The sequence below is a fragment of the Macaca fascicularis genome, chromosome 7 (assembly GCF_037993035.2).
Source record: "Macaca fascicularis isolate 582-1 chromosome 7, T2T-MFA8v1.1".
NCBI lineage: Eukaryota > Metazoa > Chordata > Mammalia > Primates > Cercopithecidae > Macaca > Macaca fascicularis.
The window spans coordinates 41,500,060-41,783,666 of record NC_088381.1 but is presented as its reverse complement, the minus strand read 5'-3'; the positions used below and the strand labels follow the sequence as shown (position 1 = coordinate 41,783,666).

Sequence of the window (283,607 nt, the reverse complement as noted above, 5' to 3'; positions counted from 1 at the left end):
AAATGAGTAAAGAGACTTACAGAATGAAATTCTGAAGGCCTAGGTATGAGTAAAGTACATGAACTTTGATATGCCAACTTTGTAATATCTACTTTGATGGCTCAGAAGCCTTTTCTCTTCATAACCTTGTTATCGATTAATTTACCCATGAGTACTACTTTACATACATAGCCAGTAGGTGCTTCTGTATATTTAACAATTGCTTACAGGTAATACATGATTATAATTGTTAATCACTTGTATTATCTAATGTTATGGTTAATGCACATGAATTGGAAATTGGAAAGGACTTATAAACCAAGAGTTCATATTCTCTCTTTCATCTCTTTTTAAGTGTTTTTTTTTAAATCAAGCAAGTTCCTCACAATGCTAAAGTATTGTGAATAGGGTAAGATCCTCAACTAACTGGCTAAAAAGCGTGACCAAAAAAGGAATTTTTTATTTTTATTTTTTTCATTTTTTATTTATTTTGTGTGAAACTCATTGTTTACTTTTATTTTTGATTTTTTTTTTTTTTTTTTGAGACGGAGTCTCGCTCTGTCACCCAGGCTGGAGTGCAGTGGCCGGATCTCAGCTCACTGCAAGCTCCGCCTCCCGGGTTCATGCCATTCTCCTGCCTCAGCCTCCCAAGTAGCTGGGACTACAGGCGTCCGCCACATCACCCGGCTAGTTTTTTGTATTTTTTAGTAGAGACGGGGTTTCACCATGTTAGCCAGGATGGTCTCGATCTGCTGACCTCGTGATCCACCCGTCTCGGCCTCCCAAAGTGCTGGGATTACAGGCTTGAGCCACCGCGCCCGGCCTATTTTTGATTTTTTATTTAAAGGAATTTTTAAAGGCATAACAGGAAAGCCATAATTCACAACATTGCACAGGAAAATATCTTTATTACTTAGTAGGCACCTACTCACTATAACAAGTGCCAAGGGGTCATTTATTCCTCACATTTAATTCTAGGAGGTCAAGAGCACCCCAATTTATAGTTGAAAAAACAGGCTTATGGAATTAACTTACCAGAGGTCACGTGGCTGGTAAGGGATTCAGCTGGGATTCACACATCAGTCCTTCTACTCCTGACATCTGTGCCCTTTAATAAATACAAACAAGAATTCCCTAGCACTCTCTTCAAGATTTGATACACTGCAAGTTCCACTGGATTAGTTTTAAGAATGCCCCCACAGGATTCAAAGAGGGAAGGGTGGAAAGTTAGCACCATCTGCTGACCATCTCCCTGAACATCAGGATGAGACAAGAGGGAGTCTAATTGAAGACAAGGGGGACCTCATGCTATCTAAGGTTACCTCCAGCCCCCAAGGACAGGCCCAGGAAGATGATGAGCGCGTCGCTATAGTCCTCTTGGTCGCCCCACAATACCAAGGTTAGGTAGTGACTCCCTGAGGAAGGAAGTAGTAGAATTTGGAGGGAGCCTAAAAGACCTTGAGAAAAAAAGGCCCAGACTTCTATCAGCACAGTGGAAACATACCATTTCTGCAAATAAATCTTAGCATCTCCTGATTCTAGCATTCCAGCAATAAAAATAGATTCCTGAGCCCTCCCCCAGACTATTTTATCAAAACCTTTAGGAGAGGGGCCTAATGTATATTTTAACAAACAATCAAAGTAATTCTTTTTTTTTTTTTGAGCCAGAGTCTCACTTTGTCACCCAGGCTGGAGTGCAGTGGCTTGATCTCGGCTCACTGCAACCTCCGCTTCCCAGGTTCAAGCGATTCTCCTGCCTCAGCTTTCTGAAGAGTAGCTGGGACTACAGGCGCGCATCACTGCGCCCAGCAAATTTTTGTATTTTTAGAGATGGGGTTCACCAGGTTGGCCAGGCTGGTCTTGAACTCCTGACCTCGTGATCCACAAGCCTCAGCCTCCAAAGTGCTGGGGTTACAGGCCTGAGCCACCGCACCCGGCCACAACCAAAGTAATTCTTAAGAAAAGGAAGGATGGTGGGTCACTTCCTTAATAGAAGGCCAGATTTTTATTCCTTGACGTGAGATGTTCCTGGATAGGGGGTAGAGATTCTGCAGACCCCTAAAATCTCATCAGCTTTTGGAAGAAGATATAGAGAAGTAATGGAAACCCATATGGTGATTTGGATTTAAGTCTTGGTTCTGCTGTGACCGTTGGCAAGTCACTTAAACCCTCTGTGTTTTGATTTTCTCAGCTGCAAAACTGGAATGCTGATAATAACTATCTCATTTGGTTGTTGTGACAATCAAATGAGGAAGTGGATGTGAAAACCCTTTGTAAGTTATAAAGTTCAATACAATATGTTAATATTACCTTGAGCTTGCACCACCTACAGAGGCAGGTCCTTATCTTTTAAAATATTGAGTTCCTCAATATTTATATTTCTATCCTTCCAGGGACAATCAATATCTGCTGATATGAAGGAGCAGTGTCTGGCCATGAAAAAAAAAATGTTTTTATTCAGAGGATACAAAGATTCCCAAAAGAATGATGACTCTCTGAGAGGATATGCCAGAATTTCTGGTGGAGGAGAGAAGTGAGGTTTTTTTGTTTGTTTGTTTTGTTTTTGGGGATGGAGACTCGCTCTGTCACCCAGGCTGGAGTTCACGGTTGCAATCTCAGCTCACTGCAACCTCTGCCTCCCAGGTTCAAGCGATTCTCCTGCCTCAGCCTCCTGAGTAGCTGGGATCACAGGGGTGCACCACCACATCCGGCTAATTTTTGTATTTTCAGTAGAGACAGGGTTTCACCATGTTGGCCAGGCTGGTCTCGAACTCCTGACCTCAGGTGATCCACCTGCCTTGGCCTCCCAAAGTGCTGGGATTACAGGCGTGAGCCACTGTGCCTGGTCGAGAAGTGAGATTTTTATATTTATCAAAAGAAGTCTTGGTTTAAAAAAGAAAAGCTTGAGAAACATAGTTTTAAAACCAGAAGACTCCAGATTCTCTCTTTCACTTGTTATGTGACCCTGGTCAAGTCTCTGCCTTTTTAATAGGCCTGTTTCCTCATCTAAAAAATTCAGGGCTAATATTGAGTGAGTTAGACTCACAGACTCTAATTTGTTAAAATATTTATTGTAGCAACTCATAATGCTGGGAGGTAAAATCAAGTATAAAAGAAAAAGGGGGGCAGGCATGGTGGCTCATGCCTGTAATCCCAGCACTTTGGGAGGCCAAAGCGGGCAGATCATGAGGTCAATAGATCGAGACCATCCTGGCCAACATGATGAAACCTCGTCTCTACTAAAAAGACAAAAATTAGCTAGGCGTGGTGGCGCACGCTTGTAGTCCCAGCTACTCAGGAGGCTGAGGCAGGAGAATCGCTTAAACCAAGGAGGCAGAGGTTGCAGTGAGGTAGGATCACACCACTGCACTCCAGCCTGACCACAGAGTGAGACTCCTTCTCAAAAAAAAAAAAAAAAAAAGAAAAGAAAAAAAAAAGAAAAAACAAAAGAAAAAGAGTTGTACATAAAATGAAGACATAAAAAGTTATGTGCCTGACTGGGCGCAATGGCTCACGCCTGTAATCCCAGCACTTTGGGAGGCCGAGGCAGGCAGATCACTTGAGGTTAGGGGTTTGAAACTAGCCCGGCCAACATGGTGAAACCCCGCCTCCACTAAAAATACAAAAATTAACCAGGCATGGTGCCACTGCACTTCAGCCTGGGTGACAGAGGGAGACTCTCTCTCAAAAAAAAAAAAAAACTTATGTGCCTTCAGCTATGTAGTTCACGAAAAGTAAATAACTCAAGGAGTTAACTCCTCCAGTGAAAACTATTTGAGCTGGAAAACTGCACTTGACTTTCTTTTTAAAGCATCATTAACCTGTCAGAAAACAGCTGAAAGTAGGTGTGATGTGGAAGGGCTGAGGTGACCACAAGTATTTGCCATCACTTTCCTGGTGAAGGATCCATTTTCTCACAGGTATAATCTCAGATGGCTCTGGGTTTTTTGTTTGTTTGTTTTTGAGATGGAGTCTCGCTCTGTTGCCCAGGCTGGAGTGCAATGGCGTGATATCGGCTCACTGCAACCTCCACCTCCTGGGTTCAAGCAATTCTCCCACCTCAGCCTCCTGAGTAGCTGGGATTACAGGAGTACGCCACCACGCCCAGCTAATTTTTGTATTTTTAGTAGAGATGGGGTTTCACCATGTTGGTCAGGCTCGTCTCAAACTCCTGACCTTGTGATCCACCCACCTTGGCCTCCCAAAGTGCTGGGATTACAGGTGTGAGCCACCGCGCCCAGCCGACTCTGTGCTTTTGAACTCATAACTTGAGAGGATGGCCTGATAGGAACCTGACCAGAGGGTATCTATGCAGTGCCAAGTGAGAGAGAAGTCCATTGAGCTTCTGGAGCCCCAGCACTGTTTGCTCAGACCCCAAGTTCTGCTCCATCTCATAGCTAGTCTGCCACACCATGCAGCAAGGACACTGTTCCAACTTGTGAAATTCAGGTCAGAGAACATACACTTGTAAAACAGAACATGCTCCTTTGCCACACAGCCAAGTGGTTCCTAAAGAATGATCTTTGCCGGGCGCGGTGGCTCAAGCCTGTAATCCCAGCACTTTGGGAGGCCGAGACGGGCGGATCACGAGGTCAGGAGATCGAGACCATCCTGGCTAACACGGTGAAACCCCATCTCTACTTAAAAAAATACAAAAAACTAGCCGGGCGAGGCGGCAGGCGCCTGTAGTCCCAGCTACTTGGGAGGCTGAGGCAGGAGAATGGCGTGAACCCAGGAGGCGGAGCTTGCAGTGAGCCCAGATCGTGCCACTGCACTCCAGCCTGGGCGACAGAACAAGACTCTGTCTCAAAAAAAAAAAAAAAAAAAAAAAAAGAATGATCTTTAACATCTGAACCATTTCTAACATGGATGTTATTTTATTTAAACTTGACCCCCCCCATGCTCAAATACCACTTGGGAAGTCTTGGTTTATCTCCATGGTACAAGTTCTCTGGTCTAAATACCACTACAAGATTTACAACATCAAAGAGCCTAGCACAAAGTTAGTGTCATGCTTATTGGGTGCTGATCCCAATATTTTATCGGTAAATTCTGACCTGCAGAGCATAGTTTTAGAGGAATGCATTGAAACTACCAAATTTCTGCTGCCTGTGTGATAAAACCATCACCAGCCTCATACCAAAGCTACATAACCTTTGTTCACATTGCTGAGGAAAAGTTAAACTAAGTTGTGTACAGCTCCCTCTGTTTTGTACTTTCTAGGGCAAAGTCTATACTCTGCTCATCAGGCAACCCTCTGGGAATTCTTTTTGGGACACTCAAAAAGTTGAATTAATCATTGTTTACATTTGTAGAACTTATGTCTATTAACAATCACTTCTTTGTCCATTGTAATTTGCTTGCTTATGTATTGGATTTTATTTTATTTATTTTTTGAGACAAGAGTCTCACTTTGTCACCCAGGCTGGAGTACAGTGGTGTAATCTCGACTCACTGCAACCTCCGCCTCCTGGGTTCAAGCGATTCTCCTGCCTTAGCCTCCCAAGTAGCTGGGATTACAGGCACACACCACCATGCTCTGCTAATTTTTGTATTTTTAGTAGAGACAGGGTTTCACCATGTTGGCCAGGCTGGTGGGCCAACTCCTGACCTTAGATTACTCGCCCACCTCAGCCTCCGAAAGTGCTGGGATTACAGACGTGAGCCACCACACCCGGCCATGTGTTGTATTTCATGAAGACACCATCCCATGATTCTGCTAAGCAAACGTATTGCTGGAAGATAAGTACTTAATCAAGTATTTACTGAATTTCTACTATGGATTCTGCCCGTGTGTGTGTGTGTGTGTGTGTGTGTATTGTTTTATTTATTATTTTTTTTGGAGACAGAGTCTCCCTTTGTCGCCCAGGCTGGAGTGCAGTGGCACAATCTCGGATCACTGCAACCTCCGCCTCCCGGGTTCAAGTGATTCTCCTGCCTCAACCTCCTGAGTAGCTGGGATTACAGGCACCCACCGCCACGCCCAGCTAATTTTTGTATTTTTAGTAGAGGCAAGCTGGTCTCAAACTGCCTGACCTCAAGTGATCTACCCACTTCGGCCTCCCAAAGTGCTAGGATTACAGGCGTGAGCCACTGTGCCTGGCCCCAAGTATGTAATTAAGTACCTGCGTCAAAGAGCTCATAGTCCAATTGGGAATACAAGGCTAAACACACATCAACCTGTAAATAAAATTAAATATTCAATGATTCTGGAAATAACATAAGGATATGCTACACAACAACATAAGGATATTCCCATGTCATCATACTACCAGTATATTTTACTTACTATCTTATCTTTCTCCACTAGAATGGAAGCTCCACGAGAGGAGGAAATTTTTTTTTTTTTTGAGATGGAGTCTCGCTCTGTCCCCCAGGCTGGAGTGCAGTAGCCGGATCTCAGCTCACTGCAAGCTCCGCCTCCCAGGTTTACGCCATTCTCCTGCCTCAGCCTCCTGAGTAGCTGGGACTACAGGCACCCGCCACTTCGCCCGGCTAGTTTTTTGTATTTTTTAGTAGAGACGGGGTTTCACCGGATTAGGCAGGATGGTCTCGATCTCCTGACCTCGTGATCCGCCCGTCTCGGCCTCCCAAAGTGCTAGGATTACAGGCTTGAGCCACCGCGCCCGGCCCCCAAATTCATTTCTTTGCATATGAATATCCAGTTGTCTCAGCACCATTTGTTAAAAAGACTATTCTTTCTCTACTGAATTGTCTTGGCACCCTTGTCAAAAACCAATTGACTATAAATTTGAGTTTATTTCTGGACTCTTGGTGCTATTTTATTGATATATATGTTTACCCAGATGTCAGTACTACACTTTTTAATTATTGTAGCTTTGTAGTAAACCAAGAAAGTATGAGTCCTCCAACTTTGTTCTTTGTTTTCAAGATTGTTGGAACAGGATGGTCTCGATTTTCTGACCTTGTGATCCGCCCGTCTCGGCCTCCCAAAGTGCTGGGATTACAGGCTTGAGCCACCGCGCCAGGCCTGAGGAGGAAAATTTTTTAAACTTCAGTACTATTTCCCCAGGGTCTGGCATGTAACTAGTGGTTAATAAATATTTGTTGACTGAATGAATGCGAAGTCAATTATCTAGAATAGATAGGGAAAAGGAAGTCTTACTGGAGTGGTTCCCCTAGCCTGAGCCTTGATTTAGCAACACTCTTACTCAGTTTGCTTATAGCAATCTATAGGTTTTGGCAAACAATCTCTTCATTTTTTTTTTTTTTTTTTTTTTTTTTTGAGACGGAGTCTCGCTCTGTCACCCAGGCTGGAGTGCAGTGGCCGGATCTCGGCTCACTGCAAGCTCCGCCTCCCAGGTTCACGCCATTCTCCTGCCTCAGCCTCCCGAGTAGCTGGGACTACAGGCGCCGCCACCTCGCCCGGCTAGTTTTTTGTATTTTTTTAGTAGAGATGGGGTTTCACCGTGTTAGCCAGGATGGTCTCGATCTCCTGACCTTGTGATCCGCCCGTCTCAGCCTCCCAAAGTGCTGGGATTACAGGCGTGAGCCACTGCGCCCGGCCTTTTTTTTTTTTTTTTTTTGAGACAGAGTCTCGCTCTGCCGCCCAGGCTGGAGTGCAGTGGCCGGATCTCAGCTCACTGCAAGCTCCGCCTCCCGGGTTTACGCCATTCTCCTGCGTCAGCCTCCCGAGTAGCTGGGACTACAGGCGCCCGCCACCTCGCCCAGCTAGTTTTTTGTATTTTTTAGTAGAGACGGGGTTTCACCGGGTTAGCCAGGATGGTCTCGATCTCCTGACCTTGTGATCCGCCCGTCTCGGCCTCCCAAAGTGCTGGGATTACAGGCTTGAGCCACCGCGCCCGGCCTTCTTCATTTTTATAATGAGAAGAAAATGCGACACAATTGAAAAAGAAGGTGGGGGCGGGATGAAAAGAATTTAAATTGGGTATCAGAGGCCCTCAGTTCATTTATAAAAGGAAAGGTTTGTCCTTGACTCAATGAATTTCATACATTGTCTTAATGCAGAACTGTTTTCAAAAAAACCCCCAGTAATTAAATAGTTCAAGGCAGAGCTGCTCTGGTTGATTTTGGGGTGGCATGGTGGAGTTGGCAGGGAAGGTCCATCTACTTGGTTCCTTCACCTCTACTACAAAGCTATAGCTTCTGAGAAATTTTGCGAATATAGTTTGAAACACTGGATTGAGGGAATACTGGAGACTCTCCTCTCTCAGAATTCTATTAATGGACTCAGGGGAGGAAGACCAAAGTCTTGGTGAGGGAACACGTGGGCTCTCTTCTAGTCTCTGCAACTATGGTGGCTCAAGACCATAGTGGTACTCCCTCACTATGCTGAGGGAGTACCAGGAGTCACCTATCCAAAGAGAGAGAAAAAATTGTGGCCTGGGCCAAGGCCAATGACCCTTCTCACAGCTAGACACAGGGACCTAGAAGCCACATTTCTCTGGACTGGATGGAGATTGATGAGGGCTCACTGACTTGTGTGACCTGGTCTTGCCTCTCCCTTTGCTGCCTCCCCATCCCCACCCGCAAAGCTCAGCAATAAAGGCACCTAAGCTCACTTGGCAATTTCTCTGGGGTTCAGAGTTAATAAGAATCTCATACACAATGTAAATACTCAGTCTGGCACCAACCCAGATGGGACAAGGGCGTGACTCACTTGTCACCAACCTCCATCCTGTGCAGCTGGTCCATCTGTTTAGCTGTGCAGAAGCAAGCCCTGCAAGAGGGCTCCAACAAAGTGTTGGGGTCCGCGTGTTTCCTAAACAAAGGAACGAAGACACAAGACAAGACAAACATGGCGGCCGCCTCGAATGGCGCACTCTGCTTTATTTTATACAGTCGTTTGTGGAATGTTGCCAAGTCACAAGACACATTGTTGTTTTTCTGACCTTTCCCAGACTTTCTGGATTTTCAAGATGTTTACACATAAACAAGCCCCCAGGGTCTGCTGTTTGCAGCTGGCTCCTTCATCCTCCCTGTTTACAGGGAAGGAACGCCCTGCTTCATTTGCAAGAGCAGGACTTATCAGGAACACCCTGCTTCGTTTGCAAGAGCAGGATTTATCGGCAACGTCTCGTTTGCACATAGTCCTCTACACAAAGCCTAACAGAAAAGGGTTTAATGAAGGGAGTATTTACTAGCGTGTGTTCAGGTTTAAGAAAATCAGTCGTGTGTTCAGGTTTAAGAAAATCAGTCGGGCGTGGTGGTTTACGTCTGTAATCCCAGCACTTTGGGAGGGCAATGGGAGAGGATGACTTGAGCCCAGGAGTTCGAGACCAGCCTGGGCAACATAGGGAGACCTCATCTTTACTAAATAAGGAGGGAGGGAGGGAGGGAGGCAGGGAGGGAGACAACCCTCAAGACTGTAAAACACCCATGGACTACCAACAGCTGGAAGCTTTATCACCACGAGGCCTGAAAGAACAAGGAGAGGGAGCTGTTACCACCTAACAGTTGTTGCTTAGGTAACTGACAATACCACCTCCACCTTACAAGTGATGAAACTAAGGAGAATGATAAGACGAGGAACACAGGATGTGGAATCCCGGGGGAAGAAACTTAGTCAATCTGAAGCATCTAGCGGCTACCAAGGTACTTTAGAGACTTCCCCCGTGGATGGTTAAGCTACCATCCTCACCTTGACCTTCCCTGCCGCCCACCGAAAGTGACCGGAAGAAGAGCTTGACTATGACGACTAGGGACTACAAGTCCCGGCATGCATCTCTCCGCGTCTATCTCAAAACCGTTCAACTTTAGGATAAAAGGGCTTTTGGCAACCATGCGCGTCGGGACCTGTAGTCGCCGCCGTTGGGTCTAGGCGCTTGCCGTAGGGCACTAATTGGCGCGCCCACGGTACCGCCCCCTCGCCTTCGCCTCACGTAGCTTCTCCAGCGCGCATACGCGGCGCGTACCCACGCCCTCCGCCCCCTCCCCGGGCCTACGGCGCAGGCGCGCGCAAGCTCCGCGGGCCCGGTAGGCTGGGGGTGGGGGGGAGAAGGAGGGGAAGGGAAGGGGGGTTGGGTGTCTAGTCTGGTGAGTAGACGGCTGTGGGGCACAGAAGCGCGAAGGCCTGGCAGTCGGGCAGGTGAACTCTGCACGGGGTCTAGGGCCCGCGGAAGGGTTCGGAACCGAGTCAGCGCGCCTTGCGAGCAGGATTCGCGCAGCTGAGACCCGGAGGTCCTCAGGGGGCGAAGCCCCGGCCTACGCCTCGCGGAAATGCCCAGCTGCGGTGCTTGTACTTGCGGCGCAGCTGCCGCCCGGCTCATTACGTCCTCACTCGCCTCCGCGCAGAGAGGTAACGAAATAGTGCCACTCCTGAGCCCTCAGCCTAGGGGGAGGGGGTGGACTGGCTGGTGGGTAGGGGTCCTGGGGAGGGCACGAGGCCTGCTGCACCCGGGGAGTGTGAGGGAATGGGCGGCACTTCGCCCGGCACCCACTGCTTTCCCCGTGGAATGGGGTTCTGCCGACCTCTGGAGCAGCCGTTGCTCAAATTGGAAGTAAACTCCTTCCCACGCGTCTTCTTGCGCGCTTTCAGGCCCGCTGACTTTGGGGCCGGAATGCGGCCACTTCGTGGAAACCCTGAAAGAGGCACAAAATGTTCCTCTTATTAAAAAATGCCTCCAGATCCCACTCAGCCCTGCCGGGGACCGCCGCCTGCCCCGGCCGCGGCTCTTCTTCCGCAGCCTGGCCGGGATCCCTCTCGGGCCCGTTGGGGGCTCCAGGAGGGGCTGTCCCTGCTAGGGTCCCCTAGGACTCAGGGCACCCAGCTGACCGTCCCGGACGCAAGCCGCGCGATACCAGAGATGTTACTATCACTGTGCGGCCCAGACACTGGGACATAAACAAGGTTCACAATATTTCCCGGCGTCAGGCAAGCCCCGGGGCACGCAGGACAGCGGCGGGGGAGATGGGGAGAGGTCCCGCAGGAGTTGGTTCGGAAGTCCTTGGGTGTTTCAGCAGTCCTTTGCTGGCTTTCCCAACTTGACCGGGAGGTAGTTTCCTAAGAGTGGCGCATGTTGTTTACCTTTCCTTTCTGTTTATCTGAAGCTGTGAAATAATGGCGCCCCAGCCAAGAGAGTCTGGAAAATAAACTTTTTTTCTCTTCCTCAAATCAATGGATGTCAGATCACGAGGCTAGATCCTGTTATAATCACTGACTTCTAGACAAATTCTTTTTATTTGGACTTACCGGTTCATGACCCTTGGATGGATTTTTAAAAAGGTCCCTTTTATCTAACTTTTAAACCAATTATAAAATCCTTATTGTTTACTAAATGTATCTTCTAGTTTCTTTACTACACAAGGAGGGATTGAATGAGGTAATGTGGGCAGAAGCATTTTGTAAAATGATACATAAATGTAAGAGAGTGAATTTAATCCTAAATCATTGTTAAGCCTCAACCAGTAGATGTCCCAATTCCAGGAATTCGATTTGCAAACACTTTAAAGTGTTTTTTTAATCCATTTATGTGACATACATTAATATTTGTCGAGGGCCCACTATGTGCCAGGTCTTTTAGTGCTGGAGGTAAGAGTGGAGAATAAGTCCTCACCCTCATGTTTAAATCTAGTGGAGTAGACAAAGAGTAATACAGTTTACAGTGGTTGGATGAAGTATGTGTGTGTTCTCTTTGGGCAGGGACGGCTTCTTTGAAAGTGTTCTTGATCTGTTCTAGCCAAGAGTCCGTGAACACTTTTGAATCATAGGAGATAAGCAGTTATTATTTTTTTTTTTCAAAACGACTGGTTTCTTTCTTTTCTTTTCTTTTCCTTCCCTCCTTCCTGTCTTTCTTTCCTTTCTTTCCGTCTTCTTCTTTTTTTTTTTTTTTTTTTTTTTTTTGAGACAGAGTCTTGCTCTGTCGCCCAGGCTGGAGTGCAGTGGCGCAATCTTGGCTCACTGCAAGCTCCACCTCCCGGGTTCACGCCATTCTCCTGCCTCAGCCTCCCGAGTAGCTGGGACTACAGGCGCCCGCCACCACGTCCGGCTAATTTTTTGTGTTTTTAGTAGAGACAGGGTTTCACCGTGTTAGCCAGGATGGTCTCGATCTCCTGACCTTGTGATCTGCCCGCCTCTGCCTCCCAAAGTGCTGGGATTACAGGCGTGAGCCACCGCCCCTGGCCTCTGTCTGTCTTGATGGAATCTGCTCTGTTACCCAGGCTGGAGTGCAGTAGCGTGATCTGGGCTCACTACAACCCTCGCCTCCTGGGTTCAAGCGGTTCTCCTGCCTCAGCCTCCCGAGTAAGCTGGCATTACAGGCGTGCACTACCACGCCCAACTAATTTTTATATTTTTAGTAGAGACGGGGTTTTGCCATGTTTGTCAGGCTGATCTCCAACTCCTGGACCGCAGGTGATCCACCTGCCTCGGCCTCCCAAAGTGCTGGGATTACAGGCGTGAGCCACTGCACCTGGACTAGTATTTCTTTTTAAAAACAGTTGTTCTGAAATTTAGAAAGCTTTGTCTGTATGATAAAGTTCTGTAAACAGTGAAACTTAAATTGTGTTTTCTGGTTGCTGCCAGGTAATCTGGTGAAATATACTTTACAGAAATACTTCTCTTTTTTGGCTTTCAGAGCTTCTTCACCTGAGGTTTACAGGCCCCCAAAGGGTCTTTGCATAGAATTCAGAGGTTCTGTGAACTTTATTTTCACTAAGCTCTAGCTGAAACATAAGATTTCCTTGGCCTATTAATGTTCACAACACATCCACAGTAGTCTTAGAAGTGTCTGTGGATTTGTCATCAATCAAAATCAGAAATATTTTCATATCACATTATAGTTGTTGATATTTCAGAATATTGTTCATACTTTTTGCTACTTTGAAATCATAGTAATTATTTTAAAAACTGTTAGATCTTATTTAATTTTGCTTGTTAATAAAGAGGAATATTTTTTAAATTTTTTTGATAACTACTTCTTTATAATTTGTTTTCTTTGTTATGTATTTTTTTTATACATTTAAAAATATTCTGAGAAGAGATCTATTCGGAGGCTTCACCAGACTGCTCAAGGGGTTCATGTCACAAAAAGTGTTAGAAACCCCAATTAGTTTGCTACAGAGCTTTATCATTTTTATGAGAATTTTATGATTGGTCAGTGGTCATTTTGATTGCATCTGTCACTCTCCGTCAATTTTTTTTTTTTTTTTTTGAGACGGAGTCTCACGCTGTTGCTCAGGCTGGAGAGCAGTGGTGCCATCTCTGCTTGCTGCAACCTCCGCTTCCTGGGTTCAAGCGATTCTCCTGCTTCAGCCTCTCGGGTAGCTGGGACTACAGGCGCGTGCCACCATGCCCAGCTAATTTTTTGTATTTTTAGTAGAGATGAGATTTCACCATATTAGCCAGGATGGTCTCGATCTCCTGACCTCGTGATCCTCCCGCCTTGGCCTCCCAAAGTGCTGGGATTACAGGCATGAGCCACTGCACCTGGCCCCCTCAATTACTTTTTCTAAGCCAACTTTTGAGATTGATACTTTATTTATTTATTTATTTATTTATTTATTTATTTTGAGACGGAGCCTTGCTCTGTTGCCCAGGCTGGCGTACGGTGGCACAATCTCCGCTCACTGCCACCTCTGTCTCGTTCAAGCGATTCTCCTGCCTCAGCTTCCCGAATAGCTGGGATTACACGTGCCTGTCACCACGCCTGGCTACTTTTTGCATTTTTAGTAGAAACGGGGTTTCACCATGTTGGCCAGGCTGGTCTTAAACTCCTGACCTCAAGTGATCCACCCACCTCAACCTCCCAAAGTGCTGGGTGGGATTACAGGTGTGAAGCACTGCACCTGGCTCCTTCAGTTTTTTTTATTGTGGCAAGATACATGTAAGATTTACACGACTTAACTATTTTTAGTGTATAGTTCGGTAGTATTAGGTACATTGATATTGTGCAACCATTGCCATCACCTTGTAAAACTAAAGCTCTGTACCCATTAAAACAAGAACTCTCCATTTTCCCCAACGCCCAGGAACCGCCATTCTACTCACTGTCTCTATGATTTTGCCTTCTAAGTACCACATATAAGTGGAATAACACAATTTTTTAAATAACTTTTTTTTTTTTTTGAGACGGAGTCTTCCTTTGTTGCCCAGGCTGGAGTGCAGTGGCACGATCTTGGCTCACTGCAACCTCCACCTCCTGGGTTCAAGCAATTCGCCTGCCTCAGCCTCCTGAGTAGGTGGGATTACAGACACCTGCCAGCACACCCAGCTAATTTTTGTGTTTTTAGTAGACAGGGTTTCACCATGTTGGCTAGCCAGGCTGGTCTCGAACTCTGGGATTATAGGCATGAGCCACCGCACCTTGCCTTAAAGAACATTTGAAGTTTGTTTCCACTGTTATAGATTTTTTTTTTTTTTTTGAGATGGAGTCTTGCTCTGTCACCTAGGCTGGAGTGTGGTGGCACAACCTCAGTTTGCTGCAACCTTTGCCTCCTGGGTTCAAGCGATTCTCCTGCCTCAACCTCCGGAGTAGCTGGGATTACAGGAACCTACCACCACGCCTGGCTAATTTTTTTTTTTATTTTTAGTAGAGATGGGGTTTCACCATGTTGGCCAGGCTGGTTTTGAACTCCTGACCTCAAGTGATCCACACACCTCGGCCTCCCAAAATGCCAGGATTACAGCGGTGAGCCACCACACCTGGCCCAGATAGTATTCTTATATAATAACAGACGAGTTGCTGTCAGATGTTTATTCTCATTGGTAGAAATAATAAGAATATAGGGCATAAATGACCTTTTAAAAAATCTTACAGGTGAGGCAGGTGTTGAACTCCCTTCAAACTTTGAAAAAGCCACATATTGTTATGATGTGGTTGATCTTACCTTACTTCTAAAGGACACATACTGAAAGAAACAACTTTATTTATCTAGAATCTTTCAGAGGCTCAGACCTGGCCTGTTTTCGAAAGGACTTTGCCTCTGTTGGTGTCATTATTTTCTCTCAGTTTATACTACTGCTGTGAAAATGATAGCTTTTTCTCAACCTCCTTTATGCTCAAGGAATTTTTGTTTCCAGGGGATTTATTGAGGCATATCTATATTTGATGTAGATTTCCTTTTATTTTCAGGTATTTCTGGTGGTCGCGTTCATATATCAGTTTTAGGAAGGCTTGGGACATTTGAAACTCAGATTCTGCGAAGAGCTCCTCTTAGATCCTTTACAGAAACGCCAGCATACTTTGCTTCAAAAGATGGGATAAGTAAAGATGGTTCTGGAGATGGAAATAAGGTAATTATTTTATCTTATTGGCACCTGTACACATTGTGAGTTCCTTCCTTTAAAAAAATATAATAGTACTGTCTGTTACTGGCTTATGTTTTCTGTAGGCAATATGAGATAGCTAAAATGATCTGAAGAATTTTATGTAATTAGATGTTTCATTTTGAACCTTAAAATACTTTTATAAGCATTGCACATAGTAAGCAGTAATTAAAATTTCTAACACCCCAAAGTAGTAAAGAAGTGTCATTAAATGACTGTTGGTCAGTAGGATTGAATTAGGAATAGCCATCATTTCCTGCTTTCATATAACTCTTACAACTTGTGACAGTATAAACCTCACTTTATCCTCTACCTACAAATTTCAGATTCGTGGTATAACTTAATGTTGGGCTACTCTGGTAGCCTAAAAATTTCAGATTTCTGGTACAACTTTATGTTGTAGCTAGCAAGTAGATGATTGGTAGTTGTATTGAGTGAGTCAGTGACTTACCAGTTTTTTTCATGATGTGAATTTGACTAACACTTGAGTTAATCTTATATGTTAGACAAAATGTGAGGCACTTACATATCCATACTTAATCTTAACAGTGACTCTCTGATGTGGGTAAAATTATTCCCATTTTAGAGATGAGAAAAGTTAGATCTAAGAATAATCAGAGTCACTGCCTACCATGATAATAACTCCTGATTCAATTTCATTGAAATGTAGTTTTTTTCCCTTAGTAAATTTTCTAGTGCCTGAGTCATTGAATGAAAACTCTTTATTATATATGTTGGCACATGTTGTATAAAAGAAGACTACAGATATACATGCATTTACTAGAACTGATTTGATTTTTGAAGTAAATAGATCTTCTGACACCAGAAATAGTAGAATTATATTAATAATTTCATCCTAGAAATTTAGAAAATTATAAAATTAATTACAAACAGTATTGTTTATATTTAAGTTGGTTGCCTGAAACTAATAATTGACACTTTTTCTTTTTTCTCTTTCATAAACATTAGAAATCAGCAAGTGAGGGAAGTAGTAAGAAATCAGGCTCTGGGAATTCTGGGAAAGGTGGAAACCAGCTGCGCTGTCCTAAATGTGGCGACTTGTGCACACATGTAGAGACCTTTGTGTGTAAGTATTACATCTTCTGCTCTTTTTTCCCTACGTTTTCTATGAATTATTAAATGTATAAAAATATGTAAATTATGTAAAATTTATAAATACAGGCCAGGCACAAATGGCTCATGCCTGTAATCCCAGCACTTTGGAAGGTGGAGATGGGAGGATCCCTTGAGCCTAGGAGTTCGAGACCTGCCTGGGCAACATGTTGAGACACCTGTCTTTACAAGAAAAAAAAAAAAGGCCAGATATCTGGTGGTGCATACCTGTAGTCATAATCATGCCACTGTACCCCATCCTGGGTGACAGAGACCTTGTCTCCAAAAAAATATATATGTATGTATATATATAAAATATATATAAATTGTATTAAATGTGTAGAAATATGGATTATATGAAATAGATAAATTAATGTGACTTTGTATGTTATATGAATTATATATAAATTGTATGAGCTCACCTGATTCTCTCTCATGTTCACCGTATACTAGAAAATTCTCAGGACTGGTAATACTTTGCACTGTTGTGTAAGAGATAATTTAAGAAAAATATTTGCTTCTTTATTTTGCTTAATTGTGTTTATTTCAGATTGGATTTTGTGAATTTCTGGGTGTGATCATTAGGCTATAGGAGAACCAGGACTTATTTATTCTGTATTTATTACTACATTCTTCAAATACATATTGAGTATCACATGGCTGGGAAGGCTAGTCATTCATATATTAAGGTAAATTCCCTTAGTACTTACTAAAGGAGGTAAGCCCTCAATTCTGGGAAGCATCTGATAATTATTAATGATTCAGACACTCGGAGAAGGAAGAAATCAGGGCTGGGCACTGTGACTCACACCTGTAATCCCAGCACTTTTGGAGTCTGAGATAGGCAGATTGCTTGAGCCCAGAAGTTCAAAACCAGCCTGAGCAACATGGCAAAACTCCATATGTATTAAAAAAAATTAAAAAATTAGCCAGGCCTGGTGGTGCATGGCTATAGTTCCAGCTACTTAGGGACTGAGATAATGAAGATCGCTTGAGTCCGGGAGGTGAGGCTGCAGCAAGCCAGCCATTGAACTCCAGCTTGGTGACAAAGCAAGACCCTGTCTCAAAAAAAGAAAAAAAGAAGAAGGGAAAAAATCAACTGTCCTACTTTTGCTGTTAGCGTCAGTAACTCTCTGAAATGCAAAGATTCTCCTACGGATATTTTCATCAATGAATCAAATAATCAAAAAACTCATTACTTACATGACTTAGAGTTAGTGGTAATGAATTGTACCACCATGTCAGCCTTCCTCTACAATCCAATTGAAGAAAACTTCAAGATTATAAGACTTCAGTGTCTGATGGTTGGCTAGAGGGTATTCTCTATCTCCTAATCCTAATATGGAGACTTTGGTTACAATTTCACACTTACCATTAACAGTAATTGGCCACCATATGAAAAGGTACTAGATGTAGTATGTTTTTATGTACTGGAAAGACTTAAAGTAGCTCCAACCCATAGCTGGAATATTAGGGGTTCTGAACAAAATTTAATTTGGATCACAACGTAAAATGAAAGTGGGCTGGGCACAGTGACTCACACCAGTAATCACAGGACTTTGGGAGTCCGAAGCAGGCTGCTCACTTGAGGTCAGGAGTTTGAGACCAGCCTGCTCAACATGGTGAAACCCCATCTCTACTAAAAATACAAAAATTAACCGGGCATAGTGGCGTGCATCTGAAGTCCCAGCTGTTTGGGAGGCTGAGACCGGAGAATCGCTTGAACCTGGGAGGTGGAGGTCCTGGTGAGCCAAAATCACACCACTGCACTCCTCCAGCCTGGGCAACAGAGCAAAACTCCATCTCAAAAAAAAAAAAAAATGGTAGAACTGGATGATAAAACCTTCTAAACAAATTTGATGTGATATAATAAAATTATACAGAGGCTGAAAATTGCTTAATTTATGAGGTCAGTGTCTCCTATTTTAACCAAGAAATTTTCCTCCTTTTTTTTCTTCAAAGAAACATTTCAGCGTTTACAGACCTAAAGAATACTTTCTTGCCAGGCGTGGTGGCTTACGCCTGTAATCTGAGCACTTTGGGAGCCTGAGGTAGGCAGATCACCTGAGGTCAGGCGTTGGAGACCAGCCTGGCCAATGTGGTGAAACCCCATCTCTACTAAAAATACAAAATTAGCTGGGCGTGGTGGTGGGCACCTATAATCCCAGCTACTTGGGAAGCTGAGGCATGAGAATTGCTTGAACCCAGGAGGCAGAGGCTGCAGTGAGCCGAGATCACACCACTGTACTCTAGTCTGGGAAACGAGTGAAACTCTGTCTCCAAAAAAGAAAAAAGAATAATTTCTTAGAGTAGAAAAGGAAAGAAACTAGTATTTAATAAATGCCAACATAGTTTTGTTCTTGGAACCTTAATTTTGCCAGAACAAAGAGTATTCTCCTTTTTATAAATGAAGAAACTGAGATTTAGCAAGTTTAAGTAACTCATTCAAGGTCACATAGCAGTGAAGATTTGCTATTCAGAAATTCCTATATCATACATTTCTACCATCTGGAGATTCTTTAGGGGTAAACTAGCTCCTCTTGGGATTAAATTTATTTTTCTTCTATGCATTCTTCCAAAACTTGCCAGGTTGTATTAGTCACTAAAGGTGACTGTTAAACTTAGAGATCTCCAAACTCCTTCCCTAGAGATTAAGATTCTGTAGATGTGGGATGGGGTCCTAGAATCTGTATATTAGTAGTATCTGTGTATTAGTTAGACCAAGTGTGGAAATACTATAGTATAATCAGTTCAAGGCTGAGGCCTGTTTGCTTTGAGAATTCTAATTGGGGGTGGTGATATGGGAGTAGAAAATGTGGAAGGGAAGAAAAAAAAAGCACACACTTAAACTTACAAAATTAATAAGCAAATGTGTTGATTCAGACATCGCTAGGCTCAGAAAATATGCAGATGATCATGACACACCGTCCCTGTCCTCTGTAACTATTTGTAGGCCCTAGCAGTGCAGTAAGCCCCTCCTCCCTTAGTTTTGCATACCCATATTAAAAGTCTTTTCAGAATGCATCCTTTTGAATCCTTCTGTGTCTGATCATTAAAAGTTGGGTCTTCACAGTACTAAAGAGAGTTTTATTTGATCTCAGGTTACTAACAGGTTGAGCTTCCATAGTCTGAAAATCTGGAGTTCAAAATGCTCCAAAATGCTAAACTTGTGAGTGCATCATGATGCTTAAAGGAAATGCTCCATTGGAGCATTTCAGATTTCAGATTTCATGTAGGGGTGCTTAACCAGTGTATTTCTGCAAATATTCCAAAACTTGAAAACATTTGAACTCTGAAACACTTCTGGTCCTATGCATTTTGGTTAAGGGATACTCAGCCTGCTTTTTTGTTTGTTTTTTGTTTTTATTATTTTTTTGAGACAGTTTTGCTGTTCTCACCCAGGCTGGAGTGCAGTGGCACGATCTCGGCTCACTGCAACTTCTGCCACCTGGATTCAAGTGCCAGCCCCAGGTGCCTCAGCCTCAGCCTCCCAAGTAGCTGGGATTACAGGTGCCCACCACCATGCCAGGCTAATTTTTGTGTTTTTGGTAGAGATAGGGTTTCACCTTGTTGACCAGGCTGGTCTGGAATTCCTGACCTCAGGTGATTCAGCCGCCTAAGCCTCCCAAAGTGCTGGCATTACAGGTGTGAGCCACCATGCCCGGCCTGCATTTTGTTTAAGTCTGCATTTATTTGGATACTAGTTCGTAAACATCTTTTTATATGCTTTTTGGTCACTTGTGATTCTTTCGTGAATGGCCTGTTTAGGTAATTGTCTAGTTTTTTGTAATTTTTTTTTTTTTTTTTTTTGAGACGGAGTCTCGCTCTGTCTCCCAGGCTGGAGTGCAGTGGCGCCATCTCGGCTCACTGCAAGCTCCGCCTTCCAGGTTTACGCCATTCTCCTGCCTCAGCCTCCCCATTCTCCTGCCTCAGCCTCCCGAGTAGCTGGGACTACAGGTGCCTGCCACCTCGCCCGGCTAGTTTTTTTTTTTTTTTGTATTTTTTAGTAGAGATGGGGTTTCACCATGTTAGCCAGGATGGTCTCGATCTCCTGACCTCGTGATCCGCCCGTCTCAGCCTCCCAAAGTGCTGGGATTACAGGCTTGAGCCACCGTGCCCGGCCTACTTTTTTGTATTTTTAATTACTTGAGGAATGCATATATCCGTCCTCCTTTATGAGAAAAGAATAGACCCTTATAGATGGAGGTAAAGTTCTATAACATATCTTCATTGAACATGTGATTTTTTTTTAAAGTATAAATAACATATTCATATTTTCACAAATTGCTTGTTTTCACTACGCAATGTTTTGAGAGCTGTGTATGTTAATGCAGTTGACTCTTGAACAGTGGGTTTGAATTGCTCGGGCCCACTTATACTTAGCTTTTTTTTGGCCAGACACATATGGCCAGCATATATGAGGAGCTAACTTCATATATGTGGGTTCCACAGGGCCAACTGCAGGACCTGAGTATGCATGGATTTGGTTATATGTGGGTGGTCCTAGAACTAGTCTCCTACGTGTGCCATGGGACAGCTGTACATGTGGGCCTAGTCCTTTCCTTTTAAAAATTTGTTTGAGATATCATCATTCATATACCATGCAATTCATCTTCAGTGGTTTTAAAATATTTACCAAGTTGTGGCCCGGCATGGTGGCTCACACCTGTAATCCCAGCACTTTGAGAGGCCGAGGCGGGCAGATCACGAGGTCGGGAGTTCGAGACCAGCCTGACCAACATAGTGAAACCCCATCTCTACTAAAAATACAAAAATTAGCCGGGCTTGGTAGCAACCACTTGTAATCCCAGCTGCTTCGGAGACTGAGACAGGAGAATTGCTTGAACCCGGGAGGCAGAGGTTGCAGTGAACCTAGATCATGCCACTGCACTCCAGCCTGGGTGACAGAGCAAGACTCTGTCTCAAAAAAAAAAAAAAAAAGGCCAGGAGCAGTGGCTCATGTCTGTAATCCCAGCACTTTGGGAGGCCAAGGTGGGTGGATGACAAGGTGTGAAGATCGAGACCATCCTGGCTAACACCATGTCTACTAAAAGCACAAAAAATTAGCCTGGCCTGGTGGCGCACGCCTGTAGTCCCAACTACTCAGGAGGCTGAGGCAGGAGAATCTCTTGAACCCAGGAGGCGGAGGCTGCAGTGAGCCGAGATCACACCACTGCACTCCAGCCTGGGTGACAGAGAAAGACTTCGTCTTGTCTCAAAAAGAAAAAAAAGGTATTTACCAGGTTGAATGATCATCTCCACTATCTAATTCCAGAACATTTTTCATCATCCCAGAAAGAAACTCCATAGCCCTTAGTCACTCTCCACCCTTCTCCCCTCCTAGCCCTGTTAACTATTAACTACTTTCTCTATCAATGGATTTGTCTACTCCGTATATCTCATACAATATAATTATATGCTATGTGGCATTTCATATCAGCCTTCTTTTCTTTAGCTTAATGTTTTCAAAGTTTATCCAGGTTGCAGCATATATCAGTATTTCATTGCTTTTTATGGCTGAATAATAATTCATTGTTTAGACATTCATCAGGTGATGGACATTTAGATTGTTTCTACTTGTTGGTTGTTCTGAATAATGCTCCTGTGAACATCTGTGTACCAGTTTTTGTGTGGACATATGTTTCTAATTCTCTTGGGTATATGTTTAGGAGTGGAATTGCTGGGTCATGTGTTAACTGTTTAGTTTCTACAGAATTGCCAAACTGTTTTCCATAGCAGCTGTACCATTCTACAATCCGACCAGCAATATGAGGGTTCCAGTTTCTCCACATCCTTTTTACCACTTGTCTTTCTTTTTTTTGTTTGTTTTTTTTGAGACAGAATCTCGCTCTGTCACCAGGTTGGAGTACAGTGGCATGATCTCAGCTCACTGCAACCTCCACCTCCCAGGTTCAAGCAATTCTCCTGTCTCAGCCTCCCAAGTAGCTGGGATTATAGGTGCCCACCACCACACGCAGCTAATTTTTGTATTTTTAGTGGAGAAGGGGTTTCACCATATTGGTCAGGCTGATCTCGAACTCCTGACTTCAGGTGATCTTCCTGCCTCAGACTCCCGGAATGCTGAGATTACAGGCATGAGCCACTGCGCCCAGCCTGTCTTTCTTTATTCATAGTGGACATGAAGTGGTATCTCATCATGGGCTTCTTTTGATTTTGTTTTTAGAAACAGGGTCTTGCTCTGTCTCCCAGGCTACAATGCAGTGGCGCAGTCATAGCTCATAGTAGCCTCACCTTCTCTGTTCAAATTGTCCTCCCACGTCAGCATCTTGAATAGCTGGGACTACAGGCACATGCCACCGCAGAGACAGGGTCTCATTTATGTTGCCCAGGCTGGTCGCGAACTCCTGGGCTAAAGTAATTCTCCTACCTTGGCTTCCCAAAGTGCTGGGATTTTGTGCTACCTCCGGGGATTCACTGTAGTTTTGATTTGCATTTCCCTAATGACTAATGATGTTAATCTTTTCTTATGTTTTTTGGTCATTTGTCTGTCTTCTTTGGAGAAGTGTCTGTTTAAATCCTTTGTCTTTCTTCCTCCCCGCCCCCAACCCCAGGCGGAATTTCGCTTATTGCCCAGGCTGGAGTGCAGTGGCACGATCTTGGCTCACTGCAATTTCCACCTCCTGGGTTCAAGCAGTTCTCTGCCTCAGACTCCTGAGTAGCTGGGATTACAGGCGCCCACCACCACGCCTGGCTAATTTTTTGTATTTTTAGTAGAGATGGGGTTTCACCATCTTGGCCAGACTGGTCTTGAACACCTGTGACCTTGTGATCCGCCCACCTCAGCTTCCCAAACCAACAAAATTTTACATAAAGCAATATAGGATACTTGTAGTAGCTGTTTAAAGGAAAGAATTTGTCTCCTGGTAACTTAATAAAATTAGATTTTTGCCCTTGTTTTTGGAGTGAAAATGCACGGTGAAAATTGGCCAGGCACGGTGGGGGCTCATGCCTGTAATCCCAGCAGTTTGGAAGGCCGAGGAGGGTGGATCACCTGAGGTCAGGAGTTTGAGACCAGCCTGACCAACATGGAGAAACCCCGTCTCTACTGAAAATACAAAATTAGCTAGACATGGTGGTGCATGCCTGTAATCCCAGCTACTTCGGAGACTAAAGGAGGAGAATCACTTGAACCCAGGAGGCGGAGGTTGCGGTGAGCTGAGATCGTGCCATTGCACTCCAACCTGGGCAACAAGAGCGAAACCCCGTCTCAAAAAAAAAGTGCATTGCAATGCTTGTATTTTTTTCCCCCAAAATAGCATTTTGATAAATAACATCGAATCCTTGAATTTTAGGGATATGTTGAAAACATGTCAATGTAAAATTGTATTGCAAATATTCAAGTCAAATTTAAGCAACCTTTCAACAATAAGCAAAGAGGAATGTGATTTGTTGGTATTTAATCCTTTTCCTTTTGACCTAATTTCCTTAGAGAAATATTTTGAACTTGTGCTCTCAGGCCAGATTTTCCTGTCACACTGCCTGAACTAGATCAGAGGCTTCTCTGCCCTTTAATCCTTGCCCTGTTTACCATCAGTAACAATTGTAAACTAGTTCCTCATCATTATCAAGGCAGTGACTATCTTTCCCATTGATGAGAAGTGGTGATTATTTACTTAGGCTTGTGTTAGTCACAGATGCTTCAAATAGCTTGATCTTTTTCTTTAGGTAAGCATTTACACGGGATCAGTAAATAGGAAACATGGATGAAACCTCTCCTTAAAATTTGCTATTAGAATTTATCCAAAAAAAATTTTTTTTTTGAGACCGAGTTTCGCTCTGTTGCCCAGACTGAAGTGCAGTGGTGTGATCCCAGCTCACTACAACCTCTGCCTCCCAGGTTCAAGCAATTCTCGTGCCTCAACCTCCCCAGTTGCTAGGATTACAGGCACGAGCCAACATGCCCGGCTAATTTGTGTATATTTAGTAACAACAGGGTTTCACTATGTTGGCCAGGCTGGTCTTGAACTCCTTACCTCAAGTGATCCACCTGCCTCCGCCTCCCAAAGTGCTAGGATTATAGATGTGAGCCACCTCCGGCCCAGAATGTGTTTTTAATTAGTCTTGTGTTTAAGAACAGAAATATGGCCAGGCGTGGTGGCTTATGCCTGTAATCCCAGCACTTTGGGAGGCTAAGGCGGGCAGATCACGACGTCAGAAGATCAAGACCATCCTGGCCAACGTGGTGAAACTCCGTCTCTACTAAAAGTACAAAAATTAGCTGGGTGTAGTGGTGTGCACCCAGCTACTGAGGCCGAGGCAGGAGAATTGCTTGGACCCAGGAGGCAGAATTTGCAGTGAGCCCAGATCGCACCACTGCATTCCAGCCTGGGCAACAGAGTGAGACTCCGTCTCAAAAAAAAAAAAAAAAAAAACAGAAACACAAGAATTGATTGAATTGATAATGAAGTGGTTTTGTTTGTTTTTTGAGACAGAGTCTCACTCTGTTGCCTAGGCTGGAGAATAGTGACCTGGTCTCAGCTCACTGCAACCTATGTGTCCCGGGTAACCCTCAAGTGATTCTCCTGCCTCAGCCTCCTGGGTGGCTGGGATTACAGGCACCTGCCACCACACCCGGCTGATTTTTGTATTTTTAGTAGAAACAGGGTTTTGCCATGTTGGCCAGGGTGGTCTCGAACTCCTGACCTCAGGTGATCCACCTGCCTCGGCCTCCCGCTATGCTGGGATTACAGGCCTGAGCCACCACACCCGGCCTAAAGTTTTTTTAATGTGGAATTGTCTGCTTCTTTCATTTAGTTTGTAAGGACGTAGGTGTGCTTGCTAGTGCAGTTTTTCCTATGATCTGTGGATAGATATAAATTTATATTTAAAATTTTCCCAAAGGAAAAAAAATTCCATGAAATTTTTCTCTGCAGTTCTCTCTTTCTAGTTGGATTACACAAAAATGTATTACTTAGACATACTAGCTTTGTATTTGCCACCTGTATCTATAAGAGATTCTCTACCAAATTGCTTTCTGAGGTCCCTGGTTACCATTAGTAGGGTTAGGCTGAGTTAAGCATGTATATCCAAACCCACCTACCTGGGAGGTGGGAGGATCCCTTGAGAACAGAAGTTTGAGGCCATCCTGGACAACACAGCAAGACGCCAGCTCTTAAAAAAAAAAAGAGTGGCTGGGTGTGGTGGCTCACGCCTGTAACCCCAGCACTTTGGGAAGCTGAGGCAGGCAGATCACCTGAGATCAGGAGTTCGAGACCAGCCTGACCAATATGGTCAAACCCCACCTCTACTAAAAAATATAAAATTAGCCGGGCATGGTGGCACATGCCTGTAGTCCCAGCTACTAGGGAGGCTGAGGCAAGAGAATTGCTTGAACCCGGGAGGCGAAGGTTGCAGTGAGCTGAGATTGTGCCATTGCGCTCCAGCCTGGGCAACAAGAGCAAAACTCTGTCTCAAAAAAAAAAAAGTGTATATCCATATGTCTACATCCTGTAACCGTATGTTGTTTATTTTTATTTTGTTTATTATAAGAGGGCACGATGGGCACTATCTTGGCTCACTGCAACCTCTGCTCCCAGGTTCAAGCAGTTCTCCTGCTTCAGCCTGCTGAGTAGCGGGGTTTATAGGCACTTACCATGCCCAGCTAGTTTTTGTATTTTTAGTAGAGACAGGGTTTCACCATGTTGGCCAGGCTGGTCTTGAACTCCTGAGCTAAAGTGATCCACCCGTCTTGGCCCCTCAAAGTGCTGAGATTACAGGCGTGAACCACTAGGCCCCACCAACATCCTATAACCATGTTTTGAAAAGAAAGAGTAGGCTGGCCTCAGTGGGTCACGCCTGTAATCCCAAGCACTTTGGGAGGCCAAGGTGGGAGGGTTCCTTGAGTCCAGGAGTTTGAGACCCGCCTGGGCAACATCATGAGACCCGCCTGGGCAACATCATGAGACCCTGTCTCTACAGAAGGTTTTAGAAAGTAGACAGGCAGGCCGGGCGCGGTGGCTCAAGCCTGTAATCCCAGCACTTTGGGAGGCCGAGACGGGCGGATCACAAGGTCAGGAGATCGAGACCACAGTGAAACCCCGTCTCTACTAAAAATACAAAAAATTAGCCGGGCGCGGTGGCGGGCGCCTGTAGTCCCAGCTACTCAGGAGGCTGAGGCAGGAGAATGGCGGGAACCCGGGAGGCGGAGGTTGCAGTGAGCCGAGATCGCGCCACTGCACTCCAGCCTGGGCAACAGCGTGAGACTCCGTCTCAAAAAAAAAAAAAAAAAAAGAAAGTAGACAGGCATCGGCTGGGCGCAGTGGCTCACGCCTGTAATCCCAGCACTTTGGGAGGCCAAGGAGGGCGGATCGACGTCAGGAGATTGAGAGGCGCCTATAGTCCCAGCTACTTGGGAGTCTGAGGCAGGAGAATGGCGTGAACCTGGGAGGCGGAGCTTGCAGTGAGCCACTGTCGCGCCACTGCACTCCAGCCTAGGCAACAGAGAGAGACTCCATCTCAAAAAAAAAAAAAAAAAAAAAAGGCAGGTGTGGTGGCGCGTGCCTGTAGTCCTGGATACTCAAGGAGGCTGAGGTGGGAGGATTGCTTGAGCTTAGGAGGTCAAGACTGCAGTGAGCAGTGATCACGCCACTGCATTTCAACCTGGGCAACAGAGCAAAACCCTGTCTCAAAAAAAAAAAAAAAGAAAAAGAAATCACCTTTAACACAGGATATTCTGTAGCTGATCCATTGGAATTGAGAAATCCTTATAAATGTATTCATCTACTGTGTATCCACAAATTTTTTTTTTATGCTTTAAGTTTCATGGTATATGTGCACAACCTGCAGGTTTGTTACATATGTATACATGTGCCATGTTAGTGTGCTACACCTGTTAACTTGTCATTTACATTAGGTATATCTCCTAATGCTATCCCTCCCCTCTCCTGCAATCCCATCACAGTCCCCGGTGTGTGATGTTCCCCTTCCTGTGTCCAAGTGTTCTCATTGCTCAGTTCCCACCTATGAGTGAGAACATGTGGTGTTTGGTTTTCTGTCCTTGCGATAGCTTGCTCAGAATGACGGTTTCTAGCTTCATCCGTGTCCCTACAAAGGACATGAACTCATCACTGTGTATCCACATATTATTTTTTTTTTTTTGAGACGGAGTCTCACTCTATCGCCGAGACTGTAGTGCAGTGGTGTGATCTCAGCTCACTGCAAACTCCGCCTCCTGGGTTCACACCATTCTCCTGCCTCAGCCTCCTGAGTAGCTGGGACTACAGGCATGTGCCACCACGCCCGGCTAATTTTTTGTATTTTTAGTAGAGACGAGATTTCACTGTGTTAGCTGGGATGGTCTCGATCTCCTGACCTCGTGATCCGCCAGCCTTGGCCTCCCAAAGTTCTGGGATTATAGGCGTGAGCCACTGCACCCAGCCAAAAATTTTTTAAAGAAAAAAGAGAAACTCTTTTTATCCTAACTTAAACTGCCTTTGTATTGCTTTCAAAGGCTGCTTGATTATCTTTAAATCAAATCCGTATGACTGAGAAAGCAGTATTTTATTAGTTTCTTAGTGATTTTTTTGATCAGAGAAATAGGAACTAGTGGAGTAAAGATAAAATAAATATATGAAATAAATTTTTTATATATATGTATATATTTGTTTTTTTTGAGATGGAGTGTTGCTCTGTCTCCCAGGCTGGAGTGCAATGGCACAATCTCAGCTCACTGCAAGCTCCATCTCCTGGGTTCAAGCGATTCTCCTGGCTCAGCCTCCTGAGTAGCTGGGATTACAGGTGTCTGCCACCACGCCCAGCTAATTTTTGTATTTTTAGTAGAGACAAATACAAAATTTAGGGTTTCGCCATGTTGGCCAGGCTGGTCTCGAACTCCTGACCTCGTGATCCTCCTGCCTCAGTCTCCCAAAGTGCTGGGATTACAGGCATGAGCCACCATGCCCCAAAAACGCTAATGGGTTTAAAAGAACGTAAAGAATATACATTTTTTACATTTTTAGGAGTTAAAATAGATTTCTCTTTCAACTTTTGTGTATGTTTGAAACTTATAATGTTGGAAAAATATATGAATCTTGTATTTTACTTTTAGTTTGTTCATTCAAGTATTTCAATAAAATAGATGATTACTCCATATTCTCAAAGAGGTTTTAAAATCTTTTTTAGTGGGCCAGGCGTGGTGGCTCACGCCTGTAATCCTAACACTTTGGGAGGCCGAGGCAGGCAGATAACAAGGTCAAGATACCGAGACTATCCTGCTCAATATGGTGAAATCCTGTCTTTTCTAAAAATACAAAAATTAGCTGGGGGTGATGGTGCACCCCTGTAATCTCAGCTACTCGGGAGGCTGAGGCAGGAGAATCGCTTGAACTCGGGAGGCAGAGGTTGCAGTGAGCCGAGATCGCACCACTGCACTCCAGCCTGGCGACAGAACGAGACTCCATCTCCAAAAGAAAAAAAATCTTTTTTAGTGAATGGAAGGTTGGAAAAATTTCACCCAATCTTTTAATGAAGTGTATCACAAAATGAAAGAACCTAATAAAAATGAACAAAAGGTAGTTGACTGAACTCATCTATCTTTGTAGAATACTTCATATATAAATGAGGCTTTTTGTGTGGCAAGTAGATGGAATAGTGAGTCTACTTTTTGTCAGGTGCATAGCTTTCATTTACAGTGGAGTCTTTAAGGCTAAACACTATTGGAATTATTTTTTATTTCCTTCTACTTACCTCTGTTTTCTTTTACAGCATCCACCCGTTTTGTCAAGTGTGAAAAATGTCATCATTTTTTTGTTGTGCTATCTGAAGCAGACTCTAAGAAAAGCATAATTAAAGAACCTGAATCAGCAGCAGAAGCTGTAAAATTGGCATTCCAACAGAAACCACCACCTCCCCCTAAGAAGGTATAAGTCTTAAGCTCAGTCTTACAAGTATTTTATCTTGAAAACATTCCATTGCTTCCCTTTCCCAAGTTTATATTGAATCCTAATACTAGTATCTGAACAAGTATTACAGGTTCATAATATGGACCATATGTGGCTAAATTGTTATTGCCTATTTAAATTGCCTTTTGGAATTTAAATATGGGGTCCATTGCTTTTTCCCATGTTATGATTACTGTATTTAGTAGCAGTGAAATGTAGCTAGATAATTATTAAAATGTTAACTTGTTAATACCAAGTTAATCTGAAATAATATCTTTACCATAGAGCAAGCAACTTTTGATTTATTTTTGTTCGTTTGGACCCTTAAATAACACCAGCCTAGGCTGGTCCACTTGACTAGCCTTAAAAAAAAAAAAAAAAAAAACCCTATAATTATCTCCCTTAAATTGGTCTATTTTATGGTAAAACAGCCTTCAGTCTAATAATATAAGCAAGTAGTTTTTTCATAGCCAGTGTGCCAGGGCTGCTCTGTATAGCACTGTGGCTTTGGTAGTGTGGACTCTTTTTAGAAGCCTCAGGCCGAGTATGATTTGGTCCTGTGAAATGTAACAGAATGTACCACCAGCTCCATTGGGTACTTGGTGTGTGCTTTTTGAGAACTGGGAACCCTTGTACCCTGGCTGTGTGCCTTCTGTTCTGGCTGTGTCTCAGATGTTTGCACACTTAGATTATTTCTCATTGCCTCAGTGTATCTTTCTTCTACTGTGTTTAGATAGCAGTGCATTTGTCTCTACTTCCAAATGTGCTGTGACAGGTTTAATGTCATTGGTATAATTTGTAAGGAATAAAGATGTTTAAAACTATAAAAAAATGTATATGGTCAACTAAATAATTTGTCATTAAAAAAATGGAAAATATATTGGGCTTTATATTCTATATGAATTTGTGTAGACTTCAGACATCTGAGTTAAAATTCCAGGCAGTTTATTTTCAGGAGTTATACTGCTGAAAATAGTATAAATAATATATAAATATTGAATTATTTATTTTTTAATCAGGGTTTCACTCTGTTGCCCAGGCTGGAGTGCAATGGCACACTCATGGTTCACTGCAGCCTTAACCTCCCTGGGCTCAAGTGATCCTCCCACTTCAGCCTCCACAGTAGCTGGGTGCAGGTGTGTGCCACCATGCCCAGCTAATTTCTGTAGAGACAGGGTTTCGTTGTTGTCCAGGCTGGTCTGCACCTCCTGGGCTCAAGTGATCCACCCACCTCAGCCTCCCAAAGTACAGGGATTCCAGGCGTGAGCCACCATGCCCGGCAGGAGTTGTTGAATATTAATTCACCAACCATTTCATTTCTATTCACTTTTTAGTGAATAAAAAATTTACCCCAGGTTCTAAGCTGTTGGCAATAACCAACTGTAGAACAGAGCTTTAGCTACTATTAAGAGTAAAGTTTTTAGAGTTGAGCCTGGTGGCTCATGCCTGTAATCCCAGCACTTTGGGAAGCCAAGGTAGGAGGATCGCTTGAACCCCAGGAGTTCAAGACCAGCCTGGGCAACACAGTGAGACCCTGTCTCAAAAAAAGAAAAAAGTGTATTTTTAGAAAATTTAAAAAAATAATAAGAATACAATTTTTAGGGTCTCATTTAGATAAATGAGTAGCTTTAAAGTTAATTATCTGAGAAAAAACTAAATGTATTAAAACACATGGATACTGATGGTATAATGGCTTTTGATTATATAATGCCTGTTTCTGAAAAGGGTAGTTTTATAATATGTTATCTTTGTGAAGAATATTATTCATTTGATTGAGAGGTATAGATTTATTTTAATGATTTACATTAATGTTGATACTTTTAGACCCATGGTGGCATGTGTATGTATTCTAAGTTACTTTAAATTTAATTGTTTATTAAAAAATAAAGGTTGATAGCATTGTTTATAGAATAGAAATTAGCATAACACAGTGATACTTTGTTAAACTAGAGAACAAATGAATTGTGTTTTTGTTCATTTAGTGTTTAGGGCCTCTGAATCATTGCTATATAATGTATTGTCATTTTGTTTTTAATGAGAGTCTTTGTCAGATTTAAAACTGTAAGCAAGTATGCTTCGTATATAACTTTTTAATGTGTGTGCTCTTATAGCTCATATTAAATTATTCATACCTAATCATTTTTCAGATTTATAACTACCTCGACAAGTATGTTGTTGGCCAGTCATTTGCTAAGAAGGTGCTTTCAGTTGCTGTGTACAATCATTATAAGAGAATATATAATAATATCCCAGCTAATCTGAGACAGCAAGCAGAGGTTGAGAAGCAGACATCATTAACACCAAGAGGTAGCGTTTTTGATAATTGACCTAAATAGAGATTGCTATGCTTAAAAGTAATCTTTATTTGTAACTCCTCACGTTCTTCTTAAAATGTTTTTTATATAGTGGAGCATTTTTCAAAGTGCAGGTTACTCCCCATTAGTGGGTCATGAAATCATTTTGGTAGGTTGCCAACAGCATTTTTTAAAAATTTGATAGATATGAATAGAAAATATCAGAATACATTATAGTTAAGGTAAATATTATTTCTTAGGCCTGGCATGGTGACTTTTGCTGGTAATCCCACACGTTTGGAGGCTGAGGTGGGGGGATCACTTGAGGTCAGGAGTTCGAGACCTGCCTGGCCAGCATGGTGAAACCCTGTCTCTACTAAAAATACAAAAATTAGCTGGGTGGGGTGGCATATGCCTGTAGTCCCAGCTACTTGAGAGGCTGAGGCAGGAGAATTGCTTGAACCTGGGAGGCAGAGGTTGTGGTGAGCTGAGGTCACACCACTGCACTCCAGCCTGGGCAACAAGACTCCATCTCAAAAAAAAAAAAAGGAAAAAAAAAACAACTTACGTTTTCAGTTATATGTGCATAGGTTCTGAGTCACAAAGAAAATTATACTACTTATTGAGGGTCTTAGTAAAAAATGTTTGAAAGCCACTGGGGTAGAGATTGAGACATCATTTTCACCACAACTAGTTCCCCATGAATGGATCTTAGCAGTGCTCTGTACAACTCAGTTCTCTTGGGTTCAGGATACAGAATTTCATTTGCCTGTGTCAGAGATATGTGGAGATGATGACTGTTAATATATCCAGCACTCGTTTTTCTTTGGGCCCTAGCTACAGAGTGTATAAGGTTAAGGGCAAATCTGTGAGTGATTCAAAGTACAATTTCTCTTAAGGGTAGATTCTAATATACCAGTACTGTATAATCTCAATTTACTGTGGACAATAATGAGATATACTATGGACAGTTTACTGAGAATATACTGTGTAATCTCAATTTACTATGGACAATAATGTATATTAATAGAATGATTTTATTTAAAACAATTATGAATAGAGTAAATATAAATATTTAATTTTTTGTTTTGTTGGCCAGACAGCCCTGATTTCTGATTTAGGCCTACATTCCATCATTTTAGATTCTTTTAATTATCACTGTACAGTGTGAAGGAGTTCTGCTAAGTACTTAAATTTATAAATCTACATTATCTTTGATAGCCTTTAGTAGCAACTAAATGTATAATTTATTTAAATGAAGACACTTGTTCACTTGTTGAATTTACATCACATAACTGCAAAATAGTTACGTGATGGTATCAGTTATTTTTAGAAAGTATAAGTCATAACTAATGGAAGACTCAGAACCTTTTTTCTTTTTTTTCAAGACAAGGTCTCGCTCTGTCACCCAGGCTAGATTGCAACTCACTGCAGCCTCAACTTCCCAGGCTCCAGTGACCCTCCCACCTCAACCTCCCAAGCAATCCACCTGCCTCAGCCTCCCAATGTGCTGGGATTAATAGGCTTGAACTCCTGCGCCTGGCCTGAAATCTTCATTTTTATAAGGTCCAAATAGCACTGATAGTTATGTGGCAAAACTTTTTTGTTTTCTTCAGTCAATAAATAAATATTTAAGCTATTCTAAGTGCTGGAGGAGCAAATGGTTATAATATGTATAGCATGAGGGGCTTAAACTCTTATATAAAGACTTATACCCTTACAGTAGATATCAATTATATATTTGACAAATATGAATATTAGCAACTGGACAGCCATCTTTATGCATGGTTTTGTTTTAATATAGAAAAGATATAGCATATAGATTCTTAATATGAAAAGCTGAAAAATGTTAGTGAACACATCCTTTAAATATATTTGAAAGAGGACAGGAGGTAGGATACTCATTGTTTGTTCCCCCAAGGTAAACAAATATGTAATATTTTCATCCTCTTTCTTAGAGTTAGAAATAAGAAGACGGGAGGATGAGTACAGATTTACAAGTAAGTGACTTCAGGTCCTCCTCTGTAATCATTCTTCCTTTTGACATTTATTTCAGTGAAGTGTTTTAGCAGTAACAGTGATAGACATGTATGTATTTGCTTGTGTATTACCAAGAAAGATACATATTATCTAAATGTGTTTATCATACATGGTATAAATAACTTTGGAATAGTTTTTCATAGCTAATTTTAATTTCTATATGTTTGGTTATTTTTTATTTTTTCTATCAAACTACAATTAGAGTTGGCCTGCTTCTTGTGGGTCACAGGAATTTGGGGGAGGCAGATTATTTTCTAGCTACTCTTTGCCAGAAACCACACTGTTTCTTTTTTGGTATTTATGAAACTTAAAGTCTTACAAATTATGAGTAAGCCTTAATTCACTGTTTCTAGCCCTGGATTGCCCCTAAAAGCATCAGATGGTCCGATGGAGGGTGTGGAAGGACTTGATAGACCAAAGAGACTGGCCCTTCTGATGTCTTCCACCTAGTCCTTTGGAGGTGGATGTAGTTAGTTGCTGCATTGAGGGTAGAGGTTCCAGGGGTGTCATAGAAAGATTCACATGGCCTTTTGTTTTAGTAATTGAAATAAAGAAAATTAGCTAAGTTTGATACTTTTACATTTGCCTTTGAACCAAGTAGTATTATATATCCACTATTTGAAGTGTACTGTATATAGGATGAGCCATGAGAATATAACTTGTGTACCAACTTGGGCATGACATTTATCACATGTAATAACATTACATTATCCCCAGTTACTTTTAAATTTGTGGAAATACTGATTATACCATGCATGGTAAAATTAAGAAATACAGTAAGTGCAATAGAATTAGATTATATATAAGAATGTAAGATCTAAATAATAACCTTTAGGTATATATATAATTTATATTTCGTAATGAAAAAATATATTCTGATATGCAGTCAATACCATACTCATAAATTGTGTTGATGGCTAGTGAAACTATACTAAATTAGTAAAGAAAGTCTGTAGTCCATATTTTGAAAGACATGTCATGTAATATATGTAGTGATTTAATGTTATTTAAATGTTAACAAGTAACAGTATTTAAGAACTTATGTAAAAGATTGACTGACTTAGAAACAAATACTTCAAAAGCTTAAATTTATTGTCATGTGCAGTTTTGTTGTGTTTTATGTGGGATTTTAAGTTCTAAAGTTAGGTTGTTAACTAACACCAGCTGTTTGTTGGTGGTGTTAGACCCTAACACTGATCTAGGGTTTTAGACCAAAATCATGTACAATAAGATTAATTCTTGTAAGTCCCTTTGGAAGTAAAATTTTAGAGACCAACATACGGCTTTTAGGAGGACTGACACAATTGGCTTTTTTTCTCCATCTTTGGAATATAATGATGTTTAAGTTGAGCACCAGATGAAATACTTCGTTTGCGTTTAAGGACTATGTTGTGTGAATAATTAAACACTAGGGAAATGGTAATAATAATAGAAGATTCTTCTGTAACACTTATAAAACTATCTGCCAGGTATTGTTCTTAAGTGTTTTGCATATATTCATTTAATCTCCCCTAAACCCATGAGACAGAAACTATTATTTTTATCTCCATTTTTGAAATAAGGAAACTGAAACCATAAATTTTAAGTAATTTATCCATGGCCACACAGCTGGTGAGCTCTGTGCAGCTAACTACTACACTAGCCTGCTTGCTCGTGGTCCTCATTTTAGAGAGCTATGCTTACAAAGTGAGAGATGCACAAACAGGTACTAACTGAAAGAATTGGAGAGTTATCTCAAGTTTACTGTAAGGCATATACTCATAAAATGGGATGATAGACATCATTTAAATTATTTTTTTTAACTTAAATCATTAAGTTAAATACATAGATTACGTGGTTCCACTGTAATTAATATGCCTCTTGCAATTTTGTTCAGTTATTCGTCTAAACCGTTTGTGTGTGTGTGAGAGAGAGAGAGAGGGAGGGAGGGAGATAGAGAATGAGTGAATGATAAGCACCTGCTGGCCTCGCTTATCCGAAGCTACATCTAAATCATTTTTCCCCTTTGGGCAGAGCTAAACTTAACCCAAGCTCCTTCCTATGTTATCATAATCGCTAACCAGATTTTGCTGAAATTTTTAAAAGTACTTTGCTAGTGACGATTTAACTAACCCCATACAGCAGACTGGGTTTTCTTGGCTGATGTGGATTATAATGAGGCACAACATTGTGAATTATTCCCTAATTATTAACCCTCAAAGGTAGCACAGTTTAATCCAGATGTTTATGGAATGCTTATTGATTTTGATGAATAATGCTTTACCTTAAGTGTGAAGATAGTTTGAAAGTGACAGCCAGATGGAATAGGACCATGATAATAGATACGTCTACTGAACTGTTATTCTGTCAGTTTAATTAAAATAATAATGCATTGGAAAGTCTTGATTTTCTTAATCAATTTCTTAGAAAATAAAATTTAGGCCAGGTATGGTGACTCATGCTTGTAATCTCAGCACTTGGAGAGGCCAAGGCAGGTGGATCACTTGAAGTCAGCAGTTCGAGATCAGCCTGGGCAACATGGCAAAACCCCATCCCTACTAATAATATAAAAATTAGCCAGGTGTGGTGGCATGTACCTGTAATCCCAACTACTCAGGAGGCTGAGGCAGGAGAATCACTTGAACCCAGGAGGCGGAGGTTGCAGTGAGCTGAGATTGCACCACTGTACTCCAACCTGGACAACAGAGAGAGACTCTGTCTCAAAAAAAAAAAAAAAAAAGTAAAAATGAATTCAGAAAATATAAACAAGTATGTTATGATGACAGGTACTCAAATGCTAAGAACCAAGAACAATCTGAATATTTACAAATCTGGATAATCTTTCCTTTAGCCAAGAGAAAGTAAGAATAAAGATTTATTTATTTTGTTTTGTTTTGTTTTATTTTTATTTTATTTTTTTGAGATAGCATCTTACTCTGTTGCCCAGGCTGGAGTGCAATGGCATGATCTTGGCTCACTGCAACCCCCGCCTCCCGGGTTCAAGCTATTCTCCTGCCTCGACTACTTCCCAAGTAGCTGGGACTATAGGCGTGTACCAGTACATCTGGTTAATTTTTGTATTTTTAGTAGGGATGGGGTTTCACTGTGTTGGCCAGGCTGTTCTTGAACTCCTGACCTCAGGTAATCCACCAGCCTTGCCTCCCAAAGTGCTGGGATTACAGGCTGAGCCACCATGCCCCACCCTAAAGATTTATTTTTGTAGGAACCTGGCTGATCAAATGATACTTCACTAGCAGTGTCAGTCCCATGTAGTCATTAGCAATGTCAGTCACATTTAGTTAAGAGTTATGTCTCTAATAAAGGAACTAGAAAGATCCAGTACAGGTCCAATAAAATTAGAGATTTAGATAGGACCAGAGATAGTGAGGTCTACCATATTTGGTTTCTCTAGTAGATTTTATTGATTAAGAAACAGGAACATAAAATTTATATGACTTGCCCTTGATCATATGGCTTCTACTTAGAGACAAACGAAGGTCCATAGCTAAAGCTTTCTAACTCCTGGCTCTGCTCTTCCATTGCATTGCCTTCCCTTGGGTAAAGGAGTATTCTTACATATTTATGTAAATAAAGACAGGGAAAAAAATCAATTTCCTTTGCTTGAGGTTCTTTATATAATCATTGTGTGCTATATGTTTGTCATTAGGTAATTTGAGATTTTTCTCCTTTGTAGGTAAGACAGAATGTCAAAATACTTAAATTTTCTGTGTAGATGTTCAGTTTTAGATAAAAGTTTTTATGGGACATTTTCCTTAAGTAAATTCAAATGAATCTCAAGTACTTCCTTTGGCATTTTTTTCAGAATTGCTTCAGATTGCTGGAATTAGCCCACATGGTAATGCTTTAGGAGCATCAATGCAGCAACAGGTAAATCAACAAATACCTCAGGAAAAACGAGGAGGTGAAGTATTGGATTCTTCTCATGATGACATAAAACTTGAAAAAAGTAATATTTTGCTGCTTGGACCAACTGGGTCAGGTAAATAACTTGCTGAGAAAATTTATTACTCATTTAAAAAATCAGAATATAAATGATTCTATAACCTGTATCTTGTGATTGAAGTATTATGACTCTTGAGAAGAAAATCTAAGGCCAGTTGCCTAGATACACTATCAATATTCCTGCATAGAATACAAACTGAGGCCGGGCGCGGTGGCTCAAACCTGTAATCCCAGCACTTTGGGAGGCCGAGACGGGCGGATCACGAGGTCAGGAGATCGAGACCATCCTGGCTAACACGGTGAAACCCCGTCTCTACTAAAAATACAAAAAACTAGCTGGGCGAGGTGGCGGGCGCCTGTAGTCCCAGCTACTCGGGAGGCTGAGGCGGGAGAATGGCGTAAACCCGGGAGGTGGAGCCTGCAGTGAGCTGAGATCCGGCCACTGCACTCCAGCCTGGGCGACAGAGCAAGACTCTGTCTCACAAAAAAAAAAAAAAAAATACAAACTGAATTTGAGGCATTGGTGTTCCCCTTCAGACCAGTCCCTAACATCTTAACAGGAATAATAAAATAAAAAACAGCTATATCTAAAAAATAATAGACCAGATGTGGTGGCTCACACCTGTAATCCCAGCATTTTGGGAGACAAAGGTAGGAGGATCACTTGAGACCAGGAGTTTGAGACCAGCCTAGGCAACATAGCAAGACTCTATCTCTATAAAAAAAATTAAGTAGCCGGGCGTGGTGGCTCACGCCTGTAATCGCAGCACTTTGGGAGGCCGAGGCGGGCAGATCATGAGGTCAGGAGATCGAGACCATCCTGGCTAACACGGTGAAACCCCGTCTCTACTAAAAAATACAAAAAACTAGCCGGGCGTGGTGGCGGGCACCTGTAGTCCCAGCTACTCGGGAGGCTGAGGCAGAAGAATGGCATGAACCCGGGAGGCGGAGCTTGCAGTGAGCCAAGATCGTGCCACTGCACTCCAGCCTGGGCCACAGAGCCAGACTCCCGTCTCAAAATAAATAAATAAATAAATAAAGTATTAGCTGGGTGTGGTAGCATGTGCCTGTACTCCCAGGACTTGGGAGGCTGAGGCAGGAGGATCACCTAAGCCCAGGAGATTGAGGCTGGGGTGAGCCATGATCACAGGCTGCACTCCAGCCTGGGTGAGAGAGCAAGACCCTGTCTCTAAAAAAAAATAATAGCAGAAGAAAATGTAGCAATTGACAACTTTTTATTATATACTACTAAAATTTATTTTGCATTTTTATTGAAAAATTGTGTGCCAATATATGTTTAGTAAACTTTTAGTTAATGTTTCTATTTGTAGGTAAAACTCTGCTGGCACAAACCCTAGCTAAATGCCTTGATGTCCCTTTTGCTATCTGTGACTGTACAACTTTGACTCAGGCTGGATATGTAGGCGAGGATATTGAATCTGTGATTGCCAAACTACTCCAAGATGCCAATTACAATGTGGAGAAAGCACAACAAGGTATGTTTTCAGCATGGTCTGTCCCCAGATTTAGTATATTGGGGAATCAGTCTAATATTAAGAGACAATACAATTCTTGTTTTGAGTCAAGGATTAAAATTCTGTAATTATGTAAAAGTACCTTTGTTACATAATTTCTAGCATACTGATTAAGGGCCACATAGTTTGCTTTGCCTTATTGTCACTAAGCTGGCTGGTAGGGTTAAAAACAAGCCAAATTACTATCCCATTAGATCCTTAATACTATCATTGCTTTTCTTAACTCCCCTCAAGACTTCTAATACTTAGATTAAGATAGGACAGGGCAGGGGCAAGGGAGGACGGTACCAGATGACTCTAGAAACAGTTTAGCCTGTTGACCTACAGGATGTCATGGATGCTGCGTTGCTCCTTCATCTGTCATCTGTTCTTGTTTACATGAAGAGCATGACAGCTTCCTTTTCAAATTTCTTTAAGACAAGAATATAGGTGGGAAAGCGTAGGCTAAAGTTTTACTAATACTAGCACTGCAGATACCTCCCGCTTCCATACTATAAAGAATTCGTATACATTAGTGGGGCAAATCACTGTTATCAAGGAGATTTTGTTACCATACATAAATGTTATTCCGTAGAGCAGATTACAAAGCAGTTGTACAAAATGATGGATGGGAGAAATAAAAGTGCATTTTTATGATGTCAAGCTATTGCATATGTTAAGTATGAAAGCTCAAGTAACTTTGCTGTCTAGCTACCTAAGTCTTTTAAAGCTGAGGCTATCTTGTGTATATCTTTTCCATATTATAAATAGAATCCTCCTTAAATTATAGGAATTGTCTTTCTGGATGAAGTAGATAAGATTGGCAGTGTGCCAGGCATTCATCAGTTACGGGATGTAGGTGGAGAAGGCGTTCAGCAAGTAAGCAGTTGAATATTTTGTTCAAGCCCACTAAAAGGAAGGGAATACATCAACCTCCCAAATATTGTACGTTTGGTTTCACATTCAATTAGATTCTGTTTTGTTTATTTCTTCCACCCCCAAACTCCGCATATCATTTTGAAATAGTTTAGATCCTAAAAGAAAGTTGTTGACAATTTGAAATAGCAAATTACCTTGTTAGGAAATTTAAAATATTTTGAAGAACAGAAAAAATGAAATTTAATCTTTGTGTTTTTTTTTTAATTCCTCAAAGGCCCAGTTAAATATTTCTAGAAGACTCTTGAAGAAAGTTATGATTCTAACTAGACATGAATGAACTATGTACATGCTTCTTATTCCTTCCACTTAGTTAGAAGATAGGTATAAAATAATGTTTAATTCCTTGCAGAGCCATAATTGAAGTCACAATGATCTGTTGGCCAACTTGACCTTTTAATGGTAACTAATTATGACATAAACTATTAAAGAGTGAGGAAGATTGTTTCACTTTTTGACAGAGACATAGAAAGGTATAATCACACTTAGGTGCTGGAAATTTTTTTTTATAAAAGCATCTCCAAATATAGGTAGTCTCAAAGTTTAATACTATAAGTGGAATAGAATTATAATTTATGTGAAAGACATCTTCAACTATTTTCTAATTTTGAATGTTCCCACCGTGTTTGAACACCATTTTATACCGTCATAATTCTGTGTTTATGTCAGAATTACGTCTTTACTATCAAAAACAACCTGTTAGGTTGACTGTTTTCCTGAATTGCATCAAGTTCTATAACCATTTCAAATAAATGTATTAATTATTAATGTGATAAATGCATTAGATTTTCTTGTTATAGAAATGTGGGAGGTTCATTAGTTATGTTCATTGACCATAATCACACATTGTTTTCCCCATTGAATCCCATTGTCTAAAGTATAATAAATAATGCACTTGATATGGTGATGCTATAAATCATTTGTTTTTTATTTAGGGCTTATTAAAACTACTAGAAGGCACAATAGTCAATGTTCCAGAAAAGAATTCCCGAAAGCTCCGTGGAGAAACAGTACAAGTTGATACAACAAACATCCTGTTTGTTGCATCTGGTGCTTTCAATGGTTTAGACAGAATTATCAGCAGGAGGAAAAATGAAAAGGTAAGTTTTTCTGAGGGGTTACTAGAAGGATAGAGAGCATTTAAAGGATGTACACTCAGTTTCCATTCTCATATCTGCGGGCTACCCGTCATAGTTTTAATTATAAGAGTTGAGTTTTCTTAGAGCATATCAGAAATATACAGGGAAGGGTGCAGTGACTCACACCTGTAATCCCAGTTCTTTGGGAGGCCAAGGCGGGCAGATTGCCTGAGCTTAGGAGTTCAAGACCAGCCCGACCAACATGAAACCCTGTCTCTACTAAAGATACAAAAAATTAGCCTGTAGTGGGCACCTGTAATCCCAGCTACTCAGGAGGCTGAGGCAGGAGAATCACTTGAACCTGGGCGGTGGAGGTTGCAGTGAGCTGAGATCACGCCACTGCACTCCAGCCTGGGTGATAGAGGGAGACTCCATCTCAAAAAAAAAAAAAAAGAAGTATACAGTAAGTCCTCACTTAACGTCATCCCATAGGTTCTTGGAAACTGCAACTTTAAGCGAAATGACATGTAACAGACTAATTTTTCCTCATCAATTTAATAAGGAAATTATGTTGAACAAAATGACATTATTGGAGGACATGTTGTATGTTTCGTTTAAAGTTGCAGTTTCCAAGAACCTATCAACGATGTTAAGTGAGGACTTAGTGTATTTCTAGTTTTTAAAACTTCAGAGTAGGCTGGGCGCGGTGGCTCACGCCTATCATCCTAGCACTTTGGGAGGCCGAGGTGGGTAGATCATGAGGTCAGGAGATCGAGACCATCCTGGCTAATATGGTGAAACCCTGTCTCCACTAAAAATACAAATATTAGCTGGGCATGGTGGCAGGCGCCTGTAATCCCAGCTACTCGGGAGGCTGAGGCAGGGGAGTCACTTAAAACCCAGGAGGCAGAGGTTGCAGTGAGCCGTGATTGTGCCACTAAGCCACTGCACTCCAGCCTGGGTGACAGAGCAAGACTCTGTTTCAAAAATTTAAAAAAAAAAAAAATAACTTCAGAGTAGTAAATGGAAAGATTTCTAACTAAATATCATCTATATATGGACTTTGCTTTTTTTTTTGGAGACGGAATCTCGCTTGTCACCAGGTTGGAGAGCAGTGGTGCGATCTCGGCTCACTGCAACCTCCGTCTCCTGGGTTCAAGCGATTCTTGTGTCTCTGCTTCGTAAGTAGCTGGGATTACAGGCACACGCCACCACACCCAGCCAATTTTTGTATTTTTATTTTTTTTATTTTATTTTATTTTATTTTTTGAGACAGAGTCTCGCTCTGTCCCCCAGGCTGGAGTGCAGTGGCACGATCTCGGCTCACTGCAAGCTCCGTCTCCTGGGTTCAGGCCATTCTCCTGCCTCAGCCTCCCGAGTAGCTGGGACTATAGGCGCCCGCCACCGCACCTGGCTAATTTTTTGTATTTTTAGTAGAGACGGGGTTTCACCGTGGTCTCGATCTCCTGACCTTGTGATCCGCCCGCCTCGGCCTCCCAAAGTGCTGGGATTACAGGCTTGAGCCACCGCGCCCAGCCATATTTTTAGTAGAGACGAAGTTTCACCATGTTGGCAAGGATGGTGTTGATCTCCTGACCTCATGATCCACCCACCTCGGCCTCCCAAAATTCTAGGATTACAGGCATGAGCCACCACACCCAGCCTGTATGGTCATTTTAAAAGTGTAACTTGATGAGTTCAACTTAATATTTTATCTGGGGAGTTCATTATTGAAGGTAGTTACTGTATCAGTACAATTTCTATTCACTCCCCCTGCCCAATTCACTGGTGCCCAGTAAAGTTTATCTCCGTTGCCCTTGCTCATAGAGTTTACCATAGATCACTGCTGACGTTCACCAGTGGAGGGGAGCATTTTGGCAGATACAGGAAGGATTATGATCCCACCTAGTGTTATAGGTGTTTCTTCTTATAACCCCTGCTTTTAATTGGGACTGGGACTTGTTTCTTCATATCCTCATAGTACATGCCCAGTACTTATTTTTTGATTGAGTACAACAAAACGTAATGTCAGCATAGTGGCAGGAAGCCCAGAAAACACCTGTATTTTCCATGGTTTTGTAGTTTGCATAATAGCACAAGTGATCGCATTTATATTACATAACATTCTATTTGAAATCTTCATGTCATAGATCAGCTGTGTGCTATATTGCTTGATGTAAGTCTTCTTGGCCTTGAATGTACTAGTTTAAGTAATAGGTTAGTAGTAGTAAAAAATAATAATCATAATGCTGCTAATGGTACGGTTGTCCATGGTAGTTCCTTTGCCTAGCCTAGGTGAGGAAACACTTTTAAAAATACTAACCGTGCCACGTAATTACTGTTATTCCTCAGTACCAGGCCTTTTTCAGCATGGATATGGTTAGATTTTTGTTTTTCTACTAATTTATGCAAAATTTCAATAGCAGCCAAAACATAATATGAAAATTTGTTTTTTTGTGTCATTGAAATACTGCATAAATTAGCCTAACAAATTAGAAAGAAGAAATTATTTCTTTGGGTGTGTGTGTGTGAGAGCGATAACCCTGTATTTGAAACTCTGTAACTAAAAGCAAAGACCATGTTCTGATGTTAATTAGTATTTCATACTTCCAAAAAGGATTTGAAGCTAGAAACATGTAGGACAGAAGGTTTGAAAGTAATGTCAGAAAAAGAATCAGAAGTACACAGAAGGAAGGTTTAAGTTGTAATTCTGATTTGTTGAGAATTAGGTCACTCCATTTAGCTGTGAACTTTATTAATGAAAATTAGGGGAGCAGTCATAGGCTCTAATTCTTATTACTTTGACTGAAGCAAGCTCTATATGCCTTCCATATGCTCTAGTTCTTATTACCTGGCCCCACCTCCTAATAATACACAGGATTTCAACATACAAATTTGGGGACACTTAAATATTCAGTCCATTGCAGACAGAGTTTTTGAGACAGAGTCTTGCTCTGTCGCCCAGGCTGGAGTGCAGTGGCATGATCTCAGCTCATTGCAACCTCCACGACTCTGAGGTTCAAGCAATCCTTCTACCTCGGCCTCCCGAGCAGCCGGGATTATAGGTGAACACCACCACGCCCAGCTACTTTTTGTATTTTTAATAGAGACACGGTTTCACCATGTTGGCCAGGCTGGTCTCAAGCTCCTGACCTCAACTGATTAGCCTGCCTCAGCCTCCCAAAGTGCTGAGATTACAGGCATGAGCCACCGTGTCCAGCCTGCAAACAGATTTTTAGCTTAGGCTATGTTTGCACATATCATGTACTTCTCTTGTTCTTTTGACAAAAGCTATATGACATGACAAAATTAAGCTTTCTGAGAATTGCCTGGAGTACAGTTCGTTTATGTTGACTGAAATGAGATCCATAGCGTTCATTTTATTTTTTATGTTTTTGAGGACTCTAGCTTTGCAAAATTTAGCATTCTTGTTTGATGTCATTCTTACATTTTTTTGTAACATCTAAATTATTCTAACTATGTATGCAGACCAAATCATAATTTTAGAAGAATCATGATTTAGCAGTGACTTAAGACACTTACAGATAATTTTCTCATTAGGCTGCTTGTACCTCCATATTTATAGTTTTTATACCTTTTGGAAAAACCACACTCATCTAGAAGTCTTGAATAAACCCTGCAACCTTATTATCTGAGTTCTAAGGGACTCCCTTTGTAGTTATTATATGCTTTTATTAGAATTCATTCTTTGAGGGTTGGTTATTACATAGCGATTACGTTCTCAATTCTGAAGGCAGACAGGGCAGACCTGAGTTCAAATTCTGGCTTTGCCACTTACAGCAATAAGATTTTGGTCAAGATATTTAACCTCTCAGCCTGTTTTTTTCCTTTGTAAAATGTAAATGATAATAAAACCTTCTTCATAGAGTTGTTACAAAGATCATATGAAATATGTATGAAGAGTACTTAATACACTATCATTTGATTCTACTATTTATAATATGCATCATTTCTTTGGCAGTATCTTGGATTTGGAACACCATCTAATCTAGGAAAAGGCAGAAGGGCTGCAGCTGCTGCAGACCTTGCTAATCGAAGTGGGGAATCAAATACTCACCAAGACATTGAAGAAAAAGATCGGTTATTGCGTCATGTGGAAGCCAGAGATCTGATTGAGTTTGGCATGATTCCTGAGTTTGTGGGACGGTTGCCTGTGGTGGTTCCATTGCATAGCCTAGATGAGAAAACACTTGTACAAATACTAACTGAGCCAAGAAATGCTGTTATTCCTCAGTACCAGGCCTTATTCAGCATGGATAAGGTTAGATTTTTATTTTTTGTACTTAGTTATTTTTTATTTTCTTGCTATTGAAATTCTACATAAATTAACCTAACAACAAAAACAAATTCTGCTCATCTAGAATACCAGCCTATTCCTTACTAAATATGGATCTAGGAATCAAGGAAGGCATATTGTATTATGTTAGAATTTAGGAGTTGTTTTTATTTCTTCTGAATTACAACCATCATTATAGCCTAAAGCCCAAGAAAAATAATGCCATTAGCCTACCTCAACACCTCCAAGCCAGACATACAGGATTGTCCTTTCAGTCTTGATTTCTAAATGCTTTTGTTGTGACATACTGTGTGTATTTTTATATTCTTTTGCCAAAATAGAGTTTTATTAATCCCACATATACGTCTCTGTAGCAAACACCTAGCCCACATACCCAATTAGATAACAATTGGTTTGGGTTTTGTGAACTTTGTGTCTCTAAATATCAGTCTCCTCTTCTCTATTGCCACTGCCACAAGTCAAGCCCGTTTGTTATTATTCACCTTGACTCATGCATTTAATTCCTAATTGGTCTGCCTGTCTCATGTCTGTCTGTGACTACCACCACCAAAATATCATTATCTTTCTCTTTACTTCTAGAATGGATCATTGAGCACAGTGCCCAACAAATAGATATTAAGTTCTTAAATATTTATTGAATAATTAAAGACAAGGCTAATGTTTTTACTCCCTTGCTTAAAATCCTCCAGTGGTTCCCTAGTCTTATTTAGATGCCCCCCCCTTTGCTGCTCCCTTAGCTCCATGTGCATACACTGGACTATAAGTGCTAGTTTGCTAATCTGTCATCTGTCATCACACAATAGACTGTAAGGTGCTTGGCAAAGATGATGTTTATTCATCATTAAATCCCTAGTATGTAACACACAGAGGTTTGGTAAATGTTGAAAAAAATCCTAGGGAGTCTGTGTTAATCTAGAAAACATCTTCAGAACAAACTTGCAATTCATAATACTGATACTGTCATGGGTTAATTGATAGAAACAAGTGCTTCTTGAAGGCAGGGTTCCAAAACACCATGAATTGTGCCCTCACTTAATGGTACATTTTCTGGAGGTAGAAATTAACAATAAAAGTTATAATTTATTTTTAATGTATTTGTAGTGTGAACTGAATGTTACTGAGGATGCTTTGAAAGCTATAGCCAGATTGGCACTAGAACGAAAAACAGGTGCACGAGGCCTTCGGTCCATAATGGTGAGTTGGCATTATTTTCTAAAAACAATTATTTCTTGGTCTAAGTTTTGAGTATATTAAGCTTCCTTGTTTTTCTTTTGGAAAACAGATACATTTTCTTTTGGAAAATCTATCTATCTATCTATCTATCTATCTATCTATCTAGAGAGAGAGACAGACACAGACAGACAGACAGAGTCTCAAAGGAGTGCAGTGGTACGATCTTGGCTCGCTGCAATCTCTACCTCTCAGGCTGAGGCTCAAGCAGTCTTCCCACCTTAGCCTCCCAAGTAGCTGGGACTATAGGCAAGAACCACCACACCTGGCTAATTTTTGTATTTTTAGTGGAGATGGGGTTTCACCATGTTGGCCATTCTGGTCTCGAACTCCTGATCTCAGGTGATCTGCCTGCCTCAGCCTCCCAAAGTGCTGGGATTACAGGCATGAGCCACCACGCCTGGACTGAAATTTTTTTTTTTTTTTTTTAATCACAGTAGATTATATTTTGCTTTTTCTCAAAAAGGAACTTCAAGGTGTTTGCAACAAAGGACATGGACATAATATGATTAATGAAACAGAAAATCAGGATTGGGCCTGGTAACTCACATCTATAAATCCCAACACTTTGGGAGGCCGAGGCAGGAGGATTGCTTGAGCCCAGGAGTTTGAGACCAGCCTGGCAACATAGACCTTCGTCTCTCAAAAAAAAAATTTAAAAAAAAAACAAGAGGCCGGGCATGGTGGGTCATGCCCATAATCCTAGCACTTTGGGAGGCTGAGTCAGGCGGATTGCCTGAGCTCAGGTGTTCAAGACCAGCCTGGGCAACGTGGCGAAACCCCATCTCTACTAAAAATACAAAAAAGCCAGATGTGGTGGCTTATGCCTGTAATCCCAGCTATAATCCCAAATATATATAAACATATATGTTTATATATATTTGTTTTGTTTCTTTTTCCTTGAGTGAATGGATTCCAATTTGTGATATATAGAATAAAAGCGGCCGGGCGCGGTGGCTCAAGCCTGTAATCCCAGCAGTTTGGGAGGCCGAGAAGGGCGGATCACGAGGTCAGGAGATAGAGACCATCCTGGCTAACACGGTGAAACCCTGTCTCTACTAAAAAATACAAAAAATTAGCCGGGCGAGGTGGCGGGCGCCTGTAGTCCCAGCTACTCGGGAGGCTGAGGCAGGAGAATGGCGTAAACCCGGGAGGCGGAGCTTGCAGTGAGCTGAGATCCGGCCACTGCACTCCAGCCCGGGCGACAGAGCCAGACTCTGTCTCAAAAAAAAAAAGAATAAAAGCACTTGTGTGTAATCAGTTTTCAATGTGATTCATTACTTTTTATTTCTTTAGGAAAAGCTGTTACTAGAACCAATGTTTGAAGTCCCTAATTCTGATATCGTATGTGTGGAGGTTGACAAAGAAGTAGTAGAAGGAAAAAAGGAACCAGGATACATCCGGTAAAGTGCATTTTCAAGCCAGAACAGATATAAAATTTAAGATCAGCTCCTCATTGCTATGTTGATTGGTTTGTCATTTTAAAATTACATAAAAATTGTTATATCGTGTATTTGTAAGGGAAGCAGTAATCTCAGGTTTTCTGTAGAAAAATCTAATTTGGGTATTTTAAAAAAATAGTATTTTGTGAGTCTTTGAAAGTTGATCTTCAGGCCAGGTGTGGTGGCTCACGCCTGTAATCCCAGCACTTCGGGAGGTGGAGGCGGGCGGATCATGAGGTCAAGAAATAGAGACCATCCTGGCCAACATGGTGAAACTCTGTTTCTACTGAAAATACAAAAATTAGCTGGGTGTGGTGGTGCGTGTCTGTAGTCCCAGCTACTTGGGAGGCTGAGGCAGGAGAATCACTTGAACCTGGGAGGCAGAGGTTGCAATGAGCCAAAATCACACCACTGCACTCCAGCCTGGGCGACAGAGTGAGACTCGGTCTCAAAAAATATATTAAAAAAGGCAATGGGCTGGATTTGGCTAGCAAGCTACAGTTTCCTAACCCCTGATTTATTCAATAAATGTTTACTATACAATGTTTGACATTAATGTTACCTACACAAAAACTAGGTTTCTGTTAAACTCAATCATAAGGTATGTTATGTTTTATGTTTGCTTATGTTCCAGGATAACTTTAGAGGCAGTTGATTTGTTTTGAACAACCTTAGTTATCCAGAGAGATATAATCTCTTATTTTTATTGTTTAATGATGTTGACATGTGGCTTTTAAAGGAATTGTGGTGATCTGAATTATCATTTTTACTAGTTTGAGACAAGATGGATTTGCTCAGAAGTAGCTTCTTTATCATATACATATGCTAAATACAAGCATTTGAGTTGAAATAACAGATGATGCTTTCTTGGAGAAAAGGATTTTTTAAGCCTTCACAATTGAAGCCATGTTGTCCTTTTTTTTTCAGTAATTAATTTGTCAGGGAAAATGTTGGGAAGTTTATTTACTTGGTTGTATAGTCTGTTTCCCATATTACTAAGCAATCTTTTTTTTTTTTTCTTTCTTTCTTTTGAGACGAAGTCTCGCTTTGTCACCCAGGCTGGAGTGCAGTGGTGTGATTTCGGCTCACTGCAACCTCCACCTCCTAGGTTCAAGTGATTCCCCTGCCTCAGCCTCCTGAGTAGCTGGGACTACAGGCATGCGTCACCACGCCCGGCTAATTTTTGTATTTTTAGTAGAGATGGGGTTTCACCATGTTGGCTAGGCAGGTCTTGAACTCCTATCTCAAGTGATCAGCCCTGCTTGGCCTCCCAAAGTGCTGGGATTACAGGTGTGAGCCACTGTGTCTGGTCTAAGCAATCTTAATATTAAAAGTGCTCCTAGTATTTTCTATTATCGTGGCTTTCTTAGCTAGGGGAGGTTACTTTGCTGTTTTGATTTTAAAGATCACGTTTACCTCCGTTTTTTATTTAAAAAAAAAAACAAACATGGCTTTTCATTGTAGGGCTCCAACAAAAGAATCCTCTGAAGAGGAGTATGACTCTGGAGTCGAAGAAGAAGGATGGCCCCGCCAAGCAGATGCTGCAAACAGCTAAACTGTCATATTGCTGTCCTGTATATACAGCTTTTCCTTCTTTTGTTTAGGATCATAACTGTCTCTACAGTCTGATATTAAAGGCATTGGATCTATCTTGGATATCATACATGGTCAGAGAAGCCTTTAGGATAAGAATCAGATCATGTATATTATTGTAACATCACATTGATTTTACAGAGGACGTTATGTGGACTTTAATGACACAGTGTTTAGAGATAAAATGTACATTATTTTGGTTCAGTTTTTTAAAAACTATGCTTTAACAAAATTCTTAGGAATTCTTTTAAGCAATGCAGGTATTTCAATAACTGTAGATGTTACAATAATGTTACTCTACAAATGGGAAAATAAATTCTTTAAAATTGAATATTGCGATACCATTCTTTAGTGTTACTTTTTTACCCACATGTGTTTCTGAAAATACTGGAATTATATTCATCTTGAAAATTGGACCAGGTAGGCCAGGCACGGTGGCTCATGCCTGTAATCCCAGCACTTTGGGAGGCCAAGGCAGGTGGATCACAAGGTCAGGAGTTCAAGACCAGCTGGCCAAGATGGTGAAACCCCATCTCTACTAAAAATACAAAAAGTTAGCCGGGCGCGGTGGCAGGCGCCTTTAATCCCAGCTACTCAGGAGGCTGAGGCAGGGGAATCGCTTGAACTCGGAGGGCAGAGGTTACAGTGAGCTGAGATCGCGCCACTTCTCTCCAGCCTGGGCGACAGAGTGAGACTCCGTCTCCGGGGAAAAAAAAAAAACTGGACCAGGTAGTTAAAAATTTCATTGAAAAATACCCTGAAGAACTATATTTTGATAATTGGTTTAGCTGTATTCCTAGTCTTATCTGCTAATGCATGATAGCATGACACTAACTTCCCAATTGGTTCTGTAAAAAAGGCGATTTTCTAACCAAGTTATCTGATTTACCATCTTTTTTTTTTTTTCTTTTTTTTTTTAAAAAAAACAGACTCTCGCTCTGTCCCAAGCTGGAGTGCAGTGGTGCGAGCTTGGCTCACTGCAACCTCCGCCTCCCAGGTTCAAGCAATTTTCCTGCCTCAGCCTTCCGAGTAGCTAGGATTATAGGTGCACACCACCATACCCGGCTAATTTTTGTATTTTTAGTAGAGACAGGGTTTCACCATGTTGGCCAGGCTAGTCTCTAACTCCTGACCTTGTGATCTGCTGGCCTTGGCCTCAGATCACAGGCATGAGCCACCGCACCCAGCCTTAATTACCATCTTTAATCCATTTTAGTACTATGGGGTGAGTAAATGGAATTGAAGTCTGGCTTAAATCTTCAGAAAGTTATATATTTATATTATTTTATTTTATTTTATTGAGACAGAGTCTCGCTGTGTCACCCAGGCTGGAGTGCAGTGGCACGATCTTGGCTCACTGCAACCTCTGCCTCCCGGGTTCAAGCGATTCTCATGCCTCAGCCTCCTAAGTAGCTGGGACTACAGGTGTGCATCACCACACCTGGCTAATTTTTTGTATTTTTAGTAGTGACGGGGTTTCGCTATGTTGCCCAGGCTGTCTCTCCTGAGCTCAGGCAATCTGGCCACCTTGGCCTCTGACAGTGCTAGGATTACAGGCATGAGCCACCGCATCCAGCCAGAAAGATACATATCTAATTCTATAAATAGCATGCAGTGTCAGTCATGGTAACAGCCATGTGCTGACCTAAATAAAATTTCCTGATATTGTGTACTTAACCTGAAGTACTGAGCTAGTTTTTTTGTTTTGTTTTTGGTGCTGAACATTTTGGTCTAATTCTTTTGCTTCTTAGAACATTAAAAAAAAAAAAAATCTTTGTTTTGCTATCAGCCAAAGTAAATGTGTTCACACTAACATATAAGTTACTAACCTTCATTATACAGCAAAGGTAAAAAGTGGTGGGATATTTGGGGTCTTAATGAAAATTGTACCATTTAACTCCATAAATATTAAAATATTTGGGTATCTTTTAAGCTTTTTTTTCTTTCCTTCTATAATGGTGGTACAAGTTCTATATTCATTCAGTTTAATCTCATTCGAAATTGTTTAAATCAGAATACATGTAAATATTTGTCCTTATTTTTTGGTTTATAGACTGTTGAGCTTTCCTTTTACACTGTTTTTTTGTTTTTTGGTTTGTTTTTTTTTTTTTTTGGAAAAATTGAAGCTATTAGGAAATTCTAAATCTTGTTGATGAAGATTTGGGCTTTCTATGATATAATTAATAAAAGGAATGTGTAGTATTTATGGCTGGGTAGGACCAGAAATGCACTTTGTATTACAGTGTTAAGGCTGGTTGCTATAGTATGGAACAGAAACACCTCTCCTTGGTCTCCCTAGTAATGGTTCAAGTTCTCCCCAGGAAGTCTTACGTATTATAACTTTGTTCATTATCTTTCCCGTATAGCATCATTTTCCTTTTTGTAGAGTGGAAATCAGACTAGCTGCTAAACATATTAAGGGTAATCCTCCAGAAATGGACTGGGAGGCATTTTAGTCACAACAACTTAAATTTGACTTTGGAAGTTGTTAACAAAGCATAATCGATGTTTTTAAATCAAACGCAATTTGTATCTTGGAACTTACATTTTGACATTTGAATAAAACAAAAAGACTAAATGAAAAGGCAACGTGGTGGTGTGTCCATCCTGCAATGGTGCAGGAACACTCTGCATTGACAACAACAAGCACAGCCAAACAGTGCTAAATTTAAAGGGGCACAGATGTCATATGAGCTGCTTCATTTTAGGGATTGGTTAATCCTTGGCACTTCCATATCAGATAAATTCTAGCTGTAGATTCCACAGACAATGTTTATTAAACATTTATCGAAAACCCTTACTTAAATGTCCTGCACGGAACTTCACACTAGGGACACGGACCAAGCTTTTCAGGAATCTTACTAGTCTTGTAGGGGAAACAAATACAAACTAAAGTGTATTTTAATAGTGGAAGTGAGATAGGTACCAGGTGTGGTGACATAGAAAGTGATGGCCCAGATAGGTCTGGAAGAACAAGTAGAAATTTGCCAGAAAAGAATAATGAGAACTAAATCAAAATCTCAGAAGTGTAAAACAACAACTTGGAAGCTGTAGGAGGTAAGAAATAAGCAACAACTGTAACTTCTTGTTAATACTCTGAAATGACCATTTAATATTCTCCTCTCTCCGTGTAGCTAAGGACCTTGCTTCACATTTCATTGAAAAACCATTGATGGAATTCATCATCCCACCCCCTATAAGCTATCTACTCCATCACTCAACCTTTCTCTCTAGTTACAACTGAAGTATCCCTCCTACAAAACTCAGTTACTCCACATATGCTTAGGGTCTCATCATCCCCTCTCGTTTCTCAAGGCCTTTAGTTCTTTTGATCATGTCTCTCCGATAGTATCTGTGTCCTTCCTTCTGAATTATTCCCAGTGGCATCCAAACACTGCTTAGTATTTCCTGTCCTATAGCAAATCTCCCAAGCTTATTCACATATCTTTTTAACTACACCATAAATTCCACAAGGATGGTGACCCAACCTGTTTTATTAACTATAACCAGCATCTACCATAGTGCTACATATATCTGGTACCCCATACATTTTTTTTTTTTTTTTGAGACGGAGTCTCGCTCTGTCCCCCAGGCTGGAGTGAAGTGGCCGGATCTCAGCTCACTGCAAGCTCCACCTCCCGGGTTCACGCCATTCTCCTGCCTCAGCCTCTCGAGTAGCTGGGACTACAGGCGCCCGCCACCGCGCCCGGGTAGTTTTTTGTATTTTTTAGTAGAGACGGGGTTTCACTGTGTTAGCCAGGATGGTCTCGATCTCCTGACCTCGTGATCCGCCCGTCTCGGCCTCCCAAAGTGCTGGGATTACAGGCTTGAGCCACAGCGCCCGGCACCCCATACATTTTTAAAGAAATAATGAATGGCCATGCATGGTGGCTCATGCCTGTAATCCCAGCACTTTGGGAGGACGAGGCAGGTGGATCACCTGAGGTCAGGAGTTTAAGACCAGCCTGGCCAAACATGGTGAAACCCCATCTCTACTAAAAGTACAAAAATTAGCCCAGCGTGGTGGCGGGCACCTGTAATTCCAGCTACTCAGGAGGCTGAGGATGGAGGATCACTTGAGCCTGGGAGGTGGAGTTTGCAGTGAGCTGAGATCGCGCCACTGCACTCCAGCCTGAGTGACAAGAGCGAGACTCCATCTCAAAAAAACAATAATGGAATGTCTTGTATGCCAGGTTAAATTGTAAGTTTTTACAGAAGTTAGTGGGGGATTATTGAAAGTTTTAGCAGTGGAGTTGAACGTGATCAGATGTGCATTTTAAGTTGTTGGGGACAGGCTCAGGAAAATGAATGGAAGGAAACGTGACTGGAGGCCTACTTAAGAATATTTCTCCAGCACTTGCCCTTCTATCTCCTAGCTCAACAATTTCCTCCACTTTTTCAGGTTAGTTCTCATCAGCATACAAACAAAACAACTTCCTTGAACCCACATCCTCTCCACCTGTTGCCCAGCTGCTTCTCTTCTGCAGCACAAGTAAAAGATGGTCTTGCATTTTCCGATTCCCTTCCAGGATTTGACTCTTCTTTTTAAGAGATGGAGGGGTCTCACTCTCACCCAGGCTGGAGTGCAATGGCACTATCATGGATCACAACATCCTCCAACTCCTGGGCTCAAGCCATCCTCCCACATTGGCCTTCCAAAGTGTTGGGATTACAGGCATGAGCCACTGCACCTGGCTCCAGGCTTTGACTATTAAATGAGAAGCTGTCAGAAGGTTTTGCACAAAGAAGTGATAGTTGGTTACAGTGTGAGAGAACACTTAAGAGGATAAGGAAAAAATACATGATGGCTTGGGCTAAGGTAGTGGAAGTGGAAGAAGTGAATAGGTAGGTATTTTTGCAAATCTGATTAAAAGCGTTATCCTGTGTTCAGTGGGGAAACTCATTATAAAAATGTCTTATCCCTAAATTTATAAATTTAATAGTTCAATAAAATGCCAATATTTTATAAGCAATATATATTTTTATAAATTATAAATAATAAAATTATAAATTATAAATATATATAAAATGTCAAAATTTTACATTAAAGTCAGGCAAGTTGATTCTCAAGTTCATATGGGAGAATGGTGAACAAGCAAAATGAAAAAGTACACTTACATAGTGCTTAATGCAACAACTCAGGTGGATACTACAATCAAGTCTTTATGCTCATAAACTGAAGACCTGGCTCAAATTTGGGGGGTTTACAGTTTCAATATTGTTACTAAAAAGGGGTCCCAATCCAGATCCTGAGAGAGGGTGATATGATTTGGGTCTGTGTCCCCACTCAAATCTCATCTTGAATTGTACTCTCATAATTCCCATGTGTTGTGGGAGGGACCCAATGGGAGATAATTGAATCATGGGGGTGGTTCCCCCCATACTGTTCTCATGGTAGTGAATAAGTCTCATGAGATATGATGGTTTTATAAAGAGGAGTTTCCCTCCACAAGCTCTGTCTTTTTGCCTGCTGCCATCCCTGTAAGATGTGACTTGCTCCTCCTTGCCTTCTGCCATGATTGTGAGGCCTCCCCAGCCATGGGGAACTGTAAGTCCATTAAACCACTTTCGTTTGTAAATTGCCCAGTCTTGAATATGTCTTTATCAGCAGCATGAAAACAGACTAATACAGTAAATTGGTACCAGTAGAGCATGGCACTGCTAAAAAGATACCTAAAAATGTGGAAGCGACTTTGGAACTGGGTAACAGGCAGAGGCTGGAACAGTTTACAGGGCTCAGAAGAAGATAGGAAAATGTTGGAAAGTTTGGAACTCCCTAGAGACTTGAACGGCTTTGACCAAAATGCTGATAATGATATGGACAATGAAATCCAGGCTGAGGTGGTCTCAGATGGAGATGAGTAACTCATTAGGAACTGGTGCAAGGGTGACTCTTGTTATGTTTTAGCAAAGAGACTGGCAGCATTTTGCTTCTGCCTTAGATCTGTGGAACTTTGAACGTAAGAGAGAGGATTTAGGGTATCTGGCAGAAGAAATTTTTAAGCAGCAAAGCATTCAAGAAGTGACTTGGGTGCTGTTAAAGGCATTAAATTTTAAAAGGGAAACAGAACATAAAAGTTCAGAAAATTGGCAGCCTGACAATGCACTAGAAAAGCAAATCCCATGTTCTGAGGAGAAATTCAAGCCGGCTGCAGAAATTTGCATAAGTAACAAGGAGTTGAATGTTAATCTCCAAGACAATGGGGAAAATGTCTCCAGGGCATGTCAGAGACCTTTGCAGCAGCCCCTCCCAACACGGGCCCACAGGCCTAGGAGGGAAAAATGGTTTCATGGGCCAGGCCCAGGGTCCCTCTGCTGTGTGCAGTCTAGGGACTTGGTGCCCTGCATCCCAGCCACTCCAGTCATGACTAAAAGGGACCAAGGTACAGCTTGGGCTGTGGCTCCAGAGGGTGCAAGGCCCAAGCCTTGACAGTTTCCACGTGGTGTTGAGCCTGCGGGTGCATAGAAATCAAGAAATGAGGTCTGGGGGCGGGTACACTGGCTCACGCCTGTAATCCCAGCATTCCCAATGATTGTGAGGACTCCTCAACCATGTGGAAGTGTAAATCCATTAAACCTTTTTCCTGTATAAATTACCCAGTCTCAGGTATGTCTTTATTAGCAGCATGAAAACAGGCTAATACAGAAGGTCCTTGGATCTTGTGCAAGAAAGATTTCAGGGCAAGTCCACAGTACAAAGCAAAAGCAAGTTTATTAAGAAAGTAAAGTGGTGAAAGAATATCTACTCCATAGACAGCAGGGCATTCCCGAAAGTAAGAGGAGGACCTAGGTACAATGCTTGTTTACATATAGGATAAAAAAAGATCATGGGGATATGTGCTCTGCCACAAGGGTTTGTGATAAAGAATTTTTTTTTTTTTTTTTTTTTTGAGATGGAGTCTCTCTCTGTGGTCCAGGCTGGAGTGCAGTGGCACGAACTTCGCTCACTGCAAGCTCTGCCTCCCAGGTTCATGTCATTCTCCTGCCTCAGCCTCCCGAGTAGCTGGGACTACAGGCGCCCACCACCACGCCTGGCTAATTTTTTGTATTTTTGTTTAGTAGAGATGGTGTTTCACCGTGTTGGCCAGGATGGTCTCGATCTCCTGACCTCGTGATCTGCCCGCCTCGGCCTCCCAAAGTGCTGGGATTATAGGCATGAGCCACCGCGCCCAGCCTAATTTTTGAAATTACTGTATTTTGCAAGAATCAGTATTACTATCTTTAAAGCAAAATTAGGAGCGCTTCTATTCTCAAAATATCGGGGTATCAGGACACTCCTAAGTATGGGTTTGTTTAGTAAACGTTATTAGCCTGTTCCCTTAACCATAAACATCTAGAGGCTAGGAATACCTAACTTCCTGGGAATGCAGCCAAGCAAGTCCCAGCTTCACTTTTCCTAGCCCTCACTCAAGATGGAGTCGCTCTGGTTCAAACACCTCTGACAATGACAATTTTGTACTACAGTTTTACAAGATGTCACCATTAGGGGAAACTGGGTAAAGGGTACACAGGATCTCCCTGTATCACTACTTCTCATATTCCATATGAATCTACAATTGTCTCAAAATAGTTTAATTTAAAAAATCTAATCATGTGGCACAGCCTTCTCTTTACCTCTTGTTTAAAACCAATTGCTTCCCATTGTTCATAAGATATGAGACCCCAGACATTAGGACTTCACTTCCACAGGATCACCAGACTCCTCTCAGAGTTCCATAACTGGCACTTTTTTTTTTTTTTGGACACAAGGTCTCACTGTGTCACCCAGAGTGCAGTGGTGTGATCTCAGCTCACTGCAACCTCTACCACCTGGGTTCAAGCAGTTCTCCTGCCTCAGCCTCCCTAGTAGCTGGGATTACAGGCACGCACCACCATGCCTGGCTAATTTTTGTATTTTAGTAGAGACAGGGATTCACCATATTGCCCAGACTGGCCTTGAACTCCTAAGCTCAGGCAATCCACCCGCCTCGGCCTCCCAAAGTGCTGGGATTACAGGCCAAAACAGGCATTCTATCAGTCTTCCCGCTAGACATGGTCCTGTAACCTAAGGCAGGTCCAGTCCCCTGTAGCTTGCAAATTCAAATAATAAGCACGAGAGAGGCAAAAAGAAAGTGACTGGCCACAGGCACGGTGGCTCACGACTGTAATTCCAGCACTTCGGGAGGCCGAGGCGGGTGAATCATGAGGTCAGGTGATCAAGACCATCCTGGCTAACATGGTGAAACACCGTCTCTACTAAAAATACAAAAAAATTAGCCGGTCGTGGTGGTGGGTGCCTGTACTCCCAGTTACTCTGGAGGCTGAGGCAGGAGAATGGCATGAACCCGGGAGGCAGAGCTTGCAGTGGGCAGAGATCTCGTCACTGCACTCCAGTCTGGGCAACAGAGGGAGACTGTCTCAAACAAACGAAAATGTGACTGGCCAGGTGCAGTGGCTCATGCCTGTAATCCCAGCACTTTGGGAGGCCAAGGTGGATGGATCACCTGAGGTAAGGAGTTTAAGACCAGCCTAGCCAACGTTGTGAAACTCTGTCTCTACTAAAAATACAAAAATTAGCCAGGCATGGTGGTGTGCGCCTGTAATTCCAGCTACTTGGGAGGCTGAGGCAAGAGAACTACTTGAACCTGGCAGGCAGAGGTTGCAATGAGCTGAGATCGCGCCACTGCATTCCAGCCTGGATGACAAGAGCAAAGCTCCACCTCAAAAAAAAAAGACTATTCCAGAGCTTGGCTGAGGAGAAGCAGTACAGTCTCCTGCCTTAAGGAAACCGCTTCAGCTTTCTCAGCAGAAAGTGAAGGCTTAAAAGGGGACTTAGGGCCAGGCGCAGTGGCTCACACCTGTAACCCCAGCACTTTGGGGGGCCGAGGTGGGCAGATCACCTGAGGCCAGGCGTTCGAGACCAGCCTGGCCAACACTGCGAAGCCCCATCTCTACTAAAAATACAAAACCACTAAAAATACAAAAATTAGTCGGGAGTGGCAGCGGGGGCCTGTAATCCCAGCAACTAGGGAGGCTGAGGCACCAAGAATAACTTGAAGTCATGATGCAGTGGTTGAAGATCGCATCATTGCACTCCAGCCTGGGTGGCAGAGGGACTCTGTCTCAAAAAAAGAGGGTGGGGGGGCGCAGGACTTGGTTGACCTGGATGGCATGTAAGGGGGTTGGCGGGGGGGGGTGGGAGGGGAAACCAAGGAGGTGCTAGGACTATGGGACTTGCTCCTATGTATCCATTGGTGATCTGGTTGGCGCTATGGAGGCTGGGGCGAAGGCAGGGGTGGGGGGGGAGGGGGACAGAGCTAGGTTGTAAATTGACAATTGTCCCCAGGCAATCCCCTGGTATGGGAAAGTTCCAGAGGTGCCTGGTTTAAGCTTCAGTCCTTGGAACTAATAAGCAAACACATTAGATAAGCTTACAGTGTAGAGAGTTGTGGTGCAGAGAAGGTGAAGGTTAATTGGATTCCTTTTTTTTTTTTTTTTGAGACAGGTGTCACTCTGTCGCCCAGGGTGGAGTGCAGTGGCGCTATCGTGGCTCATTGCAGTCTTTACCTCCCAGGGCTCAGGTGATCCTCCCACCTCTGCCTCCCCAGTGGCTGGGACTACAGGCGCACGCTACCATGCCCGGCTACTTTTTAATATTTTTAGTAGAGCCAGGGTTTCACTATGTTGCCCAGACTGGTCTCAAACTCCAGTTCTCAAGCGATCCTGCCTGCCTTGGCCTCCCAAAGTGCTGGGATTACAGGCGTGAGCCACAGCGCCCACCCTATAATTGCATTCCTAAAGAGCTAAGTCGGAGGTGGGGGGAAACGAGAAAGGTAAAAATAGTTCATTTTTCTAAGAAAAATCTACTATCTACTATGGCCTTTGCACATGTTCCCATCTGCACTGTGCTTCCCTCTCTTTTTCTATTTAACTATTTATCTTCCAGATCTCAGCTGCAGCTGCAGTTCCTCAGGATAACCTCCAACTTCTCGAAGATACTCACCATGATTGATTAGTATGTTATACTAGGCAGGTAGTTCCATGAAGAGAAGATCTGTATCTCTCAGTCTCAGTGTATGCGCAGCGGGTAGCTCTGCACCTACGATCCTCAGTAAGAACAGTATTTATGAACTGAACGACCGAATGTTTAACCACTGCCCACTTACGCAAGAAGCCTTCCGGAGGGACAAGTCTACAGACGCCGCGCGTCGCAACAACGTCACTTCCGCCGGAAGGTTCTCATGAGGAACCACTCAGATTCCTGTCACTTCTCAAAGCATCTCCGTCGAAGACATGGCTCTGCCACCCTTTTTCAGCCAGGGTCGCCCAGGCCCACCGCCCCCGCAGCCGCCGCCTCCTGCTCCTTTCGGCTGTCCGCCACCGCCGCTGCCCTCCCCGGCTTTCCCGCCTCCTCTCCCCCAGCGGCCCGGCCCTTTTCCGGGGACCTCCGCCCCCTTCCTTCAGCCTCCGCTGGCTCTGCAGCCCCGAGCCTCCGCGGAAGCCTCCCGCGGCGGCGGCGGCGGCGGCGGCGCTGGCGCCTTCTACCCGGTGCCACCACCGCCGCTGCCTCCTCCGCCGCCCCAGTGCCGGCCCTTCCCGGGGACCGACGCCGGCGAGCGACCGCGGCCGCCGCCTCCCGGCCCGGGGCCGCCTTGGAGCTCGCGCTGGCCTGAGGCGCCGCCGCCGCCGGCCGACGTGCTCGGGGATGCGGCCCTCCAGCGCCTGCGCGACCGGCAGTGGCTGGAGGCGGTGTTCGGGACCCCGCGGCGGGCTGGCTGTCCGGTTCCCCAGCGCACGCACCCTGGGCCCAGCCTTGGCGAAGTGCGAGCGCGATTGCGCGGGGCTCTGCGCCTGGTGCGACGGCTGCGCGGCCTGAGCCAGGCCCTGCGCGAGGCCGAAGCCGACGGCGCGGCCTGGGCCTTGTTGTATTCCCAGGTGGGGCCGCTGCGCGCGGAACTGGCCGAGCGGCTACAGCCGTTGACCCAGGCTGCCTATGTGGGCGAGGCGCGGAGGAGGCTGGAGAGGGTCCGGCGCCGCCGGCTGCGGCTTCGCGAGAGGGCCCGGGAACGCGAGGCCGAGCGGGAGGCAGAGGCCGCGCGGGCAGTGGAACGCGAGCAGGAGATTGACCGCTGGAGGGTGAAGTGTGTGCAGGAGGTGGAGGAGAAGAAGCGGGTGAGAGCAGGGGCCGCGCATGGGGGTGGGAGTGGTGGTGGTTGGAACCTGGAGCACCAGGAGGCTTTAAACTTCCATTTCCCAGGGCTAAGGCTCTGTCCTTACGCGCAAAATGAAGCGACAGCTAACCTTCCCACCTCATACCACCATGTTAATTTTGTGTTAATGATGTACACAAAAGTTCAGGTGCACTGTAAAGTCCTGTAAACACAAAGTATAGGATTACACAGTGGCATTGCACGAATGACGGGTCTCCTCTATCCTGCTCCAACATTGTCCACTTACTTTCAAAACCAGTAAGTGTGTAGTTCCTTGTGTCTTGTGCTGCCCTAGGTGATTTTAAGAACACAAAATATAGGCCGGGCGCGGTGGCCCACGCCTGTAATCCCAGCACTTTGGGAGGCTGAGGCGGGTGGATCACGAGGTCAGGAGTTCAAGGCCAGCCTGGCCAAGATGGTGAAACCCCGTCTCTACTAAAAATATAAAAATTAGCCATGCCTGGTAGCGGGCGCCTGAAATCCCAGCTACTCGGGAGGCCGAGACAGGAGAATCGCTTGAACTCGGGAGGTGGAGATTGCAGTAAGCTGAGATCACACCACTGCACTCCAGCCTGGGCGACAGAGCAAGACTGTCTCAAAAAAAATAAATAAAAAGAGAGCTTTGGGACCCTACCTCAAGGAATATATATATACTCTAATTAGCTGATGGGGCAATAGTGATTCCCCGAGGATTCCTTTTTTACAAGTTTCAAACCATGTATCCCCAGGTTCAGCAATAGTGTTTCGGAGCATTTACTATATATACTAGGAGCTGTGCTAAGGTCGTTACATATACCAGATCTTGAATCTTTGTAACAGCCTTGAGAAGTAGGAAGTATTATGCTAATTTTACAGGTTAGGAAGTTGAGGCATAGAGAGGTTAACTTGCCAACGGTCACACAACCAGTTTGTGGCAGTTTCCCATATTTGATCCCAAGTTGTCTAATTCCAAAGCGTGTTGATCTCAGCCTCTTTAGGGCCAGGGTAAAACTGAAAATTGTTCAGATAGTTCTCTAAGGCATTTTCTTTTTTTAAATTTTTTCTTTTTTTATTTTTTTGAGACGGAGTTTTGCTCTTGTTGCCCAGGCTGGAGTGCAATGGCACAATCTAGGCTAACCACAACCTCCACCTCCCGTGTTCAAGCGATTCTCCTGCTTCAGCCTCCTGAGTAGCTAGACTTACAGGCATGCGCCACTACACCCCAGCTAATTGTATATTTTTAGTAGAGACAGGGTTTCTCCATGTTGGTCAGACTGGTCTTGAACTCCTGACCTCAGGTGATCCACCTGCCTCTGCCTCCCAGAGTGCTGGGATTATAGGCATGAGCCACTACACCCGGCAGTCTAAGGCATTTTCATTACCTTTGAGTGCCTCTGGGTTTCCCTTCCCTCCTCCTCATTATTTCTATTATTATTACATTGTAATACATAATGAAATAATTATACAACTCACCATATTGTAGAAACAGTGGGAGCCCTGAGCTTGTTTCCTGCGACTAGACAGTCACATCTGGGAGTGATAGGAGACAGTGACAGATCATCAGGCTTTAGATTCTCCATAAGGAGCCCACAAGCTAGATCCCTCCCATGCGCAGTTCACTTTTTTGTGCTGCTCTGAGCATCTAATGCTCCCGTTGCTGATCTGACAGGCGGAGCTCAGGCGGTAATACAAGCAATGGGGAAGTGGCTGTAAATAGAGATGAAACTTCACTTGCTCACCTGCCTCATCTTTTGCTGTGTGATCTGGTTCCTAACAGGCCATGGACTGGTTTCCATCCTTGACCTGGGGTTTGTTGACCCCTGGCTTAGAGATCTGTGGGAGATCATGTCAGTATAGCGTGGCGTGTGTTAGGAATTCAACTGTAGGTGCTGTAAAAGCCCAAGAAAGGACATCTAATTTACTGAGGGAATGCTTCCCAAATGATGTAATGACACTAAGCTGAGTCTTTTTTTTTTTTTTTTTTTTTTTTGAGACGGAGTCTCACTCTGTCACCCAGGCTGGAGTGCAGTGGCTGGATCTCAGCTCACTGCAAGCTCCGCCTCCCGGGTTCAAGTGATTCTCCTGCGTCAGCCTCCCGAGTAGCTGGGACAACAGGCGCCCACCACCTCGCCCGGCTAGTTTTTTGTATTTTTTAGTAGAGACGGGGTTTCACTGTGTTAGCCAGGATGGTCTCGATCTCCTGACCTTGTGATCCGCCCGTCTCGGCCTCCCAAAGTCCTGGGATTACAGGCTTGAGCCACCGCACCCGACCTCTTTTTTTTTTTTTGAGACAGAGTCTCGCACTGTTGCCCGGACTGGAGTGCAGTAGTGTGGTCTCGGCTTACTGCAATCTCCGCCTCCCAGGTTCAAGTGATTATCCTGCCTCAGCCTCCTGAGTAGCTGGGATTACCGGCGCACACCCACCACTCCTGGCTATAAGCTGAGTCTTAAAGGAAAAATCAACCAGGTGAAGGTAATAGATGCAGTTCCAGGGAAACAGAGTAATCCAAACAGAGAAGTGAAACAGCTTGGTGTTGGCTGTAGTGGTGGAATTACAGGCACTTATTTGACAGATGGGGGAGAGCACTTTAGTCAGGAGGATTCTCTCCATCACCCACAGTGGGGATTTTTTATTTTATTTATTTTATTTTTTTAAAGAGACAGGGTTAGGGCCGGGCACGGTGGCTCACGCCTGTAATCCCAGCACTTTGGGAGGCCAAGGTGGATGGATCACCTGAGGTCAGGAGTTAGAGACGAGCTGGCCAACATGGTGAAACCCTGTCTATACTAAAAATACAAAAAATTAGCCAGGTATGGTGGCGGGTGCCTGTAATCCTAGCTACTTGGGAGGCTGAGGCAGGGAATCGCTTGAACCCAGGAGGCAGAGGTTGCAGTGAGCCGAGATCGCGCCATTACACTCCAACCTGGACGACAGACAGACTCCATCTCAAAAAAAAAAAAAAAAAAAAAAGGGTTGGGGGCGGGTGCAGTGGCTCACGCCTATAATCCTAGCATTTTGGGAGGCTGAGGCAGGCAGATTACTTGAGCCCAGGAGTTCCAGACCAGCCTAGGCAAAATGGAGAAACCTCGTCTCTACAAAAAACAACAATTAACTGGGCATGGTGATGCTGTAATGACACTATTGCACTCCAGCCTGGGCAACAGAATGAGACCCTGTCTCAAAAAAAATACAAAGTTTCACTCTGTTGCCCAGGCTGGAGTGCAGTAGGTTTGTCATAGCCTGTAGCTTTGAACTCCTGGTCTCAAAGTGATCCTCTCGCCTTAGCCTCCTGAGTAGGAATAGCTAGGGACACAAGTTATTATGCCCAGCTTCCATGATGAGGATGTTGGAGACAGAGTCTTAATGAGGAGTGGCTTGAGGAACTGGGGTTGTTTAGTCTGTGTGTGAACTAAGTCAAGAGTAGGATAGCAATCTTTGATATTTGAAAAGCTGTCACGTGGAAGAGATTCCTAGGACTTCAGAGCAGTGGAGCACAAACATAGGTTGTCACTAAGAGACCTTTGTAGAGGTCTCAGCCTTTCCAGCCACATTCCTTATCCTCCCTGGGAATCTGAATCTTCAAGTCTAGGGAGTCTGCATTTTTAACAAGAGTCTAAGCTTAACAAGGTAAGTTGGACACCTGCTCCCTGCACTGCACTTTGAGAAACACTGAGGAAGAAACAAAACCAGTGCTATGTGGAAGATACAGAGAGGAGAGGTTCCTCTTTAAGATGAAGGTTGTACCGTCAGTGGAGGGGGATAACCTCTTAGCTAGAGAGGAGTTGTGCAAGGCCTAGGAAATTGGGATGTAGATTCAGTAGAGTCTCTCTTAACCTGGAAACTGTCTGATCCTTTAAAATCTAACCACTGGGCAGCTATTCTCTGCTCTAAGTTTGTTCCTAATACGAGGTCTCATGGGCTTTGTTTCTCCTCCAGGAGCAGGAACTCAAAGCAGCCGCTGATGGCGTACTATCTGAAGTGAGGAAAAAACAAGCAGATACCAAAAGAATGGTGGACATTCTTCGGGCTTTGGAGAAATTGAGGAAATTGAGGAAAGAGGCTGCAGCAAGGAAAGGTAACTGTGACTTTGCATTTTTTTCCTTGTTCCCTTCCCCTTCTTTAGTGCCTCCCACCCCAAATATTATTGAGGGAAAAATACTTGAAACTTCATGATTTTCACCTTGTAGGGTAGCTGGGAACTTCTGAAGGAGGAAGCCTCAGAAGATGTTTAGCCTTTGGTAGCCCAGGTTGAAAAGAGAGGCAAGTGTGGGAACCCACTGCACTGTCTTCCTGTTGACTTATCATTCCTACCCCGGGCATTTCTGGCCACACTCTTCCTAGTGGGCTTGTCATGGCTAGTCAACTTTGCCTTGTGCCAAAGTGAAAGCTTTTCACCCTTACTGGGTGCTCCAGAAAGTGTTGAAAACTTGGCATGCTTCTTCAGATACATTTTAAATCTGAATTATTTCTAGTTGAAGAGGTATGAATGATTGGACAGGGCAGGGATTGCAGACTGTGTGGATTTCCCCACCTTCCCTGCATGTAACTGGTCTCTTCTTGCCTCTGGAGGAAGCACCAGACACTATAGCCAGGCAGTTCAAGCTTCTCCACAGAAATTTGTTCCAATCGTGCTGGCTTTCTAGAAGTTACCCAGTTGTGCTTTCCATTTGCCTGTCTGGATCTTAGCTGTTGTCATTCTGTTCATCTGGAGGGCCCTCAGTCCCATCTTCGCCATTTTAGGATCTCACTATTCAAAACCAAATACACGTGCAGCATCCTTCATCCTTCCCTGATCTGGACTGAAGTAACCTCCGGTTGCTTCTCACTTGCACCTGCTTTGGACCACATGCTGATTTATTTAGTAGATTGTAGGCCTTTGGTATTCACCAGAGGTATTTGAGAGTGTACAAATTAGCAAATGCCACTCTAACAAATGATTTCCCCTGTGTTGTTTAAAATATAAATGAAAACTGGGATTCTTTTAGACCCTTAAGAAAGTTGTGTTGGAATATGACCATTTTGTATTCACTCAGGCTCATTTGCCAGCTAAGTGATTGGCTTCTGCATACCAGCCTTTAGAGTGGCTAATTCACATCCAGACCTCCATTGTTTGGAAACAGATGTCTCCATTGTGGTACTCTCAGGGCGCTTGTAAATCAGAGGGAAGTTAGCATCTGCTTTGTCTGCTCATCTCTCTTTTTCACCAGAAAGCAAAACCTGAGAGCTATTTAATATTCCCTCACCTCCCATCCTCTATGAGGTGAGTGCTCAGTAAACTTCTGCCAAGTAATTTACCAGCATTTCCCAATATTAATCTTCCTCAGTTTGGTCCAAAAGCAGGAGGACATTTTAGGAAAAGCATGATCTATAGAAACAAACAGACTTTGTGGCTTTAACTGACTTGAGTGTAAAATGATTTGGTAAGCAGCAGCTGGTTGCATGCGTACTGAAAATGAGCAGCTGACTTCTCTCTTCAAGATGTGTGCACCTCCAACTAAGTGCTAAATGATGAGACTGGATGTTTAAGCAGGACCACGTTGTAAATTGTCTTATGGGCCATGCTAGAGTTCTCATTCACACTTAAAGCTGTGGGGAACCACTGAAAGTTTTTAAGTGAAATGATGGCAAAGATCAGTGCCAGTAGAGCAGAGAAAGTTTTGGAGCGTCCAGGAGAGAGAGAGAAGGGCAGAGAGACTGGTAAGGCTATTCGGCACGGATAGTATGGAAGCATAAGCTGAGCGACGTCAGCGTAGGAGAATTGAGAGATAGTGAATAATTCCAATAATTCATAATTATTAGTGAATAATTCTCAAGTCAAAGAATTGAGAGATAATGAATAAAGGTATACGTGTATATACCCATGTACGTATAAATAAATAACTTAGGGAACTCAGAGTATAGGAACTAAAGGGAAAAGAAATGACTTCCAGGTTCTAGCCTCACCTACTGAATAAGTGAAGATAGCTTTTTTTTTTCCTTTTTTTTTTTTTAAAAGACAGGGTCTTGCACTGTCACCTAGGCTGAAGTGCAGTGATGCAATCGTAATTCACTACAGCCTTATACTCCCAGGCGCAAGCAATCCTCCCTCCTCAGCCTCCTGAGTAGTAGGGACTACAGGTGCACACCACCACACCTGGCTAATTTTTAAATTTTTTGTAGAGATAGGGTTTCGCCATGTTGCCCAAGCTGGTCTCGAACTCCTGGGCTCAAGCAATTCTCCCACTTGGCCTCCCAAAGTTGTAGATTACAGGTGTGAGCCACTGTGCCTGACCGATACCATTCTAATGAAGAAGGAAAACAAAGGAGGAGGAACAGGTTTGGGGTTGACAAGTTTAGTTGGGGACCTGTTGAGTTTGAGGTGTGTGTGGTACATCCTGGATAAGAGTTCATTAGCATGTAGCCATGAGTCAAAATGACCTTAAGGAGATTGTACAGCATGAGATGAGGGCCAAAAAGACAAAATCATAAGAAATGTCAAAATCAAGGTAGAAGATGAGGAGAGCAAAAAAGAGACTAAGAGAGGTCAGAGAGATGGGAGGAAAAGATAGGCTCCCTGCTTCCTTCTGGAAAGTGGCAAGTGCTTAGAGAGATTGTGTAGTCTTGGTGATATGGTTCGGCTGTGTCCCCACCCAAATCTCATCTTGAATTGTAGCTCCCATAATTCCCACATGTTGTGGGAGGGACCTGGTGTTAGGTAATTGAATCATGGGGACAGGTCACATGCTGTTCCTGTGATCATAAGTCTCATGAGATCTGATGGATTTATAAAGGAGAGTTCCCTTGCACACGCCCTCTTTGCCTGTCACCATGTAAGATACGACTTTGCTCCTCCTTCACCTTCTGCCATGGTTGTGAAGCCTCCCCAGCCATGTGGAACTGTGAGTGAATTAAACCTCTTTTATAAATTACCCAGTTTCAAGTATATCTTTATTGGCAGCGTGAGAATGGACTAATACACTTGGCAGGTTACTTGAACTTCTCTGAACCTTGGTTTCCTCATCTGCAAAAAGGGAGTAGTAATGATATTACCTACCCATGGGGTGTTGTGAGGATTAAATTAATAAATATGTGTAAGGTACTTAAAACAGTCCTGGCACATAGTAAATGCTATATACGTGTTTCATATTATTATTGTTTTTATTATCAAGAAATAAGAAACATCCATGGGAATTAGTATCCAACTGGTCATTCGTGACCTATGCTAGGGGCATTTCAGTGGAGTGATGGGGGTAGAAGCCAGACTACAATAGGTTAGAGAATGAATATGATACAAGAAAAGCAAACAGAGAATTAAACTTATTAAAATATAGCCTGTGAAGAAAAGGAAAGAGCAAGATCAGTATCTGGCATATGTGTGGTAGTGGTGATGGTGAGGGGTGTTGTGTGTCTTCGGGTCATGGGGAAAACTTAAGCATTTTAAAAACTACTGAGAGGAGTAAGTAGAAGGGGAAGGGTCAGAGAGAAGCAGGAAGAATAGTTGATGGCTCAAGGCTCTATGGAAGGTAGGATGATTCGCATCCCAGGTGGAGGGATTAACTTAAGTGAAGAAGGAACCATCTTACACAAGCATGAAAATGAAGGAGATGAAGATGGGTAGTGATGCAGATGAGTGCAAGCAGGGACAGATTTGAGGGATTTCCTGCCTGCTGGCTTTTCTCTGGGTAAATGGTTTGCTGAGCGCCAGTAGAGAAGTGGGGCTTTAGGAGAGCATTAAAGGTTTGAAATAACTGCTGTGAAGAATGGGTGACAGCTAACCAGAGACTTGTGGAAGATGGTTGCAGGGGGTGCTGTGGGTCCAGCTGACATATATTGGCAATGGATCACACAATCAAATGACCTCTTCCAGTAGTACTGTAGCTGGCGGGTGAGCACAGAGCATGGGGTTGTTGGGGTTTTGCTTTGTGGGATGACCATGAGTTTTGTGGCAAAGGAGTAGCAGAAGGATAGAATCTGATACATCAGGTCTGGAGGTTTTGATGAAGCTGCCAAATGGGTCTCTGGGGAGAAGGAACTAAAAGTACTATAAGGGAGAAAGTTGTAGTGGGAGAAGAGAATAATCAAGTTTAAGACTGAAGAAGCAAAAAGTTTTTTCTGATAATGCCAAGGTCCAAAGACTGAACAAGACTGCAAGCATGTGACTAAAGGGGAATAGAGGCAAAGGCATTCGTGTCTAGGAGCTGCAGGACTAGGAGGGCAGTGAGTGGTAGAAGTGGAGGGAACCTAGAAGGTTCCAGGAGGAAGACTGTGTGAGGAGCGCTATTCCTTTTTCTTTTTCTTTCTTTCTTTCTTTCTTTTTTTTTTTTTTTTTGAGACGGAGTTTCACTCTTGTTGCCCCGGTTGGAGTGCAGTGGTGGAATCTCGGCTCACTGCAACCTCCACCCCCCGGGTTCAAGCAATTCTCCTGCCTCAGTCTCCGGAGTAGCTGAGATTACAGGCATGTGCCACCACACCCAGCTAATTTTTGTATTTTTTTTAGTAGAGATGGGGTTTCACCGTGTTGGTCAGGCTGGTCTTGAACTCCTGACCTCAGGTAATCCACCCACCTTGGCCTCCCAAAGTGCTGGGATTACAGGTGTGAGCCACCACTCCCTGCCCAGGAGTGCCGTTTCTGAGGGAACATGTGACGTTGACCAGGGAGTGATCAATGAGGGGCCGAGAGAGATGTGAGTTAGTGGCCCGGGCTTAGCAGCCCACATCTCTTCATGAGGTCTTTAGGCTAATATAGGATGATGGAGTATCTGTGTATTTGGCCATACACAGATTTTAGTAGTTGCAACAGAGACTGTGTGGCTTACAGAATCTAAAGTATTTACTGCCTGTAAAGGTAAAGAAATGAAACAAAACCATTAGATTATTGCAAAACAGAGTGACAGTTTAAATTTGTCAGCGTGTAAGAATTTTGTGTATACTTGAAAAACATTCGCCTGGCAACTTAGAAGATAAATTTGAGTTGTAGTGTTTCTGTAGTTGAGAATGAGTGAATGGAAACCTGTTGAAGCAAAGCAGTTAGGAGAAAATCATCTAGAGAAATGTTAGCCTTGAGAGCGAGTTCCACAACCACTTAGCTGTAGTGGTTGAAGGAGGAAAGAATGCTACCTCCAAATTACAACTTTACAAGAAACAGAACTACTAACCTTGAGAAACCATTATTTTATGCCATTTATCAGCCCAAACTGAAGATTTAGTGCTCAAAGCTGGCACTATTGTATAACACAAGTTGCAGCATAAATTGTTAAAACCCTGTTGAAGGGCCAGGCATGGTGGCTCTTGCCTGTAATCCCAGCACTTTGGGAGGCCGAGGCGGGAGGATCATGAGGTCAAGAGATCGAGACTATCCTGGCCAACATGGTGAAACCCTGTGTCTACTAAAAATACAAAAATTAGTTGGGCATGGTGGCACATGCCTGTAATCCCAGCTACTTGGGAGGCTGAGGCAGAATCACTTGAACCCAGGAGTCAGAGGTTGCCGTGAGGCGAGATCACGCCACTGCACTCCGGTCTGGTGACAGAGCGAGACTCCGTCTCAAAACAAAACAAAAAAACCTTGTTGAAAATCATTCATTCGTTGAAGAAGTCTCAATTATCTTCTCTGTGTCAATTGTTAGGTAACTGAAAAAATGTGTAGCTTTTTTTTTTTTTTTTTTTTTTTTTGAGACGGAGTCTCGCTCTGTCGCCCAGGCTGGAGTGCAGTGGCCGGATCTCGGCTCACTGCAAGCTCCGCCTTCCGGGTTCACGCCATTCTCCTGCCTCAGCCTCCCGAGTAGCTGGGACTACAGGCACCCGCCACCTCGCCCAGCTACTTTTTTTGTACTTTTTAGTAGAGACGGGGTTTCACCGTGTTCGCCAGGATGGTCTCGATCTCCTGACCTTGTGATCCGCCCGTCTCGGCCTCCCAAAGTGCTGGGATTACAGGCTTGAGCCACCGCGCCCGGCCAAAATGTGTAGCTTTTTTAGGAAGCAGTTTAGAACACATTTTGTTAGTCTTGAAAGTAAGTATTCACAAACATTTCCACTCTTGAGAATTTTTCTTTTCTTTTTTTTTTTTTTGAGATGGAGTTTTGGTCTTGTTGCCCAGGCTGGAATGCCGTGGCATGATCTCGGCTCACTGCAACCTCTGACTCCTGGTTTCAAGCAATTCTCCTGTCTCAACCTCCTGAATAGCTGGGATTACAGGCACCCGCCACCACGCCTGGCTAATTTTTGTATTTTTAGTAGAGACAGTGTTTCACCATGTTGGCCAGGCTCGTCTCAAACTCCTGACCTCGTGATCCACCCGGCTCTGCCTCCCAAAGTGTTGGGATTACAGGCATGAGCCACCATGCCCGGCCAAGGATTTTTCTTAGAGAAATCCATAGAAAGGAAAATGACGAGTTGATGGGTGCAGCACACCAACATGGCACAAGTATACATATGTAACAAACCTGCACGTTATGCACATGTACCCTACAACTTAAAGTATAATAATAATAAATAAATTAAAAAAAAAAAAAAAAGAGAAATCCATAGAAAGGAAAAAAGTAACATGCCCAAGAATATGCATTGTATCACTATGGAACAGGACATTTGGAATAACTTTTAGGTGTCCAGGAGTAGGGAACTTGATAAGTATATTCTAGTGCATTGATTTGATGAAATAGGATACAGCCATTAAATAATTACGAAGATTGGAGAAGAATGTACAGAATCAACAGGGAGAAGTGGAAATTACATATATATAACGTAGAACTATATGAAGTTGCTAATACATGGACAAAAAGACCTGAAGAGAACATGGGAAAGTATAAAATGGTTGATTATGGTAATGGGATTAGGGTATTTTTTTTTCTTTCTTGTATCTGGTATTCTTTTTTTTTTTTTTTTTTTTTTGGAGATAAGAGTCTCGCTCTATCACCCAGGCCAGAGTGCAGTGGCATGTTCTTGGCTCACTGCAGCCTCCACCTCCTGGTTTCAGGCGATACTTCTGGCTTAGCCTCCTGAGTAGCTGGAACTACAGGCATACACCACCATGCCTGGCTAATTTTTTTGTATTTTTAGTGGATATGGGGTTTCACCATGTTGGTCAGGCTGGTCTCGAACTCCTGAGCTCAGGCAATCCGCTTGCCTCAGTCTCCCAAAGTGCTAGGTTTACAGGTATGAGCCACCACACCTGGCCCTGTATCTGGTATTGCTAAACTGCATGGGTAATGTATTTTCCTTTAAAATCTTCAAGGACTGACAGGATAGATCACACCCACATCACCCTACATTGATTCACCTAGCAGCTTTTGTATTGTAGGGAAATTATGGTAGTGAGTGCAGAATTGCAGTCCACTCAAGTATTCATTAAGTTAAAATCTTTTTTTCTTATGAAACTTTATGAAAAATTTCTCACATGTACAAAAATAGAATACATACTCATCATCATCTATACCATTGTCACACCAAAAAAATTAGCAATAATTCTTTGATATCACCTAATAACCAGACTATTTTCCCAGCTGTGGCTTTAGATACGTTGGCTATACTGTTAGCTGATCTCATAGTTAAATCAGGATAATAACCATCCCAGTTTTACTGGGACATGGGGCTTCCAGTGCTACATGCGGGCAAACCAAAACAGTTGGTCAGCCTACTGTCAGCAGCAGACTGCAAGGTCAGTGTGGATGGTTAAGTGTATCTTCCTCCTTATCAAAGTGTGCACTCCCAAAATTCACACTCAGAGTGATGCTGAGGGAATTTCACAAACAATGAAGTTAAGACAAGTTCCTCCCTTTAGTGAGCTCACTGTTTCAAGTGGAGGATTAAGACTATCAGAAATAAACAAAGTGGAGGCCAGGTATGGTGGCTCATGCCTTTAATCCTAGCACTTTGGGAGGCCGAGGCGGCCGGATCACCTGAGGTCGGGAGTTTGAGACCAGCCTGACCAACATGGAGAAACCCTGTCTCTACTAAAAATACAAAAATTAACTAGGTGTGGTGGCACATGCCTGTAATCCCAGCTACTCGGGAGGCTGAGGCAGGAGAATTGTTTGAACCCAGGAGGCGGAGGTTGCGGTGAGCTGAGATGCGCCATTGCACTCCAGTCTGGGCAACAAGAGTGAAACTCAGTCTCAAAAAAAAAAAAGGAAAAGAAATAAAATCAGAGATTAAGTGGTGTGATCCAGAGGGAGGAGTTGAGAAAGTCAGGGTAGGGTCAGAGTAATTGAATACTCAAAAACATCAAATTGAGCCTTAAAGATTGGATTTCCAAATTTTAATCGATACATACTGTAGGTAGGACTTTGAACCTGCTCATTATAGCACAGATTTTGTGATAAGAAAAAGTGTGTAAAAGGCCATTTGGGCTGGATGCAGTGGCTCACTTTGGGAAGCCAAGCTGGTAGATTGCTTGCGGCCAGGAGTTGGAGATTAGCCTGGGCAACATAGCAAGACCTCATACAAAACTTTTTTTTTTTTTTTTGGGAGATAAAGTCTCATTCTGTCACCCAGGTTGGAGTGCAGTGGTGCAATCTCTGCTCACTGCAAGCTCCACCTCCTTCTGTGTTCACACCATTCTCCTGCCTCAGCCTCCCGAGTAGCTGGGACTGCAGGTACCCGCCACCATGCCCGGCTAATTTTTTGTATTTTTAGTAGAGACAGGGTTTCATCGTGTTAGCCAGGATGGTCTCGATCTCCTGACCTTGTGAGACCTCATACAAAAACTTTACAAATTAGTAGGTAGGGCCAGGCACCAGTGGCTCATGCCTGTAATCCCAGCACTGTGGGAGGCCAAGGCAGGAGGATTGCTTGACCAGGAGTTTAAGACCAGCTTGAGAAACATAGGGAGACCCTGTCTCTACAAAGATAAAAATAAATTGGCTAGATGTGGTGGCACATGCCTGTAGTCCCAGCTACTTGGGAGGCTGAGGTGGGAAGATCTCTTGGTCCCAGGAGGTCGAGGCTGCAGTGAGTCGTGATCATGCTACTGCACTCCAGCCTGGGCAACAGAGTGAGACCGTGTCTCAAAAAAAAAAAGAAAAAAGAAAAAGCCATGCATGGTGGTGCACACCTGTAGTTGTAGCTACTTGGGAAGCCAAGGTGGGAGGATTGCTTGAGCCCAGGAGTTTGAAGTTGCAGTGAGCTATGATCACACCACTTGTACTCCAGCCTAGGTGATAGAGTGAGGCCTGGTCTCAATAAATAAATAAATAAAATGCCAGTTTGTTCTTTCTGCCCAGGGGTTTGTCCTCCAGCCTCAGCAGATGAGACTTTTGAGCACCATCTTCAGCGACTGAGAAAACTCATTAAAAAGCGCTCTGAACTATATGAAGCTGAAGAGAGAGCCCTCAGAGTTATGCTGGAAGGAGAACAAGAGGAAGAGAGGAAAAGAGAATTAGAAAAGAAACAAAGAAAAGAAAAAGAGAAAATTTTACTTCAGAAACGTGAAATTGAGTCCAAGTTGTTTGGGGATCCAGGTATGTTGCTCTATAACCAGTGGAGAAAATGAAAATACTAGATTGACAGCTCTTCTTATCATGGGTGAACTCAAGCTAAGAGGTAGTAGGCAGCAAATGACACCTTCCAGATTTGCAGTTCTATGTCATAGAACTCATGGATACAGATAAACACATTTGCTCATTCTGTCATAATCATAGGCTCAGTCACCTTGCCTTGAGAAATACATTGTGGATATCAAGCATGATAACATGGTATTGTGCTTTTCTCTTTCAGACGAGTTCCCACTTGCTCACCTCTTGGAGCCTTTCCGACAATATTACCTCCAAGCTGAGCACTCCCTACCAGCGCTCATCCAGATCAGGTCAGAGGGGCAGGCTCTCCATGTTGTCTTTCCCTTAGGTAGCAAGAAGCACTTGAAGAAGTGCTTACATTGTTTAGGTTTATTACTGTCTTTTTTTTAAGTTCCATAGGGAACTTAAAAAAAATTATGGGTTTATAATGTTTCCATATTCAAGGATGCTGCATACATGTTGTTTAGTCCTCATTAATCCTTGAGAAGTTGATGTCCCTATTTTTATAGGTGAAGAAACAAACTCAGGTTGTGACTTGCTGTATTATCTCATGTTATAGATATTATAGCTGTTACATTGATTTAAAGCATTGGTTTCCCTTTCCAAATTATCTTCGGGTGCTAACCAGACCCAGGAAAAAGAAACCCTCCACTATGTACTTGCCTGTGGAGACGGTTTAAGACCCATGCTGACTTCTGAGCTCTTACAGGTCAAAGCCCAGAAACTTGGGAACAAGGAGGCACATCTGAATCTGCAGTTCTTAAGGAGCTAGGCAGAGTTTTCAGCTCTCTGGGTCTCCCTTTCCTCACCTATAAAATGAAGACAGTGGACTAGACTGTGGACTTCAAACTTGAGCAGAAGCACTCTTCCAAAATGCAGTCTTTGAGGAAACACTATGTAAGATAAATGGAATGAATGGGTTCCCGAGGCAGTATAAATCTGTTGTTGCCTAGAAGCACTTTGTTGTTTCTAGACTCCCATAAACATTTGCTTGGGGCCTAGGGGTTTTCAAAGTGTGATTTGAAAATCACTGAACTAAGTGATCTCAGATGTCCCTTCTAAAACCTCAGCTGTTTGTGATTCTCATGAAAGAATGCTCTTTAGCATATCAAGTTTATGTTCTAGGAAAAGTTTATTTTTTGCTAATATACAAGTTTTAGCTTTTAAACATAAGTACAGTTGATTCTCATTTTTCATGACAGCTATATTCTCTAAAGTCACTGCAAACACTGATTTCAGAATACTGAACATCACTCCTAACGGAAACACAGGGTTAGGTAGATTCCTGGGAGCCTCTGGTCACAATGTTTTTGTCAGCTGGTGAATACCTTGTTGTATGTGTGTTTGTGTTAAAGACACCTTATTTAATATATGTTGTTGATTTACTAACATTGAACTCACGACTAATAGTACTCTACCTCATGCCTAAATGAAGCTTACCTAACACACTTTCTCCACAAAGCACATCACAGCCTTCTTGCCGTTAGGAACACTACACTTAGGGCCATTTTAAACAGTAAAGTCGTCAGTAAAAAGCACAAAAATATGGAAAATGTGGCACTAAATAGAGAAAAGAACCCATTTATATTAATAGTATGTGCTGAAAACAAGAAGGCAGACTAAGTATTGCCTTCTTTGATCTCAGCTGGGAACAGTTCATTTTCATAACTCAGATTTTTTTGCCACTCTGTGTGTCTACGAGAATCCATGAAAGAGCTACAAGTGATGATTTGGGGGCTGCAAATAAATTTTAGTTAGTAGGCACATATGCAAATACAGAATCTGTAAATAATGAGGATTGACTTTATTATTAGGTTATCCATAAGGCTATAAGTTCTTCAGAGTTTTTTCTCCTTTTATGTATACATTTAAGAAATGTAGTCATTTTCTTGATTCCTAGAAATCAAGTTCTGTAATAGGTTAGTATATCAGTCATTTGAAAGCTAAGTCTTAGAATATGTAGTTGCTGAACATCTTATTTGAAATAAAACAGAAATAAATAGTTGTTCTATAATGTTCTTATTAAGGCATGATTGGGATCAGTACCTGGTGCCATCCGATCATCCCAAAGGCAACTTCGTTCCCCAAGGATGGGTCCTTCCCCCGCTCCCCAGCAACGACATCTGGGCAACTGCTGTTAAGCTGCATTAGTAAGGATGCTCCAGGAGTGTGGTCCAGCCAACGCTCTTTCCAGCTCTAAATATTAGCGATGGTGCCATCTTTTGCTGTAGACTAAACTGCAACTTCTGAATTCCATGTGGCATTCCCCTACCCTGAAGTTACGCTTTCCTTCTGTGCTCTGTGCTGGCCAGAGGTGCCTCTTAAATCAGATTAATGTGGTTCTTCAAGAAAGGACTTAGGTGAACTGAGGTTTTTACCACAGGCAGTGAATGACCTGGGTTCACCAAATTTGCCTCTGTTTTGAGGGGCTTGGTCCAGAGTGACTAATTTACTCTAACTTCCTTGTGTGTTGAAGGGTAAGTACACTCAAACACTGAATACAGGTGTGCAATGGGTAGATTTCACAGCCCTTCCACTAATAGTGAGTGTGAAGGCAAGCTTGATGCAAAACCTCCTGACCTTTCCTACCTGAAGAGCCCTTTGACTTCTAGGAAGAAAGGTCAAAAACATGTTACTTCTAGGAAGAAAGGTCAAAAACATGTTATCTTCAGTTTTGTTAATCCCAGTTTTGGTGCAGCTTGGGAGGCTGCTAATTAGGAAGATGGCAGTGACTGTAGGCTGGGTTGCCAGAAAATATGGTGGCCTAGTCTTATTATTTCCGGTGGGGTACTTAGAAAACCTGAAGAATACCCAAATTGGATTGTGTTTTAATGGACAATGGCTGTATTTTTTCCTTGTTAGAAGGATCCTAATGAAAGCACCTGTTATTTTTAAGTTTCTAAGGGTCTAGTTGTTCAGAATCCCCAAGGATATTTCCTTAACCTCACCCAGTCACATTGTAGGAGCCAGTGTAGCTGTGGAATTATCTTAGGAACTCAAGCTTCTAAAACTAGCCATGTAGTCAAATCTGGGGGAAAAGCAAATACAAATAATAAAATATATTTTTTATATTCATTAATAAATGCTGTTGTGCTTGGAGATGATCACTCATATAACGTGTCATTTTTTTGGTTCTGTTTTGATTTAGTTTTTGCCAATTATTTTGTTATATTTCCAAAAAACTAAATAAAAATCATTTTATTTTTTAGTTTGTGCCTTTGCTGCCAATTTGTTGCCTTCCAAATCACTTAGCACACACTTTCACATTGATGAAACGTGTTTTCATTCAAAAATTCAAATTTATTAAGCAGGCATTTGTTACAGGAATGTGAATCTTAAACGTCAAACTTTATCTGTAAAATCCACGTCTGGATTGGTAAAGATACCGTCAATTTTGGAAATAATGTTAGTGTACTGTAGTTGGAAGCTTTTGGGTGCGAGATACTAATGCCTTTGTCCCTTTTCTGTTGTTTAATTTGCATTAATTTATACATTATATAGACTTAACAGATAGGGAATGAGAGCCACATGTCTCCAAAATTTATGTCTACGTTTATAAATCCTAAAATCTGATATGATTACCCTCGTAGAACTCCACAATCCTGTGTGCCTTTTTGTTAGATATCTCCACCATTTGCTCTCTGATGAGATGCAGGAAGGGTAGAAATAAGGTGAATTGTACAATGTGTGTTTGGTGTCTGGACAGCCTTGCCACTAAGACATCTGCTGTGAGGACAGGGAATGTGCTACAAGGACTCAGGAAAACTCAGGCAGCAGAACCCAAGAAGGTGGCATTTAGCCACAGATGGAGAAAAAAAAAGTCCCTTTTCCTTTTGGCCCTTGCAAGGTTTTAATAGAGTGAGCAGGCCGGGTGTGGTGACTCACACCTGTAATCCCAGCACTTTGGGAGGCCGAGGCAGGTGGATCACCTGAGGTCGGGAGTTGAAGACCTGCCTGGCCAACATGGTGAAATCCCATCTCTACTAAAAATACAAAAATTAGCCAGGTATGATGGCAGGCGCCTGTAATCCCAGCTACTTGGGAGGCTGAGGCAGGAAAACCACTTGAAGCCAGGAGGCGGAGGTTGCAGTGAGCCGAGATCACACCATTGTACTCCAGCCTGGGCAACAGAGCGAGACTCTGTCTCAAAACAAAATTTTTTTTAAAAAGTTGTTTGGTATTTATTTGTAAGATTTTCCTGGTTTATTACCTGTGTAGTGGTGGTGGCAGCAGTCACTGGTTGTTTCAGGTTTAGAGAGACTCATGGTAGTGTCTTTAATGAACTGTACTTCCAAGAATATGAGCAGTGTTACTGTAATCTTATCCCACAGTCTTTTTTTTTTTTTTTTTTTTACTTGGGAAAATTTCAAATACATTAAAAAATAAAGAGAATAGTACAATGATCTTTTTCCATGTACCCATCATCCAGCTTCAAGTCATTATCAGCTCATGGCCAATCTTGTTTCATCTGTGCATCCTCCACTCACCCTGGATCATTTTGGAGCCAATCTCAGGCATCAAGTTACGTCATCCGTAAATATTTCATTATGTAGCTTTAAGCGATTTAAAAAAAAATCTAACCACAAGACCATTATCACATCTAAATAAATAACAACTCCTTAATATCACAAACATCCAGACATTGTTCAAGTTGCCCTCTCATAAATGTGTTTTACATTTTGTTCAAATTAGGATCTAAATAGAATCCATACACTTGTTTGCAATCTTGTGATGCTGTGTCCCTCTGTTCTCGTATATACTGTAATTTAGTAGTTAAACAGAGCTGTACTGTCCAATATAGTAGCCACATTCAGCTATTGAGCACTTGAAATGATCTATTTGAGTTGAGATGTGCAATTACATATGTGGATCACATGTTTCAATTGGATAGTGCTGATCTAGAGGCTTGATCACATTTAGATTGGAATTTTCTGGCAGGAATACTTCACAGACATGATGTGTACTTCCAGTCAGGAGGCACTAATGTCTTCGCTTTTTTTGTGATGTTAGCGGCCACTGATAAGAGCTAGATTCATTCATTGATGGGGAGGGGAGTCAAAAATAGTGGTAGTTTAATTCTGTTATTCTTCAATTACTAACTGGAATACTTTTTAAAAGAAAAACCGGGGCCGGGCGCGGTGGCTCAAGCCTGTAATCCCAGCACTTTGGGAGGCCGAGACGGGCGGATCACGAGGTCAGGAGATCGAGACCATCCTGGCTAACACGGTGAAAGCCCGTCTCTACTAAAAAAATACAAAAAACTAGCCGGGCGACGTGGCGGGCGCCTGTAGTCCCAGCTACTCGGGAGGCTGAGGCAGGAGAATGGCGTAAACCCGGGAGGCGGAGCTTGCAGTGAGCTGAGATCCGGCCACTGCACTCTAGCCTGGGCAGCAGAGTGAGACTCCGTCTCAAAAAAAAAAAAAAAAAAGAAAAACTGTACAAAAGCATTTGTTTTTAATTCGGTAAATACAGAGAAGATTAGAAAGCTATGAGAGAAAGAGATTAGTTCTTAAATACTAAGGGTATTTAGCCCAAGTGGCTGAGTTTATGATGTCAAACAATTTGCTTCTACAAGCCAACCAACTTAATCACCCTAAAACCATTCATGCTCCTATGCCCATGTGACATTTGTAACAAGAAGCTTAGGCTTATACCATCTGTTGTAGCTATTCACTTACACATGCTTTGTCTGCAGGGAAGCTCTCCTGGATTTTACAAGGTAAGTACAAAGTATATCTTATTCCATTTAAATAAGTATAATATGTAATATATGAAAGGAATGTGAACGCTCTGAAATAGTAGTGATTTATGGAATAGTGATTAAATGAGACATTATCAACTAAATTTGTTTTTTGCCACCTATTTGTCCCACATTTTTTTTAATGTTTAGAACCTATAAGCTATTTCCGGATGATGAGTCGTTTACCTTTTTGTGAATCCACAGAGTAGTTCCTGGCTTGCCGTTTCTGGGCCACACATGAAGAGTATGTTTCCATGGCAGAGTTCATTTGCCTTTTGGAATAAATTTGGTTTTTCATAGCCTCCAAAGCAAAGATTAAGGTCTCTGAGGCAAGTGGTGTTAGAGTGCATAACTGTGTAGAACAGTGGACACTTTCCTCAGCTTTGTTAATTCATGCTGGCCACAGTCTGGATACCAGGATTTAAATTATGTTCTTTGGGAAATGATTTTTTATTTACCATTTTCCAGTTACTGTGGTTAGGTGCTAGGGATGTAAGAAGGGGTGAACAGACAGGATTCCTGACCTCCTGGAGTTTAGAGTGAAGAAGCTTAATGATTATAACAGAGTCATTAGAGACAATTGTGATAAGTGCTACAAGGAAAAGTACTTATCAACCAATTTATATATTTCATTCCAAATGTTTAAGTGCCTATTAAAGCTAACCAAAATACCAAATACTTCCTAACCTCATACAGAATACAGGCAATCAGGAAGGTAGATGCTAACCCAATAATCATAAAAAATATGCTGAGTGCTTTGAAAGACATGGTTCTGACATTATGAATTAGGATTTTTCTTCAAAAGCGTTCTGTGACACATTTAGTTGAAATAATAGAAAATACGTGTCATATAGTAAGGGTAAGAGTCATTATTCAGTTTACATATATGTATGCTAGGAAATAAAAGTATACCATGAGTCACAGTAAAAAAAAAAAAAAAAAAAAAAAAAGGGACCAGGCACGGTGGCTCACGCCTGTAATCCTAGCACTTTGGGAGGCCGAGATGGGCAGATCACAAGGTCAGGAAATGGAGACCATCCTGGTGAACACGATGAAACCCCGTCTCTACTAAAAATACAAAAAATTAACCAGGCGTGGTAGCGGGCGCCTGTAGTCCCAGCTACTCAGGAGGCTGAGGCAGGAGAATGGCATGAACCCGGGAGGCGGAGCTTGCAGTGAGCAGGATCTCGCCACTGTACTCCAACCTGGGTGACAGAGCGAGACTCCGCCTCAAAAAAAAAAAAAAAAGATGTGTTCCCCAAATCCTCAAACTCTTAAAGTATCCTAGAAGCAAGTGTAGGGCTGAGTAGAAAATACCTATTAGGATGCAGATGCTGGGCAGAAGATGGAGAGAAGGGTGCCTTATACCTGCTAAGTGGACAGACAGTCTCAATAGAACTGTGCCCCTTCCCCGGAGATAGCTCAAAATTCATATGATACCTGAAAATGTGAATAATAAACCTGAGAATGCCAAAACTTGCTGAACTTTCCTGTGTCTCCTATAACCTACTTGTACCTCAGAGGTCCCCTGTAAGAACTGACTGATGGGGCAGATAATTTACTGGTTACAGTGGGACTTGCCTGATTCTGTATCACTAAGGCAGCATAGAGAGCCACCTCCTGCTGTGCAGGGAGACCAGCTCTAGGCATGGAGTGGAGAAACCTTTTGAGTCTTATACATAGCAAGACACTGACAAGAGTTGACAGATGGGGCAGGAGATGAGGGAATTAAGGGATTTGCCCACTTGCCTTCATTTGACCTCCCTGCAGTCAGATTACCCGCCCTAACTCTCCACATGATGCTCTCATGGGAAGGGGATGACTGTAGTGACCCCTAGCAGGGCAGAGCTTTTGCGTCATCCTGGGAAGGATGACAGATGGTGTTGAGCCAGAGGCACTCTCTACTGCAGACTCCCTGATAATCCCTGATTGTTTGCAAAAAGGCAGACTGCGGTCAAGGAGTCTAGATTCAAGTGTATATTATAGGCAGTCGTGAGCTTAAATTCTGTGTGAATGAGTTTGGTTTTTTGTTGTTTTTTTTTTTACAGTCTCACTCTGTCGCCCAGGCTGGAGTGCAGTGGTGCCATCTTGGCTCACCTCAACCTCTACCTCCTGGGTTCAAGCGATTCTCCTGCCGCAGCCTCCTGAGTAGCTGGGACTACAGGCGTGTGCCACCACGCCCAGCTAAATTTTTTTTTGTATTTTTAGTAGAAACGGGGTTTCATCATGTTGGCCAGGATGGTCTTGAGTTCTTGACCTCCTGATCCATCCACCTCAGCCTCCCAAAGTGCTGGGATTACAGGTATGAGCCACACGTCCAGCCAAGTTTGTTCTCTTTTTTTTTTTTTGGAGAGTCTCAATCGATTACCAGGCTGGAGTGCAGTGGCACAATCCCAGCTCACTGCAACCTCTGCCTCCTGGGTTCAAGCGATTCTCCTGCCTCAGCCTCCCGAGGGAGTAGCTGGGACTACAGGTGCACGCCACCATGCCCAGCTAATTTTTGTGTTTTTAGTAGAGACGGGGTTTCACCATGTTGGCCAAGATGGTCTCCATCCTCTTGACCTTGTGATCCGTCGCCTCATCCTCCCAAAGGGCTGGGATTACAGGCATGAGCCACCACACTGGGCCGAGTTTGTTCCTTTTTAAAGGCAACAGATTCAATATTTAATGTAGTTTAAAATACATCAAAAATTAAATTCCTGCCTGTTGTAAGTATTGCTAAACGAAGGATAGATACTAGCCTTGATCTTACCCAAAAGGCCAAGAAGTGATGTGTGAATGAGTTCTTAATTCTTGGCTTTCAGGTTTAGTAGATACTGTTGACTAATACTAAGTGACTTTCTGACCAACAGTGAATGAGAGTTATAGATGTTCCACATCCTCATCAACACCTGATATTGTGAAACTTTTTAATTTTAACTTTAAATTAATGGTTGTGTGTTTGTGTAGTGGTATCTCATTGTTTTATTTTGCATTCCTCTGATGACTAATGAAGTTGAACAACTTATCATATTGGCTATTTGGATATCCTCTTTTGTAAAGTGCCTATTAAAAATCTCTTGCCCATTTCTTATTGTTTATAGAAGTTCTTTGTATATACTGGTTATCAATGTGTTGCAAATCTTGTGTTGCAAAAATCTTGTGTTGCAAATATCTTCTCCCACTCTGTGATTTGTTTTTGTTTTTGTTTTAACTCTCTTAATGGTGTAATCTGATGAATGGAAGTTCTTTTTTTTTTTTTTTTTTTGAGATGGAGTCTCGCTGTGTTGCCTAGGCTGGAGTGCAGTGGCATGATCTCGGCTCACTGCAAGCTCCACCTCCTGGGTTCACACCATTCTCCTGCCTCAGCCTCCCGAGTAGCTGAGACTACAGGCACCCACCACTACGACCGGCTAATTTTTTGTATTTTTAGTAGAGACAGGGTTTCCCCGTGTTAGCCAGGATGGTCTCAATCTCCTGACCTTGTGATCCGCCCGCCTCGGCCTCCCAAAGTGCTGGGATTATAGGTGTGAGCCACCGCGCCCGGCCAAATGGAAGTTCTTAACTTTTTTTTTTTTTAAGACAGAGTCTCGCTCTGTCACCTAGGCTGGAGTACAGTGGTGCGATCTTGGCTCACTGCAACCTCCATCTCCCAGGTTCAAGCGATTCTCCTGACTCAGCCTCCCTAGTAGCTGGGACTACAGACGTGTGCCACCACGCCTGGCTAATTTTTGTATTTTTAGTAGAGACAGGGTTTTCCCATGTTGGCCAGGCTGGTCTTGAACTCCCGACCTCAAGCAATCTGCCTGCCTCGGCCTCCCAAAGTACTGGGATTACGGGTGTGAGCCACTGCACCCAGCGGTTCTTAACTTTAATGTTTATGAGAATTTTCCTTCATGGTTCGTCTCTTTTGGAGTTTTTGTTGTGGTGGTTTTTTAATTTTTTTTTTTTTTTTTTTTGAGACAGGGTCTCATTTGTTGCCCAGGCTGGAGCGCAACCTGGGCTCACAGCTCACTCATCTTACTGCAGCCTTGTCCTCCCAGGCTTAAGCAATCCTCCTACTTCAGCCTCCTGAGTAGCTGGGGCTACAGGTGTGTGCCACCATACCTGGCTACTTTTATAATTTTTGTAGAGACGGGGGTCTTGCTTTGTTGCCCACGCTTGTCTCAGTCTCCTGGCCTCAACTGATCCTCCTGTCTGGGCCTCTCAAAGTGCTGGGATTATAGGCATGAGCCAACGTGCCTGGCCTGTTAGCCCTTTTGTAACTTAAGAAATGTTTGACTATTGCAAGGCCATGAATGTAGTCTTTGAGCTTCATTTTTATCTTTGAGCTTCATTATTTTACCTTTTACATTTAAATCTACAGTCTACCTGGAATTGATTTTTAGGTATGACATGAAGTAGAGGTCAATATTGTTTTTGTTTTTGTTTTCCCCCAGATGGATATCAAATTAATCCAGAACCATTTCTTTAAAAGACTTTCCCTTTCCAACTGTTCTACAGAGCCAATTTTGTCATAAGTCAAAGATTCATGTGTGGATCTGTTTCTGGACTTTTTTGTCCTGTTGGTCTCTTTGCAAGTCTTTAAGTCACTCTCTTAATTCCCGTAACTTGAAGGTCTTGCTATCTGATAGTAAAAGTCTTCCACTGTGTTGCTTCTCCAAAAGTCTCTTGGCTTTTCCTGGTCCTTTGCATTTCATTTGATTTTAGAATTAGCTTGCCAATTTCTACCAAAAAAAAAAGTGATGGAATTTTGATACATGGGATGAATAAATTAATTGGAGGAGAATTGCTATCTTTACAAGATTCAGTTTTACAATCCTTGAACATGATATGTTCCTCAATTTAACCAAGTGTTTTACAGTTTTGTGTGTAGAGGTCTCATACATCTTGTGTTAGATTTAGTCCTAGAGAACTGATGCTAATGTAAATGGTAACTTTTTACATTTTCCTTTTTTTTTTTTTTTGAGACAGCGTTTCCCTCTTGTTGCCCAGGCTGGAGTGCAATGGCGTGATCTTGGCTCACTGCAACCTCTGCCTCCTGGATTCAAGTGATTCTCTTTTCTCAGCCTCCCAAGTAGCTGGGATTACAGGCATCCACCACCACGCCCAGCTAACTTTTGTATTTTTAATAGAGACGGGGTTTCACCATGTTGGCTAGGCTGGTCTCCAACTCCTGACCTCAGGTGATCCTCCCACCTCGGCCTCCCAAAGTGCTGGGATTTGGGATTACAGGTGTGAGCCACTGCACCTGGCCTAAAATGTTCCATTTCTAATAAAAATTTTAGAAGAGTCCATTTACATGATTTACTATTTATACATAGAGATGTAACTGTGTGTGTGTGTGTTTTTTAACAGCATCTTGCTCCATTGTCAGGCTGGAGTGCAGTGGCATGATCTTGGCCACTGTGTGATGTTTTAGAGATACTCTTTATTAGTTAATAAAATTCCCTTCTATTCCTAAGTTGCTGAAAGGGTATGGGTATTGATTTTGTCATGTTTTTTCCTGCATCTATGGAGCTATATAATTATATAATTTTTCATCTTTATTCTATTGATATTTGTCTTTATTCCCATTTATTGATTTGGGAATGTTAAGTCAATCTGTCTTTCCTGAAATAAACTTAACTTGGCAGTGTTATATTCTTCTACCCATAATTATTTTAAAGATTTTTTTGTGGCCGGGCGCGGTGGCTCAAGCCTGTAATCCCAGCACTTTGGGAGGCCGAGACAGGCGGATCATGAGGTCAGGAGATCGAGACCATCCTGGCTAACCCGGTGAAACCCCGTCTCTATTAAAAAATACAAAAAACTAGCCAGGCGAGGTGGCGGGCGCCTGTAGTCCCAGCTACTTGGGAGGCTGAGGCAGGAGAATGGCGGGAACCCGGGAGGCGGAGCTTGCAGTGAGCTGAGATCCGGCCGCTGCACTCCCGCCTGGGCAACAGAGTGAGACTCCGTCTCAAAAAAAAAAAGATTTTTTTGCATCTGTATTCATGAGAGATTGGTTTCTATTTTTTTTTTTTTAATCAAATTTGGTATCAAGGTTATGCTAAAAATCGGCTGGGTGTAGTGGCTCATGCCTGTAATCCCAGCACTTTGGGAGGCCGAGGCGGCCGAATCACCTGAGGCTGGGAGTTTGAGACCAGCCTGGCCAACATGGTAAAACCCCGTCTCTACTAAAAATACAAAAATTAGCTGGGCGTGGTGGTGGGTGCCTGTAATTCCAGCTACTTGGGAGGCTGAGCCAGGAGAATCACTTGAAACCAGGAGCTGGAGGTTCCTGTGAGGTAAGATCAGGCTACTGCACTCCAGCCTGGGTGACAGAGCGAGACTTCGTCCCAGAAAAAGAAAAAAAAAAAAAAGTTATGCTAAAATCAGAATAAGTTAGAAAGTATTCCTTATTTTCTTCTTCCCTGGAAAAGTCTATGTAAATTAATACTGTTTGTTTCTTAAACATTTGGGTGACAATTATTTTGATGAAATGCATTAGAACTAGTTTTGTGGACCATGTTTTGGAAAACAATGGTCTAGAGCATGACTGAAATATGAAATAGTGAATTCCTGTCTGTGTGAATGCTCTTGTTTTTATTCATTTCCTTCCTTTATGCAACACTGGCCCCCTCACCTTTTCCCTTCCAGCTGTTGGGGGCTCAGCTAAGTGACCACACAGGAGAGCAGTGAGGCCATTTGAGGCCTGAGCTTGGTCCTCAGGACTCGACTCTCTCTCCCTACCATCAAGCAGCCCGCCCCAGTCCTGCCAGCCATCTCCACACTCCTCTGACAGAATGAATGCCCTCGATGGTGTTCCCTTCAAGTTGCCCAAGGGCTTTGTGATAGGCACAGAGCCTCTTCCTGGGCCAGAACTCAGCGTCCCGCCCTGCGGGGAGCTTCTGCTGGGTTCTATGGTAAGTGTGTCTCTGTGTTTTTGTCTTCTAGGTCTGTGGGTCTGAGGCTAAGTCCATGGGGCCTTGTTCCTTGAATTTAAAGGACAGCTAGCCCTGACCAACATGGTGAAACCCCGTCTCTACTAAAAATACAAAAAATTAGCTGGGTGTGGCAATGTGTGCCTGTAATCCCAGCTACTCGGGAGGTGGAGGCATGAGAATCGCTTGAACCAGGAGGTGGAGGTTGCAGTGACCTGAGATCGTGCCACTGCACTCCAGCCTGGTGACAGAATGAGACTCCATCTCAAAAACAAATTCAGCACTCTTTTTGGGCCACCGACCTTGTATCCAGCCCCACTGCTTGGCCTGGGCACACCTACCAACTCCACCATTGTAACGTCAGAATGGTACACACTATTTCTGTAAAGTGACATCTTTCAGATACTTAATGGCTTTTCGCATATGCATACCCTTGATGGCCTGGGCAGTTGCACGAGTGTTCTTAAAGTGACCATGAAAATTTGAACCTCTTGATTTGCACGATTTTGTGGGGTTCTCCAGGTCAAATGAATAGTGAACCATTTTCACAGATTACCTCAGGCCGCTTAGGGAAAGAGCTGTTTTTGTTTTTTTCAGAGTTTCCCTCTGTTGCCCAGGCTGGATGGAGTGCAGTGGTGCAATCTCAGCTCATTGCAACCTCCTCTTCTAGGGCTCAAGCGATCCTCCCACCTCAGCCTCCCAAGTAACTAGGACTATAGGCATATGCCACCATGCTTGGCTAATTTTTTATATTTCTTTGTAGAGATGAGATTTCACACCATGTTGCCCGGGCTGGTCTTGAACTCCCGGGCTCAAGTGATCCTCCCATCTTGGCCACTCTAAGAGCTGCAATTACAAACATGAGCCACTGTACCCGACCTGCTTTTGTTTTTTTTGTTTGTTTTTTTTTTTTTTTTGAGACAGAGTCTTGCTCTGTTGCCCAAGCTGGAGTGCACTGGCGCGATCCTGGCTCACTGCAAGCTCCACCTCCTGGGTTCACGCCATTCTCCTGCCCCAGCCTCCCGAGTAGCTGGGACTACAGGCGCCCGCCACTGCGCCCGGCTCATTTTTTTTGTATTTTTAGTAGAGACGGGGTTTCACCGTGGTCTCGATCTCCTGACCTTGTGATCCGCCCGCCTCGGCCTCCCAAAGTGCTGGGATTACAGGCGTGAGCCACCGCGCCCGGCCTGCTTTTGTTTTTTGAGACAGGGCCTACTGTGCTGGGCTCAGGTGAAAGCTTCTTTGCTAAGAATAAGTTTTATTGGAGAAAATTTTTAAGTAGTTTTTGCTCAACTACATACTGAATGGCAAAGGGATTTAGATGTTGGATTTAATTACATTTCATTCTATTAACGAATTCATCACTTTGTCATTTATGCCAGTTTGCCATTAAACTGTTACTGGTATCCATCGACCACAGTGTTAGCTATAAAACCCAGGGTAGAGTGGGCTGTGATGGAAGCCCGGGGCTCAGAATCTGACGCTGTCCAGGCTTAGAGAGTCTCTGGCTGAACAGGGTCCCCCAGGCCAGGGGTTAGTGTTGTGACCCCGGGGTCCTGGTTTGCCCCGGGCTTTACGTCGCCTTCTTTCCACAGCACGACTTCAGCCTGGAGAGGAGGGCACTCTTCTGGGTGGAGGCCGCCGGCCAGGGACCCAGCCCGTACCAGTGCGGTGACCCGGGGACAGCGTCGGCCCCTCCAGCCTGGCTCCTGCTAGTCAGCCCCGAATATGAGCTGGCGCCTGCCACAATCAGAGACCAGGAGGCCGGACACCAGGAAAGGCCGGAGGAGGAGGGTGAGGACGAGGCAGAAGCCTCTTCTGGCAGCGAGGAAGAGCGGGGCCCACGCAGCCTCCAACCGGGCTCTCCGGCCAGCCCCGGCCCCGGCCGTCGCCTGTGCTCACTAGACGTGCTGCGCGGCGTGCGATCGGAGCTGGCGGGGGCAAGGCGGCGACTTTCCGAGGGGAAGCTGGCCGCCCGGCCCCGCGCCCTCCTGCACGGCTTCCGCGGCCGCCGCGCGCTGAGCCTGTGCCCCAGCCCCGCGCCGTCCCCCAGGTCCGCGTCACCCCCGGGGTCCGCGCCCCAGTCCCCCGCAGCCCCCGCGTCGCCCCCGCGGCCCTCCACGGCCGGCGCCATCCCCCAGCTACGGAGCCACAAGCCCACGGTCTCGGTAAGGATTCTGCCGGTCCCTCCAATGCCGCCGCTCAGCAGCCCAGGCCCGCAGCCTCGGTCCCCTACCCCGCGCGCTCCTGTGTCCTCCCTTGACCTGCTCCCACCTGGGCCTGTCCAGTGTTGTCCTCCTGCGGCCCTTTGCCTAGAGTAGTCCCTGTTCAGAAGTCCCCATTCCCCGCGTTTCCCACTGTGCCTGCCTTGCTTTTTTAGGGCGCAGGTCATAGTGGTTTTAATTATGCAGAAAATGTCTGTCTCTTCCAACAGAAGTTGAGCTCTTTTAGGGCAGGGACTGGATCGCATTGATTTTTGTTTCCAGAGCACGCAGCTGCCGACTTGACCCATAGGGGGCGCCCAGTGGATGTCTGTTGAATTGATGAACACAACGCAAATCTAGGGCTTCCCACTGGGTGAGGTTTGCTGTAGGCTGGGGAAGCTGGAGGCTCAATCAAGGAATATTCAATGCACAGTTACTTCCTGCCAGACACTGGGTTTGGGAGTGTCAAAACCACAGAACATGGAGAGTTGGCTAAGAGGGTGTGGGACCAGGCCCTGCACTGTACAGCGGAATCAGGTGTTGAGGGAGAGTCAGGGCTGCTACAGGCTGAGAAGGTTTCAGGACGGAGGAAGTGAACCCTGAAGAGCAGGGAGAAGTGACCCTACAGTGAAACCACAGAAGCTTAAGCCTCAGGCTCCTCCCTTTGTCTCTTCCAAGGCCTTGTGCCCAATTTTGTGTTCATAATTGTGTGTTCTTTTTCTCTGAGGTCGCTTCCAAATGATATAAGTATCAGACTCCACCAAACATGGGGTGGGTCAGGATTGGCAGCAGAAGGTGGCAGCGGGGCACAGCTTTCTGCCCCCCAGCAGCCCCCCAGTAAGGCCAGGAGATGCTGCAGAATAAGACCAAGGTAGAATTCAATCTGAAAGACAGAGACCTGAGGTCTGGTTTCTTACATGCACCGGCGTGTGACCTTAGGCAAGTCACTGAACCACCCCTTCTCTACCTGCACAGTGAGCCAACAACCCTTCACCCGGTTGTTTAGAGCATACATAGTAGAGAAGAGGCCCTGTATTCGCGATGAGCCATGCCCACATCCAAGACCAGATGCTGATGCCAGGATGGCTCTTCCCTGGCCAAGATGAATTTAATTCTCACCACAACCCTGTGGGGGTGGGACAGTATTCTGTAGATGATGGAAATGAGAGAGAGTGGCAAAGAATCTTTTTCAAGGACACAAAAGTAGACTCAGCTCCTAAACTTTGATGTTCTCCACTCTGGAGGTAATAAAGGGTAGATCCTAGGGTGAGGTCGTGGCAGGGAGAGCCCTGAGAAGATGTGGATGGGTGGAGAATTCATGTGTGTTACATATACACTCCACCCTAGGAGCCAGGCGGCGGCTGGGTTTTCCTTGGGAGGAGGGGACAGGATGAAACGTTCAGGGCTGGCAGAGAGGTACCTCCTCATGGGAGAAGGGTTGGGATGATGCCGGCCAAACCAATTGAAATGCCTTCAAGTCACCCTCCTTAATCCAAGGTCTGTTTCAGTTTCTCCAACACCACAACGGAAGGGCTGGTGTGCCCAGTTCCTCCCCTGCTCCATGCCCTGCCAAACCCCAGCCCAACCAAACTCAAGAAGGAACTCAAGAAGGAGGGCCTGGTTGGGAAGACCTACCCCTGCTCCTCCCTCAACAAGGTGTGGGGCAAAAAACCTGAGTAGGGCTGAGGTGCCAAGCGTGTGTTGCTTAATCAGGTCATTAATGTTTCTGAACCTTGATTTCAATGTCTGTAAAATGGGATAGTAGAATAGACCTCATATTTCTTTCACTAGTCACTTTCCTGACTTTTTTTTTTTTTTTTTTTTTTTTTTTTTTTTGAGACAGAGTTCCACTCTTATTGCCCAGGCTGGAGTGCAATGGTGCGATCTCTGCTCACTGCAACCTCTGCCTCCTGGGTTCAAGCAATTCTCCTGCCTTCTGCCCCAATCAAGTAGCTGGGATTATAGGCATGTACCACCATGCCCAGCTAATTTTGTATTTTTTAGTAGAGATAGGGTTTCACCATGTTGGTTGGGCTGGTCTCGAACTCCTTACCTCAGGTGATCCACCTGCCTTGGCCTCTCAAAGTGTTGGGATTAGAGCCATGAGTCAACACGCCCAGCCCCTCACATTGTCTTATTTAAGCCTCGTAATAGTCCCATGAAGTAGCTTAGGGATTGCCCTCATTTTTCATATGAGTATACTGAGTAAGCATTAGAGAGCTGGGGTCTGCAGGACTCTAAGCCCTCCATAATATTAGGCCCTACACTCTGTACAGAAGGTGGTACATAAAGGCATTTTTTAAAATGTCCAGCCCAACTGGGTGTCACTTCCTGTGGTAACTGACATTCCAATCTGTCTATATTTCAGTCCCTCAGCCCGTACACTTGTCTGCCACCTCCTGGGGGGGCACCCCAGCCTCTCAACCCCTACAAGTCACACCCTGATACTGCGGCTGACCTGCTATCTGCCCTGAGCCAGGAGGAGCAAGACCTCATTGGGCCAGTGGTCGCCCTGGGATATCCCCTGCGAAGGGCCATCATAGCTCTGCAGAAGACAGGGAGGCAGAGCCTGAGCCAGGTGAGTTGGGGGGCCCAGAGCTGATGGGCTGTGATGCTGAAGCCAGGTAGAGTGGCCACATGGTTTTCACCTTTTGAGCTGTGGCATAGGCCCAACAACAGCATCAGCCAACCCCAAAGATCTGGAGCATCTACGGCCCCTCAAGGTTGTCCTGAAATGGTCAGGCCTTTATACCCCTGCCTCAATCAGTCATTGCATGTGGGAAGGGGATGACTGAGGTAAGTGGATCTCTGTTGTTAAGGTAATCCCTGAAGGGGCAGACAACTGAAGAGTGTCTCCCAGCTCTCCCAGCTCTCCCAGCATCTGGGGCAGTAAGTCCTGCAGTGAAAGGGTATGTGGATGGAACATCACAGAGTCTACCACGCCCAGGTTCTACTCACCCACGTTCTATTCTTCTAATAGAATTCACTCTATTGGAAGTATGGCGGAGACTCATGATGACACTCCAAGGACAGCACTCTGAGCCACGCTAATATTTGGAAGCAGGTCTTGACCCCTAATATAAGCCAAGAATATAAGAACACCTGCAGAGGAGTGAGGGCCCCCAAAGTGCTTAAAAAGAGGTGCTAGTCACAAGATACCTGGGAGAAGAAGTGGTATGAGTGTTATAGGGGTGTTTCTGTCATCTATTTTTGTGTAACAAACTACCCCAAAACTTAGTGACTCGAAACAACCATTTATTTGCTCATGATTCTCTGGATTGGCAGTTTTAAGGTGGACTCAGCTAGGGTGTTCTTCTGCTCATCTTACCTGAAGTCTCATGTGGCTACAGTTCGGTGACTTACTTGGGGCTGAATGATCTAAGATGGCCTCATTCACCGTACAGTGGGTGGTGATACTTGTCAGTTGGGCCACATATCTCCAGCAAGCCACCCTACTTGGTTCCAAGAGTAAGGCCTCTTGAGGCCTAGGCTGAAATTGTACATAGTCACTTCTGCCTCATTCTATTGGTCAAAGCACATCACTGACCACTCCAAACTTAAACAAGGGAAAAACAGACTCCATCTCTTGGTGGGAGAGGCTACAAAAAATTTTATGGTCATTCTCAATCTACCACAAGGAGGTTCTAGTGATCAAGAAAGGCTTCATGGAGATACCAAGCATTGAGTGGGACTTCAAGGATGGATAAGATCTGACTCTGAAGGAAGGAGAAGGGGTGATATTCCAGGAGGGAAGGACAGTGTGAATAAAGGAGTGGAGGTGGGAGGGAAGTGTTTGGGAGGCTCTGATCTGACCAGTCTTGTTGGAGGAGAGGGTGCATGAGGCAGGCTGGTAGGAGATGAGACAAAGAGAATTGGGGGTAGATTTAGGGGTCTTGAAGGCTGGCCTGAGAATTTGATAAATGACCCAATAGCCAAAAGGAGTCATGGAAGGATTGTAAGTAGGGTCAGGAGGTGACACTGAATGCCATTGCCTACACCCCCACGTCCCCAACTGAAAGCAACATCCCTTACTGTGCTGTTTTCTAAACATCGGGATGCTTCATGGTTGGATGGCTGTTCCCAGGGTAGTTGGCACTTTTCATTTTTCTCCCATTCCTGCCCCGCCATCAAAAGGCTTGGACACCTCCGTCATCACTGATGAGTATGGAATGCTGGGTCCCTGCGGTCCAGAGCTATCTGCTCCTGCAAGAGGGAATGGCAGAAGGAAAGTGACTTTCAAACAGGAGCTGGGGTGGGGCTGGGGAAATGCACCTGGTCCCCTTGCCCACCCACTCCTGCTTCTACTCTACTCTGGGTTCATCAGTTCATGCCCTGTCCTGGAGGGGAATTTCCAACATAGTGACCTCCATGTGGCTAAAATGGCAGGGAGGGGTGCTAACATTTATTGAACATTTTCTTTGCATGAATCTCTCTCTCTGAGGGTATTCAGTTAGGTTTTCTCAATTCTGCAAGGTTGCTATTACGTTATGACCACTTTGCAGATGAGGAAACTGAGGCCAGGGAAGTTCATGCGGTCAGTCAATGGCAGCACTGGGGTGAGGCCGGCTGGTCTGACTCTGCATCTTGGTTGCACAATGCCTTTTATCTCATTTTCTGTGTGAGAACCTCCTAGGACAGCACTATAGGCTGATCTGAGATTTAAGAGCAGATCTAAAGTCACCCCTACCTTCAGCTGATACTGAAAAGCCAGGGTCTTGGCCAAAAAGCTGGCCAGGAGGGCTGTGAGGCCAGGTGCACAGTGGGGCTCTGATATGCCTCCCCAGTCCCTTCAGGCCCTGTGACAAGGCTGAGGTCTCAGGCCATCTCTCTGGGGGTCTGAGGATGAGTCAGAGCCAGCCTGGGGCCCTGGCCTCCCAGTGGGTGAGCTGTAAGAATTTCACTGCACTGGGAACATTGTGTTTCCAGATATAGACTGACCACCTGCCTGGCCCCCTGGATCTCTGGGTGGCCTTCCCCAGACAGCAGTCAGGAGCCAGACCCCAAGGGGTGGGTCTGAGGGGCCTTTGGATGACTTCATCTATCCTCCCCCACCAAGTTAGTATTTCTGTCTGTTCTGTGAAGTCCTGGTAACTGAACAAGTCCTTTGGGTTCAGATTCCTTCTCCCGCTGAAAGCCGCATATTGCAGTAAATCCTTTTTGGCCAAGAAAAATGACAGATGGCCCAGGAGGAAGGGCGTCAGGTGATAAGAGACAGAGCAGCTAGAAGAGTCAGGGAGAGAAGATAAAAAAGAAATTGTGCAGCACTCCTTTCCTTCCACAAGGCTTGATGTGCCCTCACTGCCTCCCTGCAGGACAGGCCTGGGTGCCACGTGTGAGGGTCCACAGGCCAGGCCACCTCTTTTAGCCTCAGTTTCCCAGTTCACAGGGTGGAGGGGGAATACGTGTTTGGAACCAGTGACTTCCGGGGGCCCCATCCTGTGGCCTGAAGGTGACATCTCACCCACCTGGGGGCCTGAGGCAAGCCTGATAGCTTCTACAGTCCTGCAGGCCCAAAAGCTAACCAAGCAGCAGAACCTTTGCAAATGTAGACTCTCGGGGCTTATCCTGCGGGGTCCCAGTCAGTGGATCTGGGGGGAGCCCAGGGGCCTTTAATTTAAAAAAATGTGCAGATGGGTCTGATATTCACGGTGGCATGGTATAGATCAAGGTCAGCTGTCCCCATTCAGTGACGCTTAGTCTTGGGTGCACATTAGAATCACCTGGAGAACTATAGGAAAAAATGCCAATGCTCAGGCTACACCCCAGACCAATTATATCGTAACCTCTGAAGGTGAGGCCCAGACATCAGTAATATTTCAAGTTCCCGAGGCGGTTGCAATAAGCACTGAGATTGAGAACCATTGCTGTGGATGAGCCAAAAGGTGGAGGCAGCGTCCACCATCCATCCTTGCCTGCCCTCCTTCTGAAAGTGAAGGTTTCACCTTTGGAAACCCTGTCCTCCACCAAGACAGCTCAAAGCCCCTCCTCTAGCAGCTGATCCCTCTGATGGACAAGGCATTAAGTGACAGGTTACATAATCGGGGGCCTAGTCCTGGGACCCTGGGCAAGGCACCTGCCTTGCCTGAACCTCAGTTTCCTCAACTGTGAAAGGAGGGCACGGGTGTGTGGTTTTCAAAATGTGCTCAGAGCAGGTCTGGCTGTATTGGGCAGTACCTTGGGCAGGAGCACTGGACTCCGGGCCCCCATGCCCCTGGCCCTTGTTCTCCCAGAGCAGCTCTGATCTTAGCCTGTTATTGCTGAAGCCTCCTTGTGCTAAGATAAACACTTCAGGAGCTAAAAACAATTTGAAAACTGTTAGTCTAGATGATCTGCACTTTCATCCCAGCTCTGAAGGTCTGCAGAAACCCCACTCTCCCTTCTCCACATATTCTCATAATTCCTGTGGTCTGGAGCCTTCATTTGGCACCTACACGCTATAAATCCTGCTTTGATTTGCCTGGCACTGATGTAGTCCTGTATCTGGTTTATCTCCCCCACTAAGCTGTGAGTTCCTTGAAGGCAGGTCTTCATTCGTTTTATAAACACAGCATACATTTATTGAGCTCCTTCTGCCACCATGCTGGATGCTGGGGACACTGTGGTGAATGAGACTGACACAGCCCCTCCCTCATGGAGCAAAAAGTTAGTGGATGAGAAAGATTGAGTGAAGCAATTACAAAGTTATATGTGCTGTAATAGGGAAGCACAGGGTGCTATGGGGGCACGAGGGACAGCACCGAGGAAGACAGAGGGGGCAGGAAGCTTCCCAGGGACAGGGAAGGAGGCCGGCCTTGGCTGAGGGAGCTGCATCTGCAGAGTCCTGGAGGGTGAGGGAGGGGCCAAGGCCATAGACAGGGAACAGGCCTTTGAGCCCTGCCTGGTAAGGAGCAGCATTTTATCCTGAGCCCCTGATGATGTAACTGTGGGGTGACCTGAACAGTTTTTCTAACCTGTGGAATCCTCCTCTGTGCCTCCCCTGCACCCCTTCTCCAGCACTGGTGCAGGAGTTGCATAGTAGTGGCTCAGGAGTCCGGGATGAGAGAGATGCATCTGGGGGTAGAGTAGGGGTGCACAGGTGTGGACGGATGAGGAGGCACCTTCACACGAATGGGTGCTCCTGGGCAGGGATGGGTGGTGCACGAATGTTGAATTGCGTTGGGTAGTAGGTGGGATGCCTGTTTGAAGCCTGTCCTGCTCCCCACCTAGGTTCTGTGAACACCCTAGCCCACCCTGACAGCCCTTTTCCTGGAGTCCAGCTCCCACTTGGGATAGTTGGTGAAGACCCACTGTCTGCCTGTCCCCAGGCACTCAGAGGAAGGCTCTATCCCTCTTCTGTGGGCTCACGGGATCTCTGGGGCCACACTGCATGTGGTGGCTTGCCCTGTCGCCTGGCCCTCAGCTCAGGCCTTGGAGTGCCTCTGCCCCGGCTGCTGCCTCTGCTGCTCCTCTTACCCTCCGTCCCTCTCTGCCCTCTTCCGGCCCAGTTTCTCAGCTACCTCAGTGCCTGTGACCGCCTGTTACGTCAGGGATATGAGGAAGGCCTGGTGGACGAGGCCATGGAGATGTTCCAGTTCTCCGAGAGCCAGGTCAGCAGGGCTTCCTGCCAGGACCCCAGGCGATGGAAGGGATGGGGGTGTACCCAGGAGCCTGGGTGCAGGGGCACACCAGTCTTCAGAGCCAGCCTGTGGGTCCGTCGGGAGATTGCCTGACTCCTCAGCTCTGGGGAGGAGATGGCCCAGGGTGCTACAGCAAGGACAAAGGAGAGAGGCACAGAGGGAGATCAGGAAGAGGTCGGAGGGGGACAGGAGGCAGAGAGCAGCAGGGGCTTTGCTTTGTTAGACTGAATCAACGCAGCCTCTATAACTGAATGCCCACTCTTTGTCAGACATCCAGATAGGAGCCATGGGCACATAAAGATGCATGACCTCTCTGCTTGGGGAGTGTGCCACCTATCCCAAGTGCATGCAGCTGTAGGCCCAATAGTCACATCTTGATTTCTGAGACTGAGTCTCACTCTGTCGCCCAGGCTGGAGTGCAATGGTGCGATCTTGGCCCTGCCTCCCAGGTTCAAGCAATTCTCCTGCCTCAGCCTTACGAGTAGCTGGGATTACAGGTGCCTGCCACCACACCCGGCTAATTTTTTTTGGTATTTTCAGTAGAGACGGAGTTTCACCATGTTGACCAGGCTGGTCTCAAACCCCTGACCTCAAGTGATCCACCCGCCTCGGCCTCCCAAAGTGCTGGGATTACAGGAGTGAGCCACCGCACCCGGCCCCAGTAGTCACTTCTAAGTGCCCCATGGCAGAGCAGCTCTTCACAGAGGCTGAAGGGGACAGAGAGTTGAGTGAGGCCCCAAGAAGGAGAGAGGGAGCAGAGGTGGAGAAGTTTCAAGCCCTGGGGTCGGAGGGGAAGGAAGGTGCAGGCTGCGCTGTGAGACCTCCGCAGTGTTCAGGGCATGGGCAGGGACCTTGGGCTGTTTGTGCTCCGGGTGCCGGTGTGCGGTCTGCCCCCTCCTGCCCCAGCAGAAAGTTGACAGTGAGTGGGAGGAGAGTCAGGACAGAGCCCGTGGCCAGGCTAGGGCCTTGTTTTCTTGGCAGAGGAAGGGAGGTCGGAGCCTACATCACCCTAGAGATTCAGGAAAGTGGCAGCTGCGGCCCAGGATCAGGCTCAAGTGGCCTGGGGGGAGCCACAGCTTTTTGGGACTAGGAAAACCACAGCTTTTAAGCTGAGGCTCCCCTCGGCTGAGGCCAGGCCCAGCAGAGTCCCCAGCATACTCCCTGTCTCCTCTTCCTCAGGCAGGGGAGTTCCTGCGCCTCTGGGAGCAGTTCAGCGACATGGGCTTCCAGCAGGACCGGATCAAGGAGGTGCTGCTGGTCCATGGCAACCGCCGAGAGCAAGCCCTGGAGGAGCTGGTGGCCTGTGCCCAGTGACCACGGAGGCACTCCACGATGCCTGGGCGTCCAGGCCCAGTGCCAGACCCGGCGACCCATCCTAACTGTATTATTAAAACCAAGCAAGAGTAACAAAGTGATGCATGCTTATTGTAAAAACACAAATAATGCCAAGGGTGACAGTTAACAGCAGCAGAATCTGCTGAAAGAGTTGAAATGGTTGCCTCTGCAGAGGGGCAGATGGGACAGCCGGATGGGGAGCTATGTTCTTCATGCATGCCTGTGAAACCACCTGATTTGACTCTTTACACTGTGTGCATTAGTAACCTTGATTTTAAGAAAATTAAAACCAATAAATAATGGGCAGTTCTTTTGAGTCCTGTAGGCGCCTGGTCTTGGTGTGGAAAGAACATCAAACTGTAGGTCAGAAGACCTCATTTCTGATTTTAGGTCTACTGATGTCTAGGTCAAGGCTTCGTTGGGCCTCAGTTTCCCTAGGAAAAGTAGAGAGATTTGACCAGGTCAAAAGTTTCCAGGCCTGGCAGCTATCCATAAGAATCCTTCGGGTGTTTATTCAAGAGTCCCAGGCCCCACCCCCGTATATTCTGATTCAGGAAGCCTAGCTTGGCAGCACCCAGGAATCTGTTTTGTTTTATGTAAGAAGATCTCTGGGGATTCTTTACTACATAACAGGCCTATGGCCAGTGTGTGTGACTTTCAGCCAGTCTGGGTCCCCTTCTGCTCTGACAATTTGTGATCCTATGCCAGTCTTTCCTCATTTGTGGGGTGGGGAGGTTGTGACCAGAGTTGTCTCCAGTCACCCAAAGCCTATCCTTCAGAAGTCCCCAAGGATTGAAGAGACCAGTTGCTGGAGCAGCCCATAACTCAAACAAGCAGAGGCCAGGGGCCAAGACTCCGGCGCCTCTGCCCTCCCCAGCAGGCCCTGCGCGAAGACTTGCAACAATTACCCCAGAATCAAAACATCTCAGCCCCCTCCACCCTGCAAACAGGGCTGGACCTGGAACTGAGGCCTGTTAAAAAAAAAATGAACAACTTCCACGTTTCTCAGGGCTTCAACCCCAGATACCTCATCTGAATGTGTAATGGCACTTCTGCAGGCCTACACACAAGAAGCTTGGAACTAGAACCAGGTCTCCGGAGGCCCAATAGCCCCTCGGTGCTTTCCACTAAGTCTCAATGCCTGCCAACTTGAAATCACAATAAAAATATTCTTTGGCCTTAAAACTTGCCTTGAATAACTTGCAGGCAGCACAAAACTATTAGAGAAAATGGGCAGGATGTTGTGAAGTTGGACATACATCTGTCTGTTGCCAAAAGTAAAACTACACTTGAAAGAGACAGTAGGCCGGGCGCGGTGGCTCACGCCTGTAATCCCAGCACTTTGGGAGGCCAAGGCGGGCGGATCACAAGGTCAGGAGATCGAGACCATCCTGGCTAACACTGTGAAACCCCGTCTCTACTAAAAATGCAAAAAATTAGCTGGGCGAGGCGGCGGGCGCCTGTAGTCCCAGCTACTCGGGAGGCTGAGGCAGGAGAATGGCGTGAACCCGGGAGGCGGAGCTTGCAGTGAACCGAGATCGCGCCACTGCACTCCAGCCTGGGCGACTAAGCGAGACTCTGTCTCAAAAAAAAAAAAAAGAAAGAGACAGTAAAGTTCAATTTCTAAGATGCAATGTTAGGTCCAAAGCTAATGTTCTGATTAAGGTAACCTGGTCTTGGTCCACCACTTTACTAAGTCCCCTTGATTAGAGGCGACCAGTTAACAGGCCCATCCATTATTCCTATCCTTCTCCCACATGCCCCAAATCTGTCCATCCCTAGCAAACTGTTGCTTGATTAAAAATGTGACATCTGGCCAGGTGCGGTGACTCACCCATGTAATCCCAGCACTTTGGGAGGCCGAGGCAGGCAGATCACTTGAGAGCAGGAGTTTGAGACCAGCTTGGCCAACATGACAAAACCCCGTCTCTACTAAAAATACAAAAATTTGCCAGGTGTAGTGGTGCACACCTATAATCCCAGCTACTCGGGAGGCTGAGATGGGAGAATAGCTTGAACCTGGGAGGCGAAGGGTGCAGTGAGCCAAGATCATCCCACCGCACTCCAGCCTGGGCAACAGAGTGAGACCCTGTCTAGAAAAAAAAAAAATATTTGGGAGGCCGAGGCAGGTGAATCACCTGAGGTCAGGAGTTCGAGACAAGCCTGGCCAACATGGTGAAACCCCATCTCTACTAAAAATACAAAACTCAGCTAGGTTTGGTGGCATACACCTGTAGTCCCAGCTACTTGGGAGGCAGAGGCAGGAGAATCGCTTGGAGCCAGGAGGCAGAGGTTGCAGTGAGCCAAGATTGAGCCACTGCACTCCAGCCTGGCAACAGAGCGAGACTCTGTCTCAAAAAAAAAAAAAAAAAAAAAAAAAAAAAAAAAAGTCAGACATTAGAGGCAGGAAGGTTGCTTGAGCCCGTGAGTTTGAGGTTACAGTGAGCTACCACAGTGCCACTGCACTCCATAGTGAGATTCTGTGTCCAAAAAAAAGGAGAGACATCAGTGAGCAAATTGTTCATTTAAAATATTTTTTAGGAGGCACAATAGTGTGGTAGTTAGGGGCACGAACTCTGAAGTCAGATGTGGGCTGAAACTACAGCCTTAGCACTAACCAGCTGTGTGACCTTTTGAACATCACACAGCCTCTCTGCCTCAGTGTCTTATCCATAAAATATAGATACTGAAACTTCCCAATTGTGATGATTGAGCAGGATAGTGTGCAGGAAGATTGTGCCATGGTATCTAGTAGCTACTTATTTATACATATTTACACCCAGCCTCATTCCATCATCATTACCTTTACTATGATCATCCTCCTCATCACTGTTATGGTTAACAAATCTCCAGCATTTATCGTCAAACTCAGAAACCCTGGGAGAACCACTCTCTGCCTCTCAGGTCAGCAGGGTTAAAGAAGGTGCCTGGCTGGAGCAGAGGATTCTGGGAGTGCCACCTGGGAGAAGGACAATCTCTTCAGTTAATACTAAGGATCAGGTGGCTGCCTTGGTGGCTCCTTGAAACAGCAGCAGATGACACACAAGCACAGTCTGGACAAGAGGATCCTTAGAAAGGAGGTCAGGAGGATGGCAGGGTCCAGGTTCCAGGAGCAAACCAAGGCCCGGCCCATGTAAGCAGAATGAAGCTAATTCTGCCCGGTTCTTGCTCTCCCTCCTGTCCGCTTATGCTTCGTCTCCTCTTCTGGGTCCCCACCATGTTCCCCGCAGAGGCCCAGTGGAGCAGGCTGAAGGTGGCCTTTTGACTCTGACAGGAGGCCTATCTCCTAACCCATTCGGCCTGAGATCTCAAGGCCTTTACGTGTTCCCTTCCTGGGGAAATGTGCACAGTGCCCTCTATCTGGTTGACTTTCTGCCTCCTTCTTAGAAGGACCCTCATGATTCCATTGGGCCCACCCATATAATCCAGGACAATCTCCCACCTCAAGATCCTTAATCACAGCCAGGTGTGGTGGCTCATATCTGTAATCCCAGCACTTTGGGAGGCCGAGATGGGTGGATCACTTGAGGTCAGGAGTTCGAGAGCAGCCTGGCCAACATGGTGAAACCCAGTCTCTACTAAAAATACAAAGATTAGCCAGGCATTGTGGCGCATGCCTGTAATCCCAACTACTTGGGAGGCTGAGGCAGGAGAATTGTGGAGGTTGCAGTGAGCTGAGATCGTAGCACTGCACTCAAGCCTGGGCAACAGTGAGACTCCACCTCAAAAAAAAAAAAAAAAATCCTTAATCACACCTGCAAAGTCCAGGTAACAGATTCACAGGTTCTAGGAATGAGGACGTGGATGTCTTTGGGGGGCCATTATTCGGCCTACCACAGAGAGGCACTGCTTAACCCAAAATAATACATGTGTAATGGTGGCATTTCAGGTACTTGTATCAGGGGGTTTCCTTGTATCTTGTATTTGTATTATGCAAGGCTGGGCCCCCAGGCAGGCTCCAGCACACACAGCTGCCGCTGATCCTCTCTCACCTCTGCTCTCTTGCTTCATCTCAAGTCAACCTTCCGCAGCTGATGACATTCTTCTGGCATGGGAGCAGCACCAGCTGAGGGGCTGCCAGCACCTCCTCTCGGCCCTGACCCTTTCATTCTGCGGGGAGGGAACACACTCGCAGGTCACTGTTGGCCTCCAAGGATCAACTGAAGTCAGGAGCCGCTTCCCTCTTCTGGGACCCTCCTGCCCTCTCAGCCCCTTCCTTCCACTCTCCGTCCCCCATGCTGCCCAGGCTGCCTCTAGCTGCCCTGTCCTCCTGTCTTATCTAGAGAGTAAAGAATTCCTTTGTTGACCTCTGCAGGGAACACTCTTTGCCTTCTGAGAACTTAGGGGACGAGGCAATGCTTATTTCAGGATAACGGCTCATAAATGATAGGGTTTTAGGTACAGTGCAAGCTGTTAAAGGGAAGGCGTGACCCTCACAGTTCTCCTCAAATGACCATTCTGTCTCTACGCAGGACTCACCCTGAGAGGAACGTGGGGCTTTAGGAAGCTCAGGGAAGGATCTTTCCTAATGAGGGTTTGGGGAGGCTTCCAGAGTCCTTCTCTCAGTATGGGACCTCCTGGGGGGCTCCTCTGCTCACCCTCAGATCCCAAGGGCCAGGTCTTTAATCCTAGCGATGCTGGGGTCAGAAAAGTGCAGAGACAATCAGGAGTCTCCCAGAAACACACTCTCTGTCACACACACACTTTGACCTCGGGGAGTGAAACTCTTCCACACTATCAGGAGGAAGTTGATGGTATGTGTGTCTTCACACTGGGCACAAAGGTGATCCTGGGCAGGGCAAAAACTGCCCAGCCCTACCCACCTCCTCAGCCCCACATGGGGCCCTCTGAGGAGAGAAGACGCTGCCCTGAGTTCCAGGTGCTACAGCCCAGGTGATGAGCCAAAACTCCCACCAGAGAACCCTTCATTTCCTAATTCTGTCACCCCACAAACCTTTACTGCACACCATGCCAGCTGGTGCTAGGCCTGCTGGGCCCAGAAGTGGGGGAAGGCGGGATGAAGGATGGGAAATGGCCTCTGCCCTGGAGGGAGGGGGTTCCCAGGGCGAGGCTGCCAGGTTTGCGTGGCAGCTGGCGGAGAGGTCAGTGACACAGTGAAGGCAGAGGGACAGGCAGGCTTTGGCCCCACAAGGGCCTCTGGAGCTCGCGCACAGCCAAGTCCCTCTGTGGAGTCAGGTCCTGGCCAGGCATCCTACTGGCTTCACACTCAGCCCAGTGGTGGGGCACCCACCCCTACTCCAGCCTCCTACTCTCCTGGTGGGTGGCCCTCCCTCCTGCCCATTCTACTCCTGAACCTGTCCTTATAAGGCCACCCGCTCAGGAGACGTGCGTTCTGTGTCCTCTGGGCAGCTGCCCACACAACGTCATCTGCTGTTTTACTGCTCGAGATTTTTAACCTATGATTTTATTTTTTTGTCGTTAAGAAAATGTTTCCAGGTTGAGCAGAGACATTAACTGGGTGCCAGATGAGGGCAGAAGGATGAATGCCAGGGTGCTTGGGAGCCAGGGACCCAGGACTGACAGCCCCAGGGCATGACTTAGCCACGTATCCCAAATACCGCAGTAGCTGAACCATTCCAAGAACTCCAGCAGGCCCCGTGCGGGCCATTTCCCCTTAAGTGACACCCACTGAGTTGGGGGAGTTGACCCTCCCCCAGCTGTGGACCATCTTGTGTTGTTAGAGTGCCCTTTGGTCCTCTGTCCGGTCCGACAGCGGGCTGGAGCGCTGGAGTCTTGAGTACACACGTTGTGGGGCAGCCTCAGTGGGACTGTGAGCAGCTCCTGACGCTGTGGACTGTCCATTTCCAGCCAGGTGCGCTGGCCTTCCCAGGGAGTGCTGAGCTACCAAAGTCCTTCCAGTAAGATACTGTTCTCCTGAACTTAGCCAAAGGTTTCCCTGGCTGACAACCAAAGCACCCTGCTGGGTGCAAGAGAACATGAGTAAAGGTAGTGGCAGTCAAGTGGGGCAGAGAGTGTGTCCTGTCTCCTTGCGAACATAGAGGAAGGTGTGTTAAGCTGGATGAGAGAACCTTGGGGTGAAGCTGCCACCAGGAAGGACGCTATCTCCATCAGGGAACTCACCTGGTGGTCCTAACTGCTGCAGGGGCTGGCTGCCTCCTTCGCTCTACTGTGAGGCCCTGGGGGCTGGGGCTGAACCTGGCTTGTCTCTCTGCCTCTGTGCCTGGCACAGCTTCTGGTTAGAGGAGGTGCGCAAAGTTCAAAGAAGAAGAAGAAAAAGAGTAGGGGGAGAGGGCAGCCCGGAGAGTCACCCAAGGAATGGCCCATGCTGAAAGGGAAGTGCCTTCCCAAGGGTTGTCACCGAACTCCAGCTGAAAGACCCACCAAAAGGGATTCAAGGAAGCTCTAGTACTCGGGATGACTACTAGTGAGGTGATTTCCAGGAACCAAGGCAGCCACCGCCGTTCCTCGGCGACCAGACCTCAGAGCCTGGAAGGACTGCAGGGCTGGGACTGAAGAAGGGATCCCAGTAGTTGCTGGGAGGGTCCTGGTGTTGATCTGCACAGGCCCCCCGGTGCCCACGGAGCGGAGTGAGGTTCCAGCTGGTTCACACGCCCCTGTGCTGTGCTCCTTTGGAGACCACATGGTACCTTTTGCATGGCAGTAAGGCAAGCAGAAACAAGCGTGGGCTGCTGTTCTTGAGCAGGCCAGGAGCAGTGGCCACACGCGGCAGTGGAGCAGACTGAGCTCTGAGAAGAGCAGTGGGTGCTGCTGGGCAAAGCTGCCACCACCCTGTCCCTGTGATGAGGAGCTTTGTTTTGTCACACCAACCCCAGGCCTGGTGGGGGCAGGTGGCCCATGAGACCGCTTAGAGGCAGTCCAGAGCTGTTTTGGGGGTTCAAGGTAGGAGATTGAACCTAAGAGAAGTGTCTTTAGCTCCCCAGGAGTGCAGGGACCTGTTACAGGGCTGGGGCCCATGGGTCACAGGGATGCCACCTTCTCAGCATCTGGATCTTCAGTCAGACCCAGGGCTGGGGAGGCCGCCTGCACAGGCCAGGTGAGAGGACTCACACACTCGCCCCTCCACCCAGCACTGTCCTCCCTCCACCAGAGGGGGCACCAGCCTTTGTCCCTAGGGTCATATTCTGGAGAAAATGCCCTAATCAGGAGGGACGATGAGAGATCTTTTCCAGGCCAAAACTCTTTGGGGCTCCCAAGTACACCAAGCAGTCATGAACTGCCTTCTCCATCTGAAGCCAGACTGCCCGCTATTGCCAAGATACTCCGCTGCCCACACCTGAGGGCGGGGAGGTTTCTGCCTCACTGACACTGACAGCCAGGCCCTGCTCTCCACCCTGTCTGTGCTCTCTCATTTACTCTCCCAACATCCCTTTCAGTTTAGGTTCTGCTGTCCTCACTGACAGATGCCCACCTGAGGCTCAGAGAGGGTAAGCAACTGCTTAAGATCACCCAGTCAGGAAGTATTAGAACTGGATTCGAATCCAGGAAGTCTGAGCCACAACTGGAGCCTCCCTGCCACTACACTGGGTCCTTTCACAGTGAGCCTGTACACACGTTCCCCCACCTGACCCCACAGCAAATGTATGCACCAGACACATCTCAATCACAGATACAAACTGGGGCTCAGAAAGGTGATGCAACCAGCCCCACATCACCCAGCAAACAGGTGGCAAGGGTGGGCCTGAAGCAAGGATCCCCAGGGCTCCCTCTATGTACCTTGCAGAACCCCTTGGATAAATCTGGTAATAATCTAGTCCAGCCAGGGTGGTGGAGGCCGGGGCTGCAGGCCTGCCTGGCCCCTCACTTGGGAGGGGGTGACAGAAGCTGTGCACTCTGGAGCTCATGCCATCTGGTTCGGTTTCCATTCCCAGCCACTCCTCAGAGAGCTTCTAAAGGTCAATTTTTTCCCCTCAAAATTCAAGTGACCGCCTCTGCCTGTAAGACATTCCTCTGGTTCCCATAACCGTGTGATCAGGCAGAGGCACTGAGATGGGCATTTTCCAGTATAATGTGCCCCAGCCAAGCCACTTGGTGACACAGCCCAGAGAGCTGAGGGTCAGAGGGGACAGGGCCCATGTCCAGCAGGGTCTTGGCAGGAAAGAGATGGCACACTCAAATCAGGTCACTAGAGGAGGGTTGAGGAAAGAGGCTGTTCACAAAGGGTGGAGGGCCCCTAAGGGATAGTACAAGGCTAGTGAGCTTGGGGCTTCACCACTCCCGCCTGGGCAGGAGGGAAGAGAGCAGCCACCTCAACCTGGAGACAGAGGGCTGTAAGGAAAGGACCACCCGTCAGCGGCGGGGACTTGAGTCAGTGAAGGAAAAAGGTCAGTGCAAGATCACCCCGCAGGGAGGGAGCCAGGAACTAAGTTCCCTGACTCCACACCCCTCCCCACTTCCCACCTTCTGCTGCTGCTCTGTATTGGGAGCCAGTCAAGGGAGCCCAGTGATGTCACCCAAATAGGACCACCTGTCGGGGTGTGGAGCAGGAGAAAGGAGCGGATCTGGAGGGACAAGCTGATCTCAAGGGACAAGGAGCCGTCAGCCCAGGGCTGAATGAGGGGCTTGCTATCTGAATACAAAAAGCAGGTCTTTCAGTCACACTCACTGCCTCAAAAACTTGCTGTGGCTCCCCACTTCCTACAGAATAAAGCCCAAGTTCTCTAGCCTGGCATTCAAGGCTCTTCACACAGACTCCAGCCTACTTCTCTGGCCCCATTACAGGTACTTCACATAATCTGCACAGACACTCTGTAACAGTCTCTCATCATCATCTCCATTTGCCCAACATCACAGAGCTGGCACGTAGAGCTGGAATATGGACCCAGGTCCCCTGGGTGCCATTCTGCTGCATCATGAGCGATAAGCACAGACTGCTGGAACACGGTCCATTCACCAAAACTGCGCCTTCTCCACAGTAAGGGTGTCAATAACGGGTGGAGGGGAAAGTGTGAAGAGGAACCAGGAGAAAGAACTTGGAAGGTGAGGACTGCATATGCTGGTCTAGAAGCTCTTATTTCACCCTCAGGACAACCCTCCTGGAATTATCATCTCTGGTTAGAGTTGAGACACCTTCACTCTTTCATTTCAGCAACTTTAAGGAATTTACCCATGGTCAAACAGAAGTCCCTGTCAGAGCCAGGGTTTGACTGCAAAATCAGCTGGCAGGCAGGCAGCACTGTCCCTCTGCAGAGTGGCACCTACAAAGTCCTCAGTCCCTCGTTTCCACTGCAACCCAGTGTTAGCTCCTTCCCTAAGCACCCGAAATTCCCTTTGCTAATCGGGACTTTGTGGTTAGGCATATTTTTGTAAGACTCCTGTTAGAATGAAAATATGTTACCTGCAAAGGGAAGCAAGTTGGGCCAATGGTTTCTGATTTCCTGTAGAGTTGGCAAAGTGTGTGTGTGTGTGTGTGTGTGTGTGTGTGTGTTTACGCATGAGTGTGTGATTTGAAGGGCCCAGGTGCCCAAATACCATTAGAGATTAACTCCTTTGTCTCTATCTGCTGAATCTGAGTGCTGAATGCGGTGTGTGTATAGAGGAACTTTCCTAGAAAAAATAAGGATGGAAGCCTGGAATCAGGGAGGGCAGCCTGAGGATGGGTCACCATAGGGAAGTTCTTTCATGAATGCCCTGGAAGGCAGCACAGGAAATAACATGTGAGGATGGGAGGAGGATTCCAGAGAAGCAGGCTTTAGGTTGGGTGGTCCACTTGCATTGCTGTGTCTCCAGGAAAGTTGCTTGCCCCTAGCCCGTGACCTCACTTTCCTTCCCTGTGAAGAGAGGGGTGGAACTAGAGGCTTATACCCTGCTCCAAGACCCTGCAGCCCAACAAAAGGCCCATTTTCCCTTTGTTAGTTACTCGGATGCCAGAGAGAAGGGCTCCCTCTTTTCATGCTTCCCCAGTCCAGCTGGGGCAGAATCATGAGAGCTGCAGAGGATGCTGCTGGGACAAGACCTCCTCCAGGGGGTCCTGTATCCCACGTCCATTACTGGCCTGTTGGGGGCAGCCTGTCTTCCAACAACTGTGTCTCCCACCAGCACAGTTAATTTGCTGCCGTTCCTGGGATGTGACAGCAACTTGAAGCAAAGTAATTAGGATGAAAAAGAGGCCCAGCTCCTTGGGGCCAAAGGAAAATAAACAGAGCAGCCCTGTGTGTATTCCGCCGCCAAGAGGAGCCATTCTTCACGGGATGATTAGCATTTCCAATCCCAGCTTCCTCTCTTCCCTTGAAAGAAGAGAAGTGACCCGTGAGCTGCTGCTTTTCTCAGATCCCACTCTTCCCAAGGTGGACTGTGAATCTGACAACTCATCACCTCCACAGAAAAGTCTTCCCTGGCCACCTGCCACAGCCCTGCCAGAAATGATACCCCTGTCCTCTGAAATCTGAAAGCCTTTCTCTGTCTCCCATGGAGTTTCCTTGACTGACTGATCAATTGATCAATTCATTCTCTCAACAAACATCCGTCGAGTACCATTCATTCATTCAACAAATATTTCTTAAGTCCCTACTATATAAATCATCTCTTAAGCTGCCTACTATGTTCTAGTAATTGTTCTGGGTCCTGATGAGACAGCAGTGAACAAAACAGAAAAGCACCTCCACCTTAGTGGAGTCAAATTTTAGTAGCAGGAAGCCAACAGCAAACAAGTGAAAAGATAGCATGGAAGATGATGCTAAATGCTATGGAGAAAAATAAAACAGGAAAAGGGAGAACACACAGAGAAGGGGGAGGTAGATTTTAAATAGGGAGGTTAGGAAAGCCCGCAGGATCGAAGTGACATCTGAGCCAAGACCTGCAGGAAGCAGAGTGGGGCTAAGTGAGGCAGTGTGCAGGCAGACACCGGCCACAGGCCCTGAGCTGGGAGTGTGCCTGGTGTGTCTGAAGAGCGATGAGGCCAGAGAGGAGTGGGAGATGAAGTCAGGGAGGAAACAGGGTGGGAGAATCTGAAAGGACTTTGCCTTTCAGAGAGGGCGCACCATGCTCTGACCAGCGTTTTGTTGAACTAGGATGGCTCTGGCTGCCCTGTGAGCACACTGAAGGGAAGCCAGCAAGGAAGCGGGTCCTGGGTGAAGGACAGGGGTGGGGCAGCTTCTCTGCCTCTGCCGGGCGGGCTATATAAACCAGATAAGATGATTTCAGGCAGAGGAAGGCTTGGGGTGCAGGACATCTGGAGTCAGGGGCAAGGAGAACGTTTGTGGAAGACTGGAGAGAGCTCCAGAGAGTCGGGCTGTAGGGCTGCCACTAGGTTCAGGAAAATGATCCCTGCAGCTTTAAGCTGTGTGAGTGTAGGCCTCTCAGAAAGGACGGACTTCTCAGAGTAAACCTCTGGGCTGGGACCGAGAGATTTCAAACCCAGCCCTCTGAGCTCAGGAACTCCTAAGTGTTTCTGTAATTTGCCCAGCTGCACCTGGTTTGTGCCCCCACACCTGCATGCAGCAGTCAAGCCGAGGTGCTGAGGAATGAGAGGCTGAGAATCCCAAGTCCTGAGTTCAGGTCCCTCCTCTTCCACGTGACTGCCTGTGTGACTCTGGGTGAGCCATTCTGGCTTTCTGCTGGTTTCCTCACCAGCACCCCAGGCACAGTCACCATTCCTGCTGAGGGCAGTGGGCAGTTGACATGCTGACTGTGGGTGGAGCAAAGCCTTACTTGTGAGAACCCTTAGGCAGAGAAGGTTACAAAAACTGGTTTACAAAAGCTCCCCACACTTCCTGAGATGAGGGAGTATCGGTGAACGTGCAAATATCCCCCAGGGCCTAAACCAGTCATTACCCGGGCTGAACGGGGCTACTGGTCTTCCAGGTCTATCCTAAGGGAAGAGAACTAGTTAACTTTCCTATGGAAGAGGGAGGAGAAAGGGCTGAGTCCAAGGGAACAAACGAACCCCCAAAAGAGGTGGGAATACACAGAGAAAGGCAAAAGGGAGGGAGCGTTAAGGAGACCGTTGGAAACACCGTGTCCATCTCAGGATGTCGGCCAAGCAGTCATGCAGCACATAAGACAAGCCTATGGCCCTGGGTTCACAGCCAGGTTCTGCCACTTCCTAACAAGCCTCTTCTAATCACACGACCCTTGAGCTTTTTCCCCTCCATTAAGCTGCTGGAGTAGGGGTGTTGCCAAACTATCTACCATTTAAAATTCTTAAAAGCTCAAGCAAGTCAACTGTGGGAAAGCTCTCTGTGAACAGTGTTGTTATTATGCACAAAAGGCATCTCAGAAAGGGCGGCCCTGGATGAAGGAACAACCAAATGCCAGGAGCCAGCAGGCCGGGGCCGAACAGCCTCAAGTGCAGACAACGCTGTGGGACAAGAGAGACTATGAGCTGATGGATCACGATGTGGCAAGTCTCAGGTGTTCAGCACTGGTCAGGAGGCACGAGCAAGGAGGAAAATGCTCTGTACTGTTAGGAAAAGTTATCTGTAACTTGGAAGTAAGGCAAAAGGAGGATTCTTTCCTTTCAGTGTCACTTTGGGACAGGGTTGAACAGACAAGAGTTATTTAATTTTCAAGGGGAATGTACCTTTGCCTTACAATTTACTATAGATTAGAGCCCAGACTTTGTGAAGTCACATGCTAACTTGTAGGCATATGCACAAATATGTACATGCATGTATGCAAAGGATTTTTGTTCAGTAGAGAACCAAAAAAATCATGCTTTTGTCCTGTAAGGCATATACCAGTTTTGTCTCTAACTTAGCAAACTTATTTTAGTATGTCTCTTCCAACTAAATACACAAATCTGTCTCTCAAACGCTCTTTCAATCAGCTTTGCCATTCTTTTTGGTTCGCTTATAGGTGAGTTAAATAAATCTTTGATGTGTGATAAAAATTACACTTTGAGGCCAGGTACAGAGGCTCATGCCTGTAATCCCAGAACTTTCGGAGGCGAAGCAGGAGGATTGCTTGAGCCCAGGAGTTCAAGGCAGCCTGGGCAACACAGTGAGACTCCACCTCTACAAAAAATGTTATAAATATTAGCTAGGTGTGGTGGTGTGCACCTGTAGTCCCAGTTACTCGGGAGGCTAAGGTAGGGAGGATCACCTGAGCCCAGGAGGTCAAGGCTGCAGTAAGCCATGATTTTACCACTGTACTCCAGCCTCAGGGACAAAGCAAGACCCTGTCTCAAAAAAAAAGGAAGGAAGGAAGGAAGGAAGGAAGGAAGGAGGGAGGGAGGGAGGGAGGGAGGGAGGGAGGGAGGGAGGGAGGGAGGGAGGGAGGGAGGGAAGGAAGGAAGGAAGGAAGGAAGGAAGGAAGGAAGGAAGGAAGGAAGGAAGGAAGGAATGAATGAATTACACTTTGATAGAAGTACAAGTGAGGAACTCTTGTTGCTATGCTGTGTGGCTTTGGGCCAGTGGGTCAGTTTTTGCCACAAGAAGAGGGTACCCAACTCCCAGGCCCAAGGTAGGTCTGGAGGGGGAAGACAGATGTGAAAGTACCTTGCACATCATTCACAAGAAGAAAAAGTCAGGGTTTATTGTTGAGACTTATCAGACTAGGCTACTCCAGGGCTGGAATGTCCCAGGCTTCTGAGGGCGGCATTCTCCAGGCTTGGGACATAGGCCAAGAGAAGAGGCAGCTAGGGGCAGCCCTGGAGCAAGCCTCCATGCCCCAGAGGTGCCATGCCGACACTGCATTCTCCACTTCTGATGAGGCCAAGATTCCCCATGGGCCTTAGGTCCTGGGGGATGGAGACCAATCAGGACCACCCAGAGAAGTCTTCCCAAGGCCATGGAGAGGCTGGAGAGGGCTGGGACAGGCATCTGCCCAAAAGCCGAAGCTGGGGATTTTGATGAAGGAACGAGAGTCCTCATCCAACAACAGAGGTCAGCACTAGGTTGCTAACTGGTGGCCTCTGTAGCCTGGGTTCTTTCAAGGCATCATCATTTTAATCATGGACAGGGAAGTCCCCCAGCTCACTGAACATGATCTCTGCCCTTACAATCCGCACACGTGGTTGTGCACACCACAATGATGTTACAGCCAGGGGTCCAATGAGAAATGCAGGCAGCCCAGGTCAGGAAAACGAAGAGCTGGGTCAGCCAATGCTGCACATAGGATGGTAGAGCACTGACAGGGAGAGAGAAGGAGACAAGGCATTCCGGTGAGGGGAATCGCGAAGGCCAGAATAGGACAGAAGAGAACAAACCTGTAGAATGTGGAGGAGGGGCTACAACTGAGGAAGATGAGGCAGGATTTGGCTCACACCTGAAGTCACGTGGGTTAACAGTCCACTGCCCCTGTGGTGATGGCAAAAACAGGGTGGGCAAGGGCTTATACCTGGGTGCTCCCCTAAGGGTCCCAAAAGGGAACGTGAAAAATTCTCTCACCCCCACAGGTCTTACTCCAGGCTCAGCTCAGTCACTATCTGCTACAAGTTGGCCCAGTCTCACCACCTCTCCAGATGCCCCAACTACTGCTGCTCTGCCGGTATGGTTGGACTTGCAGAGACCTTCCAGATCTGCTCCAGCCTTCCCCAACCCTGCTTCTCTTCTGAGCTCTCAGCCTCTACGGTCTGAGCCTCCTCTTTCAGCAGCTAATGGTATCCTGCTCACCTCCTCCATAGAGTTTGCACACTCTCCTCTTTTCTGGAGTTATATATTTTTCCTCTTCCTATTTTCCCTTTGCCCTGATTTCTTCAGCACTTTATTATACTGTAGGTGGTTTTAAATTTTTTTTGCATGTTGCCTTCAACTCTATGGATCAAGACAAGTGTGTGTAAACCTTTTTGTTGTCCTATAACTGTTAAGATTTTTTTCTGGGTTATCCTCTAAGCTTCCTGGATCCCTGTGTGGCAACTACAGCTCTCATTAGGCATAACATTGTATTGGGCATACAGTAGGTGCCTAATTCTTGCCTACTACAGGCAGTTTGATTAACATCATTTAAGTCACTCCCAGCCATGTTCAATCACTAGCCCATTACATACAAGCCTGGATTATTCAAATCCCAACTCCCCCTACGCTTTTCACTGACACTGTGACCCACCAGCTCTCAGCAGAGCCCAAGTGATTTGATGGCATCATCGCTGCTCCCTGAGCTGCTTGAACATGTCCACACCACCAGAAGGCACCAGACCTGGGTGTCTCAGTAGAAGGAGGGAAGTTACCAGCTACTTCTAAGGCCGGCTTCACACACTCAGCCATAACTCAGGGAGGAGTCGCGGCGTCTCCTCCCTCCTAAAGCCGGCCCAGAGGTCACAGTTCTGGCGTTGTCGAAGCCACAGGCCCAGGGGCGCCAGCAGGCAGCCTTAGGAGAAAGGTCTGCAAGGAGCCGGGCCGTGGGAAGCCGGCTTTCTCCCTGAGCAGCCGCCAGGTGCCGCCCTCGATGGCGTAGAGCAGCGTGAACATACGGTTGACCGTATAGACGGTGTCGCCGCGCACCACGGCCGTGAAGAGCGCTCCCTTGCTGTTGACGAACTGGCCGGGCAGCGCCGTCCACTGGCCCGTGGCCAGGTTGAGACAGTCGATGGCGCAGTGCAGGAAGTCGTCGGAAGGTCCGTTGCGCACCACGTAGAGGCTGTCGCGGTGGGCCACCATGCAGTGGCCATAGCTCTGCGGACGCCGCAGGTCGGCCACCGGCAGCCACGCGTCGGTCCGCGCCGCGTACTCCACGACGGCGGTGGTGTCGGCCGGCCGCCACAGGCACACGAAGAGGCGGCCACAAGCCTGGGCGCAGGGCACGCCGGCGGCCGGCTGCGGCAGGTCGGCCACAAAGCTCCAACAGCCCGCGGCCGGGTCGTAGCGCTCCACGGAGCTGACGGGCGTCCTCTGGAGCTCGCCGCCGATGGCGTAGAGGCGGCCGTCGAAGCCGGCCAGCGCTGTGTCATAGCGCGGCTGGTGCGGGCTGGGGAACTGGCGCCACGTGCCGCCGTCAGGGTCGTAGCAGAAGCCCAGCTCTACCACCTCCTTGCTGGCGCCGCGCACGCCGCCCACGATGTAAAGCTTGTTGTCCAGCGTGGCCACCCCGGCCAGCAACGTGCTGGCCTCCAGGGGCAGCGCGGCCAACGTGCGCCACGCGTCCTCTTCCTCGTCCAGGTAGCACAGCGTGCGCGACGCATCCTCCAGGAAACCGGGCGCGGGTGTGTGCGTGCTCACGGCCACGTAGCTACTGGGCCGCAGGGCCGCCACGTAGGAGCGGGCCTCGGGCAGCGCCAGCTCAGCTGCCAGCTCGCACTCGCCGTCGCGGATGAAGAGCGCTGCACTGTGGAACACGTCGCGCAGGCCGAAGGCGGCAGCCGCGTCGCACAGCAATGCGCAGTTGTCCGACGTGAGGTTGTGCTCGAGAAAGCGCGCTAGCGCCGGCGCCTGCAGGAAGGCGGCGCACTCCACGGCCTGCAGCAGCTCGTCCTCCGCTGCCAGCGCCGGCCGCTCGCCGCGCAGCACCTGCAGCGTGACGCGGAAACCGCCCGCGCTCAGAACGCCCAGGCGCACCTCTGCCGCGCGCGCCTCCCGCATGCCGGAGCGGAAGAGGCCGCGGAAGAAGCCGCAGTGCTCAACGAGCAGGGCGCGGTCGGCTTGGAAGAGCTGGCCGCCCACCCATACCTGCACAGGGGTTTCCGGGCCCCGTGGCATGGCGAGCCGGCGGGGCGGAGGCCGCCACTGGGGCCTTGGGTTCGCCCACCACAGACTGTGGGGCTCCCTCGGAGCAAAAGCTTCCCTGGGGGCTATAAATATCTCTCCCTGGCTAAAGATAGTACGGCTCATGTGATGTGGTGGCCCGCAGGCTGTATGGCTGCGGGCCCGGAGGGCATCTGGAGACCTGTGTGGTCATTCATTTCCTTAGAAGAAATGGTAATAATAGTGACCATATGCCGTGCACCTGCAGCATGCCGGCGCACTGAGGGCTGCTAGGGAGATACCCATTTCACCTGCATCTTTCCAGCTGTGTGCCCTCGTGCGAGTGTCCTAACTGTTCCTCACGTTACAAATGGGGCCAGTAGGCCAGAAACGGTGGCTCACGCCTGTAATCCTAGCACTTGGGGAGGCCTTGAAGGGTGGATCACCTGAGGTCAGGAGTTCGAGACCAGCCTGGCCAACATGGGGAAACCCCGTCTCTATTAAAAATACGAAAAAAAAAAAATTAGCCGGGCGTGGTGACACGTGCCTGTAATACCAGCTACTTGGGCTGAGGCACGAGAATAGCTTGAACTCGGGCGGCTGAAGTTGCAGTGAGCTGAGCTTGTGTTATTGCACTCCAGCCTGGGCAACAGAGTGAGGCTCTGCCTCAAAAAAAAAATTAAAAAATTAAATGGGGCCAATAATAACACCTATTTCACAGTCTTGGGACAACATCTGAAATATCCCGGTTGAGGGTGAGAGAGTTTAGGTAGCTTGTCCGGGGTCATTCAGCTAGGAAGTTGCTGAGACGGAATGAATACCCATCTCACCGCTTAAGCTCAGAGGAGTGGGACAGGCAAGTTGGAGAACAAGGCATAAATGGAGCAAATACGTTGGGCCAGACTGGGGTCCAGGACCAGGGTTTTAATTTGGCTTGGGCTTCTGACCCTGACTCTGAGCCAGTCCAATCTCTTTTTGAGTCTCAATTTTCTTCTCTGAAAAATGGAAAAGGTAGCAACCCTGCTTTGCAGATGAGCATCCCATAAAGCCCCTGAGTTAGGATGGGAATGGGAATTCCACACTTGCTGCGACGCTCCAGATCCTGGGAAAAGGAGTTGGGGCTGCCTAGGGGATCATAGGCCTGTGGATGGGAAGAAGGGCTTCCTAAAATAATAGCTAACACTTTAATTGCATTATGTGTCAGGCACTATTGTAAGCACTTTATATTAACTCCTTGCAACAATCCTAGGAGTAGATACTATTATTTCTCCCCCCATGGATATTATCCATTTATTGCTTATAGCAACACTATGAATTAGAAATTAATGGCCTTATTTCATATATGAAGAGACTGAAGTGCTGAGAGGTTTAGTCACATAGCCAGAGAGTGGCACACCTAGGCCTGGAATGCAGCCAGCCTGATTCTTTTTTTTTTTTTTTTTTTTTTTTGAGACGGAGTCTTGCTCTGTCACCCAGGCTGGAGTGCAGTGGCCGGATCTCAGCTCACTGCAAGCTCCGCCTCCCGGGTTTACGCCGTTCTCCTGCCTCAGCCTCCCGAGTAGCTGGGACTACAGGCGCCCGCCACCTCGCCCGGCTAGTTTTTTTGTATTTTGTAGTAGAGACAGGGTTTCACCGTGTTAGCCGGGATCGTCTCTCGATCTCCTGGCCTCGTGATCCGGCCGTCTCGGCCTCCCAAAGTGCTGGGATTACAGGCTTGAGCCACCGCACCCGGCCCAGCCAGCCTGATTCTAAAGCAGGGGTCCCCAACCCTGGGGCCACGGACCTTAGGAACCAGGCTGTGCAGCTGGAGGTGAGAAGTGAAGCATCATCTGTATTTACAGCTGCTCCCCATCCTCTTTACTGCCTGAGCACTGCCTCCTGTCAGATCAGTGGCAGCAGCATTCGATTCTCATTGGAGGGTGAATCCTATTGTGAACTGCATGTGGGAGGGATCTAGGTTGCCTGCTCCATATGAGAATCTAATGCCTGATGATCTGTCACTGTCTCCCATCACCTCCAGATGGGACTGTTTAGTTGCAGGAGAACAAGCTCAGAGCACCCATTGATTCTACATTATGGCAAGTTGTGTAAGTATTTCATTATATAATAATAATAGAAATAAAGTGCACAATAAATGTTATATGCTTGAATCATTCTGAAACCATCTCCCCTCCGCCATCTGTGGAAAAACTATCTTTTATGAAACCAATCCCTGGCGCCAAAAAGGTTGGGGACCGCTAGAGGGTATGGCTATACCACTGTATTTTTGTTGGTGGTGGGTTTTTTTGTTTGGTTCGTTGGTTTGGGGTTTTTTTTTTTTAGATGGAGTCTCACTCTGTCACCCAGGCTCGTGTGATCTGCCTCTTGCGTTCAAACGATTCTCCTGCCTCAGCCTCCAGAGTAGATGGGATTACAGGCATGCACTACCGCGCCTGGTTAATTTTTGTATTTTTAGTAGAGACAGGGTTTCACCTTGTTGGCCAAGCTGGTCTTGAACTCTTGACCTCAAGTGATCCACTTACCTCGGCCTCCCAAAGTGCTGGGCCATACCACTGTGCTGTGGTGCCTCTCTGTGCTACAAATGCTGGGCAGTTGCCTTGTGTCAGGAGGGCATAGTTGGAAGGCACCTCAGGCTCATATGGTTCAATCCTTTCACTTACAGTGGAGGGAGGTGTGCTCAGGGTCTTGTAGCTTGAGGCAGACAGCCCCAGGCCTCCTGCTGCCCACTCCATGGCACTTTTCCCACTACACAGAACTTTTCTGAGTGACCAGCTAAAACTATGGGTCCCAAAATGGAGCTTGGGATGGAATGGAGCTTAATAATTATCTCCTCCTGCTACCTTATTCTAAGGTGAGGAAACTGAGGCCCAGACATATGTAAAATGGTATCTGCCATTCAGATGTGCAGCTGTCCCATCCTTACCTGCAGGCCTTCTTAGGGAGGATAAGGGGCTTGCAATGATCAAGTAGAAGGTGGGAAGAGGCAGGGGAACTTCTCTCCCCCCCTTAGGATATATATGCATAGATCCTCACGTATGAATCTGCAGAACCAACACGAATGTGCCTCCCCTGCTAGGGAACTCTCATCCAGTTCACTCCATCAAAGCAGTGATGGGATGTGGGGACCACTTGTGTGAGCCTGGGAAGCCAGAGGCCTGGAGGAGGCAGCCAGAAATATCTCTGACTCTCTACCCCAGGGACCAGACAGGAAGAGGAGGAGGAGATGGGAGGATGGGTGGGCAGGAGTCCCCACGAATACTATCCCAGGCCCTCTGCCAGCTTCTCTCTTTCCCCGAGGCCAGATACTGGCTGAATGGCCTGGGATGTCCAGGCAGCAGGCATGACAGTCCCAATCTTGGGGACCAGTGGGCTCTCAGTGCTGGGTCTTGACAGTGTCCTTGCTGGTGGCCTTAGTGGTAGGGAAAGGGTGTCTGACTGTTCCCGTTTCACAGATGAGGAAAGAAAGGCTTAGGAATGAGCTGGGCTTTTCCTTGGTTGTGAATGGGGATGTAGGCCTGAATCAAACCGTGCCCACTGACCCCAGCTGCCACTCCTCACCTGCACTAGCCTTGCCCCAGGGCAGGGAAACAGTTGCCTTCTGCTGGGGACAGGACTGGAGAAGGGCTGACTCCCAGGGGGCTGGGGCTGCTGCATAGTCCTGGGACCACAGTTCCCTCCCAAATGGCCTGTTCCAGACACCTAGTAACTGGCAGACACAACCAGATGGAACCATTGCCTGGCCCTCTCCTGAGAGCAGGAGGAGGAGGGAACGCAAACCCCTCCTGGCTGAAGTTTGCTCTTGGCTTGATGTTTTCCAAGTCTAGCCCTGCCTTGAGTGGGCTGGGGCTCGGGCACACACCCAGTTTCCACCTCCAGCAGCCAGGCAGTGGGGAGAGGGTCATCCAAGGTGGGGGGTCATGTTTTCCTGAGGCTGGGCTGAGGATCAGCCCTTTGGTCCCGCCCCCAAGGCCCCAGTGGGGTGTTGCCTGCAGCTGGGGAGAGTTTCCTCCTCCTGGACACTGAGTGTCCCTCTGGGATTTGGAGAGGACAAGGAACTATCCCGGCTGTGGGCAGCCCACAGAGTTCCCAGGCCCTGCTCGACCCCACACCAACCTCCCTCTCCACTCTGCATCCCCCACACTGTGTGAGGTTGGGGATGGGGGCAAAGAAAGGAGAAAGGAACCTGCCTCAGACTCTGAGCCTTTCTAGAGCGCAGACCCAGTGTTGTTCATCCCTGTATTCACAGTGATTGGCACACAGTAGGCGTCTGTTAAGTAGATTCTCTGGGGCGCTAACCTGTGGAAGTCTCCGGTCTGATAGAAAAGATATAACCCTTACCCTGGGAGACACCCCCACTCTCTGAAGTCTGATGGGAATGCCCTGGCCCTTGCCACTCATGCACATAGGTGTTTCCGCACAGATTAGTGAGTGGCTTGTACTGCCTGGACCTGGAGGAGGAAGAGCACTGGACTGGGAGTCAGGATTCCTGCCTGGGCTCTGATGCCGGTGCCACCACTGACTTACAAAAGCTACCCAAACTCTTCAGGCTACAGTGCTTCATCTGTAAAGTAGAATTTGAATCTGCCATCTAAGGTTCTGTTCAGCTTTGACATCTGAATTTATCATTCAACAACCACAAAAGTGGTTGTCATGTTGTGCCTCCAGAAGAGGCAACCACATCACAAAAGGAGACCAAAAGCTTAGCTTTACATGAAAGGGCTCCTGGGGGTTGGGTGGCAAGGGTAGGTCCTGCCATCAGAAAAACCTCACAGGCCCTACGTGTCTAGACCTATATTTGCTCCAGTCGTTCACTAAAGAGATATCTATTGAGCACCTGCTGTATGCCCACTGCTGGGCTTGGTGCCACATCCTATAGACTTTGAGTGCCCGGGGGCCTCCTATGAGACCCTTGATGGGGGTTGGTGGTAGAGGGTAAGGAGGGTAAGGGTTACTTGCCCTAGCAGAATAACCTCTCTCTTGATCTGAAGTGTACAAATTTCTGGTCACTAAATGGTTGTGACTTCTTTGTAGGTGGATGAGAAATGTGTGCTATTTATATCCAGAGGAGTAGACGGAACTAACCTCTACTTTCTTGGGACATGGGCCAAGCTCTGGATAGGACACATGTTATCTAATATACTTCTTGATATTGTCCCTGCTTTATTGTATTTTGAGACAAGGTCTCACTCTCTCACCCAGGCAGGAGTGCGGTGGCACAAATACAGCTTACTGCAGCCTCCGCCTCCTGGGCTAAAGCTATCTTCCCACTTTGGCCTCTGATGTAGCTGGGACTATGGGTGCACGCCAACATGCCCAGCTAATTTTTTATAAGTTTTTGTAGAGACAGGGTTTCACCATGTTGCCCAGGCTTGTCCCTATTTTAAAGATGAGGAACTGAGGCCCGGAAGGGCAAAGTAGCTTATTCCAGGGTCTGACAGTAGCAGCCCCTAGCTGAGGAAACTGGGGATGGAGAAAGGGATGGGTCACAGCCATGAGGTGGGCACTGTTTTCCTCCTAAGCCTCAGAGGAGGGGCAGACTTTGAGCAATGAGCTGTAACAGCTGAGGGCCCCAGTAACCAGCTGGCCACCAGCCTAAATAATCTCTGAACTGGAAGAGAAATAAGGGTCATCTTACTGCATCATGCAAGTCACAAAGGAGTCTCCTCTACGACACTTCCTTGCAGTGGTCACCCCCTTGGTTGCTGCCAGTGTCAGGGGAGAGGGGTTCAGTTCCACCAGAGACACTCCCTTCTAACTATGGACAGTCAGATGGTTACAGAGTTCACCCTCAGACTGAGCTAGAATCTTGCAGCTCCCATCTCCTGGTTGGTCAAGTTTTAAAGATGAGGAAACTGAGACCGGATAGAGGCCAAGTAACATCCCAGCATCACACAAGCTGGGAAGTAGCAGAGCTTAGGTTTACATGCAGTTGGGCCCGTGCAGGACCACAGCTAGCCCTGTCTCCAGCAGTCTTCCATTGAGATTGATTCTATCCCCACAGGCCCCATCTGGAACCAGTCTGTCTTCACAGGATGGGGCCAGCCCAGGGATGTGACTGGAACTTGGATCCCACTTTCTCAACTCCTACAACTCAAAGGAAAACCCTTGCCATTAGCTGTGTGACTAATTCTGGCCTGATAGTGTAACCTAAACAAATTCCACCCGATACCTTAATAACACAGCTGGTTTACCATGATTTCCCCAAAACACAACTAGGCTGAGTCAATATTCATGTCCTGGCCAGGAAAATAATTGTTCTTCATTGAAGAGTCGTTATTACCGTCCAGCTCTGACCCTGGGCCCTGCCTGCACACCTGGTTTTCCATGGTTCTTCTGTGGGTGGGTGGGTAGATGAGTTAACCATCTGGGGGAAGGGGAAGGAGAAGGGCTGCCGTGAGAGGTCTCTGAGGCCCCTGTGCCTTTCCCCACTCTAACCTGGTGTGTACTCCAGAAGAGATGCCTCACAGGGTTCTAGAATGTATGCAGGCCTGGAGCCCAGGGCTGATTCTGTCACTCTCTATTTTGCCTCATTTTCCCCTTCCTTTAGTGTTTATAGATGGGGACACCAAAGCCCAAAGAAGCAAGGTGACTTGCCCAAGATCACTCTAGGGAAGGAGCTAGCACTAGATCCTAAGTGTACAGGTTCGTGGTGTGGGCCATTTGCCCTGTCTTTGGTATGACCAGATTTAACGTGAGTCCCAGGGGGAATGACCAGGTGACCCATGCCAGGCTCACCACCAATCCCAGAATTGCTGTAGGCAAGAGGCGGTGCCAGGGGTTAGAACAAACACCCCATTTACACAACAGGCCACAAACACATGCAACTCATTAGCTCCCATTAGGGAGAGACAGTAATTCAGAATGGATTAGGTTTCTTGAAGCTGAACCCATACTGGCCCTGAAATGTTAGTAAGGGGTTCTCTCCGCCCCGCCGCCTCTCCCAGAAGCCTGGATTCTGAATGGGTTCTGCAGTGAGGCCTCTGGAGTCTTCACAGGAAAGGGCAGAATAATGTGATTGGGAATATAGAGTGCCAAGGCTGAGCTAAAGAAAGGGCAAGGCTTGGAATTGAACCCGGGAAGCTTCCTGGAGGAGGAGGCGGGGCTGGCTTGGTAGAACAAAGGGAGGGGTGGATTTTCTTGCTGGTGAAAAGAGATTGAGTGGGAGGTTCAGGGAAGAGTGCAAACATCCTTTCCCTCTCTCCCCCTAACCCTGAGGCTCCCTCTCTCTGCTCCTTCCCGGCCGGCTCCGGGGGCACTCAGGAGGGTGACAGGCCAGGTCCTCGAGGCCCAGTCCGGCGGTGGGGGCGCGGCCGGCCGGAGCTCCCTCGGCTCCAGGAGCCGGGTGAGCGCGCCCCGCGGGGGGCTCCGCAGACCTTACAAGGAGTTTGGTGGCGCTTGGGGTGGCCCCGCCCGTCAGGCTCCACCGGCCCCTCCTTCCCGCGGGGTGGCAGCCCGCTGGACGTGGGGCTGAGGGCGCGGACGCCGACGGGTCCGGGGCCGCGCGCGCCAGGGAAGCCTTCGTCCTGCTCCCCTGGGCCCCTACGGGCGGGCGTACTGCACGGGGCCCACCGGCCGCAGACCTGCGTGACTGTCCAGGGCGTCGCCATGTCCTCGGTGTTTGGAAAACCCCGCGCGGGCAGCGGGCCTCAGAGCACGCCCCTCGAGGTCAACCTGGCCATCCTGGGGCGCCGCGGGGCTGGCAAGTCTGGTGAGTGGTGCCGGGGAACCTGAGCCGCCAGGTGCGGAACTGGGCGTGGGTGGGGGGGACAGTGCGCTCTGCTCTTGGGGGCAGGTTCTTCCACTGGCCGGGGAGCTTCCTTCACCCAGGAGGGTCGCACAAGACACCGTGATTTTCTTTGCCTCAGTTTCCCTGTTGCCAGGCTTTCTCTTCTCTCGGCTTTGTGCTCCGCTCCTCCATCTCTGTCTTCTGTTCCCTGCCTGCCTCTTCCCTTTGTGTCTTCCCACTGTCTCTGTCCTCCGTGTCAGTGACCCTGCTCTCCCCTCTCTCTTACTCTGTGTCTCGGAGTCCTTTATGGATCGGTCTGCCCTGCCACCAACCTTCCAACCCCTAACCCTATGACCTCCCCTGGGGCCAGCAGTCAGTCTTGGCGACTGACTCTAAAGGGACCTGTTGGGCACTGAAAGCCTCCCCCGCCCCCTCCGCCCCCTCCGCCCCCTCCTCCCCCTCCGCCCCCTCTGTCCCCTCCGTCCAAGGCGCCTCTTTGAGCTTAGTCGCAGCCTTGCTACTCCCTGATTAGGCTTCGGGAAAGACTTCCCGTCCAACCCCTCCCCCTTCACACCCCCTCCCCGTGGAAAGGAGCTGGTGAAATCACTAGCTGTTGAGATTTTTCAGGGAAGGTCCACTCCCCAACTCCCATCCCCATTCCCTGGGATTCTGGGACAAGTTGTGCATTCTTATCAAATGTGTTTGTTTCAAACCAGACCCCTCTCAACTTTCTGGAAACACATTGGGTTATGGTTCCAGGTGCCTGGGATTGTCCTTGATGAGCCAAGATCTTGGGCTTCCATTGAGATAATTTGTGTCAACACTGAACTATGCCACTCCTGGCCGGCTGAAGGAGGGAGGGCAGAGGGGGTTCTCCACTGACTGTTTTTCCAGTTTTAGCCATTACTGATGGCCAACCCAAGCTCAGCTGGCTGTGGGTTTCCTCCCCAGTGTTCTGTGAGACTCGCTGGGGGCCTACTCTGATTCTGAAGCCAGCCCCACTCCCGTCGGAGAGGGGACTCTGAGTGTGGTTTTCCTACAGAAGGGATTACCCTCTTCCTCTGAAAGATTTGCCCTTTGAAAATCAGATTGTTATCCGTAGCTCTGTAACTGGTACCGTTTAGCCAGTGACTACATAAAAGAAAGAATTTAAATTTTAAAATATGTATTCCCTGAGTATTAGTTTGCAAACTGACACTGTTACGAATCCTAGGAAAGAATTTTAAGGATTTTATTCACAATATCACTTTTTTTTTTTTTTAAAGACAGTATCTCTGTCATTCAGGCTGGAGTCCAGTGGTGCGATCACGACTCACTACAGCCTCAAACTCCTGAGCTCAAGTGATCTTCCCCCTCAGCCTCCTGAGTAGCTAGGACTACAGGCACACCACCATGCCTGGTTAATTTTTCTATTTTTTTTAGAGATATGGTCTCACTATATTGCCCAGGCTGGTCTCAATACCCCAGTCTTGGCCTCCCAAAGCACTGGAATTATAAGCATCACATTACTTTTCTTTCTTTCTCTTTACTTCTTTCTCTTTTGTTCCTTCCTTTTTCTCTCTTTCTCTTTTTCCTCCCTCCCTCCTCCTTTCCTCCCCTCCCTCCCTTCCTCTTTTTTTCTTTTTCTTTCTTTCTTCCTTTCTCTTTTTCTTTCTTTGTTTCTTTCTTTCTTCTCTCTTTCTCTTTTCTTTTCTTTTCGTTTTTCTTTTTCTTTTCTTTTCTCTCTTTCCAAACAAGCAGTAGTGAACATTACTTTTTGAGGGTCCAGCATAGTAGTTGGCCGGTCCTTGCTTTATGTGGCTACACTCTGAACCAGAGAGCTTAATTCTTGAGTTTTACATTCTGCCGAGATACCCGTGATGAGTGTAGAGGCCCCAGAGAGAGCCAAGACTTGCGATGTGGGAGACCAGGACCAGAGTGTGTTTCTTCGGGACACAGAACTCACCTGGACCTTACCTGGAAAGCCCAGGCGCTTGGGGATTTATACCCTTCCCAAGGATCAACCACTGTGATCAACTCTGCTCGTCCTGTGTTTTTGGCTTGTAGCCAAAGCCTGGAATAAATAGCCCCATATTTCAGAATCTCTATGACTTGTCCGGGGTGGGCGACACCTCCCTTCAGTTGAGGTTTCACCAGGCTGACTCTAGGGTAGTGGTTGCATGGGTCCTGACCCCTAAGTTCATACCTTCACAAACACCCCTTAGGCTCGCCACTCATTGCTTTCCTTCCCATTAAGAAAAATTCCCGGTGCAATTAGAGGTACTTGGTTCCCCATATTTCTGGTTTCCTTCTGAGCCTCTCAAACCAATTCCTCAGTTCCCTAGCTTCATTCTCTGGGAGAGCTGAGTTTCATGTGAGTCAGGGATCACAGAGGTTAGATAAGGCCTCCCTAAAACGAGGGGCCAGCAGCTAGACATGGCAGCAGAGATGGAGCCAACCTCTTTCTGCTTCTTGCAGCCCTGACCGTGAAGTTTCTGACCAAGAGGTTTATCAGTGAATATGACCCCAACTTGGGTAAGAAACTACTCCTCCCTGTACCCTCTGCTGCCTGCGCCCCACCTGGAGTGCTCCCCTGGGACCTACCCCGTGGGTGGGCACTGACCAGGACTGCATGTCTGGGGACAGAAGGGAGAAGCCGCCAGGATGACCCAGCCCATGGGGGAAAGTGTTTTAGGTGTCAGAAATACCCCTTCCACAGCCCACCCCAGACAATTGGGGGGTTGGCCTAATTCACAGAACTAAGAAAGGCTGATTTACCCTAAAATATGAAGTATGATGAAACTTAAAAAAATAAAAATAAACATAGCAGGACATCCACATCCAAACAGGTATTATTCTTAGGCCGGGCGTGGTGGCTAATGCCTGTAATCTCAGCACTTTGGGAGGCTGAGGCGGGTGGATCACCTGAGGTCAGGAGTTAATGACCAGCCTGGACAACATGGTGAAACCCCGTCTCTACTAAAAATACAAAAATTAGCCGGGTGTAGTGGTGTGTGCCTGTAATCCCAGCTTCTAGGGAGGCTGAGGCAGGAGAACTGCTTGAACCCGGGAGTTGGAGGTTGCAGTGAGCCGAGATCGCGCCACTGCACTCCAGCCTGGGTGACAGAGCAAGACTCCATCTAAACAAAAACAAAAACAAAAAAACCTCAGAAACAAATAGGTATTATTCTTCAAGATGGTCAGTGTTCTCTTCCAGAAAAGCTGGGCAAACATTTGAGGAATTCTCTAGTGGTGCTGGCTTCTGAACCAGTTTTTTAACTATATGAGAAAACAACTCTTGTTTTTATCACTGCGTCATGGTATATTGGAAAAAGGAATGTTTCCGTGTCAGTCAGAACTGGGTTTGAATCCTACCAGGCTCTGCTCCTTATTGGCAAACTTGAGCCAGTCAGCTAACCTCTCTGAGCTACTGTTTCCTCATCTGTAAAATGGGCATTGAACAATACTTATCTCAGAGAATTGCTGTGAGGATTAAAGAAATAACACATGTAAAAGATCCAGCATAGTACTTGACCCACAGTAGGCACTCAATGCATTTTTGCTTTTCCTTCCTCAAATGGCTTCCTGTACACAATGGCTTAGATTCCCTCCTAAAACAAATCAAAGCAGGATTTTATTAGTATAAATGTTGCTTAAAGCTCACGTGTATAACATTTGTCCATTGTAAACTGTTCACTGAGAGCCATAAGGTGTCTGGATGATCTTAGCCTTTTGAAAATGGGTGTTGTAGTCTTGGATTATTTTCCCCATTTGTAAAAATCAAATAAAGCATTCATGGGACCCCTGACAGCCCTCCAAAGAAGCCCAAGGCTCTGTGACACAAGTGGAAACTCCCTGCACTGCCTGCAGCAGGCCCCTGATATGGTGCTCCTGCCGCACCTGGAGGGGAGAGCTCCTTACCCTAGTGGTGCCCAGCCCGTTAGTTCCGGCTGGAATCCGGCACCAGATCACGGTGTCGGAGCAGGCAGAGACATCATGGCTGTTTAGTCCCCTGGTTTAAAAAAGCTTTTCCTTAGGTAGCAGAATCCCTTCTTCCAAAGTTTAAACAGAACCCCAGCGTGTCAAACAGAGAGAGCGAAGGGGTTCCTGTGGGTAAGTCAGGGATGCAGGGCAGGTGACATGGTGACGGTCCCTAAGGGATTTGTTCCTCGAAGCTCTGCTTGATCCCTGTGCCAAGGCCTTGGCACAGCCCTTCAGTGCTACAGTGGAGGAAACAGGCCCCAGGAGCTGAGGACTCTGGGCCAAGGTCACCCAGAGGAGGCCCTTTGGTTAGCAGAGGTCAGCTCCAGAGAGAGGAGGACACGGGACGCAATGGTGTGCTGGCCGGTGAGGTGTTGGGAGAGGCCAGAGCGTGGAATAGAGATGGCGTGGAGAAACTGAGGACAGAGGTGAGGTGGGAAGACAGGAAGGAAAGGCACACAAGCAGACATGGTGTCTGGGAAAGGACAAGGGGGATTCCCAAGGACAGGGCCTCAAAAGACATATTCGGCCTAATTCAAATATTGCATGGGTCATGCTTATACCAAAAATTATTCCTTTTTGTTTGAAATTCAGATTTAACTGGGCATCTTGTATTTTTCCTGGCAACTCACCTCCAGTCTCTCTTCCTCCCTGCCTTCCAATCCATACTGTCACAGAGTCCCACCGGATGAGCCTATTACAGTGGTGGTTTGAGCCTCCTGATTGAGTAATTTTGGAGTTCTGACCTGGTAGTGGAATGCGTGGGCAGACTGTCTGGGAAGTGGGCAGCCTCACAATGGTCAGTCCTCTCGGCCTGTGGTCTCTCACACTGCACTGACAGCCCACGAGTCGGAGAGCCAACCAGACATTCTCCCCTCAGACTCTCTGGGAGGCCTGTGTCACTCCTCGAAGGTTCTGCTGAGAAGGGCCTGAACATTCCGGCCACTGTCCCATTGTTGTTTCCAGCAGCAGCAGCAGCAGCAGCAGAGACTGAGACGAGAACCTTTCCTTCTGTGGATAAAGGTCTCCACCACCGGAGAGCTAGCCATCAGTAATGCTGGTAAAACCACTCTCTATGCCCTTCCTAGGTCTTCTGAGAGCCTGAGCTCATTTGGTGAGCCTGGAGGATGGAGATTCATTCCCGTTTCCAGCAGGTAGCACAGTACTAGCCTCAGTGTAGATGAGCGTTTAACTGTGGGGGTAAATTTTGGTTTTAGGATTACCCTTTAAAGAAGAGCTCCTATCATGATCCTCATTTTATAGGTGAAGACATGGAGGAAGAGAGGGTCCAGTGATTTGCCTTAAGATTATGGAGACCCTCAGGCACAAAGGAAGACCAGGCATGGCTCCAGTTGCTCTCCTCCAGGAGCAGCCTCATGTCATAGAGGGCCTGGAGTCAGAGGTCTGTGTGGCCCAGGGCCCTCTGAGATGCAGTTTCCCCATCTGGAAGATGGGACCAATAGCCTGTGCTCTGACTGTGTAAGAGTTGCACTGTGTTCTGGGGTATGTCTCCTAGAGCTGGTAGGAGCTGAGAGATTCAGTGTCTGTGGAAGGGCTTTGCCTGTGCTGAGCCCCACAGGAGTGGGCAGGGGTCTCCAGGAGAATATTCTCCTCTCCCAGAAGGGCTGATCGTGCCTCATCTGGCTCAGCCAGGGGAGAATGTCAGCTTCTTACTCTTCTTGCCCTCCTCCTCCTCCAGCAAGGATATAGGCACCATTTCTGAGGCAGCACCCTATATACACTCTGATGTGAGCTTCTGTGGTGCCATTTAAAAAATTATTACTGTGAATGAGAAGAAAACATTGACAAATTCAAAACTTTGGGAAATGACTCTTCTCTCAGCACAAAAGTCCATAGACTATTAATTAGAACCAGGTGTTAGGAAGCTCTTATATTTAAGGACACCAGAGTACTCTGAGGCAGGGACTTGGTGATGGGAAGTCTGGACATTACTGTGACTGGGAAAGGAGCCCCTCACTCCTGCCCCAGCCCCTGAGGCCCATCACCTCTTCTGTAAAGGGAGGCTGGACAGTATGAGCGCCAAGGCCTCTTCCAGCTCATACAGCCATGATCCGCATCCCTGCCGGACTGGGCGATTGTGATCTTTCCTCGTACTCTGCCCAGACAGAGCTGGAGGGCAGGCTGATTCACTGAGCAGTCACGGGGTGAGGGAGTCCCAGTGTGAACACAGCCCAGCCTAGAAGCCCTGAGTTCAAGTTCCTACTGCTGATTAGGTGCTGTGTGGCCTTGGGCGAGATCCCTTCTCTGGGCCTCACCTTGTCATCTCTCTACAATGGAGCTAACAGCAACCTTGAAAGGCTGTCCTGCTGTCGGCAGGAGACCAAGGTTGGGCTAGCGCCTTTCACTGGGCTGGGCAGGACACTGCACCCATTGGGGGGAACCCCTAAAAGGGGTGCATCTGACGTCTTTGAGTGGAAAATAAAGACAGATCTGAAAGAGATGTAAGCAACTAGGGGCAGCTCTTCTTGGACTAAATATAGTTAAACATTTGGAACATAGTTTCCATTAGATTTTTTTTGTCTTTGCATAAGAGCAGCTATTTATCCAAGTCCCCAAAGCAGGCTGGGGACAAGAAGCTGTCTGTGATTCATGCTGGATGCTAGTGGACCTGGAGAGTGTCCAGACCGGCTTGGCTGCCAGTAGCCCTCAGAGAGACGTGTTTGACTATAAATTCAGCCAGGGTTGGGAGTGTGCCCTCTCACAGTGGGTGCTGCCAGGAGGGCAGAGACCATCCCAATTCTGCCAAAAGGGGTCTTCTTTAGGGCCACTAGGGGCAGGGGACACCTAGGGAAAGGTAATAACCAAGTACACTCACACATGTGGGCCAATGACACAGGCACAGATTGGGGTTGGGGAGAATGACTGCCAACATGGCCGCGAGCTCCTCTGCATGCCTGGCCACTTGCTGCCTTCTCAGATTTGAGATCATGAGAACTATATGTGTGTATATATATATGTGTGTATGTATATATATATAGTAACAACTCGAGAAATTCAAATAAGGTCACTAGTTTGGTTCATAGTATGGTATCAATGTAAGTTTCTTTTTGATCATTGGGCTGTGGTTATGTAAGGTGATGACACTGGGGGAAGCTGGGTGAAGAGTACACAGGAACTCTGTACTATTTTACAACTTCTATGTCAGTCTAAAGTATTTCAAAAGCAAAAAAAAAAAAAAAATCACCTGGGAATGTGATCCTGCCCTATTAACTTTGGAGAACTATGGTTCCCGCTGTCCTCACCAGGCATGTGTGGTAAGCCAGGCCCCATGCCCAGGGGGGCCCATCGAGTTCTTACAGAGCCCTGGGAGATGGGACTGTTAAATGAGCTAATGTCAAGCACTTAGCACAGCGCCTGGGACAGAGGAAATGCTTGGAAACTGTTAGCAATGTTATCATAGTGTTCCTGTTTTAAAATGAGGAAACAGCCTCAGAGAGCTGAAGTGATTTGGCCAAGTCACAAAGCTAAAAAGTAGCTGACATTGGGTTTAATACCACATTCTCCAACTGCAAACTTCTGACTACACTAGACTGACTCCCCTGCTGTCATGTTGACAAGGATTGTTTGTAAAACCTTCTTGGAACTTCTAAAGGGGGTCTGACTGCCGTCCTTCCATCGTATCATGTACTTCTCTTTTCCCCCACTGCGGGCAGGAGGGTGGTCGGAAGGGAAGAAGGTGGGAAAGACTGGGGTTCTGGGATAGAGGGGCTAGCAGTGCTGCTCCTGAGCCAGCCTGTGCTGCTAACAGGGTCTAGGGGTCACACACTTGACTCTATCCTGCTGGTTTTGTGTGTAGGTCCAGAACACAGTCCCGCCCCCGAGCCATGGTCTGTGAGTAACCACTGATGCTGAGTCCTGCAGGTGGAGCAGCATGTCCTTGGTGGGAGGGTCTGCCTGTAGCCTCCATGATTGTGAGAACCAAGGACTTTCCAGTGGTCCCAGCCCCAGAGCAGCTCCCAAGGTACCCCAAGGCCACATGGGTCTAGCACAGAGGGAAGCTCAAACTTACACCCAAGGCACTGTGTCTGACCTGGCTAACCATCTGTGTTGTAGAGGACACCTACAGCTCCGAGGAGACCGTGGACCACCAGCCTGTCCACCTGAGGGTCATGGACACTGCAGACCTGGTAACATTACCTCCATTACCTATGCACTGCTGCGAGTCACTGTAGCCTCCTGAGAAGTCCTGGCCCAGAGTGCGAGGCCTCAGATGTACATTTAGATGCCTTTTAAGCTCAAGTTTGCTGTGTAACCCTGAATAAGGCACTTGATTTCTGTGGGTCTGAATCCTTTCTTTGCCAAATGAGAAGGATGGGATGGGGCCTGGAGAGACATGATGGTTGCTGGCATCTGCTCTGAGATCTTGTGCTGTGGGGCTCTGTGCCTGTGCACACGAGGAGGCAGGTACACACCTGTTTACACAGATGCTCCTGGTGAGAGCCCCTTAGCCCAGGTCTCTCCCACACACAAGTCTCCACCCATGTCCTCATCACCCCCTGCCAAGGCTGGATGCCAGTTACTCTCAGAAGCCAAAGGGGCAGCATGAACCCAACCCAGAACCAGCGGTGCCCAGGGACAGCCAGGTCTCTGTAGGGACCATGCCAGAGTCTTTGGCTCTGGGCCCAAGGAGCCAAGGTCTTCAAGTCTCTGGCTGGGTGGTGGGAGGGAGGTTCATGAGACAATGTCTCCTTTCACACCAAGCCAAATCCACACTCAAGTGCCCCTTTGAAAGGGCTCTGCTGGGAAACAATATACAAAGCCTGGGGAGTGGGGAGGTGGGATTGGACGGCTGAGGTGAAGGCCTTTACCCCAACCTCTCTGCCCCTCCTCTGGTGGGGCTTCTCTCCTTCACCCCAGGACACCCCTAGGAACTGCGAGCGCTACCTGAACTGGGCCCATGCCTTCCTGGTGGTGTATAGCGTCGACAGCCGCCAGAGCTTCGATAGCAGCGGCAGCTACCTGGAGCTCCTTGCCTTGCACGCGAAGGAGACACAGCGCAGCGTCCCTGCCCTGCTGTTAGGCAACAAGCTGGACATGGCTCAGTACAGGTGAGCACAGCCTGCTTGGCCCTTGTCTCCAGAGCTCGCTTTCTTCGCTTGTAAGGGCAGGTGGCATCTTCAGGGATTAGTGGGCTGCTAAGAACAGTCATCCCCTTGAATTGAGGTAGAAGGGATTATATGTTTGTCTGTCTGTTTTCTGAGACGGAGTCTCACTCTGTCACCCAGGCTGGAGTGCAATGGCACCATCTCAGCTCACTGCAACCTCCACCTCCTGGGTTCAAGTGATTCTCCTGCCTCAGCCTCCCCAGTAGGTGGGATTACAGGTGCCTGCCACCATGCCTGGCTAATTTTTGTGTTTTTAGTACAGACGGGGTTTCACCTTGTTGGCCAGGCTGGTCTTGAACTCCTGAACTCGTGATCCACCTGCCTCGGCCTCCCAAAGTGCTGGGATTACAGGCGTGAGCCACCGTGCCCGGCCGAAGGGATTATGTTATAAAGGTATTGTAGATGTTGGTCTTCCAGGCAGCCAAGGACTTAAAGGGAAAGGTTTCTGGGTCACACAGGGGCTACACCCTGAAAGTCAGAAGAGCAGCCACTCCTTCCTCCCTCTTGGGTCTCTGTGGATTCTCTTGGATTCACCCTTCTTGCCTGAGTCTATCCTGACCTTCTGGCCCCACTCCCAGCAGCTGACTGATCTAGTGCCCGATTCTAATTCTAAGGAGAGAGGCTCTGATTGGCTCCTTGGTCAGGTGTCTGCTCTGGCCCAACCGGCCCTCCCCTCACCCAGACCCAGCCTCCCACACTCACTCCCACAGTTGACTGGGCTGACGGCAGGTTCTCTTAAAAAGTGTTGGACTCAAATCAGAGGTCAGAGACTGGGCCAGAGGACGCATTACTGAAAATACTGCAGCCATATTTTGCTTGGCTGGCATAGTGTCTTAAAAGACCTAGAACTGGAATGCTTTGAGGTGGGGCACGCTCTCTCCAGCCGACCCCAGGCCTCGCCGCTCCCCATGGTTTACCTCCACCCTCTCCACACATTCAAGTTGCCTGCCTGGCCCTGAGGCATTTGACACTGTGATGCCTGAACTTAATGAGTAATGCCACTGAACTTCTCCAGCACTGACCTTTGTCATCTGTGGCCAGTCTACCTGCAAGGGATAGCCCCTTCCACCAGCCACTCATCCCTCCTTGTTCACGGGCGGTCTGTCCTGCTTCCCTAGGCCCCGAGGGCACATTGACTGGTGTTAACAAGGAGGGGACCCTTTGTTTAGAACGGGTCAGATGGGCAGTGGGAAAAAGAGAGGTGTGGGGCCGTGAAGGGGGACTACGGTGAGAGGCCTTCAAAAAGGTGGCCAAGCCCTCAGACCCAGGCAAATTGTGTCTCTGTGAATGAGGGAAGTCATGTGACCTGAAAGCTGCTGAAGGTAGTCTTTGAGGAATCGCAGACCCTCTTAGGAGTCAGAAAACTGGATTGTGAGTCGGCCAGTTTCAATACAGGGAAAAAAACTACGAATCACTCTTTTGACTCCAATCTTTGCCAAAGAGATTGTCTAAAATGGTTTGGGAGCAAATAACAAAGAATACATGCTCAAATGAAGCTGATCCCACCCGTTCCCTAAAAACAACTTAGGACAATGTATTCCTATTTCATTCTTCGATCAAGTCCCGAGTTTAGTAGATTGAGATTCTGGGAAGCACAAGAAGTCTAACTTTTAGCTGAGCATTGGTCATTGTCTCCCATGACTGTCTCACGGTTTGAAGGGTAAAATCTGGGTTAGGTTGGTGCTTCCCAAGCCGCTGATAAAATTTTCACTAGGATGCAACAAAATAAGAAAAAGAACAATGTTCTGTGCCTCTGTCACCCACTCACACACACGCACACACACACGGGGTTTGTGTTTGTGAAAATTCATTATTCAAGCCCCCACAATGACAAAGTTGCAAATTCAAGCTCATCATAAAAGCACATAATAGCAAGTGTTCTTTCCAAAACGGTTCCTCAGGCAGCAGTGAGCTTACTGGCAGAAACCAGCCCTGGGTGGGGAATAGATTCCATGCCTCTGACTCGTTTTGTCCCAGTCACTCACTCTCTCTGAGACTCCCCCCACCATGGAGTGGCACCCGGGGCAGCTAGCCCACTCTCAGCCCGTGCTCCTGCCAGATCAGCCTTGGGCTCAGAAACTTTTCCTGCCATGGCCCACGAGTGCCTCCTCTCATCTAGTGACTGTGCCATTATCCTCGGCAGTGAGCAGTGGGACAGCTCAGCAGTAGGGCAGGAAGATGCAGCCAGTGGAATCTCGCCCCCAAGACCTCAGGGACCCCCCCGTCTCTCCCCTCTTCTAGACATCCGACCTACGCAAGAGCCAGTCTTCTTTTTCCTCCCACCTCGATTCCCATGGCTTTCAGGTCAGAAACCTCCACGACCTTCCCAAGTTTCGGATATTCTATCCTCCCTTCACGGGAGGTGGTGTAGGACCAAGCCAGAATAGGTGTTGCCCCCTCTCTCCTTTTGCCCTCCTCACCATGAAATGTTGTCACCCCTGCCCTCTCCTGCCTCTGTCCTGGAGAGGCAGACAGAACACCCCAGGAGCCCTGAGAACTCTGCCAACCACAGAGTTGTCTAACCCTTCAATCCAAACGACTGCTTCTCTCTAGAGCTGATCCCACAAGCCAGAGCTGGGGGTGGCCCGTTTCCTGCCCCAGGTACCCATGTTGGGGTAGAGAAGAGATGGGGCTGGGAATGGCCTGCTTCCTCCAGTCACAGGCAGAGTTTAGCATAGGGGATTTGGAGTAGCTTCTTACCCTCATCCTCACCCCAAAATTCTCGCTTGGGGGACATCAGCTACCATTTATTGAGCACTGACTCCGTGCCAGGTACTGTGCTAAGCACTTGAAACAAATTGTCTTTCGTAATCCAAACAACCCTGAGGGGCAGAGGTCAGTAATCCATTGTACCTATGAGAACACTGAGACTCAGAGAGGTGAAGATGACCCCAGGCCACCCAGCTAGTCCATGGGGCGCCGGGTGTAGGAGCTGGTCTGCCTGATTTGGCACAGCCTGCTCCTAACTCCTTGCCTCACCCTGCTTCCTCACCAGGCAAGTCACCAAGGCAGAGGGTGTGGCTTTGGCAGGCAGGTTTGGGTGCCTGTTTTTCGAGGTCTCTGCCTGTCTGGACTTTGAGCACGTGCAGCACGTCTTCCATGAGGCAGTGCGAGAGGCACGGCGGGAGCTGGAGAAGAGCCCCCTGACCCGGCCCCTCTTCATCTCCGAGGAGAGGGCCCTGCCCCACCAGGCCCCACTCACCGCCCGGCATGGGCTGGCCAGCTGCACCTTCAACACACTCTCCACTGTCAGCCTGAAGGAGATGCCCACCGTGGCCCAGGCCAAGCTGGTCACTGTGAAGTCATCCCGGGCCCAGAGCAAGCGCAAGGCGCCTACCCTGACCCTCCTGAAGGGCTTCAAGATCTTCTGAGGACCCTTCCCCAGGAACCCCAGGCTTGGTGGGTGGACAGGACTGCAGCAGGGCAGGGGCTGGCTTCTCACCACCGGCTTTTCCCTCTGATGGACAGCAGACCCCACCTCCAGCACCAAGCGGTGTCCCTACACTCAGTTCACTGTGCGAGCTGCAGTGGCAGGCAGGGATGCTGCTTCTGTTCCCTCCACGCCTTGGTCTTCATGGTAACCACCGCATCTGTGGCCCTGGAGGGAAACAGCCACTGTGACAACCCAGAGACCTGGGTTCAGCCTTAAGTAGGAAGAAATTGCAGTGTCCATCCTGCTGCCATCAGCCCTTCCTGCTCCAGCTACAGTTGAGCCAGCTGTGGCCCTTGGTGGACGGTCTAGGTGGATAGCTCTGTCAATGTCAGGCCTAAGAACCTGCAGAGTGACAGCCCTGGGGTCCTCGCGCCACCTGGTGGACGGGAAAGGCAGGGCGGCTGCCGTTTCAGAGGCCAGAGCCTGGCCCTCCTGTCATCTGCTGACTTCACAGAAGGCCCAGGCTACAAACCCCACAGTTTATTCAAGGAAATCTAGTTAAAATAATCCAATGGACAGCCTGGGCGGGGCGAAGAAGCCCCAGGAAGGGGTATTTCCAACACTTGATGTCTCAATGAGGATAAAAGGGAGGGGGCTGTGGGTTGTCCAATGTAAGGAGCCCCAGAGTTCTTTCACCAGCAGACAGATTCCCCATGTGTCTTCCCACTGTTAAGGACTCTGTCCAAAGAACCTCAGGACCAGCTCCGTCAAGTTTAATGATCCAGGCTGCAGAAGAAAGTTGTCACTCCAGTGAGTTACCCAGGGCTCCAGGGAGCCCACAGCAGCATCAGACCCATCCAGGGGCTACAGGGCCTGCCCCCTTGCAGGTGGAAACACAGTATACCCGTTTGTCGTCTGGTTTGGCAGGACCCAGGACCCTCAGCAATGAGTCTGAGTGTTCAAAGCCCACTTTAGAACCTAAAGCATTTTGGGTTAATAAAGCAAATTTTTGCATATGTTATTTGGTGGTGTCACCGCAGCTTATACCAGGACACCATGGCTCAGACATGGGATCAGGACACTCCTTTCAGATCCCACCGTTGGCAAGAAAAGGCTCTCCAAGGCAGGCAGCGTGGTAGTTGTCTGTGTTTTGTTTACCACACGCCAGGTCCAAGGGAAGTCTTGCACAGACTCTTAGCAGACAAGCAGGGAAAGGAGAGGGCCCTGGTGGGTGGAAGGATTGGGAAGGGGGTTCTGGGCCTGGAAGCCTGCTTCTTCCCCTCTCAGCAGTCTCAGGACTGCTGTTGTATTGCAAACAGTATCTCTGACCCAGTCTTCAGTCTCATTCTGTAAATAGAGGAGCTGAGGTCAGAGCAGGGCTGTGAACTACTCAAGACCACATGCTTGGAGTCCTAGCCAGGCTTCCCGACCCACAGGCCAGCTACGGATTTTGCACTTTTGCTCCAGGCCACTTGTGTGTGTATGTGTGTGTGTACCACTGCCATGTGAACAAACTATGCAATACCACCTGCTCACTTCCAGGAGCATTTTAATAAAAGATTTTTTTTAATAACAGAATTTTAGTTTGCTTGCAGTTCATTCATTGTATCTGCTAAAAAAGAAAGGAAGGAAGGAAGGAAAGAAAGAGAGAGAGAAAGAAAGAAAGAGAAAAGAAAAAGAAAAAAGTGGGCTGCTTGGGAAAGACTGTAAAACCTGAGAGGTTTCAGGCCACTGAGCTGAGCCCAGATCATGTGCCTGGCTTAGGGTGGGACTTCTCTGAACCCTCACTAGCTCTCAGTTTCTGGTATGTCTGGAAGGAAAACTGACAGCACATCTCTCTCTTTTAACTCGAGTTCCACCTGGGCTGAGTTTGGCTTTTCTGAGAGCAAAGTCTCTCTTAGGTTGTTTAGGCTGTTGTGATCCTTGGTTCTGGCCTCATCCAAATGCAGGACTTCTGGATTTTCTTTTTCTGGTGGTTGCATCTTTTGTTTTCTGGAGGGACAGGGAACAGTGTTAATCGGGGGGGCTGAGTGGTTGGGGCAGGACTGGGTCTCCCAAATGGCTTAAAGAATCTGAAGGGAAAATTCTGTATGCATTCTGTATGCAGTTGGGGGAGAAGCGGCAATAGTTGGATATTCCCTCAACAGAGAAATGACTTACGCTTGCGTGTGTGTCATTTCAGGGAGTCCTTACTGTCACCTGTGAGCTCAAGTATCATTGCCACCCCCCCCGCCGCCACCTTCCAAGTGAGGAAATGTAGTTCACGGAGGCCAGGTGCAGTGGCTCATGCCTGTAATCCCAGCACTTTGGGAGGCTGAGGCGGGTGGATCACTTGAGGCCAGGTGTTTGAGACCAGTCTGGCCAACATGGCAAAATTCCGTCTCTACTAAAAATACAAAAATTATCTGGGTGTGGTTGTGCCTGTAATTGCAGCTACTTGGGACACTGAAGCAGGAGAATCGCTTGAACCTGGGAGGCAGAGGTTGCAGTGAGCTGAGATTGCACCATTGCACTCCATCCTAGGCAAAAGAGAGACTGTCTCAAAAAAAAAAAAAAAAAAGCTAAGGATGCACATAGTTAGGGTGTGCACTTAAGCCTCCTGACTCTTGAGTCCTGTGTTCATTTCACCTAACCACACTGTCTCTAACCTTGGACTGTTATCCTACTTAGCACAGGTCCTTGTTACCACACACCTCATCCCTCACACTACTGCAGGAAATTTCTAACTAATCTCTCTGCTTCTGGGTGTTTCCTTCTCTAAACCATCCTAGGCACAACACCAGTCATGTTTCTAAAACCCCATCGTGTACACATCACTCCCCTCCCCCAACCACCTTCATTGGCTCCCACTACCCACTTCCTTAACCTTCTAATAACTCTCACGAGTCTGTCCTCTCTCCAGATTGGTTTTATTCAAGGTATCCCTAGACTTCCTGGCCATAGTGGAGGGACCCAGTGGGGGTAAGCTGTCAGCCCAGAGATTCTGCCTGGGTCGTAGGGGGAACAGGTCTGCTGTACCTGTGGACAGCCACTCATCTCTGAGTTGACCTTGCTGAGGTGCATGTGTCCTGACAGGGTGAGAGGGGCAAGCTCCCCTTCTGAATGGCTACACTCCTCCAGGTCATGCCTGCTTCCTGTCCAGGGCCAGGGGGTGGTAATCAGGGACTGTTGCTGTTTTTTGTTTTGTTTTGTTTTTAGCAGCTTTGGGTTCTCGAAGGACACTGAAGGCTGAATTTTGCTGTCCCAAAGGGTGGACAGCCATGATCCCTAAGTGACCCCTCTCTAGATTTCCCTCTGGGAAGGCAGGGCCTCTACCCCTCAGAGACCACCCCATTCCCCCAGGACCAGCTCCTCACCTGCTTGCCTGGATGCTCCTTCCCAGGAGGAACATGCTTATCATGACCACCACAGCCGCCAGGGCAAGGATGGAGTGATTCCAGGGAGATGCTAGGGAGGGACACACAGGACAGAGCCCTGAGGAGTGGCCAGGCACCTCTCAAGCCCACTAACAGCTGGGCCCTGGGCTCAGACCCAGCTTACAGTATCAACTGTCCTTTGCGTGGAGACCCTAATCCAAGATGAGCCCCTTGCCCTGGGGCACTCCCAGTGTAACAGGTGGGAGGGTGGAAGACACAGTCTCTACTCTGGAGAAGCCCTAATCTAATGGAGGAGACAGTACTGCCGTTAAATAACAGTGGGGCCACAGGGGTGAAGGGCAGAGGCCTGCGGAGGGCAGGGGACAGGTGGGCCAAGATAAACTTTACAGTCTTGAGTTTTGCCAGGGGCTGGCACAAGGCAAAGAAAGAAGGCTGGGCGCAGTGGCTCACGCCTATAATCCCAGCACTTTGGGAAGCTGAGTCAGGTGGATCACCTGAGGTCGGGAGTTCAAGACCAGCCTGGCCAACATGGTGAAACCCTGTCTCTACTAAAAATACAAAAATTAGCTGGGTGTGGTGGTGTACCCCTGTAATCTCAGCTACTTGGGAGGCTGAGAATCACTTGAATACAGGAGGCAGAGCTTGCAGTGAGCCAAGATTGCGCCACTGCACTCCAGCCTGGGCAACAGAGTGACCCTGCCTCAAAAAAAAAAAAAAAAAAAGACAAAAAAAAAAAAAAAAAAGAAAGAAACAAAAAAAAAAAAAAAAAAAGGAAAGAAAGAAGGCAGGGAGAAGGGTGGAAGGAATGGCAGCTGCCCACAGAGAATACATAAAGTAACTAAACTGAATGTGGATACTCAAGATTTGTCCATGCTGTACCAAAATGAAGGAGGGTCCAGCCTCAGAGCTTTTGCATTTGCTGTCCTCCCTCCAGGAATGTTCCTCCCCCGAATAATCTGCATAGCTAACTCCTTAGTTTCCTGCAAGTCACCTTCCTGATGATAAAAATGTTACCTTTTTAGTGAGGCCTTCCTTGACCACATTACTGCCCTTGCTACATACTTCCTATTCTCTTTCTCTGTTTAATTTTTCTTTTTATTACTCATCACCAATGCACTATGCATTTTAGTTGTTTATTTTTAATCCCCACTAGAATGTACGCTCCATGAAGGCAGAGGTTTTTATCGTATTTTATTCACTATTGTCGCCCCAGTGCTGAGAACACTGTCTGGTATAGAGTAGGAGCTTAATAAATGTGGTGATGATTGGAGGGCTGCGTAAATAAGCGACCACACCCTGAGAAAAGGAAGGGGCGGTCCAGCAAGACCCCTCTGGGTACTGAGACACCCCAGACTGAGTCCCTGTCTTGGAGGAAATGTGCCGCCTGACCTGGAGGGGGCGACAGTGTCAGGGCCTTCAGCTAAACTCTGCTCTGTGTTGAGGGGCACACCCCGACCCCTGCCGTCAATCTCTCACCACTTACCATCTTCCACACGAAAAAACCAAAGCATCTCTTCCAGCAGCTCCTGGGGCACCACAGTACCAGCTGGGTCTCCGGGAGCCCCCTCACTGTGCTCCATGCCCCTGCTCCTGGTGGTGTGTACCGCTGGCAACGAGGTCCTTAGGCCCCTTAGCCCCAGCAGCCCTCCTTGCCTCCTCGGTTCTGGCCCCTGGGCAGAGGAGCCCTGAAGACCCCTGGAAACAAAGCAGAGAGCATGACTGGATATCCTACCCGAGTTTGATCTCCCTCCGTGCCCAAATCCAGATCTCCTCTGGCCCAAAGTTATGGGACCAAAACGACCCGAACGAACCCAGGAGCACGTGGAGCCTGGAAGGGCAGAGACTGTAGAAGTGGGGTGACTGAAATCTTTATTAAAAGCCATCGCATGTGTGGAGGAGCACTGATCTGGGAGTGAGAATGACTGAGCCACTGACGGGCTCTGGGACCCTTGCAAAGGACATCTCGGGTCTTCGCCTGTCCAGCGTCCCCACCTGGCTTCTACGAGCCCACAGCGCGCCCACGCGTTGCCGTAGCAATTGTCCCTTGAGTGTCATGCGGTAGCCAATCACAGGCCTGTGTTTCCCCCACGTGTCAAAGGCTGGGCCTATCACGTCTCTCTCCTGGGAATTGGCACGCCTACAGCACAGAGAGGAGAAAAGGGAAAAGTGCCAGAGGCAAACAGCTGCGGGCTCCTGATGCTGAGAGGGCACCCCCTGCCCCGATCCCGAGAGCTTCTTTTGTTTTTTGTTTTTTGTTTTTTGTTTTTTGGATAAGTTATCAGCAGAATTGGTTTCTGTTGTTTGCAAGGGAAGAACCTGAACCCATGCTCTCTGGATAAATCCCTTACTTCGTGTAGGCCTATTTCCGTCCCAACTATTAATAATAAACTGAACCTCAGTCAGTCTCAAAACAGTCGGACATTTTGACATCTTCTTGTACTACCTGTACTATTACCACTTAACATAAAATGTTCTAGCATCCATACTTTAAAAAACAAAAAGAAATAGGTGAAATTAATTTTGACAACATATAATATTCAGGCCAATATTAAAATTACTAAGTTATTTTGCTTATTTGCTTTTTTTTGAGATGAAGTCTCACTCTGTCACCCAGGCTGGAGTGCAGTGGCACGATCTCTGCCCACTGCAACCTCTGCTTCCTGGGTTCAAGCGATTCTCCTGTCTCAGCCTCCTAAGTAGTTGGAATTACAGGTGCGTGTCACTACCGCCCAGCTAATTTTTGTATTTTTAGTAGAGATGGGGTTTCACCATGTTGGCCAGGCTGGTCCTGAACTCTTGACCTCAGGTGATCCGCCTGCCTTGGCCTCCCAAAGTACTGGGATTACAGGAGTGAGCCACTGCACCTGGCCCAATAACACATTTTTTAAAAGGACACACATTAAACACATTAAACTGTCTCTTGGGGAGGAGGAGGAAGGGAGCAGGAATGGAGATAAACGTAAATAAAATAAAACAAGAGAAGGGTTTTGAACAGATCAATTATAAAACATGCCATAGGACACCAAGAAAAAAAGTGTACAGGGAGGATCGAAGCATTCTCAGGCCCCCTCACACTCTGTCACTGCCTTAGGAGCTCAAAAATCTCAGACCCAAATAGCCTTTGGACGCTCAGCCAGGGGCATTCAAAAACAACTGGATGGCAAAGAGCCAGACAGAAAATCGGAGTATCAACAAAAGGACTAGCTTTGCATCAGAGTTTCCTCCAGCACTAAACGCTCTGAGAAAACTAAAAAGGCATATCTACAAATTGTAAGGGAAAATATTTTGACACAAATACAATACTGACTTAAGCTTTTCATATGTGAATGATCATTCATATGTCAAGATGGAGATGGAAGTCAGGGAGAAAAAAAGACCTTTCTTAGACTTTTTTTTTTTTGAGACAGAGTCTCGCTCTGTTGCCCAGGCTAGAGTGCAGTGACATGATCTCAGCTCACTGCAACCTATGCCTCCTGGGTTCAAGCGGTTCTTGTTTGTGCCTCCACCTCCCAAGTAGTGGGACTACAGGTGCCTGCCACCACACCCGGCTATTTTTTGTATTTTTAGTAATGATGGGGTTTCACCCTGTTCCCCAGGCTGGTCTTGAACTCGTGACATCAGGTGATCCACTCGCCTCAGCCGCCCAAAGTGCTAGGAATACAGGCCCGAGCCACCGTGCCTGGCCTTTTCTTAGACTTTCAAGGACTCACATGCACACTGCCTACTTACTCATTTGAGGGAGATTCTATCTATCTATCTATCTATCTATCTATCTATCTATCTATCATCCATCTATCTATCTATCTGCCTACCTACCCATCTAAAATCATGGAAAGACAAAGTTACAGGAATGGCCAACAGATGTGATCTTGTGTTCTAGCTCCAACTGACTGTCCAGAGCACTGTCCAAGAAGGATTGTGACAGTCCATCAAGTCTCAGATGTAAGAGTGCCTGGATTGATTAGTAGCATCAGCCACAGGCCCCTGTCCCATATGCAAACCCCCTGAACTCACAGAGAAAAGTGTTGAAGTTGAGAAACCAAACACAACCTTCCTCTAGGGTGTGGGATGAGATTTAGACACATGGGACATGCAAAATGACCACTTCGGTATTGTGTGGTTTCTTATGGGTATATACTACCTTCATGAGAACAATACATGTAATTCCATTTTAATGTATTTATATGTATATTTTGTCTATTTGTATGCTTTTTTTTTTTTTTTTGAGATGGAGTTTTGTTTTTGTTGCCCAGGCTGGAGTGCAATGGTGTGACCTTGGCTCACTGCAACCACCGCCTCCCAGGTTCAAGAAATTCTCCTGCCTCAGTCTCCTGAGTAGCTGGAATTACAGGCATGTGCCACCACACCCAGCTAATTTTTGTATTATTAGTAGAGACGGGATTTCACCATGTTTGCCAGGTTGGTCTCGAACTCCGGATGTCAGGTGATCTGCCCGCCTTGGCCTCCCAAAGTGCTGGGATTACAGGTGTGAGCCACTGCGCCCAGACTTTGTATGCATTTTTTTTTTTTTTTTTTTTTGAGACGGAGTCTGGCTCTGTCGCCCGGGCTGGAGTGCAGTGGCCGGATCTCAGCTCACTGCAAGCTCCGCCTCCCGGGTTTATGCCATTCTCCTGCCTCAGCCTCCCGAGTAGCTGGGACTACAGGCGCCCGCCACCTCGCCCGGCTAGTTTTTTGTATTTTTTAGTAGAGACGGGGTTTCACCGTGTTAGCCAGGATGGTCTCGATCTCCTGACCTCGTGATCCGCCCGTCTCGGCCTCCCAAAGTGCTGGGATTACAGGCTTGAGCCACCGCGCCCGGCCTTGTATGCATTTTTAAATGTAGGTATTTATTGTACCTTTTGAGACAACTGTTCCAATTTTGGATATTTAATTAATGGAACTAATCAGATCAGTGTGCAAAGATGCAGATAAGCTACTGTCCACAGTGGAGTGGTTTTTTTTGTTTTTTGCTTTTTGAGACAGAGTCTGGCTCTGTCACCCAGGCTGGAGTGCAATGGCACTATCTCGGCTCACTGCAACCTCCATCTCCCGAGCACAAGTGACCCTCCCCCCTCAGCCTCCTGAGCAGCTGGTACAACAGGCATGTGCCACCACGCCCAGCTAATTTTTGTATTTTTTGTAGAGACAGGGTTTCATCATGTTGCCCAGGCCGGCCTTGAACTTCTGAGTTCAAGCGACCTGCCCACCTTGTCCTCCCAAAATGCTGGGATTACAGGCATGAGCCACCAAACCTGGCCAAAGTATGTTTAAAATATGTTCGATATTGTTACAATAAACACATACTGACGAACAAAAAACTAAAATGACAAACTGGATACAAATCTAGAACCCAGAGTCAACCCTCTCTGGCTTTGTCAGATGCTGCAGAAACAAATAACATATTTCTTTTTTTTTTTTTTTTTTTTTTTTTTTTTTTGAGACGGAGTCTCGCTCTGTCACCCAGGCTGGAGTGCAGTGGCCGGATCTCAGCTCACTGCAAGCTCCGCCTCCCGGGTTCACGCCATTCTCCTGCCTCAGCCTCCCGTGTAGCTGGGACTACAGGCGCCCGCCACCTCGCCCGGCTAGTTTTTTGTATTTTTTAGTAGAGACGGGGTTTCGCCGTGTTAGCCAGGATGGTCTCGATCTCCTGACCTCGTGATCCGCCCGTCTCGGCCTCCCAAAGTGCTGGGATTACAGGCTTGAGCCACCGCGCCCGGCAATAACATATTTCTTTCTCTTTTTTTGAGACAGAGTTTCACTCTTGTTGCCCAGGCTGGAGTACAATGGCACCATCTCAGCTCACTGCAACCTCCACCTCCCGGGTTCAAGTGATTCTCCTGCCTCAGCTTCCCGAGTAGCTGAGATTATAGGTGCCCGCCACCACAACCAGCTAATTTTTGTATTATTAGTAGAGATGGGGTTTCACCACATTGGCCAGACTGGGCTTGAACTTCTGACCTGAGGTGATCCATCCTCCTCAGCCTCCCAAAGTGCTGGGATTACAGGCATGAGCCACCACATCTGGCCAATTTTGTATTTTTAGTAGAGATGGGGTTTCACCATGTTGGCCGGGGTGATCTCGAACTCCTGACCTCAGGTGATCGATCTGCCTTGGCCTCCAAAAATGCTGGGATTACAGGCGTGAGCCACTGCGCCTGGCCAAAGACATATTTCTATCAAAGCACGTATCCAGTTTGCTTCTAGAGTGAGTATCATATTGTCATTTGCATGATTAAACTAAACTTTATGCCTTATTTGCATTTTATTAGTTTTGCCTTTAATGTTCTTTTCTTGTTCCAGGATCCCATTTAGGATGTCATACTGCATTTAGTTGTCTTGTCTCCTTAAGCCCCTCGGGGAGATCCCTGCATTTTAAACAGGGCTTAACCATGTTATTGGACTGTGACTTCTGCCAAAGACCTGGGCCACCCATCCCCAAGGCAAGATGAGGACACTCACCCTGGATCCTGAGTTCCTGAGGACTGCCTTGATCTGCTGTTGGAAGCAGCACCAATTTCTGTATCTTCCTCTTTCTCCTCTTTATGGGAGAACAGGATAGTCTTTGCACTTGAGCTCTCCCAGACAGTAACAGCTGTCACTTAGGGGACAGTGCCTGGAGAGCCTGCAGCAACTGAACCCATCTGGTAGCTCTGGCCTTAGCACACACCCAGGCCTGGAGCTTTCTCTATCACTCCGGGGTGACTGACCTCTTGAATGAGTAGACTGAGAGTGCAAACAGACTCCACCTGACTTTCACAATCCGAAAGCACCAGGAGTCCAGTGCTTTCTTTGTTATGTGTTGGCCTCTAGTAAAGAGAAAACATCCGGATCCTCTGGACAGGCAGGAGAATGAACTGCAGAGGACCTGTGGTCTGTGGGTTCCATCACTGCAGGGGGATATGTGGTGTGCCCACTCCGGGTCTCTATTGCCCAATATCATCATCAATACTTAACCACGGAGCAGGGAGCCAGGCTGGCCTTTTACAGCCTGTGCTTTCTCATAGTGAAGGTCATGGCATCATGTGAATTCCTCACAAGGAGCTGTAAAATATGACCTTTGGAGGTGGGGGTTGGGAAAGGCTGTGTGAGCACCAGTGACCCAGAGAGTAGGAAGCAGGCCAAGGCAAGCAATTTGGTGGGGAAGCAGGAATGAGGTGCTCCTCCCACCAGGGCAGAGCCATTCAACTCTGATAGTCTATGGACTTTTCCATCAACTGGCTCCGTGCATCTTAAGCAATCATTGTTGGTTTAGTGAGGAGTGGGCTTATGTGAAATAAGCCCACTCCTATGTCTTTTTTTTTTTTTTTTTTTAGATGGAGTCTGGCTCTGTCACCCAGGCTGGAGTGCAGTGGTGCAATCTTGGCTCACTGCAACCTCTGCCTCCCCGGTTCAAGCAATTCTCCTGCCTCAGCCTCCCAAGTAGCTGGGACTACAGGTACATGCCATCACGCCCGGTTAATTTTTTGTATTTTTAGTAGAGATGGGGTTTCACCGTGTTAGCCAAGGTTAACCTGACCTCGTGATCTGCCCACCTTGGACTCCCAAAGTGCTGGGATTACAGGCGTGAGCCACCATGCCCAGCCGCCCACTCTTATTTCTTACTTCACAAATGAAACAGAGGCTGAGTGAGGTCGCATGTCAAGCCCAAACTCCTCTATGAGTTGAACATTAGTCAACAGTGTATACTGTGTGTGCATGGGGCAGAGGAAAGAAGACCCAACAGGGAATCTAGGGGCTGCCTGGAACTCCAGCCCCTCCTCATTTTTTAATGCATTCATTTATTCATTGAATAAATGTTACTTGAGTATCTACTGTGTAGATACATGGTAAACAAGACGGGTGAGAGCCCCGCTCTCTTGGAGCTCAAACTCCAGGGGAGACAGACAGCCAACATAAAGTAAGCAAAAACATAATTAAAAGATAATTATAGCAGTGATCATTTCTGTGAACATCTTTTTTTTTTTTTTTTTGAGACGGAGTCTCGCTCTGTCACCCAGGCTGGAGTGCAGTGGCCGGATCTCAGCTCACTGCAAGCTCCGCCTCCTGGGTTTACGCCATTCTCCTGCCTCAGCTACAGGCGCCCGCCACTTCGCCTGGCTAGTTTTTTGTATTTTTTAGTAGAGACGGGGTTTCACCGTGTTAGCCAGGATGGTCTCCATCTCCTGACCTCGTGATCCACCCGTCTCAGCCTCCCAAAGTGCTGGGATTACAGGCTTGAGCCACCGCACCTGGCCCTCTGTGAATCTATACTAAAAACTGAATAATGAGGGGTTAACCATGCAAAGACCTGAAAAAGCAAGTACAAAGGCCGGGCATGGTGGCTCATGCCTGTAATCCCAGCACTTTGGGAGGCCAAGGCAGGTGTATCACCTGAGGTCAGGAGTTCAGGATCAGCCTGACCAACAAGGTGAAACCCCATCTCTACTAAAAACAAAAAAATTAGACGGGTGTGGTGGCAGGCGCCTGTAGTCCCAGCTACTCAGGAGGCTGAGACAGGAGAACTTCTTGAACCCAGGAGGCGGAGGTTGCAGTAAGCTGAGATCACACCACTGCACTCCAGCCTGGGTGACAGAGTGAGACTTCATCTCAAAAAAAAAAAAAAAGAAAGCAGGTACAAAGACACTGAAGAAATAATGAGCTTAATGTGTCTGCGACAAAAAGGTGGCCAATATAGCTGAATCATAGTGATGAGGGGGAAGTGGCATGGAATAAAGTCAGAGGATAGACAGGAGCGGATCGTGCAGGGCCTTGTAAAACAGGGTAAGGAGTTATATTTTACCCTAAAAGTGATGAGAAGCTGCTGGAGGTTTTAGGCAGGGAAGTGACGTGATCTAATTGATATTTGTCTAAGATCACTTGGCTCTCTGGGTGGAAAATGGATTGTAAGAGAGCAAGAGAGGAACAGGGAGACCATTGGGAGTCTGTTATATTCATCCAGGCAAAACATATTAGTAGTTTGGACCAGGCTGGTGGCAGTGGAGACGATGAGAAATGGTCAGATTCAGGGTACATTTTGGAGAGAAAGGTAGTTGATAGATTTCAAGAGAGAAACTCAACACGAACACTCTTAAACACAAAAGGAATTTATTGGCTCATAAACTAGGAAGGGCAGGGTGGAGCTGACCTGAGGCATATGGGAACCAGGGATTTGAAAATCCTTGATGTTTTGTTTCTGTGGCTCTTTCCCTGCTTTTCTCTGGGTGTCAGGCTCATCACCCCAGGCTGGCCACCTCCAGGAAGTTTGACCAGATGATAGGAAACCCAGGCTCATACTCTTACAGCTGCAGGGGAAGTAGTTACTCTTCTTAGCTCTTGTTTAAAAATTCCTGGGAAATGACTCTAATTGTCCAGGCTAAGTCATGTACCCATCTCTTGGATCAATTGTTATGGCTAAGGAGGGGAGTACGACAGATAGCCAACCCAGAGCTCATGCTTGTTGGGTAGCCAGGAGAGCCAGGAGAGACTGTTGGATAGCCAGTGTGAGCTGGACAGCCCACGCCATGTGGGTGCCTGAAGCAACCATTTGACCACAATCCCCCTTGTCTGCCTCGGAGGAGTATTGTGGTACTCTAATGGGATAGTGTCCCCTTAATAAGGAGCCTGCACAATCCCAGGTTCTCCACTCTTCTGCTTCTGTGCCTTTTCTCTCCCTCCTCTTACCCTAGCTCTTTCTACTATGGCCTATCCAATAACTTGTTCCATGGTTGCCATGTGCCAGGCATTATGCCAGTGATAAACAGTTGAAAGCATTGTCCCTGCCCTCATGGAGACTCCAGTCTAGCAGAACAGGGAGATGGGTGTTCCTCATGTCATCACAACCTTTGTGTGACAAGTGCCATGAAGGAAACGTACACATGGAGATGAGAGTACATCACCAAGCCCTCCTTTCCTCACAGCATCAATATCATTCCTGGCCAATAAATCCTACCTTGAAATCTCTCCTGACTTCTCTAGTCCCTTATCTCCCTGCCTAGAAGATGATAGACAGTCAGCAGTGGAGTGAAATGGAAAGGGCTTTTGGCTTTCCTCTGCTATTCTGGTATCTGCCACCTGCTGGCCCTTCGAGCCTCAGCTTAAATGTCATCTTCTTAGGGAGGCCTTCCATATCAGTTGAGAATTGTGTTTGGCTCTGGGAAACAAAGACCCAATGTCAGTGGTTTAAACCATGAGTTTATTTTCTCATAGAAGAATGTCAGAAGTAACCTGTTATTAATGTCAAAAGACCAAGGAAATCAGGGCTGAGGTTTCTAAGATTCCCTCATGGCCCCAAGATAGCTGATGCAGCTCCTGCCATTATATCCAAGTTCCAAGCAGAAAAAAAAGCAAAAGGGAAAAAGGACAAAAAGTGTGACCATGCTCCATAGTAATCAAATAACCTATCAGAGTAAACTCAGATAATACAGAGAACTAAGGTCAAGGGAATTATTCCCAGAAAACAGTAGCAAGGGCAGCCAGGTGGGCTAATCAGAGAACTTACTCTACTGCCAGGGTGGAGGTCTTCACAGGTCATGCCCAGCAGGATTTGATGGACCTGTGACTGCTGTGTGGACTGTAGCACAGCCTGCTAATTTCCCCTCAGATTACATTCTTCCCTTCTTTTAATAAGACAATCCTCTAAATTTTAAAGGCATATGGCCACCCAACTAGAAACTGCATTTCCCAGGCCGGGCGTGGTGGCTCATGCCTGTAATCCCAGCACTTTGGGAGGCCGAGGTGGGCGGATCATGAGGTCAGGAGTTCAAGACCAGCCTGGTGATACCCCATCTCTCCTAAAAATACAAATTAGCCAGGCATGGTGGTGTGCACCTCTAATCCCAGCTACTCAGGAGACTGAGGCAGGAGAATCGCTTGAACCTGGGAGGTGGAGGTTGCAGTGAGCTGAGATCATGCCATTGTACTCCAGCCTGGGCGACAGAGCAAGACTCCATCTTAAATAAATAAATAAATAAAAATCAATTAATTAAAAAATAAATAAAAAGAAAAAATAAATAAATAAATAAAAATTAATGAACCTACATTTCCCAGATTCCTTGCAGTCATAAGTGGTCCTTTGACTAAGTTTTGGCCGAAATAGAGCTGAGAAGTCATTGCAACTTCAGAATCACTTTTTTTTTTAATTTATATAAATTTTTTTTTTATTGGAGTATATATACAGGAAAGTACACAAATGTTAAGCTTAGTGAATTTACACTTGTGGACACAGTCATGCATGGGAACATATGCCATCCAGATCAACAAATAGAACAATTGCACCATTGCACACTGTACTCCAGCCTAAGCAACAGAGTAAGACCCTGTCTAAAAGAAAAAAAGAAAAAGAAATAGAACATTTCCAGATCTCAGAAGTCTTCTCTTGTCACTATCCCTTACAGAGGCAACCTGACTTTTAATACCATAGATTAATTTTGTCTGTTTTTATACTTTATATAAATGTAATTAATCAATATGCAATATTTTGTGTCAGCTTCTTTTGCTCAATATTATACTTGTGAGATTCATCCGTGTTGTGTATAGTTGTGGTTCCTTCATTCCTGTTGTAGTGTAGTATTCTATTGTGTGACTATGCTGCACTATTTCTACTTGTGGATCATATTTTTATGAGAAAATTCAACCCCTCCACTTCCTCCTTCCTCTTTCTGGAACATAGATATGATGGTGGAAAGGACATCTCAGGACAGGGGTTGTTAACCTATGGGCCAAATCTTTTTTTTTTTTTTTTTTTTGAGATAGAATCTCGCTCTGTCGCCAGGCTGGAGTGCAGTGGGGAGATCTTGGCTCACCGCAACCTCCACCTCCTAGGTTCAAGCAAGTCTTCTTCCTCAGCCTCCCAAGTGGTTGGGACTACAGGCACACACCACCATGCCCAGCTAATTTTTGTATTTTTAGTAGAGATGGGGTTTCACCATGTTGGCCAGAATGTTCTCGATCTCTTGACCTCGTGATCCGCCCACCTTGGCCTCCCAAAGTGCTGGAATTACAGGTGTGAGCCACCGCGCCTGGCCTATGGGCTAAATCTGACCTGCAGAATGGTTTTGTAAAATAAAAAATAAAAAATCTTACTGGGACACGCTATGCTCATTTGTTTACATATTGTCTAGCATTGCTTTGGCATTACATTAGCAGAACTGAGCAGTTGTGATGATTGGCCCACAAAACCTAAAATATTTGCCATTTGATCCTCATTTACCAAACAAAAAAAAATTTGCCGGCGGGGCACAGTGACTTACGCCTGTAATCCCAGCACTTTGGTAGGCCGAGGCAGGTAGATCATATTAGTTCAGGAGTTCAAGACCAGCCTGGGCAACATGGTAAAACTCTGTCTCTATTGAAAATACAAAATTAGCCAGGCTGTTGGTGCATGCCTGTAGTCCCAGCTACTCGGGAAGCTGAGGCAGGAGGATCACTTGAACCTGGTAGGTGGAGGTTGCAGTGAGTCAAGATCACACCACTGTACTCCAGCCTGGGCAATAGAATGAGACCCCTTCTCAAAAAAAAAAAAAAAAAGTTTACCAACCCAGACAGCAAGATAGAAGGAATCTGAGGCCGGGCGCGGTGGCTCAAGCCTGTAATTCCAGCACTTTGGGAGGCCGAGACGGGCAGATCACGAGGTCAGGAAATCGAGACCAGCCTGGCTAACACGGTGCCCGTCTCTCCTAAAAAATACAAAAACTAGCCAGGCGAGGTGGCGGGCGCCTGTAGTCCCAGCTACTCCGGAGGCTGAGGCAGGAGAATGACGTGAGCCCGGTAGGCGGAGCTTGCCATGAGCTGAGATCCGGCCACTGCACTCCAGCCTGGGCGACGGAGCGAGACTCCGTCTCAAAAAAAAAAAAAAAAAAGAAGGAATCTGAGCTCTTGAATGACCTCAGGTAGCTGAGCAACCTACCTGCCCTGGACCACCTATCCGCTTCTGAAAGTGTTATGTACGGGAAAAGTTTGGGGATCTCCCTGTTACAGAAATTTACCCTGTACTGTAACTAATACATACATTCTGCATGTTTAAAAACGGTTTATTGGATAACTAAATAACATGGCAGCAGAACTAACTTCTAGTCCTGTCCATCTTTGCTACTGACCAGCTGTGTGATCTTGAGCTAGTCACTGGGACCTCAAGTTTTTATCAAAAGGCATTAAGGTTCTACAAGGAGTGAAAAAGCAAAGGATTTTAGAAACTATTATCAGAAGGAGCCAATTGTGTAATGACAAAGTGCAGGCCCTTTAAACATGGGAGATTTCCACCTGGGGTCAACCGGTTGGTTTTTCTGCTAAATAAGGTAAAACACCAGTATGAAAGAGAACTTTTTCCCTAAATTGTGATGGATGCAAGAGGGTAGGGAATACCCGCTCAGCTGTCCAGAAACCTGACCCTCAGCTGGATTGCAGAGGACCCTTTAACCTCAGCTCAGGGTTAAGTTCCAGGAGGCAGAGTCTTGCCCTGACCTTCAGGGCCTAAGGCTAAGTATCTTCCTGAGTCTCAGCCTCCTGTCTCCCCATGCTGAAGATGTGACGACTGCTAGGCTGACAGCCAGCAAAGGTTTCAAAGTGGTGGAAACTGCTCTGCATTTCCAGGGCAGGCTGTTCTGCTCCTTGGGGTGGGCCATCTGTCATCAGCTGGCGCCAGGAGGGGTAGACAGGCCTTTGGCTAGCTGTTTGTTCTCACCCTCATTTTCAAAAGCATCATTTACATGTAGAAGCCAGTTTAACAATTCATTTTGAACAATAGTTCTTCCAAGTCCCCAACGGCAGCACGTTATCTTCTCAGTAAACTTCATGGAAAATAAAATGAAATCTGAAAGCGGTGATGTAAGGAAATGATGACACATGGCAGCAGAGATGTATGTTCAAGAATGTTCACTGCAACCTTGTTTAAAATAGCAGAAAGAAAAAAAAGGAGTGGGCATGGTGGCTTCTGCCTGTAATCCCAGCGCTTTGGGAGGCTGAGGCAGGAGGATCACTTGAGCCCAGAGTCCGAGACCAGCCTGGGCAACAAAGTGAGACCCAATCTCTAAAAAAATATTAACTAGGCATGGTGGCATACATCTGTGGTCCCAGCTATTTGGGAGGCTAAGGCAGGAGGATCACTTGAGCCCAGGAGGTTGAGGCTGCAGTGAGGCATGATCCACCACTGTACTCCAGCCTGGGCGACCGAGTGAGATGCCGTCTCAAAAAAAAAATTTTTGTTTTTGTTTTTGTTTTTGTTGTTGTTGTTGGCCGGGCGCGGAGGCTCACACCTGTAATCCCAGCACTTTGGGAAGCCAAGGCGGGCAGATCACCTGAGGTCAGGAGTTCAAGACCAGCCCGGCCAACATGGTGAAACCCCGTCTCTACAAAAATACAAAAGAAATTAGCTGGGCATGATGGTGGGTGCCTGTAATTCCAGCTACTTGGGAGGCTGAGGCGGGAGAATCACTTGAACCCGGGAGGTGGAGGTTGCAGTGAGCCGAGATCATACCACTGCACTCCAGCCTGGGTGACAGAGCAAGACTCTGTCTCAAAAACAAAAACAAAAAAAATATTTTTTTTGAAACAAAAATACAAATATTGAGGATCAGAGGAGTGGTTAAATGATGATACCAATGGAACCACATATTTCTTCTAGGGGCTAATTTTTATGTTAAACCCAGAAGAGGGAGAAAAAAAACAAATAGTGGAGTTAGTGAGGGACATTTTTGGAAAAGGTAAGGAAAGTAAGTCCAAAATTATTTCCAGTGAAGCACTGACTTGAGGCCTTCATCTGTAATAGGATGGTTGAGAGGAGTGACAGGTGTTCAAAGGGAAGTCATCTGTATACCGAAGTAAAAGGATCTCCATGATCAAAGTATTTTCTTCAGACACAAGTTTTGCTGGAAGCATTTCAAGAATATTTGCAAAGTATAGGAAGTTTGGCAAAACCTGGTGTGAAACAGTAAAACCAAGTACAATATGTACTTTCTCCAAGAAAAGACCTTCTGCAGCCACCACCCCAATCCCTTTCATCTTATCGATAGCATTTGAGACTATCTATGTTGTTGACCCTTATTCATAATCCTTTAATTATTTCTATGTCTTTGACCTCTTGTTCCTGGTTATAGTATAACCAAACATTTTCTTCAGTCCCCTACTAAACCAGAGTCCAAGAGTAGAATAAAATCAAAGTCTATCAGCCTTTCTTTTAGCTATAGGAGGTGCTTAAAATTTAATCATTCTCAGACACAGCACTGTGAATAGTTTCATTTTGCAGACATATTGTTCAATAATGTGTTTGAGGAATGTCAAACAACTTGGTAAGTAAGAATTGTGTGTTAATTTGTATCAGTTTTGTCCCTCCCATTCACAGGCAAGTAAGCACTCTTTGTTTTTTGTTTTTTGTTTTTTTTTTAAGACAGGTTCTGACTCTGTTGCCTAGGCTGGAGTGGCGTGAACATGGCTCACTGCAGCCTCAATCTCCTGGGCTCAAGTGATTCTCCCACCTCAGCCTCCTGAGTAGCTAGGACCACAGGTATGCACCACCACACTTGGCTAATTTTAAAAATTTTGTAGAGACAGGGTCTTGCCCACGCTGCTTTCAAACTCCTGGCCTCCAGTTATCTTCTGTCTTGGGCTCCCAAAGTGTTGGGATTATAGGTGTGAGCCACCATGCCTGGCTTGATTATTTGCAGGCATACTATAGTTAGAGAAAGAAAAAAAAAAATTTTTAAGGAAAATTTTGTTTTGCTAAGCGTAACCCATTTTACAACAAATTGCATTCTTTGGAGGCATCATCCTTAAATTTACCTGCATATTAATTTATCCATTTGGATTAAATTTTCCATTTAAGATTTTCTGGCCAGGCGCAGTGGCTCACGCCTGTAATCCCAGCACTTTGGGAGGCCAAGGTGGGTGGATCACCTGAGGTCAGGAGTTTGAGACCAGCCTGACCAACATTGAGAAACCCCGTCTCTACTAAAAATACAAAAATTAGCCGGGCGTGGTAGCAGGTGCCTGTAATTCCAGTTACCCGGGAGGCTGAAGTAGGAGAATCGCTTGCTTGAACCCAGGAGGCGGAAGTTGCAGTGAGATAAGATTGTGCCACTGCACTCCAGCCTGGATGACAGAGTTGAAACTCCGTCTCAAAAAAAAAAAAAAAAAAAAAAAAAAAAAGATTTTCTACAGTCTTGACCGCCTAGACAGAATATTTAATACATCCTGGATTCTAAGGGGGTTTGGCAAGGTGGGTAGGTATTCTGAGGCATTTGGTCCCTCATTTCTGAAAACTAGATGATCTAAAGTATACAATATTATTCATTTCATTAATTTTGAGGGTCCTCTCAAATAATATAGCAACCAAGGGTAGGACTCGCAAAGCTAATAGTCAGGGAGATTTAGGGTAATTCCTTTATGTGTGTTGAGAGTTCCTTTCAGTTTGAACATTTAAAGCCTGTTACATTGAGGGTTAGAGATGGAACACAAAGGACTAAAGAGATGTTTTTCATATGCCTAGCAGAATATAGAACATAAAAAAAAATACTGACAACATTTCAAAACGCAATCTGAGTTTCATCATTAGTTTCATTCAGTCCTATATAATGAATTCTCCATAGGTGGGTCTTGGGTCAGCAGTCCACATTTGCACAATTACCTGCTTCTAGACAAAGGCATCCTGGAAATCCTGAGATGTAAGTGCTCTGGTACAATGTGCCAGGCATCCATGTGCAACAGCAAAGTCAGTTTACACAAAGAGGCCTGAACTCCTGAGTTTACTCCCTGCAGTATTGGTAGTTATATGATGATACACTGTCACTCACTGCTGGTGGGAATGTAAAATGGTGTGGCCACTTTGGAAAACAGCTTGTCACTTCTAAGAATTAAAACATAGAGTGGGGCTCAGCAATTCCACTTTTAGGTATATACCCAAGAGAATTGGAAACATATTTCTTTTTTTTTTCCTTTTTCTTTTTTTTTTTTTGAGACAGAGTCTCACTTGGTTGCCCAGGCTGGAGTGCATGGCTTGATCTTGGCTTCCTGCAACCTCTGCCTCCCGGGTTCAAGCCATTTTCCTGCCTCAGCCTCCCGAGTAGCTGGGACCACAGTTATGCACCACCACTCCCAATTAATTTTTGTGTTTTAGTAGAGATGGGGTTTCACCATGTAGGCCAGGCTGGTCTTGAACTCCTGACCTCAAGTGATCCACCTGCCTTGGCCTCCCAAAGTTCTGGGATTACAGGTATGAGCCACCATGCCCAGCCTGGAAACATATTTCCACACAAAAGCTTGCACATGAATGTTCACAGTAGCATTATTCATAATAGCCAACAAGGAGGAACAATTCAAATGTTCAACTTGAGGCAAGATAGGTAGTCAAGGAAGTGACCATGTCCTTGGGATGCGGCAACCGTGGTGACCATACAGTCAACACAAGAAGCCCCAGCATTCACATTGTAGTTCAAGCAAAGCTATCTGCAGTAGGGAATTTCCGCTGTAAAGAGGATGTGCATTTTGGCCAGGCGCTGTGGTGCAGCCTGTAATCCCAGCATTTTGGGAGGCCAAAGCAGGAGGATTGCTTGAGCCCAGGAGCTCGAGACCAGCCTGGGCAACATGGCAAAACCCTGTCTCTACAAAAAAAAATTAGCTGGGCATGGTGGCGCGTGCCTGTAGTTGGAAGGCTGGGGCTGGGGGATCACCTGAGCCTGGGAGGTCGAAGCTGCAGTGAACCGAAATCATGTCCTGGCACTTTACCCTGGGTGACAGAGCAAGACTCTCTCAAAGAAAAAAAAAAAAAAGAGTGCCTGGTACAGCCCCTTCAGCCCCTACCCCTGAGGCTATAAAGTTTTATTTTGATATTTTTTCCAGAAGCCAAGATCTCTGACTTATTATATACAGGGGTCTTTAGGCCAACTGTGAGGAGAGAGCAGAAACCACCTGTTAATGATAAGACTGGGTAGCTCTGGTTTAATTTATTACAGAGTCAGCTAAATCGGATTGGAGGCAAGTAGGATTCCCACACAAAAGCAGGATATAAGCAAATGAGCCTTTCTATAACTCTTACATAAAGACTGAGATGATCATTATCTCCAACAGAGGGATGTATTATAGACCAGAAGGTTTTGGCAGATCTCCAGGGAATGATAATCTTTATTGTAAAATGTAAAGAGGATACCACAGGCACCTCCAACCAACCAAATTATTACACTTCTAGGAAAAATTTTCTTAGAAGTGTATTTATTGATAGCCCTTACATATGAACAGAAATATGCTACTATCCCACACAGGATACATGATATATATTCATAATAACAATCTATACAAAACTTCCTTGGGGTAGCTTCATCCTCTCTTTCTCATATTCTGAAGTTGGTAGATAAAGGAAGCTTGCTAGTGAGCAGCTGATTAGAAACTATGAAACTCATCAATTGCATGCAATCGCCCTTCTTTGAGTCCCACCTTGAGGGTAAAGGGTGAGGAAGCAAGGCTATAGCGCTATCTAGTGGCTGTCTAGGAAGTAGCAAAGGTGATTTTGTTTAAAAAAGGACTTCTGGGCCGGGCGTGGTGGCTCAAGCCTGTAATCCCAGCACTTTGGGAGGCCGAGGCGGGCGGATCACAAGGTCAGGAGATCGAGACCACAGTGAAACCCCGTCTCTACTAAAAATACAAAAAATTAGCCGGGCGCGGTGGCGGGCGCCTGTAGTCCCAGCTACTCAGGAGGCTGAGGCAGGAGAATGTGCGGGAACCCGGGAGGCGGAGCTTGCAGTGAGCCGAGATCGCGCCACTGCACTCCAGCCTGGGCAACAGCGTGAGACTCCGTCTCAAAAAAAAAAAAAAAAAAAAAAAAAAAGGACTTCTGTTTTATCGCTGCATATGTGGAACCTGATTTCAGAGAACAGCATCAAAAAGTGTTTTTGGATAAAAACACAGGTGTCCAAGAACAAGAACTGGCCACAGCTGTAGCTATTTTACTAACTAGTCTTTCCTCCTGTTAACAACATACAGCTTTGTTAACACCGTCTAGCATTTTTGCTGGGGGTAAGGGGTTAGGACTAAAGTTTTTAAGATTTGGTCTCTTTAAGTGTACTTTGAAATATTATTTTGGTTTTCTAGGACGCCCCTCAGCAGCAACGAGGAAATGTCCATATTGTTAGGCTACTTCTCCTACCTGTGCTATATCTGGCTTCTCTTCCTGGGGTTCCCGACACCCCTTAGATGTCCCTTAACCTCTCCAGTCTCTCTCCTCAAGGAGAGAGTCCTGTGGACCCATGCTGCTGCGTGTGGCCTTTCATCCCCAGCCCTGATTTACAGAGAGACTGGACAGGTTAGGGAGTGACATCTACTGGACCACACAGGGCAGTAACAACACAGAGGGCAGATTCCGTCAGAGGCACTGGAGCAAATGAACTATCCGCTACGCTCTGTGACGGGACAGACTGGTGGGCAGCACCTCCTTGCCGGCATCTGGCATCTGATGCAACCACAGGCAGGTGATGGCTGTACCTGGAGTGGCTCGTTAGGAACTGCATCTCAAAAGGCTTCACTGGGCTGTGCCCAGAGGTCAGTTCCTGCCTCTGGCACTGGCTGACACCTATGTGTAGCAGTCCTTCCCCTGGTCAAATGTGGCATTGCCTCCTAGGCCACAAGCAGGGGTTCTTGTGGACTTAGGCGTTGGACACCTTACCAACCGGAGTTCTGTTCTGTGGTAGTTATCCTCGCCCTGCAGATATAATACCCATATAGTCATGGGGTGGGGTGAGATGATGGGAACAGGAAGTGGAAATGCTTGTTGCCTCCTCCTCCTAAAGTGTACCAAGGTTTACACTTTAGGCAGCATCCAAATTCTCTCTTTTTTTTTTAGATAGAGTCTTGCTCTGTTGCCCAGGTTGGAGTGCAGTAGCATGATCTCGGCTCACTGCAAGCTCCACCTCCTGGGTTCACGCCAGTCTCCTGCCTCAGTCTCCTGAGTAGCTGAGACTACAGGCACCCGCCACCACACCTGGCAAATTTTTTGTACTTTTAGTAGAGATGATGTTTCACTGCGTTAGCCAGGATGGCCTCAATCTCCTGATCTCATGATCTGCCCACCTCAGCCTCCCAAAGTGCTGGGATTACAGGCGTGAGCCACCGCGCCCGGCCTGCAGCAGCCAAATTCTAAGGTGAAAACCAGATGACTATTTGCATTGTATTTCTAGGTCATGCTGTATGGGAAAAGACCAGTCTTTGAATATTAGAATCACATTCTGCTTACCTAAGAGAGGATACTGGAACAGAACTTGATCAAGGGAATAGAGGTTTGGGGTTCCATCTCACTCTCCTTCTCATATGTGATCAGATAAGCAAAATTACTGGAATATCTTCCTCTTTGCTTCTCTTTTCTATTCAAAACACATGTGAATTTCTCAATGTCTATGCATACATTAGAAAATCTTCCTCAATAATACCAAACTATGTGAGAAATGGGGGTCCCTACAGAGTATTAAGGGGATACATGGGCTGAGTGTGGTGGCTCATGCCTGTAATCCCAGCACTTTGGGAGGCCGAGGCAGGCGGATCACCCGAGGTCAGGAGTTCGAGACAGCCTGCCCAACATGGCAAAACCCTGTCTCTACTAAAAATACAAAAAATTAGCCAGACGTGGTGGCAGGTGCCTGTAATCACAGCTACTCAGGAGGCTGAGGCAGGAGAATCACTTGAACCCAGGAGGTAGAGGTTGCAGTGAGCCGAGATCACACCACTGCACTCCAGCCTGGGCGACAGAGCAAGACTCTGTCTCAAAAACAAAAACAAAGACAAGAACAACAACAACAACAACAACAACAAAAAACAGGGCACATGGAGAAAGAATAAATCTAAAGAGGCAAGAGCTCAAAGCTTCAGGATGAATGTCTGAACTTGGCATTGAAGAATGCATACAATTTAGAGAGGAATGATGTGGGAGGGCAGTCTAGGAAGGAGAGCGTGAGCAAAGGCGCAGGAGCAGGGATGTGCAGAGCTCATAAATTAGGAAAAAGGACTGGTCCAGGGTCACTGGGTTTAAGACTGTGTGATGGGAAAAGGTGGTGAGATGGCCAGGCGCAGTGGCTCATGCCTGTAATCCCAGCACTTTGCGAGGCCAAGGCGGGCAGATCACCTGAGGTCAGGAGTTCAAGACCAGCCTGGTCAACATAGTGAATCCCATATCTACTAAAAATACAAAAATTAGCTAGGCATAGTGGCGCATGTCCCAGCTACTTGGGAAACTGAGGTGGGACAATCACTTGAACCTGGGAAGCGGAGGTTGCAGTGAGCCAAGATCACGTGCTACTGCACTCCAGCCTGGACAACAGAGTGAGACTCCGTCTCAAAAAAAAAAAAAAAAAGGGGGGGGGAGAATTAGATTAGAACAAAATTCGGTTGAGGTCTGTGCTCAGATGCTGTTTCATGGATGTCTGATTCTACTCAAGGACGCTTTGGGGATACAGAATCTAAGCACTAACGGTCCTCAGAGGTCTTCAGGGGATAAGGTTCCCTGTCCATTTTCCCTAGGAATCACCTCTATGGTATCCTTCTGTGTGCAAAGGAACCCACAGGGGAGGAGTAAAGATGGAACCTTCGATTCAGGAAGGTAATTGCAGGCAAGTAACTAAGCCTCAATTTCCTCAGGTGCAAAATGTGGGTAATTGACTTGCTTAATACATAGGATCGCTGTGAAGGCCAAACGGCTAGGATCACAAGCCTTGGAATTACAAGAGTCCCACCTCTGCTCTGTCATTTACTAGCTGTGTGAACCTCATACACTGATAAGTCCTTACTTTCACAGAGCCTCAGATTCTGTTCAGTAACGTGGTTGTAATAGTATTTACCTCCTAAGGTTGACCTGATGATTAACCAGAATAATGAATATAAAATGCTTAGCAAAAACGTACTCAGCAAATATTGGTTATAATGGTTGAGAAAATGACATGCACTACATACATGAGGTTTCATTGTCTGAAACACGTACGATTTGTTACCAAAAGACTTATCCTGGGCCGGCTCAGTGGCTTACGCCTGTGATCTCAGCACTTGGGGAGGCCGAGGCAGGAGGATTGCTTGAGACCTGTGCAACATGGTGAGATACTGTCTCTACAAAAAATCAGCTGACCATGGTGATGTGTGCCTGTACCTCAGCTACTCCGGAAGGTGAGGTGGGAGGATCCCTTGAGCCCAGGAGCAGTGAGGTTGCCGTGAGCCGTGATCGCGCCACAGCACTCCATCCTGGGCGACAGAGCAAGACCCTTTCTGAAAGAAAAAAATTTTTTTAAATAAATAAATAAATAAATGATTTTAAAAAAGAAAAGAAAGACTTAATCGGGAGGATTGGCTACATAGTGCAAATAAACAGAACAAAAATCTAGGGCCGCTGTAGCGGGCAAATTCGTTCACCAATTCCAACCAGACCCCGCCTCCAAGCAGGCAAGCCCCGCCTGCCCCAGGCCGCACCCTTGTCCCCGCCCCGACGCGCCTGCGCAGAGCGGGCCGCCGGCAGCCTAGGCGATGAGGGTGTTGGTGCGGCGCTGTTGGGGTCCTCCGCTGGCTCATGGCGCTGGGCGTGGGAGGCCGAGTCCCCAGTGGCGAGCGCTGGCCCGGCTCGGCTGGGAGGACTCCAGAGTCCGCGAGAAGCCTCCCTGGCGGGTGCTCTTCTTCGGCACGGACCAGTTCGCCCGCGAGGCGCTGCGGGCGCTGCACGCCGCCAGGTACCCGGGCCAGGGATCCGGGAACCCGGCCGCTGAAGGCCCCCAGGCCGCGCCCGGGCGGCCGGCCCCGAGGGTTTTGGACTTCTGGTCGCGGAAAGCAGGGGCGCCATAGCGGTGTGGGCCCAGATCTTGGCGTCTCCCGGCGCCCGGAAGGTGCGCCATTCCCGCCGGTCAGCCTTTGGGCGCCCAGTCCTTGCGGTCTGCGACCCCCACTCCCCGCCGCTTCTGTGGGTTCTCCAGACGCCCCGCCACCCACGCTGTGCCTAGCCGGGGCTGGGCGCTCTGCCTGCATCTCCCGGGCCAGTCCCACGGCCTCCCTGCCTGTTTTGCGTGTGGGGAATCCGTGGCTCAGAGAGGTGATGCGATTGCCGAAGGTCATCAGCCGAGGTGGTTCGGACTAAAACCCGGTCCCACTTCAAAGTTCTCCCTGCTTTGCATTTCCTCCTCCTGCCACCTTCCTTAGGCACACCCATGTCTTGCTCTTTTGCTCCCCCTGTGCTCCTTGTATACAAGGACATAGTCCACAAGCTTCCTGTTTTCAAAAGGATAAATTTATAAATCAGAACTGTTAGGTATACATTTAGTATTCATAATATTTAACAAGTCTTGTTTACTGGGAAAGAAAATTATTTGAAATCCAACCAGTCCTGAGAGTCCATGGTATGTGGTGGCAAGACCATATTTACTTCTCTCTTTTTCCCAATTAATGTTTTTTATTTCCCCATTCTGTTTTTTCCTGACGCAGTCCCCCTTCCACTTTTTTTGTCATCCCTATCTCCTCTTCCCTAGAAATACGTCACGGCAGCCCCTCATGTATTGAATCCTTCGTCAATCCCCTGTGTGGTTTTCCTCCCTCTACACACCCCACTGTGCACACACCCGGCAGGAAACCCTGTGTTCCCTTTGCACATCCTCCATGTGCTGTTGTCACATGCGTCTCTCACTGCATTTATACATTTATACCAACACTTTTGTTTTTGTTTGTTTTTGGGGCGGGGTCTTGCGCTGTCGCCCAGGCTGGAGTGCAGTGGCCAGCTCATAGCCCACTGCAGCGTCGACCTCAAGGATCAAGCAGTCCTCCCACCTCAGCTTCCAGAGTAGCTAGGACTACGGGCGCGCACCACCATGCCTGATGTTTAAATTTTTTGTAGAGGCGGGTTTTCACCATGTTGTCCAGGCTTATCTCAAACTCCTGGGATAGAGCGATCCTCCCACCTTGGCTTCCCGAAGTGCTGAGATTACAGGCATGAGCCATCATTCCTGGCCTATCCTCATACTTCTGATGATGCTTCACTTGGCAGCTGCATTATTCCTGTGCTTGCTTTATAGTGCCCCAGGACATACTCCTCATAACTCCTGAACATGTGCATACAATACCTGTTTAATAAATATACCCCCCTGGGTACTAGAATACTATGCAGTAGGTAAAAAGTATGAGGTAGTGCTACATGTACTGCCGTGGAATGATGCCCATGTTATGTATTTTTGTTTTTTAAAAAGTAGTGTGATGATATCATGGTTATGGTAAAAAAAAAAAAAAAAAAAAGTTCCATGGATTCAAAGGATATACAGTGAAAAGTTACTTCCTTCCGCCTCTCTTTAGTAGTTCCCAGTTCCTTTATCCAGAGACAGCCACTGTTTTCAGTTCCTTCTAGAAATGTTCAGTGCAAATACAAGTATATGTATATGTAACCCATTTTTCAAGAAGACTCACATCATGGCATAAATAGCATTGTTAAGAGGAAAAAAATGCAAAGCAGTATGTAACATCCCAATTGTGTAAAGTGTCCATACTATATATGTTTCTGTATGCACAGGAAATCCCTAGAATGATACTGTTCAAACAGTAGCCACTAGCCATGTGTCGCTCTTTACATTTTAAGTAATGAAAATTAAATAAAAAATGAAAACTGAGGCCGGGCATGGTGGTTCACGCGTATAATCCCAGCACTTTGGGAGGTGGAGGCAGACGGATGACTTGAGGTCAGGAGTTTGAGACCAGCCTGGCCAACCTGGGGAAACCCCACCTCCGCTAAAAAACACAAAAATTAGCTGGGTGTGGTGGTGCATGCCTGTAATCCCAGCTACTTGGGAGACTGAATCAGGAGAATCACTTGAACCACGGGGGCAGAGGTTACAGTGAGCTGAGATCACTCCACTGCACTGCAGCCTGGGTGAGAGAGTGAGACTCCATCTCAAAAAAGAAAAAATGAAAACTCAGTCTCTCACATTAGTTTTAATCATTTAGCCCTAAATGCTTCATGAGTTTAATCATACACATTCTTAGCGATATGTGAAGTCGTTTTAGCTTTGAGTCATTGCCTTAACACTCATACTTTTCTTCCAATCTAACTTAGGGAAAACCAAGAGGAAGAGTTAATCGACAAACTGGAGGTGGTCACAATACCTTCCCTATCACCAAGAGGACTGCCAGTGAAGCAATATGCTGTGCAGTCTCAGCTTCCAATATACGAGTGGCCGGACGTGGGATCTGGAGAATATGATGTTGGAGTAGTGGCTTCGTTTGGCCGACTTTTGAGTGAGGCTCTTATTCTTAAATTTCCCTAGTAAGTTTTATTTGTAAGGAAATACAGTATAGAAACCTTGGTCTTTATAAATGGGCCTTGTATCTAAAATGTGATAATTTGAACTCCAGTTATGCTTTCTGTAATTTTTTTTTTAATTTTTACCATTTTATTTTTGTGTACATGTTTGCTTAAAGTCAATGAATTTCTCTGCCAGGTTCAGGTAACTGAAGGGCCTTTATAAGTAGTTTATATTGTTTAAACCCAAGGTATGCTGCAAACACAGTCTGGAACACAATAAGAAATAACATCTTTCTAAAGACAGGCTTAGACACTTGAATCCAGTAACTTAAGATGTTTCCTTTCTCTGGTAACAGAGTTGATTCATACCAGGCTGCTAGGCCTCCAGTCACAGGTATAGACAAGAAAACAGGGTATAGACCACCAAAAGCAAGACCAACCAATCCATTCTCTGTTATGGTACAGGTTTCACAATTCAAATCACCTGTATTCGAAGGAAAATTTACAAAACTTTTGTAAGCTGTGTTTGTTGTAAGAAAAGGGATCACTGCCATTGGTAAGTCAGCAGCTGTAAGAGCCTGTGCCATGTTCAAGACGCATTGAAAAAGACTATTTGCTATGAGGCCACAGAGGGCAGCATTAAATCCAACATATGCTGATCCCTGTTCAGGTAGATTCCGTTCTGCTTGTGGAAGCTGGTTAATTTTTCTGGTTATGACATCAAAAATTGTTAAGTTTTCCTTGATAGTATTGGATTTATGATTTTCCGTCTTGAGCCTTATGCTCTTCTCCCAGCAGCTGGTGTGCCTCCCCAGGTCATCTTCAGCCATGCGGGGGCTCACTGAAGCCTTTGCTCAACTTGCCTGGGTACAGCTGCATTTGGCTGACACATGACTCGGCCTGATATTTTCTTTTCAAGTACTAAAGAACATTTTATTTGTGACATGAGTTGTCAAAATGTATTTAATTCCTTATCACCCTCTGTAAGCTTTCATCCACCTTCGTTTAAATTCCATATATATGCTGAAAACACCCAAATTGGTCCCTCTAGCTCAGCTCTGTCCCCAAACTCTAGTCCTCTAATACCTACTGCCTCCACAGCTCTGCTTGGATGTCTGATAGCCGCTTTACATTCAAGATACCCAAAGCATCTCCTAAAATCTTTATCTCAGTAAATGGCTACTCCATCCTTCTAGCTGCTTGCACCAAAATCCTGGAGTCACGCTTGATTTGTTACACCCCCATATCCAATCCATCAGTAAATCCTATTGGCTCTGCCTTCAAAATCTGTGTAGAATCTATCTGTATCTCACTTCCACTGCTGCCACTCTCGCCTACATTACTACAGAAGCCTCCTAACTGGGCCCTTCTTCTGTCCTTGGCCCTCTCAGTCTTTTACCAGTCCAGCAGCCAAAATGATCCTGTATTTGTTTATTTATTTCTTTCTATTTTATTGTTTTTAGAGACAGAGTCTTGCTGTCACCCAGGCTGGAGTACGGTGTTGCTGTCATAGCTCACTGCAGCCCCAGACTCAAGGGATCTTCCTGCCTCAGCCTTCTGAGTAGCTAGGACTATAGGAATGTGCCACCACACCCAGCTCTTTTTTTTTTTTTTTTTTTTTTAGAGACAGGGGTCTCGCTACGTGGCCCAAGCTGGTCTCAAACTCCTGGCTGCATGTAATTTTCCTGCCTTGGCCTACCAAAGTTTTGGGATTATAGGCATGAGCCACTGTACCCTGCCTCAAAGTGATCCTTTTAAAGCATAAGTCAGATCATGTCACTCTGCTCAAAATCCTCTGGTAGTTTTCTGTCTTACTCCGAATAAAAGTTAGGCCAGGCCTAACTGGCCTCCCAGCTGTGCCTTGAACTTGCCGAGCATTTACCTTCTTAGACATCTTTGTACTTAGTGTCCCCTCTGCCTGGAATGCTTTTCTCCCATATATATGCATAGTTATTTCCTTCTTCATGTTCTTGTTCAAGTGAAAGCTTTCTCTGACCACTACTAAAATTGTAATCTGTCCCCCTCATATTCCTCTTTGCTTTATTTTCTCCGTAGCCCTCAGCATCATCTGGCAAAACCTTTTACATAATTTGTTTTTTCTTGCTTATCTCCCACTCTTTGTACATAAACTCCCTGAGGGCAGGCTTTTTTTTTTCTATCTGGTTCACTGCTGCTTATATGCCTAACACTTAGAACAGTGCCCACACATAAGTGTGCTCAGTGAATGTTTGTTGGACTGGGCTGAACAGTGAGACTTAGAATATAAGACTTTCTCATATGTACATGCTCCCAAGTGCACAGAATCATGCTGATGGAGGCATCATTAAACTAATGACAGATTAATAAAGTATTTAAATTGCACATGAGTGGATGATAGGTATATTGGGATAAACAGCAAAGGTGAATGGATCATTTGGTGGGAAGCTTATTTTAGGCTGGGCGTGGTGACTCACGCCTGTGATCCCAGCACTTTGGAAGGCCGAGGCAGGTCACTGGAAGCTAGGAGTTGGAGATCACCCTGGGCAACATCCTAAGACCCTATCTCTACAAAAAATAAAAAAGTATCTGGATATGGTGGATGCACTTGTAGTCTCAGCAACTTAGGAGGTTGAGGTGGGAGGATCTCTTGAGCTTGGGAGGTTGAGGCTGCAGTGAGCCATCCAGCCTGGGCAACAGAGTGAGACCCTGTCTCAAAAAAAAATTTTAAATAAAGAAAGAAAAAAAAGAAAAAGCTTATTTTAGGCAGTCTGTATGTAAACCAAGCGAAGTGAGGATAGTTATGTGACTAAACTATAAAATTAGAATTGTTCGTGAGATGCATAATTGGGTTTGAGTGGTTCTCTTGTAGTCATAAATGCATTTTAAAATTTTATTTAAAAACTCCCAGACATCATGGGCTGTTGTAGAACATCTTTTTTGTTGTTTGTTTGAGACAGAGTTTCGCTGTTGTTGCCCATGCTGGAATGCAATGGCGTGATCTCGGCTCACCACAACCTCCGCCTCCCGAGTTCAAGCGATTCTCCTGCCTCAGCCTTCTGAGTAGCTGGGATTGCAAGCATGTGCCACCACACCTGGCTAATTTTGTGTTTTTAGTAGAGACAGGGTTTTTCCATGTTGGTCAGGCTGGTCTCAAACTCCCGATCTCAGGTGATCTGCCCGCTTTGGCCTCCCAAAGTGCAGGGATTACAGGCATGAACCACTGCACCCAGCCAGAACATCTTTAGACAGCAAATAGTTGTCCTGGTTCTGTTTTTAATTAAATTTCATTGGTTTCTTACGATAAGAGAATTAACATCTAACTTTTTTCGTTTCAGGTGATACAAGACTTAGATTTAACTGTCAGTTTTTCCAAATTTCTGGGAAAGTTTCATAATGAAAAGTAGCATAATAGCTTAGGTACTGATAACAAAGTGGTAAAGCCCACTGACATACTAATTTCTGCATCTTCTAACTCAGTGGCATATTGAATGTCCATCCCAGTTGCCTCCCGAGATGGCGTGGCCCAGCCCCTGTAATCCATACAGTGCTTCATGGAGACACAGTTACTGGAGTAACAATTATGCAAATTAGACCTAAAAGGTAGCATGTATTTTTCTTTCTTGAGATTTTTGTGATTTTAAATGTTGATGTCAGCCTGTTTGGGGGGCAATGGATGAATGGGTGGTGCTCACTAATTTTTGTGACTCCAGAGTGCTTCTGTTTGCTTTTATATCCTTTCTGTTTTCTCCTGGATTCTAACATCAACTATATGTCTTTTGGTATTTATGTAGGGTCTCTTTAAAGTTCATATGAAAATTTTAATTTGTTAATTGAAATCAGTTATATTATTCATACTTGGATTTCTATAAAATATATTATATAAATGAGAGATGGATTTTTGTATGTTAATTGTTTTGAATCTTGGTTTTGCTGGCCTTGGTTTCTAAACTATGGCCAAAAAATTTTTGGAACCTGAAATGAGAATATATTGTATATCAATATGCAATATAATTGTCCTAAAACATTCATTTTGTCCTGTCATACCTACAGAACAATTTAGAAACAATTTAGAACAATTTTTTAGGAACAATTATTTAGAATTACTTGAGGAGTTTATTCAGTCTCTGCCTGTTACCACCTAATTTCCCCTTAGAAAAGCATAATTCACAAGCTCACAAGAACAACATGGTATCTGGGATTTGCTTTAACTTACTTCAGAAAACAAGAGAGGGAGTAGATGAGACAACAGTGGCAAAACTTTGGTAGTTCTAAAATCTGAGCCAGGCATGGTGGCTCATGCCTGTAATCCTAACACTTTAGGAGGCCGAGGTGGGAAAATCATTTGAGTCCGGGAGTTCGAGACCACCCTGGGCAACATATAAAAAATAAAAAAATTAGCCAGGTGTGGTGGTACACACCTGTAGTCCCAGCTACTCAGGAGGCTGAGGTGAGAGGATCTCTTCAGCCTAGGAGGTTGAGGCTGCAGTGAGGCAAGATCGCGCCATTGCATTCCAGCCTAGGCGATGGAGCAAAAACCTGTCTCAAAAAAAAAAAAATCTGAATGATGTGTATATGATGATTCATTAGACTGTTCACTCTGTTTTTGTGAATGTTTGCAATTTTTCACAATAAACATATTATTAAAGCTCCTAGGTTAGAAATAGAATTAACAAAAACACAAAGCAAAAAAATTTAAATAAAGCATATTTCTCATGAAAACCCATGGCCAGTGTTTACAGAGCTTGATGTAAAATGTCAGACTTGTGGGAGTGCAAATATACTTGCATTTACTTTTTTTTTTTCTTGAAGTGAAGTCTCACTCTGTCACCCAGGCTGGAATGTAGTGCAGTGATCTCAGCTCACTGCAACCTCCGCTTCCCAGGTTCAAGCGATTCTCCTGCTGCAGCCTCCCGAGTAGCTAGGACTACAGGCACACGCCACCACACCCAGCTAATTTTTTGTATTTTTAGTAGAGATAGGGTTTCAGCATGTTGGCCAGGATGGTCTCGATCTCTTGAACTCGTGATCCGCCCACTTCGGTCTCTCAAAGTGCCGTGATTACAGGCATGAGCCACCGCGCCTGGCCCTACTTATAATCACCCATGGTGATAATCTAGGCAAAATTCTTATCCTTTGAGGAAGGGACTATAGAAAGAAATAATTATGAATATCCTAACTGTACTTCATGGAAAATAAATTCTTTGCCTTATGCTTTTCATATACAGAGATTTTTTTCATGCTATTACTGATGGTATAATTTTTCTGTAATTGTAATTAAATTCCTGATATGCAACTGTATCCTTTCTTTGCTTTAGGAAAAAAATTTAGACTCTAAATACAGGCCATATTTTGTTTTCCCATCTTTCTTTTTTTTTTTTTTTTTGAGACGGAGTCTCGCTCTGTCGCCCAGGCTGGAGTGCAGTGGCCGGATCTCAGCTCACTGCAAGCTCCGCCTCCCGGGTTCACGCCATTCTCCTGCCTCAGCCTCCAGAGTAGCTGGGACTACAGGCGCCCGCCACCTCGCCCGGCTAGTTTTTTGTATTTTTTAGTAGAGACGGGGTTTCACCGGGTTAGCCAGGATGGTCTCGATCTCCTGACCTTGTGATCCACCCGTCTCGGCCTCCCAAAGTGCTGGGATTACAGGCTTGAGCCACCGCGCCCGGCTGTTTTCCCATCTTTCAAACTGACGTATCTTCCTTGCTAATGGCTAACAGCCAAATTAATAGCCGGTATAAACTATCTTTATTTATTTATTTATTTTTTAAGAGATAAGGGCTAGCTGTGTTGCCCAGGCTGGTCTCAAACTCCAGGGATCAAGCAATTCTGCTGCCTCAGCCTCCTGAGCAACTGGGACTGTAGGCATGCAGACCGCTGTACCCAGCTTGTGTCTTTTTGTGTGTAGACAAACATTGATTCAGGAAATAGTAATCATTGTTATTTACTTTTGATTTTTTGCTAGGTTTGATGTAGGTCCAATTCTTAAACAAGAAACTATTCCTGTGCCACCCAAGAGCACTGCAAAGGAATTGGAAGCAGTGTTGTCACGACTGGGTGCCAACATGGTAAAATTCTACTGCTTTTTACTCATTTAGTGGGTTTCCTAAGTGGTTATGAAAAGAAGAACAATTTTGTGACTTCTAATTTTCTTGAAAACAAAAAAGGGTAGTTTCTGTCTTTGGCATCCTAAAACTTAGCCTGGCATTTGTGATCTTATGTAAATCTTTGAGAATTTTACGAGGGGTAAGTACTAAATAAAGGCTTTCGAGTGAGACAGGTGATCTTATATGGCCTACTACATGTCATAGTGTGGCCTTAGACTATTCTTCCCAATTTCAGTCTTCGCACTTTCATATGTATACCTTGCATCCCCGTCAGAATGAACTAACAGCAACTTCCTAAGCGACTCTTAACTTTCCTTCCATTTCTTTGCCTGGCTTCAGTCATTTATGCTAGAATTCTGCTGACCGTTCTACCTGTAGATGATCTTTCTTCTCTCTGTGGCTTTGTATATATAGCTCATTGAGACTGCATGAGTAGCGTCAGGGTAAATGTTTAATGACTAAATTTATGTTTTCCTTTTTTTTTTTTTTTTTTTTTTTTTTTTTTTTTTTTTTTTTTTTTTTTTGAGACGGAGTCTCGCTCTGTAGCCCAGGCTGGAGTGCAGTGGCCGGATCTCAGCTCACTGCGAGCTCCGTCTCCCGGGTTCACGCCATTCTCCGGCCTCAGCCTCCCGAGTAGCTGGGACTACAGGCGCCCGCCACCTCGCCCGGCTAGTTTTTTTGTATTTCTTAGTAGAGACGGGGTTTCACCGTGTTAGCCAGGATGGTCTCGATCTCCTGACCTCGTGATCCGCCCATCTCGGCCTCCCAAAGTGCTGGGATTACAGGCTTGAGCCACTAAATTTATGTTTTCCATATGAACGGGTTAATTTTATACAGAGGAATATTTTTTTTTCCCCACCTGTATAGATGGTGTTTCCTGTTCTAGGCACTTACCTCACAAATGATCTTAATGATAGTGACTGCCATTTATTGAACATTGGCTTGTGTACTACGACTGTTCTAGATACTCTGTGGACTTTTTTTTTACCCTCCCAACTTTGAGGTAGTTGTTGCTGTTGATTGTTTCACAGATGATGACATCGAAGCCCAGAGACAAGCTAAATAACTTTTCCACAATGAGACAGCTGGTAGGTGGTGGAACTAGGACTTGAACCCAGAGCTAGGTGACTCCATAGTACATTCTCTTATGAGATTTCACTGCCTTTTTACCCATGGGGTGAGAGTGTGTATAGCCAAGCACGGGCTCTCCCGATGCCAAAGCTTCCACAGCATTCTCTAGAAGTGAATCAATGACCTGTATCTACAGACAGCAGAATCTCTACTGAGGTTTCCCCAAGTAGACACCTATCCTCACAGCTTAAGCCAATGTACTACCTTGCCCTGCCACATAGATCTTTTAAAGTTATAGGTTCAGCCTTGAAGAGCCAATAGTAAAGAAAAAAATTTTTTAAATTGAAAAACAGAAAAAGAAAAAAAAGAAAGTTACAGGTTATTTCATGGTACTGAATTGTAATGTGTTTCTGCTTTTGTTCTTATGTTCATTTTGTTCTTATGTTCATTCTTATGTTCATTCTCTTTTTTTTTTGTAGCTCATTTCAGTTTTGAAAAATTTGCCTGAAAGTCTGAGCAATGGAAGGCAGCAGCCAACAGAGGGGGCGACTTACGGTGAGTGGGGGCTGCAGACTCTCACATCTTTCTAAAGGTTCTGCTTGTCATGATAGCATCTGAACATTCTGACTTCTTAGCTGTACTTTTCCCTTAATTTTGATTGAGTGCCCACTTTTATGTGCTTTTCCACAGAATGGTAGAAAGCATTCTTTCTCCCTCTTAGCATATAGCCTCATGAAGGATTGAGCATTTTTCCCCAAATTTTTGATTTTGAAAATATTAAATAGAAAGACTGGTATAATAAACACCAGTTTACCCCAGAGTCAACAATTATTAATGTTTGTCCATATTTTCTTTCTTTCTATGTATTTAGTATGTATATTTTAAATTTTGCTTATTCATTTGGAAGTATGAATCATGATCTTTCATTTCTAAGTAGTGTGCTTTTCCTAAGAAAAATGAACAATTTTGTAATAGCATCCAATGTTCAATTCATCTTTAAGTGTTCCTAATTGTCTAAAAATTTATTTTATAGTTGTTTCATTTTTCAAACTAGGATTTAGTTGTAATTAGTTGTTATGTCTCTTTAGTTTCTAAAAAAGATTCCTCTTTTTTTCCTCGCTGTATGTCATTGACTTTTTGAAGAGACCAGGCCAGTTATTTGATTTGTTTGTTTTCTTCCAGTGTTGTTTAACTTGTTCCCTATCACTTATATTTCCTATAATTAGTTCTAAAGGTTTGGCTGGATTCAGGCTGAAAGTTTTTGGAAAGAGTGTGTTTCAGTGACGTTTGTTTTCTTCTTTTTTTTTTTTTTTAGTAGAGTTCGGAGTATAAACATTTGTTTCAGTTTTTTAATTTTAGGGATTACTTTTTATTTTTCTTTATGATTAAATGTTATTTTTTGAATATATAAAACATATAGCTGATTCAAAAGTTAATATACCTAGAGAAGTCTTACTTTTGTCCCCTGCAGTCTTAAGGTACCACTTGAGTAAGCCAAGGTATCAGGTTTTACTAAAGCAAGTGAAGCTAAGTTTGATCACTTGGTTGAGATGGTGACCACCAGATCTTTCCAGTGTTAAGATGTGTTTTCCCTTTTGCAATTAGCAGGTAATCTGTGGGGTAATACTCTGGCACTGTGCAGATATCCTGTTCACCAACAACCTTTCACATGATGGTTTTAGTACAGTTTGATATTCCTTGCCCAAATGAATTATTTCACTATGGATTACAAAATGGCAATTTTCTAATTCCTTTTACATTTAATAGCTGGTATTGTTCTGAAAAGAAGAGTTTTTCCTCATTAATTGGAGATGAATTTTAGTTAATCCTAAAATGGGGACAGGGGCTTAATTCTTTCTTTAATTAGCATAAGAAGTTGATGCCATTAATTGCCTTCAGTTTTGGTGTCAGATGTGTTCTTTTTAGTATCATTTGACATGTAGATTTTCACTGATTGTGTTTTACAGTTGTAATTCTTTGTATTGATCAAATTTCCCATATTGCCCAGTGGGAGCCCCTTAAATTTGGCTCCTACATTCTGTTAACACTCTTCATTTCCCACTAGTCTGGAGTGCGTCCTTGCTTCCACCACAGTAATGTCCCAGCTCCCCTATGTGTCCTCTGGCCCACATTGAAATCTACCAGTGTGATTTCCAGGGAGCTCTTGTTCATTTTAGTGGGGTCAATAGTTAGAGATCATCTGATACAACAGTGTGTGGCAAGATAAGATATCAGTGGACAAAACTAGAAATTACATTTTTAAAAAATATTTAAGCTTACATTGTTTATGATTCAAATTTATCATTAAAGGGTTTTCCTTATATTTTCTCACACCATCTTTTTTTAAATATTAACCTATTTATTTGCTATTCATAACATCATTTCAGCATTACAATACCAGTATTACTACTAACAGTAAAAATAGTAAGATTTAAGATTTCTTTGCAGTTTTCCTTTTTGAGCCTTAGAATATATCCTAAGGATATACAGTCAGATTACTGCCTTCAAAACTTCCTGGTAATGGTTATTTTTTCCATGTGGTTTTGTTACCTAGTTTCATACATAGTTAAGTTTCAGTTGTTTTTTTTTTTTACTTTTTTATTTTAAGGGTTGCTTTATTTTCTTTTATGATTAAATTTTATTTTTTGAATGCATAAAATGTTTACATGCTTCAAAAGTTAAAACAGCTTAGAAAGGTATACTCATAGAAGTCCTACTTCAGTCTCTCTATCTCATCTAACCCGTATTCCTCCCTCTATAGGTAACATTTTTATTAGCTTCTGATTTAGTCTTCCAGTGTTTCCTTTTGCCAAAATAAGCAAACACATACATAGTGTTATTTTTTATTTTTCCTTCACAAAAGGTGGCATAAAATACATATTCTTCTATGCCTTTGTTTTTTCACTTAATAGTGTATCTTGGCGACTACTTCCTATTAGTAAGAAGAGATTTTCCTCTTTCTTTCTTGCTTTTTTTTTTAGATAGAGTCTCTGTTACCTAGGCTGGAGTGCAGAAGTGTGGTCATGGCTTACTGCAGTCTCAAACTCCCAGTCTCAAGCAGTCCTCCCACCTCAGCCTCCCGAGTAGCTGGGACTGCAGGTACATTCCACCATGCCTGGCTAATTTTTTAATTTGTTGCAGAGACAAGTTCTAACTGTTTTGCTCAGGTTGGTCTTGAACTCCTAGACTCAAGCCATCCTCCTGCCTTGGCCTCCCAAAGGCATGCCTGGCCTCCTTTTTGTTTTTTTATGATGGCATAGTTCTCAGTTATGTAAATATATCCTAATTTACCCAACAGATGTCTGATTGGTGGGCATTTGGGTTATTTCCAATCTTTTGCTATTTCAAATAATAGTACTAGTAAGATTAGGAAGATAACATGCACATAGTTATTTGTAATAGTATAGTAAAACTACGTGGAGTAGTTTTAATGTACCTTATTCTTGTCAGTAATGTTGAAGATCTTTTCATATATTTAAGAACTATTTGCATTTCTTTTTTCTGGGTAGTGTTATATCTTTTGCCCATTTTCCTATCAACATTTTGGTCTTTTTCTTTTCCGTTTTTTGAGTACTTATATTTCATAATAGAGAGATTAGTCCTCTCTGAGATAATTTGCAAATTCGGTTTGTCATTTGTTTTTTGATTTAACTTATGGCATTTCTTTTTGTCTCATTAAAAAAAAAAGTTTATTTTGGCTAGGCATGGTAGCTCACGCATCTAATCCTAGCACTTTGGGAGGATGAGGCAGGTGGATCACTTAAGGTTAGGAGTTCAAGACCAGCCTGGCAAACATGGCGAAACCCCTTCTCTACTAAAAATACAAAAAATTAGCCAGGCATGGTAGTGCATGCCTGTAGTCCTACCTACTCGAGAGGCTGAGAGAGAATCTCTTGAGCCTGGGAGGTGGAGGTTGCAGTGAGCTGAGATCATGCCACTGCACTCCAGCCTGGGTAACAGCAAAACCCTGTCTCAAAAAAAAAAGTTTAGTCTCATTTCATAGTTAGAAGGGTATTTTCTACTCCCAGGATGTGAAGAAGTTCACCCATGTTTTCTTTTAGTATTTATGTGATTATTTATGTATTATTTTTACTTGATATATGGGAAATTTTGAACATATAGAAAAGTCGAGAGATTAGAATGAATTCTCTGGTATCTCTTACTTAGTATCAATAGCTATCAATTCATGGACATTGACCCTGATGTTCATTTTTGCTCTTGGCTTTATCTTGTAGCCCCTAAGATTTCTGCTGGTACCAGTTGTGTAAAATGGGAGGAACAAACTTCAGAACAAATATTCAGACTTTACCGTGCCATTGGAAATATAGTAAGTTGGGAAGTCAGGTTGCAGTTTTGCCTAGTTGGTTTTCTATGTGTGTAATTTGCTTTCTAAATATTTTTATTTAGGAATAATCCCAAATGTATCCCAAATAAAAGGTTTATCTTAGGAACAAAACCTAGGAAACATGAAATTTATTCTTAAAAATTCTTTCAACTGTTTAAAGTGTTTATAGAGACCTTAGAATTCACAAAGCACTTTTAAATATATGTATATTGCAGTTTCACATAACCAGGTTTTACTATCCTACTTCATAGGTGAGGGGAAAGAAAATGAGATGACTAACAGGAATGTCCAGTCACTAAATAATGAACTTAAATCTTCTCACTCCTAATCCTGTGTTTTTTCCAATATGTCTTTCTGCCTTTGGCCAATGTTTTACAATCAGATTGTTAAATCATTGATTTCTACATATGGTACACCAAGTGTAGTAATATAACAGTTTGTTCAAATGTCTGAGTTAAATTCTCAGTTCATTGATAAATTTGTGGGGTTTTTTTCTTTCATTTCAATAGCTACTTGTGTTATAAGAACACTGGGCTTACCGTGTGTGTGTGTGTGTGTGTGTGTGTGTGTGTGTGTGTGTGTGTGTGTTTTGTTTTATTTTTTGAGACAGGGTCTGACTCTGTCACCCAGGCCTGGAGTACAGTGGCGAAACCTTGGCTCACTGCCACCTCTGCCTCCCAGGCTCAAGTGAGCCTCCTGTGACAGCCCCTGAGTAGCTGCAACCACAGGCGCACACCCCCACACCTGGCTAAATTTGTATTTTTTTGTAGAGACGGGGTTTTGCCATGTTGCCCAGGCTGGTCTTGAACTCCTGAACTCAAGTGATCTGCTCTCCTCAGCCTCCCAAAGTGCTGGGGTTACAGGCATGAGCCACTGTGCCTGGCCAAGTGTGTGGTTTTTAATGGACCATCTCTGTTATTAATGTTGGGTAAAATGGGGAACGACCATTGGATATCTATAGCATGCTAAATTCTTCAATAAGGAGGATCACAGACTTATGTTATAGTTATTATCATCCCATTTTAAAGTTGAAGAAATTGAGGCTTAAAGTAGATGATGAATTGTTATTAAGTGTTACTCAATGTCGTGTTGCTAGTTAATGAAAGTCAGTGTCAGGTTTTGAACGAGATCTGTCTTACTTCAAATCCTATCATTTTCCTGCTGCCACAGAGTGGCATCAGGAAACAAGGACTATAGGGCCAGACAGAGCTGGGTTCCATCTTGACTCTGCTACTTCCTAACTTTGTAGACTCAGGAAAGTTATTTAACCTCCGAGCTTTAGTTTGTTCATTGGAATATCAGGGCTGGTATAATGTATTTACAGTATCTTGTACAGTATCTGGCACACAATAGGTACTCATTAAATGATAGCTGCTATTATTCATTCATTCATTAAACAAAATATTTATTGAAGGCCTATTATGTGTCAAGCAATGTACTAGGTATTATAGATACAGGTGGTGTGGGAGGACAGACAACAAATAAGCAAAAAAAAAAAAAAAAAAAATCAGGCCAGGCATGGTGGCTCACGCCTGTAATCCCAGCACTTTGGGAGGCTGAGGCAGATGCATCATCTGAGGTCAGGAGTTTGAGACCAGCCTGACCAACATGATGAAACCCTGTCTGTACTAAAAACACGCAAAATAATTAGCTGGGTGTAGTGGCATGTGCCTATAATCCCAGCTACTAGGAAGGCTGAGGGAGGAGAATTGCTTGAACCTAGGAGGCAGAGGTTGCTGTGAGCCGAGATCATGCCACTGCACTCCAGCCTGGGCAACAGAGCAAGACTCTGTCTCAAAAGGAAAGAAAAAAAGACCGGGCACGGTGGCTCACACCTGTAATCTCAACACTTTGGCAGGCCAAGGCAGGCGGATCACCTGAGGTCAGGAGTTCGAGACCAGCCTGACCAACATGGAGAAACCCTGTCTGTACTAAAAATACAAAAAAATTAGCCAGGCCAAGTGGCACATGCCTGTAATCCCAGCTACTTGGGAGGCTGAGGCAGGAGAATTGCTTGAACCCAGGAGGTGGAGGTTATGGTGAGCCGAGATCGCACATTGCACTCCAGCCTGGGCAACAAGAGCAAAACTCTGTCTCAAAAAAAAAAATCAAATGGTGTGATGAATTCCTTGATGAAAATAAAAATAGGATCATGTGATAGAATAACTGGAGGTTATTTTAGATTGGTGATGGGGAAAGCCTCTCTCTGACACTTAAGCTGAGATCTGAAAGACAATAAGGAGCCAGCCATGCCTAGATCAGAGAAGAGCATTCCAGGCAGAGGAACAGCTAGTACAAAACCCAAGGTGGGCTAACCCAAATAAAGAATCACAAGAAAAGAAAACTACAGATTGATATCCCTGAATATAGATGCACAAGTCCTCCACAGAGTTAGCAAACCAAATCCAGCAACATATAAAAAAGGATTATACACGATGACAAAGTGGAATTTTTTTTTTTTTTTGAGATGGTATCTCGCCCTGTCGCCTAGGCTGGAGTGTTAATTGTGCAGTTTGAACTCACTGCAACCTCTGCCTTCTCGGCTCAAGCAATTATCCTGCCTCAGCCTCCTGAGTAGCTGGGACTACAGGCATGCAGCACCATGCTCAGCTCATTTTTTTGTATTTTTAGTAGAGATGGGGTTTCACCATGTTGGCCAGGCTGGTCTCAAACTCCTGAACTGGAGTGATCCGCCCACCTCAGCCTCCCAAAGTGCTGGGATTACAGGTGTGAGCCATCACACCCTGCCCCAAGTGGGATTTATCCCAGGAATGCAAGATTGGTTCAACATATGAAAATCAGTCAATGTAACATATCATATTAGTAGAATAAAGGACAAAAGCTACATTACTGTCTCAATAGATGCAGAAAAGCATTTGACAAAATCTAACACATTTTTTAAAAACCTCAATAATAAATAGAAGAGCATTTCCTCAACTTGATAAAGGACATCTATGAAGACCCTATAACTAACATCATACTTAATAAAAGAAGCCAAGCACAGTGGTGGATGCTTGTAGTCCCAGGTATTTTGGAGGCTGAGCAGGAGGATTGCTTGAGGCCAGGAGTTAGAGACCAGCCTGGACAATATAGCCAGACTTTGTCTCTTAAAGAAAAAAAAAAAAGAAAGAAAGAAAATAGAAGAAAGACAAAGCCTTTCCCTTAAGATCACAAAGAAGATAAAGATGTCTGCTCTCTCAAAGTTAAATGTCTTCTATTTCACTTTGTTCTGTTGGGGCAATTAGACAAGAAAAAAGAAACGAAAGGCAACCAAACGAAAGGTTGGAAAAGAAGAAGTAAATCTGCCTCTCTTTGTAGATGATATAATCTTGCATATAAAAAATCATGAAGAATTTCCCAAAAAACTTTTAGAGCTAATAAACAGTAAAGAAGACCCAAGTAAATGGAAAGACCCCCGTATTCATTGACTGGATAAACTTAGTATTGTTAAGATGTCTCCACTCCCCAAATTGATGTACAGATTCAACACAATTCCTAAAAAAAATCCCAATTGGCTTCTTTGTACAAATTGACAAGCTGCTCCTAAAATGTATACGGAATTGCAAGGGGCCCAGAATAACCAAAACTAACAAAATTGGAGGACTCATAGTTCTCAGTTTCAAAACTTGCTGCAAAACTGCCGTAACCAAGATAGTATGGTACTGTCTATAGTTCATTGGAATCGAATTAAGGGTCTAGAAATAGGCCAGGCATGATGGCTCATGCCTGTAATCCCAGCACTTTGGGAGGCTGAGGCAGGTGGATCACTTGAGGTCAGGAGTTTGAGACCAGCTTGGCCAACATGGTGAAACCTCATCTCTACTAAAAATATTTACAAAAATTAGCCAGCCAGATGTGGTGGCATACGCTTGTAGTCCCAGCTACTCAGGAGGCTGAGGCACAAGAATCGCTTGAACCTGGGAGGTGGAGATCACACCACTGCACTCCAGCCTAGGTGACAGAGTGAGACTCTGTCTCAAATTTTTTTTTTTTTTCTGAGACAGAGTCTTGCTCTGTCGCCCGGGCTGGAGTGCAGTGGCCGGATCTCAGCTCACTGCAAGCTCCGCCTCCCAGGTTTACGCCATTCTCCTGCCTCAGCCTCCCGAGTAGCCACCTCGGCCGGCTAGTTTTTTTTTTGTATTTTTTAGTAGAGATGGGATTTCACCGTGTTAGCCAGGATGGTCTCGATCTCCTGACCTCGTGATCCGCCCGTCTCGGCTTCCCAAAGTGCTGGGATTACAGACTTGAGCCACTGCGCCCAGCCTCAAATTTTTTTTAAAGTCTAGGAATAAACCCATACATTTATGGACAATTGATTTTTTTTTTTTTTTTTTTTTTTGACAAGAGTGCCAAGACAATCAAATGGAGAAAGAATAGTATTCTCAATAAATGGTGCTGGGACAACTGGATGTCCACAATCAAATGAATGAATTTGGACCCTATGTCACATCATATGTAAAAGTTAAAGAAGCTAAATGAATAGCTAAAACTAGAAAACTCTTAGAAGAAAATATAGGTGTAAATATTCATGATCTTGAATTAGGCAGTGGTTTCTTAGATATGATGCCATGAAGCATAAGAAATCAGACTAAAAATAGAGAAATTGGGCTTCATCAAAATTAAAAAGAGTTGTGCTTCAAAGGACACTATCAACAAAGTAAAAAAGACAGGCCAGGCATAGTGGCTCATACCTATAATCCCAGCACTTTGGGAGGCTGAGACAGGAGGATTGCTTGAGCCCAAGAGTTTGAGACCAGACTGGGCAATGTAGTAAGTCCCCATCATTACAAAAAGTAAAAAATTAGCTGGGCATCATGGTGCACACCTGTGGTCCTAGCTACTTGGGAGGCTGAAATGGAAGGATGCACTTGAGCCAGGGAGGTTGAGGCTGCAGTGAGCTGTGATTGCACCACTGTGTTTCATCCTGGGTGACAAAGTGAGACCCTGTCTCAAAAAAAAAAAAAAAAAAAAAAAGACAGCTTACAGAATGGGAGGGAATATTTGCAAATCATATAACTGATAAGGACCTAATATCTAGAGTAAAGAACTCTTACAACAACTCTGCAGTAAAACGACAAATAACCCAATTAAAAATGGCCAAAAAGACTGAGTAGACATTTCTTTTTTGTTTATTTTTGAGATGGAATTGTGCTCTTGTTGCCCAGGCTGGAGTGCAGTGGCGCGACCTTGGCTCATTGCAACTTCGGCCTCCTGGGTTCAAGCGATTCTCCTGCCTCAGCCTCCCGAGTAGCTGGGATTATAGGCATGCGCCACCACGCCCGGCTAATTTTTGTACTTTTAGTAGAGACGGGGTTTCACCATGTTGGCCTGGCTGGTCTCGAACTCCTATCCTCAGGTGATCCACCTCGGCCTCCCTAAGTGCTGGGATTACAGGCATGAGCCACTGCCTTGGGCCCTGAGTAGACATTTCTTTCAAGCAGATACATAATATGAATGGCCAATAAGCACATAAAAGATTATCAACTTCATCAGTCTTTAGGGATATGCAAATCAGAACCACAATGAGATACCACTTCACACCCATTAGGATGGCTATAATTCAAAAAACAGACAAAAACTAGTGTTGGCAAGGATGCAGAGAAATTTGGAAACTTCATACATTCGTGGTACCATGTTTACCTCTAAAAATGGTGCAACTTGTGTAGAAAACAATTTGACAGTTCCTCAAAAAGTTAAACACAAAATTATCTTATGACCCAGCATTTCCATTCCTAGGTTTATACTTAAGAGAATTGGAAACATTATGCTCACACAAAAATGTGTACCTGAATCTTCATAGCAGCATTATTCAGAATAGCCAAAAAGTGAAAACAACCCAAATATCCAACTGATGGATGCATAAATAAAATGTGGTATAGCCATACAACGGAATATTATTAATACTCAGCCATAACCATAATCACATGCTATGACATGGATGAACCTGAAAAACACTATGCTAAGGGAAAAAACTATTTCACAACAGACTACATATTTTATTATTCCATTTATATGAAATGTCTAAAACAGGCAAATCCACAGGCTGGAGGAGAGAGGATAATGGGAGGTTTCTGATAATAGGTGTGTGTTTTTTGTGGGGAAGATGGGTGATGAAAATGTTCTAAAAATTAGGCAAGAAAAAAACGAGTGGCATTGGTTGAACGACTCTAAAAACCACTGATTTGGAAGCTTCAAAAGGGTGAGTTTTCTGGTATGTGAATTACATCTCAATAAAGCTGTCAAAAAAAAACAACCCAAGATGGAAAAGAGTTGGACATGTTTGAGGGACAGAAATGAGGCTGGTGTGGCTGGAGTATAGCTGGCAAGATGGAGAGTAGCTAAGGTGAGGTGAGAAGCAAGATTGAGTAGGTAGGATTGATGTGCAATGGGATGACATCAGAGGGCCATGGCAGGGGAGTAATAGGATTAGGTATGTACATTCTTAAAAGTTTGCCCTGGCTGCTGCTAGAGAGTGGAGTGAAGGTCAGTTAGGGAACTGGTTGGGCATGGTGGCTTATACCTGTAATACCAGCACTTTGGGAGGCCAAAAAGAGTGAATCGCTTGAGCCCTGGAGTTCCAGACCAGTCTGGGCAACGTGGTGAAACCCTGTCTCTTACACAATATACAAAAATTAGCTGGGTATCGTGGGATGCACCTATAGTCCCAGCTACTCGGGTGGCTGAGGTAGGAGGATCACTTGACCCTGAGAGGTTGAGGCTGCAGTGAGCTGTGATTCCACCACTGTACTCCAGCCTGGGCCACAGAGCAAGATCCTGTCTAAAAAAAAAAAAGAGAAGAAGAAGCTGCTGCAACTATAGCCAGATGACAGATGATGGGCAGTTTGGAACAATGATAATAGTGGATAGAAAGGAGTGGACATCCAGACTATGCTTGGAGATAGAGTCAGTGGGATTTGCTGGTGGAATCTGGGAAATTAGGGCAAGATAAATAAGGATCATTTATCGATTTTTGGCTTGAGAAACTGGGTGAATAGTGGAACCATTTAATTGAGATGAGGATGTCTGGGGAGGAACAAATTTGGGAAGAGAAATCAATAGTTTTGGCAATGTTAAGTTTGACATATGTTAAGTTAGGAGACATTCATATGGAGATATCAAGTAGACAACTTCCTGAGATGCAATTTAGGCCAGTAGCTTGAAATCTCTTGGCACCTGTAACTTACTACATGGTGATTCTTACTCTCTGCAGTTTATCTTCACTGTACATGGAGAAAAGCTTTGTGCTATAAAAGACTGAGCCAGAAGGTGGGGTTTTGTTCCTAGAGCTGCCCTTTACTAACCAAGAGGAAGGCCCTTGTCTTTGAGCTTCTGCTTTTTTTACCTCTAAAGTGGGGTTAATGACCATGTACCCAACTGTCAAGATCAAAGGAAATAAACTAGGTGAATGTAAATTCATGCAAACATACTATTTTGGCAGTAATGATGGCAGACACCAAAATGATTATATTCTTACCATCCCTTTCCTTTCTACAATGCTCTGTTGATAAGGTGAGCTTTACCTCCTCAAGAACAAGACTATATTCTGAGTATGTACCTAGCATGTTTATTACTCTCAGTAAATGGAAATCTTTTTTTAGTCAGTAAGCATGTTTCAAAAATATTTTGAGTTATTTAAAAGAAAAATATTGCACATATGAAAATTGTTTCAGAACTTTTATTGAAGCAGGCAAAAGAGAAGTGAGCCAGCAAGTTATAGAAGAGGATATGACATAGATACGGTTATGAACCTGTTCTTCAAATTCATTTACTTATTTGATTTAATGTTCAAATTATTACAACAACCTAACTCTTCTCAAAGTTAAATACCCTCTTTAAGGGATGTCATAAAAAGAGCACTGTGCTGAGAATCAGAAAACAGGAGCCAATCCTGGCTTTGCTACTAACTAGCTGGGTCCAACCTTGGGAAAACAGCTGCATTTCTCTGAGCCTCACTCTCTTCATCTATGAAATAGAGGATTGACGGGAGGCTGAGGCAGGAGAATGGCGTGAACCCGGGAGGCGGAGCTTGCAGTGAGCCGAGATCGCGCCACTGCACTCCAGCCTGGGCGACAGAGCAAGACTCCGTCTCAAAAAAAAAAAAAAAAAAAAAAAGAAATAGAGGATTGAACTACAGTCTGGAAATAAATGCATTCAAATCAGAAATTTGAGAGAACTTATTTCCTGGTGTGTGTTAAATTTTATTAATATATTTAAATCAGGTTCTAGGATCTCAGGTATGTTGGAAATGTGTTACATGATAAAGGGAGGGAGGGGTAAGATGGATTATCTAGTAAATAGCATTGGGATAACTGTCCAACCATTGGTGGGGGAAACCCTCAAATCCTATCATTTAAAATCATAGTAGGCCGGGCGCGGTGGCTCAAGCCTGTAATCCCAGCACTTTGGGAGGCCAAGACAGGCGGATCACAAGGTCAGAAGATCGAGACCATCCTGGCTAACACGGTGAAACCCCGTCTCTACTAAAAAATACAAAAAACTAGCTGGGCGAGGTGGCAGGTGCCTGTAGTCCCAGTTACTCGGGAGGCTGAGGCAGGAGAATGGTGTAAACCCAGGAGGCGGAGCTTGCAGTGAGCTGAGATCGCACCACTGCACTCCAGCCTGGGCGACAGAGCAAGACTCTGTCTCAAAAAAATAAAAAATGAAATAAAATCATAGTAACTGCTATATTATAACAATGCATATGTAGTTAACAATACCGTATGGTATATTTACAATTTGTTAACTGAGTAGATTTTTCTTACGCGTTTTTTACCTTAATAAATCAAAATATAGATGGATCAAGGATTTAAATATAAAAATAAAATCACAAGGACTAGAAAAAAGCACAACTGAATAATTTGACAATATTTAATAATCTTAAAGTGTGGAGTAAGCCTTTTTAAGTGTGATATGAACCATCAAAGTCATGAGATAAAAGACTATATGAAAATAAAAAACTTATGCATGGAGAAAATGGCTGTCCCCAAGATTAAAAGTCAACAAACTGAGGAAAATATTCACAATACATATAAGAGTTAAATATTTTCTATATTTAGGAAATTAATGAGATAACCATCCCAGTTTTAACCAGGGCATAAATAGGCAGGTTACAGAGAAATAAAAGTGCACATAAATACATGGACAGCTCCTCAGCTTCACTAATAATAAACAGCGAGAGATTATCATATTTTTTTCTCACTTATCCAGGCAGTTTAGCAATAAAATGTTGATGCTATTTAACCCAGGCATTCCACTTTAAAAACAAACAACCCCAAAACTATTATCCAGAAATGTATAAGTGCTCAAAGATATATCTACAAGGCTATTACCCTAGTTTATAGTGTTATAAATAGCAATAAATTGAAAATAACTGAAATATCTCTCATAAAGATAGTTGTTGCATAAATTATGTATTCATAAAATAGGTTACTGTGCAGCAGAGAGAATGAAATAAATAAGTATGTACTGATGAAACATCAATGCTTTATGGTCAAATAACAAAAGTCCTTGTAAAACAGTATTGATGCAGGACTTTTTGCTCCTTAACTCAGCTAAAATCTGGGTTCTTGTCTCACAACCAGGAAAAATTAGGCATGTGGACACACTGAAAGGTGAGGAGAGAGGAATTTATTAAAAGAAAGCTCTCGGCCGGGCGTGGTGTCTCAAGCCTGTAATCCCAGCACTTTGGGAGGCCGAGGCCGGTGGATCACGAGGTCAGGAGATCGAGACTATCCTGGCTAACATGGTGAAACCCCGTCTCTACTAAAAATACAAAAAACTAGCAGGGCGTGGTGGCGGGCGCCTGTAGTCCCAGCTACTTGGGAGGCTGAGGCGGGAGAATGGCGTGAACCCAGGAGACGGAGCTTGCAGTGAGCCGAGATCAGGCCACTGCACTCTAGCCTGGGAGACACAGCAAGACTCCATCTCAAAAAAAAAAAAAAAGCTCTCAGCGAAAAAAGGGGATCCTGCCAACAGGCTTCCACCCCACAGATTGAATACCAGGCTACCACACAGGAGCTGAAGAGGCCAGGCTCTTCCCCCACATGAGGCACAAATTCCTGGTGGCTCCACCCCCATTCTTCCAGTGCTCATGCGGGCTCTTAGTCTGAGCCACGCCACACTGATTTATTTCCTTTACTGCACATGTGTTAAGGGACAGAATTTTTCACCATGGACATGTTTAGGCAAGCCCCCTGTGCATAATGACCTGGGTGGCATTTGACTGTCTCCTGTCTCTATCAGTGTGTTCTACATTTTTATAATAATATTTGTAGAAAAAAATACAGGGAAATGCACATCAAACTTAATAGTCGTTAATAGAGATGGGAATAAATACAGAATACTATCATTTTCTAAAATCTTTTAACATAATTGATGTAATGCTTGCATTTTTATAAGGATAATACATTTTTAATTGGAAATATTAGTATATTAGATATAAACATTGATTTAAAAGTAACATTTAAGATATTATAAATCCTGGAAACACTGAGATAGAGAGTCATGTTTGTGGTCTGTTCCATGAAACTTAGTGACTGAGTTCCCAATTCCTCTAATTGCAGGAAAAGTCCAGATTAACACAAAATAGTAGTTGAAAAGTGTCTGGGAGTTGAGTGTATTCCGTTGTCATACCTTCTTTAATTTTACTTGCAGATTCCATTGCAGACGCTCTGGATGGGGAATACCATTAAACTTCTGGATTTGGTAGAAGTTAACAGTTCAGTCCTTGCTGGTACTAACTTTTGAATAGCTAACGTGGAAACTGTTTTCACTGTAGTCTGTCTGGAAATATGTCTGTTTTATCATATGTCACAATTACTAAAAATAAGAATTCTTTTAGTTTGTTTCAGTTCAGTAATGATAATACTTTTCATTCACTTATTGTCTTTGCAACACTCATTCTCATGTATTTTCTCATTTAATCATTACAAGAACTGGCCAGGTACGGTGGCTCACACCTATAATTCCAGCACTTTGGGAGGCCAAGGCGGGTGGATCACCTGAGGTCAAGAGTTCAAGACTAGCCTGACCAACATGGTGAAGCCCCGTCTCTACCAAACACAAAAATTTAGCTGGGCATGGTGGCGCATGCCTGTAATCCCAGCTACTTGGGAGGCTGAGGCAGGAGAGTCACTTGAACCTGGGAGGCAGAGGTTTCAGTGAGCCAAGACTGTGCCATTGCACTCCAACCTGGGCAACAAGTGAAACTCCATTAAAAAAAAAAAAAAAATTCATTACAAGAACCTGGGGAGTAGGCAGAGCAGTGTTCCCATCCCATTTTAAGCTCTGTGATTTCCTGCCTTAAGGTTTTCAGAGAGTGCAGAATGACTTGATTAGTTTCATTCTGGTGAATATTATAATGAAAATATCTGGGCAGCTCAGTGAAAATCTAGGCCAGAGTGTATTCATACATCACGCCACAGGTCCATTCTAAGGCCCATCAGCACCCTCCCAATATGGTGGACAGAAGGAATGTGAGCCACAGAGGAAGGTGGTTTAATTTAGAGGTAGTTGGCGTTCCCCAGGAACCTAGGAATTAGGATTTGTTTGGGCAGGGATGAAAGGGCCAGATTAAATCCTAAACATCCCATGTATTTCCCCCGTTGGCTAGTTATTTCACCAAAGTGCTAACACAAAACTTGCAGATTCAGCATTTTAGGTGGTCACTGGGTAAAGGAATTACAGCTTTGTATGTTCATAGGCAGCTTTCCTTTGGGTTTCTGATGTACAGAGAGCACTGTGGCTTCCTTGTAAGTTTTGATTTACAAAGTCAGCATCATCAGCAAATGTGTTCTCTCCGGTATCAGTACTGCCTCCCAAGATGTTTTTTTGATTTTTAAGAAGTACTATGAAGTTGCATAATTGCTTTTCTCTCTTATATATCTTTTCTTTTTTCCATTCTTCAGACCCAAAATTAACGAGACAGGCTCTTATTCCAGGATCAGTAATATACCACAAACAGTCACAAATACTGTTGGTTTATTGCAAGGTATGTTTTCCATAGTTTCAAGTTATCATAGTTGTTTTACTGTGTTTATAGTCTGTATCATTTATTATTTTTAGTTGGAACTTAACTACCTGTCCATCAGATTTGGTCAAGAGACCATTTAATTTTCTCAAGAAATAGTGAAGTCTCTAGCATAATTTTTTGAAAGTGATGAAGTTTTGCCAAGGCATTATTATTACTCAATCAAAGAAAGAAGATTCAATAACTTGAGGGCTTTCTTAAAAGAACCCGTGTATTTTTAGTAGCCCAATTTAATTAACAGCTCTTGTGCTTGGTAACATAAGAGATAGTCATATTAAAATATTTGGCTGAACTACTACAGGACAGGGATCCTACTTGCTTTTACTACTTAACAGTAGTAAAGAGGAGATTTCTGAACTATTTAAAATAACTTTGGAGTCATTATTGTTTTATAAGACCATGGTGTGTTCTGAGAAGTGTTCTATATTCCTTCCATTTCCTAGGTATTTTGCATCATATGGTGTTCATGTGAGATATTTCATACTTAAGAAGAGGTTTAGCTGGCCACGGTGGCTCACACCAGAAATCCAGTACTTTGAGAGGCTGAGGTGGGTGGATGACCTGAGGTCGGGAGTTCGAGACCAGCCTGACCAACATGGAGAAATCCCATCTCTACTAAAAATACAAAAATTAACCAGGTGTGGTGACAGATGCCTGTAATCCCAGCTACTTGGGAGGCTTAGGCAGGAGAATCGCTTGAACCCAGGAGGCGGAGGTTGTAGTGAGCCGAGATCACGCCACCGCCCTCTAGCCTAGGCAATAAGAGCAAAACTCCGTCACACACACACACAAAAAAAAAAGGTTTAAAATGTGTGATAGATTGACCTACAGACTGTGAATACAAAACTCCATCAACCTCTCTTTGTCTCTCGTCACCTTATTCTGGAACAGTGTTGGATGCATATGTCTTGCTGTCCTTTTCCAGGTCTATATATATGGGGTTTTTTTGTTTGTTTTGTTTTGTTTTGTTTTTTTGAGATGGAGTTGCCCAGGCTGGAGTGTAGTGGTGCGATCTCAGCTCACTGCAACCTCCACCTCCTGGGTTCAAGCGATTCTCCTGCCTCAGTCTTCCAAGTACCTGGGATTATAGGCACCTGCCACCACGCCTGGCTAATTTTTGTATTTTTAGTAGAGACGGAGTTTTGCCATGTTGGTCAGGCTGGTCACGAATTCCTGACCTCAGGTGATCCACCTGTCTTGGCCTCCCAAAGTGCTGGGATTACAGGCATGAGCTACCACGCCTGGCCTATATATGTATTTCATGTTACATACCTTTTATTCTGCTCCCTTTGTATTTAAATACATTTATACAGGACTATACATTTGTTATCGCTCCTTGGTAATAAGCTTGTAATTTCGGTGGCAAAAACCGCAATGACTTTTGCACCAACCTAATAGAGTCAAAGAATTCTACATGTTACTTAGTATAGTGCTATTTGCAGCTAGGCATTTAGTAAAGGTTTGTTGGTTTGTTGTTTCCGTGATAAAAATTGTATAAACTAATATTTACTTGGTTTTTTAGTTTTACCACCCCTGCCTATTCACTATTTGTATTTTGCCCTTTAGGATAGTTGGATTGGTGTTCGATCAGTGATGCTCAAGAAAACATTAACGGCTACTGACTTCTACAATGGATATTTGCACCCCTGGTACCAAAAAAATTCCCAAGCTCAACCAAGCCAATGCAGATTTCAGACTCTCAGACTTCCAACAAAGAAGAAGCAGAACAAAACTGTTACTATGTAACAATGCATTGAGTAGTTAGGAAGAAGATGGATAAAAACCTATTACGTATTTGTAATTTATTAAAAACCTTATTTACAAGGAATTATCTGGACTTTCTTTCTTTTTTTTTTTTTGGAGACAGAGTCTCACTCTGTTGCCCAGGCTGGAATGCAGTAGCACAATCTCAGCTCACTACAACCTCCGCCTCCCAGGTTCAAGCAATTCTGCTGCCTCAGCCTCCTGAGTAGCTGGGATTACAGGCACACACCACCACATCCAGCTAATTTTTGTATTTTTAGTAGAGATGGGGTTTCACCTTGTCGGTCAGGCTGGTCTCAAACTCCTGACCTTGTGATCTGCCCACCTTAGCCTCCCCAAGTGCTAGGATTATAAGCATGAGCCACCGCGCCCGGCCTGGAATTAACTGGACTTTTCAAAGAAGATGGCACTGTTAGAAGAAGAGAAGATTATTGTCAAAAAGGTGGATTGCCTCACTTTCTACTTTTTATGTAACAGTAGTTAAATAGCTTTTTCTACTTGAATTACAAAAAAAGTTTAAACAAAACTTGTATTTATGATACCAAACTCAAGGAGATTATCTTTCCCTAAGAACAAGGGCAACCCTAACTGGTGTGTGTATGCACATACATACATACTGAGAAGAGGTTTTTTGTTTTTTGTTTTGAGATGGATTCTCATTCTGTCGCCCAGGCTGTAGTGCAGTGGCGCAATCTCGGCTCACTGCAAGCTCCATCTCCCAGGTTCACGCCATTCACCTGCCTCGCCTCCCGAGTAGCTGGGACTATAGGTGCCCGCCACCATGCCCAGCTAATTTTTTTTTTTTTTTTTTTTTTGTATTTTTAGTAGAGACAGGGTTTCACTGTGTTAGCCAGGATGTTCTTGATCTCTGACCTTGTGATCCGCCCACCTCGGCCTCCCAAAGTGCTGGGATTACAGGTGGGAGCCACCACGCCTGGCCGAGAAGAGGTTTTTTTAAAAACAGTGCATCTGTTTAATCTTTTTAAAATCATGTCCCCACTGACATTTTAGGAGTATTGAATCTGCATTTTTTATTTCCAGTAAGTAGTAAAGCCAGCTCTTTACATTTCACTACCAGCTAGGTTTAACCAAGTAGTAAATGTAGGTAATATTTAATAATCTCTGCCACAGTGATCTGTACTATAATGTTTTACATCCAGATTTTAATTTTTATTTTATCTTTTTAGAGATGGGGTCTTGCTCTCCCACACAGGCAGGAGTCCAGTGGCGTAAAACATTGCTTACTGCATCCTCAATGTCCTGGGCTTAAGTGATCCTCCAACCTCAGCCTCCCAAAGTGGGGCCAGCATGGCTGGCTAATTTTCTTTTTTAATTAAAAAAATTTTTTTTGCAGAGATAGGGGTCTCATTATGTTGCCTAGGCTGGTCTTGAACTCCTGCCTTGGCCTCTCAAAGTGCTGGGATTACAAGCATGAGCCACTATACCCGACCCAGGTTTCTTGAAGTAGGAACGTGCTAACATTTTTCAACTTACTTGTGCAATAAAGGTGATTGAGCATCTGGTGTGTGCAATTTATCTCCTCTGTCTCCAGGAGAGTCAAGCACTTCTGGAGAAGGAGGTACAGTGACCACAGAATCCACACATCGACTTTTCCTGCCTAGATTCTGACAGTGAACGTCTTTCTCTATTCATTAAGTCATTTGTTAATTCAACAACATTTATTGATAGGGTGATTTGGTCATCTAAGTTAGGATGCTTTTATGAGTGAAAGAAGCACTTACAATAATTACTCCAGGGCAACAGACATAAACCAGGACTCTCCCAGGCAAACTGGGTTGTGTGGTCATCTGATTTATTGAGAACTTACTGTGTCACTAGAACTTCAAACTGGTTACCAGAGGTTCAGAGATCAAATATTTGACATCTTCAACCTACCAGGGAGACAAATGTGTAAGCAAATATAATAGTTATAAACGCCATAGCAGAGGCATAATAGAAGCATTGTGTCCCTCAGGAGTGTCCATGGAGGCTTCCCAGAGGAAGTCAATGGAATCAGCTTCCAAAGGATGAGTTTACTATGTAGACTAAGGCCTGGAAGGACATTCTAGCATCTGCAGAGGCACAGAGACTTAAAAGAACACTATAGGGGGTTTTGGTAATGTTTAGCTGGGAGCATGATTGTTCTTTTATTATTCTTTAAACCATAAATTTGTCATACATTCCCTTGTATGTATGAGCTAGTTATAGAGCTGGCTGGTAAAAAGCTAACAATGGATTATGGAAGAGAAACAAATGGCATGTTAAATACCGGGGGAAAGCCCAGCGTTTTGATGAAAAGAATTGATAAAGGTGGAATCTGGTGATAGAAACGAGACTGGAAAAGCAAGTTGAGGCCTGATCATGGAGGGCTTTGAGAGTTAGGGCCTTTGTCTCATATGCAGTAGACTGTTGGAGAGTGGTGTGATCAGAGTTAGATTCTGGAAATTTAATTTGGTGGTAGTGTGGAAGATAGGTTGGGGGTAAAACCTGGGCAGGAAGATCTGTTGGAAGGTTAGAAATGTGATCTTCAGGGACATGGATGGAGCTGGAAGCCATTATCTTCAGCAAACTAATCCAGGGACAGAAAATCAAACACTGCATGTTCTTACTTATAAGTGGGTGCTGAACAATGAGAACAGATGGACACATGGTGGGGGAACAACACACAGGGGCCTCGGGGGTGGGGATGGGGTTGGGGGGAGGGAGAGCATCAGGAATAATAAGGGATGCTGGGCTTAATACCTAGATAATGGGATGATCTGTGCAGCAAACCACCATGGCACACATTTGCCTGTGTAACAAACCTGCACATCCTACACATGTACCCTGAACTTAAAAGTTGAGGATAAAAGAGAAAAGGAATGTGAAGATCTGAATTACATCAGTGGTTGGGATGAAGGGGAGATGATTGAAAAGATTTTTGTGGGTGAGGGAATTTGAGTTATTGGCTATTATAACCTTATGGAGAGTTTTGGATCCACCACTGATGAGCTCTTTGATTTCTGACAAGTCAGTATCACTGAACTTTATTTCTTCAAGTGTGAAATTAGGCTGATGATGAAAACAAAACACTACCAAAATAGTTTTGAGAATCAACAAGAGACTGTGCAAGTGCCTTGTTTTTCCAATTATATGTATTGAATACTTAATCCCCTCCAGGCACTCTGCTCAGGTTAGGAAATTGGAAGAGAACGGAAATCAGTGTCCTCTAGGAGCTCACGAGCATGATTTCTGCAGGGGATCTAAGGAGTGCCCACTCAGACACTGCCACCAGTACTGGGGAAACCTGACTGAGGGCACAGCTTCCCGTCAAGAGTTGTGACCGAGGAAAGGTTGGATTCCTCTTGCAACACCTAAGGAATATTCTGCCCCTTCCATCCCCTCAAACAGGGTAACGACCTCGACAAGGGGAATCTTGAATAGTTGACGGAATCGCAAGGGAGATCCCTTAAACCCTCACATTTGATGAAAACAATAATCTGTATGTGTGAAGTTAGGCTCTTGGTTGCAAATAACAGACTTGAAACACTTTTAAGAAATGGGGATTTTAGGCCAGGCACGGTGGCTTACACCTGTAATCCCAGCACTTTAGGAGGCTGAGGCGGGCAGATAGATCACCTGAGGTCGGGAGTTCGAGACCAGCCTGACCAACATGGAGAAACCCCGTCTCTACTAAAAATAAAAAATTAGCCGGGCGTGGTGGTGCATGCCTGTAATCCCAGCCTGGGCAACAAGAGCAAAAGTCTGTCTCAAAAAAAGAAAAGAAAAGAAGAGAGAGAGAGAGAGAGAAGAGAGAGAGAGAGAGAGAGAAACTCGGAGGTTTCCTTTGGTTACTGTCACTCCCTGCCCCCCGTTCCCCATAGTTTCTCTGATGACATATGTCTACCTGGCAGTTTTGATCTCTTACTACCTACTGGTTAATGGCCTCAGCTCTGCCACCCCACATTCTGGGTGGAGCCTGTCTGACTCTCTAACCAATTACCATTGCCCTTGCCAGATAGAACCTTTTGTGTCAGACCACAACTAGTCCTTAGCCAGACTGTGAGTCGAGGCCCACCTCATTCCATTGATTCCACTCTGCAGAAAAAGCAGCATAAGGGGCTGTGAAATTGGTCATCATGACTGGCACAGTTGGTATACCTAGGACTGTATGAAATACCTTTCATGCATCTGAAATCTTGAGGTAAGAGTGCAAGGCCCATCCTACAGTGTGCAGTTCCCCATCCAGGGAGCCTCAAGCTCACCCTGGAACTGGAGGATAAACACCAGGTATGGAAATGCCATCTTCAAGTTGGCAGCCCATTTCTTCAAGAAAGTAAATGATGCACATCCCAGACAGGCATCAGGAAGCCATATGACTCGCTCTTTGTTCAGGCCCCTGTAGAAACCACAATTCAGTGTGACTGAGTAGCATTTCTCATCTGAACCAGAATCACCTGGACTAGGTTCCTGGGCTCTAATACGAACATTGAGTCAGAATCTCTGCATCTGGGACTCTGCATTTTACCACACTCATCAAATAATTTTTCTTCTAGAGCAGTAATAGTTTTAACTAGCATAAGAGATGCATGTTAATCTGAGCTACGTGTTGGCCCAGAGTCCAGAGTCCTCCCAGGAAGGTAGAACACAGTCTACTTTATGCTTTAGTTGAAAGGATGTATTTGCAAATACATTGCCTCCTTATGCAAGATGCTCCTATTTTGGTTCTTGTCATTGCTGAAAAACATATGCTTTGCGTCAGACTCAAAACCAAATTTTCTTGCTAGTTACTAGTTGAGTGACTCAGGACAAGTTGCTGAAAGTTTTAAAACTGATTTCTCAGTTTAAAAACATGTGTAATACCTGCCTTGCAGAATAGAAATACATCTGGGAAGTGCCTGGCATATAGTAGACCTTCAATAAATGGTAGCTATTGTTGTCATCTGTGGTTAATATTATGTCAATGACTGGGCCATCAGGTGCCCAGACATTTAGTCTAACATTATTCTGGGTGTATTTGTGAAGCTGCTTCTGGATGAGATGAACATTTGAATCACATTAGGCATGGTGGCTCATGCCTATAATCCCAGCACTTTGAGAGGCTGAGGCAGGCAGCTAGCTCACTTGAGTCTAAGAGTTCAAGACCAGCCTAAGCAACATGGCAAAACCCTGTCTACAAAAAATACAAAAGTTAGCTAAGCATGGTGACGCATGCCTGTGGTCCCAGCTACTTGGGAGGCTGAGGTAGGAGAATTGCTTGAGCCCGGGAGGTCGAGGCTGAGATGCAGTGAGATTGTGCCACTGCATTCCAGCCTGAATGACAGACTGAGACCCTCTCTCAAAAACAAACCAAAGCAAAAAACCCCACACATTTGAATCAATGGATTCAGTAAAGCTGATGGCCCCCCTAATGTGGATGTGCCTCATCCGGTCAGTTGAAGGCCTGAATAGAACAAAAAGGCTGAATAAGAGGGAACTCCTCCAGCTTGACTGCCTTTGACCTGGGATATTGGTTTTTACCCTGCCTTTAGATTTGAACTGAAAATCAGTTCTTCATAGGTCTCCAGCCTGCTGGCTTTTTGGCTGGAACTATACCATCAGCTCTCCTGGGTCTCCAGCTTGCCAACTCTAGATTTTGGGATTTAAACTCCATAATCACATGAGCCAATTCCATATAATAAATCTCTCTATATATATGTATACACCCCGATGGTTCTGTTTCCCTGGAGAACGCTGACTGATACATCACCACAGTCAAATGCTACTATAATCCCTTCTTTGGGCCTACAACATTTTCTCCTCTGAATAGTAGCAACAGCTTGTAGAAGAAGATGCCTTTATTTTTTTTTATTTTTATTTTTATTTTTTTGAGACGGAGTCTCGCTCTGTCGCCCAGGCTGGAGTGCAGCGGCCGAATCTCAGCTCACTGCAAGCTTCGCCTCCCGGGTTTATGCCATTCTCCTGCCTCAGCCTCCCGAGTAGCTGGGACTATAGGCGCCCGCCACCTCGCCCGGCTATTTTTTTTTTTTTTTTTTTTTGTATTTTTTATTAGAGATGGGGTTTCATCGTGTTAGCCAGGATGGTCTCAATCTCCTGACCTTGTGATCTGCCCGTCTCAGCCTCCCAAAGTGCTGGGATTACAGGCTTAAGCCACCGCGCCCGGCCAAGATGCCTTTATTTATTTTGATTTCTTATTGACACATAATAATTGTATGTATTTATGGAGTACATTGTGATGCTTTGATATATATAATAATGTGAGGGGATCAGATCAATGTAATTAGATATCCGTCATCTCAAACATTTATCATTTCTTGTGCAGGAAACATTCAATATCCTCTCTTGTAGCTAGTTGAAAATACACATTGTTGTTAACTATGGTCATCCTACAGTGCTATACAACACTAGAACTTGTTCCTCTTATCTAGCTGTAGTTTTGCGTCCTTTAATAAATGTCTCTCTAACCCTTCCTTTCCCCTCCCCTTTCAGGCCTCTAATAACCTCTATGACTGCTTTTTACTTCTATGAGATCAGCTTCATTTACGCTTCCGTATATGAATGAGAACATACAATGTTTAACTTTCTGTTCCTGGTTTATTTCACTTATTTCTCCAGCTCGCCAACTGCAGATTTGGGGATTTAGCCTCCATAATCACGTGAGCCAATTCCTTGTAATAAATCTTTCTCTCTACATACACATCTTGATGGTTCTGTTTCTCTGGAGGACACTGAGAAATACGTCCTATAGTTCCATTCATATTGTCTTGAATGGCAGGATTTCATTCTTTTTGTGGTTGACTAGTATTCCATTGTGTATATATACCTCATTTTCTTTATCCATCCATCAGTTGTTAGACACTTAGGTTGATACTATATCCTGGCTATTGAGGCTACTGCTGCAGTAAACATGAGCATGCAGATGTCTCTTCGATATATTGATTTCTCTTTCTTTGGATGACTGCCCAGTAGTGGGATTGCTGAATCATATGGTAGCTCTATTTGCAGTTTTTACAGGAACTTTTATACTATTGGAAATGTCTTTAGACCAATAGGAGCAAAAGAATTTTCAAGTAGGGGAAGGATCTATATAACTCAAAATTTCTTTTTAGAGATGATGAAACAGGGGCCTAGCAACAGCTAGGTAGTGGTAATACTAGGATTAGAACCCGAAGACTACAGGAGATTTTGTTTTAAAGAAGGATTTGACTCTTCATTTGGTCTGGGGGACAAAAGAAACATTTCTGAGCATAAAATTTAGTTCTCGAGAATAGCTACCAAAAGGATGTTTGTTGCTTCATACTTTGTATTTAAGTCAGTTCAACCTATTTTCACCATTTTTCTTTTTTTTTTTTTTTTTTTTTTGAGACGGAGTCTCGCTCTGTAGCCCAGGCTGGAGTGCAGTGGCCGGATCTCAGCTCACTGCAAGCTCCGCCTCCCGGGTTCACGCCATTCTCCGGCCTCAGCCTCCCGAGTAGCTGGGACTACAGGTGCCTGCCACCTCGCCCGGCTAGTTTTTTGTATTTCTTAGTAGAGACGGGGTTTCACAGTGTTATCCAGGATGGTCTCGATCTCCCGACCTTGTGATCCACCCGTCTCGGCCTCCCAAAGTGCTGGGATTACAGGCTTGAGCCACCGTGCCCGGCCACCATTTTTTTTTCTTTATATTTATCAAACAATTTCAAGGTGAAAATATATGACTTTGAGGGGCAGAGTCTTAGAGCCAACAAAGCTAGCATGAGCCTAGCCCTGTCACTGATTGTAAACCTAGGCTGGTTACGGAGCCTCTCCATGCATTGCCCTATCCATGAAATTAAAATTGTACCTACTTTGCAAGTATTGTCATGAAGAATAGAAATAATATACTTGGCCAGCCGTGGTGGCTCACACCTACAATCCCAGCACTTTGGGAAGTCTAGGCGGGAGGATCACTTGAGGTCAGGAGTTCGAGACTAGCCTGCCAACATGGCAAAACCCTATCTCTACTAAAAATACAAAAATTAGCTGGGCATGGTGGTGCATGCCTGTAATCCCAGCCACTTAGGAGGCTGAGGCAGGAGAATCGCTTGGAGCCGGGAGGCAGAGGTTGCAGTGAGCCGAGATCAAGCCACTGCACTCCACCTTGGATGACAGAGTGAGACTCCATCTCAAAAACAAAACAAAACAAAACAAAACAGGAAAAGAAAAAAAGAAATAAGTCATCTAGCACAGTGTCTGAAGAAACACAGTAGGTTCTCAATATCACTATTATTAGCTAACATTTTTTAAGGGCTAGCCATGTGTGTAAGGACTTGACCTGGACTGTCTCATTTTATCTTTACAATAACCCAGTGAAGCAGGTACTGTTATTGATCCTCATTTTTCCAGAATTTTAAATAGTTAGTCAGTGGTGGAGCTGGAATGTATGCCCTGGTAACCTAGATTCCAGTCGGTGTGCCTAACCAATCTACTACCACTGTGTGTCTATTTGCAAATATTTTTATCCTTGATTAGGGAATTTAATGTATTTGGCTTTGGTGCTCAGAAACAAAGAAATGGGAACACATGCCAATTGAATGCACATTATATGCACGTACTATGCTAGACAATTTCAAAAATATTTTATTTTAGTTACTATTTCATCAGTCTTTTTTTTTTTTTTTTTTTTTTGAGACAGGATCTCACTACGTTGCCCAGGCTGGAGTGCAGTAGCTATTCATAGGCACAATCATCATGCACATAGCCTCAAATTCCTGGGCTCAAGTATCCTCCTGCCTCAACCTCCCAAATAGCTGGGACTACAAGTATGCACCACCCTGTCCAGCTAATCACTGTCTTTTTTTACCTCTAAGATTCATAAACTTTTCTAAGACACTACAGATAGAAGCTATTTTTTGTAGTAAAGAAGTGCAGCTCTCGCTTTCCACTAATTTTTATTGCTGCTCTTCTTCGAGAAGGTAGATTATCCATTGTTATTTACATTAATTATTTACATTGTTGAAACATTGAGATGCTAGGTTGGCAGATAATACAAAAAATGTGGTACCTTTGCTTAGAAACTTTTATTCTAAAAAGTTAATGGACAAACATTAACTTTTCTGAGAAATTAAAATACTGTTTCCATTAAATAAGCATTTTTGTGTGCAGGCTGTTTTGTTTCTGTTTTTGTTTTTCGTTTTTGTTTTTTTTTTTAGTTTGATTGGAAGCAAGAAGGAGGAGGAATATTATCAGAGAAGGGCAGCTTTGAGGAAAGGCTGCTGTAAAGATTCTTTTTATTTTTTGAGACGGAGTTTCACTCTTTTTGCCCAGGCTGGAGTGCAATGATGTGATCTTGGCTCACCACAACCTCCGCCTCCCGGATTCAAGCGATTCTCCTGTCTCAGCCTCCCGAGTAGCTGGGATTACAGGCATGTGCCACCACCCCCGCTAATTTTGTATTTTTAGTAGAGACAGGGTTTCTCCATGTTGCTCAGGCTGGTCTTGAACTCCCAACCTCAGGTGATTCACCTGCCTCAACCTCCCAAAGTGCTGGGATTACAGGCGTGAGCCACCGCGCCCGGCTGTAAAGATTCTTTAACATATCTCTTATAAATTTATAAAATCTAAAATCTTAGAATTGGAAAGACCTTACAGATAATTTAGTTTAACCTTGGCCTCATTTTACAGAGAAGGAAACCAGACCTAGCAGAGGAAATGTTTTGCTCAAGGATAAAACTCAGGTTTCTGAACTCCGAGATGACAACTAATACATTATTAATTACAAATAACTATATATAACTTCTGTTTGATAATGCCTTTAGGTAGTAACCTCTAATATAGCCACATCAGCATTTTTCCAAGCCAGTTCCTGAATACCCACTTCGTGTCTGATTCCTCCAATCCAGTGCAGTATACATTTTACATAGACTTGGTCTGGCAATGAGGAAACAGCATTCATTTTCAATCTTGGGTCTCAGCATAATTTGGTATATAACACTGCAGTCGACTGTACCCTGTAAAGCTTTAAAGGGATGGTATTCCAAGAATTAGTATTAGTCTGAAAAACCAAGTGTTTTGTTTCTTTCACTTTTTTACACATCCGTGGTTCCTGGGGGTAAAATAAAAGTTTTCAGTCTAATGGGTGCAGTGGACGGAGGCATTCTAAGTGGAAGGAAGCGCATATACAAAAGCCTAGAGGCCTTCTGAGACATCAGGAGGTGTTTGGGGCCCTTCAAGCAGTTGGCACGACTAGAGCACGTTGGCCCCACAGAGAGCTGAGTCAAGAGCCAGACCTGCTCTACTCTGCATACCTTGAACTTTAGCTTGAAGGCAGTGGGGAGTTATTGAAGGATTTATAGCAGAGGAATTACAGAAATATAGTTGTTTATTATTATTATTATTATTTGAGACAGAGTCTTACTCTGTCACTCAGCCTGGAGTGCAGTGGCATGATCTCAGCTTACTGCAACCGCCGCCACCCAGGTGGGTTCAAGTGATTCTCCTGCCTCAGCCTCCTGAGTAGCTGGGATTACAGGTGTGCACCACCACCACCATACTCGGCTAATTTTTATATTTTTAGTAGAGATGGGGGTTTCGCCATATTGGCCAGGCTGGTCTCAAACTCCTGACCTCAAGAGATCCACCCGCCTGGGCCTCCCTCAGTGCTGGGATTACAGGTGTGAGCCACTGAGCCTGGCTGCTTTTGATTATTTTGATCAAACAGATAATATATGAATACATTTTAATATAAACTCAACTATTAAATCCAAAGTCAAAGTTCTTCACCACTCCCTCCATCCCCAGTTCCTTCCTCAGAGGTAATCACTCTGCTGCTTGGTACATATCTCTCCAAACATTTAAAAAAGTGCATTCACGGCCGGGCGCAGTGGCTCACGCCTGTAATCTCAGCACTTTGGAAGGCTGAGGCGGGCAGATCATGAGGTCAAGAGATCGAGACCATCCTGGTCAACATGGTGAAACCCTGTCTCTACTAAAAATACAAAAATTAGCTGGGTGTGGTGGCAGGCACCTGTAGACCCAGCTACTCAGGAGGTTGAGGCAGGAGAATTGCTTGAACCTGGGAGGTGGAGGTTGCAGTGAGCTGAGATGTGCCACTGCACTCCAGCCTGGCGATAGAGCAAGACTCTGTCTCAAAAAAAAAAAAAAAGAAAAAGAAAAAAAGTGCATTCAGTTATATATACGCATGCATAGAGATATTTCTGGATCTGGGATTATTTTGTGTGTTTTGAAACAAATATTATCCTGTGAAAAGATAAATTAAGAGGGACAGAGCTTGGGTTTGGGCAATTATGAGAGCCAGCTGGCCATCTGTTTACTTTGCTTGGTGTTCACAGCATATTTTGTGAACATTCCAGTTTTTCTGTGAGATTCTCACAGATGAATTGTGCTGTGGGAACCATTTGGCAGACCCCAGCCACAACAGCTGCAAATCCTTACAGCTATGTCCACCAGGTCAGCCTGCACTGGGACCTGCCTGAATCAAAAGTTTGCTGCCTGCATTTGTGCATTACAATTCGACTGGAATTCACAGATACTAAACGTTCTTTGTTGGGATTAGGAAATGGACAATGTGCTTGCCATGTGTTATGGAACAACTGAGGACACAAACATGACCATGGGTTCCCTTTCTGAAACAATTAAAACATTTATTGTTTTTGGATTGGTCTACATTGTGATAAAAGTTGATATGTAAAAAAACGTATCTACATAGTGTTTTTTTTTTAATTATCAATTGTCAAGTTAAAGTTTATTACCACACTAACAGAACAATGACTTTTAACATACAGGCATATCCACAGATTAGGTCTCATTAAAGCTGTTACTAAGTGGGGGCTAGGGATGTGGGTTCTAAGGAATACAGTTTTAGGAATAAATGAGGAAATGTGGATAGATTTATTTATTCCACTCATTTATTCATTCAATACACTTTTTTGGTGGGGGTAGACAAGGTCTCTCACTTTGTCACCTAGGGTGTGGTGCAGTGGCTTCAACCTCTGAGCTTAACAGATTCTCCCATCTCAGCCTCCTGAGTAGCTGGGACTATAGGCGTGCGCCACCATGCCCGGCTAATTTTTGTATTTTTTTGTAGAGACAGGGTCTCCCATGTTGCTCAGGCTGGTCTTGAACTCCTGGGCTCAAGTGATCCATCCACCCTGGCTTCCCAAAGTGCTGGGATTACAATCAATATACATTCAGTACCTATTGTTTATGCACTAATCATGTGCTAACTCACTGGTTGAATCACTCTATTCCCTTTGCTCTAGATTGAAGCTTCGAGACCACCTGGGAAAATAGACAACTAATGTAATGAATATCCATAACCAGTTTCACAGACAACCAGTAGTTTGCAAGTTATTCCACCCATTGAACAATTCCAAATATTGGAGAAAAGGCCCTCAAGTTAAAATACTCCATGGAAACATGCTCTATACATCTATGTGGTGCTTACAATAAAAGATGACTTCCTGCGACTGACTTGCAACTCCGAAAGAAGTGATTTAGAGAAAAAAAAAGAAAGAAAGAAAGAAAAAGAAAAAGGTAAGTATGTCACTGTGCTCTTGGGAAATGCTTTTGGGATTTGTCCAAGTTCTAGAGTGGAACCCAAGGCTCCTGAGCCAGGGGACAGAAGTGATAATTAAGTAGGATGCAATTTAGTTGGATCTTCCCTGACCTTAATCCCATAAACAGTTGCCTAGGTAAGGGCAAAGTCTACAGGCCCTAAAACAGGGTACAAGCTTCCCTAAAACTATTAGAGAGAAGCACTTTCAACAGGACCTTGTTGCAGGATCCCTAAAAAAAATTCAAAACAAGGAGATTTACATGTTATTCACCTTATCATAATTTCAGAAATATTTTACTAAAAAAAAAGAGTCGTGACGTCTGCAACACCTCAAGACGTTGACGTTTGCAACACCTTAAGAACAATGATTATAAGTGTATTAATAAGTATTAATAAGTGTATAAATGTATTATAAGTGTATTAATATTCTCTCTGATTTTAAGGGGAAAATGATGAAGGAACAGGAAGATGGGTGGGCGTACGTTCCCAGAAATCCCCAGAACGTCAAAAGGAAGTGGGGACTTTGAGTGGAAGACTAATGGAGAGCGTCTACGGTTGTGCCAAAGGAAAAAAAATGTTCCTAAGAAAAGAGTATACAAAGTTCTGTTCACCAAAGCCTGGAACCCAAAGGTGTCTCTCCAAAGCTGTAAACGCGAACTGAAAGCAGAAGCAGGTCCCAAGGGGCCAGGCGCCCCCTTCTCCTGGGTCCGCAGGTCAGACAGGAGAACTAAGGCTGACCCACAGGTAATTCAGCCCTCTCCCAACGCCCGCCGCCGCTGAGGATCCCACGGAGCCGCCCCCCGCTCCCGTCGCCGTGGCGACCGCCGGAGCCACGCAGCACCGCCCCTTCCTCGCGACGTGGCCCCGCCCCCTCAGAACCCGGAAGCGGGAGTCTCGCGCCCGCTGAGCGGCGGTTCGGAAGTGGGGAGCGCGCCGGCCCGAGCTCGCTCGGCCACGCGCCCCGCCCCTCAGAGGCCGGCCTCCTGCTCTCTCCGCACGGCCTGCTGCGCCCGCGAGTCCCGAGCGCTCGGTCGCCCGCCCCGACCGGGGCCCAGCCGCCTCCACGGCCCGCGCTCGTACTGGAGCGAAGAGCAGCCTCTGGAAGGAGGGGAAGGGACGTGGGGGCGGCCACGGCAGGTGAGGGTGGGCGAAGCGCTGGGAAGCTGCTGGGTGTGCGGTATGCGGTGTTGTAGGTGTGTGTATGGCGCGTGGCTGCTTTGGTTGGTGTGACTTTGTGAGTATGTTCTGAGTGGGCCGGTCCATGTGACCACTCACGTGATCACGTGCCCTTGTGAGTGTGTGTCTGGGGCCGACTGTGGGCTGTGGGGTGGTCGGTGTGCTTGCGACCCTGCCTTTGTGTGGCTGTCACCGGTGGGACTGGCGGGGAGCTGTGTATGAGTCTCCAGCGGGAGGTGGGGGCGGCAGAGGGCTTAACCGGGGCATCCTCCTGTAAACCCATACTCGGGCTACACGACTGCAGCCCAGGGACATTTTTTTTTTCTCAGCAAACTTTTAAGAACTCTGAGCAGAGGTCAGTAATTTTGGAGACAGCACCTCGGCCTGAAAGTGACAGATGTCTTTGTTGTTGCTGAGTGTGGGCCAGGCGTGAGGTTTGTGAACGGGGAATGAGGAACAGAGCGGGACCGGAGTGTCTCATTTTTCCTCTTCTCGTTTTCCTGGGGAGTTATAAGTTAGACATTTATGCTGCTTCCTTTGTCTCCACCTACACTGGTTCAGCTCCTTTTGGCACAAAGATTCAACAAATTGAGGAGTAACTTTTTTTTTTTTTTTTTGAGTCGGAGTCTCGCTCTGTCACCCAGGCTGGAGTGCGGTCGCCCGATCCCGGCTCACTGCAAGCTCTGTCTCCTGGGTTCACGCCATTCTCCTGCCTCAGCCTCCCAAGTAACTGGGACTACAGGCGCCCGCCACCACGCCCGGCTAATATTTTGTATTTTCAGTAGAGAGGGGATTTCACCGTGTTAGCCAGGCCTATGGTCTCGATCTCCTGACATCATGATCCGCCCGCCTTGGCCTCCCAAAGTGCTGGAATTACTAGGCGTGAGCCACTGCGCCCAGCCACTGAGGAGTAACTTAATAAGCTGTGTCCAAATTCCAAAAGTTTTTATACCAAGAGCGTGAGAAGAGATGTCACAGATGTCAGGTAGGCAGCTTTTCCTCCTGTAAGGTTTAGAGATAATGCAATGAAGAAAAGAGGGATAGCTTTCCCCTGAAGAGATCTAAGAAAAGGATAGCTGTGTACTTCTGTGGTGAGGGATGGAGAGGTGCATTAAAAAGCCAGTTGCATCGCCCAGAGACTCTCCGCTTCTAATATTTTGTCATGGCTAATATTTATAATCACGGATTGTCCATAATGCACGTCAACTATAGATTGAAATAAAGTAGCAGAAACCTCTGACTAGTTATGCTGGTTATGTGACTTAAACATTGATAAAGGTGATTTTGTTGACTTTAAAGTGGCAGGTTCTGTTGAAGCCCTGAGCGATAGGGGCATAGTCACTACTGGCAGGTTTTTTTGTTTGTTTGTTTTTTGAGACAGAGTCTCACTCTGTCACTCAGGCTGGAGTGCAGTGGTGCGATCTCAGCTCACTGCAACCTCCGTCACCCAGGTTCAAGCTCTCCTGCCTTAGCCTCCTAAGTAGCTGGGATTACAGGCGCCCATTACCACGCCCAGCTCATTTGTTTTTGTTGTTGTTGTTGTTGTTGTTGTTGTTTTGTTTGTTTTTTTGAGATGGAGTTTCGCTCTCGTTGCCCAGGCTGGAGTGCAATGATGCGATCTCGGCTCACCGCAACCTCTGCCTCCCGGGTTCAAGTGATTCTTCCGTCTCAGCTTCCTGCTTAGCTGGGATTACAGGGATGCGCCACCAAGCCCGGCTAATTTTGTGTTTTTAGTAGAGACGGGGCTGCACCGTGTTGGCCAGGCTGGTCTCAAACTCCTGACCTCAGGTGATCCACCCACCTCAGCCTCCCAAAGTGCTGGGATTATAGGCGTGAGCCACTGCACCCAGCCACAACTGGCAGTTTTTTTTTTTTTTTTTTTTGAGACAGAGTCTCGCTCTGTCGCCCAGGCTGGAGTGCAGTGGCCGGATCTCAGCTCACTGCAAACTCTGCCTCCCGGGTTTAAGCCATTCTCCTGCCTCAGCCTCCCGAGTAGCTGGGACTACAGGCACCCGCCACCTCGCCCGGCTAGTTTTTTTGTATTTTTAGTAGAGACGGGGTTTCACTGTGTTAGCCAGGATGGTCTCGATCTCCTGACCTCGTGATCCACCCGTCTCGGCCTCCCAAAGTGCTGGGATTACAGGCTTGAGCCACCGCGCCCGGCCCACAACTGGCAGTTTTTATTGTCCAGCAGCACAAGGGCCAGGGAAGACAGGGAGTCCACAGCACACCCTGAAGAGGGGTTTCCTTAGGCAAGATTGAGGCTAATACTGTGGTCCTTTTCCCACCAGCATGAACAGGTGCTTTTGTTTTTGTGAGGAACAAAATCATGAGAGATCAAATCAGTTTTGAGCTCATGGTCTACATTCATTCTTATTCAGTACTGACCAGTTTGGTCACAATCTCAGTTAACCTTTGCCATATACAGAATATTCCTGTTATGACTTGGAAAAGTATACCCCCTTGGTGGATGAAAGAGAGCTAGGAGAACAAACTTTCCTATTCATACCACTCACAGCTGCTTTCCCTTTGCAGCAGTGATCTTTTTTTCCTTAGACGTCAGTTGGTCAGATGCAACATTTGGTATCCATTTTACCTTTCGTGTACTGCCAAACTAGCACAAGTGTTAAAATTACTTGTCTCTACAAAAATTTAGTCACAGCGGAGTGGAATCTCTCCATCTTGTAAGATTACTTTTAACACGTTGGCATAGTGAAGTGGTTGTGAATTATTCTGAAGACTGTTGGTAAGGAACATCTTTCTATTTACTGCTATGGGAAAGAAGAGGATGACCACGTGAATATGTGTGCCTGTGTCTGTGTGTATTTGTATGGTGGTTTGGTTTGTGCATTGCAACTGATTCCAAAGCTATGAATGTTTTATTTTATCCCGTTTTGTGACTCTAGAAGCACACTTTCTGGCTTTAGTTAGCTAAGGTGTTTTATAAATCTGTTAAGTAGATGTTATTTGCTAAACATGTTTTTTATTTTCCCTCCTTTAGAGTAGATTGTTTCTAATAATGCAATACTAGGAAATGTCTCCATTAAGAAGTATTTAGATGATATAGGAGTATTTCAAGTCTGTCCAGGTAGAAAATATTCCAGAATTAAGTATATGTGCTAGTTGCTTTCAATTAAAAGTTATAATCAGCTTAGAGAAAGCCTATACTTAAAATGGCTTAGATTTTTTTTTTTTTTTTTTTTTTTGAGACGGACTCTTACTCTGTCACCCAGGCTGGAGTGCAATCTTGGCTCACTGCAACCTCCGCCTCCTGGGTTCAAGCGATTCTCCTGCCTCAGCCTCACGAGTAGTTGGGATTACAGGCGGCCACCGCCATGCCTGGCTAATTTTTTTTGTATTTTTAGTAGAGACGAGGTTTCGCCATGTTGGTCAGACTGGTCTTGAACTCCTGATCTCAGGTGATCCACCTGCCTCAGCCTCCCAAAATGCTGGGATTACAGGCGTGAGCCACCGTGCCTGGCAAAACTTTTTAACATATTTTTTTTTTGTTTTTTTGAGACGGAGTCTCGCTTTGTCACCCAGGCTGGAGTGCAGTGGAACGATCTTGGCTCACCGCAACCTCTGCCTTCTGGGTTCAAGTGATTATCCTGCTTCAACCTCCCAAGTAGTTGGGACTACAGGCGCATGCCACCACGCCAGGCTAATTTTTGTATTTTTAGTAGAGACAGGGTTTCACTATCTTGGCCAGGCTGGTCTTGAACTCCTGACCTCGTGATCCGCCCACCTCAGCCTCCCAAAATGCTGGGATTACAGGCGTGAGCCACTGTGCCTGGCCTTAACATATTAATATTTAAGATAAAATGGATATACAAAGAATTATTTTCTTTATTTCAGTATGAATAACTATCTGTGCACACTAAGTTTCAGTGTAAGACTGGATGATGATTTTCTTAGTACTTTGAAGCAACTTATGATTTTAACAAAATTCTCTAAAATTACCATCTTAGCTTTGAGAGGAGAGACCATCATCACAATGTCAAGGTTGTAAATCAAGTTTAGTGTTGGAATGTCTACATCTGCTGTCTCCTCGGGGTTCAGCTTAGTATGTCTCCAAGGTCACAGTTGAGTCTACTGAGGGTTCTGTGTTCCTGAGGGAGCAGATCTCGAGGGCCACCAAGGAAGAGTTCCATTGAGTTTAGAATCCCTGTTCCTTGCCAGTCCAGAGAACTCCCTCTAAACTCAGAGTCAGCCCGGGAGTTAGGTCCTGGAGTCTCAACCTCATGTTAGTCGTGCTAGGATCAAGGCTTGCTCTTGAGGTAGAGGAAGTGGTACAAAGCAAATATTTGAATTCTTCCTGGTGGAATTTCCTCACTTGGCAATAAGAATCTGCAACAGGGAACTATAATTTCAGTTTCCTGTTATGACATAGCACAGATGCCTGAGCAAAGAGGGGCAGCCTTTTAGTTGAGGATGTTCAGCTAGACCAAAGCTCACAGATGCCAGGGTTAGGAGGATGGCCCAGTTCATTCTTCTTAGAATGTAGTTATTCATTTCATCAACAGATAATGCCTGCTATGTGCCAAGCACTGATCTGAGCTTTGGGGACACAGTAGTAACATAGTCATAGATGAGAAAACAAACTCCAAAAGGATCAAGACTTATCTAAGATCACAGAGCTATGAAAACCAGAAGTCACTAAGCTCACAACAAAAGACTACACATTTTTTCCTAAAGGCGAATGTTTCATTTTGTTGCTACTTACAGTGCCTTCAGGTTTACATTATGGATCTTTCAGAGGACCCTGTGTATCTTTTAATCATGTCCATATGAGTGACAAATTTGTCTGTATTTTGTATTAAGAACTACATGTAGGCCGGGCACGGTGGCTTATGCCTGTAATCCCAGCACTTTGGGAGGCCAAAGATCATGAGGTGGATGGATCATGAGGTCAGGAGCTCAAGACCAGCCTGGCCAAGATGGTGAAACCCTGTCTCTACTAAAAGTACAAAAAATTAGCTGAGCGCGGTGGCAAGAGCCTTTAATCCCAGCCACTCAGGAGGCTGAGGCAGGAGAATCGCTTGAACTCGGAGGGCGGAGGTTGCAGTGAGCCAAGATCGCGCCACTGCACTCCAGCCTGGGCGACAGAGTGAGACTCTGTCTCAAAAAAAAAAAAAAGGAACTACATGTGAATTTCTGGTTATGTGCAATTACAGTTAGATTTATGGTGTATTGTGAATTTATCAGGAAGCAGGCTTAATTTAAAGTTCTTTCTCTAGGCTAGGTGTGGTGGCTCACACCTGTAATCCCAGCACTTTGGGAGGTGAGATGGGAGGATTGCTTGAGCCCAGGAATTCAAGACCAGTGTGGACAACATAGGGAGGCCCCCATCTCTACAAAAAATACAAAATTCGCCTGTCATGGTGGTGTGCACCCATTGTCTCAGCTACTCAGGAGGCTGAGGTTGGGGTAATCGCTTGAGCCTCAGAGGTCAAGGCTGCAGTGAGCTGTGATTGTGCCACTGAACTGCAGCCTGGACAACAGAGCAAGACTCTGTCTCAAAAATTTAAAAAGTCAAAAAACATCAACTCCTTTCTCTAGCATGGACTATCCCTATAATCAGACAGGAGCATCTTTATTAAAGGGATTCTTTTTTTTTTTTTTTTTTGAGACGGAGTCTCGCTCTGTCACCCAGGCTGGAGTGCAGCGGCCGGGTCTCAGCTCACTGCAAGCTCCGCCTCCCGGGTTCACGCCATTCTCCTGCCTCAGCCTCTGGAGTAGCTGGGACTACAGGCGCCCGCCACCTCGCCCGGCTAGTTTTTTGTATTTTTAGTAGAGACGGGGTTTCACCATGTTAGCCAGGATGGAAAGGGATTCTTAAGGTTATGTCAAAAGATAGCTGATGGTATTGCAGTTGAGAACTAAGTTAGGAAGTATGGTGTCAGAAAAGGTTGTCTCACATCTGGTCCTAGCATTGCCATGTGATCTCGGGTAAGTCATTTAAATTTTCTAGACCAGATTCCTTTTCTGGAAGAACTAAGAGCGTTGGAATAATTTCTTTAAAAGCTCCTCTGGTAGCCCGGAACGGTGGCTCACTCCTGTAATCCCAGTACTTTAGGAGGCTGAGGTGGGTGGATCACCTGAGGTCAGGAGTTCGAGACCAGCCTGGCCAACATGGTGAACCCCCATCTCTACTGAAAATACAAAAATTAGTTGGGTGTGGTGGTGGGCACCTGTAGTCCCAGATACTCAGGAGGCTGAGGCAGGAGAATCACTTGAATCCCAGGAGGTGGAGGATGCAGTGAGCCGAGATCGCACCACTGCATTCCAGCCTGGGCAACAAGAGTGAGACTGTCTCAAAAAAAAAAAAAAAAAAAAAAAAAGCGCCCTTCTGATTCTGTGATTGTAGTATTTCACCAAATTGTTTTTCTGTAGTTTGAGTATATACTGAAAAATAGGCAGTTTCCTTGGTTTTCTTCTTTAAAATATTGTTGGTATAGCTAGATCAGACTCTACATTTAGTTCTGATGTAAACATGAATTCTTGACATGAAATATCACATGCTTTTATTTCAGGATTAACCTCCATTTCAGCTAATCATGGGAGAGATTAAAGTCTCTCCTGATTATAATTGGTTTAGAGGTACAGTTCCCCTTAAAAAGGTATGTATGGTTTTACTATACCTCTTATTTGCAAAATCTTGTATTGTTTTTGTGTGTGATTTAGATGTCATGTCTTAGTAGTGTTTGAGAGTAAAGGTTACTGCCAAGTTTCATGACTCTGGGTTGCAGAGGATGAAGTTCACCCCTTCCCTGTCACGTACAGTCAACTTTTGAGACTCATTTTAGAGTGAAAGCAGGTATAACTGTAGTCATTTTTATTTATTTATTATTTATTTATTTTTGAGATGGAGTCTCGCTCTGCCGCCCAGACTGGAGTGCAGTGTACTGCGTGATCTTAGCTCACTGCAACCTCTGCTTCCCAGGTTCAAGCGATTCTCCTGCCTCAGCCTCCCAAGTGGCTGGGATTACAGGCATGCGCTGCCACACTCAGCTAATTTTGTATTTTTAGGAGAGGCAGAGTTTCACCGTGTTGGCCAGGCTGGTCTCGAACTCCTGACCACAACTCCTCCACCCGCCTTGGCCTCCCAAAGTGCTGAGATTACAGACGTGAGCCACCGCCCCCAGCCTGTACTCATTTTTTACAATTGCTTTTATATATACAAGCAAGCAGGTATGTATGTACTCTTCTATATAGTTTAGTGGAAAGTTTATAGCAACTATATAGTAAGTACAGTCAGATTATATTCCTGTTCCTCAGATTTAAGAATGGGGTCATGTTACAGAGCTTCTGTTTGCAGTGACATACTCATTCTGCCACAGTCATCTTCTGGAAGCTTTATTTTCCTGGGATGTTTGAAAGTCCTAAATACTTACATTGCCATTGAGTATTGACTCTGCTTCCCAAATTAATCCCAGAGTTTGGGGATCACACTAGACAAAGGCAATTCAAGTCACTGAGTAGAGTAAAACCGTTGCTAATTCCCTTGCAGAAGTGTTAGAATCCAGTGATCTTAAGATCTTTTGTAGCTGTTTGTGATGGCTCATGCCTGTAATCCTAGCACTTTAGAGACCTAGGAGGATCACTTGAGGCCAGGAGTTTGAGACCAGCCTGGGCAACATAGTGAAACCCTGTCTCTATAAAAAGATGAAAAAATTAACTAGGTGTGGTGCTATGCACCTATAATTCCAGCACTTTGGAAGGCGGAGGCAGGAGGATTGTTTGAGCCTAGGAATTTGAGATCAGCCTGGGCAATATGACGTGACCCTTTCTCTACAAAAACTAGAAAAAATTAACTGGGCGTGTTGGTGCACGCCTATAGTCCCAGATACTCAAGAGGCTGAGATGGGAGGATTGCTTAAGCCCAGGAAGTCAAGGCTGCAGTGAGCTGTGATCGTGCCACTGCACTCCAGCCTGGGTGACAGAGCCAGACCCTATCTCGAAAAAAAAAAGCAAAAAAGTGAGTGGCAAAACGTACAGGGCAAAAACATGAGCATGAGATACATTATCACCATCTGTGACCTGCGGAAGTCCAAAGGGGAACTGTGAGGCCTCTGTGGACTTTGCCTTGCTCCATTTGTCTGCTCCTAGTGATGCCAGTGAGTGACCCTGGTTAGTGTGCTGCCATGCACACAGTGACACTGTGGAGTCCATAGCCCTGCTAGTGAGGAGCTCTCAGAAAACAGAGCCTGGAGGCCTTGAGTTTTTTAATATAAAAGTAGAACAAATACTGATTTGCATTGTCAAATGTTCAAGCAGTTAATGTACTTTTCTAAATACCACCAAAAGTCAGAGAAAACAAAAATTAAACTAGGATGCAGTGAATAATAATAACTAATACTTCTAGGACACTTAACATTTGCCAGACTCTGCTGAGCACTTGACTTGCCTCAGCTTGCCTTTTTTTCTTTCCTTTGTCTTTGTTTTTTTTTTTTTTTTTTTTTTTTTTTGAGACGGAGTCTCGCTCTGTCGCCCAGGCTGGAGTGCAGTGGCGCGATCTCGGCTCACTGCAAGCTCCGCCTCCCGGGTTCACGCCATTCTCCCGCCTCAGCCTCCCGAGTAGCTGGGACTAGAGGCGCCCGCCACCGCGCCCGGCTAATTTTTTTTTTGTATTTTTAGTAGAGATGGGGTTTCACCGTGTTAGCCAGGATGGTCTCGATCTCCTGACCTCATGATCCACCCGTCTCGGCCTCCCAAAGTGCTGGGATTACAGGCTTGAGCCACCGCGCCCGGCCTCCTTTTTCTTTTTTTTTTAAAGAGAGAGGATCTCTCCCTCTGTTGCTCAGGCTGGAGTGTTGTTGTATTTTTATTTATTTATTTATTTATTTATTTATTTTAAAGAGACAGGATCTGGGCTGGGTGCAGTGGCTCATGCCTGTAATCCCAGCACTTTGGGAGGCCAAGGCAGGTGGATCATGAGGTCAGGAGTTCAAGACCAGCCTAACCAATATGGTGAAACCCCATCTCAACTAAAAGTACAAAAAATTAGCTGGGCATGGGAGCACGTGCCTGTAATCTCAGCTACTTGGGAGGCTGAGGCAGGAGAATTGCTTGAACCTGGGAGGCAGAGGTTGCAGTGAGCCGAGATCGTGCCGCTGCACTCCAGCCTGGGCTACAGAGTGAGACTCCATCTCAAAAAAAAAAAAAAGAAAAAAAGAGAGAGAGACAGGATCTCCCTCTGGTGCTTGGGCTGGAGTGTTGTGCGATCATATAGCTCAATGCAGCCTTGAACTCCTGGGCTCAAGCGATTGTTGTGTCTCAGCCTCTCAAGTAGCTGGGACTATAGGTGTGTACCATCGCACCTGGTTAATTTTTTCATTTTTTGTAGAGATGGGGATCTCACTATGTTGCCCAGGTTGGTCTCAAACTCCTGGCCTCAAGCAGTCCTGCCTTTTGCCTCCCAAAACACTGAGATTACAGGCGTGAGCCATCACGCCTGGCCCTCAGCACATTGTTTTCTTTCTTCCTTTTTTTTTTTTTTTTTAAGACAGAGTCTTGCTCTGTTGTCCAGGCTGGAGCCCGATCTCAGCTCACTGCAACCTCCGCCTCCCAGTTTCAAGCAATTCTTTTGCCTCAGCTTCCCCAGTAGCTGGGATTAAAGGCATGTGCCACCATACCCAGCTAATGTCTATATTTTTAGTAGAGACAAGGTTTCACCATGTTGGCCAGGCTGGTCGCAAACTCCTGACCTCAGGTAATCTACCTGCCTTGACCTCCCAAAGTGCTAAGATTATAGGCGTGAGCCACCATGCCCGGCCCCCTCAGCTCTTCCAGTGCTCATTATTTCCCCGTCATGTTGGGTCAAGAACCACTCCATCAGGAAGGTTTCTGATTACCTTCCTCCTTCCTACCCACTTTTCACCAAAAAGCCAGTTTCTCTCTGTGCCACTCCCTAACCCCTACTGGTTTGATGTATTCTCCCAGGAGAGTGACACATAGACCTGCCTCGTTCCCCTTCTGTAGCAGAGTCTCCCCCACAACTCCCCAAAGGCTTGGTTTAGAGAGGCTCCTGAAGCATCTCCTGAGCTGGTGCTATCTCTACCCACCTATCCAGGTGGATAGAGACACGAGCTAGGAGCCTTGTCTCCCCATCAGCTCCCCTGTTCATACTCTGACCCTGCACATCCCAGCCAGTCCTCTGGGTCAGCACTGCAGAATGACTGCAGACTGCCCTCCTTGTACAGACACATTCTTAAACACACACACAACCAGAAATGTGGGAAGAAATAAGATGTCTTGTATAGAGTTCACTGTTTAATGTTAAGCAAAATAGATTTCTTCCTATTGTTGTGGATGGACGGGAAAGGTAGAAACTGAGAGAAGCAGCCAGGTGTGGTGGCTCATGCCGGTAATCTTAGCACTTTGGGAGGCTGATGCAGGCAGATCACCTGAGGTCAGAAGTTCGAGACCATCCTGGCCAACGTGGCAAAACCCTGTCTCTAATAGAAATACAAAAATTAGCTGGGTGTGGTGGCACATGCCTATAATCCCAACTACATTGGAGGCTAAGGCACAAGAATCGCTTGAACCTGGGAGGTGGAGGTTGCGGTGAGCCGAGATCACGCTGCTGCACTCTAACCTGGGCGACAGAGCGAGACTCTGTCTCAAAAAAAGAAAAAGGGTGGGGGGGAAGAAACAGAGAAGCAGCAGCCCTCTGGAAGATTATAAAGTAGTTCTAAGTAGTTCTGTGGAATATGTTAGCCCTGAGGAAAGAAAAGGAGACTAGAGGAGTCTGTCATGCATGCTAATCTGGTGTGAGCTTCAGGTTACCTTGTAACAAACAAGGCAGTAGTGTTAAAATTGTCAGTGAAATGATAGTGTAAAATAACATAAAAAGTGAATTTATAAGATTTTCCACTTTTTTCTTTTAAATTTCCCTCCAGATTATCGTAGATGATGATGACAGTAAGATATGGTCGCTCTATGATGCAGGCCCCCGAAGTATCAGGTGTCCTCTCATATTCCTGCCCCCTGTCAGTGGAACTGCAGATGTCTTTTTCCGGCAGATTTTGGCTCTGACTGGATGGGGTTACCGGGTTATCGCTGTAAGTATTACTGATTCAGTATTAAAATGTAGACCGACGTTTTGTGGGTTTGTGTGTGTGTGTGTGTGTGTGTGTGTGTGTGTGTGCTTCTGTCTCTGATCAGCTATAGTAATAGGCACAGTTTGTTTGTTTGTTTGTTTGTTGAGACGGAGTCTCACTCTGTCACCTAGGGCTGGAGTGCAGTGGCGTGATCTCAGCTCACTGCAACCTCCGTCTCCCAGGTTCAAGCAATTCTCCTGCCTCAGCCTCCTGAGTAGCTGGGATTACAGGTGCCCGCCACTATGCCCAGCTAATTTTTTGTATTTTTAGTAGAGACGGGGTTTCGCCATGTTGGCCAGGCTGGTCTCGAACTCCTGACCTCATGATTCACCTGCCTCAGCCTTACAAAGTGCTGAGATTCCAGCCATGAGCCACTGCGCCCGGCCGGGCAGTTTTTTTTAATTGAGGAAAGATATTGTTTGCCTATTTTAATATGTGAGATGAAGCCTTTTGAAGGAGGCTGGTGTGAGTCCACAGTCACACAGAGATTCAGAAGGAACAAACCTCTATTGGCAGCCTCTCCATGCCCAGCGTTTACGTGCATTCTCTCCTGACGCCCTTCTCTCAACTCGGAGTGGTTGGAAGTGTTGTCCTTGTTTACAGATGAAGAAACTGAGGTCTGGCTCACACAGCCAGTAAGTGGTGGAGGGAGGAACTGAGCTCTGTCTCCTGGCTCTGTTTCTGCTCCTCGTTTTATCACAGCACTGCTTCCAGGGTTGCTGAGCATGGAATATTAGACAACAAAGGGATTAGCTAACACACAAGTGACTGAAAAGCTGGCTTTTCGTGTAAATCTTTGATATTTGAGGTGAGATTCATTAATTAGCTCATATGTTAGCATTTGGTTAGGAAGTTTTTTGTTTATGATTAGTACTTTATAGCCGAGTTTGGTCTAAATCCAGTTTCCCACTGATCATTCTTGAGTCTTCTCTGGGAGAAAAGTGTGTGGGAAAGGCACTCTTCCTGGTGACTGATTTTTCTTTTTTCTTTTTTTTTTTTTTTGCATGCTTCCACTGTAACGACACAGGTTGGTCAGGACGTTGGTCTCCTAATTTCCCAGGAAGGAGACAGCCTTTTTAGCTGGCAGTCGCCTGCAGTATTCACTTGTAAGTGGTACTCCCGGTGGGAGTGCTGCTGTTAGTGTGTGTGTTATTTACTGTTGAAGGGGTGAAAAAGCATGTCACATGTCTTCTCTTGGAAGGTAACTGAAAGTTCTACTGAGGTTACCACCAACTGAGGCCACACAAAAGAAATCAGTTCCTCTTCCTCCTGAGAGCCCATCTCTTACTTGAGAAAACAGTTATCATCACCACCACCTGCTGCTTTTCTCCTGGGTCTTTTCTTCTCTGGCTTAATTTCTCCAGCTTCTTTAACCATTCGTCACATGACATGTTTGAGCCTCTGCAACATAATCCTCCTTTGTTCAGACTTTCAGTCATTCCTCTTCACAAACAGCATTCTAGAACAGGGTAGGAACTGCCCTCATCCAAGCCCTCTGCAGCCTGAGACATGACACTACCATTTTTGGTGGCCCCTGTTGATCAGCCAGGGAGGGGGAGCCAAGCAGCCTGCAGGTGCCCGTCCCACTTGGGAGTGCTGTCCAACAGCGTTTCTCGCTCCACAGTGGCAGATCATGAGAGCCTTGGCTTCTGGCTGGATGTTTCTTCTTTGCCCTCAAGGTTCTCGATGTGGGCTTTCCCTGTTTCGTTAGGAGGATAGTTAATCAAGAAAAGGTCAACAGCGTCTTGATCAGAATGTTCAGCTCCATGAGGTTGTGGAATTTATTTGATATTTGTTAGTATCTAGCAGTTATAATGCACAGACCTTTTTAAATTTTTTTTTGTTGTAATTGTAGATTCACATGCAGTGTAAAAAATAGTTCAGAGAAATATCCTTTTTACACATTTCCTCAGTTTCCGCCAAACCTTTGCAAAACTGTAGTACAATATCACAACCAGGATATTGATATTACTACAATCTACCAATCTCATTCAGGTTTCTCCAGTTCTGCTTGAACACATTTGTTTGTATGTATTAAGTTGTGTATAATTTTGTCACCTGTGTGGGCACAGATATTTATAAATTAAAGACTCCATGAAAATATCATCCCCTTTCTTTTAGGCTATCATCTGACTCAAATTCTCAAACTTTCTGCTAGGGAGAATCGGTTCCCCATTCTTTCTTGGCATGGTGGAAGTTTTACCCACAAATAGAATTTTAATAATAAAAGTCATACATCAAATCTAAAATGATCCCATAATTCATTTGGCAGTATCCATTCCAGTGATTCATCAGTAACAAAATGAACCTAAGTGCTTAAACAATAAGCCTGTTAGACGAGGTTTTTTGGGATTTGTTTTTGTTTTTGTTTTTGTTTTTTGGTGATGGAGACTCGCTCTGTCGCTCCAGCTAGAGTGCAGTAGTATGATCTCAGCTCATGCAACCTCCACCTCCCAGGCTCAAGCAATTCTCATGCCTCAGCTTCCCCAGTAGCTGGGATTACAGCTGCCTGCCACCATGCCTGGATAATTTTTGTATTTTTTTGGTAGAGATGGGGTTTCACCATGTTCCCCAGGCTGGTCTCAAACTCCTGACCTCAAGTGATTCCCCTGCCTCAGCCTCCCAAAGCGGTGGGATTACAAGCATGAGCCACTGCGCCCAGCCAGTGGGTTTTATATGTACATAAAAAAGGAATTCTTGACCAGGCACGGTGGCTTACGCCTGTAATCCCAACACTTCGGGAGGCCGAGGTGGGTGGATCACGAGGTCAGGAGATCGAGACCATCCTGGCTAACACAGTGAAACCCCCCGTCTCTACTAAAAATGCAAAAAAGAAAGAAAATTAGTTGGGCATGGTGGCACACGCCTGTAGTCCCAGCTACTTGAGAGACTGAGGCAGGAGAATCGCTTGAACCCAGGAGGCAGAGGTTGCAGTGAGCTGAGATCGTACCACTGCACTCCAGCATGGGTGACAGAGTGAGACTCCATCTCAAACAACAAAAAAAGGAATTCTTAGGGGACAAACCTGAGTCCCTTAGAAATGAGTTTGTGACTTGTACTTCTTTTTCCTCATCATTGCCAGCATTAATAGACAGGCTACATATAGTCAAGTACCATACTTCTTTTTCACAAACAGAAGTACAATAGCCTGGCATGGTACTTCTGTTGGCTCACACCCGTAATCCCAGCACTTTGGGAAGCTGAGGCAGTCAAATCGCTTGAGGCAGGCAAATCGCTTGAGCCCAGGAGTTCAAGACCAGCCTGGGCAACATGGCAAAACCCCATTTCTACAAAAAATATATATATAAAAATTAGCCAGGCATGGTGGTGCATGCCTGTGATTCCAGCTACTGGGGGGCTGAGGTGGGAGCATCGCTTGCGCCCAGGAGGTTGTGGCTGCAGTGAGCTTACAATTGTGCCAATGCACTCCAGCCTGGGTGAGAGAGAGAGACCCTATCTCAAAAACAAGCTGGGTGTAGTGGCTCGTGCCTGTAATTCTAACACTTTGGGAGGCCAAGGCAGGTGGATCACTTGAGGTCAGGAGTTTGAGACTAGCTTGGCCAACATGGCAAAACTGTGTCTGTACTAAAAATACAAAAATCAGCTGGGTATGGTGGTGGACATCTGTAATCTCAGCTACTCAGGAGGCTGAGGTAGGAGAATCACTCAAACCCGGGAGGCAGAGGTGGAATGAGTCGAGATCGCGCCACTGCCCTCCAGCCTGGGCAACAGAGGAGACTGTCTCAAGAAACAAACACCCCAAAGTACAATAAATGAAATAGAGTAACTAAGTCATTTAAAAGAAGAGGAACAACTTTACTGAATACCCCCTTAAAGAAATGCTACCAAAAAGAGAGGGAGCTCTCCTTAGAACAAATTTTGTTTCCATCTCTCCTGAGCTATAATTCTGAATGAAATTAGATTTAAGAGAAAACCATATTTCTTTACTGGGATGGGTTCTGGTATATTCATCCTTAAACCCCAGACTTTTTCAGCTGTTTAGAAAGGAAATTGATGGGAATTGAAATTGTTACTCACATAATATCATTAGAATGTGCTTACTTTTTATACTCTTTTAATTTGGTCTGTTAGATAAAATGTGAATTATGAAGTTTCGTAAAAAGTGAGAGCTTATTTTTACATATTTTGAATAAGGAGCAGCGCTTGAGCAAACGAGAAATGCCACTGTTTGAGTCCTAAGTTTTTCAAATACATGAGTTGCATTTTTACTTTTATGATTTTTAAAATAAAATTATTGTTACTATTTCAGTTGCAGTATCCAGTTTATTGGGACCATCTTGAGTTCTGTGATGGATTCAGAAAACTTTTAGACCATTTACAATTGGATAAAGTGAGTACCCTGAAACTAATTACATACATACAATTTTTTTTTATTTTTTGAGATGAAGTCTCACTCTGTCACCCAGGCTGGAGTGCAGTGGCACGATCTCGGCTCACTGCAACCTCCGCCTCCCGGGTTCAAGTGATTCTCCTGCCTCGACCTCCAAAGTAGCTGGGATTACAGGCATGTGCCACCATGCCTGACTAATTTTTGTGTCTTTTGTAAAGATGGGGTTTCACCATGTTGGCCAGACTGCTCTCAAACTGCTGACCGCAAGTGATCCGCCCACCCCAGCCTCCCGAAGTGCTGGGATTACAGGCGTGAGCCACTGCTCCTGGCCCTCTTTTATTTTTTAATAATAGCTTTATTGCAACATAATTCATATGCCATGTAATTTACCCTTTTAAGTATACAGTTCCATGTTTTTCAGTATACTCCCAGGTATGTGCAACCATCACTGCAGTCAATGTTTTATAATTTTTTTAATGCCAAAAGCCTCATATTCATTAGTCTCATCTTCCCCCTTACTAGCCCTGCAACCTAATTTACTTTTTTATCTCTATGGATTTGCCTATTCTAGATATTTTACATAAGTGGAATCATATCATATATGTGGTCTTTTTGACTGGCTTTTTTTACTTAGCATTATGAGTTTAAGGTTCATTCATGTTGAAGCCAGAATCAATACTTCGTTTCTCTTTACAACTAAATCATATTTTTATAAATATGCCATATCTTGTTTAACCATTCATCAGCTGATGCACATTTGGGTTGTTTTTACCTTTTGGATGTCATGAATAATGCTGCCATGAACATTCATGTATGAGTTTTTGTGTCGACATATGTTTTCAGTTCTCTTAGGTATATGTTTAGGGGTGGAATTACTGAATCACAGTTTTCTTAGACATAAACCACTAAATGGTTTTGGGTTTTTTCTTTTTTTTTTTCTTTTTATTGAGACAGTGTTTCACTCTGTCACCCAGGCTGGAGTGCAGTGATGCAATCATGGCTCACTGCAGCCTCAACCTCTTGGGCTCAAGCAATCCTCCCACCTCAGCCTCCCAAGTAGGTAGGACTATAGGCACATACCACCATGCCTGGCTAATTTTTGTATTTTTAGTATACAGGCCTTTGCCATATTTCCCTGGCTTGGTTTTGTTTTCTTTTTTCCTTTCTTTTTTTGTTTTTTTAGACAGAGTCTCACTCTGTCGCCCAGGCTGGGGTGCAGTGGTGCGATGTCGACTCACTGCAACCTCTGCCTTCCGGGTTCAAGTGATTCTCTACCTCAGCCTCCTGAGTAGCTGGGACTACAGGCACGCACCACCTTGCCTGGCTAGTTTTTTGTATTTTTAGTAGAGGCGGGGTTTCACCATGCTGGCCAGGCTGGTCTTGAATTCCTGACCTCGTGATCCGCCTGCCTCAGCCTCCCATAGTGCTGGGATTATAGGCATGAGCCACTGCGCCTGGTCTGGTTTTGTTTTCTAATGCAATCTGTGAATGATATTTTTTTAAATTATATAACTTGGATGCAGAGTTGTATTCTCTTGATGGACTGTGTAAATTGCATTTAAATACAATATTTTCTAAATTTCTAGCTGCTGTAAATATTTTAGTGTATTGGCTAATGATAACATATTCTGTGGTTAGTGTTAATTGAAGCAACTTTTTAATACTCATGTTCAAGATTGATCAGTATTTTAGGATCTGCCTCATATTTGTTTATAATTAGGTTCATCTTTTTGGCGCTTCTTTGGGAGGCTTTTTGGCCCAGAAATTTGCTGAATATACTCACAAATCTCCTAGAGTCCATTCCCTAATCCTCTGCAATTCCTTCAGTGACACCTCTATCTTCAACCAAACTTGGACTGCAAACAGGTAAGAACAAAATTATTATTTCTGTTCAGTGAAATTTTGAAAATGTTGGCTTTTGAGTGTTTGGTATATTAGGAAGGGAAGGCTTACATCTACTTCTATATTCTGCAACTTCCTTGGCTTTTTTTTTTTTTTTTTTTTTTGATACAGAATCTTGCTCTGTCACCTAGCCTGAAGTGCAATGGTACAACCACAGCTCACTGCAGCCTTTATTTCCCAGGCTTAAGCGATCCTCCTACCTCAGCCTCACAAATAGCCGGAACTACAGGCAGGCATGCGTGGCACCACACCTGGTTAATTTCTGTATTATTTTGTAGAGATGGGATTTTGCCATGTTGCCCCATGCTGGTCTCTAACTCCAGGGCTCAAGCGATCTGCCCACCTTGGCCTCCCAAAGTTCTGGGATTACAGGCATGAGTCACTGTGCCCGGCTGTTTCTTGACTTTTAAAATTAGAAACAATTACCTTTACAAAAGGAAAGAATTGAATGAACTCTAAATTCAGCTTTATTACCCTAAATTTTTAAATTTTGTTTAATATTCATTAATACACTTTTGCTGTTTCTATTCAGTACTTCTATATAACTAATACCATGTTCTGTTTATCCCACTTATTATTTTGTGTAAACAGTTCCGTGTATTGACTGACATAGTTTTATTAGGCATTTGACTTTTCCCAATTCTTCGTCACATTCTACAGTAAATCTTTGTAAAAATTACTGGGTTTTTTCCCTTACCGATTTTTTTCCTTGAGATATGTTCTCCAAATGGAAAGACTAGAGCATTTGGTCTGTCAACAGATGTTCTGCACATCATGACCCTTGATATTAGTCTGTTCTTCCAAAAGATAGAAATGGTGGAAATGAGGCTGGGTGCAGTGGCTCACACCTGTAATCCCAGCACTTTGGGAGGCTGAGATGTCTGGATCACCTGAGATTGGGAGTTTGAGACCAGCCTGACCAACATGGAGAAACCCCGTCTCTACTAAAAATACAAAATTAGCTGGGCATGGTGGTGCATGCCTGTAATCCTAGCTACTCGGGAGGCTGAGGCAGGAGAATCACTTGAACCCGGGCGGCAGAGGTTGCGGCGAGCCGAGATCACGCCATTGCACTCCAACCTAGGCAACAGGAGCAAAACTCCATCTCAAAAAAAAAAAAAAAAAAACCAAAAAAAGAAATGGTGGAAATGCTTCAGGAGCAGCCAGGGGGGTACTTGTTTCCTAGGAGCCATTCTTTCATTGATTTTTATCATTTTAAGTAATTGATGGGTATCTATGATGCCATACAGCTGGCCACAGGACTTTTTTTTAAAGGCTGGAGCCTCGCCTTGCTAGCAATGAAAGAAATCTACAAATAATAATAATACTTCTATCTCTACAAATAATAATAATAATAAATTAGCCAGATACCATGGTACACAGCTGCAGTCCTAGCTAATCAGGAGGCTGAGGCAGGAGGATCGCTTGAGCCCAAGAGTTCGAGGCTGCAGTGAACCACAATCATGCCTCTGTACTCCAGGCTGGGTGACAGAGCAAGACCCTATTTCAAAAAAAAGCCCAATGACTAAACACATCTGTATGATCAGTGTTTTCAAATAATGTATAGGGAAGTATTGTTTTCACATCTACTTAAGATTGCACTCTGATATTTTTTAGTTTTTCTGATGTTACCTTAGTAGTTACTCAGTGTTCATGCAACAATTTCTTGTATACATTAGCTACTTTACAAATCCTTCCTGTCCAGATAATGCACTAAATAATGCTCATTATTTTTGGTGATTTTTATTGCTGTTCTAATTGTTAGACTGCCAAGACAGCCCCCATTCAGTTTGTGCTCTGGCACACGAGCTGCTTTTTGTCAAGTATCTGAGTGCTTACTGTGTGCCACACGCTGAGGATACAGGAGTGAGCAAAGCCAACAGGGTCTACCCCTTACAGAGCGTACTTAGACCTCATCACCTTCAAAAGATAAGAAAGTGATGGGGCTGGGAGAGAACTTAGAGAGTTAACTGGAAGGTGACTCAGTGTTCCTTTTGAGGGAAGCTCAACTTCCAGCAAGGCTGTCCCAATGATAATAAGCATCAGAAGGTAGTTTGCACCTCATCTAAGTAATTTTCATCATAGGTTTAGAGAAATTAGTGTTTACCCTCCAAGATGGCTCTTAACAGTTGAAATTAATGGAATAAATATAAACTAAAGATCATATATAGAAATCCATAAAGATCTGACCAGTCACAGTGGCCCACACCTATAATCCCAGCACTTTGGGAGGCAGAGGTAAGAGCATTGCTTGAGTCCAGGAGTTCTAGACCAGCCTGGGCAACATAGCAAGACCCTGCCTCTACAGAAAAAAAAATTTTTTTGAGATGAGAGTCTCACGCTGTTGCCCAGGGTGGAGTGCAGTGGCACGATCTGACTGCAACCTCCACCCCCCAGGTTCAAGTGATTCTCCTGCCTCAGCCTCCCGAGTAGCTGGGATTACAGGCGCCTGGCTAAATTAGCCCCTGGCTAATTTTTGTAGTTTTAGTAAGAGACAGGGTTTCACCATCTTGGCCAGGCTGGTTTTGAACTCCTGACCTCGTGATCCACCCACCTTGGCCTCCCAAAGTGCTGGATTACAGGCATGAGCCACTGCACCTGGCTCAGTAAATTTTTTTTTTTTTTTTTTTTTTTTTTGGAGAGGGAGTCTGGCTCTGTCACCCAGGCTGGAGTGCAGTGGCACGATCTCTGCTCACTGCAAGCTCCGTCTCCCAGGCTCACGCCATTCTCCTGCCTCAGCCTCTACTAAAAATTTTTGGTATTTTTAGTGGAGAGAGGGTTTCACCGTGTTAGCAAGGATGGCCTCCCAAAGTGCTAAGATTACAGGCGTGAGCCACACCTGGCCCCGGCTCAGTGAATTTTTTAAAAATTAGCCAGGCCTGGTAGTGCGAGCCTGTAGTCCCAGCTACTTGGGAGGCCAAAGTGGAAAGATCACTTAGCAGGAGTTTGAGGCTACAGTGAGCTATGATCACAATACTGCACTTCAGCCTGGGCAACAGAGTGAGACCCTGTCTCTAAAAATATTTTTTTGTTTCAATGAAAAAATAAAAAGAGGCCAGGAGTGGCTCACGCCTGTGTTCCCAGCACTGTGGGAGGCTGAGGTGGGTGGATCACTTGAGGCCAGGAGTTTGCCACTAGCCTGGCTAACATTGCAAAAGCTCATCTTTACTAAAAATACAAAAGTTAGCCGGGTGTGATGGCATGCACCTGTAGTCCCAGCTACTCGAGAGGCTGGGGCATGAGAATTGCTTGAGCCCGGGAGGCAGAGGTTGCAGCCAGCTGAGATCACACCACTGCACTTCCAGCATGGGCAACTGAGACTCTGTCTCCAAAAATAATAATAATAAATTGAAAAAATAAATCCATAAATATCAATTTGTCTTGAATTAGCCAAGTTGAATCTAATAGTAGCAAATTTGGGGAGTTGCAATAACTTTCAAATTGGGATTTTTGAAATCTATTTTGAAATATCAATCAGTAAAAAGATAATATCAACCAGAAGGAAAGACTATTTCTCTTAATGCTCAGTTTTCCAAAGGAAATAGTTTAATCCTTGGAAATAGGGCCAGTTAGGAAAAAAAAAATCTTGGACTCATCAGGATGTCTATCTCAGTAAATGTATTTTGAAATATCACTTATAATTATCCTAAATCCTCAAATAAAAGTTTAATTACATGAACCCATAACTGTTTGGAAACTTGGGAAAGTGTGTATAAAAACCAAATGCTGAGCTCTTTGGAGGAGGGGATTAGGACTTTTTATTTCTAGATCCTAAGCTAATACAAAGCTTTAATGTTCAATGAATATTTGCCATGTGTAGTCTCGGAAGTTTAAATTATAAAGTCTTTGTGTTTTACAGCTTTTGGCTGATGCCCGCATTTATGCTCAAAAAAATAGTTCTTGGAAATTTTTCATCTGGCCCGGTGGACCCTATGATGGCTGATGCCATTGATTTCATGGTAGACAGGGTAAGGATCATGACATTGGGGTGGGGACACATTGTATTGGGAATTTTTACATCTACTTGGTTCCAGAAGACAGATCTGTCTCACAAGTATGTGTTAGAGGTATTTGCTAAGCAGATTAATACATCTGAGCAGATATTATTGCTGGTAAGGGCTTGTCTACATTAGTGCTTCCCACCAGCTGTTTGTCAAAATCACTTAGGGAAGCTTTCAAAAATATAGATTGTAAGGCCTCACAGCAGACCATCCATCTGGCATCCCTGGGCATGGGATCTGTGAATCTATTTTTACTTCAGTCTTTTCCTTTACTCACCAGGTACATCTGATGAACCAGGTCTGTTGGCTTGCATTTAGGAACTCCTGGGCTAGATGATTTCTCAAGTCTCTTCTAGCTCTAAGATCCCTTAAAGGTTTATCTTTAAAAAACATACAAAAAAAAAAAAAAAAGCATGTATCTGTCACCTTTGAGCAGTAGGAATTGGCTTGCTGCCCATGGGCACCTGGCTGGAGTAGGCAGTGTAGGCTGAGAGCTATAGAAGGCCAGGTTTCATTGGTTTGTATCCAGGTTTCCAGAATAGAAAAATGCCACCACCTCCTGAGAAGCCCAGTTCATGGTCTCTCACCTATGTTGTGGTTCCTCACTGGTGACTTTTCTGTCCCCACCACAGATGATACCACCTTTATAAGCACAAATGTTGTCTGTGGATTTAATGTAAATGTGAAAAATAAAATTATTTCAAAAACTTTACCTGTGTTTCTTCCTGCAGCTAGAAAGTTTGGGTCAGAGTGAACTGGCTTCAAGACTTACCTTGAATTGTCAAAATTCCTATGTGGAACCTCATAAAATTCGGGACATCCCTGTAACCATTATGGATGTAAGCTTCCTTTTAAGTAAAATAGCTGCTTTGCTTTTTAAAATGTGTCTGTCAAGATCTCCTAAAAAACTATTTGATAACTTTCAATGTACCTCTTTAAATGCTGCCTTGGCTTTTGTTTTTACCCTCCAGCTTTCTCAATTCCAAAATAATCTGTTTATTGCTTATCTTGGATTTCTTTCTGGCAGGAATAACACCATTGAAATCAAAATAGACTGAACACGGAGGCTTATGCCTGTAATCCCAGCGCTTTGGGAGGCTGAGGCAGGAGGATTGCTTGAGTCCAAGAGTTCAGGACCAGCCTGGGCAACATAGCGAGACCCTGTCTTCTATTTATTAGATAAGATAAAAATAAAAATGAATCAAAATAAATTTAAACAAGGGAGTCTACCCATTTGATGTATTTTTGCTGTTCTCATTAATAGATACTGCGCCTTAGCCATTACATATATGGGCAGCAAAGAGAAGGTGCTTCACAAGAGTGGAGAATCAAGAATTCCATAGTCTAATTACCACAAAAGCTTGCTTATTTTTTCATTGTGGTAAAATAAATATTACAAATATGCGATTTTAACCATTTTTAAGTGCATAGTTGAGTGGCATTAAGTATATTCACAGTTCTGCAACCATCACCATTTTCACATTTTCATCATTCCAAGAAGAAATTCCATACCCATTAAACAATAACTCCTGTGCCCTTTTTTACCCTGGCCTCTGATAAGCAACAGTCTATTTTCTGTCTGTAAAAATTTGTCTATTCTAGGAACCTCATATAAGTGGAATCCTACAACATTTATCCTTTTGTGCGGCTATTTCACTTAGCATAATGTTTCACAAGACTTATCTTGAAATGTTATACATGTGTCAGAATGTCATTTATTTCTTTTTTTTTTGAAACCGTCTCACTCTGTTCCTCAGGCTGGAGTGCAGTGGCACAATCTCAGCTCACTGCAACCTCTGCCTCCCAGGCCCAAACCATCCTCCCTCCTCAGCCTCCTGAGCAGCCTGGACCACAGGTGCACACCCACTACATCTGGCTAATTTTTTGTAGAGATGGGGTTTCACCATGTTGCCCATGCTGGACTCAAACTCTGAGACTCAAACTATCTGCCTGCCTGGGCCTCCCAAAGTGCTATTACAGGCATGAGCCACCACGCCCAGCCTGTCATTTCTTTTTAAAGCTGAATAATATCCACCAATAAAACCAATGTTGGTTTATACCACATTTTGTTTATCCATTCATCCGTCAGTGGATACTTGGGCTGTGTTCAGCTTTTGGCAATTGTGAATAATGCTTCTATGAACATTGGTATAAAAGTGTATGTTTGGGCAGGGCACAGTGGCTCACACCTGTAATCCCAGCACTGTGGGAGGCTGACTCAGGATGATTGCTTGAGCCCAGGAATTCGAGACCAGTCTGGGCAATATAGGAGACCCTGTCTCTACTACTAATAAAAAAAATTAGCCGGACATGGTGCCACATCCCTGTGATCCCAGCTACTTGGGAGCTGAGGTGGGAGGATCACCTGAGCCTGGAGTGAGCCATGATCATGCCACTGTGCTCCAGCCTGGGTAACAGAGTGAAACCCTGTCAAAAAATGTATGTATATTTGAGTTCCTGCTTTTAATTCTTTTTTATTTATTTTAAAATTATTTTTAAAAAATAATTTTTTGTTTTTTATTTTTGTAGGTACATAGTAGATGTATCCTACTTTTAATTCTTTTGGACATATTGTTTGAAGTAGAATGGCACTTTTTGAAGAACCGCCATACTGTCTTCCACAGTGGCTGTACCATTTAATGTTCCCACCAACAATGCACAAAGGTGCCAGTTTCTCTATATCCTGGACATTTATTTCTGGTTTTTTGGTTGGTACTCATCCTAATGGATGTGAATTGGTATCTCACTATGGTTTCAACTTACTGAAAAAAAAATATATGATTATTTTGCCTTATAAATGGATTTGTTCCTAAATTCAAATAATAATGGTTTTTGTTTTTTTGTTTTTGAGATGAAGTCTCGCTCAGTTGCCCAGGCTGGAGTGCAATGGCGCGATCTCAGCTCACTGCAAGCTCTGCCTCCCGGGTTCATGCCATTCTCCTGCTTCAGCCTCCCAAGTAGCTGGGACTACAGGCGCCCGCCACCACGTCCAGCTAATTTTTTGTATTTTTAGTAGAGACGGGGTTTCACCATGTTAGCCAGGATAGTCTCAATCTCCTGACCTCATGATCTGCCCACCTCAGCCTCCCAAAGTGCTGGGATTACAGGCATGAGCCACTGCACCCAGCCAAATATGGTATTTTTAATCATCGGTTTTTGTCAGGAAATTATCTCTTATTAGCGTGTAAACAACTTCTTATCCTCTGCCATAATCGCTGCATTCTAACATTTACCGTAACATAGAACAAGCTTTTCAATGGTCCTCACAGGACGTTTGCTCTGCTTGCTCTTCTTTCAAAGCTGTGCTCACCCCCTGGGTTCATGGTCACTGAAAACGGCCTATAAGTTTTAGTTGGAGATGCACTTAAACATACAGATTTAGTATGGTATATTTAGTGTACAATACTTTTTGCTTCTTTTACTTTTTGAAAAATTTTGTTGCATGTAAAAACATAAATGTATATGGGTATTGAAAAATGTCTAGAGTCATATGCTGCAAACTGGCTTCCCCAAGAAAGAGTAGCTTATACTCTTTACATTTTTTTGGAATTTTTTTCACTGAGCCTAAATGACTTAGGTTGTTGCTTTAAGTTAATAATAAAAGTAAAAAGTTCTTTGGGGGCCTCATGATCTTTTTGAAATTTATTGGCATTTGCAATGATTGTTCTCTATTATTCTGTTAATCTACTTAGCTATATTTGAGGAAAAAGGAAGTTCATGGTAGAATTTCCCCCCACCCCAGCCGAGCCCGGTGACTCACATTTGTAATCCCAGCATTTTGGGAGGCTGAGGTGGGCAGATCACCTGCGGTCAGGAGTTCAAGACCAGCCTGGACAACATGGTGAAACCCCGTCTCTACTAAAAATACAAAAATTAGCCAGGTATGGTGGCACATGCCTGTAATCCCAGCTACTCAGGAGGCTGAGGCAGGAAAATCGCTTGAACCCAGGAGGTGGAGGTTGCAGTGAGTCAAGATGGTACCACTGCACTCCAGCCTGGGCGACAGAGCAAGACTCCATCTCAAAAAAAAAAAAAAAAAAAGAACTTCCCCCCACCAAAAGAATGCAGGAGATGCTCTGCAGCGAAATCTGTAGCTATTGTCCTAGGTTGGACTTAGAAGTCACCAGGGATCAGCAGTGGAGGTAGTTCAGGCTGCTAGGGGTTCAGAATTGTCTCTTCATATGAAAGGAATACTTAGGGTAGCATTTCCATAGTGTGAAAAGAACATATTAAAACACCAATCGATTACAGCTTTGTGTATGTGTGTGTGTGTTTTACCTTTCCTATGGTGCTGAAGCTTTATGTTTTTTTAAAGGTGTTTGATCAGAGTGCACTTTCAACTGAAGCTAAAGAAGAAATGTACAAGCTGTATCCTAATGCCCGAAGAGCTCACCTGAAAACAGGAGGCAATTTCCCATACCTGTGCAGAAGTGCAGAGGTGAATCTTTATGTACAGGTAAGGCCTAGCTTGAAACCCAGAGCACTCTGAGCCCAACATACGTTTGCAACATAAAGCCTTTTTTTTTAATGGACTAGTAAGGGAATCAGGGAACTACAGAATTCCTTGTAGGAATGAGGCATTGACTTGATAAAAGTGGTTTACATTTATAATTTGTAGGATAATGTGAACAGGTGTATTAGAGATCCCTTTTCTAAGGACAGCAGGCCTGCATTCACACACCGAGGTTACCATTGGTATGATGTGACCTTGCCCTCTGGACATAGTGAATTCCGTCAGAGCAAGACATCCGACCTAAATGGGGTCAATCTGAGTCTTGTGAAGTGACTTCTTGATCTAATTTTAATGCACTAAAAGAAAACCCTGCCAAGCGCAGTGGCCCATGCCTGTAATCTCAGCACTTTGGGAGGCTGAGGTGGGCAGATCACAAGGTCAGGAGTTCAAGACCAGACTGGCTAATATAGTGAAACCCTGTCTCTACTAAAAATACAAAAAAATTAACTGGACATGGTAGCGTGCACCTGTAGTCCCAGCTACTCAGGAGGCTGAGGCAGAAGAATCTCTTGAACCCTGGAGGCAGAGGTTATAGTGAGCCGAGATGACACCATTGCATTCCAGCCCGGGCGACAGAGCAAGACTCCATCTCAAAAAAAAAAAAAAAGAAAGCACTAACAAACACCATCCCTTCATACTCTAACTAAATGGATAATAGAATAGCAGTGAAGGGTGAGTGCCCTGGCAATTTGGCAAGAAGAATCAAGAGCCTTAAAAAACCAGTCATATTCCTTGATCCTGTCATCCCCTTATAGAAGACAGGGTCCTAAAGACAGGATCCTAAACAGGAAAACTTGATGCCCGGAGATATTCATCATAGCAGCACTAGTCACAGTAGCAGAAGATTGGAAGGACCTAACTCAGCGGAAGGGAAGGGTAAACGTCTCATCAGCATGCACAGTCTAAGATGTCTCAGGAGACTCTGCAGGGACTCAGGGAGACTGCTCAGGGAGTGAGGAACAAAGATCCCAAATGTAGTTTCAAAAAATTCTTTGACTTTTCTCTATTTAGTATGTATTAGTCTGTAAATTTTAGAAGTATAAGACATTTGTCTACTATGGTGATGTTTTCCTACCAAACTTTTTATAGAGGGCAGTATACATTTTACTCTGTAATGCAGCTATTTAAAATAATGATTCTGGCAGGGTGCGGTGGCTCACACCTGTAATCCCATCTCTTTGGGAGGCCGAGACAGATGGATCAACTGAGGTCAGGAGTTTGAAACCAGCCTGGCCAACATGGTGAAACCCTGTCTCTACTAAAAATACAAAAATTAGCTGGGCGTGGTGGCAGGCACCTGTAATCCCAACTACTCAGGAGGCTGAGGCAGGAGAATTGGGTGAACCCGGGAGGCAGAGGTTGGAGTGAGCAAGATAGTACCACTGCACTCCAGCCTGGGCGACAAGAGTGACTCTCCAGCTCAAAAAATAAAATAAAATAAAATCATGATTCTGCATTTCAACAGATACATTTGCTACAATTCCATGGAACCAAATACGCAGCCATTGACCCATCAATGGTCAGTGCCGAGGAGCTTGAGGTACAGAAAGGCAGCCTTGGCATCAACCAGGAGGAGCAGTAGTGTGTGTCTCGCTGTCAATGATGAGTTGACCCGGTGTGTTCTCGTATAGTCAGTGGCATCAGCGCCCGCCAGTCGGCCTTTTCCTTCAGGTTCGTCAAGCTCACCGGTTCTCACTGTGTCTGGGAAGTAGGACTGATGGTCATCTTCGTGACAGGCAGCAGCTCCACTAAGCCTGAGCAAGTGTTCCCTCTTGGTTTTCTTAGCTTTTGAATTTGAAGAAGTACTTTCGAAGATTCCCATTTTAAGAACCATGCGAATTTTGCTACCAAAAGTCTTCACCACTGTGTTCTTAAATGAATGTTAACTTCTGAGGTTTGGAACTTTGTGGTGTTTTTTCCTTCTTTTCTTTTCCATTCTTCTTTCTTTCTTTTTATGTTGTTTGCTGTAAATGCTGCACATCCAGATTGCATATTGGGACATTGGTTATTTTATGCTTTCTTGGATATAACCATGATCAGAGTGCCATGGCCACTACCCCACTGTTTGCTCTCCTGCAAATCAACTGCTTTTAATTTACACTTAAGCAAATTGTTTTGAGTGTTAGCTACTGCCTTTCTAGCTATTACAGTCATTTGGAATAAAAATTCAGTTTCACTGAGTCGCTTTTGTGATTATTGTTGCTGCCCAACTGGGCTACACAGGCTTAGGACTTTCTGAGAAGTAGGTCATGGTTGTCAATTCTGTGTGACTTTGGGTAAGTTACTTAATCTCCCAGAAGTACAGTTTGCACATCATAAAATAACCCTAAGCTATCGTTTATTGATCTACTGTGTGCCAGGTACCTTTCTTATCTTCATTCTTTCCCCTGAGTGGAAATGTTTAAACCCACATAAAGTAGAGGAAATGGCATAATAAATGATGTCCCCATCACCCAGCTTCAAAAATTATCAACTCTCAGTCTTGCTTATGTCTTTTTTTTTTTTTTTTTGAGACGGAGTTTCGCTCTTGTTGCCTAGGCTGGAGTGCAATGGCGTGATCTCAACTCACCACAACCTCCACCTCCTGAGTTCAAGCGATTCTCCTGCCTCAGCCTCCCGAGTAGCTGGGATTACAGGCATGCACCACCACCCTGGCTAATTTTGTATTTTTAGTAGAGTCAGGGTTTCTCCATGTTGGTCAGGCTGGTCTCAAACTCCCGACCTCAGGTGATCCGCCCGCCTCAGCCTCCCAAAGTGCTGGAATTACAGGCGTGAACCGCCGTGCCCAGCCTTGTTCATCTTTTAACCTACCCGCATTTCTTCCACACATGCTGCTATCGCTAAATTATTTTAAAGCCATTTCTGGTGCTGTATCATTTCATCTGTAAGTATTTCTATGTGTACCTTTAAAATACAGCCTTAATACCATTATCACACTTAAAAATTTACCGATAATTCCTTCAATTATTTACCAATAATTCCTTCACTATATTGTCTAATAATCCAGTGAATGTTCTCACTCACAATTATTCCATAATTTTTTTTTTAGGTGACTTGTTCTAATCGGGTTTCATATATAGTCCACACTTTGTATTTGATTGAAGTGTCTCTTAGATTCCTTTTGAACTGGAAGCTCCTCCTCCCTCTATTTTTTTCTTGCCATATATTCAGTGAAGAAGCAGGTTCATTTGCCCTGTAGTTGCCCCACAGTCCAGATTTTCCAACTGCAGCCTCATGGTGTCCTTCCACTTGTTTCTCTGTCCCTGGTATTTCCTGTAAACTGGTAGTTACATCAAGAGGCTTGATCAGGTCAAGCTCGATCTTTTTGGCAAGAACACTGCATAGGTGGGGCTGTGTGTTTCTCTTGCCTCATCTCAAGAGGCACATCACATCTGGTTGTGTCTAAGTTGTTATGATTGCTGGGTGTGTTCCGGCATCATCAGCCTGATCCAGTCCTGAGAAAGTCTGCTGGCTTACCTGCCACTGCTGACCATTGCACAGATGCATCATTCCATTAGGGGTTGCAGAACAGTAATAATACTAATTTTTATCTTTCCTTCTGCATTTATTAACTGGAAATTACCAATTTAAAAAAACCAAAAACTTGCCCTCATCAACTGCTTGGTTTCGCTGAGGTACAATTTAGACAGAAAAATAAGCATCAGCGCTTCTTTCCCTTTATGTGCCAGGTTTCGGAATATTGGGTTGGCCATACCTTCTTAGACTTCATCCCCAGTACAGCCCTGATTATCCTGACTTTACAGGTGAGGACCTGGAGACTGGGAGAGGTCAAGAGACTTGCTCAGGGTCAAGCAGTAAGGGGTGGAGCTGGGATGCCAACTTGAGTCTGACCATCCCTAAAACCAGTGATCTTTCCACAAAGGGGCCACAGTGTCTTCTCTATCTGTGGCTTGACAACAGTCGTGAGTTATGGAAACACTTGGTAAACCATAAGGGCGAAGCTTGACATTTTAACTAGTAGCATCTGAGGCTACTAGAGCCGTCTGACAGCTTTAACTACTCCCCAGCTCTGCACCCTGATGACTGCAAGTTGTCATTGCCAGCCCTGATCAATTTTGAGTACTGGTCTTGAATGCGTACTCAGGCCTATCAGGCCAGCCTTTGACAGGCATCCCAGCCTTCGACAGACTACCAGGCTAAAGCTGGTAGTCTAGCCCTATTATCTTAGGTCCTGGCATCACTGTTCCTTGGAATCCCCAGTTAGGAACGCAGCCATCTTAGACCCTCCACCCCCACTCACTCCTCCACCCCTATGTCTCAGGCTGAAGTGGATGTGGAGATGAAATTTGGGGTGCAAGATGTTTATTAAGGATCAACATCTGTGGCCTGGTGTGGTGGCTCACACCTGTAATCCCAGCACTTTGGGAGACCAAGGAGGTTGGATCACCTGAGGTCGGGAGTTCAAGACCAGCCAGGCCAACATAGAAAAACCCAGTCTCTACTAAAAATACAAAAAAAATTGCCAGACCTAGCGGCATGTGCCTGTAACCCCAGTTACTCGGGAGGCTGAAGCCGGAGAATCACTTGAACCAGAGAGGCGGAGGTTACAGTGAGCTGAGATGGAGTGCCACTGCACTCCAGCCTAAGCAATAGAGTGAGACTCAATCTTCAAAACAAAACAAAAAGACATCTGTGAAAAGAAGATGGATTGAGCAGACAGCGAAATTGAACTGTGATCCAGGCCTGATCAAGTACCCGCCAACTCGGTAGGGCACACAGGAGCTTGAAGTGCCCACTGGAATATTTTCATGGAGAACTAAAATGGCTGGGTCTCTATGCTCAGTTCCCAGAGGCAGCTGCCCTGGGGAAGGTAGGGCGTTCGGTGGGGCAGCTCTCTGCAGCTGAGGCGGACACTGAAGGACTGACAGCTGGAGGCCGTCTGCCCAGTGCACTCCCGCAGCTGGATGGAAAGGCCTTCCTGGAAGAAGGGGGTCCAGGCAGTGCATTTCCACATCTACTACACCCACATCCCCTGACTCTCAGAGATCTAGCAACTTGCCTCCAGACTTGAGCATTCCTCACTACAGGCCAGGCTTTGGCATCTCTTGCCCAGACTACTGCAGTCCTCACTGGCTCCACCAGCCATTTCCTCCCACCCCCACCCAGCTTCTGTGTGGTCCACACGCAGGTCTGATCTTGTCACTTGCCAGTGCATGAACACTGAGGATCTCTGTTGTGGAAATCAGACCACAGTTTCAGAAACTCTGAAGTAGCGCTGTAACCATTTACTGAAGCTCTGCACACGGGAAGAGATGAGGGGAGCAACCTCCACTAAGAGCCAGGGACTCCACCTCAGTTCTTAACCTGTGCATTTGATGGGTTCATTTTGATACATGATGTGATCCAGGGCCTGCACCCACTCCTAGAAGTTACCTTGGGATCCACAGGAGAAAGGCTTTGCACTTTAAGTATATAAACCTGCTTACTATATGTGAATAGTTTTAAGTACAGTATATATCTTGAAAAGGGGCCAGGCGCAGTGGCTCACGCCTATAATCCCAGCACTTCGGAAGGCCGAGGTGGGCAGATCACGAGGTCAGGAGATCGAGACCATCCTGGCTAACATGGTGAAACCCCATCTCTACTAAAAATACAAAAAAAATTAGCTGGGCATGGTGGCCTGTGCCTGTAATCCCAGCTACTTGGTGGCAGGCTGAGGCAGGAGAATTGCTTGAACCTGGGAATCGGAGCTTGCAGTGAGCCAAGATTGTGCCACTGCACTCCAGCCTGGTGACAGAGCGAGACTCTGTCTCAAAAAAAAAAAAAAAAAGGAAAAGGGAGGGGAGTAACTGTAAGTAAATACACATTGGAAAAGTGATTTAAATATACATTTTAGAAACAAGGAGAGTCACAATTAGCAAGGGAAAGTAGACTCTGAAAGGACAAGCAGATGTGTGTTTTCCAAAGGTGGAGTCTATTCTGTTCAGTTTCTACTTTATGAGACATCTAATTTTTGGTGATGGGGTAGGGAACAATTTCCAACGCATCTGCACCCCTCCCCCTCCCACCCTTCAGGTCACAGCTCCCCCTCCTTCCACGCATCCTGTGCTGCAGCCACACCACGCCACGCCCCGAGGGGGTCCCTCTCCACACCTGTGGGCCATTGCTCAGGCTGTGCTCTTGGCTTGGACTGCCCTTTCCCCACTTCCGTCTCCTCTGTGAGCTTCATCCCCGTCCTTTCATCCTTCCTCCAGGAAGAAGTCCCATGGTTGTTTGCACCCATCCATTGCAGTGGGGACTGCACCCTATTTCAGTTAATGGTGTGCAAGCCCTTCTCCCCCACTAGACCATAAGCTTGGGGAAAAGGAGGGAACTGTGGGCTCTCATCTCTGTACCCACTCCTGACAGACCACCTGGCACAAAATCCACTCAGGAAGTATTCACTGGCAGTGAGTTGAGCCGTTGTGCTTACATAGCACCAATCTGTGACAGCTTGTCTGACCTGGAATTTCGCCCTGTATTTCCCAAAGAAAAGAAATGAGTACTGGATTTGAGAGATATATTTCAACATTTCAATTTTATTGTATTTAAGAACTTTTTTGTCTCAGAAAAAAATTACAAAATTCATTGTATAAAATTCATCCAGAGAAATGATTTCAGTCCTGTAGTACCAAAGAAATATCTGCTGAGAGAAATACTATTTTGGGAAGTAGTTAATAATTTTACAATATGCAATAGAAGCAGACACACAAACAACTACAATGTGGATACAAGTTTTGTCAAATAATCAGGAGAAAAATGAATAAAAATCACAATGGCAAATGGCTGTCCAAATTTTCCAAGTCCAACTTTATAGTGCTGTGAAGGAAAATATGAATATGAGACTCTCAACACTTGTGCATCCATGAAAATTGAATTGTTTTGGTTTAAAGATCGAATTTCGGAAAACTGAAAATAATTTTTGTAATTTCAAGGTAAAAAAATCTTTACTTTCAGAAAACACATTGTAACTGTGGTAAGCCATGGCATTTATTTATGTGAATAAGATAAAAACACAGAAATTATTCTACTCTTGTTACTTAAGGTGGAAGAGGAATAATTGTGAAATTATGTTTTAATTTTCCAGCCTGGCCAACATGGCGAAACCCCATCTCTACTAAAAATACAAAAATTAGCTGGGTGTCATGGCACGCGCCTGTAAATCCCAGCTACTCGGGAGACTGAGGCACAAGAATCGTTTCAACCCAGGAGGCGGAGGTTGTGGTGAGCTGAGATCTCGCCGTTGTACTCCTGCCTGGGTGAGAGACCAAGACTCTGTCTCAAAAAACAAAACAAAGGCCGGGCGCGGTGGTTCAAGCCTGTAATCCCAGCACTTTGGGAGGCCGAGACAGGTGGATCACGAGGTCAGGAGATCGAGACCATCCTGGCTAACACGGTGAAACCCCGTCTCTGCTAAAAAAATACAAAAAACTAGCCAGGCGAGGTGGCGGGCGCCTGTAGTCCCAGCTACTCGGGAGGCTGAGGCAGGAGAATGGCGTAGACCCGGGAGGCGGAGCTTGCAGTGAGCCGAGATCCGGCCACTGCACTCCAGCCTGGGCGACAGAGCGAGACTCCGTCTCAAAAAAAAAAAAAAAAAAAACAATTTTCACCCTTAAAGTGTAGCTCAGAAAGATTTAGAGTAAGAGCATATATTTAGCTCACAACATATATGTTAGGAAACAAAAGAATGCTGATTAAATATAAATTAGTGGTAGGTAAAGTTGTCTATTTTTTTCCCTATCATGTCTCATAAGGTAATAGATCACAAATATGTTTTAGAATTTTTCTTAAGTTTCAAGAATCCAAAGATGGCCAGGCTCTATGGCTCATGCCTGTAATCCTAGCACTTTGGGACGCCAAGGCAGATGGGTCACCTGAGGTCAGGAGTTCGAGACCAGCCTCACCAATGTGGTGAAATCCGTCTACTAAAAATACAAAAATTAGCCAGGCATGATGGCACGTGCCTGTAATCCTAGCTACTCCAGAGGCTGAGGCAGTTGAATTGCTTGAATCCAAGAGACGGAGGTTGCAGTGAGCCAAGATCAAGCCACTGCACTCCAGACAGGGCAACAAGAGCAAAATTCTGTTTCTTTTTTTTTTTTTGAGACAGGGTCTCACTCTGTCACCCAGGCTGGAGTACAGTGGCACGATCTCGGCTCACTGCAAGCTCTGCCTCCCGGGTTCACGCCACTCTCCTGCCTCAGCCTCCCAAATAGCTGGAACTACAGGTGCCCACCACCACGCCCAGCTAATTTTTTGTATTTTTAGTAGAGACGGGGTTTCACCATGTTAGCCAGGATGGTCTCAATCTCCTGACCTCATGATCCACCCGCCTTCCCAAAATGCTGGGATTACAGGCACGAGCCACGGCGCCCGGCCAAGCAAAACTATGCTTCAAAAAAAAAAAGGAATCCAAAGAAAAAACTACACCTGCAAAAGATGAAGAGAGAAAAGGAAGCTTTTTCTCTAAAAGCATCTCTTGACAAATAGTGCAGATATCCTCTGAACCAATTTCCTTCTGTTTAATGTACCTGTATCTTTTTTTTTTTTTTTTCCATTTAATTTATCCTGGAGCTCTTTCCATAACAACACGTGGAAAGCATCCTCATCCTTTTACTGCTGAACAGAATTCCATTGTGTGGATGGAACATATTCTATTTCACCAGTCCCCTGTAGCCAGTCACTTGGTTTGTTTCCAATCTTTTGCTTTTTCAAAGTAATAACCTTGTATGTCTGTCATTTTTGTATGCATACAGGTTTATATGTAGGACAAATTCCTAGGACTAGGATTGCTGGACCAATGGATAAAAGTATATTGTGGATGGATAATGCCAAATTACCTTTCAGAGACGGTGGCCCTGTGCACCCCATCAGGCATGTGTGACCGCCAAAGCCCCTGTCAGCTGTTTTATTCTATCTCCTTTCCAGTCTCAGGCTCAATGCAGAACTTTGAGGTAAGCTTTTCTCAAATGTAGGCTCCTACACTGGCCACAGCCAGCTCTGCCACATGAAAGAGAGCTCAAATGAGACAGAAACAGCCTCTGGGCAGGATTTCTATCCTGTGCAGATATATTTTCCACATTCTAGGAAACCGTGAAGCTTCCAGAGCCACATTTCCCCAGAAACACATCCCCCTGCTGGTGTAGCCGAGCCCCACAACAAGCTGTGCTTGCCTGGCACCTCAAAGCCAAGCACCATGGATGCCACTTGCCATGGGTGCCTACAATTTCAAATAATGAGAAATAAGAAATTTCAGCTTCTCAGTCCCTCTAGCCAACATTTCAGGTGCACGAAGCCTCAGGTGGCAAGCAGCTACTCTCCCGAACAGGGCAGAAGATGGAACGCCCCATCCCTGGGGAAGATCACGAGGTCAGGAGATCGAGACCATCCTGGCTAACACGGTGAAACCCCGTCTTTACTAAAAAAATTAGCCGGGTGTGGTGGCGGGCGCCTGTAGTCCCAGCTACTCGGGAAGCTGAGGCAGAAGAATGGCGTGAACCTGGGAGGCGGGGGTTGCAGTAAGCCAAGATCGCACCACGGCACTCCAGCCTGGCGACAGAGTGAGAAAAAGGAAGAAGAAGAAGAAGAAAGTGTGCCAAGAACTCCAAGAGCTCCAAAGGACCATACCTGTGGGACGGGATTACCCACAAAACCCGAAACAGGCCCTTGGACCCATCCTCATGAAAAAGATCATTGTACAAACATTTGCCTGCTGGGCTCTGCATGACTCTGCATTTCAGTAGAATCAGTTGGAGGTCCATTAACAGTGATTTTTTAAAAAGCCCTTAAATGATGGTCATCTTCTCTTCAGGTGGCTCCACACGCTGAGGTCCCACGTGCCTGAAGGTCTGGCCCCCCTGTTACATGGCTGTGCACCTCCTGGGGGCACTTGGGGCTGCGTTTGCTTTCTTCCTGATGTTTTCTGTTAAAAACAAGAATCTTACTTCCTCTGTTGCCTAAGCGCTGCCTCACAGGACTGGTTTTATGTTTTAATTGCCTGCCAGAGTTTGTGTTAAAAGAAGATGCAACAACTATATTTAAGAACATTTTGGGGAAAGAAAGGTAGCGTCCCTAATCCCTCTACCCTGAAATGACTCTTAGCTTTTCCACCTGGCCTATAGCAGCTATGGGGGGGGGGGTCCTTTCCTTTTTTCCCTCAATAATATGCTAGAAATATTTCCCTCGGCAATACACTAGAAATATGTCAGGATTGGTTTTCTTCGTTGCCTCATAACTAATGGAGCCTTCACAACTGTCAGTGATGGCCTAGTGCCCCATTCTGTGGTTGCCCCATCATGTACCATGTCAGTGGGTATCACAGCGTTTAAGGCTTTTCATCGTGAGCTGATTTTGTTTTTAACGAGGGGTTAGTACTAGAACCTTCTATCTTGCTTGTCTGATGATTCCACAGAACACTCTGAATCCCAAATCAGGCTTTTGAAATTGGCTTACTCAAATAAGTTGTGATGACCTCAGAAGGTTTATTTGACCTGATTTAACTGGTTCAACTCATATTAAGTCAGTTTTGGCTCCTATGTCTTTTTTTTTTTTTTTTTTTTTTTTTTTTGAGACGGAGTCTTGCTCTGTCACCCAGGCTGGAGTGCAGTGGCCGGATCTCAGCTCACTGCAAGCTCCTCCTCTCGGGTTCACGCCATTCTCCTGCCTCAGCCTCCCGAGTAACTGGGACTACAGGCACCCGCCACTTCGCCCGGCTAGTTTTTTGTATTTTTTAGTAGAGACGGGGTTTCATCGTATTAGCCAGGATGGTCTCGATCTCCTGACCTCATGATCCGCCCGTCTCGGCCTCCCAAAGTGCTGGGATTACAGGCTTGAGCCACCGCGCCCGGCCTATGTCTTAATGTTTGTGAAAAAGAAGTCCGAAGGTGGCTGATTCCAAAATGGAAAAAAAATATCAAGGTATATAGAAGGCTGGTAAGCAAGAGATTCTGGACAGCATCGCTGGCCCCGGGGCTGTGAAGGTCATAGGGTTCAGTTTGGGCCAACACCAGGGCCAGGAGGCACTGTTGTTTGCCCAAGGGAAAAGGGGGCAGGGCTAGGGGTAGGAATCTGGAAGGCCCAGAGCCAGCATCACAGCATTCTTGTCTGAGCAGCCCTTGGAGGGCCCTGCTGCATTCCAGTGGGGGCCACCCAGCTCCTGAGAAGAAACCCAGCAGAGTACGCTCTTACCAGCCAGGTCCCTCCTGCCAATGGTCACAAGGCCCTCGAACAGTGCTTTGCTGGGGTTCTCACCAGCTGTGGAGACGCCATGCAGCCAAATGAGCAGCATTCGGTGGCCGTGCTCCTGATAGCTCCTGGTGCCTGAGGACAGTGAGGGAGGAGAGAGGGAGAAAGAGCCAATGGGGCCACTTGACCAGAACGCCTGTCTATGCCACCCTGCACCGCCTCCTGAACATGCCCAGGTGGGAAAGAGGCCAAAAGCCTCCAAGGCCCTTCTCCATGCTCCAGCCAAGCTCAGCCTGGAGATGGGTAAGGGGAGTGGAGGAGCAGCCTCTCGGAGGGGGAAGGGTTTGTGTCTTGGTCTCTAGAACCTCCCCAGCCCCAGGCCTTCTCCTGAACACCCACTATACACTCTGTTGGTGTCACTCTGAATGGAGAAAGAATTGACATTCATCGTTGTAGTACCATGATGCACAAACTGTACACTTCACCTCTCTGGCTGCTCAAAATAATCTGTGTCTTGCATGATAGTGGTCCTGATTTACAGATGAGAATACAGCTTAGTCAGAGACGGAGCTGGCCATGCTCTTTCCCCTGCATTGGTGGTTCTGAGACTCAGCTGCTCCTTGGAAACACCTAGGGCCCAAGTCACCCCCAGAGATTCTCATGTACCTGGGTCTGGGTGCAGTCTAGGCATTTAATGGTTTTAAAGTTTCCTAGGTGGTTCCAACATACAACCATGTTTGGAAAATAATTGCCCACACGGCATGGGGTTAACATGCTATTCGGCTGGCTGTGATTCAGCTGGCTCTCCTGTGCTGGGGAAACAGATAGATGCTGGGCCACACCCATCAGGTCCAGGTCACTCCATTTGCCCCTCTGACCTTCCATGTCCCTCTTGGGGCCGTCAGCAGGCATGTCCTCACAGTGCTGCCCTTGGTGTGGTGGCACTTCCACTTGACCCAACGGTCTCAACACCATTTGTTAAATATCTCTGCCCCCACCACTGTAATGTACAAGTGCTTCTTTATCATATATGAAAGTTCTTATCTGCAGCAGCGTTTACTTTTGAACTCTGCTCTATTCCACTGATCAAATTGCATATTTTTGTGTCAGGAATCTCTCTTTTTTTTTTTTCTTTGGGAGACAGAGTCTCACTCTATCCCTCAGGCTAGAGTGTAGTGGTGTGATCTCAGCTCACTGCAAACTCTGCCTCCCGGGTTCAAGCGATTCTCACTCCTCAGCCTCTCGAGTAGCTGGGATTACAGGAGCCCACTACCATGCCCGGCTAATTTTTGTATCTTTAGTAGAGACGGGACTTCGCCATTTTGGCCAGGCTGGTCTCGAACTCCTAACTTTAGGTGATCCCCCACCTAGGCCTCCCAGAGTGCTGGGATTATAGGCGTGAGCCACCATGCCTGATCCAGGTATCTCTTTATATAATTTTAATTTGGCTTTATAAAAGGCTGAGTCTGCTTGAGTTAGATCCCCTTTATTGTTTTCCCCCAGAATGTTCACTTTTACATCCCTGTTTATTCTTTCAAATTGTAGAATACTTCAATCAAGTTTCAAAAACCTCCTATTTTGATTAAAATTAGATCCAATTTTTAATCTAATTGGGGAAAACTGATATCTGTATGATACTTTTTCTTGCCACAAATACAGAATGTCATTCCGTTTACACAAATCATCTTTTAGATTGAACCATTATTGTTTTATTCATATGTGTCATCTGTATTTGTCTTTTAGGTTTTCCAGATGAAACACACACACCATTGTAAATGGAGTCTCTTTTAAAAGATTCTCTATATATAATTTTTGCCCATTTAACAATGGTTCATAGGAGTTCTGCGGTGTTAGTATATTTTCTATATTTAGCCATTTCCTTGAATTATTTGATTAATTCTAAGATTTTTTTTAGTTGATTCCTCTGGGCATCCTATGTATATTAAATATTCCATCTGAAATTAATAAGTCTCTCTCTTCCTTTACAATATTTACACTCCTTATTTCTATTTCCTTTTCATACTTTAGTGTCAGGGCCAGAATTTCCATATAGATGTTGAATAATAGTGACAACAGCAGTCCCTCTTCTTTTTACCAAGAATGGTTTTAGTTTAGGTGTAAACAGTGGGTATCGGTTTGGGCTGATTGGTGAAGAATGTGAAATTCACAATCAATGGGGAGGGAGAGGCAGAGTGTGTACCCTGTGCGGAGGCCTGGAGGAGGGACAGAGCACCAGGTGTGTTGGGACCAGGCTGTGGGTTGCACAGGCTCTTTCCCCTGAAGCACAGAAAACTGAACACATTTCAGGTGCCCCACCCCTCCGCCCACTGGTTGCTTGGAGGGAGGAGAGGCAAGGTGCTACCTGTCCACTGTTGCTCGATGGCGTAGACATGCGCCTCCGTGAAATCCCAGGAATATGCCAGCTTCTTCCACTCACGGGGCTGCAGATGCCTGGAGGCCAGCCGCCACAACACAGAACGGAGCTGCTGTGTTTCCTGCCGATGGTCCTGCTTAAAGGACAAGCTCTTCCCAGAGGGGTCACTGAGATCCCTGCATGAAAGGTGGTCCTGTGGGGCAGATCCCAAAAGTGCAGAAGCTCTCCCTCACGATCCCGGACAGGGACAATGCCGAGCCAAGGCCCCTATGACCCTCCTACCACCTCTGCTGGGGAACCTGGGAGCTGGAGTCAGCAAGGCTGGGGGCTTAACGTCCTCTCTTCTGGTTTCTCACTCCATGCCTTGCGTTGACCTCTGGAACCCAAGTTGCTCCCACTGTTCTTCCACCCGGAATTCCTCTGCTCACCTTCCTGCCCCTCAACCTCATTGTCATAGTCAAAAGACCACCCATGTGCCACTTCCGGGGAGCCTTTCCAAATTTCTCCGGTCACCTGCTCTTTCCTGTGTTCTTAGAACATGGGTGTCGGCAGAAGTACTCCGAAGCTTTGGCCAAAACCAGGCAGGGCAGGTATCAGATTTGCTGAATCACAACAGGCAGTAAAGGGTAGGATTACAAAATCCTTTCTAGCAAAGCAGGCAATGAAATTAGAGGTTACAAAAGAATTCTATCATAGCATACATGAAGCCCACAGAAGCCTAAGGCCCTCTAAAGGGAATGGATGCAGAGTTCTGGTTGTTAAGTTCAGGGTGAAAAAAATCACCCTGGTGTCTGCAATTCCAAAGCTTACGTCATGGTCAGCAGTCTCTGGCAATCACTGTGAGGTGAAGCTTGGTTCTCACCTGGGGTATTAAAAACTGGTCCCCTGGGGCAGTGTTTTCAGCCCTATCTGCACACTGAGACCATCTGGGAACTTTAAGAACCACTGATGTGTGGCCCCCACCTCAGAGATGCTACCTGCATTGGTCTGGGGGTCCAGGGGGGATTTGTGATTCTGACATGCAGCCACTGCCTTAGTGGTGAGGACCTGTAAAGCCTGAAGTGGCTTAGTACTCAGCACAGAGATGAATCAGTCCAACCCTCAGTATTCACATTTTGGGATTATATTTAGGAATAATCTGTTGTATGTAAAGGGGTCGTAATATTTAAGGGAATCTAGCATATCAGTGGGAGAACATCTTATGATTCCTACTGAAATTTATCTACCAATTGATTTTGAAACAGTGATTTTTATTTAAAAGGGATAACAGTTTACTAAGTTTGTAAACCACATTGGAATGTTTAAGATATTTGAGATTATTTCTAGTTTTAGTTAATGGTCTTATTAGGATAGTTTAAGAATTTAAGAAGCATGTGAAGTGCTTAAAAAGAAAATCTGTTAAGTTTATTTATTCAGTTTCAATGTTTAAGGTAGTTTGACTGAGTTTAAACACATGACCCAATATTACTCAAAAGATTTCCCTGAAACTGACTGGAAAAATTTACTCGTTGTATAAATAGAATAATAAGATTTATCAAATGAATTTTAAAGTTTAAGGAAAAACTAGGTTTTTAAATGTGTAATTTAGCAGATTCAATACAGATGCCCCTCAACTTATGATGGGGTTATGTCTTGATAAAAATATCATAAATTGGCCAGGCGCAGTGGCTCACACCTGTAAACCCAGCACTTTGGGAGGCTGAGGTGGGCGGATCACGGGGTCAGGAGATCGAGACCATCCTGGCCAACATAGTGAAACCCCGTCTCTACCAAAAATACAAAAAAAATTAGCCGGGCATGGTGGCACGTGCCTGTAATCCCAGCTACTTGGGAGGCTGAGGCAGGAGAGTCGCTTGAACCCAGGAGGCGGAGGTTACAGCGAGCAGAGATCGCACCACTGCACTCCAGCCTGGGTGACAGAGTGAGACTCTGTCTCAAAAAATAAATAAATAAATAAATAATAAAATATATATATATATATATATATATATCATAAAAGTTGAAAATGCATTTAATCTACCTAACCTACAGACCATCGTAGTTTAGCTTAGCCTACCTTACATGTGCTCAGTACACTTACATGAGCTTATAGTGGAGCAAATCATCTAACACAAAGCCAATTTTGTAATAAAGTGTTGAATATCTCATGTCATTTATTGAATATGATATTGAAGTGAAAAACAGCATGGCTATACGGGTACTGAAAGTACGGTTTCTACTTAATGTGTATTGCTTTTGTGCCATCATAAAGTAGAAAAGTCATAAGCTGAACCATTGTAATTAGGGACCATCTGTATTAACTTTGAAAACTGAAGTAAATGCAAAATTATTTTCTGTATATAAAAACAACCCCCAAGGACACCAGAAAACTCCCTACCTCCATTTGCTAACTGGAATAGCAACATTCTGCCACTCCTCTGTCCCAAGTCCACAGGAGACATTGCTAATCAATCCCAGCACACTTACTTCTGGCTCAGAAAGTTGCCTGAGCATAACATCCCAAGCAGCAGTTCAATCACCTGGAGATTGCATGAGATGGAACCACCTGCCATCTCTTTTTCACACATGTCCATATGCATTCATGCATGCACGCATTCGTCAGCTGGATGCTACAGCAGTGTCCAGCAGTATCTCCACGCTGGCATGGACCTCAGTCTGCCTAGTTTCAGCATGTGTGGACACTTGCCCATCACCAGATCCTCACAAACAACTGTGGTAGCATACAAGGTGGTGATTATCACCCACTTGGAGCCTGAGGGACCCAGAATTGGTCAGGGCTGGAATTCAAAGCCAGCTCCATCTGGAGCCAAAATCACTCCCTTTCCAATGAGGAAAGATCAAGCGTGAGGCCTCCGTACCTTCTCCCATTTGTAGAAACGATCAGCTTTTATGATCATGTCCACCAGGCTGACATGGTTGCTGCGGGCGGCCACTGCCAGGGCGGTTTTTCCCTGCTGCAATTAAGAGGCAAGAAGAGAAGCCAGAGTTTCTACAGAAGGGATACAAAAGGGCCTCTAGCACTGAGCACAAACCCTCCTGCCCATAAGAAGTGCTTTCCAGCAGTCTACACTGAGAGCAGAAAGGTTTTCTGGTTTTCTGGGCATGATGGGGATATGGAAAAGTCACAAATAGAATAAAGCAATAGCAATACATAATTCCAATGACCATCTCTTATGTTTCTTTAGAAATCAGGAAGCTTTAGAGCTTGTGAAACTCAGCCCTCATTAACTCTTCAACATCCCCTGTGAAATAGGGGTTCCCACCCACTTTTCAGATGAAGAAACCAGAGCCCAGAGATGGTGGCTTGGTGGTTTTTTTTGTTTTGTTTTTTTGTTTTGTTTTGTTTTGTTTTTTTGATACGGAGTCTTGCTGTGTCGCCTGGGGGGAGTGCAGTGGCAGGATCTCGGCTCACGGCAAGCTCCACCTCCCGGGTTTACGCCATTCTCCTGCCTCAGCCTCCCGAGTAGCTGGGACTACAGGCGCCCCACCACAGCCAGCTAATTTTTTTGTATTTTTAGTAGAGACGGGGTTTCACCATGTTAGCCAGGATGGTCTCCATCTCCTGACATCATGATCCGCCTGCCTCCGCCTCCCAAAGTGCTGGGATTACAGGCGTGAGCCACCGCGCCCGGCCTGAGGGCTTGGGTTTATCATGTCAATTTTGCCCACCTCCCGTCCAGCCTCCTTTTCTCCAGGCCTCCCAGATGGTTACCTCCACAGACCTGCAGTGAGAAGGGAAGCTCCCCTTCCCATCTGGCCAGCTGCCCTGGTGCCTAGCTCAAAGCAGAGAGCCTCCTCCTAGGTCCAGCTTCAGGATCTGATCCTGGCCCCCAGCTCTACCCCACACCATCTCAGGCTGGCCTCGCCGAGTCACATGTGCAGGTGCCCCTCTCCCAATACACCTGTGACCTCCCAGCCTCATACCAAATCTTCGGCTCTGCTGAGACAACTAGCACCTGCGGAAATAGCTGTCACAATGAGCTGGGAAGCTTCCCCAAAACCGGTCCCACATGTGGGGGTTGTTGGACAGTACTGTGGGCAGTACTTCTACTCCCCAACCCTACCGGGCGACTCAGGAGGTCACAGTCTGATGGGGGCCATAAAGGAGAAAGCAATCATTTCACAGGCCTATACCAGAGAGGGGTAGGCCAAGGCTGAGGGACCTTAGTAGAGAGAGGGGAAGGTGGTTAGGAAGGCTTCCTGGAGGAGGTTGCATTTGAGCTGGTATAGAAGGGATGGCAGTCCTTGAACACCCTGAGAGGGAGGAGGGAGGGGGCATTCGTAGCAGGGTCTCTGGCAAAGGGGGAGCCATGAAAGCCTGAGGCAAGGTGGGTTGTAAGCAGAGGTACCTTATCTCTCAGGTTTAAGTCAACCCCAGCAATGAGGAGCATCTCTGCTATGTCCTGCCAGGCGTGCTCTGCAGCCAGGTGAAGGGGCGTCTGCTGCCTCTAGGGGAGAAGCCAAGGGAACAGGTAAGTGAAAAGCACATGCGGTGGCCCGCCACCCTAAGTCAACCCCCACAATCATCCTAGTATATTTCTTCTAGTCTTTTCTTTAATGCAGAATGTTTTTAGTTTGTTGGTTTTACATACATGAGATCATCCTATGTGTACATTTTACATCTTTTTTTTTTACCCCAACATGATACTTTTTGTGTACTATAAACTCTGATAAACACAATTTTTGATAACTCCATAATAGCCTATTTGTGTCTGTGCCATAATTTACCTAACCACTTCCCTATTATTAAATATTGAGGCCATTTTCAAAGTGAAGACTGATAAATAATACTGCAGTTAATATCTCTGTGCTTGAGCTTTTAATATGTTTTTCAAGGCTCAGTTCCCAGCAGTGCTCACACATATCATTTAAAGGTATATGATATATTCTGCCAAACTGCTTTCGACTCCCAGTGGCTCTGTAAGCCATGCCCTTGCTGGTACTGAGAATTATGTGGTTGGTGGTTAGATTGTGGGGACAGGATTTAAAAGGGCTCTTTACTGATCACAGCTTCAGGACTCAGAGGCCTCTTAATTTTTTTTTTTTTTTTTTTTTTTTGAGACGGAGTCTTGCCCTGTCACCCAGGCTGGAGTGCAGTGGCCAGATCTCAGCTCACTGCAAGCTCCACCTCCCAGGTTCACGCCATTCTCCTGCCTCAGCCTCCAGAGTAGCTGGGACTACAGGCGCCCACCACCATGCCCGGCTAATTTTTTGTATTTTTTTTAGTAGAGATGGGGTTTCACTGTGTTAGCCAGGATGGTCTCGATCTCCTGACCTTGTGATCCGCCCATCTTGGCCTCCCAAAGTGCTGGGATTACAGGCAAGAGCCACCGCGCCCAGCCCAGAGGCCTCTTTTTACATAAGGCTGCCTCAGTCACCCCTGCCCTGGGAATTTTCCCTAAGGAAAAAAAGCAATGAAAGGAAAAGGTTGAATGTAAAAAGATATTCACTGCAATTTTTTTTTTTTTTTTTTTTTTTTTGAGACGGAGTCTCGCTCTGTCGCCCAGGCTGGAGTGCAGTGGCCAGATCTCAGCTCACTGCAAGCTCCGTCTCCCGGGTTTACACCATTCTCCTGGCTCAGCCTCCCGAGTAGCTGGGACTACAGGCGCCTGCCACCTCGCCCGGCTAGTTTTTTGTATTTTTTAGTAGAGACGGGGTTTCACCGTGTTAACCAGGATGGTCTCGATCTCCTGACCTTGTGATCCACCCGTCTCGGCCTCCCAAAGTGCTGGGATTACAGGCTTGAGCCACCGCGCCCGGCCTATTCACTGCAATGTTATAGATCATGGCCAAAACTTGGGAACACCCAAAATGTTCAAAAGAGGGGAATGAACAAAATGATATTCCCTTCAACAACTATTTAAATTAACTTTTAAAAGCTAAAAAAAAAAAAAAAAAAGCAATTCCTCAACTCTGGGCCATGCTAGGAGACCACAGCCAAGTCTGCCAGCCTGGGAGGGTTTCCAGAAGCTCCCTGGGGCCCGGAAGGTCTCTGTAGCCACTTACGTTGTCCATGGCATTCAAGTCACTGTCAGAGTTGATGAGGAGCTGGACCAAGGCAGGGAAGTTGTGCATCACAGCGAGGTGCAGAGGAGAGGCACCCTGCTGTGGGAGGAGATACACGGATCAATCGACGAGTCCCTCCCAGGACTGCCCAGCTCCAGGCTGGTGCTGGGGACAGGAGGAGGGAAGGGTATAGTGCTTCTGGGTTTGACCCTTTTAGCTTCTTGGCTGACATGGATGGCCTTAGGCAATCAAGGTCCCAAAGCTTGAATTCCTGGAGCTCCAAACTGATCCTCTAGATGGGTGAGAGTCTGAAGACCCAAGGGTGAGACCCTGCTATGTCAGGAACTCACTATGTGACCTCGGGCAAGTCATTTCCCTTCTCTGCTACTCTTCATCTGGCAAGTGAGGTTTGCCATGGTCCCTCCTAGCAACAATACCTGAAGATTCTCTGACATCTCATTTAATCCACACATCAACCTAGGAAGTATATAGGGATGGTGTTCTTATTAGTATCTTCATCTTACAAACAGAAACACTGAAGTTCAGAAAACTTAAGTCACTTACCCAAGGATACATAGCTAATAGGAACTATGTCTTATTGGACTTTCTACTCCCACTGCGTCCCCACCCCCAGCACCTAGGTACCTAGTACCTGATAACTATTTGTGTAGAAAATGAATGAATGAGAGAGCCAGCTGGAACCAGAAAAGATACCTCACTCCAAGTTCAACTCTCCTTCAACAGTGGAAGACACTATCCTCAATAGTCTCCTGTGGCCCCCTGAGTAAATGACAAAGAGGGGATACTCCCTCCTCTCTAGGTGATATAGTGACACACATACTGTGGAATAATACAAGGCCAATAAAATTGATATTAGAAACTAATACTTATTGTGGAAAACATCTTCATGTATTGAGCTATAAAAGGGTTACAGAACAGAATACACACACACATAAAACAAAAATGCCTATTATTGCCATTACTAATTTAGGCCAGTGGGTATGGAGTGTTGTCAGTATTAGAAAAGAAGATTTGAACAAAAAATTATTTGAGACATGTAATTATATATTTACACAGAGCTTGCACAGTTGCTCTGTCTTACCATGTGATGCCTCCCATCATTTCACAACACAGCAGGAAGCCCCTTACAAGAGGTTAGTACCATGTTCTAGGACTTCCCAGCCTCTAGAACCATGAGCTAAATAAATCTCTATTCTTTATAAGTCACCTAGTCTATGGTATTCAGTTATAGCAACACAAAATGGACTAGGACACCTTTCTCCGCCAAAAATCCTAATGGAATAAAGTTATGTGGAAGACAAAAATACTCTTCAGTAGCATTCTTGTATTGAATGTTTACGAGACATGACATATAATTTTTAAAAAGATATTCTAGTCACAATGACAGCCAAAAAATATAAACTAATTATGAAGGATATAATTAGAAATGAATAAGACAAAGGTAAACCAAAGCTATATAACATCACTTAGGGATATAAAAGAAGACATAAAGAAATGGCAAGGCCAGGCGCGGCGTGGTGGCTCACGCCTGTAATCCCAGCACTTTGGGAGGCCGAGACGGGCGGATCACGAGTTCAGGAGATCGAGACCATCCTGGCTAACACGGTGAAACCCCGTCTCTACTAAAATACAAAAAAAGGCCGGGCGCGGTGGCTCAAGCCTGTAATCCCAGCACTTTGGGAGGCCGAGGCAGGCGGATCACAAGGTCAGGAGATCGAGACCACAGTGAAACCCCGTCTCTACTAAAAATACAAAAAATTAGCCGGGCGCGGTGGCGGGCGCCTGTAGTCCCAGCTACTCAGGAGGCTGAGGCAGGAGAATGGCGGGAACCCGGGAGGCGGAGCTTGCAGTGAGCCGAGATCGCGCCACTGCACTCCAGCCTGGGCAACAGCGTGAGACTCCGTCTCAAAAAAAAAATAATAAATAAATAAAATAAAATAAAATACAAAAAAAATTAGCCGGGCGAGGTGGCGGGCGCCTGTACTCCCAGCTACTCGGGAGGCTGAGGCAGGAGAATGGCATGAACCCGGGAGGCGGGGCTTGCAGTGAGCTGAGATCCGGCCATTGCACTCCAGCCTGGGCAACAGAGCTAGACTCCGTCTCAAAAAAAAAAAAAAAAAAAAAAAGAAATGGCAAGGCCAGGTGTGGTAGCTCACACCCATAATCCCAGTACTTTGGGAGACTAAGGTGGGAGGACCACTTGAGCCCAGGAGTTCGAGATCAGCCTGGATAACATAGTGGGACCCTGTCTCTACAAGAAATTTAAAACAAAATTAGCTGAGCACATTGGTGCACACCTGTAGTCCCAGCTACCTGGGAGGCTGAGGCAGGAGGATTGCTTGAGCCCAAGAGGACGAGGCTGCAGCGAGCCATGATCCTACCACTGCACTCCAACCTGGGCAACAGTGTGAGACCTTATCTCTAAAAAATCTATCTATCTAGGCTGGGTGCATTGGCTCACGCCAGTATTCCCAGCACTTTGGGAGGTGGAGGCGGGCAGATCACGAGGTCAGGAGATCGAGATCGTCCTGGCTAACACGGTGAAACCCCGTCTCTACTTAAAAAAAAATTACAAAAAATTAGCCAGGATTGGTGGCGGGCCCCTATAGTCCCAGCTAGTCAGGAGGCTGAGGCAGGAAAATGGCATGAACCCGGGAGGCGGAGCTTGCAATAATCTGAGATCACGCCACTGCACTCCAGCCTGGGCGACAGAGCGAGACTATGTCTAAAAAAAAAAATCTATCTATCTATCTATCTATCTATCTATCTATCTATCTATCCATCTATCTATCCATCTATCTATCTATCTATCTATCTATCATTCTATCCCCACCGTGCACGGTGGAGACCATCCTCTTACCTAAAGCTCTCTCCCATCTGTCAAATATTTTTGTCATAATTTGTTAATTTTAACCATTCTGAAAAGTAGTATATCATAATGTATTTATCAAAATGTACTATATCTCAAAAAGTAGTATATCATAGTATATCATATTACACTTCCCTAATAGCTAATGCTGTTAAACATCTTTTCATGTGCTTATTTGCCATCTGTATATCCTCTTCAGTGAAATGTCTATTCATGTCTTTTGCCCTTTTTTTTTTTTTTACCTTGAGTTTTGAGAGCTCTTTACATACTCTACACACTAGCCTTTGTAAGACATGTGATTTGCAAATCTTCTATCTTGGTCCGTAGCTTGTTTTTTCATCCTCTTAACAGATCCTTTGCAGAGCAAAATTTTTTAATTTTGATGAGGTCCAATTAATCAAATTTTTGCTCCTATGGATCATGTTTTTGGTGTCAAGTCTAAGAACTCTTTGGCCTAACCCTAGATCCAAAAATTTTCCTCCTTATATATTTTCTAAAAGCTTTGTAGTGTTATATTTAAGTCTGTGATCCATTTTGAGTTAATGTTGTATAAAGTGTGAGGTTTTAGTTGAGGCTCATTTTTTTGCCTGTGGATGTACAGTTGCTTCAGTACCATTTGTTGAAAAGGCTATCAAACCTTCCTCCACTGAATTCCTTTTGCATCTTCAATAAAAATCAGTTGGGCATATTTTCTTCTTTTTTTTTTTTTTTTGAGATGGAGTCTTGCTCTGTCACCCAGGCTGGAGTGCAGTGACATGATCTCGGCTCACTGCAAGCTCTGCCTCCCGGGTTCATGCCATTCTCCTGCCTCAGCCTCCCGAGTATCTGGGACTACAGGCACCTGCCACCACACCTTTACTTTCCGGCACTACAAGATGCTCCAGACTCACCCTATATGTTAGTATTCCCTGCTGTAGTCCTAGACGTAGCCATTTTCCCAAGGAATCCTGGTTCCTTGTAGTAGATAATTTGCACCCTGCTTTGTTCACATAACTGTATCTTTGGGCCCGGCGCGGTGGCTCAAGCCTGTAATCCCAGCACTTTGGGAGGCCGAAACGGGTGGATCACGAGGTCAAGAGATCGAGACCATCCTGGCTAACACGGTGAAACCCCGTCTCTACTAAAAAATACAAAAAACTAGCTGGGCAAGGTGGCGGGCGCCTGTAGTCCCAGCTACTCGGGAGGCTGAGGCAGGAGAACGGCGTGAACCCGGGAGGCGGAGCTTGCAGTGAGCTGAGATCTGGCCACTGCACTCCAGCCTGGGCCACACAGGGAGACTCTGTCTCAAAAAAAAAAAAAAAAAAAAAAAGAACTATATCTTTAAGGTCTTTCCATACAAGTACATTTTTTGAAAACTGTCCTCATTCTTTTTTATTTATTTTTCTTTTTATTTATTTATTTTTTGAGACAGAGTCTTACTCTGTCACCCAGGCTGGAGTACAGTGGCATAATCTTGGCTCACTGCAACCTCTGCTTCCCGGGTTCAAGCAATTCTTCTGCCTCAGCCTCCTGAGTAGCTGGGACTACAGGCGTGCGCCACCACGCCCGGCTAATTTTTTGCACTTAGTAGAGATGGGGTTTCACCATGTTGGCCAGGCTGGTCTCGAACTCATGACCTCATGATCCGCCTGCCTCAGCCTCCCAAAGTGCTGGGATTACAGGCATGAGTCACCACGCTGCCCGGCAGTCCTCATTCTTTTTTATAGTTACACAGTGTTCCATTGCAGGAATGGGCCATAATTTACTACATTGTCTCCTAAACATGGGTTTCAATCTTTTGCTATTACAAATGATACTGCAGCAAAAACCTTGTACATATTATCATTCCATACATGTGGAAGTATGTCTATAGAATAAATTCCTAGATTTGTTGAGTCAAAGGGCACATGTATTTGTATGTTTTGTACATATTGATAAATTGCCCTCTGAACAGATTGTACCAATTTCTACTCCTTCCGGTAATATATGAAGGTGCCTATTTCGCTGTCGCCCAGGCTGGAGTGCAGTGGTGCGATCTCGGCTCACTGCAAGCTCCGCCTCCCGGGTTCACGCCATTCTCCTGCCTCAGCCTCCTGAGTAGCTGGGACTACAGGCGCCCGCCACCACGCCCGGCTAATTTTTGATTTTTTTTTTCTTTTTTGAGACGGAGTCTCGCTCTGTCTCCCAGGCTGTAGTGCAGTGGCGCGATCTCGGCTCACTGCAAGCTCCGCCTCCCAGGTTCACGCCATTCTCCTGCCTCAGCCTCCCAAGTAGCTAGGACTACAGGCACCTGCCACCTTGCCCAGCGAGTTTTTTTGTATTTTTTAGTAGAGACGGGGTTTCACCGTGTTAGCCAGGATGGTCTCAATCTCCTGACCTCATGATCGGCCCGCCTCGGCCTCCCAAAGTGCTGGGATTACAGGCTTGAGCCACCGTGCCCGGCCAATTTTTGATATTTTTTAGTAGAGACGGGGTTTCACTGAGTTAGCCAGGATGGTCTCAATCTCCTGACCTCGTGATCCACCTGCCTCGGCCTCCCAAAGTGCTGGGATTACAGGCATGAGCCACCGCGCCCGGCCTGCATTTCTCTTAGGAATCCTCTGTGTTTCCTTTTCTACCAAATTTCTCTTCATAACCTTTGGCCATTTTTCTCTTGTGTTGTTTTTTAACTTTGTAATGATTTGTGGGACTTTTTTTTTATTTTAATTTTTTTTAGAGATAAGGTCTCACTGTGTTACCCAGGCTGGAGTGCAGTGGTGTGATCACAACTCACTGCAGCCTCAACCTCCTCGGCTCAAGTGATCCTTCAACTTCAGCCCCCAGAGGATCTGGGACTATAAGTAGGTACCCACCACCACACCTGGCTGATTTTTAAATGTTTTGTAGATATGGGGTCTTACTATGCTGCCCAGGCTGGTCTCGAACTCCTGGACTCAAGCAATCCTCCCACCTCAGCCTTCCAAAGTGTTGGGATTACAGGTGTGAGCCACTGCACCTGGCAACACCTTCACTTGTTATGAATGTGTCTTTTGACAGTGTTACTACCAGCAAGTTACTTTTGGTATTAAAAACGCAAATACAACAAATAAAAGTGACACAATTAAATAAATAAATAGGCAGCGAAAACAGCTGAAATGAAAAGGAAAACAACATACTTAATGTGGGTAACAGGAAAACTTCATAGTTTGACCACTGGGCTGGCATCAGGATTCTGGTGTCTTGATGGGCAGAAAAAAGTAAGCATTTAGCCTGAATTCTTTCTAGCTGGAGGTGATACTCTTTACACAGGGAAAACTGGGAGGGCATTAAAAAAAAGTCCTTGTTTTACTAGGGCTTTGGAATCAAGGATGCCTTTCTTCTCTATATTCCAATGAATTGTGTAATACTGTTTCTATAATAAGTTTAAATATAGTACTTGTTTTAGTTATAAGAAATGATCCCTTTCTGATATAAACCATAGATGTTTCCTTGTTTATATAATAGGAATAATAATGGTACTTACAGGTAAGGAAACGGGCCCAAAAAGGTCAAAGTAGCTTGCGCAAGGTTATTCAGTTTGTAGTGCCAGCATACAAAGCCAGGCCTAACACCAAAGCCTGTCATTTTTAAATTTTAATTATTTAATTCAGGTATCCATCTGTTTTAATTATTGTCAACTTGCCTTCTAGAAAGGTGGTTGCCATTTGAAACTCCCACTACTTTTTTTTTTTTTTTTTTTTTTTTGAGACAGTCTCACTCTGTTGCCCAGGCTGGAGTACAGTGGAGCGATCTCAGCTCACTGCAACTTCTGCCTCCCAGGTTCAAGTGATTCTCGCGCCTCAGCCTCCCAAGTAGCTGGGATTACAGGGATACACCACTATGCCTGACTAATTTTCTTTCTTTCTTTCTTTCTTTTTTTGAGGCAGAGTCGTGCTCTGTCGCCCAGGCTGGAGTGCAGCAGCACAATCTCGGCTCACTGCAAGCTCCACTTCCTGGGTTCACACCATTCTCCTGCCTCAGCCTCCCGAGTAGCTGGGACTACTGGCGCCCACCACCACGCTCAGCTAATTTTTTTGTATTTTTAGTAAAGATGGGGTTTCACCATGTTAGCCAGGATGGTCTTGATCTCCTGACTTCGTGACCACCCGCCTTGGCCTCCCAAGATGCTGGGATTACAGGCATAAGCCATCACGCCCGGCCTTTTTGTTTGTTTGTTTTTGTTTTTTTAAGATGGAGTCTCACTTTGTCGCCCAGGCTGGAGTGCAGTGGTGTGATCTCGGCTCACTGCAAGCTCTGCCTCCTGGGTTCAAGTGATTCTCCTGCCTCAGCCTCCCAAGTAGCTGGGACTACAGGTGCCTACCACCACGCCTGGCTAATTTTTTGTATTTTTATTTGTTTTTTTTTTGGTTTTTTTTTTTTTTTGAGACGGAGTCTCGCTTTGTCATCCAGGCTGGAGTGCAGTGGCACCATCTCTGCTCACTGCAAGCTCCGCCTCCTGGGTTCACGCCATTCTCCTGCCTCAGCCTCCCAAGAAGCTGGGACTACAGGCATGCACCACCACGCCCGGCTAATTTTTTGTATTTTTAGTAGAGATGGGGTTTCACCGTGTTAGCCAGGATGGTCTCGATCTCCTGACCTCATGATCCGCCCGCCTCGGCCTCCCAAAGTGCTGGGATTACAGGCGTGAGCCGCCGCGCCTGGCAATTTTTTGTATTTTTAGTAGAGACAGGGTTTCACCATGTTAGCCAGGATGATCTTGATCTACTGACCTCATGATCTGCCAGCCTTGGCCTCCAAAAGTGCTGGGATTACAGATGTGAGCCACCGCACCCAGCCACGCCTGGCTAATTTTCTATATTTTTTGTAGAGATGGGGTTTCGCCATGTTGCCCAGGCTGGTCTCGAACTCCCAGCCTCAAGCAATCTGCTCACCTTGGCCTCCCAAAGTGCTGGGATTACAGGCTCATGCCACCATGCCCAGCCAATTTTTTTTTTTTTTTTTTTTGAGACAGAATCTTACTCTGTTGCCCAGGCTGGAGTACAGTGGTGTGATCATGGCCCACTGTGGCCTCAACCTCCTGGGCTCAAGCAGTCCTCTTGCCTCAGCCTCCCGAATAGCTAGGACTACATGTGTATACCACCACGACCAGCCAGTTTTTCAAAAAAAAATTTGTAGAGATGGGATCTCCCTAGATTACCCAGGCTGGTCTTGAAGTCCTGAGCTCAAGCAATACTCTAGCCTCAGCCTCCCATAGTGCTGGGATTACAGGTGTGAAGCACTGCACTCCCAAAGTCTGTGTTTTAACCAAAAGATTATATGGTTCCTGTGTGTGGACCAAATGTATAACAGGAAAAAGATTAACAATTAAGTGGACAGATAGGCAACATAAAAGATTAATAGTAAAACCCAATGCCTAGGTTTGGCACAGTGACTCATGCCTGTAATCCCAGCACTTTGGGAGGCTGAGGCAGGCGAATCACTTGAGTCAGGAGTTCATGACCAGCCTGGCCAACGTGGTGAAACCCCATGTATTTTTCTACCAAAAATACAAAAAAAATTAGCCAGGCATGGTGGTGTGTGCCTCTAGTTCCAGCTGCTATTCAGGAGGCTGAGGCAGGAGAATTGCTTGAACCTGGGAGGCAGAGGCTGCAGTGAGCCAAGATTGCACCACTGCACTCCAGCCAGGGCAACAGAGCAAGACTCCGTCAAAAAAAAAAAAAACAAAAACAAAACAAACAAAAAAAAACGCCCCAATGCATAAATGAGCAGAGAACAGGAGCTGATAATTCAGTTCAGAGGAATTGCAAGCTTGGTTTCTAATCCTATTACAGCCACAACAGTATTTCACTCTCCTAAGTGCTGCCAGCTCCCCTACTCCTGGTCCACACCCCAACCCCAAGGGTCTGATGTTCCCGTTTCTCCTTGTGCTTCATTAGTGTGCTCATGGAAGGCTTTGCAATGGAGACCCCCTTCAACCCTCGCACCCACGCTTACATGATCAGCCACGTTGGTGCAGCCTCCTGCATGGATGAGGACCCGAGACACATCCTCCGAGCCACTGAGGGCTGCATAGTGAAGGCAGCTTAGGTTTTTCTAGAAGGAAACAGGCATCAATGCAATATCACAAGGACCACTCCTACTGAGGTTTGCAAAGCTCTTTGAGATTCATTTTTCCATCTGAGTGTTACAACACCGCTGGGAGTATTATCCCCATTAAACTGAGGCTGGAGAAATCAATGACTTTCCCAGGCCTGGTGACCAGTAAAAGGAACTCACTATGGTCTCAGTCTTTTCCTCACCTCCTATCACAAATGCAAGAATGTAGATCAAAGCCTGCCCAAGTCTATGACTGGTAAAGACATGCAGTCGATTGACTCTAAGGAGGTGGTTTTCTTTTTTTTCCCCAAGACAGAGTCTCACTCTGTCACCCAGGCTGGAGTACAGTGGCACAATCTCGGCTCACTGCAACCTCCACCTCCCAGGTTGAAGCAATTCTCCTACCTCAGCCTCCCGAGTAGCTGGGATTACAGGCACCCGCCACCACGCCCAGCTAATTTTTGTACTTTTAGTGGAGACGGGGTTTCACCATGTTAGCCAGGCTGGTCTTGAACTCCTGATCTTGTGATTCACTGGTCTCGGCCTCCCAAAGTGCTGGGATTACAGGCGTGAGCCACCACGCCTGGCCAGGAGGTGGTTTTTAAAGAGGAAGACAAATAAGATTTGCCAATACAGTGCAAACTCCACCCAGCATGCACTGCCCAACACAAGCTGGTCTTGGTGCATCCAAACAGGATCCTGGCAGGGCCAGAATGGAGGCTTGGTCTCAGTGGGCCTCAAAGTGCTCTCTTTCAGTCAGAGCCCAGCCCAGCCCAATGATCACCTTGCACAAGGCACACACCAGACAGGCCCCACTAGGGTGACCCACTGTCTCAGTTTGCCCAGGATTGAGGAGTTCTTGAGATGTGGGACTTTCCATTTTAAAATCAGGACAGTATGGGGCAAACTAGGACTAGCTAGCCACCCTGCTAAAGTCCCAACTGAGTGAGTACCTGTGGTGTGTGGGACTCAGTCCATCTCCCAGTGGGAAATGCAATCACCGTGGGCTTGGCACCTCCTCCGAGACCCTGCAGCATGACATTCTGGGAGGGGTGGGAGTGTTGAAATGGAATGTGGCCTCTACCTGAAACCGCAAGCTGAGGCTGAAGCCCAAGTCCTGGCATGATGAGCAGCTCCAGCCCACCACCCAGTGGCCACCCAGCTGGGTGCAACCTTCCCAGTCTCTCTTTTTTTTTTTTTTCTTGAGACAGGGTCTCACTCTGTCGCCCAGGTTGGAGTACAGTGGTGCAATCATAGCTCACTGCAGCCTCAAACTCCCAGGCTCAAGCAATCTTCCAGCTTTGGCCTCCCAGAGTGCTGCGTTACAAGCATGAGCCACCTTGCCCAGCCTTTTTTTTTCAAAGCCAGTCAAATTAAGCAGTGGGGAAATAAATATTTTTTAGCATAACATTTTAATTCTCTGTTTTTGAACTGCCTGTGTATTTTTGCTATTATTTATATTGTATTATTTATTATTAATATTTTTGCTATACTATTGACATTTAGAACAAAGCAAGAATTCCAGAACCTGAAGCCATTCAACCAGCCAAAAAGGTTATTTGTCACTGATACAAAAATAAAAAGCAGGCTGGGCGCGGTGGCTCATGCCTGTAATCCCTGCACTTTGGGAGGCTGAGGCGGGCGGATCACGAGGTCAGGAGATCGAGACTATCCTGGCTAACACGGTGTAACCCCGTCTCTACTAAAATACAAAAAATTAGCCGGGCGTGGTGGCGGGCGCCTGTAGTCCCAGCTACTCGGGAGGCTGAGGCAGGAGAATGGTGCGAACCTGGGAGGCCGAGCTTGCAGTGAGCCGAGATCGTGCCACTGCACTCCAGCCTGGGCGACAGAGTGAAGACTCCGCCTCAAAAAAATAAATTAATTAAAATTTAAAAAAATAAAAAGTAAAGCAAAAACACCAACTCACTACCTAAAGAAAGGCCACAACCCCGCTTTCCAGGTCATAGAGGAGAATTTCTACTGGCAGAATTGATGAGTACAATGGGGAGAAAGAGAAGAGGTTCATCCAGGGCCACATCCCAAGCCCCAGCTCTGTCAGGGGAAAGCTTCGTCAGTGGGTGGGAGCTCTGGAGTCAGGGGAACAGGCTTTTGAGACTCAACTTTGCCTTGTACTAGCTTGTGACCCTGTGAAAGTGCCCTCAAAGCTCCAGTTTTCTCATCTGCAAAATGGGTGGAATTTTTCTTTTTTTTTTTTTTTTTGAGACGGAGTCTCGCTCTGTCGCCCAGGCTGGAGTGCAGTGGCTGGATCTCAGCTCACTGCAAGCTCTGCCTCCCGGGTTTACGCCATTCTCCTGCCTCAGCCTCCCGAGTAGCTGGGACTACAGGCGCCTGCCACCTCGCCCGGCTAGTTTTTTGTATTTTTAGTAGAGACGGGGTTTCACCATGTTAGCCAGGATGGTCTCAATCTCCTGACCTTGTGATCCGCCCATCTCGGCCTCCCAAAGTGCTGGGATTACAGGCTTGAGCCACCGTGCCCGGCCGGGTGGAATTTTTCTGAGGTAACAGTTAGGAAGGGGCTTTGTGAACTATCAAGAGCTCAACAAATGGAAGACACTAACAGGGCCAGGTGCAATGGCTCCCACCTATAATCCCAGCACTTTGGAAGGCTGAGGCGGGCGGATCACTTGAGGTCAGGGGTTCAAGACCAGCCTGGCCAACATGGTGAAACCCTGTCTCTACCAAAAAAATAAAAAACTAGCCAGGCGTGGTGGTACACACCTATAGTCCCAGCTACTTGGGAGGCTGAGGCAGGAAAACTGCTTGAACCCAGGAGGCGGAGGTTGCAGTGAGCCAAGATCACACCATTGCACTCCAGCCTGGGTGACAGAGTAAGACCCATCTCAAAAGAAAAACCAAAAAAATACTAACAGGTGTTGAGGTGTTGGGCCCTATTATGTCCTGGGCACTGTGTTAGATATTTAATCCTCACAATAATGTAAAAAAGTAAATGTCATCCCACTTTATAATTGGGAAACAAGGCTCAGAGAGGTTAAGTAACCTGCTCCGGGTCACAGGGCTCAGCAGTGGAGAAGCCAAGATCAGAACCTGGCCTGCTGCCTCGAAGCCTCTATTCACTCAGGGTTCAGGAATCACTGTGGCCATTACTGCCGACACGGCTATGGCTCAGCAGGCAAGAGCAGACCGCAGTCTTGGGAGGGCCTGGCTACCTGGGTGAGCGCATTCACGGTGCTCCCAGCCCTGAGGAGGAGCCGCACACAGTGAGGGTGGGTCCCTCCAGCAGCTGCATGCAGGGCAGTCAGACCTTCCTGCAACACACAAGGAGAGCAATGAGGATGGTGGGGAGGCCCACCCAAGTGACCCCCAATCCCACTGTGAGAGGACGCCCCTTGTGCCTTGGCCCCAGGGCCCCTTGAGCTCTCCACTGCCCTGCCCCTGGGAAAAATGAGCTTTCTTGTTTGTGATCCCATGAGCCCCACCCCTGAAGTCCTCACTTTGTGGAGCACACACATGGCATAGCCACTCCTGGCTCCACATCTCTGCTCACGTTCTGCCCCTCCCGCTCTGTCTGTTTCCTCCTACTCCAGCAAGCCCTCCCTCACCATCCTGTCCATGGCGACGTCTCCCTTCTTTGAACACACACTCTGTGTCTCACTTATTTGGTGATCCGTCCTGCCAAGTGCCACCATTAAGCCTGGAGTTCAGTGCTGCTGCTTGTCTTTCCCTGGTGGGCTCTCAGTTTGAGATCATGCCCTCAGCCTCCTGGCTTTAGACTGCACCATGGATTGGTGGGGGTTCCTCGAAGGCAGACAGCAAGCAAGGGTCATGCATCTCGCCATCCCCAAGGTGGTGACTCACCGCATTCTGCTCCTCCAGGTCCAGCCCGATATCCACAAGTCGCTGCAGCACAGCCATATGGCCGCGACCAGCAGCCAGATGAAGGGCCGTGTTCCCCTCCTGCAGGAAAAAGGGCTCCTGAGAGGCCAGCAGACCAGAGAGCCCCAGAATCACAGACCTGTGATGAGCTGCAGCCATGCACACTGGGTCAGTGCCACCCTGCTCCTGACAGCTGTGCCAAAAACTACAACCAGGGGCAGATTGCAGGGCCAAGCCCTGGTCTTTCTTTCCTTATACATCAAGCAGGCACATTGCTTAAAAATTAAACAAAACCAATTCTACTTTCCACATGCCCATCTGAAGCCAGTCCCTCCTCGGGTCCCCCAAATCCATCTCCTCTCACTGCTCAAGGCCCCAGCAACTTTCCCCTGAACTCAGGCTGTTCCAGGCAGCTGCTTGGTCCAGTCACCTGCCTCCCTCAAGTCTCTGTGTGAGACGTTAGTTTCTTATTGAGTAGCGTGGCCTGCCCAGGCCACACTCTGAAACTGCAAACCCCACCTCTGTCGTCCTGAGCCTATTTTCCTGCCCTGCTTTTCCTCTCCCCACTGCACAGATCGCCTTGCCAACACACTCTGTCAGTGGCTGTGTGCTTAGTGTTTATCGTCTGACTCTTTTTTCTTTATTATTTTACTTTAAGTTCTGGGATACATGTGCAGAATGTGCAGATTTGTTACATAGTTAATGTGTGCCATGGTGGTTTGCTGCACCTATCAACCCGTCACCTAGGTATTAAGCCCTGCATGCATTAGCAATTTATCCTGATGCTCTTCCTCCCCTCGCCCCCCAAACCAGGCCCCGGTGTGCGTTGTCCCCCTCCCTGTGTCCATGTGGTTCTCATTGTTCAGCTCCCACTCATGAGTGAGAACATGCAGTGTTTGGTTTTCTGTTCCTGTGATAGTTTGCTGAGAATGATGGTTTCCAGTTTCATCCAAGTCCCTGCAAAGGACATGATCTCATTCCTTTTTTTTTTTTTTTTGAGACGGAGTCATGCTCTGTCGCCCAGGCTGGAGTGCAGTGGCCGGATCTCAGCTCACTGCAAGCTCCGCCTCCCGGGTACACGCCATTCTCCTGCCTCAGCCTCCCAAGTAGCTGGGACTACAGGCGCCCGCCACTTTGCCCGGCTAGTTTTTTGTATTTTTTAGTAGAGACGGGGTTTCACCGTGTTAGCCAGGATGGTCTTGATCTCCTGACCTCGTGATCCGCCCGTCTCGGCCTCCCAAAGTGCTGGGATTACAGGCTTGAGCCACCGCGCCTGGCCGATCTCATTCCTTTTTATGGCTGCATAGTATTCCATGGTGTATATGTGCCACATTTTCTTTATCCAGTCTATCACTGATGGGCATTTGGATTCGTTCCACGTGTCTGACCCTTGTTGCTGGAACATAAGCACCACAGGGGCGTCTATTTTGTTTTCTGAAGTTTCCTTAAGTGCCTAGAATAGGGCCTGGGGCACATGGCCAACACTCAGTAGATGTTTGTTCAATGAGTCAATAATGTAGGAGGGTCTTCAGGGGATCATGTGGAGAGCCTGACATGTGTCCCTGGAACTTGAAGGCCAGAGGACTGGTAGTTGCTTTGCACTTGGAAAGTCTAAAGGTGACAGTGACATAGCCAAGAGAAGCAGCTGCATTGGGCAGGGCAGAGGGTGCAACGTACTCTGTATTTGAAGTGGCCCCTGCTGAGGTCAGCCTGCTTGGGGTTGTCCTTTAAAGGGATCTCCCTGCCGGGCATGGTGCCTCACATCTGTAATCCCAGCACTTTGGGAGGCTGAGGTGGGCAGATAGCTTGAGCCCAGGAATTCCAGTCTGGGCAATATAGTGAGACTCCATCTCTACAAAAAATACAAAAATTAGCCAGATGTGGTGGTGCGTGCCTGTAGTCCCAGATACTGGAGAGACTGAGGCAGGAGGATTGCTTGAGCATGGGAAGTTAAGGCTGCAATGAGCTGTGATTACGCCACTACACTCCAGCCTGGGCAACAGAGTAAGATATTGTCTCAAAAAAAAAAAAATTCAGCTAAAAATAATAAAATTGTAAAGTAATTTTAAAAAGCCCCCAACAACTTTGTTTTCCTCTCCTTGCCAGCTTCTCTGCAGCCTGTAGCCTGTCGGCTGGCTGCTGCAAGCCAGGACAAGCAGTGGGAAACGCAGTCACAGTGTGAAATCTCTGTGTTCAGAGACACGCAGGAAGCAGGTGAACTGTGAAAGGCCAACACATGCCCCCAGTTAACGGGGTGTAGAGGCAATGGCGGGGCTTTCTTCTTCCTTCTGGGTTATAAATATCCATATTCTGGCATTTGAAGCTGCAGGTGGCACACATGGATGCCTGACAGGCGCTCACACTTTCCTGGGCAGGGCAGGGGGCTCAGAGGCAGGACAGCTGGGCAGAAGGCAGCCTTGGCGTGGGCCTGGGGTCCTCTCCCCTCCACCTTGGGGACGTCCAGCATCTCCGCCTCTGTGAGGCCTTGACAGCAACACTTCACCCTTCCAAGTGGAGTTAGTCGCTCTCTCTGGGCTCTCAAAGCCTCCCTAGCATTCTAGAGCACACGTGGAGTGACCTGTGTTGTCATTGACTCTAAGAGGTCTATCCCCTTAGCAGGCATTGAAAAACTTATTGTGCCCCCTCCCCAGATGAAACTGAAAATGAAAACACTCCTATTCTGAAAACACAAAACTTAACAGGGGTATGCAATTTTAAAAGCTTCTTTGCAGAATTTCTGATTGCAAGATTCTGGAGAAGTTCATCAAAGCTGTATGTTCTCTTTCTCTGTTCTTGATGCTCATGCTCTCCTGGGGCCCTGAGGTGTGATCATTTTGCCTCTTGGGTTAGCCAGTCCTGGCAGGTGCTGCCCTCCCCATTCTCTGTATGCCCAGTTCCTGGCCCAGTGCCTTGCTCAACCACCTGCTCAACCCAAAAGGATGAGTATGGATGGACTCAGTGCAGAACCCAAGGGGGTCCAACCCAGGAGGCAGCCTGGTAAGGGGAGGAGCACAGCTTTATGCATTAGGATGCTGCTTCCAAATCCAGCTCTACCTGTGTCTTGCTGTGCGACCTTGGCTAAGGCATCTCCCTCTCTGGGCGTCAGTTTCCACAGCTGTAAAACGAGAAGGCTGAATTCAGACGCCTTCCAGTTCCAAGACCCGGCAGTGGATTTGTGTGTGAGCTCTCTATCACTTCGGTATACACAGAACTCCCTCTATCCTGGCCAAGCACATTAACCAGAAGATTAATAATGGAGTTAATCTCTTTGTTGGAGGCATCATTTAGAATTTGCTGTAACAGGCCGGGCGTGGTGGCTCACGCCTGTAATCCCAGCACTTTGGGAGGCCAAGGTGGGCGGGTCACGAGGTCAGGAGATCAAGACCATCCTGGCCAACACGGTGAAACCCCATCTCTACTGAAAATACAAAAAAATTAGCCAGACATGGTGGCGGACACCTATAGTCCCAGCTACTAGGGAGGCTGAGGTAGGAAAATGGCATGAACCCGGGAGGCGGAAGTTGCAGTGAGCCAAGATGGCACCACTGCACTCCAGCCTGGGCAACAGTGTGAGACTCTGCCTCAAAAAAAAAAAAAGAATTTCTAATGATTCGCAAGGGTCCAATGATAAGAGTCATTTATAGGGTAGACCCTCCGGTCCCCATCACTTGCCCCTTCTCAGATTAGTGAAATCCTGCATATAAACCCTGAATGATATGCTCCCTCCTCCATGCTCCCATCCTATTCCTGCCATAACCATAGCAGAGCAGTTGTGTGGCTAGCACCCCCTAACACTTCCCCACATCTGCCAACAACAGACAACCCCAGTAGATTACAGCCCTGCTCAACGCACTCCAGGCAGCACTACCAACCACCCAGATCTGCCACCCTGGCCAGCCACGTCAGATCAGAAATCCTTACTATGACCGTGGCACTGAGTTCCTCGAGTAAGAAACGGTGTCTTGGGCATCTTTTTGCCACCAACCTGTAGCATAGGGCTGGCCCATAACGCATGCTAGTGAAGGGCCTGCTGGATGAACACTAAATACGCTCTCGTCTTTGGGCCACATGGCCCTCCAGTACAATGGGAGTCAGACGTGGACACAGGTGAGGAGCCAGAGCCTGGAAGCTGGCAAGTTTTGCACCCTGGTCAGGATCCCAGAGCCTCACGGACACAGTACCTTGTCTTTGACACTGTGGTCACAGCCAGAGCCCACGAGGAAATCCAGAGCATCCAGCTGCCCGTGCTCAGCTGCCCGGTGAAACGCCGTCCTCCCCAGCTGGCCAGGAGGAGAAGTGGTGTGAGCCTTCCTCACTCTGTCAGTGGGCATACCTGCCTCTGCCCACCTGGCCTCTGTTTCCCAACCACTCTGGCTTTGCAGTGGCCTCTCCTGCCCCAGACACTGTCCTCTCCACTTGCCTCCCCACACCCTGCCTGGAAAGCCCAGACCCAACTTCCCAACGAGAGCCACTTGCTGGGGTCCCTCCCTGGCCAGTCCTTAGGTGGCTCCTTGCTGCCTAATGAATAAACAGATTCTTGAGGATGGGGGTTGAGATCTCCAGAGGGACCTCCAACCACCCATCAGACCTTCCCTCCTAAGATTCCAGCCCCTCAGAACTCACACTAGAGCCCTTTGCTGTCCCTAAAGCTCCCACAAGCCTCGCTCTTCCATTTGGTGCCCCTTCCAACCCCTGATTTCCATTCTTACCCACAAATCCAGTTTATTTACCAAATGCCACCTCCTCCAGGAAGCAGAAGCAATGGCTTGCTTTTCTAACCCACCTAGTCCTTGATCAGGGCCTCTCTGCGGCAACTGACTGTGTTCTGCTTGTATTCTGCTCGTTTGTGCCCCAACACCTCTTCCCAACCAGCGGCTCCCCAGGCCAGGTGCAATATGCCCACAGATCAAAGGATGCACCCAAGGAATGTGGTAAGCTCCGTGGGCAAGAGTGGCCCCAGGAGCCCCCCGCCCAATGGGAATGATAAGTAGCCCTGAGGCACTCTCACCTTGTCTACGTGGTCCAGGGCCACATCCTCCAGGTCCTCCATTATGAACGCCAGCACAGGCACGTGGCCTTTTTGGGCTGCGCAGTGCAGTAAGGTCAGGCCATCCTGGAAACAAGTGCAGGAAGGTCCCTGCAGTCTGCGAAGGGAGGCCCTTTTCACATGCTGCCAGTCTCCCAGACAGCGAGTGTTTGGGACCCAGAACACAGCCTCCCCGTGGACACAACACTATAAATGATGAACGGACCCCAGGGATAACCCACTCTGCTGCCCACTCAGCCTCAGAGGGGCTGGCAGGAGTCAGGATGCCAAAGTTCAAATCCCAGCTCCAGCACCCCTCAGCTCCAGAGTCTTGGGCCAGTTACCTCCACCTCTCTGAGCCTCCATTTTCACATAGGACAAACTAGCATCATAATCCCTGACCACCTCAGTGGGTGGTTGAGAGGACTGGACCTACAGGAAAAGTATTTTATCAACTAAAAATTAATTCAAACATGTATGATTGGGGCCGGGCGCGGTGGCTCAAGCCTGTAATCCCAGCACTTTGGGAGGCCGAGACGGGCGGATCACGAGGTCAGGAGATCGAGACCATCCTGGCTAACCCGGTGAAACCCCGTCTCTAGTAAAAAATACAAAAAAATAGCCGGGCGAGGTGGCGGGTGCCTGTAGTCCCAGCTACTCGGGAGGCTGAGGCAGGAGAATGGCGTAAACCCGGGAGGCAGAGCTTGCAGTGAGCCGAGATCCGGCCACTGCACTCCAGTCTCGGCGACAGAGCAAGACTCCGTCTCAAAAAAAAAAAAAAAAAAAAAAAAACCATGTATGATGAGGTCATATAGCACTAGTAGCCTCCAGAATAATTAAGAAGGTTCTAGGCATCTGCCTCCCTTGATACAGCTGCTAAAGAAGAAGCAGGTGACTAAGTGACCAGTGTATGTCACTAGGAAGTGACCTCCTCACCTTCTAGGGCAGATTAAGAGCAGATGTGGTCTGCATGGAGTAGAGGGAAGTGGCCTGGGTTGAGGGTGGACAGGGCCTAGAAGCAAAAGGAGGGAGGCTTGAAAATACTATATTTATGCCCCAGGGCTTCTACTTCTGCCTTGCATTAAGGTCAGATTATTTGAAGTCCTGTTTGCAACCCAACAGTGAGTCATAAAAATCAGTAGAACAGTGTTTTACATCTTGACAGTGGTCAAATCTCAGTGAGTATAAACTTTCAATGTGTGTATTTCTTTTCTTTTTTTTTTTTTTTTTTTTGAGTCAGAGTCTCGCCCTGTCTCCCAGGCTAGAGTGCAGTGGCACAATCTCGGCTCACTGCCTCCTGGGTTCAAGCAATTCTCCTGCCTCAGCCTCCCGAGGAGCTGGGATTACAGGCACCCTCCAGCACACCCAGTTAATTTTTTGTATTTTTAGTAGATATGGGGTTTCGCCATGTTGCCTAGGCTGGTTTCGAACTCCTGAACTCAGGCAATCCGCCCACCTCGGCCTCCCAAAGGGCTGGGATTTCAGGCATGAGCCACCATGCCCGGCCCAATGTGTGTATTTCATGTTGGCATCATGGACCCCTTGATATGAAGGGATGAGAAGGGCACTTCCCTCTTGTGTTCTTCCCAAATTCCATAGCCCTGGACTGATGATTTTCATGAGAAAAACATAAGACAAACCCAAATTGAAGGGCATTCCACAAAATACTTGACTACTACTCTCCAAAAGGGTTAAGGTCACGGAAAACAAGGAAAAACTAAGAAATCATCACAAGATTCGAAGAGACTAAGAAGACAAAATGACTAAAGCATTGTAGAATATTAATGGAAAAACTGCTGAAATCTTATTATAGTCTATAGTTTAGTAAAACTGTAACTATCACCAGTAGAGATATGTAAACAGCAGGGAAAGGAAAAAGCTTCAGGGCAGAAGCAGGACGGGGCCTGTGGCATCTACAGGTGGGATGAATCCCTTTGGGGAAGACCTTGAACGAGAGATTGAAAGGAAGAGTGGGGTCTATCATTTGCAAAGCTGGCTGCATCTATTCCTCCTGCCCTTGGAGGCACACCCCAGGATCGTGCCACTCTTCTCACCGAGAATCTACACTGGTCCTGTGACGGGCTTTTGAATGCAATGGAGGTGATACCACGTGGCTTTCCAGCCTTGGCCTCTAGAGCCCTTGCCAGTTCTGCTCTGGATCTTTTGCTGCCCTGAGGCAGACAGGTAAGGAAGTCTATGCTGGACTCCCTAAGGATCAGTGGCCACCTGGAGAAACTAGCCGCACCATCCCAGACATTCCAACCCTTCCTGCAGAGGCTCCAGACATGTGAGTGAGACCCTTCAGGGCCAGCCAGCCCCCAGCCCACTCACCTGCTGACTGCAGCCTTGCAGGTGAGCCCAGGCAAAGCCACAGGAACTACCCGCCAACCACAGAATTGTGGAAAATAATATATCATTACTTTCAGATTCATTACTTTTAAATTTTAGAGTGATTTGTTGCCAAAACCAGAAAATGAATATAGAGGGGATCTGCTTAACTAGAAGAGTCCATGACTCAGAACCTCACCCTCCACATACACCCAAGACCCTGCCTTCCTCATTCTAGAACATGGAGGCTCATTCACAACTCTGTTTATAGTATACTACATCAAGACAACACTGGATTCCCCAGGGCCACTGAGCCCTTCCAAGGCCAAGCCAGGCCAGGCCAGCAGGACCAGACAGCAGAACCCTGAGCTTGAACCTGGGTGTATTCACAGGGTACCCTCCTGCTGGCCCCTCCCTCCCACACTCTGGCTCAGATCTTGTGACCCACCACATAGGGACATGGTTCTCTGGGATGGATTTTCCAACCCAAATGCTTTCAGGCACTCCCACCACTGCCAACAGGATCCTAACAATGACATGAGACAGACCTCTTACATGCCACGACCCTTTTACATCTGGTGAAGCCTATAGACCCCTTCTCAGAATAACATTTACTTAAATGCAAAAAAAAAAATTATACAGGAAAAAATATTTAATCAAATAAACAGGCTTACAATGGTGTATTCGTTTTCTATTGCTGCTATAACAAATTACCATCGCTTCATGGTGTAAAACAGCACAGATTTATTATTTTACAATACTGAAGTTCAGAAGTCTAAATTGGGTTGGCAATGCTGTGTTTCTTCTGGAAGCTCTTGGGGAAAACCCATTTCCTGTCCTTTTCCAGCTTCTAGAAGCTGACCAAATTCCTTGGCTAGTGGCTCGCATCACTCCACCCCTGCCTCCTTCATCACACCTCACACACATCGCATCACACCCAACAAATTCCTATTGGCGTGTTAGGTTCTGGGGGTTCAGAGGTTCTAGGAATTAGGATATGGACATCTTTGAAGTGACATTATTCTGCCTACCATAAAAGGAAACCAATTATATTGAAATTAAGTTATCAAAATATTACAAACCAAGTTTTCAATCTAGTAACACATGTGCTTCCTTACTGACCTGTTAAACAACAAGATCTACTGAAGGGTCTAATCACTGCCGTAATTTCAATGTAATGATAAATGTAAGGAGTATTTTAAGATAACTGCAAAAACTTTCATGTGATATGAAAATAGCTACATTTTCTATTAGTGACAAAGTCACAAGTACTAATATTACCTACATTCAACGTTGAAAAAAATGCTAATTAGTTGGGCGTGGTGGCACGTGCCTATAGTCCCAGCTACTCTGGAGGCTGAGGCAGGAGAATTGCTTGAACCCAGGAGGCGGAGGTTGCAATGAGCTGAGATCGCGCCACTACACTCCAGCTTGGGTGACTGAGCAAGACTCCATCTCAAAAAAAAAAAAAAAGAAAGAAAGAAAAAAAATGCTAAATTTTCAAGAAGTTAGCCAAAATAAATATGCACTTTTTTCCAATCCAAGTTCATAGGTCCTCTGAATTTTCTCCAAGAACCCATGTGAGAACTCCTGGCTGAGGGATTTGGCCCAGAAATGTTTGCATTTTCCTAAGGGCAACTGACACCCTAAAAGGTGAGACACCGGCGGAGGGATTCCAGGCACTCTCACTTGCTGAGGCCCTGCTCCCTCAAACCACAGTGCAGGCTGATAGAGTAACTCGCCCACCATACCACACTTGGTAAATGATGCTTTGCTCCTTTCACCCCACCACACTGAGCACAATGGGTACGGGGCCTGGCAGGAGGGTGGAGGAGACCTCACCTCCTTCTCATTTAATTTTCCTAACTACCCTCTGAGGGAGTTACTTTGATTTCTCTCCTACAAACAAGGAGGCCAGTCAGAGGGCTGGGGACTGTCCCAACTCACTGAATAGAAGAGAGGTGGGGGAGATCAGAAGAAAGAGGGACAGGCAAAGGCAGGTGGGGGACTGGAGGGGCAAGTGGGGGTAGGGGGCAGAGGTTGGGGGAGACCTGTGCATCCAGGGCCAGGGGAGCCGAGGGGACAGAGGGTTACCAGCTGAAGCCTTACCTTGCTCTTACAGTGGATCTTGGCCCCCGAGTTTACCAGGATCTGGAGGATTCGTAAGTGGCCGAACCAGGCAGACAGGAGAAGCGCGTTCATCCCAAACTGGGGGAGAGGACATACAGGAGGTGAGAAGAATGTGGGAAGGCGTGGCCGTGCCAGCCAGGCCCTGTGCCTTATGATTAAACCATACAACCAGAAGGAACTATAAGTGCCACTCAGTCCAGGGAGCTCCAAGCTTTAGGAATTTTAAGACCAATTTTTTTTTTTTTTAAATAGAGGCTGATGTACTGTTGCAAACTTCTTAAATTTATTTTTTGCTAAATGAAACTTAAAAATAAAACAGCTGCCGGCCAGGCTCGGTGGCTCATGCCTGTTATCCCAGCACTTTGGGAGGCTGAGGCGGGAGGATCACATGAAGTCAGGAGTTCAAGACCAGCCTGGCCAACATGGTGGAACCCCATCTCTACCAAAAATACAAAAATTAGCTGGGCGTGGTTGTGGGCACTTGTAATCCCAGCTACTTGAGAGGTTGAGGCAGGAGAATCACTTGAACCCAGGAGGCGGAGGTTGCAGTGAGCTGAGATCCACCACTGCATTCCAGCCTGAGCGTCAGAGTGAGACTTCGTCTCAAAACAAACAAACAAACAAACAAACAAAACGGCTGCCATTTACTCTCATCATCATTTCATAAAGAAAGACCATTTTAGAAGAAAAAATTTGTAAGGAACCAATCTTAGAATATATTCTTGGCAAATAAAGCTTCATAACTGGGCATGGTGGTTCACGCCTGTAATCCCAACACTTTGAGATGAGGATCACTTGAGCCCAGGAGTTTGAAACCAGACTGGGCAAAATAGGGGGACCCCCATCTCTACAGACATTTTTTAAAAATAAGCCAGGCATGGAGGCACACTCCTGTGGTCCCAGCTACTCAGGAGGCTGAGGTGGGAGGATTGCTTGAGCCCAGGAGATAGAGGCTGCAATGAGCTGTGATCGCACCACTGCACTCCAGCCTTGGTGACAGAGCAAAACCCTGTCTCAAAAACCAACAAACAAACAAAGACAAAAAACAAATGTAGCTTCATAAAAAATACATTGTCCCTGTTTTCTGATTTGCTATGACTGGTGAAGACCTTTTCCTGGACTGGTGTTTAAGAATGGACTGTTTGGCCGGGCGCGGTGGCTCAAGCCTGTAATCCCAGCACTTTGGGAGGCCAAGACGGGCGGATCACGAGGTCAGGAGTTCGAGACCATCCTGGCTAACACGGTGAAACCCCGTCTCTACTAAAAAATACAAACAAAAACTAGCCGGGCGAGGTGGCGGGCGCCTGTAGTCCCGGCTACTCGGGAGGCTGAGGCAGGAGAATGGCGTAAAAACCCGGGAGGCGGAGCTTGCAGTGAGCTGAGATCCGGCCACTGCACTCCAGCCTGGGCGACACAGCGAGACTCCGTCTCAAAAAAAAAAAAAAAAAAAGAATGGACTGTTTAAATCTCCCATAGAGGCTGGGCATGGTGGCTCAGGCCTGTAACCTTAATATTTTGGGAGGGACCAAGGTGGGAGGATCGCTTGAGCCCAGGAGTTCAAGACCAGCCTGGGCAACATAGTGAGACCTGTCTCTACAAAAAAATTAATTAGCTGGGCATGGTGGTGTGTGTGCCTGTGGTCCCAGCTACCTGAGAGACTGAAGTGAGAGGATCATTTGAACCCGGGAGGCAAGGGTTACGGTGAGCCAAAATTGCACCGCTGCACTCCAGCCTGGGCGACGGAGTGAGAGCCTGTCTCAAAAATAAATAAATAAATAAATAAATATCCCATAAAATATCTTCAAAGCAGATAGCTTAAGTCTGCAGCACCACACCACCTCACGAGACATCCCTGCACAGTCAAACACTGGCTTCTGTTAGAAATGCCTCCTCCAGGCGGAGCTTGCAGTAAGCGAAGATCGCGCCACTGCACTCCAGCCTGGGTGACAGAGCAAGACTCTGTCTCAAAAAAAAAAAAAAAAAGAAAAGAAAAGGAAGAAATGCCTCCTCGAGCTCTGTTGAAATCTGCAATCCTGCAATTTCCATCCCACCAACTCTCTGGAGCAACTGAAAATATGTCTGTGCCCCCACTCAGGGCAGCCCCAGGCCTGTTTGCAGGGTGCTCTTCCTCCACATCTGCACCGTGTGTGCTCCAGGGTCCCCAGAGCCCCTTCAGTGACCTCCACTGCAGTAGGGTTCCACACTTCCCCCATCTCCCTGGAGTCTTTTCTTCTCTGTGAAGAGCAACCCCAGGCCTCCAAACTCACCTCTGGGGATACATCAAGAGCCAGCCAGATCCTGGGAATGGTTTTTTGCAGTGCCTCCTTGGGTGTGGCTCCACCAGGAGCCTTTGTGAGGGGTACCAAGAAAAGGGGTCTTAGTGGCTGGCACCAGAATTCCTCTTAGGGAGGGAACTGTGTTTGGGTAAAAGCCTTGACAAAGGGTTGAGGCAAAAGATGAAACTCAGAGGGCACTCACTGATCAGCAGGCTCCCGAGCATCCAAAGAGAGTTGCTCTGCTCTGCTTTAGAAACAGGCGGGAATTTGGAGGCAGGAAGCGGGCGGTGCAGACAAGGACAGCACTGGAGAGAGGGAGGGGAGCAGAGGCTGGGCCCAAGGCAAGGAAAGAACCAAGGGCCTTTAAAGAACAGAATGTCAAAGAGGGGGTTTTAGGATTTTTACATTGTTTTTGTGTGTGATATAGGTCCCCTCTATATCCCAGTTTGGAAAGCCATCCCACACTACAAGCCTTCTGTGAATGGAGTCCCAGGGAGAGGCACCATGTTTGGGATGAAGCCAGGGTGGAATCAAAGGACTATTTGCAAAATTTCAAGAGGATGCCAAAAGTTGACCAAAAGTAAGAGACAGCAAGGACCACAAGCATTTAAATTCTTCCTCCTGAAATCCTAGGGAAGGTGTTGGACCCAGCAAAGAGCCTCAAATGAGGGTCTATCATCCAAGATTGGGGCATATTTTTTAAAATTTAAAAACAAACAAACAAACAAACAAAAACAAATGAGGGTCTACATCTGGCCTTAACTAGAGCTGAAGAGGCCAGGAGACCCGGCACTGGCTCAGAGCTCAGCGCCTGGTAGAATATCAGCAACTGTGGGCTGGCTGCAGGAGGGAGGAAAAAGAACAAGCACCGGCAGAATCCAGAGGAAGAAGTCCACAGGCGCTCAGGAATAAAAAGGGTAAAGGCTCAGGACTGGGGGAGGGAGAGCCATGGGAGCCAGAGCCTCCTGACAGTGGGGACCCCCGGGATATGTCACAGTCCTAAACCAGCTTTCCCCACATACATAGTTCCTAGGAACTATCCAAGCCAGAGTCCTGTGGCATATCACTAGAGATCTTCCTCCAGCAACAGGATTTCCTTTCTCCAGTATCTCCTGAACCCCATTACTACAGCAGGCAAGCCCACCATGCTGTCTTATTTTTCAAAATGTTACATATTGCCATTTGCAAAAGAAGCAGAGAGGTTTTTGTTTGTTTGTTTGTTTGTTTGTGACAGAGTCTCACTCTGTCACCCAGGTTGGAGTGCAGTGCTGTAATCTAGGTTTACGGCAACCTCCGTCTCCCAGGTTCAAGCGATTCTCCTGCCTCAGCCTCTCCAGTAGCTGGGATCACAGGAGTGTGCCACCATACCTGGCTAATTTTTGTATTTTTAGTAGAGATGGGGTTTCACCATGTTGGCCAGGCTGGTCTGGAACTTCTGATCTCAGGTGATCCTCCTGCGTCGGCCTCCCAAACTGCTGGGATTACTGGTGTGAGCCACCGCGCCCAGCCAACCGGGAGGATTTCTAAAAGGGCCCCCTCTTACTGTTCTCCCTCATAGCTTCTTTTTTCACTAAACCCTCGAAGGAACAAGTGACAGCATAGTGGTGTTAGTGGGGGTCTTTGTGGGTAGAAAGAGTTGATGCAAGAGCCTCTAGTGTTTCACCAGGGAGCTCAGACTAAGGATCCTAGACGTTCTGCTCCTAAAGGCATCCCTAAATGAGGCCTAAGCAGGTACAGGGAAGAGACAGGATTGGGGAATGGGGAGGTAAGGGTTGCTGCCTCACTTCAACCCCCAACTAGTACTCAACCCCCACACAGCAGGGCCTGGGAGCAGAGAGAAGCCGGAACAAAGAAAACTGTTTTCATGGACAACTAAGTCGCTGCAGGGAAGTTTATGGTTTTATTTTTTATTTTAAAATTTTTACCTATTTATTTATTTAGACACCAGTTTATAAGACTGGCTAATTTTTGTATTTTTTGGTAGAGACGGAGTTTCGCCATGTTGCCCAGGCTCGTCTCAAACTCCTGGGCTCAAGTGATCTACCCGCTTGGCCTCCCAAAGTACCGAGATTACAGGCATGAGCCATCGCGCCCAGGCACTTTTTAAAATTTAAATGTAGACAAAGCCATAAGAGTATCCCTTTCAAATGTCATTATTAGATTCAGCCTTTTTCCCAAACCTGTAGAGATAATTTTACAGACCCCGTTACTCATCAGTGCTCTCTCTCAGCAACACACTGCCTGCCAATTGTTTAACTAAGACTGTTAGTCTTTATCCAAGACTTTGATTGAAGTGTTAGCCAGGGCAGAGCCCTGTGGCATATCATGAGAGACCTTCCTCCTGGTGCTTTTGCTAATCAGGCCTCTATCAATCCACCCAATTATCTGTTCTACAGCCCTCTCCCTGTTCACATGCTTTCATGAGGGACTGAAAAGGCTCTCTGAGAACTGAAAGACCCTTGAAAGTGGAGAGCTCTTCATTACTGTATAGGAGGAACATGGAACCAGTGCAGTGTCCCTGGCACCTGAAGCCTTTGACTCCCTGCCACTCTGCACCTGAATGTCTGCATATTAGCAGCAATCTCAGCAACCGGCTCATAGACCCAGCGAGATCTCCAGTGCCCCCCACCACCCTGAGACAGACAGACAGACAGACAGACACGCACACACAGACGTGCCTCTGTGAGGGCCCCTACCGCATCCTCCTCGTCCACAGCAGCCTCGTGCTCCAGAAGCAGACGCACAGCCTGCTCGTGTCCCGCACCTGCAGCCCAGTGCAAGGCCACCCTGCCCACCTGCCCGGAGGGAGATGACACTTGTCAGGTGCTGCTGCCACCTGGCTGCCTGGACCACCTCCCACACCCTCCGCCAGGACAGCTGGTCTGCAGGCTGGAAGGGTCTTTGCTGGCTCTGGTCCCCCCCGTTCTGCCACATGCTCCTCTCCTGCATGGCAACCAAAGCCAACATAGTAAAATGACTGGACCCATCTGTCCCCATCTAAAACTCTTTAGTTTCTCATGGCTCTCAGAATAAACTCCTGACCCTGGAGATGATGAGGCGCTGCATGGTCTGGCGCTGCCCACCCCTGCTTCTCAGAAATGCCAAGCAGCTTCCCACCTCTAGGCCTTTTCCTGCTGTTGCCCCTGCTGGAAAGCCCATGTGGCCAAGGATTATCCTCCAAGTCCCTGAGAGGCACTGGAGTCCCTGGGTTCTGTCCCCTTCCTTCTCTCAGAATGGGGCTGAAGGGGCCTGATGCACCATCTCATTCTCAGACCACCCTGGCAGTTCAAAATGCCATCCAAGCAGGCCTGGGGGAAGCTGGCCTGTGGCCCCTGTGCCCACTTCTCCCCTCTGTAGTTTTCAGCTTATGAGGGGACAATGAAAGGAAGCACTAGTTTTCTGCGTGGTCTCAGGCAAGCCACATCCCCTCTCTGGAGCCCAGCTGCTCCTTCCTTCCTCAGTGTTTCTGCCCATACTGTTCTCTCTGCCTAGAATACTGTCCTTCACCTGGCTCCTCAAAAATGCCACTTCCGGGAGGGTGAGGTGGCCCACGCCTGTAATCCCAGCACTTTGGGAGGCTGAGGTGGGAGGATAGCTTGAGTCCAGGAGTTTGAGACCAGCCTGGGCAACATAGCAAGACCCCTATCTCTAGAAAAAATACAAAATTAGCCTGGCATGGTGGTGCGTGCCTGTAGTCTCAGCTACTCAGGAGGCTGAGGTGGGAGGATCAACTGAGCCCAGGAAGGTCAAGGCTGCAGTGAGCTGTGATTGTTCCACTGCGCTCCAGCCTGGGTGATGTGAGGTCCTGTCTCAAAGAAAAAATAAAAAAAGCCACCTCCTTGGGAGGCTTTTCCCGACCCTCCTGCACACGCTGTTACGACAACTTATCACAGAGAGAATGAATTGTTTGTGGGATGCTTTGTGTAATGTCTGTCCTCCTCTTTTGCCCATCTCCCAGCTTCTGGCTGCTGACCTTTGACCCTAGCCCTCCTGGCTCTAACTTCTCAGATGGGTCCCAGAAGTTAAGAGTTTGACCTCTGGAATTGCCAAGCCTGGCTTGGAATCCTGACCCTGACCTTGGGTGGGGGTCCAACCACTCTAAGCCTTAGATTCCTTAGATTCCTCGAGACAATGCAGGCCATGAGGACAGAGCCTGAGCCTCCCTCCAAGTTAACACATGCAAATGTATTAACTGCCTGTAGCTCAGATGAACTGTTCCCCCTGTGTACTGGCATTATCATGACACTATCCCAGGTGCCCCGATTCAGAGAAGCTCATTACGCACGTGGTTTCTGGCCCTGGTGTTAACCCTCCTCCCAATCAGCTCCTGCATCCTGCTGACATTGTTCTGGCGGGCGGCCTCGTGGAGCTGCCTCTCCAGAGGAAGCACTATGGGGAGAAAATGGGGTGCAGGATGAGGGGGAGGATCCCCCACACTGCAGACACCAGAGGTAAACAGCCTGTTCCCACTCCTGGACATTGCTGGGGCAGGGGTCTTTCAGCTAGGAATGGGGGCAGAGCGGCACAGCCCTCTTCCCTCTCAAGGTCAGGGTCCTCCCTAGACAGGCTGCTCTTCTTCATTAACTCATCCCACAGCCACGCAACCAGGACGTGGTGAAACCCCGAAGACGGAAGAGCAGGGCAAAGCCATTTGCAGCAGCCTAAATGTGTGCCTCATTATCCAAGTTTCACGTACCCTCCCAAGAGCTGCTCTTGGGGAAGGAAATGAAATTAACTCCCTCTGGAGTCAGTAACCACCTTTTCAGTCTAGTGTAGAAAACAGCCAGGATTTACTGAGCCACCTATTTCGTGCCAGCGCCGGGTGAGGCCAGAAGCACATTTACCCCACTCCTGTACCTTCCATCTCCTTGCTCCTCCACCCCTTCTTCCAACCCCTCTGTTGCCCAGACTGGAGTGCAGTGGCATGATCTTGTCTCACTGCAACCTCCGCCTCCCAGGTTCAAGCGATTCTCCCACCTCAGCCTCCTCAGTAGCTGGGATTACAAGTGTGTGCTACCACACCTGGTTAATTTTTGTGTATTTGGTAGAGACAGGGTTTCACCAGGTTGGCTGGGCTGGTCCCCAACTCCTGACCTCAAGTGATCAGCCTGCCTCGGCCTCCCAAAGTGCTGGGATTACGGGTGTGAGCCACAGCACCCAGCCTCTTCCAACCCCTCTTGCCCAAATCCTAACCAGCTTTCACCTGCCCACGCTGAGGCCACCTCGATTGTGGTCTCTCTCTTCTCTCTGCTCCTCTCACCCTCGTCACTGCACCTTTAGCACAGAGTCTCAGATTAAAGGGAACCTCAGAACTCCCCCTGCCCACCCCTGTCACACACAGCTGTGGGCTCAGGGTCAGACTGCAGGTTAGCGTCTGAGCCAGGAGGACCCAGGGCCAGATGATCCCTACAGGAGCCCCTTGCTGCCGTCATCCAGACGGCTCTTAATTGTGAGGATGTCTAGTCTCCAAGCATTTTGGAGGCCCTGGCCACACTTGACCCTTCCTGATCCACCCACAGCTCACAGCAGGCCCAAAGGTGGGCACAGTAGGAACCCACAAAACTCTGCTTCTGAACCAGGCATGGCGGCTCATGCGTGCAATCCCAGCAGTTTGGGAGGTCAAAGCAGGAGGATGGCTTGAAGCCAGGAGTTCGAGACCAGCCTGGGCTACAAAGCAAAACCCCCATCTCTACAAAAAAAGTTTTTAGAAAAATTAGCCAGGTGTGGTGGCACATGCCTGTAGTCCCAGCTACTCAGGAGGCTAAGGCAAGAAGATTGCTTGAGCCCGGGAGTTTGAGGCTGCCAATGAACTATAATTGCACCTCTGCACTCCAGCCTGGGCAACAGAGTGAGACCCTGTCTCTAAAAAGAAAACACAAACAGGCCGAGGGTGGTGGCTCACACCTGTAATCCCAGCTCTTTGGGAGGCTGAGGTGGATGGATCACGAGGTCAGCAGATCAAGACCATCCTGGCCAACACAGTGAAACCGGTCTCTACTAAAAACACAAAAATTAGTTGGGCATGGTGGTGCACACCTGTAGTCCCAGCTACTCAGGAGGCTGAGGCAGGAGAATTGCTTCAACCCGGGAGGTGGAGGTTGCAGTGAGCTGAGATCGCGCCACTGCACTCCAGCCTGGGTGACAGAGCGAGACTCTGTCTCAAAAAAAAACAAAAAAGAAAAAAGAAAACAGAAACAAAAAAAAATATCTGCTTGTATGAGTGATACCAACAATCCCCATACGAATAGATGCCTGTCCCCTCTCCCAAAGTGCTCACACATACTAACACAGACAAATATTTGCTGGCCCTTTGCATAGTCACTGCAGGGCAAGTGACCCCACAGCTTTCATGTTTGGTCCAGTATGAATGTCTGAACCCAGCCCCTTTGTGTATCCAGGGACAGGTGATGAGTGTCTTGGTAGGGAAGGCTAAGATTCACTGAGGTGAGAGACAGGCCTGCCATGCAGTTTGCTTTTCTAGATAAATTCCACACAGACTTCTCCAGATGTGAAAGAGGATCTTGAGCTTTCTGGGGCCTCATGGATACAACCTGTGGACCTCAGAGTTGCTACCCCGGGAGGCAATCACACAGTCCTGGGTTCAACTCTGGGTGAACCACTTCCTAGCTGTGTTAGGCAGTTTCCTCATCTGCAAAACGGAAGCGTGAGCTTCCTTACAAGGTTAATATAATGATTAGAATCGAGATATGAAAGCTCCCTGGTACAGTATCTGGCACATAATGACCATACCACCACCACCATCACCATCATCACTATTATTCCTCCAAGGCGAAGGGTCAAATTCTGGTAGCCAAAGAGAGCTGCCTCTTCAGGTGTGAGCTTACAGCAGCCTGGGTTCTAGTACTTGCCCTACCACTTTCTAGCAGCAGCATCCTGGGCTAGCCACATCCCCCTTGTAGGTCTGTTTCTTCCATTGTAAAATTGGGGGAGGGTGAAGAAAGAGATCTGTATAGGTCCCTTCCTGACTGGCACCCTGTGTCTTATCTGCAGCTTAGGGCGATTGGCCTGGTTTGTATTTGCAAACAGCCAGGAGTCCCAGAGGGAAGCCAGCAGACGCTACCTACTGCCAGGCCACAGAAGGTTAAGTTAGAATGAAATCAAGTTCTGTCTCATCTCTTCCATCCACCTCCCACATCCAATACCCAATGAGCTGTCTGAGCCTTTGCCCATGCTGGGTCCTCTGCCCAGAATTCTCTGCCACACACACCAATGCTCCATTGCTACACATTCTTCGCAGGCCCCCTCAAGTGATCCTCCACCCCAGACAGAATCATGTACCTACTCTGAAATAATTAGCATCTTGATTGAGCATTCCCACCCCCAACACATTCCTCAGCTGAGTAGATGCAGTGTGCCAGCATTTTGGACACTATAGGTCTCAAAGGAATCCAGTGAGCTGCACTATGCGCATTTGAGGGAGAGCCCCGGGGCAGCTGTCCGGCAGCTGTCGGGGATTCAGCTGTCGGGGTTCGGCCAGGCTGCAGGATCAAGGACTCACAGTGCAGACACCGACACAATCCTTCTCTCCCCTCTCCCAGACAGTGCAGCCAAAGCTGCCCCAGGCCAGCCGATGCCCACACAGACGCTGCTGCCCGGCCTAGAGGCCCTGGCACTGGGCGCACTCCTTGAGGGAGGCTTAGAGTTGCCCCTATCCCACCTGTGGCCAGTCAGGCTCCTCCCCTCTGACTGCGTGCCCCATCCGATGCGGTCTCCACTCGCTATCCAGCCCCAGCATTCCGGGGGAGCTGGGGCTTTCAGCACTTCTACCACCCAATGGCTGCGTGACCTTGAACAACTCATTTGAACACCCTGTGTCTCAGTTTCTCATCTGCAAAATGAAGATAACGTAATGTCCTACCCAAATGGCCGAAGCGAAGATCAAATGACGTGCCTCTCCTGGGTCAAGGCCTGGCACACAAAGTACAGCACGCAGTCAAGGATCGCTATTACCTTTATTATTTGTAGCTAACCTCTCAGCCGCTGCTCCCCGCTCACCTGGCGGGTGGCGCCCCCGTGTCCCAGATGCACGGGCAAGGTCCCCTTGGCCCGCTGCGCGGACCGGTAACCATTCCGCTCGGAGCCACACAGACACCCAAGTCAGAGGTGGCCGTTCGGAGGGCAACAACGTCACCCCTGACACTCCCCAAACGGATGCGGGGGTCCTCTCGGCCTCGGCCCCCCCTCCCCGTCCCCCAGCCAGGCTAACTCACGGCCGTCGGTCTCCCACGCCAGGTCCTCCTGCATCCCGCCGTTCCGCAGCCCCTGCGCGCGCTGGCGCCCGGGTGCGAGGTGCGCGTCCGCTGGGGCTGGGCCCGGAGAGCCGAGAGGAGGGGGCGGTCGCTCCGCCAGATCCCACGCCCCGCCTTCTAGGAACGCAGATGCAGCGGCCACCCCAGTCCCGGACCAGGATGCAGGTCCCTCCTCCTGCTCCCTTAACCTGCCCACTGCTCCGCGCCCGAAGCCTGCGGGTCGGGACCACGCCGAGTTCCGCAGGGGCCCCTGACCCAGTCTCCTCCCCAGGAGTTCGCCCAGCCTCCCCAGCCCTGGAGATAGATGCGCACAAGCCATCTAGCAGGCTCATCCTCCTCGCGCCTCTCAGGACTCGGAGGGATGAGCCTTGGGCCCGCCGCCTCAGGCGCAGAAAGTCAAACCCCAGGATGTGAGCTGGCGTTTAAGGAACCACAACCTCAGCAGCTCTGCAAGCATATGAAGAGATTTTTCAGTGTTCAGAAAGATGACAATGAGATATCACTTACACCCATTAAGACTGGCAAAAATTAGAAAGTTGAATAATGCCAAATGTCGGTGGAGAATATGGAGCTGTCGAGCTGGCGTGAGTAGCCTGTGGCTGTCAATCTGGAAAACAGTCTGGCAGTAATGAGGGAAATTATGGGAGAACCCTAAAATCCAGCTCCTTGATAGAGATCTCTGAAATTCTCTTGCAGGCCCATAAAGGGACATGTAGGAGGATGTTGGTTGCTGTGTTGCTATGGTTGCTAGGAGTTGGAGACAATCTAAGCGCCCTTTCTTGTGAGAGCGGATAGATAAAATGTGACGCTGTGCAGCACTCAAAGCAAGGGACCCCATGTATTCGTGGCAACATGGATTTAAACACCTAGTGCTAGGCAGAAAAAGTAAATAACCAAACCAAATAGGACCTAGATGACAATATCAATAAAAATATTACAAATGCATTTACATCAAACAACACAGACTTGCAAAGACACATAGAAACAAAAAGATACCCATTAAATACACCAGAAAGGGTTGCACTTCAGACCCTTGGGGGATGTCCATGTCCTTTTTGCCTTAAAGGCATTTACAGCTTCTTTGAATTTAGGGATAATGGGGTCTCAGGCATCTCTATCCCAAGGCAAGAAGCCAGAAAAGCCATGATAGGTGTAGTTACTACTTTGGGGATCAAAGGAGGAAGAGCATCTTTCAGTCATCAGTCCTTAAGATATCGTTCAGGAAGGCTTCCTAAAGAAGGAAGTATTTGCAATGGCCTTTGAAAAATAACATAATGATAACAGCTAGCAATTAATGAGCCCTGAGCCAACCCCTCAAAACGGTCTCAAAATAACAATTCCAACATAATAATCAAATATATGATTCCTTTTTTTTTTTTTTTTTTTTTTTTTTTTTTTTTTGCTGAGATAGTCTCAGTCTTTCTTCTAGGCTGGAGTGCAGTGGCATGATCTTGGCTCACTGCAACCTCCGCCTCCCGGGTTCAAGCAGTTCTTCTGCCTCAGCCTCCCCGGTAGTGGGGATTACAGGCGCTCGCCCCCACACCTGGCTAATTTTGTATTTTTAGTAGAGATGGGGTTTCACCATGTTAGTCAGGCTGGTATTGAACTCCTGCCCTTGGGTCATCCACCCACCTCAACCTCCCAAAGTGTTGGGATTACAGGCGTGAGCCACTGTGCCACCCCACTCCCCCTTTTTCTTTCTTTCTTTCTTTCTTTTTTTTTCTTTTTTTTTTCAGACAAAGTCTTACTGTGTTGCCCCAGCTGGAGGCAGTAGCGTAATCTCGGCTCACTGCAAACTCCGCCTCCCAGGCTCAAGCGATTTTCATGCCTCAGCCTCCCAAGTAGCTGGGACTACAGGTGTGCACCACCACATGTGGCTAATTTTTGTATTTTTAGTAGAGATGGGGTTTCACCATGTTGGCCAGGCTGACCTTGAACTCCTGACCTCAAGTGATCCTCCCGCCTCAGCCTCCCAAAGTCCTGGGATTACAGGCATGAGCCACCACACCTGACCTAGGTTGCAGGCTTCTTATGAGAATCTAACTAATGCCTGATCATCCGAGGGGGAACGGTTTTATCCCAAACCATCCCCCCACCTCCCAGTCCTGTAGAAAAATTGTCTGCCACAAAACTGGACCCTAGTGCCAAAATATTGGGGACCAATGCCCTAACTCATAACTTCAACATGATTCTGCTTCCCTCACTGCATCCTGACTGACAAAATAACATTTGTGTTGTTGATGCTTACCCTTATATTGTTTAATTTAATCATATATTCTCTCTTTACTGCAGTAGCATACTATATACCATCTTCTCACTTTGCCCTCCCCCTTAAAATTCACCCATTTAAGTGTATAATTCAATAGTTTTTAGTACAGTATTGTTCAGAGTTGTATAACTATCACCACTAAATTTTAATATTTTCATCACCCCAGAAAAGAAAGCCCAACCCTTTAGCTATCACCCCCCATGCAGTTTCCCCTCCCCAACCCTCCACACACAGCCCTAGGCAACCACAAATCTACTTTCTTTCTCCATAGATTTGCCTGTTCTGAACATTCTTCTGGCTTTCATTCTGGGAACAATCTGCTACAGAGATCTCTCCGCAGTAGTCTGTCAAGATCTTCCTGCGTCCTTTGTATAGCCTCAGAGTCCTCCATTGGGTGGCTTATTCAACCACTCCCTGTTGATGGACATTGGCCCTGTTTCCAGACTTTTATTATTACAATAGAGTTACAATGACCAATCTTATGCATGCATCAATTGGTATTTTTACCAGTGCATTTATGGGATCTATTCTTATAAATGGGATTGCTCGGTCAAAGGGTAAATGCACATGTGACTTTGCTAGCTATTGCCAAATTCTCCTCCATAAGGTCCAGAAATATTTTGCATTTCCATTACCAATGTATGAGGGTGCCTGTTTCCAAGGAGAACATGCTGTAAAACTTGGATTTTTCCCAATCTGA

At 45.8% G+C, this 283,607-nt stretch overlaps 9 protein-coding genes and 1 pseudogene across 82 annotated transcripts; 6 read left to right on the top strand and 4 right to left on the bottom strand.

The window, feature by feature from the left end:
- The first annotated feature begins 9,971 nt into the window (after positions 1 to 9,971).
- On the top strand, positions 9,972 to 52,210 carry CLPX (caseinolytic mitochondrial matrix peptidase chaperone subunit X). Of its 4 annotated transcripts, none has more exons than XR_012415072.1 (14): positions 9,972 to 10,258; positions 15,033 to 15,193; positions 16,196 to 16,313; positions 29,063 to 29,217; positions 31,386 to 31,545; positions 33,491 to 33,532; positions 37,375 to 37,551; positions 38,846 to 39,010; positions 39,819 to 39,973; positions 40,900 to 41,064; positions 45,026 to 45,325; positions 46,463 to 46,555; positions 47,888 to 47,994; positions 49,498 to 49,957. XR_012415072.1 is itself a non-coding variant. In XM_005559812.4 (14 exons), exons 1-14 carry the CDS (start codon positions 10,180 to 10,182, stop codon positions 49,586 to 49,588), a joined length of 1,902 nt encoding a protein of 633 aa, XP_005559869.1. In that variant the 5' UTR covers positions 9,972 to 10,179; the 3' UTR covers positions 49,589 to 52,210. The 4 variants fall into 4 exon arrangements, 2 of the variants coding, with proteins under 2 accessions (XP_005559869.1, XP_015308443.1); XM_005559812.4 differs by having other exon boundaries at positions 39,819 to 39,907; positions 49,498 to 52,210; XR_012415073.1 differs by lacking the exon at positions 33,491 to 33,532.
- Positions 52,211 to 59,871: 7,661 nt separating this feature from the next.
- PDCD7 (programmed cell death 7) lies at positions 59,872 to 77,488 on the top strand. The gene is made up of 5 exons (XM_045395603.3): positions 59,872 to 60,777; positions 64,732 to 64,870; positions 73,992 to 74,228; positions 74,485 to 74,572; positions 76,310 to 77,488. Exons 1-5 carry the CDS (start codon positions 59,899 to 59,901, stop codon positions 76,431 to 76,433), a joined length of 1,467 nt encoding a protein of 488 aa, XP_045251538.2. The 5' UTR covers positions 59,872 to 59,898; the 3' UTR covers positions 76,434 to 77,488.
- Positions 77,489 to 79,905: 2,417 nt separating this feature from the next.
- On the top strand, positions 79,906 to 98,395 carry UBAP1L (ubiquitin associated protein 1 like). Of its 2 annotated transcripts, XM_073996058.1 has the most exons (6): positions 79,906 to 80,001; positions 86,641 to 86,906; positions 88,520 to 89,092; positions 91,497 to 91,706; positions 96,613 to 96,714; positions 97,924 to 98,395. In XM_073996058.1, exons 2-6 carry the CDS (start codon positions 86,787 to 86,789, stop codon positions 98,056 to 98,058), a joined length of 1,140 nt encoding a protein of 379 aa, XP_073852159.1. In that variant the 5' UTR covers positions 79,906 to 80,001; positions 86,641 to 86,786; the 3' UTR covers positions 98,059 to 98,395. The 2 variants fall into 2 exon arrangements, with proteins under 2 accessions (XP_073852159.1, XP_073852160.1); XM_073996059.1 differs by lacking the exon at positions 96,613 to 96,714.
- A 13,131-nt stretch (positions 98,396 to 111,526) lies between these two features.
- KBTBD13 (kelch repeat and BTB domain containing 13) lies at positions 111,527 to 114,720 on the bottom strand. The gene has a single exon (XM_005559811.5). It carries the CDS (start codon positions 114,648 to 114,650, stop codon positions 113,274 to 113,276), a length of 1,377 nt encoding a protein of 458 aa, XP_005559868.2. The 5' UTR covers positions 114,651 to 114,720; the 3' UTR covers positions 111,527 to 113,273.
- Positions 114,721 to 122,092: 7,372 nt separating this feature from the next.
- Positions 122,093 to 146,002, top strand: RASL12 (RAS like family 12). Of its 14 annotated transcripts, none has more exons than XM_073996056.1 (7): positions 122,093 to 122,343; positions 124,819 to 124,875; positions 127,291 to 127,381; positions 130,139 to 130,303; positions 130,396 to 130,469; positions 131,200 to 131,390; positions 134,443 to 136,395. In XM_073996056.1, the coding sequence occupies exons 5-7, from the start codon at positions 130,452 to 130,454 to the stop codon at positions 134,816 to 134,818; spliced, it is 585 nt and encodes a 194-aa protein (XP_073852157.1). In that variant the 5' UTR covers positions 122,093 to 122,343; positions 124,819 to 124,875; positions 127,291 to 127,381; positions 130,139 to 130,303; positions 130,396 to 130,451; the 3' UTR covers positions 134,819 to 136,395. The 14 variants fall into 14 exon arrangements, 12 of the variants coding, with proteins under 12 accessions (XP_073852157.1, XP_073852155.1, XP_073852153.1 ...); XM_073996054.1 differs by having other exon boundaries at positions 127,288 to 127,381; XM_073996052.1 differs by having other exon boundaries at positions 127,202 to 127,381.
- SLC51B (SLC51 subunit beta) lies at positions 136,353 to 144,854 on the bottom strand. 2 transcript variants are annotated; one of them, XM_005559810.4, is made up of 4 exons: positions 144,657 to 144,854; positions 139,681 to 139,892; positions 138,177 to 138,267; positions 136,353 to 136,812 (listed from the first exon to the last, which is right to left on the bottom strand). In XM_005559810.4, exons 2-4 carry the CDS (start codon positions 139,775 to 139,777, stop codon positions 136,608 to 136,610), a joined length of 393 nt encoding a protein of 130 aa, XP_005559867.3. In that variant the 5' UTR covers positions 139,778 to 139,892; positions 144,657 to 144,854; the 3' UTR covers positions 136,353 to 136,607. The 2 variants fall into 2 exon arrangements, with proteins under 2 accessions (XP_005559867.3, XP_065404130.1); XM_065548058.1 differs by lacking the exon at positions 144,657 to 144,854 and adding an exon at positions 140,009 to 140,219.
- Positions 146,003 to 160,626: 14,624 nt separating the features above from the next.
- MTFMT (mitochondrial methionyl-tRNA formyltransferase) lies at positions 160,627 to 188,750 on the top strand. Of its 5 annotated transcripts, XR_001492112.4 has the most exons (10): positions 160,627 to 160,852; positions 163,210 to 163,419; positions 166,855 to 166,977; positions 169,337 to 169,439; positions 171,029 to 171,104; positions 174,785 to 174,876; positions 185,548 to 185,626; positions 186,801 to 186,883; positions 187,366 to 187,470; positions 188,489 to 188,750. XR_001492112.4 is itself a non-coding variant. In XM_073996048.1 (9 exons), the coding sequence occupies exons 3-9, from the start codon at positions 166,958 to 166,960 to the stop codon at positions 188,666 to 188,668; spliced, it is 633 nt and encodes a 210-aa protein (XP_073852149.1). In that variant the 5' UTR covers positions 160,627 to 160,852; positions 163,210 to 163,391; positions 166,855 to 166,957; the 3' UTR covers positions 188,669 to 188,750. The 5 variants fall into 5 exon arrangements, 3 of the variants coding, with proteins under 3 accessions (XP_073852149.1, XP_005559863.4, XP_073852148.1); XR_012415069.1 differs by lacking the exon at positions 174,785 to 174,876; XM_073996048.1 differs by lacking the exon at positions 187,366 to 187,470 and having other exon boundaries at positions 163,210 to 163,391.
- LOC102120638 (transmembrane protein 126A pseudogene) lies at positions 163,575 to 163,952 on the bottom strand (annotated as a pseudogene).
- A 13,337-nt stretch (positions 188,751 to 202,087) lies between the features above and the next one.
- On the top strand, positions 202,088 to 230,425 carry SPG21 (SPG21 abhydrolase domain containing, maspardin). Of its 3 annotated transcripts, XM_073996045.1 has the most exons (10): positions 202,088 to 202,337; positions 203,162 to 203,361; positions 208,910 to 208,996; positions 213,278 to 213,439; positions 217,749 to 217,829; positions 219,550 to 219,695; positions 223,591 to 223,699; positions 224,464 to 224,571; positions 228,048 to 228,188; positions 229,711 to 230,425. In XM_073996045.1, exons 3-10 carry the CDS (start codon positions 208,934 to 208,936, stop codon positions 229,825 to 229,827), a joined length of 927 nt encoding a protein of 308 aa, XP_073852146.1. In that variant the 5' UTR covers positions 202,088 to 202,337; positions 203,162 to 203,361; positions 208,910 to 208,933; the 3' UTR covers positions 229,828 to 230,425. The 3 variants fall into 3 exon arrangements, with proteins under 3 accessions (XP_073852146.1, XP_045253263.1, XP_073852147.1); XM_045397328.2 differs by lacking the exon at positions 203,162 to 203,361; XM_073996046.1 differs by lacking the exons at positions 203,162 to 203,361; positions 228,048 to 228,188; positions 229,711 to 230,425 and adding an exon at positions 224,760 to 224,952.
- A 5,139-nt stretch (positions 230,426 to 235,564) lies between these two features.
- On the bottom strand, positions 235,565 to 280,691 carry ANKDD1A (ankyrin repeat and death domain containing 1A). 50 transcript variants are annotated; one of them, XR_010588112.1, is made up of 18 exons: positions 280,600 to 280,691; positions 280,248 to 280,297; positions 276,654 to 276,757; positions 275,035 to 275,163; positions 270,072 to 270,170; positions 265,617 to 265,721; positions 264,790 to 264,888; positions 263,663 to 263,723; positions 260,591 to 260,689; positions 259,942 to 260,040; positions 257,707 to 257,837; positions 256,652 to 256,750; positions 247,810 to 247,908; positions 246,153 to 246,251; positions 244,662 to 244,757; positions 241,792 to 241,996; positions 239,094 to 239,564; positions 236,784 to 238,777 (listed from the first exon to the last, which is right to left on the bottom strand). XR_010588112.1 is itself a non-coding variant. In XM_065548050.1 (17 exons), the coding sequence occupies exons 1-17, from the start codon at positions 280,631 to 280,633 to the stop codon at positions 238,106 to 238,108; spliced, it is 1,752 nt and encodes a 583-aa protein (XP_065404122.1). In that variant the 5' UTR covers positions 280,634 to 280,691; the 3' UTR covers positions 236,784 to 238,105. The 50 variants fall into 50 exon arrangements, 12 of the variants coding, with proteins under 12 accessions (XP_045253262.2, XP_065404122.1, XP_073852141.1 ...); XR_012415052.1 differs by having other exon boundaries at positions 275,065 to 275,163; XR_012415054.1 differs by lacking the exon at positions 263,663 to 263,723 and having other exon boundaries at positions 257,707 to 257,796; positions 275,047 to 275,163.
- Positions 280,692 to 283,607: the final 2,916 nt, after the last annotated feature.

Excerpts from the sequence above, each read along its gene's own strand:
- CLPX (XM_005559812.4), top strand. The coding sequence starts at position 10,180 with ATGCCCAGCTGCGGTGCTTGTACTTGCGGCGCAGCTGCCGCCCGGCTC. Across the intron at positions 10,259-15,032 it reads ACTCGCCTCCGCGCAGAGAG|GTATTTCTGGTGGTCGCGTT; the intron begins GTAACGAAATAG and ends TTTTATTTTCAG. Across the intron at positions 16,314-29,062 it reads ACATGTAGAGACCTTTGTGT|CATCCACCCGTTTTGTCAAG; the intron begins GTAAGTATTACA and ends TTTCTTTTACAG.
- PDCD7 (XM_045395603.3), top strand. The coding sequence starts at position 59,899 with ATGGCTCTGCCACCCTTTTTCAGCCAGGGTCGCCCAGGCCCACCGCCC. Across the intron at positions 60,778-64,731 it reads AGGTGGAGGAGAAGAAGCGG|GAGCAGGAACTCAAAGCAGC; the intron begins GTGAGAGCAGGG and ends TTTCTCCTCCAG. Across the intron at positions 64,871-73,991 it reads AGAGGCTGCAGCAAGGAAAG|GGGTTTGTCCTCCAGCCTCA; the intron begins GTAACTGTGACT and ends CTTTCTGCCCAG.
- UBAP1L (XM_073996058.1), top strand. The coding sequence starts at position 86,787 with ATGAATGCCCTCGATGGTGTTCCCTTCAAGTTGCCCAAGGGCTTTGTG. Across the intron at positions 89,093-91,496 it reads GCCACAAGCCCACGGTCTCG|TCCCTCAGCCCGTACACTTG; the intron begins GTAAGGATTCTG and ends TCTATATTTCAG. Across the intron at positions 96,715-97,923 it reads TCCAGTTCTCCGAGAGCCAG|GCAGGGGAGTTCCTGCGCCT; the intron begins GTCAGCAGGGCT and ends CCTCTTCCTCAG.
- KBTBD13 (XM_005559811.5), bottom strand. The coding sequence starts at position 114,650 with ATGCCACGGGGCCCGGAAACCCCTGTGCAGGTATGGGTGGGCGGCCAG.
- RASL12 (XM_005559807.5), top strand. The coding sequence starts at position 122,241 with ATGTCCTCGGTGTTTGGAAAACCCCGCGCGGGCAGCGGGCCTCAGAGC. Across the intron at positions 122,344-124,818 it reads CCGCGGGGCTGGCAAGTCTG|CCCTGACCGTGAAGTTTCTG; the intron begins GTGAGTGGTGCC and ends TGCTTCTTGCAG. Across the intron at positions 131,391-134,442 it reads CTGGACATGGCTCAGTACAG|GCAAGTCACCAAGGCAGAGG; the intron begins GTGAGCACAGCC and ends CTTCCTCACCAG.
- SLC51B (XM_065548058.1), bottom strand. The coding sequence starts at position 140,085 with ATGCGATGGCTTTTAATAAAGATTTCAGTCACCCCACTTCTACAGTCT. Across the intron at positions 138,268-139,680 it reads GTTTTTTCGTGTGGAAGATG|CATCTCCCTGGAATCACTCC; the intron begins GTAAGTGGTGAG and ends GTCCCTCCCTAG. Across the intron at positions 136,813-138,176 it reads AGGAGCATCCAGGCAAGCAG|AAAACAAAAGATGCAACCAC; the intron begins GTGAGGAGCTGG and ends CTGTCCCTCCAG.
- MTFMT (XM_005559806.4), top strand. The coding sequence starts at position 160,653 with ATGAGGGTGTTGGTGCGGCGCTGTTGGGGTCCTCCGCTGGCTCATGGC. Across the intron at positions 160,853-163,209 it reads CGGGCGCTGCACGCCGCCAG|GGAAAACCAAGAGGAAGAGT; the intron begins GTACCCGGGCCA and ends AATCTAACTTAG. Across the intron at positions 166,978-169,336 it reads ATGCAAATTAGACCTAAAAG|GTTTGATGTAGGTCCAATTC; the intron begins GTAGCATGTATT and ends ATTTTTTGCTAG.
- SPG21 (XM_045397328.2), top strand. The coding sequence starts at position 208,934 with ATGGGAGAGATTAAAGTCTCTCCTGATTATAATTGGTTTAGAGGTACA. Across the intron at positions 224,572-228,047 it reads TCCCTGTAACCATTATGGAT|GTGTTTGATCAGAGTGCACT; the intron begins GTAAGCTTCCTT and ends GTTTTTTTAAAG. Across the intron at positions 228,189-229,710 it reads AGGTGAATCTTTATGTACAG|ATACATTTGCTACAATTCCA; the intron begins GTAAGGCCTAGC and ends GCATTTCAACAG.
- ANKDD1A (XM_065548050.1), bottom strand. The coding sequence starts at position 280,633 with ATGCAGGAGGACCTGGCGTGGGAGACCGACGGCC. Across the intron at positions 256,751-257,706 it reads CTGAGTCCCACACACCACAG|AAAAACCTAAGCTGCCTTCA; the intron begins GTACTCACTCAG and ends GTTTCCTTCTAG. Across the intron at positions 247,909-256,651 it reads GCACCAACGTGGCTGATCAT|CAGGGTGCCTCTCCTCTGCA; the intron begins GTAAGCGTGGGT and ends CTCCTCCCACAG.